This window comes from Pipra filicauda, unplaced genomic scaffold (assembly GCF_003945595.2).
Source record: "Pipra filicauda isolate LSUMZ 115617 unplaced genomic scaffold, ASM394559v2 scaffold24_size8852520_pilon, whole genome shotgun sequence".
NCBI lineage: Eukaryota > Metazoa > Chordata > Aves > Passeriformes > Pipridae > Pipra > Pipra filicauda.
In genome coordinates this window covers 3,370,872-3,614,992 of record NW_024104365.1, presented here as the reverse complement: position 1 = coordinate 3,614,992, position 244,121 = coordinate 3,370,872, and the positions used below count along the sequence as shown (strand labels likewise).

At 39.2% G+C, this 244,121-nt stretch overlaps 1 protein-coding gene across 5 annotated transcripts; it reads left to right on the top strand.

Annotated features, from left to right (window-relative positions):
* Positions 1 to 26,575: 26,575 nt before the first annotated feature.
* On the top strand, positions 26,576 to 174,107 carry ABCC4 (ATP binding cassette subfamily C member 4). Of its 5 annotated transcripts, XM_027712842.2 has the most exons (31): positions 26,576 to 26,755; positions 39,907 to 40,017; positions 42,199 to 42,319; positions 42,975 to 43,199; positions 47,251 to 47,340; positions 48,503 to 48,666; positions 52,831 to 52,956; positions 55,806 to 56,055; positions 57,628 to 57,732; positions 61,930 to 62,019; positions 62,372 to 62,563; positions 64,074 to 64,168; positions 64,267 to 64,353; positions 73,948 to 74,044; positions 75,175 to 75,390; positions 77,146 to 77,286; positions 78,662 to 78,699; positions 79,025 to 79,125; positions 82,109 to 82,255; positions 108,835 to 108,914; positions 127,183 to 127,333; positions 127,949 to 128,068; positions 131,812 to 131,922; positions 133,388 to 133,488; positions 135,395 to 135,586; positions 139,673 to 139,828; positions 143,884 to 143,973; positions 144,428 to 144,600; positions 150,730 to 150,835; positions 164,826 to 164,960; positions 169,702 to 174,107. In XM_027712842.2, the coding sequence occupies exons 1-31, from the start codon at positions 26,682 to 26,684 to the stop codon at positions 169,807 to 169,809; spliced, it is 3,993 nt and encodes a 1,330-aa protein (XP_027568643.1). In that variant the 5' UTR covers positions 26,576 to 26,681; the 3' UTR covers positions 169,810 to 174,107. The 5 variants fall into 5 exon arrangements, with proteins under 5 accessions (XP_027568643.1, XP_039237931.1, XP_039237934.1 ...); XM_039381997.1 differs by lacking the exons at positions 150,730 to 150,835; positions 169,702 to 174,107 and having other exon boundaries at positions 164,826 to 164,909; XM_039382000.1 differs by lacking the exons at positions 133,388 to 133,488; positions 135,395 to 135,586; positions 139,673 to 139,828; ... (3 more) ...; positions 164,826 to 164,960; positions 169,702 to 174,107 and adding an exon at positions 128,660 to 128,705 and having other exon boundaries at positions 131,812 to 131,891.
* The last annotated feature ends 70,014 nt before the right edge of the window (positions 174,108 to 244,121 follow it).

Sequence of the window (244,121 nt, the reverse complement as noted above, 5' to 3'; positions counted from 1 at the left end):
ATTTTTCCTATGCTAAGGGTCAAACTTCATGTAATTTTTCATATATCTCTTCATGAAATTGAAAAGGGTATAGAGGAGAATACAGAAATGGGTCCTGCTTTGAAGCAGATTTTTGAGAGCTAAGATTATTCTTTTTTCTACATCTCTGATACAAAATGGTGTGGGTTTTGGGTGGGTTTTTTTGTTTGTTTGTCAAAGACTGTGTTTGCTCACAGAAAGACTGAGAAGACATGTCATTAGGTACGTTTTTACTTTTTTGAACCAGCTCAGTGACAATGATGTTGGCTGAGTGCTCAGAGTAGCTCAAAGACATGTTTTACATATGATGCTAAATTCAGGCCTTGTTCTGGACTTTCCCTGAGTGTTCTCACTGATATAAAAACCAAAACCAAAACAAAACAATCCCATGAAAACCAAACCAAACCACCAAAAATATTCCTAAAACTGAGAAGCTGCTCATTTGGACTGGAAAAGCAAGGAAGACTGGATGCCAACATTATCCATTCCTCCATACTCTTCTTTTTTGCTATACACAGCAGTGTGCCTTATCAACATAGCCTGTGAGGAGCTACCCGGGCTCAGCAGGATTGGGCTATTTGTCTGCTCCCTAGTGACTTTGCCCTAAGGCAGAGATGCTGTCCTCAGTAAGACCTTGCTCTTTTAAACTGATATCATGCTAGGAAGGGTTTTCACATTTCTGTTTCTAGATAAACTGCAATACAAATTCCTAAGTCATTTTGCCTTATCATTCTCAGATGATTGTCTACCAAGGTCCCATCCAGTACATACTCAGTCTTGAATGTCATGCTGGTGGGACACTGAAAGCCATTAACTTTACTGGAAAGTGCCTGTGGTCACCACTTGAACCATAGACTACACTTCCATAGTTTAAGTAGGACTTAGTGGTTTCTTGGCCTTTATCCTGATTCTTTTCTAGTGCATGAATTCTGTGGAATTCATGGTCAAAAGCACTTCACCCTGTGTTGTTTCTAGGCAGTTAGTGTGTGAGTGATGAATAAATTAAACAGATACTTAAGTGATAAGAAAGAAGTAAGCAGTCCTGTTTACAACCCTCATTTCTTCTATAAACTGTCAGGAAATAAGTTAATCAGTCATTTAAGAAGTTCAAGGAAAAGTTTAAAGTTAACCTGTTAAAGGCATTTTCCATTATTTCAAAACTTCTTTTCTCTGTTACTGAGCAGACAAAAGTTGGAAAACAGCCATGAGTTTAAGAACTGTTTAAATACAGGTCTGGAAAAGGGAAAACATTTTGCTACAGGCCTTTGTTGAGCCATTTTCCCCAAATGTCACAAATGGACTAGCTGATCACGTGATATACTGTTCTCTGTGTTTAATTGAATGCTGCGTCAATAACATGTAATATTTCTTTTGCTACTAATATTGTTCTTTTAAGTCGGTCCAATGCCAGTTTTTAAACACAGCTGACACTTTTGCAGCAGGGCAAGAATGTTTACAAAGGTAAGCTGTATTTTCAGTTTGTGAATTTGACTTAAGCCTATGTTGTTCTTGTAACCTACTAGCTGAATGAGTTCCCGAGCCTGATACATATCTGACAGTGGACAATATGTTTCCCTCGTGAAGACAAACACACTTAGCTAAACTGAATTAGTTGTGGGGAAAGTTAGGGTAAAATTAAAAAAAAAAAAACCAAAACCTAAGTGCAAATCAGTCCTGATGTTATCTGGCTAAGAGAAAGGAGAGCTCTGCAAAGGAGGTACCTAAGGGAGCATGGAGGCAGCAAAGTGTGAGACAAATAATTAGTTATACCAAAGAAATCCCTCTGCAGAGTAGGTGGACCATACAAATTGATTCTGAGCACTGCCAGGAAGTTATGGGAGGCCTAAACAACAATGGAGAAGTTGGACAAGCAATAAAACCAGATGTTACAGAGACAGAGTAAGTAACTCAAAACTTCTGGAGAAGTTAAAGAAGTAAAAACATTGTGTAAAGTGGTGAAGAAATCAAATGCCTGGAGGCATCACTACTCAATCAGACAACCAAGGGCTATGCTGTATGGCAATATGATGGTCCAATTACACAAACACAAAAAGAGTTACTGAGAGCTGGCAGTAAAGTCTGACATGGTGTTGAAAGAAGGAAGGGTGCATTCCAGATGAGTGCCAAGTGCTGCTGTCTCTGCCAGACGCATGCAATTTAGAAACTGAGTAAACAGGGTAGCATGCATAGGCTGAAGCACCACCTAGAGAGGAATTTCAAGGAGCAATGAAATCATTGGAATTGGTAAAGTTGAGGGAAAAGACAATTTCACAGTTTGCTATAGCAAAAGGGCATCAGATTATAGTGGTATAAAGCAGTTGAGGTTTAAGGTGTTTGCTGTTCACCTTGTTAGTCATGAAGTGCTGGGTGACATAAAGAGAGAAGGAAACATGAGTCTTATGCTCATTCCAAATTTATTGCTTTTTATTGAGCATTGCAGTCACAATACAATAATACAATTATATTAGTATTAGACACTATGATATAATCCTATTATTAATAGTACATTTTTTATATTCCCATCCCTGTAAATATTTAAGGTCAAGTTGAATGGGGCTCTGAGCAACCTGCTCTAGTTGAATATGTCCCAGCTCATTGCAAGGGGTTTAGACTAGATAACCTTTAAAAGGACCCTTCAAACTCAAAGTATTATATGATTCTCTGATATTGCTGTAGAAGAGAAAGAGAAGCTTCGTATACTCATCACTAGCAGAACTGCTTTGGTAATATATGGATGCCGATGGTAACCCAGTTCAGGATTACACTCACTTTATACAAGCTATCTATATATATATGAACCATACTTTATTACATTTTAAAGAATTTTATGTTAGTTGTTTAAAGGGTAAACTGCTCACTTGTGCATTATTTACATGAGCACTTCTTGAATATTTGCCTAAGAATGGATAGGATTTTGAACAACTGATTCAAATCAGTGTTTGGTGTGAGAATAAAAATACACAGGATTAACTTTGTTTTTCTCATCATGTTCCTCCTGGACATTAAAGATAAGATGTGGATTTGAAAATGCTACTTTAGGATGAGATAGCATTATGCTCCTTAGGTTACTCTGTTGACATTAGGCACTAGCAAACTTATTCGGATTAAAGACATTTGCTGTCTCCAAGTGTATTGTTATCAGCTGCATACTCAAGCTAGACTTGCAGTAAGTGGCAAAAAGCCGAAATGGCTTCATCTACATAAAAACGTGAAATGCAAAACACAAAAACCTAGTGAAGTTGAAATGGAAGGACAAATCATATGTTTGATCAGTGCTGAAAGCAAGGGTGAAATTCAAGGTCATTGTGCTTTGCTGAGAACTTGTGGACAGATACAGATGAAGTGATGGGCTCAATGAAGAGATCATGTGTTTTATAGAACATATTCATCAAACCCAGCCACCATTAGAATTAGCCTATGCTGCAGTATACTGATAGCATTACTAAAGCTGTAGTGTTAGACATGAACAAGCACCAGGATGCTGTGGATAAAACAGTTTAATGCTTTGAAAGATGAGAGAGGCAAAGCGAAAAGATTGCAACACAGATTAAGAAGCAAGAAGGCTGGGAAAGAGGGAAGTAACAGAAATATTGTGATGTAAGTGCTACAGGTAAACACTGAAGAAATACATCACAATGCTGAAAAAAGCATTATTCTGCCATCCAAGTGAACTCAACCTGAAGAAAACCTGTGTAAGTGTCCTGAGTGCATCCACATCCACTTTTCCCAGAGGTTTGGCTGCTGGGACTTAGGGCCCTCTTACAAACGATGCAGCTGAGGGTGGCCCCTTCCTGTTGGAGATCTGGGAAGAGACTCCCAGCCAGCATGGTGCCACGGCAGGGACCTCTCTGCTCTGTGGGATCTGCTTTTAAGCTGGTGAAGGTCTGGGTATCATCAGAGTCCACAGCCAGGTGCAGGCTGGGCTGCACTGCAGCAATGCCTGCGGCTCTTCTAAGGATCCAGCACCAAAGTTTCAGCTTCAAGCAGCTTCCATGGGATGGGGTGAGCCCTGGTCATGAACCCCTCAATAAGGGTGTCATATAATCATAGAATCAGTAAGGTTGGAAATGACTTCCAAGATCATGGAGTCCAACCTTTGACTGATCATCCCATTTGTCAAGTAGACCATGGCACTAAGTGTCGCGTCTAGTTATTCCTTGAACACCACCAGGGACAGTGACTCCTCTGCTTCTATATGCAGCCTGCTCCAATGCCTGATCACCCTTTCAGTGAAGAAATTCTTTCTGATGTCCAACCTGAACCTCCCCTGATGCAGCTTGAGGCTAAGTCCTCTTGCCTGGGAGAAGAGGCTGCCTCCCACCTGACTACAACCTCCCTTAAGGACTGTGGCAGACACATCTCTCTTGGCCTCTACCAGCCTGCCATCTAGGATGCTATCACTTCACCATGGGATTTAGGCAAGAAGGAAAAAGTGTTGCTTCTCTCCTGCACTGATTCACCTCCCCACCTCCTTCACGAGGATGCCTTCACCCAGCCCACTTCTCATTCTGGCGTGGTGGGGAAGAGACCCCTCCGCTTAATTATTACATTTGTTGGGCATCTACCCGTGTGCAGCTCTCATGACTTTTGCTATGCTGCTGATCATTCTCTCCACAAAGGCAGTAGAAATGCATCTGCTCATAAGCAGACATATGTAGTCCTTCTGCCTTAAACAACTGGGATGCTGAATATGATATGAAAGTTCCTTTGTGCAGTGACAACCTCTCCTCCTCACACAAGCTCTTTAGTACCAGCCTGTCTACCAACAAAGGCTAGGTGATCTCCCCCAAAAATGATGCACAAAAGACAGAACTATGCCTATGCATCCTCAACTCCTGTGAGCTGTTCATATGATCCTGAAAGCAGAATTTAGTAGACTCCAGCATTTTTATGTTACAGAGAAATCATCTTCAATACAGTCATTAACACATTTGCTTGTCACCTCTGACATCTCAAATCCATGGCATGCCAGACGTACCTCTTCATCACTTTAACCAAGGTCTAACACCAGGATTTGGATAGGTTCTTCCTGCAAATTCTTTGTATTGCTTCTGGGAGCAGTGTAAGGTTCTCCATTCTTGCTCTAACTGTGTTTGCCTCAGATCATTTCCTCTAGAGCAGCAAAGGACTCTATATTCTACTTTTACTTTTTGAGTCTTAACAGTGCTGCTTACCCTTCCAGAAAGCCCAAACCTAGTGTTTCATACAACACATATGGATTAGCTTTCAGGTCTGTCAAAGGGAAACTTACTGAAATGTTCAAGAAATCCTTCACCTCTTCAGTTTTCGGGTACCAATCAATTAGACCAAGGTGTGATTGAGGGCAACTGACAGCGTGTCAACTCATCGTCATGCAAAAGTGAAAGAGAGCCCAAGTCTGTAAAACTGGAGAAAGCCAGTAATGTCCCGATAGCCTTGTGAATGCTTTAGCCAGCTAAGTCAACACCATGATGCTTGCCAGGAGTAGCGAGGTGACTATATGGATCTGTCTCACACCTCCAAATGGACCAGGTGGAAAGCATATGTGAAGAGTTAAGGTGTGGCACAGCTCTTTGTTTTCTAGTGTGTTCCTAGCTTACCACCCAGCTGGACTTAGGCCCAGCAGCTACAGCCCTTTTCTTAAATCCACTGTTGCTGCTAATTAAAAACACACCCAGGCAGTCCATCAGCCATGACTCACACACCTGAGAACTACCAACCACAGTAATGTCTTCCAAAATTATCAGAAGTTGGTAAAGTATGATCACAGCCCTCTGTAGGGTGAGCCCAGCTTCATCTGTCTTGTAAAAACTAGCAGAAGAATGCAGCTTGAGAGTAGCCAGGTAGCTGTTCAGTAGGATTTAAGTAAGCCCTTCTCATCTCTCCATAGGGGGGTAAGCGTTGAAGAGGAGGGGAATTGTAACACTGCATCTTGTTCATCACTTACTATCTGCCTCTCATATGGATTACTAGGTCTTGATATTGCAGCACCTTAAGGAAAGAAGGAACCCTTAAAATGTTTCCATCTTTCTGTATATCACAACATGGATTAGATTTCAACATTTTCCCCTTTTCAGTGAGGCTAGACTTTAGTCTGACTAAAGTCTATCGTTGGAGAAGGCATTCTCTTCTGATTTAATGAGTGAAGGTGTAGACAGGAATATGTTACTGAGCATTTTGCTACAAGGGCAGTTTGCTCAATATCTTTAATGTGTCTTCATCATTCAGTGTCTCTTCTTTTGTTTTATTAAACAGTTATTTAATATGGACCAGGCTGGATGAGATGATCTTTTGAGGTCACTTCCAGCCTGGGGTGTTCTATGAAATAATGTTATACTGGAGTCAGTGTATAATTGACCCTAAATTATGGTTTTCATAATTTAAACACATTAATCTCTTTCAGTCTCTTGTACTAAATATTTTCTTGAACTTTCAAATGTTTTCTGGGGCTTTTTTTCTGCATGTTTCAACATTCTTGTCAAGTTATGGGCACCAAAAAGGAAAGTTATAGTCTGGTATTGCCTGTTTCGGTGCCAATCCTATTTATTTTATTCAAAATAATCTGATTAACTTTATTTTCCACAGTATTGCATTGGAAAATCATATTCAGTTATGACTTTTGAGCACTTTCTAAAAGCATTATTTTCCAGAACTGGGAATTGAGTAATCTCCATATGCTATTTTACAGATTACTTTGTTAAAAGAAAATAACAATTGATGCCACCTGTGTCAAAGAAAGGCTTGCCCATTTACTGTCCTACATAAAAAATAGTAATAAAATATTTAAAAATAATAAAAAAGTCTTGATACAAGTAATAGTCTTTGGAAATTAAGAAATGAAGTCATCTTAGACAAGTAGCTCTTGCACGTGAACAACTGCTTTGGCAGATTAAAATCAGTTTAGCTGGAAAACAAGTAATTCAATGACCTCTCAACATTAAAACATATTCTTCCTAAAGATTTTAAAATATGGAATCACACCAGAGGTACCATTTTAGATTTACTGAACATATCTTTCCATTCTGTACTCTGCTTAATTCCACATATGTAGCCAAATGTGCTACATGGTGCCTGGAAGGCAAACCATCGTTATGGTGTTAGAGATTATGATGGGAAATACATGACTGACCCACTTCAGTTTTGTGGTGCTATCTACTTAGCAACCAAAGCAAACTAAGTGCATTCTTGTAAACAGTGGGTTTTATGCCTCTCTATCTGTATTTAATTGTGTCCCAGCAATGCTTGCATTTTGCCTGAGAAGTTCTCAGACTGAAAAGCCAAACTCTGGAATACTTGAGGACAACGCTTAAGGCAATTACTCCTGCAATTTCATTACAAAAGCAATGATGTCTGAGAAAAACTTTGCCGTTTCTTATACCAGAATGGGGTCTGCAGGTTCATGACTAAAGGAATTTCATTAGCAGGGTGACAGTATTTATACGTGATTACACACTGTGCTAATGTTTGTAATTTTTTGTTATTATTTCATTTGGCTTGGGAAGGGGAGGATGGGGATAGGTGATTGATTACTACCACTGCTTCTCAAACATACCTTGACAGATAATGTTTTGAAAGTCATGCTTACAAAATGTGTCTTTTATCTTCTTTAAATGAAGGCATGGAATTTGCATCTTTGCCATTGAGTACTTTCCTCTGATGAAACTAAGATACGGGTGTGACTTCACATACAAGCAATGAAACAGAAAGTAATAGTGAAATACTCATTTGAGGGTATATATGCTGCTTTAGAAAAAGAAATTATTAAGGCAGTTCATATCACTAATGTGATAGATGTATCGTTAATGTGATTCACATATCACTAATGTGATAAAATTGAAAAAAATAAGGAAGGAGATGTGGCTACACAAGAAACCATTTAGGTTCAAGTGCCTTAAAAGATGTCCTGCTTGGACATTTTTATGCTGGTAAAACCCACCTAACTCAATTTTGCAGAGGAACACAAACTTTGGCAATTGTATTTAAAAGATAAATAACACAAATAACACTGACAATTTGGAATCACTGTGGCAGAATCCAAAAAGGACATGGTGCTTTGGCAACAAATTCCTTTGTGGTTTCTATCTGTACTTGATTAGCTTCTTTTGCTCTCTGTCTGTTCTTTGTTGATCCTGTTGTGCCAGCTGTTCCTGTTTCTTGACCAGTCCTTTACCATATGTCCGTTCTGTAAATGTAAAACTTTGACAGACATAAGTGGTTGTAATCACAAAATGTTAGCTATCTGAGAGGCTTTACTATTCCTTGTGCTTACAAACTTTCCAGATATATATTGGAAATGTACTACTTCTCTGTAGTTCAAAATGCAGTGAAACAACAGTAGGAATGCCAAAAATCAAAATGACTCAAAACTCACAGTGAAGTTCAAAGTAAACAACAAAAGGTCTTGAGATGTGCAAAGTCAGAGAGGACAAAGAAAGAAAATGTGGAATGTGGAACTTGCATGGAAAGGAGGTACATATAAATGCTATGCTGGTATGAACCCAAAATGAAGGGTTGGATCCAATAAGGGATGTGGATTGTGCGATAGTCATCACCCAGTCAGGAGTGCCCTTGCAGTTGTTTGCTACGCTTTGACTGAGGAGATGTAAGCACTACGATTGGGATTTGTAGCACCAGAAGGCTGTAGACTTAAGGCATCTGTGGGACTTAACAGAGAGTACCAAAGGGTGGTCTAAAATGCTGTCTGTGTCCTGGATTTAAGCACTCTATTAGGAGCTACAGGAAGTGCCCCAGTGAGGCCTGGATCAGTTCTGTGCTTAGTACATACACCATATATTGGGATACATGGCTTCCTTACTATTGGGAAGCTCATGGCTTCCTTAGTAAAGAGGAATGTATGGAAAAAGGCAACGATCAGTTCTGAAGAATAATATATTAACTAAAGCAGTTGGCAAAGAAGTGGAACACCCATTCCTTGACTTGCGTAAATCCAAACCTCCAGTTCCTAGGTAAATCCTGCAGACTATGTGACCAGTGGATTATGGAGCAAGTGGGATGGAGAAACTCTTCAGTCTCTGCCCTAGGCAGCCACACAGCTGTTAATGCAAAATTTATGACTTGAGAAAAGACATCAGACCTGACCCTGGGGCCTAGCAAGTAAAGGACTTGGATAGGGATACACCTAACATCATCTCATCTTTCAGTTCTTGTATATTTTATATTATCCAGTGTAACATGATAAAAAGCTGAAATAATTTTGGTGTAAGGAACCATCTAAATACAGGCTGACATAGAGAATCTATGCTTGTATTATCTTTATCGGTGAAAATCAGTAAAGCAGAAAAGCTTCTGTCTGGTTTCTTCTCCTCTCATTATTGATATGAGCACTTGGTGGGACACTCCTTCTGCAGTGTGCAAAACTTTTTGAGATTCTTCAGGGTGATGTTAAAGCAAAAATGACACAACATCCTTATAATTTCTACATGAGTGAGGAAATCAATACCTCCTGTTATACCCTGCAGAAGCAATCTGTGCAGGTTTCACTTTCTGGATGCAGACTTGGGCTCTTTCTCTTGTTGCAATGCTTCACTGCCTCTGTATCCTCCAGCTTCCAAAAGGTGCCTGCACTGTGACCATAATGCTGGTACTGCTTCTTTTTACCAAGGTCTTGAGGGAATCTTTGTCACTAGGCCAGTTTTACAAATTAAAAATTCCTGCATCTCTAATGACTGATGATCATCTGCAAAATCTTTTAATCTAAATTCCAACTGTTTCAAAGTAACAGAAGTCCCATTCTTTGCAGCAAAAAGGGAACAGCAGGCCTACCGGTCCCCTTTTTTCTTGAATCGTTTGAATGAGAGCAGAGCTTTTACCTTCCTCTGGAGACAGACTTAAATCTTTTGATTACCTCAGGGTTCAGATGGAGCAAACCCAACACATTTTCTGAGATGTTTGACCTGACCTGTATTTGGAAACTCAGGCTTGGGATTCAAAAGTAGATGATGTCTACTTTAAAATCTCTATCTCATGCTTTCCATGCAGCTTCAAAAGGATGGAATGCTTTAAATTGATAGGCAGTAGTACCACTCTCTATTTAAAATGCAAAGAAAACAATGCCTTTAAAAAGCCCAGTTATTCTTTTAAACTTTCTTACGGAGATTTTGTTGAAAAATCTCTAATGGACTCAATTCAGGCATGCTACAAATGTGCCACAGATTGGGCCTGTGGAGGGCAACATAATGCACTTAAGATGTTTACTGCATCTCACAAAGTGTCCTGTAGTCACTCACAAGGATAGGTATTAAAATGCTAATACTAAAATCCAAATTGATTTTTTTGACATTGTTTTGCTGTTATACCAAATAGCTTGCCTTAATGTGCAAGTATCATTGATCATCACTGCCCATGTTTGCAGACTTGCCCACAGACTTAGTAATGAAGATATTTATATTACATCACCTAAATTAATGTAGAGCCCAGGCACCTACATATCCCTGTCAGTCTCAAAACCAGGGACCACTGTTCTATTACAGCACTTCTGGGAATGTCTTCAAGGCCAAGGTCCTGTACAAACTAATGCAGCAGGAAGAGTTAAGCTTATTATAAACATATTAATGTCAAAAACAATAGGAGATAAAATACAAAACAAAATTATCGCATTCATGAAGCAGAGCTGAGCTTCATCATGCTGCTCATCAGCTAGTTGGTACTCATTAGCTGATGCTGTTGGGCTGATGTCACTTTTAATGCAACAACTAAACTACATTCCCAGGCATGTGTTTGCCTAGACATGGTCCCCCTTCCCATATTTCTTCAGCCAGTAGCAAGTGGTTCAACATAGGTACCACAGTAGGCACCAGAATTCTCCAAAGCTGTTACACAGAAACACATGAGTGAGAAAAGTCAAATATTACTCATACTTCATGGATCTTTTCTGTCTCCTCCCATCCACCCCTAACCAGCCTGCATCTCAGAGGCCTCAAAGCATGGTTGTGCACTCATCTTCTCCAAATAATCGAGATAACATGCTTCAGAGAGACAAGATGGCACAAAATGACCCACTCGCTATCTGTCTTCCTCCTACCTAGTTTCTGGCTAGACTGGACGCACAAAAAAGAAACATCATTCAGTGTACTCTGTGTCACCTAAATAGGCTAAAATTGTGCCCCTGACAGTGTTTAGTTTACTAGTACAGAAGTGGTGTTGCCCTGTCAAAGGCATCCCGAAGAGAACAGCCTTAGCAAACAAGGCTTTCAGTGTTGGCTGGACATACTCCTTCTCCTCTGCAGAGATGCAGCCACCCCCACAGTCTAGCCTGCTTGCTCTGGAGGAGGGAAAAATACTTTCCAGGACATTTAGAAATGCACACAGCCAAGTCAGTCCAGGCAGCTCAGCCAGCTAGTACAATTAGAACAACACACAGCTATCTAATGAGAAAGCCCTAAGGATAAAACAAGCTATCTAGGCTCTCTGTAGAGCTTCAAGGCCCATTCCTGTTTTTCACCCTCCTTGCAGAAGAATCTCACAGTCTGCTGCAAGTGCAGTCCCCTGCCAAAACCAGGCTCTGGTATTCTTCCAGGAGAAACCCATGAAGATTTTTTTCTCAGACATGGGACAGCAGTTTGTTTTCTGTCAGAGATGGTGCTGTTCCACATCGCCAGCTCTGGCTGGAGCTAAAAGCTATAGGCAAAATGCACATTTAATTTAGGAGTCTTCTGAGAAAGGTATAGCCAGGAAAGTTTCATCTGATGTTGTAGAGCCTTTCAGACTCCTGGCAGTCAAGGCCAACTATCCAATGCCAAATTTCTGAATTTTGTATGGAGGTCTGAGAGCTACAGTCCACATGTTACGCTGCTTTAGGAAGTCCATAGGGACCATGGGATTGCCATTCTTTGAGTGCTGGTTGTAAGGCTCTACATTTGCCCATGGTCTTTGTGAGCAGAAGGAAAATTACTTATCCCGGATATGAGCAATGGTAACTGGCTGTTGCTGGGTTGTAAACATGTCTTGTTTCAGATGGTCATACTGCCCCAAGTACTCCCTTCTCCTGGTTTTGCCTATATTACCCAACAAAGATGTGCCCTGAGCTCTCATGTAGTATGAGCTCTTCTGAATCTGGAGCAACCAAAAGGATGGGGGCTTCCAGGCATTCTGACAAAAGTCAGGGATGGATGGAGGCACATGGTTCACTGTGAGATAGAGTAGGGAAGCAGAAAGGTCTTACCCCACAGCAGCATTTGGGCAGGCTGGGCCTGCAGGAATGTGTTCAAGTCAGAGAACCAAACAGGGCTGCCAGGTATACCCCAAGAAAACACTTGGGGGACAATGCGGAAAGCTGTTAGCCTGGAGGGTTGGTTCTTGCTTTTTACCTCCCATTTTGCTATTAGCCCCTAATGGATAAAGCCACGAGGCAGCAATGTGACATGGTCAGCAGGTGCATAAGGAGCACAGGGGGAGCAATGTTATTGGTGCTGCTCATCTTTCCTACTATGGTTGAAGCACTTGTGCATGAAGTGCAAGAAATATTTTTGGGGTTTGCCTTTTTTTTTTTTTTGTTGTTTCCTCCTGTGATATTTCACATGTCAGATCTGTTTTGGGGCAGGAGAGGAGACCAACTGGATGGAGACAGTTGTGTGTAGCTATTTAGGGAACTGGCTTTGTCTGTGTAAGAATATGTGCAGTGCATGCTTTCGATCTTGATTGCATCCTCTGGCTAATATAGAAATGCATCTGTGTAATCATAAAATTTTTTTTATAATAAAAATGAAAAAGTTAATTATTCTAGTGCCTGTGCAGATGTTATTGATAATGTCTTTTATGTGAAAGAACATGAACAGCAGACCTCTGACTTTCAAAGAGACAAAAGAAAGGAAAAAGCCCATTAATGTGCCAAATTTTAAAAAGAGAAACCCTTAAGGGAAAGAAAAATTAAAAGTTTGAGAATACAGAGTAAAAAAAGGAAGTATTAAAAACTATGAAAACAATCTTGCCACTACCACAGTCATTATAAAAATTCTATTCTGAGTACCCTTTGTAAAATACCAAAGCTTCACATCCCAGCAACAAATAAGACGCATAAATGACATTAGGAGGGCTGAGTTACATTATATATTGCTTCAGTTGTCTTCAGCTACTTGCATCCTCAGCCTATGAATGCACAGATTCTAGAAGATAAAAATGCTCTTTCATAGGATCAAAAGCATAGAAACTTTTAAATCAGACACGCCTTAACCCAGTAAAAAATATTACATCCTGTTCAACATTTTACTTTCTGTTTCCTCATGTTTGCTTTAGTTTGCTTGTGGTCCTAGTTAGGGCAGCATCTTGCAGAACATTTTGCGTGAGAAGAGGTGTGAAACCAGCAAGAGCTTGTGGCACCCAGAGCTGAGGGGCGGGACTGCTGTGTCACAGGCCCAGCAGGGCAGGGCAGGAATATCTGCCACGCACCATTCAATTTTAATTCAAAATCCTCATGTGCACCATGTTCCACAAATTTTAGAAACACTAGTCTGGAGTCAGTTTAAGAACACAGTAACATGTAGCTGAGACCGATACCTGGTAGTCATGGAAAGGGAATGTTGATAAAAAGCCAACTCATGATAATTTAAATGTGGATCCAGAGACAATAAATTTAAATATGGGCCCAGAAAAGTAAAATGCAGTGAGAGGTTTTTTTCAGGCCAAATAAAATCTAAATTAAAAATTTTGTGTCTAACAAGTTCTAAACTTAATTTTTAGAGGGGATAGCTAGACTAGCACTATTTCTGTTGCCAAGTCAGCATGAAAAGAAAGACAAGAAAGGGGCTATGCAGAAATGACAAATAGAAAAAGTAAAAAAACCAAAAAAAATTCTGAAGGTTCTTCAGATCAGCATTTCTTGATTTATGATGCAAAATGTTCAGTAGTCTTTTATGGAAAAAAAAAGTAATTCTGGCAAGACAATTTGTTCTAGATTCACAGAATCATGTCCAACAAAATCCAAATTGAGAATAACAGCAAAAACCAAGAAAAATATTCATGTTAAATAAAATGTTTTGTTTCTTCTATTTGAAACCACTTGTTCAGTCTAGATTTCTTTTAAGATAAAAAATGTAAAGTGCTCAACCTCTCAGCCTGAATAAAAAGCTTTCTTCGCCCTGAAATTATCCTCAAATAATAATTAAAAAAGTATCATTCACATAGGTTCATCTATCTGTCTAACTGCCAAAAGAGCAACCTTGTTTCCACTTCCCTTACTGCTTTGATTCTCTATGTCCTGACATTTATAATTATTTAATTATACTGCCATTCATCCAGGCCAGGGCTGAACTGTGCTAGATGCTGCATGGTTAGGTAGCAAAACCTTACCATTAACAGTTTCACCAAAGAAACCTTTTAGATTAGAGACATAAATAAAAAGGGTTTAATCGAACCAATGCAGTCAACCAGAAAAAAATGGTTGCCATTGCAGCTAAAATTTCACTGTACAAGTGTTAGGAGCTGTGATAGCTCACTGGTCAAGCCACAGAGTTAGGAACCCTGCTACTACAGACTTCTCCAGCTGTAGAAATGTAGTATAGGTCTCTCTATGATTTCTTCTCTTATTGTTCAGCTGACATGAAATTTAGGTGTGGGGCTTTTTAAGCTGCAATCTGCTAAAGAACATGTACTTTCCTTCCCTCTGTATTGATCCCTTGTTGTCATTCTTACAAAGTATGCCCACCCTAAACATACTTTTCAAATGATGCTTTTAGCATCATGTCCCATTAGGGAGCTAAGGATGTGCCTAGCCTAAGCATTTTACTTTATGACTGTAATAGTTGTCAGCTAGAAATAAAACTCTAAACTACCGGCTACTGTAAGGAAGCACCAGCAGAAACATGCAGATTTGTATCAGCTTGGCTTTTACGGCATTAGGCTGTATTATATCACCACTGTATTGATGTGTAATTTTTTTCCCCAGCAAAGATGAGAACTATGTTTCCATGTTTCTTTTGTTATGTTGCCACAACTTCAGAGAAAAGTACATTATCTGAAATGTCACCTAATTCAAATAGAATGTCACCTATTTCACACAGAAGGGACAACATCTACCACTTTATATCTCTGGACTTCCAGCAGCTTAAATCTTTTTGAATAAGGAAAGGCTGCAGGGACGCTTAGGGACGTATCTCATATTTGGACTTTCCTGAGGCTTTGGAGTCCACATGGAGTTCAGTAGGATGCATGTTTTGTTCTGATTTCCGAAAGTCCTATTTCTCCTATTTACCTATTTGGGCACTGTCAGTCTAATTTACGTGCAGACATGTCCAAGAAAACAGCTGGGTGTACTGAGTCACTCCTGCTGAATAAAAACTCTGCAGGAGAGAGTGGAGAGCTCTTACCCAGTTCACCTATTCACAAATGTTCCAATGCAGAAATTACTAATGCCATGGCTGTCTTACCCTGGGTGGGCCTTCTTCCTTCAAAGAATGACCTTCCTATAAGGAAATATCATTCTTCCAAAATTACTAAAGGAAAACACTTAAAAAAATTTGGCAGGTTAAATGACTCATTCAAAGGGTCATTGTTTAATGTGTAGAACAAAAGCTGGCAAGACTGCTCTTATTCTTTTTTGTGATAATGTAGCTCCTGGGAATTCTGCTCCTGAAGTAGAAGCTCTGTGTCAGTGTTGGACAATTAAAGAATGAAAAGGATAGTCAATCTCCAAAGGAGCTCAGCTTTAAAGTATGAAGACAGTGATTTATCCAATCCTCTTAAACTCTGTGTTGTAAAGGTTACCAGGTAGGAAAATGAACAGAGTTCACTAAAGTTTTTTACTCTCTGTTTTCCTCTGTTGAGAATGGCAGGGAGAAAAGCCACCAGCACAGGTGACATTGTTAGCAGCGCAGCAGGATTGTGGAAAACTGATTCCTGTCGGGAAAGGATAATCATGGTGCTGCCTGCACTTGGGAGGTGAAAATCTTCTGTATTTCCTTTTAGTTATTCCAGACAGAGGGGTGGTACTTTTGTGCAACTCTCTGATGGCTGGTCATCTCCTTTGAAGATGACCTGGACAAGAAAGGAACACACATGGCGGCCCCGACTTTCTCTGGCAGGAGGGATGATGGTATAGGTTTGTTGCTGTGAAGTGTATTTTGAAGGGTATGGAAACAGAACTACAGCTATGACTTCTGATACAGCCTAAAGCCATCCCATGCACAGAGATATGAGTCTATATACACACAAATTTATTCCACCTATTCCTGCCTGCCCCGGGTCACAACTGATGGTATTTGTAAAGCAGTTTCCTCTCTGTCAGCTTGGTCTTGAATCTCAGTTGTTGCCAGGACCTGATGCATACACTGGGCTTGTTGGACAAGGCAGCTATTCCACACTTCACCATCTGCTGGTCATCTTAGAACCTGACACAACCATCCTCCTTTCCTGTCTCCCTTTCATGGTTAATCTCACCTCTCTCTCTTTTTTTTTTTTTTTTTTTTTTTTTTTTTTTTTTTTTTTAAATTATGCTCAGTCTTCTATCAACTACTTCATTTTCCTTCCTTCTCTCTCTGGCACCAGCTTGGATCCACATTCTCCCTGAGCCTTAGATAAATACTTGCCTCCAGCCCTTTGTCTGTTCTTATTCTCTGTGGTTCACCTAGTAGTCCTTACTGCCACAGCTGTTGTTCTTACTCTGACATTTCTAACTTCATGGTTATTTCTCCTCCTGTGCTGTGCCTGGAACCACCACTCCTCTTTTGAAAACATCTGCAGCCTTTTTATGTCTTTCTGACACACGGTATGAAGGTTGAAAAGCTATAAGAATGAATATGCAGGCAGAGGATTTGATGATGGAAGTAAGATTTGTTTGGCAAGGAGGTTCACACTAACAAAGAAAATGACTAAAATGTAACAAATGCAAACATGGCCACAGGATTCCCAGGAATGCTCCACAGCTTAACAGTAAGAGTAGAAGGTGTAAGTTTACATTGTGCCAGTTCAAGTCACAGCATGGGAGTACTCCTGAATTTTTTATCAATGATAACCTTTTGTGCATTTGTGCAAACATAAGTAGTTCTTTTTCTTATCTCCCACAGAATAGGAGACTGTGACTTATTTTGGTGTTATGCATCTGAAGCCATGCAATTCTTTTCTTTTTACATTTACATACCTGCCTGTTCCCTCTGGACTATATCCACTCTTTGCACTTAGACATGAAGCCTTCAGCTCATAGGAAATACCATGAAGTGCAGAATACAAAGTGCACATTCCCAAGGTAACATGGAATACTATAAACATGTTTGTGGTTTGTTCTCTCCTTTGTCTTCCACAAACTATTTTTAAATGCAAGATCTCAGTTCTTGCCCTCCAAGTGCACTGTTGCTTGTTCTTGAAGATCTAAATAAATGCCTAAACAACAAGGTAAACATCTTCCCATAACAGAGGAAGTAGAACACCCTTTTGGAAGAGCAAGCTTCCCTGTGTAGGAGACAAAATTTTCCACCTCGTTTTGTCTGAGGCTGAGAAACAAATAGTCATGGTATGGAAACACTAAGGAAGACCTCACTGCCTTCTGCTCTAACAGCAATATATGTTACGCGAACCTTTTTTCTCTAACCTAAACACAGCTGTGAGCATATTAGCCTGAAGCTGCACTAAATCAAAACAGACTTTGAGCAAGAATAAACGTGGTACTAAACTTGTGTCTAGATGCAACAGCGATTAAGGTGTTGTAAGAATCTACATACAAGAAAATATATACTTGGAGCCTCTGAGTCAATATTTATAAGCATTTCAATCATTTGAGTTGGCAAGGACCTTTAAGATCACTGAGTCCAATCACTGACCTAACACTGCCAAGGCAGCACTAAACCATGTCCCTAAGTGCCACGTCTACACATCTTTTAAATACCTCTGGGGATGGTGACTAAACCACTACCCTGGGCAGCCTGTTCCAGTGCTTGATAACTCTTTCGGTGACAAATGTTTTCCTAATATCCAATATGAACCTCTCCTGGTGCAACGTGAGGTAATTTCCTCTTGTCATATTGCTTGTTACTTGGGAGAAGAGATCAACTCCCATCTCACTACGACCTCCAGTCAGGTACTTGTAGAGAGCTATAAGGTCTCCCCTGAGCCTCCTTTTCTCCAGACAAAATACTTTGTAGTATTTGGGCTTAAATTTACCATTTTAAAGTAAACAAAGACAGATTTTAGCACAAATACAAGCACAATAATTACATTACAAATTTTATAAAATTCTGACTCACAAGATGCACAAGATGATTCAGAAAGGCTTCCTATATTCTTGGTATGTAGTCTACCCATGCTTGCAAAACTGCAGACAGGCATCAGGCTGCCAAGAAAGAACAGAAAGAGTTAAGGAAGAAGAGCCTTGCCCAGTAGTGTGTGGATATGTGAGGAGGCTAAGAACATGTGGATAAAAAAATTGCCTTTTGGGAACTCTGTGTTGGCAGGTAACTCATGGTCTGCTGACAGCTGTGCCCAGAAGTGTCAGAGAAACTTCTGTTTCTCCTCAAACTGTGGGTGCCCCATGAAAAGGTGGAAATTCTGTGTGACCCAGACAAAAAGTCAGGCTATATGTGCTAGACCCTGGTGAAGCAGCCAAGAGCTAAGGAAGGCCAAGTGATAACAGTGTTGACAGACTGTGTTGGCCACAGCTGAGAGTAACTATGTGTGCAGTCATTTTATGTGGTTTGTGTTCTGAGTTGACTATCTATACTTGCTGGTAAGTGCCTTATACCCAGATCAGTTGTGATATAATTTGAAGATGGCTCTGCTGGCCTTACCTTATTTCCATTTAAACAGAATTGCCTTTTCCCCTTTCCATGAGTCACTAGTTTTCCAGGAAATTATTGAAAACTGAGTAAACTATCCTCTCCTTTGTCACCAGAAAAATGAAGAACAATTGTAAATTTTTGAAATTATGCCTGGTCCCTTTCTGTGCCTTCTGTTTTCCAAAGCTAAGTTAGAAATCAAGTTTGCAGTGTGCAGTGCAAGTGTGTCTCATTTCCTATTAAAACATGTGATTTTATGATCTCTAAATATTATTAATCTAACAGTATTCTAACTCTTTTCCATCTTCATCCATGATGCTGGATGACATTAGTCTTTTCGTTAGTCCATTGATGGTAGCAAATACTACCAAGGCATTTCAGAAAGAGTGAAAAACAGCGACCATATTTTTTATGTTCATTCTTATTTGAAGAAAGTATATAGACTGAAGATCTCTACTGTCAACATGTGCAGTTTCTATTTTGAGGTCAGAAGTACTGTCTTATAAAAAGAGAAGTTATTTTAATTTTGTTCAACATCCCATTATAGTTGGTAACCCTCAGTAAGGCAAAAGCTACACTGTGCCACTCAATTTAAGTAAGGTTTTCTGTGGTTTTGTTACAGAAGGAAAAAAGATCTATGGACTAACTTACGAATTTGTCTGCGTTGCCTTCTGTCCCCTTGCTACTGCCAAAAATAACTTTCTTAAGCTTCAGTCTGGCAATGCCAAATGAAATACAATTAGGATCCAGATGACCGCGAAGGCGATATTTCTTTCAGAAAGTGACTTATGTGCTTTTTCTTCTGGAGCTTGTTGATTACTTGTGTTATTACTAAAGGGAAAAGAATTCTTTTGGAAAGAAAGGAAGTTTTGTTTGACCATCTGTACAACATCTATTTTCCTGATTTTAGCACGGAAGCACAGCGGCTTCAAGAATAACCAGAAATGTCTGGGCTATAATGGTGGACCTGCTGACTGATTTGCTCTGTGGCTTGTAAATCTGTGAGTGCTCACCATTTGCCTTTTCCATTCTTCTTTATTGCTTAGGTAAGGGAGAGCTTCCATGCATCCACTTCTGATTTCTCTCCCCTCCCTTTTGCCCATTTAGGTTGACATCAAATGAAAGAGATCATGCAATGGAAACTGTATTCACATAAATAAATGTGGAAAATGCAAAAGAATACTCTAATTAATAAAAGCTTTGAAAGAAGTACAGGTTTTACTAACTAGAGTGGAAGAGTGTTATTTGCTGTTAGTTTCTTACATGTCTTCATAGTAACTTTTGAAAACAGAGCTTTCTTACCAAAGCCATTTGAATTCTATGTTCTTCAGTGCTGTATGTCCTAAATTTTGCTTCAGAAAATCAAGAAAAAACTCTTAGGCATAACATCACATATAACATAACATAACATATAGCAAGAGCACAGTAACACTGGAATCAGATCTACACAAACTGAAGTGAACTAGTCACCCCCAGGCTTTGAGATGACGTTTTAAAAAGGAATTTCTCCCTCTGTTTTCTAGAAGTCATGGCAACAACCTGGCAATCTTGCCTAGTCAAATCAGTCCATGGACACTGGCATTGATAGAAATTGCAGAAGTCAGGAGGTCAGCTAATCCACTTCCTACCCTTGGACTAGGTTGCCTATGTTGAGCAAACATCATGACAGAGATTATAGAATCAATGAATCATAGAATATCTCAAGTTGGAAGGTACCCATAAGGATCATCGATTCCAACTCCCTGCTCCTCACAGAAGCAATCTGTTTTACAAATGTCAGGGATGGGAAGTCTTCATTTTCCTAGGCCATCAGTCACAGTCTGCACAACACTTGCAGTAGTTTGTTTTCTGTTTGCTGACTCACCTTTGCCCTGAAACTAGTTCAATTTAATTTTTCTGTTACTGTAATTCACCATTGCTTGGAGATTATCCTGGGCAGTGCACTAGTATTAAGCTAGAAAAGCAAGAGATGAGAATAGGAAGAAGGCAAGTAAAGTGTAAGATTTATTGCAACATACCGATTGATAGAGAATTTAACAAAAGGCTTTGCTCCTCTGAAACTGTATTATCAATACTAGAAATGTGGTTTAAAAAATGGAAGACTTGAAACTGTAATGAATAGAAGCAAGAAGTTTAATGTCTATTACCTTGTGAGAGCAGAACAATTAAATGAGCTCTTAGCTGCTTAGGAGTGGAGAAGAGAGGACTATGTAGCTCAAGATAGCAATATTGTAAATACACAAGTCAATGTTTTAACTAATAGCACAGGGAGCTGATGCTGAAGGCCTGCTGCAAGCTTATCCAAATCATCCTACAGAAATATCAATCTCTAAGGATCTGTGCATGAAGTACAAGAGATGAAATTGTTAGGGGCAACTAAACAGGTGGTAGGGTGTGTCAGTTTTAACTTTAGTACAACCTTTTCCGATATTTTTCTAATTAATCAAATACTTATGAATAATTGTCTATTATAAATAGAAAGGAACTGGTTTGAATTTATTTTAGCAGATGATCAATAGAAACTATTTTCTATGGATAAGTGATTTTAACATAGTTTTTGTGTAAAGCAAATGAGGTCAAACATCAAAAGAACTAAACTATGAAAGTTAGCAAAAATATTGTGTGTGCATGTATGTGTGTGTGTGTGTGTGTGTGTGTGACATTTAGACAGAAAAATTTGAATGGAAAATAAAAATTATTTAGGAAGAATCACATTGGCCAAATAAACTTAATGTGATAGTCAAAGATGGAGAGCACTCTGGCTTAAAACCCAGACTGATTAGGTAGAGAAGATGGTAAGGGTGAGATTCAGTTGTTTAAATATAGGCAACTACAGTCATCTATCAGGCATCAGAGGCATCACCATGGGATAGGCAGGAACAGCACAGTTAAAGGAAGACCTGAAACCTTCTGGAGTGGTAAATTGTGGCCGCGTGAAATACCCTACTGCATTTAAAATGTAAGAAGCTGTCTATACTTAGGAACCTGAATTGCATCATCCTCTAAGGAGAGTGAATATATACATTAATTAGTACAATGAAAAACTACATTATGTAGAAAAAGATATGGGTAAAATAGGGATGGCTCGTGGGTAACAAGGATAAATAGAAAAAGCATCTGAGAAAGACTGTTGCCATTATGTACCGATGAGCAGACTGAAATAGCAAAATTACAGATCGCTTCTGCAGCACTGACATTTCTGTTCTGCAGCTAAACAAAAACAGGCCAATATGTCTGTATTGCAGAAGGATGAGAAACTATTCCCCAGTGGATACATCAGCCAGATGATGAGTCAGGCCACAGGACAGTGACAAGCTGGGCTCTCAGCCAACGGGACAGTCTGCTTTCTTGCCAGCAGTGTGGTGGGATACAACACTGTCTGTTTGGTTTGTCAGGCAGGCATAGGGTCTGCCTTTCTGCCTGGCTTCAATCAAAAACATTACACTCAAACAGTATACAGTTGCAAAGCCTTGACATTCTGCTATCATAGTTTGTCTTTGGAAGACAAATTCCTCCAATGTCTTTCGAACAGCTTTGTATTTGATTGTCCCTCTAATACTGCCTCAGAGACACCATGTAGTGCTCAGCAAATCTTTTATAGAGAATTTTCAGACACACTCATCTATGTCTTCTTGATTTTGTAGGTTTCTGTCTCAAGGGCCTGGGGTATGATATGGAGAAACTGTTCAGCCCTGAAATCAATGGCTGCTGGCCTGAAAGGATAAAGGTATAGTGCTACATTCTCTGAAAGACTAAGCTTTAGGGTCCTATTGCATAATCAGGATCAGTGCCTATATTTCGTCTTAAGATCCACATGCTTTTATTCACCATCTGGAAATCAGTTGAAACTCCTCAATTATCTTCTAAGGATTTTGAGAAAAGCAGATGTTTGTGAACTCTTCATACTCTAGTGATAAGTGCTACAGAAAATGCATGTGAAGAAATGCTTCAGTTTGACTGCATTCAGAATGAGAAGAGAGTAGAGCAAAGAAGGTATAAGGCCACACATCATAAAGATGCTTATTTAGTGACTGTTGTCTTTCTTGTGCACTGACTAAATTTGAAATCTTTTGTGTTTGCAGGTTTCTGACATTCTCTGTGATCTGAATTTATTTCCCTAGAACAATGTATATGCATAACAGATTTAATTCAGATGCCACTGCCTTAAGTTGGCTATTACCTTATTTGAGTAGTTGGCTTTGCTAGACCATTATCCATATTACTATGACAATTTAGATTTATGAAGTCACAATGATTAGTTTGTCACATATCTTTCTCTTTCCATGTGAGTATACTGTTGCCACAGCAAAATATTCAATGGATAAATTAGCAGTTATTTTTCTTGATTCCTAAAATAGAAAGATCATTAATTTAATTACTGTGCTATTTTCCCTTCCTCTCCATGGGCAGTTTCACGCTTTCTTGAGCAACTCTTTTGCCAATAGCTTCACACCTTTTTACTGCATCAGCTCCTAACTGTTGCTTGCACACTTGGCAGATAGAGTTACAGGTTAATTTGGCTTTCAGGGTATTCTTTTTTTGGTGGAATTTTATTTTCCCCTTCCCGTGTAGTTTTTCCTTCTCCAAAACTTTGTAGAGTGTTTTTCTTTTGGAGTTAGAAGTGAACATTATTATTTATTTTAAAATTAAGTACTGTCAACATTCATCACTGATAATGCTGGCAAAGGAAAAACGTACTTCTTAAGATTTTCCCTTTTCCCATCATTACAATAATATTGAAAAAAGTTATTGCAGTATTTTTCTTTAACACTTTTAGCTGTACTCTGAAAATATATTACTTGTTCATGACTAGTCTACTACTTCCTTGCCCAAACTAAGAAATGTTTCTATAATCTTTCATTGCACTACTTCAACAAAGGTGAAGTCAGTTTTAAGATTTACATCTTCCTTTCTCCTACTACTTGACCCAAACTTAATATTTTGGGACTTGCACTGGGCTGTCATATCTTTTAATTCTCTTATAAGTACCTAGCCAGACAGATTTGCTTCACAGAAATCTAAACCTGTCAGATTTTGCTGATGGGCAGAGTTTTTCCTCGAATATTTTGGGAGATTATTTAAATTGATTATTCGGGTTCTGGAATACATAAGCACTACTTTGTTAAAGCCTGCCCTTTCAAACCACTGCATCATTTCCATACCTTTTTTTCCTTGTTTTAATCTGGTAGGATCTGCAGGCAGCTGTTGACAGGTGTTATTGCTCACAAAATTCTGTGGCACACCATCTATGCACAAGCAGAGCATGCTGTTTCTAGCCCCATTGGTGTTCACTGAGAGCAAGATTAAGCTTGATTGTCTGACTTATGGTTATGATGACATTCTTGCAAGCACGAACTGATGCTGTTTCTTCAACAATATATAGCCCCTACCCTCCTTTATCTCAATAACGTGTCAACTCCGATGCCTGTCATGAAAGTCAGATGCCAGCCCTGTCAATTGTTTCACTGGCAATGTATTTTAGCAGGAAGGCTGGTTGCTACTGGGAGCATGAAATGAATACATGGAACATAAGGAATGGTCTGTCTTACAGCTGGTTCAGTTGGACTGGTAAGGAGATCAGGGGCATGATTAGTTGTTCGAAGTCTAATTGGAAGTCAGTAACTAGGGCTATACATCACGTGTCAACATTAGCCTCAAAACTGTCTGACATCTTCATAAATGATCTGGATAATGAGGCAGAGGGCACCCTCAGCAAGTTTACTGATGATCACAGAGTCATGGAATCACAGAATCAACTAGGTTGGAAAAGACCTCTAAAATCTTCAAGTCCAACCTATGACCTAACGCCACCATGTTAACTAGACCATGGCACTAAGTGCCACATCCAGTCTGTCCTTAAATACCTCCACGGACATCGACACAGAACTGGAAGGAGTGGCTTATAAAACTCCAGAGTTCTGCTGCCATCCAGAAGGACCTTAACAGGCTGGAGAAATGGGCTGACAAGAACCTCATAAAGTTCAAAAAAGGGAATCACAAAGTCCTGCACCTGAGGAGAAAAAACCCCAGGCACCAGTACAGGCTAGGGGCCATCCAGCTGGAAAGCAGCTACCTGGGGGCTCTGGTGGACACCAAGTTGAACACAAGCCAGCAATATGTCCTTGTGGCAAAGAAGACTAAATGTATGCTGGGATGCATGAGGATGTATCACCAGCAGGTCAAAGGAGGGGATCCTTCTCCTCTATTCAGAAGTGAGGCCACCCCTGGAGTCCTGTGTTGAGTTCTGGGGTCCCCAGTGCAAGAGAGAAATGGATGTACTGGAGATACTGCAGTGAAAGGCCATAAGCATGATGAAGGGACTTTAGTTATCTTTCTTATGAGGAAAGACTGATAGAGCTGGGACTGTTCAGCCTGGAGAACAGAAGGCTCAGGTGAGATCGCATTATTGTGTATAGTGGACGAAAAGAGGACAAAGCCAGGCTCTGCTCTGTGATGTCCAGTGACAGGACCAGAAACAATTGGCACAAACTGAAAAACAGGAGGTTCCTGTGTGAGATGAGAAACAAGAAAAAGAAGCATACCGGAGATGGATCGCACCATTAAAAGAATCGTCAGAGGAAGAAGACTTTGTTTAAGGACTACGGACTTGACTTATAAAAAAGGGATTTTATGAATTGAACTAGAGTTTAATGTTAAAGTTGCCATGTTGTATGGTAAAATCCTACCCCCTTTTCACCCCTTTTACAATGGTTGGTTCCCTGACAAGAGTGTTGTTCCTCCTTTTTTATTCATATTCAATAGTAATCCCTCCCCTTTTGTTTTGTATCCAATTGCAGTCCTTCCTATGGCAAACTCCTTCTTCTGTTAGTAATACTCCAGAAAGTTCTCCGGGCTCCTCCATATAAGGGGGAGCCATCTTAATAAAATGTTCACTCCTGTTCCACCTATGATCTGTTTTGGATCTCCTGGGTGGACTTCCCTGTCTCCCTTAGCCGAGCTGTGTTAGGTTCCCTCTGAACATCAGTAAACACTTCTTCATTGTAGAGGTGACTGAGCACTGGCAGAGGTTGCCCAGAGAGATTGTGGAGTCTCCATCCTTGGAGATCTTCAAAAGCTGTCTGAACATGACACGTGAGCAGTGGGAGTTGGACCAGCGGACCTTCAGAGGTCTCTTCCAACCTCAGCCATCCTGTGCTTCTGAGGGCACAGAGAAATAATGGCATGGCAGGGAACCATTCTGCCATGGAGATTCGCAGGTCTTTGGTTACTTTATGTACATGTCCCGCATTCCTATTTTCTTAGGTCCCTTGCAGTTCCCTCTACTCCTTTCGATCAGAGTCTCTGTGGCAGGCTACAGGTGACATGACTGGAGAGAAGTGGGGTGATCATTTGCTGAACTTCTGAGAATTGTGGATTTCAGTGATGAACCATCTCCTGGAATTAATTAGCCACTTTACGTTGTACCGCCAAGAGCTCCTAAACATTGTTAAACGACGAGTTGCATATTGGTTTTTGTTTTTCAATAGAAGAATGTACAACATATGGTAAGACGAGGTGACAGCAAGCGTTTCTGCTGGTGTTTGGTCCTGGTAAGCCGGACTCGCCTCTGATTCGTGACGTGATTTTTCGTCCAAAGAAAGGCGGGTGGGCGTCTCGATTGGCGCTGCCTGCACTGAAGACGTGCTTTTCATCAGCAAGGGACGCGCACAGGCGCGAAACCAGCGGGAGCAGAGCCGCGTACCGCAACCGGAGGCTAGACTCGCCCTGGGCGGCTCCCGGCGCTGCCCGGCGCCTCCTCAGCCTCCGCGGGGGAGCCGCGCCGGCAGGAGGCGTCCTGCGGCGGCGGGAGGAGGAGGAGGAGGGAGGAGGGCCGGGGCGGGGGTGCCGGCTCTCCCGGAAACAGCGCCGGCCGGCGGCAGAGCGGTGGCGGCTGCCGCGGTGGGAAGTCGCTCGTGGTCCTGCGCCCTCGCCGCACGCCGGGTGTGTCGGGGCGGCGTGGCGGGCGGCATGGAAGCTGTGCCCCGCGAGGAGAAGCCCAACCCGCTGCAGGATGCCAACTTCTGCTCCCGGCTGTTCTTCTGGTGAGCGCCCGCGGAGGGCAGGGGGAAGGGCAGCGCCGGAGGTACGGCGCCGTGGTGTCCGCCGGCTGGGAAGGCGCCGCGTCGGGGCTGAGTCCCGCTGGCCTCACCTGGCCCGGCCGCTCGGGAATGCTGAGCCCTGCCTGAGGGCCGCCCGGCTTTCTCTTGAGCACGGTTCCCGGCAGGGTCCGGGCGCGGTAGCGGCGGGAAGGCGGGAGCGGGGAAGGGAAGCGGCGGCGGGCGCTCCCCGCGCTCCGCCGGGCGCTACCGGCGGTGACTGTGCAGCCGCGGCTCGGGCGCGACCTGCCGCCCGCCCCCGCGGGCCCGCAGGGTCAGCCCCGCCGGCCGGGGCAGCCCCGCGCTCGCAGATGGGGCGAGGTCTCCTGAGGTGAACCCGGTAGCCCGCGACAACCGGGCGATAATCCCTGGCTGCGCCGGCCCCAGACCGCAGGCGGGGTCCTGCCCACCTCGGGTAGGGCAGCGTTCAGCCGGCCGGGCGGCGCCGAGCGCGGCCCCATCGCCCCCTTCCAGCACGTGTTTGGTTCCTTCGGGGGATGTGCGGAGGACGGGAGCTTCCTCTGCCTCTTGGCCCGGGCGTCCCTGCCCGGGACTGGGCGCAGGGCTGCTCCCAGCCATTGTTCTGCTTCCCCGCTTGCATAACGGGTCGCGGGCAGGGATTGCTCATCCCGGCAAGGCGTGCTGGGCTCGCTCGCGGCGAGGGGCTTTCCCCTCCGTGTGTGAGGTGGTTACTGAGCCGCGGAGCTGCGTGAGAGCTTCCCGGTGTAAAGGATCGCTGGGCAGCAGCCTGGCTGCTCCCACCCACGCTTCGGCTGTCTTCTCTCTGCAGGCACCTGAGGTGTCACAGAGCGAAGGTTGGGGCTGTAGCGGTGTTGTCACAAACTTTGCGGGACCAAGTGACTACTAGTTCAAAGTTAATGCTTCTTCTTTTATTAGCGGGGACCTTAGCATGGGTATGTATTTGTACTCAAAGTGGTGAGGAATTGCAGCTCAACAGTTTAGTTGCTTTGAAATATAATAGGAGCAGATGTCCACAGTGAAACGGGAGAGCATCAAACTTCTTTGTTTTACCAGATCCCATTTGGAAGAGGGCACTTACAGAGGTAGCGCTTATCCTACTTCACCTTCTGTAGCCTGAACCAGGGCGCACATGCTGTGTTGTGTGGTATGATGGAGGAGGGGGAAGGAAGAGAGAGCATGGCAGGTGAGGCTCTTTTTTTGGAGGCCTCTGAAAGACAAGTAAAAAACTCTTTGATCCAATAAGCAGCTCTGAGCAGGTGCAGAAGTCCCTTTTGGAAGGTAGGGGGATTTTAAAAGCCCTGATAAATTTTAGCTAAACATATTTTTTAATCAAGGATACGTCTTCAGAGCTACCATGTGCAAAATAAAAGAGTAAAATAAATAAGTAAGTAAAACCCCCAAAACCCAGCTTGTATGCTTGTGCAAAGCTCCCTGTGTTCAGCATTTTGACTTTTAATTTCTTCTTCGACAGCCCATGTTGGAAACAGCTTTGCTGGGAAATTCAGGCAGAATGGTATGAATCTCAGTTGACCGTGTAGCATTCCAGAGCTGCTTCTTGTCTTTTCCCTTTCCCTTGCTGGGGTCTTGTGGTGTTAATGGTAGTTCTGCCAAAACCAATCCAACTAGATGTGAAAAAGGAAGTGTGCAGTGCTTGTAGCTGTTTTTCTGACTGCTCCTGTTGTTCTTTTTTAGGATTTTTGCATTGCTCTGCGTGTATTGCAGAGAAGTGTTCAGCAGCAACAATGAAGTACCTTAAATTTCCCAAGTTTTAGGCCAGCACCTGAAAGATTGCTTTTACCCTAGACATGTTTGGAGGTTCTTATTGTGAAAAGGGAAAAGTAGGTAAAAGTCTGTGCTTGTGGGATGATAGGCCTGGTAAAAGTCCATTAATTGGCATGTCATGCTTTGCAGTCAGATGCTAGTGTACAGCTGTACACTAAACCCGTTGAAAAAAGGTTTTAGTGGGATATGCAAAACTTCAGAAGTTGCCTAATGTACTGTTTTTTATGTTTTATAGCAGTATAATTCACAGCAGTGAAAATACCGTTTTAAAGTATCTTACCTGTGCTGCATGTGATCATGATTACCACCAGTATATTCTTATTTACTAGTCAACGAGCATTGGTATTTTCGTGGTGAAAATTTTGAGCTGAAATTATATCTGCAGTGGGTTAAATTGAGTAAGCAGGGGCTGTCTGCAATTTCATAGTGTTTTACATAAAATTAAGGAAGTGTTAAAATGCCCCTTCATTTAGCTATAAAGCTAACTTTACGGGTAGCTTTAAGAAATGTTCTTCCTTTCTACAGAGTGTAGCCATCTGATAGCTTTGTGAGTACTGCTTCATTTCAGCTACTGTTTCATACAGGACGTTATGAGATCTTTTCATCTGGAGAACTGGAAAAACAGTGCTTGAGGAGGGCCGTCCTGTGAGTAGCAGCAGCCACCATGTGGTTGCTCAAGTGTGCCTGCTTTGCTCTCCAAATCCCAGGTGTTGGCTGCTGGTTGTCAATAGGGATAAAAAGTAGGGTATTGCAGATAGAAAGGCAAGAGTCCTTCGTATTTTAATTTTGCTTATCTTTTGCTCCAAGTGCAGTTTTGCCATTCTAAGGAGTCATTGATTTTTTGCCAGTGGTACAGAATAAAAGCTTAAATTATTGCCTGGTGCAAACAGGATCAAGCTCACAGGAGAAAGGAAGTCGTGTTTTCATTGAGTTATAAAACTCAGATAATGAGTGTGTAGGCTGAAGATGCATTCTTCTCCCATTGGTCAAAGCTTGTCTTCTTGCTTTTGGATTGTGACTTTGGCAAGTATGAGCATGATGAACATTAAACACTCTAGTAGTACATCCATGGGAAAGAGGAGCATCTGGATTGTGTGTTAATACTGTTATTTTTATAATACATGCCTTGTGTAATATTAGTCTGGATGTTAGTGGAATTAAAACTATTTATGACAGAAGTTTGAAGGTCAGGGCAGTTGCAAAATATTCTCATTTTCTATGTCTCTCACTGAATTATCCATATTAAGATAAGGTTATCGAAGCCCATATCGATGTTCTGGATGTTTCTGATGTTACTGTAACCCCAACTTTCACTCACAAGTTTCTATGCTCACCAAACTTTTTAAAGCTCTGACTGGTATTTCACTTATAGTTTGGGTGTATTTCTGATTTACTTCATCTCTGTTCTTGGGTTGGTTTTCTTTTTGTTGCTGGCTCAACTTGCTGGTGAGAATGAGAGTTCTAAAGGATGAGTAGGAGGATTTGCTTTCTTTTTTTAGGTTTGTCCAAGGAAGAGAGAATTCAGTCCAGTGTTTTTCGTGTTTAAACAGTTACTCGTTATAGAAAGTGTTTAAAAAGCCTTATAGTCCGTGCTTTCTGCAGTTGAGAATGACACTTTTCACATTTTGTTTCTGCTGTGGATAGTGGGGATTATTAAATTAATAACTGTACATAGTAAGAATTGCATGTTCATTAATTAGAAAGTGTATCTTTACTTGCTTATAGCATTTGTTCCCTTGAGTTATTAAAGATGCTCTTCCTATACAGAAGTTGGATATTTATGCATTCTGTTGTTCAGGCATCAAACCCACTTTAGTGGAAAGTTACAAAACACAGGCTGTGATTAAATTTTTAAAAAACTGGGTAACTTTTATCATGTTAATAACAAACTGGAACACCTTGGAAAGGGTATCCTGCATTTTTGTTCAGAGAAGTAAAATAAGTTAAAGTCCTTCTAAATTTCATATAAATTTATAATTTATTTTTAATAATAATAATAATAATAATAATAAAAATAATAATAACTTAATTGTCACAGACTCACCATGACTATGACAAGTTCTTGGCTTCTTTGGAGCACCGGACACTTTCAGCATCCTCAGGCTGGATGCCTTTTTACATCATCATTTGACGTGTGGCAATTGCCATTACAGTAACAGCATTAAAACGTGAATTGAAAACTTGCTCCAAGGCATCCACACAGTTATGATTCCAAGGAATAAACCAATGATTGTTTACCATTATCTCTTGGTGTTTGACAGCATTGTTCTTGGCTTACTAAGTGTGTGCTTGTGGGAAAATGACGAAACCACTAAGTCTTTTTCATGGCTCTGACTTTGAGTGCAGTGGGAGAAGAGTAAACCAAAAATCTTTATCTTTGGTTTTAAGTGTGAATTGAATGGGGTAAGCATAGACGTGTAAATCCCAAGATTTTCGGTGATGACTGCACAGTATGTAGCAGCTTGTCTGATCAAATGCAGTCATGTCACACACCTCTCTTGTAGCAGTGTAAATAGCTTCTTCCTCTTCTACCCCATGACTTACAATTGGAAGGGCCACTGACTGATTTTGTTGGATTTCTGAGTAAGCCTAAGTACTGCATTTTAGTCCTCTAATTTGGCTGTCTCAAAAGCATTTCTTGCCCTTCATTGAAAGAACTTATGGAAAGAATTGATCATTCTTCTTGGCTATTCCAGCTGACTCCAGCAGTGCCACCAGTAAAATTGATCTCTCTTCTTTATTATATCAGTGAATAGATTTGACTGTGATGAAGATTTTACATTTACTTCACATGAAAATATCAGGCAGCATCAAGCTTTGTGACTTGCCTGGGATTTTGCCTGGTATATAGTTAATTCCCACTGTCAGTGCCTGAAATTGGTGATGGTGATGTATCTTTATAAAGATCTCTGAGGTAGCTAACATTAAGTTAATTTACTGACTTACTGGTGGAGGACAATTTGGTACTGTAAGAAACTCAGAAGAAATGCATGTCTTCAGTATAGATAAACAGAAAACACATTTTCAGTATTCAAAGACTGAAATCACGCTTCTTTTTTTCTCCTCATTGAAAGAAGACTGAGGATCACACTTGCAACTTTTTCTAAACATAATGCCATGTTTGTTCGTTTGTTAGATATTTAGTGTCCTGTAGTCAAATTTGAATCATTTGGTCTCTTGAACTACAGCATTCATTTTTAACTTTTGTTTGTTTATTTTCAAGAAAGCTGTATTATGCAAAAGAAAATTTTATTTGAAAATCATTGTTTATGAGCTAGTAAAGTTGAAATATGTTGTTAAGGAGTACTAGATAGACTATATCCACTATGACGAGTGCGTATAAACTTTCAGAATGTTAGCATTTGCTATCTACTGTAAATATCTGTGCTTAGATACACAATTAGATGAACTGTGAAACACAGACAGTTTGCCTTTGGAATGCTTATGTAAAGCCCGCTCTATCATTTGTGAGAGAAAATGTCTCTCTTCTAATTTCTACAGAACTTCAAAATTAGGAGTATGTCACACTGTTGTTTTTTTCTTTTTTCCAAAAATAATTTCTCCACCCCGCTTCTTGAAAACTCACAAGACCTTATGTAAAGAGGAGGAGGGAGATAACCCCATTAGGTTAGAAAGACCAATCATCTATTTTATTTTGTTTGTTTTGTATCCCTGGCACCCAACTGGTTGTAATATCAGTGTGAACGCACAGGGGATTTTAATTCTTCCTATTTCCATTGCTTGCCAGAAAGCACCTTAATACAGAAATTGCCACCGTTAGGTCCTACTTCAATAAATATCTTATACTAAAATTTATTATTCTTAAGAACAATCTTCAGACCTTTGCATCAAATCTTTGGTATTTTGGATATTTTTCTTGGCATTTGGATGCTGGGTTTGGAACCAATATTTTAGTGATAGTCAGATACAGGTGATGCTATTCCTCCATTCCCTGCTTCTAGGCCTTGCAGAAAATGTTAGTAGCAGTATGTTTCCCCCTCTCCTTTCTTGCCCAATTTTTTCTTCTTTTTGCCACCTGGAATATCAGGTAGTATGTTAGATTAACAAGGTAATTTCATACCTGGCTGATGCGGGGTAGATGAACAGCATGAAAAGAGCCTGCAATAAATGCAGTCAAATACCAAATGAGTTACTGTCAGCACCAGAAGTGGGTGTTCAGCAGCTTAGCTGCTTACACTGTGCTGTGGATAAGCAACAGCTTGGAAGATGAGATGGAGCTGAGTATCAAAGGTTAATACGTTTTGGTATTGAAACTGAAAGCCTGAAGGGTGTTTTTGAGTTAATATGGCTTTGAAGTAATTTCATTGTATTCGTATTTTTTTCCTTCTGTAAGCAATGAGAAAATCTGCTGTTTAAGTCACAGTAAGCCAGGGAGGGAAGTTGCAACCGAAACATTAGTTGAAAAGCATCTGAAGAAATGCCAGAACTTATTCTGTTTACTTTATTGCTTGTGGACAACTGCCTTCGTAAGGGGAAGTGGGAAAAGGCAGCTTACTGATGAGAATGGATGAGCATGTGTAATAGAAGTTTAAAAAAAAATAATCACATGATGACCATAAACCATTGCCTAGAGTATTTATGAATTCTTGCAAAATAACACTGGAGGCTGTCAGTGTGTGTCCTTCGTTTTGTACGTCCCATCCCAGCAGTGATCTTCTGGACTGAGGGCAAGCACATAGCAGTGTTGGAATTGCGTTGCCGGGGTAGAACTTCCAAGTCATGAAGGTGAGTAGTGAACAGTACAGCGAAGCAAGTAGACACCTGAGGTAAGCCAGGGGGATAAGCAAAGTGGATTTATAATCCAAAGGGCCTGTGAGGAAACACCTTTTACTTTACCAGAAAACCCCATGTCCAAAGTAGGTGATTAAAGAGAAAGAAATATGTGTTACTTTGCAGCTTAGTAGTTGAAGTAGTGCTTCCAAGCTGCTCAACAAGACGAAATCCTAGTGTTACAGAAAAATTTGAGTAAACAAAGGCTCTTCTGTGCAACTCTTGAAAAATAACTGGACACTGAGTGTAAACAGATGATGCTTGTAATGTAATGCACAAATAAGCTTAAGAGGAATGGGGAAAATGCAGTTCGTAAACCACCTCCTTAAGGCATTAGATCATGAGAGTATACTGGATGTGGCTTTGATTGGGTGCTGTAAAATTTCCCAGAAGTTAAACTTCTGCCTATAATTACAAATAAAGACCAAAAGAAAAGATTTTGCTAATTAGAAAAGTAGTCTGTGTAGTCTCATTTTTCTGATTTGTCCAGTAATAAGGCAGGGGCTACTGTAATACTGGTGAGAGCCAAATTTTTCACTTGTACAGAGGAAGGTACCGTAATATGTGAGTGCCTGACTGTGGGGTGACTGTTGTGGGGCTCATCAAGGCAACCAAGGCTTGTGGGTGCGCCCAGGGCCCTGACAGATACATCTGTTGATCTTAGGACATTTTTCATTTGTGTTAGCTTTTTAACGTAATTGCAGATGCTTCTTGGCTGGTGTTATTTTACAGACTTTCTCAGTTCATGAAGAACTTGCTCGAGTTTCTAGAAAGCTCTGGAAGTCTGCTCTGCAGTGCAAGAATGGTACTGTTTGAGCATTTACAAGCTGGACGCAATAGAAATCCAGAGGCACAGCAGGTCCCATCCCTGGGTTAATGAACCAGCTGAGCTGGACACTGCTGTTAGTTTAATGTACCTGTCTGTAATGCATTTCTTCCTCGGCTGATCGGAATTTATTCTGGGACAATGGCAAACCTAATTTAAAAGCTTTCTTGTTTAGGAAATTTTATTTCATGTATGAAACAGAATAGCATGACTGGTCTGATGCCTAATGACCCTACCTTTTGGATAGCTGGGCCTGTTTCTCTTACATGCTGTCTCTGTGAAGAAGGGGATGACTTGAGATGTCCCCTTGAGGTCTCACTTCTCTTAGGAGGGTTAGAAAACATTCTCTTAGCTTTTTCTGCAGATCTTAGAGGCTTTCCAGAATCTTGGTGGAGTTGCTCTAATTACAGATGGTAAAAACTGGACTTTCCCAAGCAAACAAGTAAATTGTGGCTGGTTGACTGTGTTGTAATCTGAAAGGGTGTGTAATGTCAGGGCCCAGGAGTAGGGAAATGCAGGAAGTGAATGTTTATATTATGATCTTTGTGTATTTGCTGTTTCAGAAATGAATCACTTTCTTTTTTTGTCAATACCCAAGATACTGCTGCAGAGGTGAAAAGCTTTTTAGGGCCAGTGCAGTGAGTTACCATTTTGCAGTTGTCTATCTCTTTGGTTTGCACCAGGTTACAGAGTGATTTTTTTAATGTATTTTTTTAATCTTTATTCCTAGTGACATCAGTATTCTGGCAGTAACAGGGACAAATTCTGGGCATCTTTCCAGGCTGATTGTCTTTGATCAGCTAATCGCCTTGATAGAACAGAGACATTCCCAGCAGAACAGAAGGTACTCAGGAGTCTTACAGATACTCACATTTTTATGTGTAGTTCATGCTAGGAAAAATTTGGCTAAGCTCTTTGAAAGGCATCATGTGAACCCTGTGTTTTGAAAGAGTAATAAGATACAGCGATGTTTAAGAAACAAATATTCAAAATACTTAGCAAACAGTAAATTTGGGAAAAGTGAAGACAGTGACTAAGGGGTCCTGGTTTTATTTAAGTTGAACTGCTTCTTAGGAAAGAAATACAGAAATGTAGGACTGAGGTACGAGTCTTTCTTCCCCACTGCATCGCTCCTGCCTTTCTTCAGGTAAAATAGATTGGTAGTCCATTTTATGTCCATCCTTGGGGAAACAGGAGTAGTTTGCATCACTGTCTGTATATTCCCTCCATTTCTCTAGGTCATCTTTTATTTTGTTTATTATTTAACCCTTTTTTATGAAAGAATAATGCAGTTTGCACAGGTTTTGGTTTCATAAATCCTATTTTTCTGTTGCCTTTTTTTTATACCCTTGGAAGAAGTTGGTGTTAGCTGATGTCTGTTTGGACAAAAGCCATACCACTCCAAAAGAGTAGTCTTCCTTTATGGCTAGGTTGAGGTTTCAGGGATATTCCTTATGTAGGCCATTGCTTTATTTGCCAGCTTCCTCTAACAGTCCTCTTAACAGCACTCTCTAATTTAACTAAGCCTTCAGGCAAGAGAAGGGCTTGGTTGATTTGCTTGTTACCAGCCTGTGACTTGAGTAACAGCAGGCTGTGTGAAGTAGGTTGGTCTCAGTTCTGCTCTAAGTGCCGGGGATTCCACAGGGCGTCATCTGCATGTGGCATCGTGGTGGAAACTTCACTGAGTATGAACATGTGCTAGGCGTTCTGTCTGAAAGTAGGCCTTCCAGCATAAAGTTCAGGATGCATCAGTGATGCGGTGAAGCTTGAACTCTTTTCTCTTCTGAGAGTTTGCAGAAGACCTCATTCTTGGCATAAAAGCTGTTGAAGGACTAAATGTAATTTGAAATGAAAAAATTTCAACTTTCTTCTAAAGATCTTCAATTATACTCTACAGTGACACAAAATACTGCTAAGCAGCTTTTGTACTCCTAAGGACCTCCATAGCAATAGCTCTTGAAGATGAGTATTTTGGGGAAGACTAGTCAGAAAGCTCAACAATGGGTGATTTTTAAAATTTTTGGGGCTTTTTAATGCGTTTTTTTCCTAACTGTATAGAAGTGTGGGCTTGTGCTGAGTCTTTCTCATGTTGTCCTTTATAGTAAATGAGTCACAGAATTAATTACCACAGTTTTCTGTGTACTCTGGATTGGTTTTCCTTGCTTTCTTTAATGTTAATGTAGAGGTTGTAGTGTAATATATTACTGTTTTCAAAATTACGGTTTTAATTGGCAGAAAAATGTGAAAGGTTTTGGAGTTGCACTAGGTCTCACTGGAACTAATAATCTGAAAACCATGAGGCTTTTTTGGCAGTTTTTACCCTGCACTGTCATCTCGTATCTGCTACTTAATTTTCAAATTCAGTCACACAGTATGTACAGTGATTGGTGTGGAGAAGGGGGGATGGAAGGGATTTACTGCAAACCATAAGAACTCAGTGGAGGTGGGTGTTATCATCAGTAAGTTGTTTTGAGAGTTTAAGGACAAAGAGTAAACTAGATGTCTCTAACAACCCTGTATACTTGATATCATTGTCCTTCAGCTGCTTGCTTTGCACGGGGACTGCACTATGTCTGTGGCGAGCACTATCTGCTGCAGGTGGCTGCAGTGCAGAATCAAACTGCCATCAGGGTAGAGCAGTTGCATTCAACAGAAGCATTGTTCTATTCTTCCTCTTACCTGCCTGTGGCTTTTCACAGTGTTTTGAAAAGTATAAGTAGAAGAGCAGTGTTCTACGGAGCAACGTTAAGAGCACAGTTTTGTTTTCTAAAAGTGTATGTTTAAGTATATTTCTAAAGTGTCTTTTATTTTCCTCTATGCATTGTGTTACATGCCAATAATGGCATGTAGCAGTATGCACTGTTCAGCACTGATAAGCCCACAGCTGGAGTCCTGAGTCTGGTTTTGGGGTCCCCAGTAAAAGAGAGATACGGACATACTGGAAAGAGTGCAGCAAAGGGTCACAAGAATGATGATGGGTTTGGAGCATCTCTCCTGTGAGGAAAGGCTGATAGAGCTGGAGCTGTTCAGCCCGGAGAGGAAAAGAGCAGGGGCAGATCATCAATATATATATAAATACCTGAGGGGAGGGTGTAAGGTGGACAGAGGCAGACTCTTCTCAGTGGTGCCCAGTGTCAGGTCAAGAGGCAAGGAGCACAAATTGAAACACAGCAGATTCCCTCTGAACATCAGGAAACACTTTTTCACTATGAGGGTGATTGAGCACTGGAACAGGATGCCTAGAGAGGTTATGAAGTCTCCCAATTTGGAGATCTTCAAAAACTGTCTGGACATTGTCCTGTATAACAAGCTCTAGGTGGCCCTGCTTGAGCAGCAGGGGTTGGATCAGCTGACCTCCAGATGTCCCTTCTTAAACAACCCCAGCCATTCTGTGATTCTGTAATAATTATCCTATTTATGTTCCTTGTTAAATGTCAGAATGATTTTTGTTTTCGCTACCTCTGGCAGCAGTAGCCAGTCGAATCTCATAACCATTTCCATAGATGGGAGAAGGATTTATCCCTGTGTTTTCCTGAAAAGGCTCATCCTGATTCCCATGCTAGAGTAGTTGGGAAAGATAACTTTCACTCTAGCCTCTGTGTCTGAAAGGAGACCTGTGGCTTGTTTATGGAGTACACCGTTGGCTAATACTGATGTTGCAAGAGCCGGAACACTTGGTATCGGTCTCATGAGTCAACTGAAGTCTGCAGATCTTTCCCATAACCCTCTCTTCTGGAGCAAAGAGTCTCTCTTGTCCAGCAGGCAACAATTATTTGAATGACCTTGAGGTTATTTGCATCAATTCTGCTTTTTACCTGTGGTCAGCTGCAAGAATGGAGGCCAAAGAAGAAATGTTTCAACGGAGCAGATTCCTTGTGTCAAACCAGGCGGAAGTTCTTCTTCTTTGAGACCTTTTGTCAGGGGCCGCGGGGCCGTAGGGAAGTGTGACAGTGATTTGGGTGCTGATGCTATTTGACCATACAATCCAAGTAACAGACTTGTCTGACAAGTACTTTCTAATTGTACTTTTGACATACATTGAGGAGTTAACAGCTCACATAAATAGTATTCACTCGAAGAAGAGTTTAAAAAGGGCTGTTAGGCATCAAAGTGCTACTCTGAAGATAGAGACTTAATTTTTGAATGAGTCACAAAAACACTGTGCTAACATGCTAAGTAGTGAAGGAAAAACACCATTAATCTCGTTTGTTACATGGAGTTTTGCCATGGAGCCTGGGAAAAAGGTTTTTGCAACAGTCCTATCTTTGAAGAAACTCTCTGAGCCCCCTCTTTAGGGTTCAGCCTGGTCCTCCACCCACTCTAATCAACAAACTCCTTATAAGCCAGTGTATACAAAATGTAGTTGGAACATGCCTGAGCAAGAAATGTAAAGCTAGTTGGTAAGTGTTCATAACCACCATTGTGGTCATGAATAAATAAATGCCCTTGTTGTAAACCGTCCCAGTTTTGAATTCTCATATGTAGGCCTTCCAGAAAATAATACACTTCACCTAGTGCACCAGATGCTTGTGTAAGAGCTGTGTTGGTGAAGCTGGGGAATAATTATCAGAAACTAAGCAACAATTAAGAACTTTCACAGGCAATTGAGATCAAACAGCTTGCCTTGAGTACAAGAGTATTTTTTCCAAAACAGATCCATCTCTGACTTCATGGTTTTGATGGTGTTGACCAATTGAGAAAGTACTTGTAGGAAATAAGCCTGAGTGCCAAAATCCACATTTCTTCTGGAAACCAATACCATGGATTCAATAGAGAGACAGACAAAGTGGAAAACTGCAAGTTCCCTAACTCCCCTGTTCCCACTAAGCCATGCCTGTTTCAGATGTGTCATTTTATTTTGCTCCATCTCATGAGCAACTTGGTCACTTTGGTGCTTTCTGCCATGCATCTCTGGGCTCTGTGAAGCACAGCTGAAAGTGTTTGGACTTCCTTGACCTGTGTTTCGGTTTCGAAGAAGGATCTGGATGCATAAAAGCCAATCTTGCTATTCTCTGATAGTTTTATTTGACCTAACAACACAGTGTTTTTCAACAAACCTACGGTATCACCATTATAATTTATCTTCACAGTGCTCTCATAAAATACAGAGCTTTTAAAAATCTGTCCACTAAGGAAATTAAGCTGTTAGACAGTACTTTCCTTTTTTGAATCTGCACATTGTGTCAGTGTGCTTCTGTTTATATTTCCAGACATAGCTGAGATCTAGTAATAATACATTATTTACCCATTTTTACATTTGAGTGGTTGTCTTTAAATTACTGACCTTTAATACTTGTCAAGATGACAGTTGAACAACAGCTAGTTTTCTTGTCAAGTAAATGTTTCAAAAAATGTCTTTTATTATGTATTACAATTTTATTTTTGTCAATATTTTAATAGTTAGATTAAGTTCGGGGTTTTTTTGAGTATAAGGAAACACTGTAAGAAAACAGTTGCCTTAAGGCCAAGAAGAGTTGTGCTGGCTGTCTGGATGCCTGGGAGTAAGGTGCTCTGGGGCATAAACAGCTTTAGGAAATAGGAAATGCTTTCCCATTTGTAAAATAGGGATTGACTTAATTCTTAAATAAAAGTGCAGTAAAATAAATGGATGTTGAGTGATTCAGAAGGAGGAAGGAAAGGGGTAAATGAATTAATTTGTAAAGTAATTATTCTTTTGGTCTGCTGATCAGTTTATTAATAATTTGTATTTAACTAGGTGGCTGAATCCCTTATTTATTACTGGCCATAAACGGAAGCTTGAAGAAGATGATATGTATAAAGTGCTGCCAGAAGATTCCTCAAAGAAACTTGGAGAGGAATTGCAGTGGTAAGGAGAAAAATCATAGAATAGTTTGGGTTGGAAGGGGACAATTGTTCTCTTTCACTGTATTTTTTTCTGGTGAAGGTGAGAGTCTTACTTCTAAAATTAAAAGAGGTTGTTGAAAAATTTAACAAGGTTAAAAATTCTGAAGAATTAAGAGTAATAAGAAGTAAGAGAACTTGTTTACCATAGAAACTTTTCAGTTTTTTTCAAGTTACACATAATGGAAGTGTATTAGAGTATTTTCATTATGTCATTTATAATTAATTTGATACTTTGCAGAATGCTTGGAAAAGAAGACTTTTCATCAACTGTTACTGCAGTAATTCTTAATAAATTAGTGTGAGTCTTCTTGCCTGTGCTAAAATACCTGTGGAAACTTTTGATATTGCTCTGTATAAAAGCGGGTAAAAAGAGTTTTAGGTTTTTTTTTTTTTCTTTGTTGTTTTTGGGTTTGAGCGCAAACTGAATTAAGTGACAACTGTGTACCCTGTATATACGTGCACATATAAATATATTTATATTGAAAATACGCCACTCACTGGTAAAGTGGATAAAATGCCTTGAACAGCTAAAAGCTTGCATCTCAGAGATGTCTTTATTTTGTTATAAATACTTTTTCATGGACTGCGTACTATAATTCATGTTGTTACAGACCCAGGAGGTTCTACCTTTTTATTTTAAGTGAAATATCTTCAAGGGGTAGCTGTTTATGCAAGTTGAACTGTGCAACAGAGAAGGTTTTTGTCTTCAGATAATGTTTAGTTAAATATCAGAGGAAGAGGTGTCTCCTAATAAAAGGTGGCCTGTGTATTAGGAAAGTGTGACCTTGTTGTTTCTTGCCTTTATACTGAAAACAAAGTAAATCGGCTTTCCTGATAATTTGATGGGGTTGGGACATTCTTCAAAAAGTAAAAAGAATCCAGAAATGAAAGGTTTTGACCGGGTCTTACCTCATCCTGTTCTGGATGAGTTAACTGAAGAAAGAGGGTAGGTGATAAGCTTGTAGGAGTTGTTGTTTTTAAAGTCTTTGTAGCTGGAGAGCTTTGCCAAATTCCTTATTTGTGTCTTCAGAGAGTTTGCTGTAAGGGAAGATGAACTCTTTGCAATGATTCTTGCAGTAAAAGCACACACTTCCCATGAGTCAGCAAATGGTAGAAAATACAGCACGTAGGAAAAAAAAAAAGGGTGTACTTGGCCAAGAGGCAGAGAATTCATAAATTTCTCTTGAGCCAGTAAACCCCATAGAATCTACAGAGTTTCATTTCTGATTCTGAATCCTATAGACAATAACTCTGTAATCCTTGTAACAAAAAATAAGAGGGTAAAACTAAAAATATGTTTTCTTATCTGTATGCTTTGAACTTGTGTGCTTTGTTGCAAATAATTGGCTTCATGCCTTAGACTCATTTCAGCCCTCAAACTAGCAAGGTCAGAGGGTTGGCTGAAAATATTTAGCTTCCAGAGGAAAGGGGGAGCATCATGTCTGAGAGCAGTGTGTTTTAAGAAATCTGCCTAAATTTTGATACTTTCTTGTTAATATCATGCTTGTTGTTACTGTCTTCAACTTTTGATTTTTGTGCGAACAGATCGTGTCCTACTTGTGAGCAGATGTGGTAATTCAGAGGTCTTTGCCACTCTGCTGATGTAATCCTTGCCTTCAGAGGGATGTGTGGAGTGTTAGGTGACAGAATTCCATATTTGCACATTCTTATTGAATCACGTGGTAGAAAAAAGAAAGGGACAGATATGAGAAAGGGTTGGGCATCACAACCTTTCTGGGAAAGGGCAGAGCTTATAGGAAGATTAAGACACTCTATACTACCTTGCTTTAGTCCATAATCAGAAGATCATATAACATAGGCTCTTAAGTAATGTGAGTGACTTCTGAACTGAGAGGAGAAGAAGTAAAGAAAGGTCTCCTCATCAGCAAATGTGTCCAGGGTGATAATAGTCAACAGTGGTGAATAGCTTGTGATTAACCAAGAGCAGATAGACCTATAATACTAAGAACTAACTAAGGGTTTATGTGAATGAGAAGACATGACTGTCTGTTAACTCTTTTTTTATTTGATTGTATAAAGCTGACCATGGCAATCTGGCTTTAAGTCAGAAAATATTTTATTCTAGGTAATTGCCTTGTGATTTCCATTCTGTCCTCCAATATGTTTGTGCTTTGTTTGCCAGGTACTGGGATAAAGAGGTGCAAAAAGCAAAGAAGAGAGGAAAAACGCCACATTTAACAAAAGCCATTATTCTTTGTTTCTGGAAGTCCTATTTAGTTCTTGGAGTTTTCACAATGATTGAGGTAAGTGGTGTAAAATGCCATGGAACGTACTTCATGGCTAACAGCAATTTAAAACTTGGTGTCATAGATTGGGTGGTATGAACTGGTGACTTAATGCTGTACTATTCAGAAAACCTGGTAATGTTTATGTACTCTCTCAGAGAGGTAAAAGAGAGCTATATCCCTGTAGAGACTGAAATAATGAGTCATAACTGCAGGGTTGTGGATATGAAACAGCTGATTTCAGTGCATTATTTTCGAGACATTGCAAGCCACTGACTTCCTTTGTAAGACTTAACTGTATTTTATGTATCTGAGGAAGGTGCCCAATAGAAAGAGGGTTTTTTGCTCTATGTAAATGGCTGTAAAGGGCACACTGTCATCTTTAAAAATGGAAGTGTAATACACAGTCGTGCAATTTTTATAACATCAAAGGTTTTTTTGGTAATTGAAATAGTTCTCTTTAAGGTTGCAGCTAAATTTTAATGTGGAACATATTTGTTTTGGATTATGTGTTGATAAAATTTGGCGTGACACTTTAGAGCACAATGAAGACAAAATAATAAGGGATATGACTTGCGGCAGTATTTGGCACTTGTTTGCCTGCTTACAAAAACTTGGGTGGCATGGTGTGATATGAAATTATTAATACGTTTCCCCCTTCTTTTTCTTTCAGGAAACCATCAAAATAGTTCAACCAGTTATTTTGGGAAAAATTATTAATTTTTTTGAAACCTATGATTCCTCAGATGAGGTAGCTTTGAATTTTGCATATTGTTATGCAGCTGCTCTGTCTGTCTGCACACTTATTCTAGCTATAATGCACCACTTGTACTTCTATCACGTACAGCGGGCTGGCATGAAGCTGAGGGTAGCCATGTGTCATATGATTTATCGGAAGGTAAGCAAACCTGTTTAGACATATATTTGGTATTCGACAGCTATTCCATCAGGGGAGCTAAAAAATGCAGTTATTTGTTGTGTTGATGGTTGCAATTCTATTGAAGTTGCTCATTTATAGAAGTGTAATGCATGCTAACATGTGTCAGGCCTTACACTCTCTTTGGTAACATGGTGTCTGAACAACATCTTCAGTCTTGCTAGTGAAGGTGATGAATTAAATAGCACTAAAGTCTTGGAGGAGGTGCTTTTTTTATGCCTGCTGGTGCTGTTGAAGAGGAGCCCCCCAGTTGCTTGTGGAAGGGTTGTACGCTGGAGCTCTAAGAGGCATCAGCATATGGCAGGAGAAGGGGCAGAGCTCCCAGGGAGTGCTGGCAATTACACAGCCTTGCAGTTCGATCCCGAGGGGGATGTTATGCTTGGATGTCATCATCTGCTACAGCACTCTCAGTTGCCTGAGAATTGCTTCACTCTCCAATTTTCCCCCCACCCCTGTTTTGGGTAATAGTGGGATTTATTTGTATTGTATTCCATCAGCGCAGTAGAATTAGTAAGTTGCCTCCTTCGCAGATCAGAGGCTGCCCCTCTCCCTTGGGGCATCCATCAGGTTCCCTCGGGGAGCGGCAGCAGTTCTGTGGGAATGCCACTTCACCCTCCAGGCTGGCAGGAATGCTCGGCATCTTCACCTTTAGTATCCCTCCTGTTTGGGGGAAAAGGGAGAGAGAAGCAGGTAGAGGAGACATGATTAAGATTTAAGCTGAATCCTAAAGGCAGGGTAGAGCCATTTTTTAGTATAATTTACTGATTTTACTGTGGGAGTACTGCAGGCCTCCATTAAAACCAATGAAGTGTGAGAAGGGATGTATGTTCAGTGAGTAGTGATTTCTTTGCTGTCTGTGTGTCCTGATCAAGAAATAGTTTTTTTCAACTACAGAGGGAGTCAGGGCTGCTGTCAGAGGGAAAGTGGAACAAGAGAAGTTATGAGTATTACCTTCAGGAAGGAGTTGAGCGACATGCAGTATGAAATGCTCTCCTTGAGAGAGCAAAAATCTCAGCTGACAATGCTGAAAGAGAAAATGCCCTATGTTTCCAGCTTTAGTGCTGCTAAAACAGTGGCCTGCAAGTTCTTACTTCAGCAAAAAGCTTAATCGAAGGGATCAGGACTGTACAGTTTCTTTGGAATGTAAAGAAATCCGCATCATTTTAACCATTAAGCATAGGTACCATCCGCTTAAGACAAACACTTGTACTATTTGTACAGGTCATGTGAAGTTTCTGGGCAAAGCAATAGAGTGAGGAGAGAGAAAATGTCTGCATTGTAAGTGGTGATTGCTTTTCATGCACACATTTATATGGGTTTCCCTTTCCCCATCCACGACGTGGGGGAGCCCAGCTCTAGTTCCTTCTCCGTCTGAAGAACCATTTCTGACGTCTTGTGGGACGGGGAAGGGGGACTCCAGAAACAGGGTTTTTCAGGCCCCGAGCCTGGAGGGGAGAGGTGCCCTCCCCTCCCCCCACCACCCACGTGGCTCCATGGCCGGCACAGAGACAGCACACCGGGCGTGGAGAGGAGGCAAGAGAGAGTTTATTGTTGGGAAGGGGTTTATAAGGCTTTTAGGAGGGTCAAAGGGGAACCAATCACGAGTTCAGGGTCACACAAAAGAAACCATCAGGTAAAGGGTCAACAGCCAATAGGAAGGGGTTAAACAAAGGACCAATGGGACACCTCGGGACATCTTCCCAGGACATTCCTGCATGGGAGATAACAGCTGCTGTGGGGGGGTGTTGGGAAGAAGAAACACGTGTTTGCAAAGGGACTACAAAGAGCCATTTTAAGACATGTTTAAACAAGTTTCTCATCAGGTATAGTGCTACACATTTATTCTCCTCCCCCTTCTGATACCTTGGAAATGATCTTCTGGGAACTTGGCTCTAACATGACACACTGATTTCTTGTAAATAAACATCTCTCTAAGGTATTAATTTACTAAACTGATTATCAAAATGCAGTTTGAAATTCATGAAAGTATATATATAGTGATGTTAATTGTTGTGTAGATACTAGCTTAGAAGCTTGGAAAAGAAATGTTTGTAATATACACCCCTATTTCTAGAGATGGTATTCAATGGAAAATTTATCTCCCCTCATCTCATTAATGTTTGCTCCTGAGGGTGAAGGCCGAGGTCACAGCAGAACATTGATAAATCTTTCTAATAATTTGTCTTTGTTATCCACAGCTTATAGATAGGTAATACTTTCACTTTATCCTCCTACAGGCTTTTGAAGTAACTTGGATGCCAATTTACCAGCACTTTTGCTGAGTTGGTTAATTGCTGTAGTAAATAAAATCTTGGATTTGCAAGAATGAATAGGCTGGATAAGAGAGCATCCTTAATGGAGAATTCCAAATGCTCATAATTCTTAAGTTTTAGACCCATTTTTTTGTTTCCTGGAAAGTTAAAATCTAATTTGCAAAAGCCCTGTATTCAAACTCTTAAGATGTTTTGTGACTGGTAAGAAGTATTAGTGATGCACGTAGGGAGCTTGTAACAAAAATTAAAATGAAATCTGTCCCATGACTCACAATCTTAATTTTTGAAACCAAAGCCGACTTATGGGAAGCTGGTTTTTGTTGTGCCTTTTTTTTTTGAGACTTAACTTTTAGAAGTTCTTTGAGGTCAGTGTACTGACTTTGGCTGGTATAGAGTTAATTTTCCTCAGCTCATGTGGGGCTGTATTTTGGATGTTGTAGAAAGGAGAAGGTACCAAAACAGGACTGTTTGGTAGAAATTGGTTATGTAAGTAAAACTGCTGCTTTGTGTTCAGTGTTTCCATTTCTTTCTGTATACTTTACAGTGTAGACAGGTTCATTCAGCCAGGAAAATGTAAGGCTTATTTCACTTGAAAAAAAAGAAAAAAGAATCAAAAACAAGAATGAAGGCAAGGAGAGACTCAAATTGCATTGCCACTGACAATGGGAATGGCTATCTTTTCCCTGAGAAGACAAATGGGTCACAGATGAGCACCCTCCTTTTGGCTCAGATGCTTGCATGGTTCCTCCTGAGACCGTCTTTGTCAAAAGGAACTGGACTCAGAGTCGTACTGAAACTGTTTTTGCTGCCTGTGTCTGAAATAGGAAGAAGTCAGAAAGGTGATTTGGGTGGCAGGTCCAACACAGACCCAGGCCATGAGCCTCTAGCAAGACACCAGCAGTCTTTCCTGATGGCTTAGGTGAACCTCAGGACTTCATTTGAAATGATGCTTTGTATAGTACTTTGATGGCTGATGTTCTTCCACCTGTTTCAAAATTCTGAAACAGTATTTTTGAAACAATTAGTGCTTTTCAGGTTTGATTATTGATCAAAAAAGAATCCTAATAATAACTGTTTGGAGAGGGAGAAGTAGATGTGCACTGCCTAAAAATGCAAAGTCTTTTTGAGGAGGAAACTATACCTGTAGAGAAAAACATGTTTTGTATATTTTTTAACTTGTGCTACAAACCTGTGTTTTCCTTCTAGCAGAAAGCACTGTTTGCAGTGTTAGCAAGAACTGATAGTGTAAAATAAATGACTTTGGTGTTTGTTTTTTGCCTTCTCTCATATCTTGTTCAAAACAGAATTCTTGCAATTGACCAAACATTGTTCTGATTTTAATTTGACCTTCAGGTGGAGTTTTCTGTTCCTGTTTTGTACAGATACTCATACTGAGGGGGAAAACAATGCACACAAAGAGTTAGACACTCTTTTGCATAGTTTTAGTTACTTACTGTGTTGGTATTTCCCCATTTTCAATCACTTCAGACATGAAGGTAGTTATAGCACTTCTCACAGTCATTTTCTTAATACTCTTTTCTTCAGGACTTTGTTCAGAATATGTAGACCTAACCCATGTGTTATCTAAGGTTCCTACTATGCCTCAATACTTTCAGGCAAAAGCTGAGATGTGCCTTCAGCTTTTGCCCCGGAATTGTATTTGTGTATTGAGTTTTCTGTGCATAGGTGTATAGTGCTCTATAAGCTGTGACAATTCGAAACTATTCTGACTTTTTTAGGCACTTCGTCTTAGTAATGTAGCTATGGCAAAAACTACCACGGGTCAAATAGTAAATCTTCTGTCAAATGATGTGAACAAATTTGATCAGGTAAGAAGTATTACAGATCTTTCCAATGGGCTGAAGAAATTGTGGGGTTGGAGTTAAGGAATTTTTGTTTACAACTGATGCTTAAATGTTTCTAATGAACATTTCTTCTAGTTGTGTCTTGAACATAGAATGTTTTGGGTTGGAAGGGACCTTAAAGATCATCTAGTTCCAGCCTCGCTGCCATGGGCAGGGACATCTTCCACTAGACAGGTTGCTCAAAGGCCCATCCAACCTGGCCTTCAACACTGCCAGGATTGGGATATCCACAGTTTCACAGGGCAAACTGTCCCAGTGCCTCACCACCCCCTCAGTGAAGAACTTTGCTAATCTAAACCTACCCTCCTTGAGTTTAAAGCCATTCCCCTTTGTCCTATCACTACGTGCGCTTTAAAAGTCCCTCTCCAGCTCTCCTGTAGGCCTCCTTTAGGTATTGGAAGGCTGATATAAGGTCTCCCTGGAACCTTCTGTTTTCCAGGCTGAACAACCCTAACTCTCTCAGCCTGTCTTCACAGGAGAGGTGTTCCCACCCTCTGTTTATCTTTGTGTCCCTCCTCTGGACTTGCTCCAGCAGGTTCATGTCCATCAGTGCTGGATGTAGTACTCCAGGTAGGGAGAATCATCTCCCTTGACCTGTTGGCAGCGCTTCTTCTGATGCAGCCCAGGACGTGCTTGGGTTTCTGGGCTGCAGGCACACACTGCCAACCCGTGTTGATCTTCTCATCCACCAGCAGCTCAGGTCCTTCTCCCCAGGGCTGCTCTCAATATGTTTTCCTCCCAGTCTGTATTTATGTTTGGGATTACCCCAATCCAGGTGTAGGACCTTGCACTTGCCTTGTTGAATTTCAGGGTTTGCATGGGCCCACCTCTCAAGACTCTTCTGGATGGCATCATAAGAAGAAATATATTCCCTTAAAATATGGGAGCAAAACATATCTGTTTTTCCCCTTAAATATTTTCCTGCTGTTTTTCTAAACTCAGAGAAGTTTTGGTGATGAACATAAACCAAAATCAACATTTGTTTACTTTCTGTACAGCTAAATGTACATTTAGCTCTCTGGGGCAGAATTCTCACTGAATGCAAAAATACTTCCTCAGTGTTATTAGGGTTAAATTTCTTAGCTAAGACCAAAAGCTAACAGTTGATTCTTAACTATTTGTCTAGGTAACAATTTTCTTGCACTTCTTGTGGGCTGGACCAATTCAAGCTGTAGCAGTAACAGTACTTCTCTGGATGGAAATAGGGCCATCGTGTCTTGCAGGAATGGCAGTTCTGATTATTCTTCTTCCTGTCCAGACCTGCATTGGGAGGCTTTTTTCTTCCCTCAGGTAAGGCTACACATCTTGGGTTGTATGTATTTTCTGTTACAGGTTTAAAAATATTCATGCTGGATGGAGGTAGAGTACTGCTCTGAAATCGGTTTGTGTCTGGTGATGATTTTTGCATTGTCTTTTATCTTTGCCAGTGTTTTTTTATAGTTGCTAATGCGAGATGTCTGAATTGCTGTTTATGGACTTGAAGTAGTCTGTCTGCCAAACATGCAGAGAATATCTGCTACTCATTAGATGTCCAGTACATTAAAAGAATTCAGCTATTTCTGTAGCTACCTTGCTGTAGGTCTTGGCATAGAATTGTGTAACTCCTTCCTGCAGTGGTGCTTAGGGAGTGATTACTTGTAAAAGTGATACTATCAGCCCTGCTCTAAGTTTGACTTACTGGGATGATATAGGAGTTGCAGCAGAAAGCTCTGAAAGTTTTATGTTCAAAGGTCTTGCTGTCTCTCCTTCATGACAAAGGTGCTGAGAGAAAAATGGGGAAGGAACTGAGAGAGAAAGGAAGAAAAAAATTATGATGGTGGTTTTGATGCCAGTATGAGGCTTCCGAGTGTAAGGTTCTAGGCTGTGAAGAGTTTGCAGTAATTTTCTGTTATCAGACAAATTTAATTTGTTTTTCTGTGACTTTTCCTAAAAAAAAAAAAAAAAAAAAAAAGACTTGCCTGAGATGGGACTGTTGAGGCAAATTCTTGCTTCCAAGTTTTCTGTTTCTTTTATGTTTCTTATGTAATTAATCATACTATACTTACATAATGAATTTATAAATGACCTTTGCATCTTAATGGAAACATTTTTGTGTTCCTTTACTTGGAAGCATATATGTACACATGCTGACAAGCGTTATGCATCTTTGTTTGCATCTTTTGTTGAATGGGTTCCTTCTAGCTCTTCTGATAAGTAAAGCTTATTTTAGTGAGTTACTGTTGTTTTCTAGTTGTATTTCATGACAAGTTTCCCACACCCGTTGAGTATGGCATTGCCATTGCATGGCTGGGTATGAAGAGACAGCTGAGAATTACAAAATGAAGCCAACTTGTAGAATTCCTTCTATTTGCAACCAGTGTGATAGTCTTCAGTCATTATGTTCATGTGCTATTTCTAAAATAATGTTCACGTGCTGTTTCTCAAATAATGATTCATTCAGTGTTCTCTGTCAAATTCTTAGGGTTTTTTAAATGATAAAACCTGTTTGTAGAGCACTTGCAATATATTCTTAGATGTGCATTTTCACTGCATGTGCAATATGCATGCATAAGTATCAAGCTACTTCACTGTTGGTGTTTTTTTTAGTTTAAGTTTCTGAGGTTTTGAGGCTTGAGTCAGTAGTTAAAATGCTTAGTGCTTAGCTAGTGTCTTATCCATGGTGGTAAGCATTAATAGCCCCAGTCTACGGATGGGAAACTGAGGCACAGAGAGAGTAAGGGACTTGTTCAGGGTCAGGCAACAAGGTGACAAAAATCTCTTTCTTGAAGGTATGTATTTTAAAAATGAATCAGTGGCAATATAATGTTGTTTTGGGTTTTTTTACCCATGGCCACTTGTTTGGATGCAGTGCAAGGAAAAGAATTTATTAACCAGAAAAACTTTTGCTGGTCTCCATGTGCACAGATCTTTGTGAGTGTGCAGTGAACAGAAGGAGTTAATGGTAAAACTGGAATAGATTTCAGCTCTGTCTAATGATGAGTGTTTTCACATGGCAGTTGCTGGGAATCTGCATGGATTTAAGGAAATCAGCCTATGAAGAAGTAATTTAAGGATTAAAGCTTTTGCTAAAATCCAAGCACGCTCGGTGTGGCAGCTAATTTGCGCTATTATTCAGCATTGTACTTGTGACTCAGTCTTGTAAGCACATATGCATACCAGTTCGTGATGCAGTCATTGGCTGCAGTGCTGTAGGAGTTTGCAGAGATGGACTAAGTATCCTGTGGAATGGTGTACACTGTAATCTGCAGGATTGCTTTTACTTGCACAAGTACTGGAAGTTTTGCAAAATACACATGACCTAATAATATATTATTTGAGAAGTAGTTCAGTTATTGGACTGAAGCCAACTTAGATATATTTATTCCCAAGAGTTCAACCCTTTTACTGCTTAGCCATGCAACTGTAAAAGTCTCATTTAAAGCCCTTATAATTTTTAAGAGAAACACTATATGTAACTGTTGTGTCAGACATGATTAAAACCCACCAAATATGCCTCATGAAAACAAAAAGGAATTTTGCAGCTTGCTTAATGTAGAATGGTTATGAGTATTATAGAGGGGACTTCTCAGACAGTTGAAGAATTTTTAGTTCCTTTCCTATTGCACTCTTATAATGCTGTGTGAGCATGGGTTTTGGAGTCAGACTGATCTGCATGTACTCTGAACTTAATATTTTTAAAACTGGGGACATGTCTTTCTCTGCTGTAAGTTAATTGTCAATGCACTGAATGTCTGTGTACTTGAAGCCATTATATAATATTACTGATTCTGTGGCTTCTGGTATGTATGTACAAAATATGCTTATTGAAGTGTAGAGGAGTGTGACTTAAAAAAAAAAAAAGAAAAACAACACCCCTGCCCCAACCTCTTGAACATTTTAAAGGAATCTGAAAGAGGATTGTTAAACTATGATAACATTTCAGCAGGAAAACTGAGAAATTGGTTTATGAGAACTATACCCTTTTTGATTAAAAAACTTCCGTTAACTTTATTATTTTGAATCATCTTCAACCTTCTGTTATCTGAACACCGACCCTGGAAGTTAAGTGACTTCCAATAGCCTGTAGGTGAGAATTTTTGTTTGCTGCTGCAGAGATATGAACAATATGGGCTAAGTTTTGCCTTTTACAGTGGTGGTGTGTGCATGGGGAAGAAATATTGAGCTCTTACATTCTTTGAGGAATTGTTTTTTTCTACTGTTTATTTTTGAAAGAGCAAAAGATGAAGTAGCAAAGATAATCTTGTTCCATCTCAGTAGGGTTGGTTTAGGCTAAGTAATCTTCCTCAGTGTTAATAAGAGTCCCTGATTGTATTAGAGCTAAGTTTTTACATTCCTTTTGTCAGCTTTCTTGAATAAATATTTTTTTAATACCCTGCTTCAGCCATCCTAACATTTATGGAACGCTGGTGCTGAGAAATTTTTTTAATATGACGAGTAGGTGCTTGAAATTCCATCTAGTTATGTTCTTTAAATATGGCTATTTCTTCCAGAGATTTCTATCTCAGAAATCTTACAGGGGGCAGGTTAAGCTGACAAAGTCCAGTCACTCCTTGTAAAGAGACTTTTTTTTAAATGCTCTTTGAATCTTAATTTTCATTGGTATATGCAAAAATGAGTAATTTAGCAGGTAAAAGTATGTGTTATCAAAATAAGGTCTGCCATAGCTCGCTATGTGCAAAGTATGTTTGTCTACATGAATGAATTCAGAATTGTAATAGGCATCATTAGCATAATTTATGCATTCATTACGTGGCTTCCAACTTTCAGTGCTTTTTTTCCTAATTAAAACTGTGACTTTATTATTTAATTATATATATTTTCCAGTTTGCTCATCAGCGCAAACATAATGTGGCACTTAAATAGGCATATTTACATTAGTGTTAATTACAGTTAATGGTTAAATAATATTTATTTGTTAAACAAAACCATATTTAGATTATCTCTAATAAATTATAGCTCATGTACTAAGTAATCTCTGCTTCAACTAGAGTTAATCCTAAAAAGACACAAATGAGGCCAGTTTATTTAACAACATCAAAAGAGCCTTATGAGAAGGGTGGTTGTTTCGGCATTTTGAAATCTTCTGTTTTAAAGTAATTTTCTGATTTTTTGTTTAGTTCTCATAGTTGCGAATGTTTTAATTTGAGGGTTTTTTGGTACACAGAGATGTTCTTTAAGGAATACCATGTGTTTGCGGAAGTTGACATGTAATTCTGAACATAGAATCACTTCAGTGTCCTGAGAACAAGTAATACCAGGAATACAAACATTCCAAGTCTGTCTGCTCTGTGTCAGCTTTAAGATACTGTTTTAGGAAGACTCTTTAATGCAATTACAATTATGCAAATCGTCTTTACATGTAAAAGCAAAAGCTTCATGTATATGAGTATGTTACATGATCATAAATTGTCTTCTTTAGAGAATCTGAAATTTTTTCCTTTGTGCTGTTTACAGAAGCAAGACAGCTGCCTTAACAGATGTCAGGATTAGGACCATGAATGAAGTGATAAGTGGTATGAAGATAATAAAGATGTATGCTTGGGAAAAGTCATTTGCGGAACTTGTGAATGGTTTAAGAAGGTAATCCTGGAAAGATACAGCTTGGTATATGACCAGTATCAGTTGCCTTTTTTTTTACATTTGAATAAGTGTGTTATTTTGTGCTTTAAAATGCAGTTTAGGTTAAATGTCTTGGGATTTATTTATTTTTTAATATACAGCAAGAGTGGAGGAATGAAAATACATTCTAAGGCGATAAAAAATGAATAAAACCCTCCAAACTTTGATATTTATAAATTCTGGCTTTTTTATACTTCATTTTATGGTTGTGTTTAAAAACAGCAACTAATAAAATGTAGTTGTTGTATTGCAACAATTTCATCCTCACAGTTCTGTAAACTGATAGCAACGAACCTAGACAGAGACATCTCCCTTCTCAGAAATATATGGAATCCGACTTTCTGTCCTGGATGATAACATCCTAATGTACTACTCTGCTTCCTTTTCTGTGTTTTAAGTGCTGCTCAAGCTATCTGGGAAAGGTGGAGGGAAGTAGGGCAGCAGATCAGAAATTCCTGTGGTGTTCAGCTGAGAAAGCCAGCTGAGTTTGGTATCCTATGACATTTCATTTCAGAGATCCACTGGCATCAGATTAAAACATATTAATAAATTGGATTTGCAATCAATATTTGCCTTTTTACTTGACACTGTAAGAGCATTCAGTGCTAAAGGATAACTGTAGGAGTTTGGGTCCATATTTCTCATAATTTAATTTTCATGTTGTGTCCCTCTCCAGCATGTAAATAGAAGGTTGTTAATTTACTGTAGATTATCTGATTTTTTAAAAAAAAAATTTGTTTTATTTGGAATTCATTTACTTTAAAGGATTTTTTTTCCTTTCCGTCCATTTGCAGGCTTGCAAACTTGCAAATGTTCCCTGAGATGTTTCTTCTCATGCACATAATCTTTTCCCCTATTAGATCATAGGATACTGTGCTGATTGAATGTTCATGATCGATGAAAAGCTTTACTGTCTTGCATGGAGCCAGAGGGGCTATTTCTTTATTGAAAGCTTCCTCAATGGGCGTTTTCCCATCACTAAACTTCAGGTTTCCAAGTTTAACACCTCGTTAGGATTAGAGGCTTCCTTTTTAGTGATGGAGAGAAATAAGCTCTTGCAGAACACATCTTGAGCCATCTTTCTTTTCTTCAACTGTGCTGTGGAAAACTGTAGTTAAAAGTCTTGAATTTAGCCAGGTGATTTATTGCTCAGTATTTCCACAGTGCCTCTTGACAGTGGCTAGGATGACCCCTGAACTCCTCCTTTGCTCTTTTTTCCTATGTCTGTTCATACTAATTTCATTTTATATAACTTTACGCCTTAAGACAGTGTAATTGTCTTAAGACATATTACATGCAGCCTGTGAGTAGGTTATAATTTATCTGATATTTATTGAGAGTAGCACAAAAAACTTGCCAATTGTCCATAGATAATGAGAGGATTATTAAGGATTACTAAAGGGTGGGAAAAGAGTTTCATCCAGGGTTGTAGAAGTAATTGAATTAGACCCAATTCAAATAGTTTACATACAAATGTTCTTTCTCTGTACTCTGGAGATCAGAGATTGTGAACCCTTAAGATGAAAAAGTAAGTGTTTGAAACTCTTTGAAAGTCTGTCAGTTCAGCCAATTTGGCAAGTGTAGTGGGAAAATTGCTTTAACTAGTTTTCCAGTAACCCATCCTGCATCCTTTTCTTCATCAAGTGAGCACTTAATTTCCTTCAAATTGTATAATCCCAATTTGAGTTTCTAATCTCAATCTATACTTCCAAGTGGAAGGTGATCAAAATTATGAAGATTTTCCCTGAGAATAGTCAGATTATTTGGAAAGAGAAATTAAGGAATTGTTTTGGAACTTGGATATTTTTTCAGGCAGACAAAAATAGAATATATGGGGAAGGAATAAGTTGTTATGGCTCTCTTGATAAAGAAAAATGATTATTTTAATAAGGACTTAAGCCTGATAGCATCACGTTGTCGTGGATGATAGTGCAGTAACATCTTGAGGATTGGACTTGATGAGTCATTTAGAAATAGAAACTGCAATTTAACTGAAGTGGAAGTTGAGAACATATGCATCAACAGCTTTTCAGTTGCTGAAGGGAGATTTATGTGTCTGAGCAGTACTTCAGTCGCTGTTTAGCTTGGGCAATGACTGGCAGAACAATTGCCTCACAGATCAGTATTTTCTTAATTTATGAACCACAGTTCCTAGAGCAAAAGAAGCTAGGAGCAGGGTCCAAACTGGGAAGGATTTAGACTGAGATGAAAGGAAATACTCTCAATTCTGTGATCAAGTTCGAGGATCAGCAGCTGAGTAATGGCAAATACTTGGATTATGGGCAAAACTGTTGATCTTTTGGAAGGTGCCCTTTTTTTTTCAACTGAAGAGTATGTGTCAGTCTTGTCATGAGTTTTGTGACTGAACTCTATTGGATTTTGATATTGGAAGGATAAGAAGTTTGTGGGTGCTTGGCCTTTATACAGGGTTTTTTTTCCTCTTTGCTATTGCACGCAACCCAGAAATATTTGAAGCAGATTAGAATCTGAACTAAAATACTAGTTTGACTAAAGCAGAAAAAAGTAGTACACCGGCTTTCTGTCTCTGAAAAATAATTATTTTCTATAGCTGCTAAAATATTAAGTATAATAAATTTCGTCACTAAATTTCTAAGCCTCTTAAATTCCTTTTTTGTTGTTGTTGTTTACCATATAACGTGGTTTCTTCACAGTTGTTTACGTATGAGTTGGGGTGATGCAAGGGGAGGAGAAAGGATATGAAAGTAAAATCCTGAGAGGGCGTTTCCCTCATATGGTTGTTGAGGGCAACAGTAACGAGAGAGATTGATGTGGTTTTTTTATATTTTTAGGAAGGAGATCTCCATGGTTATGAAAAGCTCCTACCTTCGCGGACTGAACCTGGCCTCTTTTTTTGTGGCAAGCAAAATAACAGTGTTCATGACTTTCATGGCATATGTACTGCTTGGAAATATTATCTCTGCAAGTCGGGTATTTGTTGCAGTGTCCCTGTACGGTGCAGTGAGACTGACAGTAACTCTGTTCTTCCCTTCGGCTGTTGAAAGAGTATCTGAGGCAGTGATTAGCATCCGACGAATCAAGGTACGGTTATTGATCTGAAGGGTATTTCTTTTCTTACTCTAACTTTGTTTTAGCACCACTGACAAATGCAGCCTTATTTTAGTTTTGCAGTTTGGGATTTTTAATGAAATAACCTCTTTTGGAAGCTGTGTTGCTGTGTATGCACGTGCAAAAACATGATGTGCACTGTAGAGCAGGCCATAACGTAGAAGAGTGTACATGGCAAAGAGGTATTGTAGACATTTCTGAAGTAAGAGGAACGTCTGGACAGATACACATATATGTGGGGGTTTGAAGAACAAAGCAGGCAGGTGGAAGCTGTAGGATTCATATTCCTTGTACACTGCACTACCCTGTCATCTGTGGAGGACAGATGTGAGCCCTAGCTCATCTCCTGTTTCAGTACTGGAGTGGAGACTCAGCTTCAATAAGGATGAACATCAGTAGTGCTGATATCTAGTATTAACAGAATAAGAGTGTGTTGTACACGTAGGAGTGCTGCATTAAAATGCTTGACTTCTCATTGCTCCCTGTAACAATACCGCTGGAGTTTGAGCAGTACCTCTGTGCCTGTGAACACCTAGCAGTATTCCTCCTGCCCTTCCGTGGCTCCTGCCATCCTCCTTCTGGTTCCTCTTAGTTACTGACTGCTGTAAGTCTTCAGCAGCTATCTCACGCCTGCAAGCTGTTAGCTAAGTACTTGTTAACTGGTCTTGGCTTCTAAGATCAAGACCTTCCTTATCTTCTTAAAATATTGTGTGCTGATGCCTATTTAAGATCTTTATATTCTGTGATTCAGAGCATGTTAGAATTTTTGAGATTTTGTCTTAAAATTGTGGTAACTGTTATTCTTGAAAGTTTTCTCTGGAATTTGCCTCTTTCCTTTCTATATTTGTTTGACCTATTTATAATCTAGCATCAGGCAAGGTGTGCTAGAAATGTGGCTGTGGTACAAAGTGCATACTTGAAGGAAAGGTTCTCTGATTGGGATATAATGCAGAATTTCAATAGTGAAACTATAATAAACCAGTAATGCAGATATAAGCAATTTTTGTTACTAATGCCCAGGAATTTGAAAGGAGGAGAGGTTCAGACAGTGTTCTGTCTTCTTTTTGTCACATGAAGAATGCTTAATAGGGACAGTGGACAGCTGCTTACGGTGTCCTTATCATTCTTCCAATGAAATAACAAATATTTGCCATGAGAGCAGTGGAATGATAAGGTGTTGCAGCGGGGATTTTACCTCTTCTGATTGGAAAGAGGGAGTTAAACAATCTTAAGACTTGTCAGTGTTTCAAGGAAAAGACAGGACAGGTTCTTAAAGTCCATTTCCTTCTGGAATTCTTTACTGAGCAGGTGGTTGTTCTAATAAATATGCACTTTTGGAGGTTTTTTTTTGGGGGGGAGCTAGATAGATAGAGGTGCACTGTTACAGTTGTGCATTGCTTTGGAAATGTAATTCCTTGATCAGTTTGTGGTTGTTTTTTCCAACGCTATAATTAATGTTCTGTATGCTGCTATCAAAAAACGTGATTGGGTTCCTTTCCCATTCTTGGTCTCACATTATGCAATTATTCTGTGCTTTTATTGCAGAACTTTCTGATGCTTGATGAGGTCTCACACTTCAAGCCACAACTGCATGGTGATAATGAGAATATCATTCTTCATGTTCAGGATTTGACTTGCTATTGGGACAAGGTAAATCTACTTCTAGTAAATGTAAAGTATACTCATGCTGCAGGTGTTTGAAATCTAAAGTGCAGTGTCTGCGTAGCGTGCTGATGTTTTGTATTCTCTCCTTTGAGTACAAGAATCTTTTCAGTACATTAAGCTAACTGTAGATTAGTACTGAAAACACTATCAAGTGCATCTTTAAAGTAGCTATTCCTGATATTATACTAAATGAAAACCTGTGTGTTTTTATGTGAAAATATCTCGTTATTAAACAGCACTGTATTTTGGCAAGATACTAAAATTGGAATCAAGGACAGACAGCAAAGTAAGGTGGCCCTTATCATGTGGGTTTTTTTTCTGTGAACTGAATGCTTAATCAGTCCATTAGTCTACAACCAGTACAATATACTTCTCATAACAAATTTGAAAGCTTTATAGACTGGTCAGCATGTATTTGTTACTCTGTATTTTAATTGAGACTGTTCAGCTACAGATTTTTCTCTGCTTAAAATGCGCCAAGCTTAAAATTACTAGAAAAAGAGATGATACAGGGGTGATAAATTTATTATGTATCTTCTTTGTGTAAGAAAGGCGAAGGTTGTCTGTTTCAAAACTGCAATTCCTATGGTAAGCAGCAATTTGTGATAATTGTTGGAGCTATTACAACCTGCCAGCATCCTTGCAAATGGGAGGGTTCAGTCTCCATTACAAATGCTGGAAGCTCTAAAACTGAGTTTTGCATATAAAAGTAATGCAAATAAGACATGTCACATATTTCCCTTTTTATACCCTCTTCCCCAACCTCTGCTGTGTCCCAAGGACAACCAGGTGTGAACACATATCTGAGAATCTACCTACTGCTACTCAGCTGCAAATGGAAATTGCTACATTATTTAATTTCTCAGAGTTCTCTGTGACATCAATATTTATGAGACATTGACCAAATTCTTAAAAATTACTTAATATGAAAGACTTGATTGTGAATACATTCTAATGCAAAATGGAATGCATTTCTTAATCTTTATTCTCTTCCCAAACTGACTTTGGTACCACTGTTAACAATTTCTAGGAAATGGTTGCATAATGTGCCCATAAAACACTTTTTTTTTTTTTTATGAGTTGTTTATGTTGCATAAAGCAGGGCAGCATGACTGGAATTACTGGTTTCCTTTCAGTTTAAAAAAAACCCCAAGCCATCAAGCCATCCACAAAACTGTTAATGTAATTTTCGTTATGATACTTAATTGCAGTGTGCATGGGAGAAAAATAGTTCTCCCAGAACTGTTCAGATCTCAGGAAGTTTATCTTCTGTACTCTTACGATGATACAAAATAATTTTATAGAACTGCTCACTGAAAAGACTATAGATTCCAATCTAGATGAGTTATGAAAGGAATAATATGAATGGACTATCCTATATCAAGTAACTGGCTTAGCTTGCTACCCTGACAGGGTTTCTCTAGACACTTGAGAAACAAGTACAGACACTGTACAGATGGATGATAATTTATTTTTAAAGATTGTGTGCCAAAAGAGCACTACTAAAAACCCCCAAACCAACAACCAATCCACAAATCCAAAATCACTTGAAGTAAAAAAAAGGGTTATTGGCAAGACTTTTAGGAAAACAACCTATAGTGTATTACAATTTCTCGAGAGATAAACAAAACCAGTTAATTCCTGTTCACACTCTTGTTTTACTAAGGCAAGTATTATCTTGAGTACCACGGGCTAGGATATGCCTTGAGTTTACAGAACAATCTGTCTACTCAACTGAGCAACTTCAGATTTAAATTTCCAGCATTTGAACAGAGGCCAAATTTATCCAATGTAATTTTAGTCCTTATGTGAGGAGCCTAAATAGTGTAGTACTTCTGTGCAGTATATGATCTCTGTATCCCTGAGACGGGCAGAAGTATTTCATTCCCTTGGCTGTCGGACATGTAAGGTCTGCCCAAACTCACCTGAGGAGCTGCAGCCCCTGAAGGGATCATTCTTGTGATCTTTTGTCCTCCGCTGTGCTGGTTGTTACGTATGACCTTGTGGTGAACCAGGTCGGAGGGATAAAGCAATAGAAAATGAATCACTTTTAATGAGATCTGTTTTCTGATAGCTGAGTCCCATGAACAATCTATATTCAAGGTTAGGCAAAAACAAATGGCAGAAGAAGTAAAGTTAAAGACACAGCAAGCTGACAGGGCACAGGGGAGCTGGGGCATTTGTGGTAAGGACCAGTCAGGTGAACTTAGCTGTAATATTAGTCTGTGCTCTAATTTAAGTGCCTCAATTTAGTGCCTAAAAATAGGTGTGATTAATTCAAGACAAATTGTCTTTAATTATAAAGAATGCTATTTTGCAAAAATACCATTCCCCTTCGGTGTGTTTGGCTGTGCTGTTTGCTTGCATTACTACTTTCGTGTAGACTCTGAAATCTTACAGTACTGCTTTAATATATGTTGGTAATAGTTTAAAAACTTCGTTAAAATTTTCTGTAATGGTTTTAGGCTCTTATGATACATTTTTTAAAAATCTGAAATTGGAAGGAAGTCTCTTTGCACTTTTGTGAATTCGGAAGCACAGCCTCAAGGGATCTGAAGAAAGGCCTGTGTGTCTCAAAGCTTATTTACTTTTTCCATATAGACGCTCATTTAATAAGAGATACTTCCTACAAGCTCTGTATTTAAAAAAAAAGAAATCCTTGACTGCCATAAGTTGGTAGAGTTCCCCTGATCTTAGCACTAGCTGAGCACCTTGGCTATGTCCTCTGGACCGGGGAATCAAATTCGTGGTCAAATGCTGATTGAGGGAGTGGGGTTGTGTGGAGAAAAGGAAAAAAGTCCCGCTGATGCCACCTCGTGGAAGCTTATAATGGCAACGAAAGGAGTTTTGCAGAGTTGCACAACACACATGAGTTCAGGTTCTCACAGTGTGACTGATTTTATGTGAACCCTGTTGTGTTTCTGTGAGGTGGGAATTGTGAGCTCTGGGTGCGGTGCTGCCTGGCTGAGTATTTCTCCTGGCATGAGTGAGAGCATGTGTGCTAGCCCAGTTCTCCCAGCTGTCATAGATGTGGATGGATACTGTACTTCTGTCTCTCCCAAATAGTTTGAAACGAATTGCAGGCTTCTTCTTTTTGCACTCCTAGTACTTGGTCTTCTCGCATCTTTTGTGCAGGGTTAGGTGGTGACCTCTTCTTTCACTTGAACTTCAAAGGTGGCTGGAGATTTTAAGGTATTCTTCACCTTGCTCTTCCATTTTTGCCGCTTAAGACTGAGTTTTCATTTGATCCTTTGATAGAAGTACTGGTTTGGGGTTTTTTAAATGCATATATTTTACTGTTTGCATTTCAGTGTCAGTCATGCTTAGTGAAGACTAAGATGTGTGTAAAGACAGATTCTGTTATGAGGTTGTTTTGCTTTATTGAGAGGGAGCTGCACCAGGTCCTTAAAAATTGCAGTTTAGCATAGCTATTAAAGACATGAGCATCCTTTCTCTTCACAAGTAGACGTTTTTACAACCTTGATAGAAGAGGTGCAAAATATGTTAGGAAATAAGCTCTTATCAGTAGTGTAACATAATGGATAGGCATACTAAAAAGGAACAGTAAACAAACAATCCTAGGGTAGGATATTTTCATACAAATAGCCCATTACATTGTCCATGAAAAGTCTGTGAGAATACACAGTATACAAGATGAGGTTCTGTAAAATCAAATGGCATTTTTCTGTTTTCACTTTGGATAGAGCCTTGACTAGAGGAAACACAAACTTGGCTTTCCTGAGGCTCTGAGAGAGCTCCAGCCCTCCCTTTTTCCACCATTTGTCTTTCTACTTGGAGTTGCTGAGTGTGTCGTGCTGTGGCCATGAATGCCATTGTGGTGACCAGCAGAGAGAGCTCCTATTTCCGAGGCTGCCACCCCAGCCTTGTGCTGAACTGCAGCCAGGATACCTGGGCTCTGAGGAAGCACTGCTTCTGCTGCCTTTGGATTCCTTGTTCCTTGAATGCTGTTTTATCTCCATTTCTTGTTTGTGGTGAAGGATGAGGGACTTTAAAAAGTGTTAATGAATTACTGAAGAGACCAACTGTATGCTTGAAAATATGGTGGTCATATGAGTTGCTAGTTTATAGTGATTTATGTACATGATTTTCTATTTCTAAATATTTATTTTGATGGTGTAAATTTCATTACTAAGGAAGACGAACTTTTTCTCAAATCCACAGAGTTTAGAAACACCAGCCCTTCAACAAATTTCGTTTACTGTCCGACGAGGGGAACTGTTGGCTGTGATTGGACCTGTAGGAGCTGGAAAAGTAAGTCTTAGTGTTTATCCCATTCCACAATGCTTTTATGAATCTTTTAAATGTGAAAACTAGAAACTTAAAACTGTACACTTCCTTTCCGTGTATAAAAACACACTTCACATCAAGATACTGGCACTCAAGAAAGGCTGATGTCCTTCTGGGTGTGGTTTGGAGTTAGGCAGTACTTTGTATGTTGGTTCTAGACTGAATCTAGAGGTTACTAGTGGTTTCCTATTGTTAGCAGTAGTTTGAGTGACAGGGTGAAATATGCCGTCATGCCAGTAAACACTGCTCAGTCTCTGTAATGTCTTTAATGCAACCAAACTTTTTAATTTTTTTTTTTTTTTTCAATATTTTCTAGTCTTCTCTCTTAAGTGCTGTGCTTGGTGAGCTGCCTAAAGACAAAGGTTTGATAAATGTTACAGGAAGAATCGCCTATGTTTCTCAGCAGCCTTGGGTGTTTTCTGGCACAGTAAGAAGTAATATACTGTTTGACAAGGAATATGAGAAAGAAAAATATGAAAAAGTTTTAAAAGTCTGTGCTCTTAAAAAGGTAAGGCTTTCTCTTTGTGTGTTTTATTTCCGTGTTCGTTATTTTTATCGTAGTGTTCTTTTAGGCTTGTGGTACGTGCTGCAATATGTAATATATGGAATTGATTATTATTAGTAGCATATGAAATAAGTCCTGTTGCTTAACAGAAATATGTGTAATTATTTTTGCCATCCCTCTGTAAGCACCTTCTTGTAATTCTTAAAACTTCCACTAGGGGGAGGCGTAGCTTTTGTGAAGCACAGACACGGTTTTGAAAAAGCTATTCCCTATTATTTAATTTCATAATTGCATTTTAGCCCTTTTCACGGATATTATGGTAGGGGTGTGTGCAAATGCAATAAGAGGCAGAAAACAAATGATCAAGCTAGCATTATTTGTGACTTCCATTTTGTAAATATTCTGTATGGTTTTCTTTAAAGTAAATGTCATGTGTATCATGTGTTATGTGTTGCTAACAGCTATCAAAAGAACCCTAGGCTATATATTGGAGAACTTGCTGAACCCAAGTAGTTTTATGAAAAAATATTTTTGAAAGGTCTGTGCGCAAAGGAGTTTGTGACATGAGATATAGAAGAGGATTAAGCCAGATTTGTCAAGAAACAGACGTTTTGCTTGGCAGCTAAAAAGGTTTTATGCAGCATGTTACGATATTCCTGTCAGCAGCGACACAGGTGAAAAGCAGATGGTTGCTGTAATGAACATTTTTTGCAAGGTTTTTACACATGGCAGATAGTTTTAATATCGCCTGCTGAGATCAGTCATATGCCGTTATATAAACTTAAAGTTTTAATGATTTTAAAAGACAGCAAACTGCATTAAAAAAATCCACACTTCATATTTGATGGTAGATTTACTTTCATATTTTTCTTGCAAATTTATGTATCTTATAAAAGCTGTGAATAAACTTTAAGAATATGTGTTATAGCTTAATATAAAACTGTATTTCCTGAATAGGAAATACAATGATTTGATATGGAACACCATACAATTTTTTTGTCTTATTCATAGTCCCTACCCCAAAATTAACCAAATCTGTGATGAATGTTGGTGTTTCTGTTGAATACATTGCAGTAAGAATAAAAGTAATGCAGTTTTTATTGACACTGACAAGCTAATTTACTGATAATAGTTCAATTTTTTTTCTTGTGACAGCTCATTTTTTTCAAATAAAAAATAATTAATTTACTGCTAGACATTTTAGTATTTTGTTTGATTTTTCTGAATCCCCAAATATTCCTTGTAAGACTAAGAATAGTAGTGCACTTTCCTCTGAAGAAAATGTGAACTTCAGGATCTCATCTATTTTTTCTGCTTTCTTAGTTACCTTTTCCTGAAAGTACAGAGTCATAAAGTAACTGCAGGTATTTCATTTAGTATGAAACCTTGTATTTTAAAGTGAGATGTTAATACCTTTTAAATAAGAAAATGTTACGTTGATGCAGCTTTGTCGGTCTTTGAAGTTAAAATGATTTAAAAAAAAATATTGCTCTCTGTTCTTTCATGTTTACAGGACCTGGAATTATTAGCAAATGGTGACCTAACAGTAATAGGAGATCGTGGAGCTACTCTGAGCGGGGGACAGAAGGCCCGTGTAAACCTGGCCAGGCTAGTGGTTTTTTATTGTTTCTAAAAATTTCCAGACTTCAGTGACTAAAGTAAACTAATGTAAGACTGTGATACTGGCATTTCTTTATACCTTTTAGAGCTGTGTATCAAGATGCAGACATCTATCTTTTGGATGATCCACTGAGTGCAGTAGATGCCGAAGTCGGAAGACATTTGTTTGAAAAGTATGTTACTGCTTTATTGTCATTTACAATGCAAATATTATATTGTAATTCCTTATAGAAAAACTTGAGAAAGCATTTCTGGGGAGATGGATTTCTTCACAAAACTTAATACATTCGCTTTCTGCATTTGTTTTTCCTCTATTTTATGTACTTGAAAGATTTTCCCCAACTGTGTCTTTGGTTTTGTTCTTTATTTTTGAAAGCCCTCTAAAAATCTGTTTTGTAGATATTATATCTAGAATTATTCTTAAGGGAATATATGCCATTTTCTTAAGGAGAGGGATATTGGACCTTCCTCCATTCCCCAAAAAATAGGAGAGTGTTCATTAATGTCAGGTTCCCTTCTCAATGAATTTCCTCTTCTCCATCTCTCTGTTTGAAACTCCCTAATCTATGGCTCATAATGAGTATGAGAGTAATTCAGTTACTTCCAGCCAGTGTTTTGTCCTTGCTTCTTCATGGGCTATAACTCTCTGTATTAAAAGGCATAATCTAGAATTTATTAGAAATAGAAGAAAACAATTCCGTTGATGGAGTTCACTGGGCTTTGGTTGAGGCCTTCAATGAGAATGTTTCCTTAATCATACTTGCATCCTTGGAATTCCGTGCTCCAAATACATGAATTAATTTGGTTTTACTATTGTTCCCTCCTGTCCACCCCTAGACAATCATAAAAACTTATCTTGCAGAAATGGGCATAGAAATTGCCTTGAGTAGCATCGGCATATATGTTCTTTTTGTCCCCATAAGGGGAAGCTTTTAGTATCTAAATTTGAAAATTGTGCATCCTAGTGATGTTCTCAGTTTCTAATCTGGACTCTCTGAAACCCCATCAACATTTTGTTTTATTTTATTGATTTCTTCAAATGTTTGTTTCCATCAGCTAGTATGGAGTAAGAGATTTATGATGCATAGGCTTTATGTTAATTTTTTACCTGCCATGACTGATAGATGGAGTTCATTACTTCTGTAGTTCACATATGCTATTCAGTTCCTTTAATGCCTGTTGAAGCTCTCTAGGCTTTAGCTGCTGGTTTTCTGTTTCTGCACAAGATCTCTCTGCAACTCCAGCGTCTGACTGTATCAGTGGTTGAGTTCTGAAAGTGCACCCACCTGAGCTGTTAACCTGAAGTCTTAAGGTCTTTTCATGAAGAGGATAACAGGAAAGTACAGTGGTGCCTCGCGAAGGAGTTCAGGCTTCCTCTTGACTTATTCTGTATTTTATGTGGGCTTGTGACATTGGCAGCACTACATCCTACTGCAAAACTGGAAGCTAGAAGCCATTGCTCTGTGAGCACAGTGTGTGTTTTGCTGATAAATGTGTGGAGGTGAGGAGGAATAAGGAGGTTATCTCAAAGAATTGGAAACTCAGAGAACCAGCTGAGGTTGTTCTGTACTTTCTTTTATTCTCGTCAACTGCAGATTGGTTGGAGCAAAACACATAAAATAGCATGAAAGCATTTTTTAGAAAATGGACTGGGTGGAGTAGTAGTGGGAAGGAAAACTGAGCAATGCCTCGCTGTGCAAGATTTTAAAGCAGGGTGTTTTACAAACAGAAGTTGTCTTCTGAGGCCTTCATGGAAGCTGTAAAAGGTGCTGGGGGTAGTGGGAGAGTGTTATGTTCAGTAGCTTGCTTTGTAAAACAATGCAGAGCATGTTCTTTAATGCTTCCTGAATAGTGCTAGAAATGTGGAGAAGACAGAGCACTTGGGCAAGAAAGATTTCTTAGAACATGGTGCTAAGGAATGTCTCAGACATCACTTTATGCAGGCTACCCCCCAGGAGTCCAAACCACGAGGCTTAAAACAATGGACAAGATGGAAGAAGCAGGATTTTTTAAATGAGAATCTGAAGTGGATATTGTTCAGTTCACTCGCTCTTTTTTTTTTTTTTCTTGTAATTTTATATTAATGTTTAATTCTTTTACAAGCATCTAGTCTGTGTTTACGTCAAAGATAGGTATGTTCCTAGTAATTCCCTAGAGCTATGGTCTGCGGACAGCTGGTTTATTACATTTGCTGCTTTCCCTCATTCTGTTTGGCTTCTGTAGTAAACAGTTTAAAATATATAAATACTTTTCAAATGAGAAAGAATGCAAGTAGCACATCGCCAGTGGGAAAACAGTCCATGATATTATTAATAAGGGATTGTGGCTCTTAAGAATTTCTTCATGATACAGTCAGGTTGTTCTGTGGATGATGGAGCAGATAAAGCCAGTTTTTCAATGCATTCAGGGAACCTGATCAGGTTCCTTGGGGACTAGGAAGGTATAAGCTTGAAGATTTTCTATTTTCATGTTTTTCTATTTTTGTGTTATTTGTAGCCTTTTTCTGTGAGTTGTTTTGATATTTAACAGTAGGCCTTTTTCCAGTAGGGGGGTATGCCTTTATATATATATATTTAAATAAAAATAGCTTTTAGTAACTTTTAAGAAATGCAGTATTTTGAGACCTCTAGTTTTGAAATGAAGGAGAGCCATTATCAATGCAGTAGCACGTTTCCTTGTATGATGAAGTTTGGAATAGCATGTGATTTCTGAGAAAATCATTCAGTTGTACTTAGATCTCAAGAAATTTTTTACTCTGCCTGTTTATAAACATACTTCTGTAGATTATATGGTTTCAGATCATGTTTAGATAGAAATTAAATTGTGTCCCATCAGTGATATTGACTCAGAGATCATGTTCTTAAGAGTGAGATTTATATTTCATTGTCTATTGAAACATGCTCTTTTCTAGGTATTGTTCCTTCCCTTGTATCTTTTCCAGTGACAGGAGCCAGTCTCAGTTGATGATCAGCCTGATTTCTTTCTGTTCCTCCTCTGTGCTTATGAGAGTGGACAGAGTTACAGGACAGTTTGGGAATCTTTTAAAATCAGATCTAAAGTTCTGATTCTCTGGAACTAGATAAAAGCTGCAGAGGACATGACTGCATTTATCACAGTATGGTAATGAACTTAAGCATCTATTCAGATGGAATACTTTGGAACTAGGTAGTGGCCTTCAGTAGGAACTCAGTGGACATGCAGCTGGGTAGTGGGGCATGGAATAAACATATGTTGAGGCTGACCGGAGAGTCACCTGGCAAGTTGACCAGGCATCCTGAAAGATAAAGTCTCTCCATTGCTGTCTGAGGTAACTGTGTGTTCCTCTTCAGGGGAGGAAGGGAGCAGGCATGATTTTGTAGCAAAAGTGTCCTTCATAATTGCAGGAAAAGGTGAGGAAGAATTGAACTGACAGCAAAGGAGAGCAGAAAATTCCATCATGCAAAGTGCATGGATTAAGAGATCCTAACTTACTCATTGCATTCTTACCTAAACCCCAGAAGTGCTTGAGGGGAGGAGCAAAATGAAGTAGGGAAAATGAGTAAAAGGATTTATTTTTTTTTAACTAGATATACAGATGGAGTATTTACTTACTCTATTTAATTTCATTTTTGGAACCCTTAGGAGTCCATGAATGCTTCCAGTGTCATATCTCTCTCTCTAAGTGGGCTGTGCTTGTAAATCTCATGTAACATTTGAACTTCGAGGAAAAAGTGCTGTTATGTTGGTGTAGGTAATTAGAAGCAAGTGAAGCTCATCAGTCCTGTAAAACTAGCAGATAAAAGCTAACATGTCTCACTTCTGTAGAGAGATTACAGGTACAATCAGTGTGTCAGGGGAACCAAGCAACGATAGCCCTGGCATGTACTTGCCAGTGCTGTGTTTAAGGGCATATACATATTACACGCTTTGTCCACTGACGACAGATGTATTGGGGAGGTAGTATCTAATTTCAGGGATTTCACTCTACTTTCTTTCAAGTGGGATCCCTGTAAACCAAGAATCTCTTCAAGACTTCTCAGTTTGTATTTCACACCTGGTCTATGCTCATTATTGTTTCTGATACCATTGCAGTTGTTACAGCCCCAATGAGAATTTCTGGGCAAATTTGAATGCCCTGTACTTCTATTTTTGTATTATAGGTGTTGCTCTTAAAAACGTATTAGTTAATACCTTTCAGTTTAGATGATACAGTTGAAATTCCTTGAGCTTTGTAGTGTTTATGGTAGGGAATATGTTTAAAATGTATGAACATATTGTAATAATGTTGGTTAGGGTTTTGGGGTTTTGTTTTTGTTTTTTTGTTTTTTTTCACAGAAAGTGAAAAGCATAAGTGTGATCTCTGTACATTGTATGTTTTCAAAAAACTTTAAAATTTTAAGTTTATAATATCACAAAAATGTGCTTTTTGTTTTGTTTTTTTTTTTTAAATCACACAATATGAAAAAAAAACCCCAAAACACAACACTTGCAGAACCCCAGTGTAGTTGAGTGCTTTAGTGGTCTGTGAGGGCAGCTGCAAAACAATATTATGAATACTAAATCAGAAATGGGTTCGGGGGGGAGGTAGGCAAATTTGCATAGGAACAGTTCATGAAGAGCTACTTAAATACCAAGAATCTCTGGCTCAAAAAGTTCCTAATACTTTGTAAGCTGGAAATCTGTGCCAGAGGAAGCATCAGACTGTGTTTTCTTATATGCTTTCTCCAGCCATCCAGTGCTACCTCGTGCCCAGAATGGATTTTGTGGACCAGTTATACTTGTGCATTAGTTCAGTGGAGGCTGGGACTTGTCATGAGGTGGAGATAAATGATTGTCAAGGTAAACATAGAAATAGAAGCAGTATAGTAGAAATAGAGACAGCATAGTAGAAGTAGGAGGTTGGGGTTTTTGTCTCTGGCAAATATTTCACTTTTTTTTTTTTTTTTTTTTTACTTTTCTAAATTTTGAAATGTACGAAAACAACTGGGGGATTGTTCTCCCTAAACCACTGAAATGGAAAGGAAAGGGAGAGGAAAGCAAATGTAGGAAGTGTAAATGAGTATAACAAAGGCTTTATGCCTGTGAGCACTTTCTGCATGTGCTTTAATTTCATTTCAGTGGTTATTTTCATTGAAATGAATATAAGTATTACTAGAGTAAAGTTAAACTGGCATGTGAACTTGCAAAAAGGAGTGGGAAAAAGAATGGTAAGGAAGAAAGTAGAATCATTAAAGAGACACTTTGCAGAGGTGAAAGAAAGCTGGTTCTTGGAGATAAAAACTTAAAAAAGATTAAAGAACAACTTGTCTCAAAGAAAAGCAAACCTGATAGCGAAGGGAGAATAAATCAGGATTCGAAAGCAGGAAGACTGCCTTTGCACTGAGGAGCGCTGTGTTGCTGTAGGCCTCCTTCTCAGTGTCTCCTGCTTCATGCTCTGCATTATTAAAGCTCAAGCTAATTTTTTTAATTGTATACCAGTTTGCTGTCAAAGTGCAGTTGGCTTTTTAAATGGGCAATAGTATACTGTTACTTAGGTTTATTAACTTAGAATATTGTTTGTTTGCTTCTTTGTTTGTTTTTGTTGAATTGGAAGAATGTAATTTCTGGAAGGGTCTGTCCTGATTCTGGTATTCCTGATGATGTATGAAGGTCATTGGTGCTATATTTTTGGGGGTAGAAAACTAGGCAATGCTAAGGCAGTTCTGGAGGGATTTGGGAGGTCTTGGTTGCAGGATGTGAATTAATAGATGCATGCAGCAGGGATAAGTGTGAAGTGTTGAGTCCACGAACACACAGTGAGCAGGGATCAGTAGTGTGGTAGTTTTATGGAAAAGGAGGTGTAGAGTGTGATAGATCACAAATCATCAACATCATGCTCTTGTTAAAGAAACTGTACCCTGGGATTTATGACCAGTAGTGTATCTGGCAGTACAAGTAAAGTAATCCTCCGGTTATGTTTTGTAGGTGTAAGGTCTCAGCTGAAATAAAGTTTCAATTTTGTGCACCTCCAAAAAATGCAGACCAGCTTCACACATCAGTGCAGGTGGTCAGGAACATTCAGGTGTCCAGGGCGGGGAGGAATATAAGAACAAAACATCAGAAAACTACTTGTCATTTTAAAAAAAAATGTATTTGGAGGGGGTTTTTTTGTTAATTTTTTTTTATTTGCTTTTCTTTTGTTTCTGGAGAGGAAAGACTTACTCATCTACTGACCTTCAGGAAATAGTGGATTGAAATGGCACCAAAGGATGCAAACTTGGACTTCAGAGTAGGATTTTGTAATGGCAAAGGTAGCATGCGTCTGGAATACATTTTCAAGGATGTTGAAATTTTTGTTGAGCTTAAACATGCAGAGCAACCCATTTAACATCTGCCAGGAATACTTTTAAGTTTAAATTACTTCTTACGTGGGGAGGAGGATGCAACTGCCTCTTGAGAGTAATAGAGAAGGACAAGGAAGGTGAATTTTGTAGGGTTTTAAACAGCAAGTAAAAAGGTGGTAGCAGTTCTTGGTGTGCTCCAGCAAATGTCTGAAGCCTTGGACCAGTTATGTCACCTGCTATGGCAGACTTTCCCTGGATTCTCATATCAACAGTAAGAAAGGGAAACACTGTCAGATGGTGATTCAACTAGAATTGCGTTTCTCACCTAGAACTGATGGTTGTTTTTCTTTAGCTATAAGAGCAATATCTTTAGCAGCAGATGGATGATGAAACTAAGCCTTAGTGAATCAGTTAGAAAAATAAACACTTATGGACTATTTTGGAGTGGGTTTTTTTCAGTTCTAAGGCAAACCAAGTTTTCACTAATAAGGAGTTCAGTGAGCTCTCTGATTTTTGTGCCAGCCCTTTTATGACATTTGGTTTTGAGCCTCTCTTTTAACTCCAGGGTTGAACTTTGGCTTCACTCTTCTGTGGTAGCCAAGGCACTGTATAAAGTTAATGCTCAGGCTAAGCTGCAGAGTGAATGTTGTCGAATAGGAGAGAGAATATTGGGAAAAAAAATAAAAAACGGTTTTGAACATAGAACTCAAGTAGTTTGTTTTGAAACAGATGTTAAGTATTTACTTAGCGTTTACTAGTTTTTCAACTTCTGTGCTTCATCATGGCACAGTATATTAATTGGCAGAATTTTCTATTGTGTTATCTGAGCAGTGAGTTGTTTAATAGATCTAAGCATATACTCTTTGTTGTGATTTTTCATGCCTGTGCTCATGCCGGTGAATTGTGGCAAGAGTGAACTGATATATCAGTGGAAATACGAATTTCCACAAAGGTTATTTTTTGCTTACTCTCTTGAGATCAAGATGACCCAGGGTACTGTGCTTACAGCTCTCACAGTTCTAATTGGTTTGCTCCGATGCCGTGATAACCCGCTTTTTTTCCTCTTCTTCCCCACCCCCCTTCAAATGCAGACATAAAGTACAGTGGGCTCACTGTGGCTCAGGATCAAGATTTCAAGGTTTTGAGCCATTGGATTTTCTAATGACTGGGTTGTCCCAGTGAGCTGTTAGATGTACACTTGGCACAAAGAAAATTCAGTGATTGGAGTGGGTATATGGGCTGTGGGACTTACGTAAGGGAAAGATAGATAACTTCTCAGTGAATACTTGATATATTCTCTTTTGGCAACTTTCCTGCTAGGCCTTTCTTGTAACCTCTCTGATGTTTGTCCAGTTCTTTCTACAGGTTTTGTGGAACGTTATGTTTTGTTGGATGTCTTCAGCTGGTGCTCTTCTTACCTTGTGGTTTGTTTCAGTGACTGCTCAGAGGGTGGACAGTAACTATGTCAGAGTAATGCTCCCATGAAGAACTTGATGTATAAATAATTGCAACTACTCAAGTAGTCATGCTGCTGCAAAAGCCTTGATTAATTGTTATCTTGGCCATCTAAGAATATTGTGGTTTTATAGTTGCATCTTGAATGCTGCATATCAAACATATAACTTTCTCAGGAAGAGTGTTGCTTTTAACTTAATTTTACTGCCCAGTTTATTTGGAAAACTATAATATACTTTCTGCATGTAATTATGTTAATTAGTGGTATTAACCATGTACTTCCTATAGTCTTTGTAGGAGCGACAAAATAGATGTTAAAAGCTGCATGGGGAGTTAACTGAATGTATGAAACACAGTAAGCAATGTGATATCGCTGCTGTTAAGGTCATGTTCTTTTTCTGCCTTACTCCCTTTTCTCCTTATTTGCATTTCTGCATTGAATTTTTACTACTGAATTGCTGTAGTTTTGGTTGGGGTTTGTTTAGAAGAGGGAGAGAGAATCTGTGTGTGTGTGCACTTTCGTTTGTTTTTCTTTTGTGGTAAGTGCCACACTCCTGTGTCAAGTTAGCAAATGGGAGTTAGTATGTTAGCAAAAATGAGCCAACAGGAGTGGATCTGTGGAGAAAAAGATCTGGTGCCAAAGTCCCTTTGCAGTTCAGAAAGTTCTGCTCTGAGCAGGCTGCAGCCTGGCCCTTCAGGCTTCATGCCTCATCAGCTGAATACTGAAGAGGGGTGCTGCCCAAGTGTGTCTTCCTGCTTGATTTTGTCTAGAAATGCAGTTCATGGGTATCAGTACCGCTCAACAGCATGAGCAACAACTCAATGGAGTCTCTCTCACTGGAGATACTCAAGAACTGTCTGTATGCAGTCCTGTGCCATGTGCTCTAGGACAGCCCTGAGTGGGCAGGAATGTTGGACCAGAGGGCCCACTGTGGTCCCTTCCAACCTAACCTATTCCGTGATTCTGTAGACTGGGAGATGATCTTCAGAAAGGCATTCATAATACAAACAAAGATGCTGGTGTGTCGCTGAACGCTTCAGTCCTAGACAGTATCAGTTTTCCTTGTTTTTTTAAGTGAGTAGTTGAGAAAGGGCTGTCTGCTCAGAGGGCTTGTCTCTCTGTTACTGCGAGGATGAAGGCAGTGAGCATTGGTAATGTTGGGTCTCAGCTGTATCTGTGCTCTCCCTGTTGTACATGAAGAATGTGCTTACAGGTCTCTCCACTTGTAAACCATTTCTAAATGGTTCATAAAACTACTGTGGTTTTGTGTTGTGTTTTGTTTTTATTTTGTGGAATTGGTGTCCTTTCAAGGCTCTACTGAAAAGACACCAAGTATATATTCTACTAAAACTACATGGGTTTCACCTACACTTGCTGACGGTTCTAGTGTGCCCAGTCCCTTCTTCAGCTCTGCCTCCAAATCCAAAACTTCTGGTAAGGTAGTGGATAGGAAGGTAAGCTCTGAATCCATGAGAAAAGGTCATAGATGGTTCAAGAATCTCGCCTATTTACCTCAATGCGTACCTGGATGTAGCTTAAATCAGTAGTACTGTTTACTTCTCCAGAACTCTCTGTGGCTCAGTGTTACTGCTGCTATGAAACTCCTTTCAAAGAAGTTATTTTTATTGTCTGTATTTGTCCATAATTTTACACAGTATCTTGCCCTGCTTTCTCTTGCCTTTAGGCTTTTTTTTTAAAATGCTCTCTTTGCAATTCACGTTATGACATGTATATTGATTATGAGAATGTTTAAGACAATTTTAATGAAACATCTTATTTCCTCCTCTGTTATTCCAGATCAGAAATATGTAATTTCTTCTCCCTACCTTGAAAACTTAAAAAGTTATATAAGAAACATGTTCGTTAAGTATAGCTTTTATAAATCTAGTAACAATGCATGGCCATCTTCTTATTTTAAAAACTTCATAATTCAATAGATGTTTTCCAGAAATAATAAAAATCTTTTAGGACATTTATTTTTTTAAATTAATTTTTACATCTCTTTGTAGATGTATTTGTCAGGCCTTACATCAGAAGATCTCTGTTTTGGTCACTCACCAGTTGCAATACCTCCGTGCTGCAAATCAGATTCTAATTTTAAAAGATGTAAGTGATTTCAGTGTCTGTACTTATACTTTGAAATTATCCTTTTTAATCTAAGAATTTTTAGTCAGATTTTTATTTTTAGTTTGTAAATATGTTTTCTGTCTAATGACTCTATATGTTTTTAAAGTTTTATAGTTATTAATGAAATAGGTTGATTTTTCTTGGAATATCTTCCCTGAAAAATCTGTTTTGGAATTTTATCATGCATAACAATAATCTGACGTCCTGATTTTTATGTGAATTTAGAACTATTATTTCTTCAAACATTTTGTCTGGTTTTGAAATAGAGTTTTAAATTTCCTTTGCTTCAAGTTTAATATATTGTGAGGGAATTTTGAGACTCTGTTAATGTTTGCTTTTATTCTTGTTTCTTACATGTGAATTAAGAAGTACATTAATTTTGCAACAAATTCATTTTTAAATTAAGGCTGAGAAATGGTCCCAGATGCCTTTAAGAATGAGCAGGTCTTCATTGTGATAGTTCTTTCCAGACTTTGTTGTACTAGATATTCAGAGGTAGAGGGGGCTGCAGTTTGGATTTTTTTTCACTTTCTTTTTAAAGGTTGGTAGTGAAATATGTGAAATTACTTTTGATACATTACGAAAGTGCAGTAAAGGACACTACCATCTTTTTCCTCCCACTGAGATCTCTTTAAAAGTTACAGTAGCTCTTTAGAAATGAGTTTGTCATAGAGCTGTAAGCAGTGTGGAAATGATCTGTGTTGCACCTTGTAGGACTCTGCGAGGACCAGGAAATTAAGGTGTTTACCCCTAGACTGGAGTAATATAAAAAGACTGATGCTTATGTATGTAGTGCAGTAGATTGACCTAAGGCTGCATGGCTTGGCTGTCACCCACAGCTTCTCCAAGGAGGTGATTCTCCCCTGGTTGCAACTGGAGATTTTGTCATACTGTTTGTGTACTGCTTGGCCCAGATAGCTGCCAGGAGGGGACTGGTTAGAGCATAAAGAGCTTCTAAGTGAGAAATCAAGAGAGCTTTCAGCTCAGTTACTGCAGTAGAACGTATGCTCAGCAACTGCAGAACCCCAGAAACAGCAAGGACAGATAGGAAAAATTGTCCTTTACAGAAAGTGTATAATGAAGATAATCAAAGTTTATATTAATTGTAGGGTAAAATGGTGGGGAAAGGTACCTATGCAGAGTTCCTGAGATCTGGCATCGACTTTGCTTCCCTTTTGAAAAAAGATGAGGAGATAGAACCTCCATCAGTTCCAGGAACCCCCAACCTGAAGTCTTCCCGGAACCGAACCTTCTCGGAGTCCTCTGTCTGGTCCCAGGATTCATCAGTGCACTCACAGAAAGATGGAGCAGTGGAACAACCACCTGTGAGTACTCAAAGGATAGACGTGTCTCAACTCTTGTCTGGCTGTTTTTTAACTTAAATTTTGATATGGGCTTTCCCTGCAGCATTGGAATATCAGGGATTATTGAATTCCATTATCAGGTGAGAGCTCGCTCACAGTGGACCTGCCCAGCTGTGCTTGGCTGGCAGCCCACAGCTCTGTGTTGTTCTGTTCAAACCCAGCAGAGTCAGTTTGTGCAGTTCATCAGCTCTGCTGGATGCCAGAAGCATTCACTGTTGGTGTCCAGAGACACTACACTGGGCTTCCTTCAGCCTGTCCTCTGACAGTGCTGCTTTAAAGGGCTAGTCTCGCTTTATTTGGTGGGTTCTGTGTGTTGGTGCAGTGTTGAACTGAAATTAACACTTTCTTTGAAATCCTGAGTTCTGGGAAGTGTATGCAGAAGCCTTACCTTTATGCAAAGTCTATATTTGCATGGCTGGCATTAATGTATGCATAAACATACCCACATGATCTTGAGCTGGCCCTGAGGGGGTAACCCTGAGACACCACTGCCTTGCTCTCCCCAGCCCTTTTGTTGCTGAAAACAGAAGGTGTCAGTATGACTTCAAGGCGACTTGTTATCTTTTGGGTCTGCACAGTGCAAAACCAGCCCAAAAATTTGTGTACCAGAGGTGACCTTCTGCTCGTGTGTTTGCATTCACATAGAACAGTGCAGGATCCCTATAACCCTGCTAGGCTTGGGTTAGCGCTGCATCTATGGAACGAGTAATCCCTGTATATCTGTGATGATTGTCACCTTTATGCTATGGGTATATATTATTTCTTCTCTATAATGAAAAGCAATGAGATTTAAAAAAAAAAAAAAAAAAAACAACAAAAAAAGCTACAGACTTTTTCATATTTTTTGGAGGAATGGTTTTATGCTCAAAAGCATTAAGCTTACCTGATATTAATGTCCCAGTGGCAACTCCTCTCTTAAATTCTCTTAAATTTGCAAAGGTGTTCCAGACTTTTTAGCAGCATTAGAACTGTTGGGTGTGGGTGGAGGAAAGTGGGAAGGGGGGGGTGCGTGGAGATACAAAAAAAGACCAAGATAGGCTTCTCACCTTATATGGGCAGGTAGGTGGGATTTCTCTTTTCACATCTAAGTCAGATCTTCTGATTCCACTGCTCATTGTTCCCCATCCATTGTTTGCTTAGTATGATTTCTCATTTGCCATTTTACTTGTTTTCCCTATTAACAGATGCTTTTTTGGTACATACAAGGAGATGATTAGACCTATATGGTTAATTTTTAAGTCCTGTCATATGTCGATTGATCTTGGTGCATACTTGTAGAAGAGTATTTGCTTTAAATACTTTTCTGGAAAGGAAGGGTTGCACGTACTTGCGTTCTGAAAACAGAATTTTCCCCAAGTAAAGGCCTTAGTTTCTGGAGCTGTTGCGAGTGAAGGTAGTGTATAAGAAAAAACTGGTTTAGCGATCTGTATATGTATTTCTGGCTAGATCTGAAGCTTTGTTATATTTGGTGATGAAATGCCAAATAAAATCCTCACAGTGTCACGTTGCAGAATAGATTTTTCAGTATTACTGCACTGAGACTAATTTTTTTTTTTGTCAAAGCTGTAGTTCGATATTTAAAGGTTTTAGTGTATAATCACTTTATTTCCTTGTTTAATTGTTTGATAATTCTGAACCATGAGTTTCAAGTGGCTTAGTCTGAATCTGTAACTGCAATGTTGATGGGTTTTATTCTGTGGTTTGGTTTTTTTTCAGGGTGAAAATACAGTGGCTGCAGTGCCAGAGGAGAGTCGCCATGAGGGGAAAATTGGCTTTAAAATTTACAGAAAATATTTCACTGCAGGAGCAAACTACTTTGTGATTTTTATACTCATAGCATTCAATATTCTGGCACAGGTAAGTTGTTGGGAGCCACAAATAATATTAAATGTATTTTGGGTTTGCCTTTTTTCCCCACTTTTTTTCCTTTAATTTTCTTTTTGACATAATGTATACTTTTTACTGTGATGTGTCATTTAAAATGTTTGGGAGTGTTGTGTTCTTTAATAATTTTGTAGTGTACTCAGTCAAATTTTATGTGTCAGCATAGAATATTGGTACAGCATTGAGAAGTCTTGCACTGATCCTTACTTCAGCAATTTTAATATTTCAATAAAATAATGATTTTGATGACAACATGGCCAGTCTGATTTTTTGAAACAGAGAAGAAAATAGTAAGGTGTATAAAGTAGTGTTCAACAAACCTGAACAGTCATCATCTTTCCAGTTCAGGAGGGTAAAGAGGTTTATTGGGTATGGGAGTACAGAGTCCGACAGAAGTGTTCAAAGAACAGCTTGTCTGCTGGTAACTGCAGATCATGAGAAGAGCTAGAAGGAGGGTCACTGTTTAGCAAAATAAGAAAGTGAGGAAGGGGATAGGCAAATATTATGTGTAACGCAGACTGGAAAAGGTATGTAAAAGAATTTTTAAACAGGGAAAACTATTTTGATACTTACCGAAAGAAATGGTGAGTTGAGGAAGCTGCATGAAGATACCTTATTGCCTTTTTCTTCGTTTCCTGCTGAGAAAAGCTCAAATTCATTTCATGGAAATGATTTGGCTGGGTTGTAAAAAAAGTCTATATATTTTAACATGTTACTTAATTTTTACTTGTCCTTGATTCGAGTCTGTTGGAAAGATAGCAAAACAAGATCAGATCTCTGTAGTAGAACACCCACAACTTCAAATTCACGTGAACAGGGGTGTATGTTGAGATAAATAACCCTTTTACAAGTTTGAAGTCACTTCTTGTCAGAGAAGGAAGGTGGCAGTAGGAGTTTTTCCCTCCCTCTTCTTTCTCATCCTCCTTCAACCCTGTTTCTGGTCATTATCTCCCGTAAACACAAATTTCTGGACTGGTGACATCAGAAAGTTTGTTAATCAAAAAGCATTTTCAAATATCTCTAGTAGCAAATTTAGGAACTGGAAAAAATGAGTTCTTTAATGTGCAATTAACATACATGAGGAAAAGCTACTATATTTTGTTTGCTAAAGTATATTGCTTTCCTTTAGTTTGCTATCATGTAAGGTAATTTAAGGTAACTTCTTTCTTTGTAGAGCACCTTCTAATGTGCTTGGCAAATTGCTGCTGGTCTTGAAAGACTGGATGGCATACTTTCCTGAATATGTGATGTTTTCCCAGAGAGCTTGAAAGAATAGCAAGGAAATTTAATTTTCTAATTTTTTTTTCATTTTATAAGATGATTCTTGTGTTTGTCTCTTTTGCTCAAGGTGGCCTATGTGCTCCAGGACTGGTGGCTTTCTTACTGGTAAGTTGATGATAATAACTGGCCAGTCATTTCTGCCAGTCAAGTGCTGTTTGTTTAATAGAAATCAGTGTTGTATAGGTTTTTGTGGTAAGAGAATCTGTTCTAGGAAACTTCAAATTATACTTGATCTTCCTCTGCCTTCCGCTTATTCTGGGGGGGAGGGGGGAATTAAACCTTATGCTAAGTGCAGACTGTGATTGCATCTACTTGTGATGCATGACAGCATCGATACATGAGATCTTTTGAAGATTTTGACAGAGTTGAATCTAGAAACAACTAAACATACTTATTTGATGATGGTTATCTTCTGTATGCATTTCCACAGGGCAAATCGTCAAGAAAAGCTGAATCTCACAACAAATGGAAATAATGGAACAAATGGGACAGAACATCTGGACCTTAACTTTTATTTGGGAATTTATGCAGGTATTTACACATGCGTCTGTGTGTGTGTCTAAGAACTATTTATTGTCTGATTTATTGTAATAAAGAGTTTTGAGAGGTGTGAGGCAATGGCAATGTGGGAAAACGTGATTTCTAGCAGCAACTGAGCAATATCTTAACAGATTAGAAGCCTGAGTGTTGCTTCCTGATAAAAATAATTGCAGTAAAAGTTTAAAAATCTAAAAATCTAACAGAAGAAATAGGTTACGTGCAGACTCTTAATCTGCTTTGCCTGGATTTTAGAAAATAAACTAAGAATTGAGAATTCAGAAAGTCAGTCACCATAAGGTTGTGGCTATTGTCTGTACTAACTGAGGTAAATCTTCAGTCATTATATGGATGGGCAAGAGGCATTAGAAATGGATCTTCATTCTGTACTGTTCTAAAACTTTACATGGCTACATTCCTTCTGAAGTGCCATAGCAAAAGAACCAGTTTTTAAAAAGCATTCTAGGTGGGTATGCAAACGAGATTCTTAAAAAGCATTTCAGTGTATTTCAATAGGTAGCCATATATGCTTCTGAATATTCAGAAAAGGGTGTTGATCCTTGTATTCAGGCATCCAAACATCTTGAAATACTGCTCTGAAATATAGTAAAAATTGCTACAGAAAAATCACGTGCATGCTCTCAGACTCTGCTATTTAGCACTCCTAGTGATGTATGGTTTTGTACGGGATAGTACTTTCTGGATGGAGTTGTAAATGAGTTGTTTGTGTGAGCAAACAGGTGCAATGCCAGAAGGATATGCTTTGAATGTACTCAGAAACATCTCCATGGGCGAGAGAATATGTGGAGGATTTTTTGTTTGGTTTGTTTTATGGAATCCACATGATCTAAGTGCTTGACAGAAAACACTATGCTTGGCCTGGGAAGCAACAATTTAGGAGCCAGATAAACTGGGCTCTTATTTTCTCTGTGTAATGTCTTATTTCGTGAACTGTTCCAGTGGACTGCACAGTGTGATTGAATGTGGCAAATGTGACTTTCTCTGACCATATAATCTAAACCACATTACAGAAAATTTTATCCTTTAAGGCATATTTTGTTCTAGATAGCAGAACAACAGAAAGTACCTTTATATTGAAATGTTCGAGTGACTTAGTTGCAACAGTTGAACAGACAGCATTGACTGACTTACACAAAATTGTAGGTGAAGTTGACAAAGTTATAAAAAGATAGTACATCTCATGACGTACATAATAATCCAACTTACCTTCTTCTATAACTTCTGAAACAGTATAAAAAATTTAACATTTTTATTTCTGATTCCCAGTGTTTGGAAAAAGAAAAAACTTGCCACGGTAGTCCCTTCCAAGTCCTTGTTTTTATTATGAGACAAAGATTTGGAAGAGTAAAATTTCTGTTAATGGGAAACCCTGTTGGCCAGAACTGAGGTACCAGTTCCATGCCTTTTTTATAAAGCGAATGTTCGAAGGGCCCTTGTCTCTCTCCTACAGAGGTTCTAAGCTCCTAAATAGTGAAAGCAAAAACCTTTGGCTTAAGACAGATCAGGTGAAGGACTTGAAAGTATGTTTCATTTGTCGAAAGTACGTCTCCCCAACCATTAACTCTCTTAAGGTGTTTTGTTTTGTGTGGATCATGCCAACAGGTTCCAGTGGCTTCCAAGCCTGAGTAATGTTGTACAGAAATTTGGGGTTCCCAGGATGTGGTCCCTCTCCTCCTATTCCTCCCACAGACTGCTCTTAGGAATGGGCTGTGCCACAGCCTCCTGCTTAGTACCTTTCCTTCTCCCTTTTTGCATGACCCAGCTTTCCTGTTTCGGTACATTACTTTTGGAAAAGTTGTCTTTTACCTTCTTTTACTAGAATAGCAGTTGGGACAAGGCAAAGCAGCTCCCATCACAGCCATGTGCTTTTTTCTTAAAGACAGCACCTTACAGGATGTAAACAATAAACTGCAAGCAGACAAATGAAATAGTGATACCTTTTCTTGCTCCTTGGGAGCATACAGAAGGAAGCAGGATGGAATAACTTAACCACATCATGTAGCTTAAACCTCCCTCTTTCCCACTGTTACTATAGCTGTTCTTGAATTTTGTCCAGTTTTAATCTGCCCTTAGAATAGGACATGTTTTCTGTTGATAGAGTCTAACTTCAGGGTGTCCTCAAGGCCTGAGCATATGGGCTTGTGGTAGCTATGCTTATTTTCTGAAGCAGATCACCTGGAGCCTGGAAGCACTGCCAAATGTAAGGTTGACACCTTCCCTGTTCACCTTTATTGACAGGGAATTTGGGCAGCCACACTGGAGATTATGCACAACAAACAAAGCAGCAGCAATCTCATTCTTTGTTTCCATTTTTTGCCCTGTAGCACCACTGTCTTGTAAGTGGAGTTGTGCCCAGAAGAGAGACAAACAGTCTGCAGACCAGTTCCCCGGAAGGGCTCTCTTTCACGCGGCATAAACAGTGCATCTTATAAAATGTTAAAAGAAATACACATAATTTAAATGAATTGGTGTGGTTTACAAGAGGAAGAATGGCATGAGTGGTTTGGGCTGACTGGGAGTAACTCAAGGTTGTCTCTAAATAGCCATGTGTATATTACTTGGTTAGTACCTGCTGGCAAATGTTGAATCTTCACAGTGACCTCTGCAAGCCACAGTTATACACGGCACTGTGAAATGAATTTCTTAGTAAGGCTGTTATGCAGAGGGTTTAATACAGATTTATTTCATGGGTTGCTATATTTCTATAAAGTACCAATTCTTTTAAACCAAAAAAGAGAAATTGATTAAACTGATTCTGTGATAGTAACTGAAGCTAGTGACAAGTATATCTATGTTCTGCATTCAGTCTGAGTCCCCCTAGGCTTAAGTTTGGATTCTTGCTATATGCAGAAGGCAAGAGAATTTGGTTTTAGTTCAGTTTTATGTTTAAGGTTTTTTTTCTTCTGAAATATTCCTATTTTTATGTATGCTCTGTTTATGTTTTTTTTTATTTCAGGTTTAACAGTGGCTACAATACTATTTGGCATAATCAGAAGTCTTCTGGTATTTCAAGTTCTTGTCAATTCTGGTCAGAATTTGCACAACAAAATGTTTCAATCCATTTTGAAAGCTCCTGTCTTGTTTTTTGACAGAAATCCTATAGGTAAGTTTAATCGTAAAAAACACTAAAAAACACCTCAATATTTAATGTATCCCTGTGATTACGGTTTCTGGGCAATGACAATTTGATAGTGTTTTTGCACATTTATGGGGTTCTTTTTCTTCTCTTTAAATTTAAATTTTTACTTAAACACTCTAAATTTAACAGTATAGTCTTTTTAAATTTACAAGTCAGACTGATGGTTCACCTCACTGTCTCCAAATGCAGCCTACAGAACAATGAATTATCTGTAACTTTGGTGATGTACATTGACCTGTGTTTGCATTGCTGTTCTGATTCCGTTACACAAGGTGTCTTCAATACATTAAATGTGTATCTTTGTTTTTTGGGCATGCCTTGCGTGGGCTTTTCTTTGAAAGCTTAACCCCATGAATTATTTGCCCTTTTAAAAAATAATTTTAAACATGTGTGGTAATGCATAGTTTTGAGAAACTGCCTAGCTTATTGTCCTTCCGGAATGCACAAAAGGGTAAATAAAGTATGCAATTTAAAACTATAATCCAGATCCTTATGTTCTTCAAAAGAAATGAGAGAGAAGCTGGAGCAGAGTGAAGAGAGTTGGAAGTGGTACTGATTGATCTAGCCACTGGTTTCTCTCTTACATGAGAAACAGAAACCTGATGGTCTTGAGTCCCTTGGAAAAAAAAGGACATAGGCTTGTTCCCGTAGCTCCAGGAGGCATTTAATGATTGTAAGGATATATAGGAATGGCTTTATTATTTCAGAGAAATTAGTAATATTTTCAGGAAAAAAATACTTGTGAGAAAAAGGTTCATGACAATGATATGATGAATGAAATAAGTACAGTTTAATCTTAAAAAAACCCTACAACTGCGGAAGTTTAAGGCTGTGTTACATGGCCTACTAGCACTGGGAGTCTGTGGCAATGTAAATTCAAGGCCACTGCAAAGGATTAGAAGGGAAGCCATAAGCTCAAGTGACAGGTTAGTGGAGAGCTACTGAGAGCCCATACATCAGAAGAAATCATAGTGCTGATGTGGGCTGTTGTCAGATAGGCAAGGATTTTCCTCTTCTCTCTCTCTTGTGTATGTGTACAGCATATGCAGTAACTGTATTTTTGAGGGAATAGTCGTCATGTAAGAATGCCCATAAACCTGGCTCATCATAACAAAGTAAAAACTACAGAGTAAACATCAGCAACAACGTAGAGTAATACCAGTTTGCTTTATAACATACTGTGAAGCTCAAATTAGCAGTGCACTGTAAAACTGACATTCATAAAACCTGCCTATTGCTGGTATTTCACACACTGTTGTGACTTACAGATGTGTGTTTCTATAAATCAGCAGATATTTTATAATAGAAGATTAACTTCAGGATACATATATTTCTTTCCCTTCATCTTTCTTTTGGTCATGATTGCATGTGAAGGTTCTGATGTAAACATCTTTTGAAAAAGAAAAAAATAAAAGGGAAAAGATGACGTGAGACAGTGCTCTTGTTCAGAACTGCAGCACGTAGCAATTCTGAAATCCTGTTTGTAACATCTGTATTTCATTGTCTGATTTATATGGGTTTTTTACTGCATAGTTATAGAACTTCACATGCTATTTTTTGCATTGAGATGAGATGTATTTTTTGTGGGTTTTCCCATCTTTTTTAATATACCTGACTATGAAAGACATACTAAAAAGAAATTGAAATAATTAAATGCTCCTTTTTCTAGGTTTGTGTTTGTAATAGTCAAGCCAAACTATTAGTTATCATATCCCATATTAGCAAAGCTAATATTGCAATGTCAGATCTATCATTTAAGCATCCAGCATGTTCTCAGCATTTATGTGAGGTCCCAAAGACCTTAGCAAAAGCAATTGCTGAACTGATTTTGCTGTTTTATTTATCAAAAAATAATCAATTAAAAAAATGCCATGGCTACTATTTTGAACACACGGTGATCTGTGTTCCAAAGTCAAGGAAGGAAACTTAAATAAATAGATATCTCAAGCTCTTGGTAGTTCTTATTGGGGAAACATAGTAATGAGCAGCATCAGGGAGTCGACATTAGGAAATGGAAATATGTGGTGAATCATGACATGTCTGTCAGCTCCCAACAGTGTAGATCCAATCAGTCTTGGTGAATAAATAAGGTGATTTATTTCTAAAAAAATTGTGTTTTCTGAAGCAGTTTAGGCAGGAGCCCAAGATCTCTCTTTACAGATTGCATTAGCAATATATAGGGAGGGGAAGGTTCTAAAGGGAATAGTTACCCAGATGATAGAAAAATTTCAGTGTATTTTTGGAACCTGGATTACATAGCAGAGAGAGAAGAGGAATGTTAGGACCCCTCTCCTTTCTCCCTTCCCACCCCAAAATATTTGTGTTTACACAGATTTCACGTTTCTGTAATTTGGCATAGGTCTAAAAATAGGTAAACATTACTGCATGTTTTGCATCAGAAGAACCTTATTAATAAACGACTGTCAATTTCTTTCCTTCTTAAACATTTAACCTAACCCTATTGAGCTGATAATCCTAAGTGACTGAAGTGAATTGTCTTACCTAGCATTCAGAAAAAATTACCGGGTATTTCTGACTGAAATTCAAATTTATCAGCAGATATCTATACAGCATCAGCTATAGTGAAAAACAACTAAAGCTATAGTACAAGCTTGATGGGTAGTTTGAGATAATTGTTAGTGTTTTGGGCTTTTATCACATCTGACTCATCTGCATTTGCTGACAGAACTTATTTTTTATTGAGTGTAGAATCTGGCTCTCTTGCAACTTGTTTGCTCTTCTGTCCATATGCCAATAAGGGAGTGGCATGCATGTCAAAGTATCTGTAAGGTAGGAAGACGTGGACGTTTTCTGTTTCATAGTGAATGCTTTATATATTCCTCTTCACATGTCACTTGCAGGAATAAAAGGGTTGATTTCTGTGCATGTCTAGCACAAGAGGGCAGCATGATCTGTTTTATCCCAGTCGAGCATTACAATGGCTTGTTAGAAGGATAACAAAATTCATCTGTTACGTTCTTAGAGATGATATTTGAGGAGTGAATTTTCAACCTCTCTGCTGAGCAATAGTAATGTAGTTCAATTCAGTTGTCTTTATTATTTGCAAGTATAGTATTTTCTTCTGATGTTTTACACCATAAACTTTTCAGCTTCGTGTAGTGCTGAGTTCAGGAACTTCCTTGGTTTTTGGAATTAGTGGCCAAAAGTCAGATAGCCCTGTAGAGTCGGATGAGTCCCATTGGGGAGACCTTCTTCAGCCATTATTCCTTTTAATTTCTTTTTCAAGATGTTTGGAAAATTTCAAAACTAATTTGTTACAAAGCTAGGTAAAAGGGACCAGGACTTCAGCAGCAATGACTCAATTTGGGACTTCCCTCTTTTGAAATTAGTTTCTTATTGATAGTTTAGGAGATCCTAGTTCTGACAAGCTTCAGAATTTGATTCAAGATTACTTACTTAGCTTGTAAATGAATTGTTCTTTTCTGGGATTTAGGGACAGCGATTAGAGAAGGGATGCTAATGCAAAACTGCATCACTTTCAGTAATGGTAATTTTAGTGGAGGTTGTGTGTAATTTTGAATTGCATTGAGTTTAGGAAGCTGAAACCTACTGTTACTTTGCTGATGGGTGCTGTAAGAAATAATGAATGATATGCATTAATTTGTTCAGATAAAATAGGAATCCCTTCCCCTTCTAGAGATCTGTCTAAAATTTGAATTGAACCAGAATCACTACACAAATACATATGAAAATACAGTTTTTTTTCTTTTCTTTTTTTTTCTTTTTTTTAAGTTGTATCACTCCAAACTCTTGGTTCTGACAGGAAAAAGAAATATTTTGGCAGACTTTACAGCATTTCTGGCCTTCTTAGAAACGAGAAACATTGAATTGTGTGATGGTGTCCTCCACCTGTTACATTAACAGATTTTCCCCCTCCCCTCCAACCCCCCCAAATGCTTTGTGGAAGCTTTAAATAAACACTGATCCCTTTGGGTGCGTACCTAGACTTTGAGATTTGACCAGGTTATAAAGAGAAATGTTCTTTTTTGGTTTTGGCAGTCAGAAATTACATTCTGAACTGATAGCTAATAGCAGCACATAAAAGCAAACTCCAAATATAAAAAGATAAAAACGTGAAAGAAAGCTGTTGTTATAACGAAGAGTTTGTTTTTCTTTAAGGCACAAGGATTTTAATTATGGTGTTCATAAATCAAGTGTTGAAATGTCTATAATTTGACAGAGAAAGTTTCTTTATAGGATTAAAAGCATGTTCATCAATGCGCAAGTGCATTTTATCTGACAGAAGTGTCAAATGGGCAATGTTGTTTAAAGTGTTTCAACCATATAATATTTGAAATGAATATGATATTTCAGCAATCTGAAAATTACAATGCTGATAATGAGGTTGTTAAATTATACTTTATCAGTTGGATAGTGAAACTGCGCTAGTTAGCCTACATTAATGTATGCTTGTTCACACAAGTGATTCTGCTGAACAAGTAGCATGTTTAAACAAGAAATACTGGTCTTAAACTGTGTGATTTACAGTAGGTGGTGTTTTGGCATATCATGCAGTTAACAAGGCAAAGCTTCATGTTAAGATATTTCGTTTGTAGTCTCATTCGTCACTGATATAAATATTCAGTAGCAATGCCAGGAAATGTATTGTATTCCTATTTGACTCAATGACTCAATTGCTTTCTTTTTTTTTTTTTTTTTTTTTTTTTTTTTTGGAAACGAGATCTGTGCTATCTTTCTGATGCAGTTTTCAGATATATCCTTGTGGTCAAGATGAATTCTACAGGATTGTGAAAAACTACACCAGCTCTTTTGACAGCTTTCATGTTCTCTTAAGCTAATACAAAAAAATACATTGTCCTTAAAGCAGCAGAGGCTTCGTTTTTGACTCTCTGTGCCAAGCGCTAAGGCACGTTCACATATGCGCAGGTTTGTTAGTTTATGTTGAAAAGAAGTCCCTGTAGGACAGCCTTTTGTTGTAAAATAAAAACACAGATTCTCTCTTCTGTGTTGGTAATCACTTGCATTTGTTGTTATTAAGATGGCAACACAATGGGTTCCATCAATCATCAAGATCCTTAACAATCACACAATGTTGTAAATATTATGTTTGGGTGTTTGAGTGGAACAGCTCGTCACTGAAGTAGGTGTGGTAATTAAAACCTGTTAGGTTGCTACATGTGTTAAAGAAAAACCCTTTAATGTTTTTTTCATATAACAATGGTGATATGTACTTTGAATCTTATCAGGGTGTGATTATTAAATGATATTTTGTGGGAGTTGCTCATTTACTGTTAATATTATCATGGCTTTGTTAGGAGTTTAAATAGCCTTATGCTTCCATGTGTTTTATCACCATTATGATTCTGTCAAGAGTCTTATAAAGTTGATTGCTATAGGAGTAGTCTTTAAAGTTAGTAAATAGCACTCTGGAGTTATGTTTACATTTATTATCTATTAGCATAATTCAACTCTATCTTATTCTTTTCTGCAACAATAATTGAATGAAACTTGGCCGTAAACTGATGAGACAAGCCCATTACATTTTCAGTTCACCGAGTCAGTGCTCACCCTATTTATGCTTAATACGGGAGATAAAATTAAAAGGTTTACGGAAAAGCTGTTTGTAGGAGGGGATGGGACATTATTTGATAGGGAAATAACGTGAAGCTTGTACTGACAGCCACTTCCAAGTGCAGTCTCCTGCTTTCCTGGCATAAGATTTCACGTCCCTGCACAGAGATTTTCTGTCTTCTTCACATTAAGATTCCCTGGTGGGGAAAATGGCCTGCTGCGAAACTCATTTCTGACCATATGCTGACCTGCCCAGATACTGTGAAGTCTAGTGTTTTCATTCGCTAAAGCAACTACAGAGAGAGCTGCTCTCACCCTCCTCAGCTGAGCAAAAAGGAGGCACGGAATGCTGACCAAGGCGGTGAAGCCTAATTAAAAATACTGGCTTTAGAAGACCATACAGAAGCTGTTCAGAGACATCCCTTTCCTGCAAGTGTAGTGGGAAACAAAATGGAAATTTTGTTTTAGTCTTTCATAGATGGCAGGCTGTTTTGATCAGATTGTGGCAAGGAGGAAGGAAATGTTGGTTGGAGGCACTTGAAAACAGAGGGAGAGACTGCTATAATATTGATGGAAAACTGCAAGGGGCTTAAAAAGAGGGCCTAGCTAAGGTGGTAAAGCTACCAATAAGCTTTTAGAGGTAATCCAAAATGGAGTATTTTTTTGTTTTGATAATAACTATTTTAAATATATACTTTTTATTTGCTATTTATAATCCACTTTAAAATTGCGGGTTGCTGCTATGACTGCTGTTGGTAGTGGGGATTGGATGTGCCACATGGATAGAGAGAATCTCCTTCCTTGCTCTTCATGGATGCCTATTCTGGATGGGAATTGAATATTTTTGAGAAATTAGAAAAAACTTAGCCAAAACTCACTTTCATTCCACCTTGGAACAAGGCATGAGCATTTAAAAAAAAAAATTATTTTGGAGAAGAGCAGAACAGGGGTAATGAATAGCCAGGTAGTGAGACCATGTATGTGGAACGTGAGGAAGGCAGACCAGATCTTCTCCCTCTCTGATATAATACAGGCCTCGAACATGTTGCTCCCCCATCCCAGGGGAAAGCCATGCACATCAGGCTCTTGGCTCTCCTGGGCTTTTTGCTGTGCCATAACCTTTCGTGGCTGTCTCTTACGGACACACAGACACAATTAGACGGCTGTGGTGTTTGCAGAGAAACCAGCTTGTTTTGGTGGGATATTTGTGGTTTGGTTTTTTTTTTTGTTTTGTCTGAGTAGCCAGAAATTAAGATAAAACAAATACTATCACAGTGCAAACTCATTTCATCAGCACTGTTCTGCTTTATACTGCACAGAATTCTTTCTCCCAGATGATCCTAGGTAATCTGCACTGCAGCATCTGGGTGAATTAATTACTTGGGGTTTGGTTATTTTTTTTCAGATTGCCAGCATCTTGCAGATTATGCAACAAGTGAAGATTAGTTTGTGCCCGTGGTGATCTTGTAGAGTGTTTGGAACAAAAGGCACTTCTCCATCCAAAATTAAAATTTTAGTGTGGAAAAGAATGGATGTTGTATGTGAGTCTACCGGCTTTGGCAATCCAGAATAAAACCCAAAGAATAGAAATAACAGTGGATACAGAGGTATTGAATCGAACTAGACGTCATTGTGCTGTTCAGTTTAAAAAATACAAACTCGATAGAGTTCATTACTTAAGTTATTTACAAAAGTACAATACAGCATTAGTTGCTTGCTTCCACCCTGCCTTCCCCAGATATTATTTTTTTTTCTCTGTCAAAATCATTAGTACTTTATCAGAGGCTTTTTGTTATGTATTCAGGTTAATACATATGCAGGACCTCCTTCAAATGTTGGTTTTTGATGTAATTTTGTGGAAGATAATGTTATATTTGGAGGAGGCAACATTATGACAAGCTGTACTTGTTGACAGCTACCAGTCTTATGAGAGCTTTTCAAAGTGTTTTAAAATAGCATCTAGCATATGAAGAACTTTTTTTTGTTTGTTTTATTAGTTTCTGGATGGTAGTCCTGTAAGTAGAGTGCCAGTATGTAATGGACATTAAATGACTGCTTGTGACAATACCAACCTTGAGGTAGGTACCTTGAAACTGGAAACTGCAGGTTAATGGAGGTTTGTTTTAATGTTCATTTAAATTTGGACTCTTGTTGAACATTTTTCTAGGTGATTCTTATTTGCATGTTTTGTTGCCCATAGCTTTTGATTTTGGCTTGAGTAGAATAGTTAATTGTTACGATCCCAAAAGGAGGCTGTGGAGTGAGGAGATTTATGAAAAGTCTGGAGAAGCTGGGGCTGCTTTAGCTGTTACTCACCTAATGTTGAGTAGGAAATTGTATTCATAGAGCCAGCATGCAAAGCAAACTGTCTGTCTACTGTGTGGCAGAAAGGTGTCAAAGTCTTTATTCTCAGCTGTTTGGTTCAGAGTAGAAGGCCTTTTTTAGCTCAGGAGGTGATTTTACTTTTGTGTTGGCTTTTCAGTGTTAGAGAAGACTAACAAATGACTACTGACCTGTTTGCCTTCTAGTTGTAGGATGCCCTCATCCTTCCTCATTTACCAGTTAAAAAAAAAAAAAGATTATAGAGGTCACTAATATTTCTCGAACTTGAGCTTTTATCATATGCTACTTGCGCAACATTTACGATATTAGTAAACTCAGAGGAAGTTTAAACTCCTCATAAGTTCATGAGGTTTTTCTGTCCACTGGCACAGTCCTTGCCAGTTTTCATCTGCTGTGTACCTGAATTCATCCTCTGCTTTTTGTGTCTGGGAATGCATTCGCTGCATACCGGAATTCATCCTCTGCTTTCTGTGTCTGGGAATGCATCGACTGTGTACCTGAATTCATCCTCTGCTTTCTGTCTCTGCTTTTCCATCTCTTCCACCCCCTTTACACTGTCTTCTGTGAATGTCCTGCCCTCTTTCAAGCATAGATCTTCACTAACCTGAGTTAGTGTTGGGGCATAGAGTGCAAAATAGTCTGAGAGTGCTTGGAAATTGGAGAAGGTGAAGATTTGGAACATGGACATTCTTGCTGGTAATTATAAGGTATGATAGGTAGAGGATAGATGGCCTAACTTTTCTTTTCCTCAGTATTCTTTTTGTCAGATTTGATGAGATTTCTGTGTGTGTGTGGTAAACCTCTTTTTTTCTTAATGAAGTTATTGTCTGTTTAATATGCAAATGATGCAATGCAGAATATTCTAATTCGTGTGTAGGCAAGAAAAACCTCTCTGCTTTGTGGTAAGCTTCCCTTCATTGGGAATACATATTCCTTTGTCCTTGTGTGTATTCATTTCTCTGCATAATTTCATGTTCATGAGTTTGAATGTTCACAACCCAAAATAAATACACTTGAGTCTAAATTTTAGGCAAAAAATCCTACATGTGTTCCTAAGATGTCATAATAAATTTCTCATATAGGAATATAGGAGGGGGACAGTAGGTGATTAGATGCCAGGAGCATTTTCTCAATAGTTTTTTTCTTCACCCCTCTCTCTCCTTTTCAATATGAACAGCTAAATCTGTAAACTTTACAGTATCTCATTCATCTCTTCTTCCAGAGCACTTATTTTTTTGTTTAGAATCTGTTATGCTGATCTTTAGAGAAAAGGTGGTGTCTGTCTTCAGTTAGAGAGATTTGGTTTAGAATGTTAAATGTTTTATGTACAGCAATCTTCTCATTACATAGGATAATGAACAGTTTCAGAAGTACTGTTGCTGTCTATCACTGGTGTTTGCTTTCTCTTCCCTCTCAGGGAAATAGGGGAATATATCCTTAATACTGGGCAACTTAAAGGTAACTACTACCAACTCTTCCTTAAACCATTTTACCATTTTTCAGTCAGGAAATACCAGAAATATTCTGGAAAGCTAACAGTAATTGTTTACTTTTGGCTAGGCATTTAGACAGGAGAGAGGAGATTTGTTCTTTTAAGAGGAGACTGGGAACCAAGGGAGAAAAGGAAGAAGCATTATACTAACCTCCAGCAAAGCATATGGACGTGTGTATATATATATGTATTTTTAATATATATGTGTGTGTACGTAGATAAATATTAAAAATATGGTTCATTCTCATTTTCTCTTACCACTGGAGAAAAAACCAATTATTTGATGCTCATTTAAGACAAAAGTTACCTGCAGAAACCTTTGCAAATTGAAAGCCCCAGAACTGTGAACTATAGATGGCTTTAGCTTTAGAAGTGTCATCTTTTTTTCTATTAAACTAACAATATATAGAGAACATTTTTTCTTCAGTATTTTCAACAGAAAACTAGTTATGCTAGACTTATTCCGATATTCAGAAATCTTATCTAAGTAGTGCTTTCAAAATAAAGCCAAATTTGAGAGAAAAAAGTGCCTTAAGGTTTTTATAAAGCTGACAAGTTTTAATATTCCAAATATGTAGTGACAATGATCTTTTTTCATAATTAAGCTACAAGTATGGTTTAATATTGAATTCAAAGCCATTCTCTAAACGCTGCTTACATTTAAACCCTCAAGAATCCCCAAGAGAAAAAATGGAAAAAACAATCCCGACACTTTTTTTTTTTAATTCAGATAAGAAAAAATAAACTCTGCTGCACCTCAATTTAATAACCAGTGTGGCTCAGCTACTACCGAAGGCTTAAGGACAGTGTCTAGAAGTGATTGTTCAGAAATAAGTGTTTCTCAAAGATTATGAGGGCTTATACAGATGATTTTGTGCACCTGCTGAGTGTTCGAGAGTGCAAATGTCCAATCTGACGCTTTGCAGAAGTGTTTATTTGCTTGAAAATAGAAACATTCCTGTGGAAAAACAGGATTTAATTAATTGTTGTCCCAACTTAGCCACGCAATAAAGCAATATTGTAGCATACTATTAATAGAGACACGAACGTTTAGTGACATGCAAAATGCCAAGTTTGTGAAATGATCTGTTACCAGCTTAAAATGTAGTACTGTGAACACTGCTTAATTTGTTAATACCTTCATACTCTGCTTCTGTTGTTTGTACTTTTCATGAGATGCAAGGTGGTCAAATGCTTATCGAGTGCTTGTTATTAGTTTTTAAATAGTCACAAAGGTATTTTGAATAGAAATCTTCAATTAAATAGGCAGAAGAAGAACAAGTTAGTACAAGTGAAAGACAGTAGGTTTAGATTAGATATTAGGAAAAAACCCCTTTGCTTTGAGGGTAGTGAGGCACTGGAACAGGTTGCCCAGAGAGGCTGTGGTTACCTCACCCCTGGAAATGTTTAAGGCCAGGTTGGACGGGGCACTGAGCAACCTGGTCTAGTGGAAGATGTCCCTGCTCATGGCAGGGGGTTTGGAACTTGATGGTCTTTAAGGTCCTTTCAACCCAAACCATTCTATGTTTCTGTGATTCTGCGGGTCTTGGAAAACAGAAGAATACATTCATTCTTTTACTCTATGAGGAGGAGATACAAAAATACAATTCCAACTAGCGACCTGCAGCACATTGTAAATGTTGGGTTGCATCTGAATTACTTGACTTTCAGCATAGCAGATAAAGGCTTTAGACCTTTCATGCCTCTCAAGATTTGTTGTAAAGCAGGCATTTGTGCTTGTCTTTCATCTCATTTTTAAGGGGATAGTGGCTCTTCATAATGGAGCTTGACCAGCAGGAATAGACAGAGTATGCTGCTGGTGTAAGAGGAAGTGTGGTGGGTGTAACATTTGGTCCTTAGACCAAATTTTCCTCTTGCTGTATGCCTTTCTGCTATAATACCAAAGCAACTCAGAGAGGAAACAGAGCAAGGAAGGCAGTTATTTTAATTAGTGAATTTTATCCTTAAAGACTCTTCGATCTAATTCGGTCTTCTGATTTTCTGTTGATTCTTCCAAATGCTTCAGACTTACTCAGACAAAAGCCTTTTTCTTCACAATTGTCAAATTTCATTGAATCTCAAGTCTTGGTGATAGAGCTTAATTGTCAGCAAAATAAGTCTTGGTTTCTGTAAATTGTTTGATCCTCAATTGGTTTAGAAGTGACAATATACTTTCATTTGCAGGGTTTAGATACTGTTTCTGTCTGGCATATGGAGCAAAGTTGGACCAACTGAAGACATTATTTCAATTGTTTTCTGTCAGGAAGGCTTAGACAACGAGCTTAATCTCAGATCCTTTAAAGTTCAAGCATCTGCCACTAGGGGCAAAAATTATTTTCCTGTAGGCATTTATCTTTTATTGTAGATTTACTGTGCTGCTTCACTTGGTTGATAATCTAATTTAAACCTTGAAGATGAGTCATACCTCCTCAAGGGGATTCACAGCTAGTTTAAATTCTCTGATGTCAGAACCTTTCAGTTCTTCTAGGATCTGAACATAAGGGTCCTTTGGGTGTCAGAATGCACCGAGAAGAAAAGAATATGACCCATGCAAGTTCTAACACTTGAGAGAGTTTTACAACATACCTGAGATTGTTTTTCAGTACTTTCAGTACTAGTTCAGGTAATTCATGATGTCTTGACTTAATTTAGGTTGTAATTGTGCTCAGTGGTCCATTGTGGACAGACATCTGTAGGTATGAGTGTGGTACCCTGTTGAAGTAAGGTACCTTTTGGAAGGTAGAATAGACCATATGCTATACTAGAGACTTTTGTTTCATAAGAGCAGCATTTTGTATACCAACTGTGATGTGATAGTTTTCCAGAAAAACACTGGATTATGAAAGGTTACAAAACCTTGTTGTCAAGAGGCATTTCAGTCACCTTCCTTCAGAAAACCAAAAGAAACAAACACACACAATCTCAATTGTGCAGAAGGCCCTAAAAGGTTTTATTGTGATCCAAACACTTAAACTTTTTCATGACCTCTTCCTGAAAGCATGACCACTGTATAGTTGACTGCTAAGAAATTTAGGAATCGAATGTTCATATTTGGAATGTGAATTGCTATATAAGAACTTCTTCAGAGTTAGGGAAGGACAACATAGACATTCAGAAAGTTAAGAGGCATTGTAAATACCATTCAGCTGTGATGAAAAGTTTATTGGATGCTTTTCATATGCGTTCAAAAGTTACGCTACATTTTTAAAACTGTCAGAACCAACATTTGTTCTCCAGATATTGTAATTAAATAACTACAATGCTAAGTTGTTACTAATTAATACTCTATAATATTTATAGCGGTTGGTTTCTTGACACAGTTTTGCCTCTCTTTTTTTTTTTTTGCTTGGAGGTATACTTTTGTTTCATATATTTTAGTGATGTATCTGCAAATTGATCCAGAATCAAGTTCTGAGCTCATGCTGTTTTGTGAAGAGGGAAGCAAAAACACAAGATCTTTTGCTGTCATTTGCTTTCATTATTATATGTGTATTTTTCCATTTTAATCCTCCTTATCACAAATTTGGGTAGTGTCTTCTTCCGTGCAGAATAATGGCAAAGCAGTTGTTTTAAAACAACCTTTCCTAAAATATCTCGGGTCAGACTGTGTTCAGTGATTATTGCAAAACTTGTATATTACAAAATGTAACTTGTGCTTTAGGTCCCTGAGAAGATTTTAATATAGTGGTTTATATGTTGAATATAGATACTTGAATGATAGGTATTTTTGTCATAGTCTTTACATGGCTCCTCAGGTGTCCAGGTCATTGCAGTCCTGGAACATCTTTCATCCTAATGTGTCTGATGTAGTTTCAGCAGAGAAGCTGTTGGTTTAAAAAAATGAACAAAACCAAATTGTGGTGAAAATGAGTGTCAGGAAAACAAATGAATGCATAAATAAGTGAACTGTTAGGACTCAATGACAAACATGTTTATTTTGAAGGAAGAAAGAAAACTTTTACAGATAATTCCTTTGCCTGAAATCTTAATTGGTCTTGTGAAATCTTAAGACCCCATGTAAGTGAAATTAAACAAACTAATCAGAGTTATACTCTAAAGACTAATGAGACACAACCTAGTTGTTGCCCCTGCAGTTCTGTAGCTAGCAGAGTGAAATATGCTCCTATAAGAGCAGTTTAAAGCAAGAAGTAACTAAAATCCTCTGAATACTTTTCTAAAGGCATCTCTTTAAATAGGTAGTAAGTCTTTCCTCGTCTGTCAGAGTATAACCTTGTGAATAGTCTGTATGTGTCCAGTGCTTATGTTTATATGCAGTATGTCCTGCCATCTTCCTTCAGGTGACAGTGGCTTTTTGGCTTCCACAGTTTTAGTTTGGGAACTGTTTCAGAACCTGATTGCTGTAAATATTTCTCATGTTTTTCTGTTGCCTTTACAGCTCATTTGGTGCTGTTGTAGTTACCCTATCTGGCTCTTTTTGTCACACTGCATTTCCAAAACATCAGTTCAGACACTCTCCTGGTTTAAGTGTTGCAATCCCCTTCTGTTCACCTTCTATTCTCATTTTCTTTGTCCCCAACTCTTTCACACTTCCTAGCCTCTGCTTTGCTGTGTTGGGCTTCATGTCTTAGTTATGCGTGGGATGTTGTTCTCCCCTCTTTTTCAAGTGTACTTATTTGCACCTAGAGCTTGTACCATTCCATGGTGAAGGGGAATGGAAGAAGCAATGTTGAAGGAAGAGGGAGGAGAGGAAACAGAGAATATGCAGAGAATAAAGCTGAGGCTGAAGGAGAGGATATGTGCAAGCAGCCAGTCTGCACAGGGCAAAAATTTAAGTCAGTATGTACACAAAGCTCTCTCAGTATCCAAACATCCCAAGTTGAGGAACTTCTGTGACTGTTACTACCAACTAGTCACTTGACAGTTCTGACTTGCAGCTACACCCCAGGGCCAGATGGAGAGAAGACTTTTTCTTGATTTTATGACCCCAATGTACTGTGAGAGAGTCTAATAGGAGCTGTAGAGAGAAGTGTGACTTGGTTTGAGCATTAACCCCCTTCCCATGCAAAACTTTTACTATTTCTGGTAACCAGAACTTTTGGCACATTCCAGTGTTTTTAACTCCTTCCCTCATCATTTTGCTTCCTTATCTTTCATGCTTACATCTTTGTAACTTCCTGCTTTCTGTGAGGTAAAGTTCATCCACAAGCTGGCTCTTCTTCATCTTAAAATCATCCCTCAAGTTACATCAGTATCATTGTAACCGCAGTATATACACCGACAGTAGTTAAGCATATGGGTGGAGAAACTCATTAATTCCATGACCCCTTTGTGTTTTTGTACTTAAACAAAAGGCAAAAAGGCACACATCTTGTCCTGCAACTTTCTGTTCCAGCTTAATGTTGCATCTTCTCTTTGCTTGTTGTTCCTTTTATAGTCAATTGTGTTGGTTTCTCTTAACTGACACAACAGACTCTTCGGGGCAGGGCTACGTGATGGTCCAGTATGCATCCTAGTGAGGCTCTGCCTCCCACTTCATATGTATTAATCCTCTTTTGGATGTTTCTGTCGTGCAAATAACAAATGGCAATGTTCTCAGGAGTCCCTGGCTGCAAATGGCACTCTTCTATTTAGGTCTGTTTATTTATTGAGGAGTTCCTAGTGTAAATCAGAGCTTCACAGTGAAGTCTGTCTTTGAACTTAAAAAAGACAAAAGAGTTTGTGAATTTTATTCACTTCTGCTTGAATGACTGTTCAATGAAGTAGTTTTTTTCCTCCTTGATGTGTGAATTTTTTTCTCTGTTTAAAGACAAGTGAAGAAATGTTGCTGTTAACTTATTTATCATTCTAAGTTTCTTTCTTATTATTTAAAAACCATGTAAAATTAGAAAATTATACGGTGACTTTTTTCTTAAATTTTAAGTGACATATGTAAGTATATGTTTTTAAAATAATTTAACCTCTAGTATTCAGCTGTCAGAAGATCTAGAGGGATGAATTTAAGGTATATTTATAAATGAACATTAAAGGTTCTTTGGTTTTGATTTATGCACTACTAAGGTTTTAGTATGGTCAGCAGCTACTTACTCATCATTTGCAGCTGCTTATTCCTAGTGTATTTTTAATTTTTTGTTTCTGAGATGAAACCTTCTAATAGTTGCCCAGTAGAGGAGTACAGTAGAGTCATAGGCAGTGCAATATAACTTTTCAAAATACTTAGCATTTAATAATTTAATTATTAAAACGTGATTCTTTTAATGTAATGAATAGAATATACAGTAGAGAAGGGGTCATATTTGGGGATTTTTTTCAATGTTGTTAATTATAGTTTAGGTTTATAGTGATATTTTTTCCCCCCAGAAGCTGATGGCACAAAGAAATGCATTGTCAGACTATCTCTATATTCTTTTGGACAACACTTTTTGCCAGAATAAAACACTTGGGATGTGGTTGCCTTCAGCTTTTCTGAGACAAAGGATTTTTGATTGTTTCTCAGATGAGATTTGCAACTGGAATTCTGTGCCAATCTCAAAACAGAAGAGGAGGTGAAGTCATTCCTCCTTACACTCTACATCTTACTCTACTGGAAAGGATCCACTGCGTGCCCTAAATTAGCCCCCCCTCAAAAAAGAAGGATTTGATTCCAGCTGTAGTCCCTCCCATGCTGATTGCTTTAGCCTTCAGGCACGCAGTCATTTGCCTTACACATGTGCCATACACATTTACTGCTACATCCAAAGCATGAGCAACTTCAAGAGCAGGCACTGAAGGAGACCTACAGCAGAAGTGCCTCTAGTAGGACAACTGACACGCTCACTGGATAGGTGAGCGACCCGCCTTCAGTGCGTTCTCCATGACTGGTAAAAACACATTCTCTTGCATCTCTGCCCAGCCTTTGGCTCTCATATAAGTGCCCAGACCCCTGGGCTTCGCTGTACCTTTATAAGCAAGATGCCAGGTTTCCCAGTATCCTATTCTTTTATGGTTTTGTGAATGGTACCTAAGTTGTGAATGTAGTTGGTTCCAAATATTATGTGACTTTCCTCTAACATGTGGTTTAAAATGTCCTACACTGAAACAAAATTTTTATTTTCATGGGGAATGGGGGTGTGGGGTGTCTTTAACACGCAGCAAATTTTCCAAGCAAATGCTTTGATTATATGCACAGCAGACTAAATGGGACACAGTTCTAGTTCTCTGATAGCAATACCAGAATTTCTTTTGAGTTCTGTAGTAATGATATTTCATGTGAGACAGGAAAAAATCTATTGAAAATTATCCAGTGTCATGCAGTGTGAATTCTGGATAGCCAAACCCATGTTGCAGTAGCTTTTTTATAGTAGGAGTGGTTAAAAAGGAAAAGGTATTTCACAAATCATTACATGGGTAAATAATGAATGAAGTTTAGAGAGAGACTCTCCTTTTCAAACAATTCACATTTTCCAGAAGAGGAGAGAAAGAAGAAGAAAGCGAAGCTAAGAAAAAAAGAATGATCAAACCAAATGAACATGCCAAGCAGAAGACAAGGGTTTACAAAGTCAGATGAAGATGTGAAATGCCTTTGCTGTTTGGTGTGTCCAGAGGCTTTATCCTCAGAATGGATGGGCTAGGTAGAGGCCAGAAGTCCTGGCTTGGCTTTCACAGCAACAATCCCTAAAGAATTCCCTTTCACGGTTCCAAAAAAGGAAGAAGATGGGTGGGCTACATCAGAATCATTATCTTCTGTATGCAGAAGGGGATCTGTATATGTATGTATGATTGTTAAAATACGGGATAATATTTGTTTTTGGAATGATAACCGTATCGCCAGATAGCAGTTTCAACTCAGGTTTCAGGAGTCAAATGCTTAATATGCAGTTATGTCCTATTTGGTCATTATCATTTTAGACTGGAGTGATGATTGAGCCCTTCTAACTGCAGCACCAGTTAAAAAGTGGGGGAGAGAAAAACACTGAAAAGAAGCAAATTAAGATTCTTATTATTAGAATTATCTTTAGGAGATGGTAAGAAAAATGACTGATATGAGCAGATTTGCAGGAGCTATGTGAGATCCCCCTGATATTTTCTGAAATGCAGTATTTGAAGCCTATTATGAATCTAGTCTCGATGGTATAAATAGCAAAGGAAAACTCCTTTTTGTTGTTGGAAAAAGCTTACCAGAAAGGTGACATATTTTTCAATGTTTATTTTAATTCCTGCATTGATGTATATTTATATATAGCCCCCAAATATGAAAATAGCTCTAAAAGCTGGGTTTTCTCCTCTCGTGTAAAAAGTTCCAGTAACAAAATACTCTTCAAATATTTCAGTTCATCCTGGTTTGTAGTATTCAGTTTAATTCCTTGTAAGCTCCTCCCTCAGCAACACAGCACTTGGGACATATTTTCAACCCAAATTGAATTTGTAGCAGAAAGGAAAACTAGACTGCACAAATGCTCTTTCAGAAGTGGCTGCATTTGTGGCTAAATATTTTAGCGAAGAATTAAATTCATAATCTTGCTAGTAAAAAGTCAATACAGGGCTACATTGTTTACATAATGTTTCAGGTTTCTATTATAATGATGCTTTGTATTGTGTTGAGAAGCTGAAGTAGGTAACTTTACTTACATCTGGAATAGAAAAAAAGGTGGTGTAAATTAACAGAAAATTCTGTCAATAGTATATGACTTGACATCTTTTTAAAGGTCAGTTGATAAGAACTTGCAAGTGGCTATGATTTTTAATTTTTTTTTTCCTTTAGGAAGGGGAAGGAGGCCAGTTGTAACTCTTCCTCTATTCCACTCCTCTGTAGAAATACTTTTTTTTTTTTTTGTTCAGTTGGACTGTGTCCCTTAAAAATGTCATGTTGCTTATATTGTAGTATACAGCAGAAATTAAGTTCTGCTGTATTTTGGCAGTACATTAGATTTGGTGGCTTTGTTTTAGATTCTTTGGGTTTTTCTGTTTCATTATATTTAAATATAAAATTTATTCCTTAAACTCAGGATAACTTAAAATAGCTTCAGTGAATGAGTTTAAAAAGAAACAGGAGAGGATATCCAGAGTTTAACTTTTAGAATTGTTAGAACCTTTCTAAGGCTACCATCATCACAGAATTATATATAAAAAGTATAATATTATGAAGCAGATATGTAGCTTTGTACTCAGGTTATAGGATAAAACTTTTATATATTGCCAGAAGTTTGTACTTTTGAATGATTTCAGAACTTCCTTTCTCAGTAAGTTGCAACAGAAAAAATTAGTGAATATTAGTTATTGGGATAGGGGTATCATTGCAGGGATCAATAATTTGGAAGTTGGCAATGAATATATTATCTCAGCTCTAGCATGCTTTTCTTAAAAGAGATCATTTTGTTAGCAAGTAATGAGTAATAATAACAGCACCAAAGTTAAATTCTGTTTGGAAAATTCTGTTACAACTGGAATTGTAACCAACTTGGTTAATTGGTAATGAAATACAGTATGAAAGGCAGTTACAATGCAGAAGATATTTTGAGATTTGTCATGAAAGCAACTTCAGAAAGAAGGAAAGTTATACTCTCCCTATCCCCCTGCATAATCAGGAGGTTTTTCCTTTGTGTGCTTCTGTTTTTAATGGAGACTTTATACATAATTTCTGCATTGTATCTTAAGTGAGGAGACTTTGGCTGGTGATTACTGATGTTAATACACGTGCTCTTCTGAGCACACTCAGGAAAATAAACAAACCAACTGTACCACATAAATTAGCAAAGGGATAAGTCAAATTGTATGGAGCATTGACCTATTTTGATTTTCCTCAGCAGGGTAATTCTGATCAGTAGACCGTTAAAATAGTATATGTGTGGACTAGAAGGCTCAAGAAACAACTGTACAGTTAGGATCAAGTATTCATACTAGGTAATGTAGATGTCTCCACCAGCAGTAAAAATAGAAATTCATTTGTGAAGAAGCCTGTTTTCCATTCTTATCTTTATTGTAGTTATCCTCATTTCTTTAAATCCTGCACTTAAAAATAAGATTAAACACAGTGTTCACGTTTTCTTCTCATTTCCTAAATGTTTTCTTGTTTGACAGCATTTGTGTAAAAAGTCCTTTTCAAGTAGTAAATTTTTTTTGATAGAAAGCATCCCACCTGAATTCATTACATGCTGGCAGTTTAGATAAATGGATATTATGATTTCAGCATATTTTGGCCCAGCACCACTGTGCCTCTTTGCAAATGTCTAAGAAAGTGATAATATTCCTATCAGTTTCAGGCTGCTAAAGAAAAAAAATGGGGTAGAATTTCTTATTTATATTTATAGGATGCCTGTGGGGAAGACAGCAATGCTGTATATGGCAATTTGTGTGGACATGTGGTGCTAAACATATATTAAAAAAAGATAACAGACCTTTTGACGTTTCTTTGTAGAAATGTGGAAGAAAAGCCAGAGTAAATCAGTAATTGACAACTATGCAGGAGATGCATTTCCAGATTTCTTTCTAAAGAAATATTTCACAAACTTACAATTTCTTTCAAAGTTGGTAATCCATCTTTAATTATTTTGTTGATTTCATAGTTGTATTTTACAAGGTTGATGTAATGTCTGCTTGCTGCCAACATTTGATATGGACAATCCACTTTGTCATTGCTTTGATGAAACAGCAAGCTGCTTGTAGTTGCAGTACGTTTTTTTTTTTCTTTTTTTGGCATATGTGTGTGAACTGAGCATGGGTAAAGGCTTATCAGTCGCTGAATGCCGTAGCTTACCAGCAAGATATGTGGGGAGCTGCCAGTTTGTACCACTGAAAGAATGGGAAGTATGTTCAATGTAGTTAAATTGATGGGTGTTTAAAGGTGCCCAGTTCTGTGCAGCTATTTCTTTTCCTACCTTTTGAGTAGGCTTTTATTACCACACACGCAGTGGAGGGCATTATTTTACTACCATGCGTTCATTTAAAATGATTTTGGTTTTGCAAGCTGCCGTTTGGCCTGTGGAGTGCCTGGTTTCTCTCTTCAGGGTGAGCTAGGATAAGCTGCTCCGTAGTCTTGCAGGGTCCGAGCGCAGTGATGGCACCCCGCTGTGGTGACCAGCCACCCTCACAGCAGAGCTGTACCCCCCTTGCTCAGGCGGTGCCACCACGCGTGGTGTGCAGAAGGTGGGATGCATGAGGGACTTCTCCTCACTGAGTGAAGTCGGTGGCTGTGAAGTCTGTGCTTTGGGCTGTCTAACATGGATTCATCTATATTAAAGCTGTCCTAGCCTGGACAGGCATCTCTGTGGCATGACTGCCTTCAAGCATCTGTGTAATCCCAGTCGAGATTGCTTACGTTTAGTTACGCAGAGAATCACAGAGTATTCTAAGTTGGAAGGGACCCACGAGGATCATTGAGTCTAACTCTTAAGTGAATGGCCCATGCAGGGATCGAACCCATGATCTTGGCGTTCTTAGCGTGATGCTCTAAGCAACTGAGGTAATCTCAGGGTATCATACATGACTACCTTCTTGAATCCATTCCTAGCACTAAAGGTTGCCTTCAGACAGGTTTCTGCCAGTTTGCAGTGAGGAGAGGGAGATAATGTTTAATTTGTTACCTTTTCTTTATGGAGGTGGGGCAGTGGGGAAGTGTTCCAACTTCACTGTTGCAGAGCAGATAAAGAGATTTTGTTTTTCTTTTTTTCCCACTGGTAAATGCAGTACGTGGAAATTGTTATTTAGGCCAGTTGCTGTGGAGGAGTTTAGGTTACTATGCAAAGCAGTATTTATTAATGCCATTTGCATATTGAACTAAAAAGTGTGATGCAATTAAAATTCCCAACATTGAGGACTAACCTAGTCTCTGAGGGGAAAAAAACCCCAGGAGTGTGCACCCGTGCACCCACATGCAGACACAAGTGGCAAAATCTTTCTATCTGTAGAAGGTCCTTCTCTTAAACCCTTTTTCTTTTCCAGAGGCAAATCAGTGAACTAGAGAAGTAGCGACAAAGTATTTCTGCGATGTGTGATGAAGCAAGTGGGTATAAAGGTTTTGTAAACACTTTGCAAGGTATAGAAGGTCAATCTGCCTACTCTATTGTGTTACACAGAAGTATTTCAATGAATGGCCTGGCCAACAAAGTATACTAGAAATGCCAAAAACATTTAGAAATAATGTACTGCTGCTCTTAGGGTCCTTGGAATTTAGGTTGCACAACACTGAATGATATGGGTGGCATTTGACTGTTCCAATGGAGGATCCTACTTTCTTGTTTAAAAAAAAAGAAATCCTTTTCTGGTGTTTACATCTTTAGTGTTGATTCAGTTTGGATTATATTTCTTTCATGATAAAGTATGTATAAACATCTTAAGTAGGTGTGGCACACTGTCAAGTGTTTTCATTATTTGGATGATAGGTTTGAACATCTATTCCAAAGTATCAGTAGGCACCTGCAGAAGCAAAGTGGGTATGTAGCACCTGAACACATTCCGATTTGTGCAATTAAAGCAGTTTACAGAGTGAGAAAGAAAAGAATATCACATACTGAGGTTTGATGTCTTTTTCATGGTGAACAAAAGAGGTTTGATTCTTTCACTTCAAGTTTAGCCTAACTATTGTGTAGGGGAGGAGGTTTAATGAATCATTGTTTAACTTTGATACTGCCAAGTATTTGACCATTAAATAGTCTGAAATGTGTACATAGCACTTTGGTGACAGACCCTTATTTAGCTGTGATTAATTGGCATTAAATAGTTATTTAATTACTTCGGAAGAAATCTAACTACAGTGTGTGTTCTGATTAAGTTATTTGATGTAAAAACAAATATAGGACTGCTGAAGAGAGCACGTCCCCTTTTTCAGCTTGCTACTGACACTGCACACCAAGTGGAAGTCTGTGATTAAAATAGCAGATACTATTCACCAATTTGGATGCTGTTGTAACATTCACATACTTTGTTCTTGATTTTGTAGAAGACTTTTTTTTGTTAGTGGTTTCATGAAATAGATTTAGTGTTTTCTTTTTAGTTTTTGTAGCTGGGATAAGTAAAGGATGTAGCTCTTAAGTGAGCTTAAAAATTTTTGCAAATTTGAAAGACTGGACTAGATCTAAGAATTACTGTTTCCTGGCAGGTATCTGTTTCAGAGATGCTTACCTGAGGAATTTGAGGTTTTTGGAAATGTGAAGTATTGGGAAAGATGATGCTGATAGTCTGTAAGTTTAGGAGAGAAGGGTATGTAATGTTTTGGAGAGAAAAATAATTTTGGGGGTGAGGGGGCAGGTAAACTGTGCAGCTTCTGCCCTTCTGGGATAGCACATGCAACAGTTTCTGTAGTATGAAGAACCATCCTCGAAAGTTAGGTTTGCAAATGCTGGTAGAAACTGTAGTCATAACTCTAAGCATTTTGAGTCCTGACTTTTGTGTCTGGAATGTTTTCTCTTGCATGCTTAATAATGCATGAGCAAGCCACTAATTTACTGTGCTTCCAGTAAGTGGAAACAGTTGTTTCTCCATACCTTGCGAAACAGACCTCATGTACCTGTAGACATCCTTAAAAGTGTAACAACTGCTCTGGATGCAATACTGTAATGGCTATGGGGCATTTTGTGGATATTTCCAAAGCATAGCACATTTTCTTGGAGGTGCATTTCTGTCTCTGCTTTATGGTGAAGGAACTTGCTTGCTTTAGTGGGTTACCGTGGCTTCCTTCTGTGTACGACATGCTAAGTAAAATGCCCTTTCAGTTATATCCACGTGAACAGGATCTGAAATATAACTCCAGACTTCTGTTTTCTCTTGTACAGTCACTGAGGTAATAGAATTGAAAAACAGCAATGACAAAAATAAGCTAAGGGTTGTGGCTTTGTTGCTTGATTTTAGCTGTAGAAAAGCATTGATGATCACTGGATAAACATTACAGGAGGGAGATGTGGACCTGTTATCAAGAAGCAAAGTATTTTCCTAGCCTTAATGACTTCAGGTGCCATGTTCCAGAATTTCTGTGTGCAAACACTAAATAGATAAGTTTTTCAGTAAGTAGAAAATTTTAAAAAAATTATGTTCTACTACCAGAGATTCACTTGTATGTTTTTTTGGGAAGGAGATGATTATTGTTACCACCATTTAAATTGCTTTAATTGTATCAGGTGGACAGTTTTCAAGGTTTGCCTTTTTCATATACCATTTCTATTGTTCACTCAAATTTTAGTCAATGTCATTTTGTAGAATTACTGTATTCACCTTTCGAAGAGGATTAGGCAGATTAAAAGACATTTTCATGTTTTATTGATAACATCAGATTAATTTCCACTTTCCTAATGGCAGCTCACAGCTCTGACAAAACAGTGGTACTAGAAACGCTGTTATACTTAACAATTCCATAGGGCAATTGCAAAAAAATATAATTTTGGCAATTAATTGGCAGTGTGATTACCAATGGGAACTGGAGCAGTTGGTGGTTAGTGGATACATGGAAGAAGTAGTAAACCCAGGGATTACCAAGGACCACTCAGGTGGGCTAAGTTTTCTTTCATGGCCACGTTCCTAAAGAACTTCACTGGAAGAGATACTGCTGTGGAGGAGAACATTGCCACAGTCACTCATAGTGTGCAGTCTGAAGGCAAGTACTCTGCAACTCTTATTTATAATCTATGCCAGTTTTTGGGGTTAGATAGCATCAGGACATATATGTATCATGCTTGCAGCCTAGAGCTCTCCCTATTGCAACGGAGGATTGGACATGCCCTTAATAACATGCCATCACTTTTGGTCAGCCCTGAAGTGGTCAGGCAGTTGGACTAGACGATCGGTGTAGGTCTCTTCTTACATTCTATTCTATCAACTGCTGAAAAAATCCAGAACCAAACCCCATACTCAAAATCTGCAAATTTCTCTATGAGCAACCTAAACAGGTGAATCTTCACTGGAATTCTCAGGGGAGGGAAATGACTGCTGAACTCAAAGATACTGCTGAAACTGAAATGACCAACAAGTTAAATCTCTTTCAACACCAAGCCTATAAGGCCTTGTCCATATTGTACAAAATGAAAGTAAGCACAGTGCTTTTACAGGAACAAGTTTGGATGCGCTCTTCCACTTGGAGGAGGAGGGAGATGATGAAGGCATTGCTTGATTCCTCGAGGTGCCAGCATTGACCTGACCTATGCTATGGCCATGGAAAGTAGCCAGCCTGGGTGACCTTGCTGCCTCCTGGCAGTGTCACATGGGATGGCCTTTCTGCAATAGCTTCTTATAGAAGTCTGAAACCACTACAAATAAAACTTACTTGGGGTTAAGAGGCAAAGGGTGATTCCCATGCTGAATTAAGGTGGGGTTTGCTTGCTATGGCAATAATCCTTTACCCTTGCATACGACTTGTCATTGGTGGGACTCACAGCTTTTCATGGAGGGGCTTAGCACTGTCACCTCTCCTTGCTGTGCTCCTTGCTCTGTAAAATAAAATGAAGTCACTCAGAAGACAAGTGACAAAGCTGTGAATAGATTTCTAATACCCTGAGCCCAATCCGTTATGCCGTCTAGTGTCCCTTTTCTGCCCCTCCTGGACAACCTGCTAAGGAAAACCCTGTCAGAAGGAAGCATTTAACCTCTTTGAATGACTTTCTTTTTGTCAGTGAAGTATTGGTTCATTTGAAAATAACCTGGAATGTGATATTTAGGGATATTAAGAAGTCTTAGTTACAGCATGTATGCAGCATGTGCTAGATCAGTCTTCTATGGCCAGTCTCCATGTAGGGGAATCATGGGAAAAAGAAACTAAAAAAAAAAAAAATTGCCATGGACTTCCTTCTGATATATCTACCCCAATATGAAATAAGTGAAAGGGAACATGCCCACATGCCATTCCCTATAGAAACAGATGAAAGAGATTTGTCTGAGTCTTGTGCTGCTGTATACCCTTCCTCTCTATGTACAAAGCCTAAACTAGGATGAATTCTGCTGCTGTCTGCCTTAAGTAACTGCCTTTCGTAGTAGTAAAGTACTGCAGAACAAGCTGTTTGCCACCAGTATCTCTCTTTGGAGTCATGTCCCGGACCCGAGGAGAGGATTTTTTGTGTATTGTTTGGTGTAGAACAGAAATTCTCTTAAAAAAGAAATTAATACTATGCATCAAAATTTGTAATTCCAAGAGAGCTGTGAGCAGAAAACTAGCATAATGGTTGCTACAGAATTGATTTCAGTATCTCTTATCTCTAAATTATGTCTCCCCTGCACTCCATGGAAACTTTAAACTTAGCTGCTTTCAGTTTAATGAGCTCCTTTGAAAAGGAGAAAAAAAAAAGTCTTTTGTTACCAGTGCAGTGAATGTGTTTGTACCAGTTAGAAGTAATAATTGAATCAAGATATATGCAGATAAAAAAAGCAATGTGAATACATGTATGGGCATTACACACCTTAGAAAAGGCCAGATTCCCATCCTTGCCTTAGTTTCTTTCTTGGTGAGTAGAGATATTGATTAATAGAGAAAGATACTAATCCACTTATGGCTGGCAGCGTTGTGACTTTAATTATTAAAGAAGTCGTGATATAACTGATTTTTTTCACTCAAGTAGAACTTGGGAAAATAGAGAAATGTAAATGCTTCACTGACAGCAGATTAAAAATCGTTTTATTAGCTTTAATAAAGATCAGTATTGTCAAGGTTTTGAATAAGTATAAATTTAAGACTACATGAATGCAAATCGATCTCAAATTTTACTTTAGAAAAAGCTGCAATTGGAATCCACATATAATGGTTGAGGGGTGAGAAAGAAATGCCGGAAAAGATCAGTTAGATCAACTATGATCTGTCTGAGACATGCATGCATTAGCGAGTTTCAGTCAAGGATAGGAGCAGATTCTGGCTGCTGTTACTTGATGAAACTTACATTGTTGTCTGAACTGTAACCTTCACCTGCACATGTTGAGCATAAAAAAAGTATGTGTTTCACCTGTTAAATTGTGGTGACATGTTATCTTCAAAGCCCATTTTAATTTTTTTCTAGCTATTTAAGTAAAGGTTTTACATTTGGGTAAAAGGCATTTGTAAAAAGGTATTCTTCTTCAAAATATATTATAGTGGTTTTAAGAGATTCCCTTCATGGTGATTTCAAAAATTGTCTTTTTATCTTTAGATTCCAGCTGTTTTCTTTTAACTGTTTCTGAAATGGTAAAACACGGTATGTTTAAGATGTTTTGATCTTTTCAAGAATTATATTTACCTCCCTTTTTTTTTTCTTCTCCAACCCTGTTTCTGTAGGAAGAATCTTAAATCGTTTCTCCAAAGATATTGGTCACCTGGATGACTTGCTTCCCTTGACGTTTTTGGACTTCGTGCAGGTAATTCAGTTGCTAATGTCAAAGACTTTTGCACTGCATTCTGAATTTAGATTCCTGTATGCTTTGCTGAATATCAGCTATTTGTCACAGATGTAGTTGAGCTGAATGAAAGTACTTGTTTGTGAAAGAAAGGTGTGGTTGAAATTTAACATGTCAGTAAAAAGCTAACATGAGTAATAACTGGCAGGTAGGGGTGGCTCTACGCAGGTTGCTATTATGTCAGGATTTCAGTTCATAGTAGCTACATGCTTGGTAAATTGCTCCTGATTTGCCTCCAAGCATTCTGGCAGGCTTATGGCTGTTATAAGAAATATGTCCATAGTAAAGAAACAATCAACTCACTTAAAAAGATAGCACAGATTAACCTAATTACATGTCTACTTCCACAAAGAATCAAATGCTTACCACACCATTTTGGATTAAAATAGGTGTGGCTATTTACAAAGAAAAGATTAGTAGTAATAGGGTGACTATAATAGCCTTAATAGGAACAAGTGAAGTAAGTTGCTGTAGAAAAGAATGATGGACAAAGCGTTGAGATTTTGATGATGATGAAATTATAAAGGATTATATATGATATCAAGGTAATGTTTCTGTTGCAGTTGCTATTAATCCTCCTTGTAAAAAATCGCAGAAGGATAAATCTGCAGAAAATGATCGTACTGTTTGAAAATAACATATGTCACAGAATACACAGAATCGTGGAGACTAGATTAAAAAAAAAGACAGTGGGTTATCTGGATCCACTTAGTTGATCACATCTGTCATGCTCTCAAGTCAAAAATGTTTCCTAAGGTGCTATTGCTAACAGTGCTTCATCTCTTAGAGGTAGCTTATTCAGGATCTAAACCTTGTTTTGACTTCTTTAAAAAATAAACAAAGACATTTCAGGTTGAGCAGTTTAATCATGTTGTCCTTGCTGACCTCTTGAAAATAGGGGGAAAAAATTATTCCAGTATATTATTCCCGTAAAAACACTTCTTAAGATAAAGTCTCTTTTCATAGTTTAATAAAGTTGTTGAAATTCTCAAAGCATTGCACTACCACATGTCACTTTGGGGAAGAAGGGAACGTGTTGTATTTTACCTATCAATTAAAGCAATTGTGGTTTTTTGTGAGTTAGGGAGTTGCTTGTAGTGAATATTAGAATTTTTAATTCATAGGCATTTAAGGCCTTGCCAAATTCTTCCTGAAAGTGTGGTATAAACATCTTTCTATAGAAACTACTAATTTTTTACTGCTTGTACAGATTGCAGATTTTCTTCAGTCTGTTTTATTAGGCAGAATATCTTACTTTATTTCAACTCTCTTGAGACTATACATATGCGCCTTTCTTTTCGACTGGAAGCTCAAGTTATCCTGTGGTCCTTATCCTCATTTCTTAGGATAGGGTTTACATCCACAACTTAGAATAGGGTGTACATCCACAAAGTCACACCCATTTCTTCTGCATAGTGTCCTTGCCCATTGGACTAGAGGGGTTTGTATGTGCATAGGTTCGTCCCCGTTGCGGCAGACTGCACTGTGTACGTTTGTACTATGTTCTGCTCATGACCAGAGCGTCCCCTGGGTCCTGTGATCTGGAAATAAAATGATTAACTGTTTTCCTTAGTTCCGTGCACTTACAACAATGTGAGAATTGTGTTGCAAGACCACTTGCATGGTGTTTTTATAGCAAGAAACTGAGTGGGTGTTTTGCATGCCCTGGCATGTGGTTTGAAGGCATGCGGGGTTGTCTGAGGATGCAAAATTTCCTGGGAAAATGTTACAGAAGTCTGCGAAAGCAGAGGGAGCCAAAATTGGTGTGATCTTGTCCGTACTTCCTTTTGGGAGCAGACCCTGAAGCAAACTGTCTTGAGAACTGCACTGTCTTATTTTTGACAGAACAAACTGATTTGCTTCAAAAGAAAACTCAGAAAGTATCTAACCTGTATGCATGTCACATACAAAGGACCGAATCTCCTACTAGCAAATTGGAAAACCTAGTTATTTTACCAGTGTGTAGATACTTAAGGCAGTGTGTGCTTTCCAGAACGTAACTGGTTTGGAATGAAAGAGTGAACACTGTTTCTGTAGATGTGATTGTTTTCTTCTTTCAAGCTCCTACTGTAAACTGCATTTTGTAAACATATTCCTTCATGTTAATTAATATATGCATTTCTTTTAAATTGGCTATTGAATTATTTGTCAAATTCTGAAGTTTGTTTTTAAGTGAAAAGTTTTTCTTTTCCAAAAGGTAAAGTAGATTTTACGAGTCCAGTACGCTATTAAAAAGATACTATGTTTTAGAGCTTGCTTGTTCTATTTGGCATCAGAAAAGAAAACTTGCAGTCTTCCTGTTGATTAATAATGCATTGCTATACATAAGAAAAAAGCACTTCCTTCTTCGCGGGTTTTCTAAAACTTTCTATTCTTGACCAGCAGGCTTGTTGGTTAGTGAATGCCTTTTGAAATTCAATAGCAAAGGTGTATTTATTTCTGACGAAGCACAGATTTTTACAAAGGGTAACTGTTATCAATTATGATAGAGATCTTTTGTCACTTGTTTTGTTTGCAGGTGTCTTTTATAAGGCTTCTTATAATCCCTTCAGGAAGAAATATTTTCTCCTTTCTAAAAACAGTATTAGCTGAATATGAAAGCTCTGATCCCAGCCACTATTGTTGATTCTTTGAGAGACATTTCCCAACATTCATTGTTTAAATGGTTGTCAGGAGGAATCAAGTGAAACTTAATAAACAATGCAGTAACTGGTTCATCTTACTTTTTGTGTAGAGGCTTTTCTTGAGCGGATTTGCACTGAAGAAGTGGTTGTTTTTCAGAGTTATTGCTAGGATCATTGTGAAGCATTCCACCCTTTTACTGTATTGGCAAGTGAGTGTATAATTTCAGCACAAATAAACACAATGTGATTGGACACCCAAAAACTACAGTTATAACACCATTTAAATACTGATAAATAAATAGTACAATCTTCTAGTTTCAAGAACTTCATAATTACACTGAGTACAGATTTTTAAGCAGTGCTAAAAATCGACAATATTCTTTTTAGAGTGCCTAATAAGATTTATACACTGCACTACAGCCATAATGAGCATCATTAGTCTAGACAGCTATACTGGATGAAAATTAATTCCTAGAACTGAAAGACTTGAATATTTTACATCTTCCATTGAGTCAAAGGAGTCAGTTTTCTTCAAGATGGTGGATAGTCACTGTACATGTATTTGTTAAAGCAAAAATAAAAGGTATGTGGCAAGCACAGAAGCACATCATAGACTTTGTGTATTCTTTTGAAAACCTGGTTAGATTTTACAGAACTGTTGCTTTTCAATACCTCCCGAAGCAGCAACTCTCACCGTGTTTAAAGTTTCCTGCCATCTTTTCTTTCTTTGGTTTGAAGTGGACCAAAATATAGCACAACTGTCTTGAGACTGGAGGCTGGAGGGGCAGTCTTCACTTGAAGGAGACAGCAATTTTTTTTCTTCTTACGAATTTTAACAGCATGTCAGACATTTCATATTAGTGCAGTTGACTTGTCTCTTTGTGGAAATTACTGCTGTATCCACAAGGTTTATAAATTAAAAATAAGTCTCTTATATGAGGACATATTTACGGCTAAGTTTGACTACACGGCTGTTGAACAGAACTCTGTGGGTAGATGTAAAAAGAAACCAAATGTTCGACTATCGAGATATCTTTAATTTTATATTTACAGACCAGTTCAAAACTCATTAAAGTAGAAAATAAACTTTACAGTCTGCAGTCTAAGCCTGGGCCTTATCTTCTGTAATGGATTCTGACTGACCATGAGGTTCCGTACCTGCTCTCCTAATAAATAAAATAGAAAGCAATGCTGTGTTCACTATGTCACTTGTCATTTCTACCAAATATGGCACTAAATATGTTTGTAAAATCAAGTAGTAATTAATGTTTGTTGGTTGATTGAGGTAGTAAAAAACTGAATGAACTTGTTTGGTGAAGATGGTGTGGGGGGGTTTTGTAATCTTGAATGTTTTTAGTTAGTTAGCCTCCTTAGCCTCAGTTCTGCATCGTGCTTTCTTAACCCAAGTTATGGATTCTGGCAGGTGTTTTCCACCTAAGTTACAATCTCCTCAGGTAAAGGATGACTTGTGTGAAGGCCATTACAGTGCTTTAAAACTTTCAAAGAAGGTTTAAACATCTACTTCCTTTAGATATATATGCTTTATTTATTTATCTGTTAGTTGAATCAGTGACAGTCCTGACAGGAACCTCAAAGAACTAACCAAATACAAATGATTGCAGAAATGCTTTTTTTAGTTGGTACTACCAACTTGGTCATCCTATAACCAAGTCAGAAGGCACTTAAGGAAGTCAGGTGCTATTTAGGATGACAGGGATTTTAGTACTTAATTTTCTTAGGCTCCTCTGAAAATACCAGCTGATTTTCTCAGTGTTATAATCAACTGTTGTTCCTCCTCCTGCCTTAAACTCTGTGGGAGAACAAGGTGCTGTTGAGGTGGACTTCACTGGTAGGTGTGGGATTTGTAGTTTAGAATCATAGAATGGTTTGGGTTGGAAGGGACCATCTAGTTTCAACCCCCCTGCCATGGGCAGGGTCACCTTCAACTAGACCAGATTGCGTAAAGCCTCGTCCAGCCGAGCCTTACTTACAAGGATGGGACATCCACAACTTCCCTGGGCAAAAAATATCATGAGTAAAATGCACAGCAGTGTTTAGCTCAATGCAACACAAATAAAACACAATGCACTAATTGGGGAAAAGGTCAGCCAAGGAATAGAATAAAACAATTTAATGATGGGAGTTAAAATTCCAATATATTTAATAGTGTTTTATGCACATTAGCCCAGGTATTCCTAAGTGGCTAGTATTTTGGATGCTATGTTTTTGAGAGCTCATCAGAGGCTTCTTTTTTAGTATCTGAATCTCAGTTTGACTTGAGATAGACCTGCAGTCTTAACATCTTTAAACTGTGGTCTCAGATGATGCAGGATGGGTACCCAAGCTGATAAACTATGGCTTGAAAACTGTATCTATAAACTGATTGAATACATAGGATGGTGAAATATATTTCAACTTTCTTTTGATTTTGTAAATTATTTTGATGAATTTTAAAGAGGTGGTTTTCTCTGTAGTTCCTTGCCCTTTTAATTCTTCGGTGATCTTATTACTTGTTAACAGAGTTGATTTTCTGCTTTAGTTTCTAGTGAATTTGAGTAATTAATGTGATGGCCCTTTCGTTTTGATTTCTTGCCCTATGTTAGATTGAGGGGGGGGGGGTAAAAAAATCATGATCTCTTTTATTTTTAGAGAACGCTGTGAACATGTGAACTATCTGCATCTGCCCTTGAAAAAGGGCAGTGATTTATTGAGGAAAACTGAATTGCAAACCCTTTTCCTCCCCAAAATCAACAGCTTGACTGAGTTTAAATAACTGACTTTTCATATCCTTTCATCACACACAAAGACCTAATCCTGAGACTACTTGAGCCACCAATGTAGGCTGTGGCTGAGACCACCACTGAATGTGCCATTCCCTTCTCACTACACACAAAACACATTGACTGCAGCTTTATGAAGTGAAAATACTGAAGAATAGGAAAATGTGAAGGAGGTGTCCACAGTCATTTCTTTAAAAAAAAAAAGAAAGGAAAGGAAAAAAAAAAGCTGCTGCATCTGGATATTGGGAACAAAAAGTGCCTCAGACTGGAATAATAGCTTGGGTCACTTGCTTTCGTATGTGCACAAGAGTGGAACTGCCATTCCTTGTTTCAGTACCACTGACCCCTGCATTTTATTGTGTGAAGATGTCAGGGAAAGTGTGTAGAAGGAATTCCAGGATCTTTTAGTTTAACAATGACATTGTTATTTTGTGGTTTCCGTGAGAGGTGGGATTCCTGAGGGGTTTGTTGTGTTGTTTTTCCCAGTTTAACGAAGTTTTGGATGTATGCATGTGTGAGTTTCAAAAGATATTTTTATTTGTTAAAGAATGGTTCTTTCTGCATGTTTGCATGTGTATTTAAAATATGATCCTAAATACACTGTGAGAAAATAACCAGTGATGGGATCTATGTTAAATGTCAACCTATTCTCTTTAGCCTGGTACATAGAGCAGACCTGTGTCTTGGAGACACCTTTTGGCTTATCTTCTGCTGAATCATGGTAGTTTTGCTGTGCTGAGGTTTAAATGAAAAATAAATAAATTAAAGAAAATCACAACAGTTGCCTGTTGACATTTGAGTACTGAAACCTTACAGAACCTTTCCTCTGTTGAACTGATATTCTGACTGTACCTTCCCAAGTACTGCATACTACAGTGCATCTGGCTAGTGCATAATGAAAGACAAGTTAAAACCTAAAGAAAAATAATAGGGATATATTTTTTTCATTAGTTACTTTTGGGCTCTAATTTCAGGAAAGGTTAAAATGATCATTACAGTAAAACCCTAAATTTTGCTATGGTCATGCAATATATGTATGTGCTTTCTGTTTTGCTGTTTTCTTTGAAATAAACCCCACTGTGTTGTTAAAAACAAACGAGCAAACGAAAAAAAAGGGTGGGAGGTAGTGGAGGAAGAGGAAGCTTGGGTTGCATTTGTTTCTCCAAGACCAACATGCAGGAGCTGTGAGTTTAGCACAGACACTTGTCTAAATAATGCAGTTTTTTATTGACCTTTCATTCCCGTCCTTGAATGCCTTGATTGTTAAATCTCAGTAGCCAATTAGTCTCGTTGATGGTGACCAGCAGTGGGAGATAATCTGTGCCAAAGCTATTGCTGTTCTTTACTTTATACCTGTCATCCCATTGCTTTGAAAGTGAGTGTCTTGCATCATACAGACTGCATATTTACTCAGATTGGTGATATGTGTATAGGATAAAATGTGTAAAGTCTGGAGTCACCGCTAATGGGTGAATTCCCATTTATATATGGAGCTCGATTTTCTAGGGAAGGCTAAAGGGTTGTTCTTACTGTAGTGGTTATATGTTCCCAGCCCAGTCCTTTCCATCACTCCATTTTTTCTTTTCTATTTACATTTGTTTGTAGAATTTTTATAAGAACTGGTATACATGCCATTCTCCACACATTAGTGTCAAGGCAACTGATATCACTACAGTAACAAAACTAATTTGTATAGAAACATAATGTAACTGTTTTAATACTTTGGGGGATGTATTTACTTAGTGTTAATAAAATTTGAATATATAACCCCTTATCTGACATAGGAAAGAAGATAAAATAATACTGAAAATGTGATTTCATTGCCTTTTTGTCATCTTGCCTCCTTTACCACTTTGCTTGTTTTTCTTAACTCCTTTTTTTTCCTTTTAGTTTTTGCACTTCTCCATTTATATGGTAAATGTAGATAATACTTTTGTACTGGGCTGTTCTTTCATTTTCTCATTTAAATGTGGCATATGGGTGTTTTGAATTTAGAGCTCTGAAAAATAAAGCTATTTTTCACTTAGTGGAATTCTGTCTTTTCTTTTTCTAGAGCACATGAGCATTGTGAGATGCAGCCTTTCTCTTACTTTATCTAACATTTTGAGTAGATTGAGGCTTAGTGGTAGTTGTTCTTGCAGTATTTTGGTATGTTGGACTAGAACCTGTAAATGAAAAATTACAGTCAGGTTTAAATCATCTCTTCTCCAAATTGGCTTCTCTGTTCTCTTTATCTTTTCTTTATTACTTTCAATACACTTTCAACTACTAGAAAACAGGGTAGTTTCATGGAAGTCCAGTGATATGCCCCTTGTTCAGTGTGGTTTGACAATTTCCCCCCTTTTGGTTAAGGTAAAAGTTCCAGAAAGAGATTCCGTTTATCTGGGGCTCTTCATATCTTTTGGAAGGTATTTTCTTGTTTGCTTTTCTTACTGTGAAAGAGGGCAAAGAAATATTCTGATGTAAGTGAACTTATGTTCTGCAGTTTTCTCCTTTTCCTTTTGGTCTATCTTTCTATATATACTACTGCTGTTTTTAGTGCCAAAGTGGGATTTGTTATTGTTTATAGCTATTTCCCTGACTTTTTAAGCATTATTGCAAGGTATCACATCTGTAGCTCAAACTGATGATTAGTTTTAGGACCTGAAAATCATTAACATTTCTAACACTTCACAGTAGCTAGAAATATTTTAATTCTCCTGTCAGTCATAGTGTAACAATCCTGTTCCAAATGGTGATAAGTACAAATCTTCTAGATTGCCTTAAACTACTGATATACTACAGATACGACAGTGTCTGCTTACAAACAAATTATGATTTTACTGTTCGGCAAAAGGACTGGAGATTTCACTTTTGATTCAAGAAGGACAAATTTGGAGTAATTTGAATTACTAAACCATATAGCTGACGTGTGTGTATGTGTTAAATCATTATGCATACTTATGCCCAAACAAACATGTGGGACAAGGAATTATCTTTAGCAAAATAAGACTCCATTTCACAGAAATGTGCTGCCAGGGTTATGTGTGCGTCTGCACAACATGAGAAGTTTTTTCTTGCTGAAGCCGATACTGTGGCTACTTGGTGAACTCTTCAGCTGATTTTAAAAATTCCAGGCAATTTTGTTCATTAAAAGGTAGATACTGCCATATGGGCAGTTTTATACAACAAAAGATGAGAGTTCAGCTCTGGTAACTGAAATTCATATGTCTTTGGGAAGCTTATACCTCTCTGTGTTACTTCTATGTTACAGGACATTTATCATTTTTAAAAACTGATTCATTTGGATTGCACTTGTGGAATACAAAAATCTGTGTATTTAGAAAGGCTCTTTCAAGGGCTTAATGGTATCTATTCCTGCACTGTAGAAGAATAGGATGCTGAGTGATTGCATTTTTTCCACAATCACATCCCTAAATCTTTTTCTTTCTGTTTTTCTTAATGGGTTTTGAAATCAGTCTAATGTTTAAATAAGCAGAGCTCTCTTACTATGAAAGTCACTTGTATGCTAAAATAATGGGTTGAGATTCTTCCCTTCTAAAACTGCTGGCTTTGGTACGTAATTCAGTTGTCCACCCTTCTGTCAAGCACAACATAATACCTAGAAAAATAATTTTTCATTTTTCTCACTGATAGAAAGTCTGGATTTTGGTATCAGACGTGGTATCAATTACTTACATTAGTAAGTGTTCCTTCGTTGATGGTTTGTGATAAATAAACTTCTAAAAAGTCTTCGTGATTGTTTGCTGCATATTTGTAACAAATTAGGAATGAGCACACGTTTACCATAGTAAATAATGTTTAATCTCTGCCAAGGAAGTTTCTTTTTACTCACTGGATTCTGTACATGCAGAGAATGGCTGAAATGGGTGAAACCTGGTGGTGGTAGTGAGAGGCTGGTGCTGATTCATTAAAATATGGTTGCTGAAAGCATCAGACAACTGTTAAGTTTCCTGGAGCTGAGTGATTACTCGACATAATGTAATACTGAAAAATTAGGAGTCAAGAGTTTACTTTGAATGGGAAAGTAGTATTTTATAGTCCTATCAGAGTGGCAAAGCTCTGGGGAACTTAGGAAAAATAAAACGAGGATAGGTTAAAAAGCATTTTTTGCATGTCTGCTATGAAACAGTGTGACCAGAAAGAAAGAGAGGGTAGTTTTATTTCTTAGGATATCTGATGCTGTAGTCCTTGATATTTTTCATAGTTTACATTTAGCTGGGGCAGAGGGGCTGCTGTGGTGTTTACAGAAATATGAGTAGTACTTCATTCCACCTAAAAATAAATACATGAATAGTGTATTCTTAAATAGCATCAACAAAAAGTAAGATGCTTAAAAGCTTGTACTTGCTGTAAGGCTGAACAGCTGTGGTATGGAAGAATTGATACTCTCTTTAACAGAAAAGTCCACAGTTCAAATGTAGCACAAAGCTTTTAAAATTGTTGAAAGACCCAGAATTGACTTCTGGTGAAACAATTAGACTTGGCTGAGCAGAAAAGGTCATGGAATTGAAAATGAGTTATTCTTGGGGAGGGTGCTGTGGCATTATGCCCATGAGGGAAAGAGACCTGAGGCAGGAAAGTAGTACGTAGAGCTCAAAGACAGAGTTTGCAAAATAGTGATATATGTGGCAGCAGCACCTGTGGTAAGCAAAATTTTCCTAGAAGTTTATAAGAATTGCAAAAAATTGTGCACAGCATGGGTGAAAAGGTGGTGTCATCATTGGCTCAGATGAATTCCTCGTGGGAACAGTGGACAGTATTTTAGCAAATAAATTAATGGGCCAGACCTTAAGAACATGAAATAGTGCCATGCAGGGTCACAGCACTGGTCTGTCTAGGCCAGTGGTCTTTCTCCAGCAGTGGCAGTAGGAGATGCCATTCGGGGACAGTATGAGAACCTGACTACAGGTGATACAATGAGATATTTGGTGATGTTTTTAATATTGTCCTATGTATATATTGTCCATAATTATCACTGAAATAAAATCTGCTTTTAGAAAGGTTGTAAGTGAGGTAAGACCGACGACAAATATCAGTGAATCAGCCTCTGCTGGTAAAGTGCTAAACACGGGAGCAAATAACAAAGTAGGAAATAGACCATTTTTAGCAGTGCTAAGGAAAAAAATGCCCATTGTTGAATCAAATGTTTTGATTTCATAAGGCTCTGTGCTCGGTGGGACTGTCTTGGGCTTATATAGCTGGGGAAGCATTATGGAAATGACTTCTAAGAGATAGAAGGGAAGAATTGTCAAGCCATTCTTTTTTTTCTTTAAAAAGACAGCAAGGCCTGATACAGGAGATAAAAGAATGCATTGCTGTGGGAATCTTGAAGCAAGTGGAACAACCAGCAAAGCGATCACACTTGGCAGTGGTGGTGGATATTGGAGTCACAACCCCCCTAAAGTAATATGATGGAAAAGGGGTGCTTTCTGTTACCTGAGGAGTAACTCTGGGAGTGTTGGGCGATGCCAGACATTTTTCTGCATTGTTTCAGGCAGGTTCTGGCAAGAGCTGTCAAGAAAGCAAAGCATGTGTGTGTGCGTGTTCTGCACTTGCTGATTAATGCTGTTTCCTCAAGCTGCCATGTAAAATTGTGCTTGGCATCTGAGGTGTTCCACAGGAACATATTTGTCATGGTAGTAGTTTATGTGAATAGTTTTTGTGTGTGTACCTTTTTTTCCTTGAGAAAAGAACGGTGTAAGAGTATAACCAGGGACTATTTACAGGAGAAGTGCACTGCTGAACAGTAAAACATATTAACTGTTTATGTTATTTGTACATGGAGATCACAGTAAAGTTATAAGTAACTCCCTGTAACTTGAGGAAGAAGACCTCTCACTTATCTGTAGATCCTCTTTGCAAAGTTGTGCCTTGCTGCCCAAGTCACTGAGAACACTTGGGTGTAGAAGGGCTGAGGGGGCACAGGGTGCAATAAAAAAGAGCACTTGAGAAAATCAGAGGTCCTACTCAAGTTTTTACTGCTTATAAATAGAAAAATACATTGTCCACAGCCATTTACAAGAATGGGTGTTGGCACTGTCGTTCTGTGTGTGACTGTATTGGTTTCCATGTACAGTGGATATGAACAGGAGCTGCGTGGAGAGATGCACAAGTAGAGGCTTTGGCTCTGATAAAAGCTTGTTTTTCATGGAAAAACCTGTATTAGGTGGAAGTAACTTATTACTGTGGCTGAGGGCCCCTGGCAACTGACTTCTTACATGAGTGAAGATAATTTATTATTTAAAGGAAAATAACCTCTCTATGTTGTAGGAATGTAAGATGGAGTCTTAAAGGATGAGTATTTTGAATGTCTGTCAGAATCACCAAGTCCAGAGCTTGATTACATGTTTGTTTCTAAAGCATCAATATCTGGAAGTCCCAGGCAACACATGAACTGTGATTTTTGAAAACTGCTATTGGGATGAAGTTCTGCATAAGACAGTTAAGCCTCTTGGCCCAGTGTTCCCAGAGAGCCTATTTCTATCCCTTGTTGTAGGGTAAGAGATTAATGATAATAGGATGCTGTTTAAATACAACAGAATGGTGGCAGTGCCAATGTATTAAAGAAAACACCCTTTTTATTATAAGGTCACTTGTTAAAGAACAATTGCACACAGTTCGCCATGACCTCAAACAAATATTAAGGCTTCTCACTTAATGACAAAATGCATGCCAAGTCAAACGAGTGAGCATGTTGGTGGCACAGAAAACATCTGCCCTGAGGAGCTAAGTACATGCTTGTTTGCTTGGAAAAACCATGATCCAGAAGGACTATCTTATAGAGATGAGAACAAATGGAAGGTGCTAGCATTAAGGATGTGATTGGAAATTTTGAATACATTTCTGTGGTGCACCTGACAGATGTGTTCAGCCCATTTGCAGTGACATAGTGGTTTAGTTAGGTAACCTCTTATCAACTAATTGCAAATAACAGGATTCATTGGAGAAGAGAACATCTTGCAGAAGTCGAGGTTGCTGTTTTTGAGGCTTTTAGAGCTGGCAGTATTTAGTTCTTTTTCCTTTCACTCAGTTTATCTGAAATTACAATTTTCATTTCTTCTCCAACTATACCTTTTCTTTACCTTTTCAGTGAATTGGTTTTCTTGTCTTTAAATTCCGAACTTTAAAGTGGATGCACATTTTCCTGAAGCTGAATTAACACTGATTGAGTGCTGTCATTCCTGTCAAAGATTGCTGTCTCTGGTTGCTTCAGAAAAGGACAATGTCTGTCTTTTAAATATTGTACGTACCTCACTTTCTCTTCTGTACTCATAAGTCTTCATTGCATTTTCACTGAAGACAAATGTGTTCCTGACGGTTTGATGCAAACAATAGTATAAACAACCATATGTATTTTTTTAACTAGTTTCAAAAGAAAACCATAATTTTTTTTTAGAAAGTAATTTGAAGGCACGACTACTCACCTTAACTTGGCTGCCTTAAGTGAGTAAAATTAAGTGGAGTTGTTTATGTACTAGGATTACAAGTACAAAGATAAAGGGTTTCTCTTTGGATGTTTCCTCTGGTTTTTTGTAATGAAGGAGAAAAACTGCAGAAAATCTACAATGTGGCTCAGTATGCTCCTCTGGGTGGAGTTGGCCTGAGTGAAATGGTTATCGCTCTGATCTTCTCATTGCAATGTCATCTCTCCAGGGAAGCTCGTCTGCTGATGTACCAGTGTAACCAGCTGCCTGTGTAGTTGTGCTTTAACAGAGCTGCAGGACAGTCAGTCCGAACAATCTGGTTTGAAAAAGTGTGTTAAAGGAAAAAGCATTCAAGGATAAAGAAAGTGTCAGAACTGGATTAGGGATTGATTGTGCATGCAATTATTTAGCAGGCTCAATGAGAAAAGAATTTTAATCAGGAGTAAGGGAGGTGGAGTAAGGGTGATGCCAAGGAAGTATGAACAGAGTGGGGTTCTGTAGTTTCTTGACCTGGCTTTACTTCAGACAACATAGCCTGACTGAGAGTGGCTTAAGTTAATGCAGTGAAGGTTCAAACTTGACATCCAGGACATGCACCATTGCTATTATTAAATTAATATGGCTTTGTGGCAGTTCTATGGGCTAATATAATCCTTGAGAGTGCATATTAGGATCCATGAAGTAGCATGTGGGAATGGGGTTTGGGTAGCTGTATTTGACTTCTGCTTAAATGTTTGTAAAACCGGTCATGGAACACTGCATTTTTTGGGTGGGATTTGACTGCAGATTCAGCCATCAAAATTTAGATATCTGCATGATGGGCTTTAGATGTTTACTTTGCTGTAGTCAGAGGGCATCTAGTAAATACAGTTAGGGGACTGTAGAGAAATATTCTACCATATGGTCACTAGGTACACACTTACAGGTTAGATGAAGTCACCATCCCTGGAGGTATTTAAAAGATGTGCAGATGTGGTGCTTAAGGACATGATTTAGTGGTGGTCTTGGCAGTGCTCTGTTAATGGTTGGACTCAATAACATTAAGAGGTCTTTTCCAATCTAAACAATTTGATTACTCTGTTCATCACTTTTTAAACTTGTAAGCTAGGACAGGAGTTTCGCTATGTAGGTCACATGTAAACTCCCACATTCAGGTTTCCAAGTCTCACATCCCATCCCCTGGGCTCCATTCATTCATTCGAGATCCTACCAGGTCAGCAGCTGCAAGTCCAGAATAGTGTGGTTCCTATGGTAGTAGGTCCTATACCATTGCTGTCAAACCCATGTGGATGACTTGGCGTTGAAAGCCAGAGAGACCCACGCGACTGCTTGGTACCCCTTGTTTTTCTATTATGGAAGAAAATGGAAGACCTCAAATATCTGACACTTTTGAGCTTATTAAAAGGCAGAAAGGTATTTTATAGGTACTTTCAAGAGAAGATAAAGGACTCTTAAGTTCTCACTAGAGCAATGTGCCAGCAGATCTTAGGGGTTCAAAGTGGGGTTCTACATGAAGGTGTGGTGCCTTTTTATAGAAATACTTAAGCCAAACATGAAATATTGATCTCAGAGTATAACTGATACCAAAGAGCAGTGATCTGTGGGGTGGAAGGATAGACATTTTTATGAGACATCTTGAACTTTAAATTTTGCTTTGCATTTTTGTTTTGTCAACTTTACTAAATTACTTTGAATAGCTTACAATTTGTCATAAGATTTCTAACCTTATATAAATGGTATAATTTCTCTAACAAAGGGTAAGACTTACAACCTGTGATAGATGTATGGCATTTGGCTTGTAATGACCATGTTTTTTTCAGATTTTTAGGGGATTTTTTTCTTATGGTTTCTTTATCTGGCATTAAATGCTTTTCTGTTCTGTGATTGTGGTACAGAAATACCTGTTATTCCTAGATCAAGACCTGTTAGAGATAAAAAATTCAGGATATCACTCTCAGCGCCTATAAGAATTATGAATATGTAGGTTGTCAGACGATAAAAGGAAAGAATGTTTCGCAAGTGAATGTCCTATCAGAGCATTAATTTCCCCAGAGGGTTGTAGGAGGCCATGCTTGTTCCAGTAAAAGAGGAGATTTTTAAGTAAAATTAAGCCACAGTAAATGGAGTGACTGACCAAAGCATGAGGAAAATCTCTCAGGACTCTTGCAAGAGCATGACTCAACAGAAGCAGCACGTGCTGTTCTGCATTCTAGGGATAGACTATGTGCAGACTGTGTGTGGGAGATTCATCTTTCTCCAGGGAAATGGAAATAAGTTTGAAGGTGGACATTGGACAATGTGTCTCCATTTGGAAGCCATGGTCTTTTCCTGGAACCATCCAGATCTTTTTAGTCTCAGTAGCTTGTGCACCTGTTGTCTTTTGTGTAAGGTGGCCTTGTTTCAAATACTGTGCAGATAGCTGTAAAATGTAATTCATCAGCTCCTGTTTTTTGGTTTTGGTTGGTTTTTTTGGGTTTTTTGTTGTGTTGGGTTTTTTTTAATTTAATTTGACTGTTATTTTCTGCACAGTCATTACATTTTGAATACTAAAATTAAGAAAACAATAAGAAGCCCTAAAAGTAAAAGATACTGGTTGTGTAAGCCATATTTCTTCAAAGTAGGAAAATCTTGCCTGCTTAGCCCTCTGATGCAATTTTCAATTGTAAGCTGATTTTGCTAGGCGAAGTCTAGGTACTCAGTCCTGAGCATTTCTTGCTGCACAAACTGAACACCTACGTCACTGCTTGTGTCCAGAAGGAGAGATGTCAGACTACTCATTAATATTTGTCAACCTGGTGATGATCTTGGGTCCTCCAGGTTGCATGCAGTGAATCTACTAGAAGTTGGGGCAGGCTCCAGCCGCAGAGGTTGGTTGTCTCTTGTGAAACTCAGGAGCTAGAACCTTCGCCTTACCTCACGCAGTAACTACATGATTACAGTCTACAAATAGTTGTGTCTGGCTTTTGGACTACTTCATTAGGAGTTAATTTATATGCAATTTTGGTTTTCAAAAAAAACCAACACACATGACTGATCCACCCTATCATAAATTTTTATAATGATAAGGTGGTGCAGGCTCATCTAAAATTCCTTCCAAAGGCGGTGTCAGATTTTTACTTTAGTCATCCTAACCATCTTTTCCTTCCCTGTATTTTTGCCATAGCAAGGCTTTGTTTACATAAGCTGGATGTTAATAGTTTTACTCCCACTCCTACCCCCACCGGCACTTTGCAACATATTGTAGGTTATCATCACTAAAACTTCAGTTTAGCTTTTTTATTTTTTATTAAGAAGCATGTATTTTCCTCAGAATTCTTTTTCTTGAAGCAGCTTTCCTCAACATTTCATTTCAGATTTGTGGCTGATGGTATGAGGAGACTATGTACTTCAGAAACAGCTTTTTTGTGACTGTGTAGGAAGTGACGGAGTGAGAAGGGGAAGGCAGCAGTTGTATAATGCAGATTTGGGAGTGAGTTTGTCAGAAGGAAGGAATGGACTTCAGCCTCTGCTGATAAGGATGGAGGTGAGGGAGCCTTTAGAAATTAGCCAGCATGTGGATGGCTGACAGGCTTGACAGAGATAATGAGTAGTATAGAGGAACATGGGGATCTAGACAGAAGCAAATTTGTAGGAGGTCTGGAATCTTTATTTCCTTTCTCCTCACCCCACAGTAAAAAGGAAATATGTTTACAGGGTTCTAAAGAATACCAGAGAAGTGGAAGGTAGAGAAGGGCTGATGGCAGTGCTAGTGAGGAGTCAGGGTGCTTTATTTCGCTTTGTGCTGACATAGCTATGTGCATAATTGATCTAGGTGAAACACCATGCACTCTCATTGCCACCTTACCTCCTCCTGATGAAATCTAGGTAAAATGTTTGTGATCTACTGTATGTATCTAGAAGGTCAAGCAACATAATGCTGTCCACACCTTAACCCACAGATGAGCAGTGTAGTGGTAATGCAGCTTCCTTCAGAGCTCCTACCCTATAGGTATTTTCCTTAATTGAGTTATGAGACCCTAAAATGTGCTTTCAAAATCTATGAGATTGCAAGGCTGTTACACTCCTAAATCTTCTATCATAAGCTAAGACCTTGTCTAGAGCTGAACTTAAATTGTGCTGACTCATGCAGTCATAATATATAAGGTGTGTGGGTTTGCTGTTTAGTCAAGTGAAATTAGGATAAAGTCAGAGAAGCCTGAAGAGAAAAAAAAAAAACAGGGGTAAAGGTTATGCTCGGTTTTGACTTCAGAGCATGTGGGGGGGGGGGGCTACCAGAAGTGCAACAGGAAATGCAATATTTTGTAGTCATTTCCATTGAAAGTGTTTGAAGACCCAGGTGGCTCTCTGGTATCTGATCTCAGCTGATGTGTTTCTGTGTTGCTTAACTTTTCCAACTCAATGCACGGATAAAGGGATGGAAGCATTTTTGCTGCAAAACATGCATTTTCAGCACCCAGTAGTCACCAATGGGATCTAAAAATCAGGCAGCCACAAAATTCAGCTGGAATCCACATATGCATTGTATGTGATGATGAAGAGGTGGCTCCTCTACAGTCCATGAAATGGAAAATTTCTTAGAAAAAATTTCTAATTAATTTGTTAATGAGAATAATACAGGAATTTAGTCCTGAGCTAGGATTTCAGTTGTCTTGTTTTTGTACAGGGTGGGTTTATTCTTGTATGGATTTTTTGCCCCCTTTTTAAGGAGCAAATGAGCACACCTTAATTACAGTATACAAGGATCCTGCCAAACATACATGCACAGCTAGTGTTCTGAAATAAATTTGTGTCAGATGATGGTTTTGGTTGTGTGTTCAAACTGAAAGTTTGATGAAGGATATGAAAGGGTCTGCAGGAAATGCGGGATTGAATTCAGAAAATTGGGCCAGGATCCACTGTCCTAAGCAACAGAACTTCTTTCCACATTATATCTAGTTTTCTAAGAGTTAAGTCAGGTCTACCCCAGCTATTCACATCATACTCTTTAGTAAACCTGGTAAAACTAGCTTTTAATGACATTTTTTGCAGTGTGTAACAATTTGGGTTTGATTAAGATTAGTTGTCTGTTACATTAATCATCTATTACTCTGTTACAGCAGTCACAAAATAGTTTACAAAGAAAGGCAGTAATGTTCAGTCAACCAGTTTTGAAAAGACATCTCTTAAAGAAAAAATAATGCAGAAAAAAACCATAAACTGCACAATTAGTCAATTTAGGTATTACTGTAAATTTTCCAAGTTGCTTAAAAGTAGATGTTGCTCATATGTTATACGGTTGCATCCACTAATTATGTTTAAATATTTAAGTGTTTGAATAGCATGTTAAATGGTTTTATACTTGTTCTAAATTAAATTCTTCTGGCAAAGAGTTTTTTATTTTGTTTCTGTTGTGCTCCAGACTCTCCTACAGATTTTTGGTGTGGTGGCTGTGGCTGTGGCAGTGATTCCTTGGATACTCATCCCCTTAATTCCACTATTTATTCTTTTCATTTTTCTTCGACGATATTTCTTAGACACTTCAAGAGATATTAAACGTCTAGAATCCACAAGTATGTAGTTTGGCGGGACTTGATGTTAGTTTGAACCCTGCTTATTATTATGTGAAATGCTACTATTTTATAGACAGCCCATCAAAGTTTTTTTTCTTTTGCTATGCAAATAACTTCCTTATTGCCTTGGTTCTCAACTAGTGAATCACATGCTTAACTCCTGTTTTGCATAATGATAAACCTTGTGTATGTTAGTTTACCTATCTGTAAATAAAGAACATGCTAAGCTGCTGGTCTTTGGGACCTTGCATGAACATACTAATGGTGTTTCTGACCTTATCTGACTCTTGTGCCTGACTTTAGCTTGACTACGATATGAAATACTAAAACATGGGGACCTGATGTCATTAATAAAGCTTAAGGAATTTCTTCAGTGACAGCAATCGTTAAAAATGTAAGGCATTTTTGTATAAATTAATCTGCCTGGCTGTCTGACTGATTCTAATTGAGTAAGAGGACATTAGTTAAAGATACTGCATATTTATTCTAAAAGGATGCAGTAGAGCAACTTGTATGGTTAAATATAAAGTAGTAGGATTAAAGATTAGTGTGGTACAAAAAGAATTAAATGTTGTCCTTCAGCTATTGTTAAGGTACTCTTATTTCCCTTTGTAGCTCGAAGTCCAGTGTTCTCCCACTTGTCGTCATCCCTCCAGGGTCTATGGACTATTCGGGCTTTGAAAGCAGAGGAAAGATTTCAAAAATTATTTGATGCACACCAAGACCTCCACTCAGGTTTGTGATGAATTGACGTGAAAAATCAAATACTTTGCACTGTAGGAGGGAAATATCTTATGCCCTCAGCGACATGTGTATAATGTGCATTAAAATCAGTAGGAGCTGTGCATTTGTCTCTTTAGGGTAAAATTTCTCTATTAGAACAAAAACGTTATTATCTGTCTAGATTTAGGGAGTTTACTTTGGGCTGTAATGTAATTTGAGATACGCACGCGTATGTCTTAACAATGTATAAGATAAACATTTGAAAGTATGCCTGCTAAGAATACTTAAAGAATAATTTTTCACGTTTTCCTGGATTCCATCTTTAAAAAGAGGGGGGAGGGATGAAACAAGCTATGTTATGAAGCATTTAATATTTAGTAGTGCTAGGAGTGGGCAGAGATTATTATTATAAATCACCTTGGAAGAGTTTTATGGATCTCGCTTATTTTTTTACTTTGAGCAGCTTTCAGGGCTTAAATCTAATATATGGTATTAACATGACCAGAAGGTGTAAAATATTAGTATTCTGCAAGCATAAGTAATGTAATTCAGGCTTGCACTGTGATTCTTTACCTTCTGTCAACTAAATGTTCTCTATTACAGTGTTTTTTAAGATGCAGCAGAGTGCAAGAGTGCAATTTTGTGTTTGGTAGGTAAGATTGTGAATTTTCTCTGTCGTAACATATATAAAAATATGTTCTCTGGCTTTTTTGTAAATTATAGATGTAAAAGGTAAGACCGGTTGATCTTTTCTGTGATAAAGTAGTTTATCACAGATTGTAGAATTGTGCACACTGACCTCCTTGTTGAGCCCAGTTACCTGTGATGGGTGTATCTTCCAGGGAGGCACCTCTGGCTTTGAATTTCCCATTTCTTAATATGTTTGAGTTGCCAGTTATCTGACCAGATCAATGTAACAGGAGCTGTTAGTGAGGGAAGACAAAGTTGTTTTTGAGCTTTGTATTAGAAGACATCTTTAGTCAAATAAACTACACATACAAGCTTCACTATACAAAAAAGAGGACCATGACCTTTAGAGGAAATACTTTTCGTGTATTTTAAGGTGAGATCTAAGGAACACAAACACACAATTTTCCAGTCCAATTCCCTATCAAAACTGTCCGTAACACCCCTCCCGGCCAGATCAGGAACCTGCTTTTGAGATCAAGCTTCAATGCTTATTATCAACACTCTTTTGCATACCTACACGCTTTGTCTTGGTGTCTTTCCCACCAGAGTATTTGGGGTACACCGACTTGCTTAGTGTGTGTGAAGTTTTTGGTCCTCACAGGGAATATGAACCAGCAATGTGCCTGGACAGCAAAGAAAGCCAGCAACATCTGGGCTGTATTTAACAGGAGCATAGCCAGGGAATGACGAAAATCATCCCTCTCAGCACTTGTTAGCCCTCAGTGGAGGTGCCAATAGGATAATGTACTAACGGAAGAGATCTCTCTGTGGAGAGAGGCTGAGGAAACTGGGCTTGTTCAACTTGCCAAAGAGGCAGCTTACAGATGATTTAATAGCTACCTTCCAGTACCTGCAAGGATGTTGACAAAAAGATAGGCTCTTCACCATGGTACATAGTGGTAAGAGCAACAAATGGGTATAAGTTGTAACAAGAGAGATTTAACCTGAACACAAGAAAAACTTGTTCACCATGAGCAGTCAGGCATAGCAACAGGTTTCCCAGAGATGTTGTGCAGGCTTCATCCATGTCAATTTTCAAGACTTTAGCTGCATAAAGCATGTAGCAGCATGGTCTGGCTTCAGAGCTGACCGTGCTTGAGCAGAGGTTGAACTAGAGATCTCCTGAAGTTGCTTTCACACCCTGAATGCTTCTTCGATACTAAATGTGAGCAAGCAGTAGCTGATGTAAGAGGATACCTTTCATGCTAGCTCATCAAGTTGGAGTTTCCTAAAGAGTTTTAAATTCTTTGCTGAATTACAGAAGGCTCTCCCAACCAGCAAGGGTTTTGTTTAGCACTTGTGGCTGGAGTAGTGTCCTCCTTTATTTAGGCCTGAGCCTAGGACACAGGACACTTGCTTTGAACCACTTTCATGCATGCCTATGAATTCAGTATTAAATAAATTTTAGGTAACGAACATCTAAAGGGCATGCTGAGATTTGATCAAACCCGGGTTTCCTTCCTGCCAGTGTCCATCTCTATAAGCAGGCTCATGAATCTTCAGAAGTTATACCATGATGAGTCTTTGTTAGTCCCCATGATTGTCATATTCCTTCCTTTATGCACGGTGACCCCACTTACATAGGAATGTTGCAAAATGACCCATCTCAAGTTTAGGGAACCTTCCCAGACAACAGGGTCAATGGAGCAAAACCTCGGAGATGAAAAATCTACAACCCAAGCGTCATCCCATTTCCTGGCCTTAAAACTACACTGTTGTGCCAAAAATGACCTTTAATGTCACCAGGAAGCTGCTGTGGATTGTTTCCAGGGCCACTTGGCTTCTGGGTTTCAGAGAGGTAACTAAATTATGGTGAATTCAATTTGTGATTTGGTGCAGCACTCCCTCCTGCCTGTGTCATTCTGTGTGCCCAGGTGTATGACCGTGTCAAATGTCTTGTTTAATGCAACCAGCTGCTAAATGTGTGGTCAGCCATATTGCAGTTAGGGTTGATGAAAATGGGACTAAGAAGTTACCAACTCTGTACCTTAGCTGGATGCCTCTTGTCATCCTCACTCTTACCCTCTGCTGCTCTCCAGAAGTTACATGGAGGTTTCTGTTGGCTGAATTGATTTGATCACTCCATAGTCTGGCTATCCAAGATGATCAGACTTAAAAGCCGGACTTACCTACTCTTTATTTTATGAAAGGGAGATTTTTTTAATTTGCATCTTTCCCAGCACTAGGGAACACTGAAACAGTTGAAACTGAGTTGATCTTTAACATGGAATAATGACAAGCAATACAGAAAGGGTTGGAATGGTAACCTCCTGCTTTGACTTGGTAGCAGCTGGAACAATTCATCTGACTGTAGCCTAAGCAGTAAATAATGTCATACTTTGTTATGGCTACTTGACTTCTGGTTTTGGCCCTGAATGCAAACACTGTCATCTGGATTGCAATGTCTTTTCCTCTGTCTCCTGTATCTTGTACTGTAGCATATCTATCTGGGGTGGAATTTGGCACCAAATTGTGAACACCTGGATGTGAGTGCCCAGTGGAGATGTCCACTGTGAGCTTCCCCAAAAGTAAATATGTACACCTAGACATTTGAATAACTCTGTAGCTAAACTGGCTGTACTGAGTAGCTCTTACAGGAGCTTAATCAGCTGGAGCTGCCCTCTAAAGACTTGGCTCTGACAGTTGTGTTGTGATACGTTCTAACTAAAAGCCTGTAGACTCTAGTACACCTATGGTAAATGTAGTTGTACTTAGGTACTCTAAGACTCCCGAGTCCACTATAGTTCAGAAGAAGCTTCAGTTTTAAAATAAATGGACCATGCTTGACCATGACTTGACACCTTGACTGTTTTTGTTCCTATTACTGTATGTTATACTAGCTGTGGTTGCCATTGTGGTTGCTTTTCGTGTGAAAACAAAGTTAGACCATTTCAGGAAAATTGATCGATATCCTGATCATCATCAGTCCATACAGACACGCACTTGAAGATGGCATTTTTTTTTTTAATCAACTTGTAATATTACCATGAATTAATTTAGTAATAATTATACAGCTTACTGTTCTAACAATCCACTGTCTTATGTCTTTGTAAAATACACTTTAGAGGCCTGGTTTCTGTTTTTGACGACCTCAAGGTGGTTTGCTGTGCGTCTGGATGCCATCTGTGCCATTTTTGTTATAGTGGTTGCTTTTGGTTCCCTGCTTCTCGCCAACAGTAAGTATGGATGTTAGAAAAAGTTCACCCAGTAATTACCATGTATAGTATTGTCTAATTCTTTTTCACAGATTTCTGTTTCTAATTGTTTAAAGGCTGTAATTAAGTTAAATGTTTCTTTCTAGATCACGATCTCTTCCTCAGTCTAGGGCATTGGGGCTGTATCTACTTTCCTGCAAATACGTCTTCCAGACTGAGGCATGCATCTGTCATCATCCCCAAATGTGCAAACAAACCTGAAGATCTCTAGTCTTCACTTCTGAGATTCTGGCTTTCAGAGTGATAACAACAAATAAATCCTTTTCATTTTCCCCACCTTTGTCTATCTTTTTTGGGCCTACAGGGCTTTGCTTTTCATACTGAAACACCCATGGAGCTGCCTCTTAACAACTTCTTTCCTTTCTACACATGGTACAGTAGGTCAAAAGGCAAGCTCAAGTTTCTAGGGATGCTCTTCCCCTATCTTGGATCAGTGGAATAGGCCAGTTTCAGAAAGAAAATTGCCTCGTAATAATACATTTTATGTTCACTGTCACTCATGAACTGTCATTAGAGCATGCATCATCCAGGATGTAATTGGGTTACATGTACTAGAATGAGATAGTAATCTAAAACATGAAGGAAGAAACAATTATCTTGGACATGAAAATTAATGCTAATTTGCTGGTTTTGTTTCTTTTCTTTTTTCTTTGGATAAGTTCTGTATATGCACGTGTGTTTTAAAATCTGAATGCCGTACTGCACAATACTGCAAATTTTGAGCTAGGTTTAATGTTAGTAGAATGCAAAAAGACAAGTCAAAACAATGGTCCGGAATCTTTCCTTGCCTCTGGATAAGGAGTAGCTCTCTTGAAGTCAGTAGGACTATGTTAGGATAAAGTTCAAGTAAGTCAGAGGACAATCATGCTTAGTATCAGGGCAGACAGAATCCATATATTTTGTGAGAGTAGACCCACTGAACACAGTAAATGCTTTTATAAAAAGGGGAAGAAATATTCTGCACTGTTATTTTTATCTGATCGCTTACAAGAGTACAAAGTTGATGTGAGTGTTCGTAACTAATTTTGAAATCATTTTATGCTAATTTTTTGCTTAGGTTTAGGGGCTTATCTAATTCCCTTAGAAAAAAAGTGAAAGAGTTAACTAGTGCTCAGCCAGATAGGGATGACCCTAGCAGGCTGTGTAAGTCTGGTCTTGAGACTGAACCTCAGATAAAATGCTAGGCCAAGGAGAATTGGGATTATCTTCTCAAATAGACAGTTTCCAAAATGTACAAAAGAAATGCAGCAAGTTGCCATTCTGCCTGGAGCTGCTCATTGTACAGATAGCAAGTACTACATAACCAAATAAAATTCTGTCTGTGATGCTTCCATCATGTAAGGAACCTCATGAAAGTGAACTTTAATGGGATTTTGTGTAGTTAACCAGTGTACCTATTTGAGTCTCTTTTTCCTCTCTTCTGCAGCTCTGAATGCGGGGCAGGTTGGTTTGGCGCTATCCTATGCAATCACCCTCATGGGAACATTCCAGTGGGGTGTTAGACAAAGTGCTGAAGTTGAAAACCTGGTAATGTTTGTTTATTCCTTTTCTCCTGGTTACTTTTCGTCCTTGTGACACAAAGCTTAAGGATGAGATTCTTCTTATTTAACTTAGGGTAATAATATCTTAGCAGGCCGTTGAGGCGCTACTCTACAGCCCATAAAGAAAAATAGCTTATCTTAGGGCATAATTTGTCTGACTGATTTTGAATATTTTTCAAGAGGAATTGTGTCCGGGGACTGTCCTTCTCCATTCACAGTAAGGGAGGCTTTATAATCTCTCTTTACAGCAGAAAGAAGACTGTCTAGTTATAGTGTAGACAATTGCATTGCAACTTGCTAAAATTACAATAAATGAATTCCTCTCTATAAGGAAGATTTAATTTTTTTTTCATATTTGATATTTGTAATTTATTATTATTTATGATTGCAATTTAGAATTTATATTCCTCATGACATTTTTAGAGTCCTGTGATTTTGTTGTAAAGGCTCGTATCTTCTTAATTTGTTCTAGGTTAACACATATTTGAAAGTATTTGTTTATATTCACCTGAGAAGGTTGTGTGTTTTCCATATATATAACATAAAACACCTTCTACCAATTCACAATATTTACTAGCATTTTCTAATTTGCCTGTTTACTTTCTAAAGTTAATATATAAGAAAAATAGACCGTGAAAAGAACATGCTTAGCATAAACCTGGGATTTTTTGTGTTGTGTTGACAACTGAAGGTTACTTTGAATTACAATTTGCTGTCCATAGTCTAGGAAATATGTGTAGTCCTTCTGTAGAAGTTACAAAGCCATGTTTAATAACAAATAAAATTAATAATAATAACATAAGGGTTTTTTTCTTTTGGCTAGCACGTTGCTTCTTCAGCACATTTTTCACACATGAATAAACTAGTAGTGACAGACTTTGATGAGAAATGGGAAGAAAGCTTTCAGTTTGTTTCATACCAGTTTGGAAGTTTTGGAAGTGTCTGTGGAACTGTCTTATATACCGAGTTGCTCTCTTGGAGGCTGTGATTCAGGAATACTTTGGAGGAGAAGGGCTTGCCATTCACTAAGCTGGCTTTGATGTGGAATGATGATCATTTTATAGAGCTATGATTAGCATCAGCTTCTTTGACAAGTGGACATCTATCAAAAATCTCTTGTTATTAAAGGAGTCAAGAACGTTTTCTCTCTATTCTGTCGTGAGCTGGTCAAGGGAAGTGATTGTCCCACTCTACTCTGTGCTAGTGCACCCTCGCCTTGAGTTCTGTGTGCAGTTTTGAGAGCCACAATATAAGAAAGATATAAAGCTGTTAGAGAGCATCCAAAGGAAACCTACAAATATGGTGAAGGGCCTTGAGGGGAAGCTGAGGTCACTTGGTCAGTTCAGCCAGAAGAGGAGGCTGAGGGGAGACCTCATTGCAGTCTACAACTTTCCTTGAGGGAAGGAGAAGGGGCAGGCACTGATCTCTGTGACAGGACCTGAGAGAATGGCATTAAGCTGTGCCAGGGGAGGTTTAGGTTGGATATTAGAAAAAAGTTCTTCAACGTGAGGGTGGTTGGGCACTGGAACAGGCTCTCCAGGGAAGTGATCATGGCACCAAGCCTGCCAGCTCAAAAAGTGTTTGGCCAATGCTCTCAGGAATTTAGATTTGTAATTAATCCCACTGATTAGAAATAAATGTTTATGTGTGGTTTTATGTATCATGGTAGATCTGGATCTGTAGTAGGACATGAGATACATTCTTTCCACTTCTTCAGTTTAATAGAGAGGGCATAGAATGGCACCAAATACTCTTATCTGTGATTAAAAGAAACATGGCGGAATAATTTGCATTGAATCTGTGTAGTCAAAATACATTTATATGTGTGCAATATCTGCTATATATGCAATAGGATGAAGTTCATGTATATATGTGTTCTTTCCTCTCGGTAGATGATATCAGTAGAACGAGTAATGGAATACACAGAACTTGAGAAAGAAGCTCCGTGGGAGACCAACAAACATCCTCCACCAGAATGGCCTAACCAAGGAATGATAGCATTTGAAAATGTTAACTTCACTTACAGTCTAGATGGACCTTTGGTCTTAAGACATTTGTCTGTTGTAATTAAACCAAGAGAAAAGGTATGTATATGGCCGTCTTCAGATATTCACAGAAATTAAGCAAAAATGGTAAATTGACAGGAAGCTGTGTGCTAGAAATACATTATAAAATACATGGATGTTTGGAAAATAGTAAGTGTTCTTTTAAAAAATAAGTTTTAGTCATATTTAATGACAGAAGTTAGAGCCTATTTATTTTCTGTAAGTGTGGCATAAATGAATCCAGGAGCATGGTATTTCCGTCTGTTAAAACAAAGGATTAAACGTATCTGATAATGTTCTAAAAAAATCTGGGATTCTTCAGAAAGTGACAGACTTTGAAAATATCGGCTGAGCCCAAAATATTTGTTCAAATCCAAAGCAAATGGAGCTGCATTAGGAAATTTGGAATTTGGTAAATACCTTTGGAACAAACAGACAAGGTGAGCAAAACCAGTTGAAAATAAGGAATGTACCTACCCTTACACTGAGCCCCAAATGGAAGAGAGAAGAAATACAAATCAGTTGCATAACTTTAAAATTTGGAATTTTATTTCAGTTCCTTTCGGCTACCAATCTAATTAACTATTGCCATTAATTAGATTGGTAGTCAAAAGAAACATAGAAATAAAACTCTTCCTCCTCTGCAAATTTGACTCTTCCTCCCCAATTTTGATGCTATTCCAGTTGAAAGAGTGCTGCAGGGAAGGTCTCCCCCACAGACAACATTAAATTAGAGCCCTGCAGTGTTAATTTGTGCTTTGCTACATTTCAAATGCACGTGTACTTTTTGATTAGGATGTCTTCCCTAGGAGAGTGGTTCAACTCTGGCCTCATTTCCCTGGCCTCATTTGTAACATGCATTTCCATTCACAACCAACCCTGTTTCTTTCCTCAAGTGGACCTGTTAATAGCATGCATGTTACAAAAATTTAGCACAGCCTTGCTGCATGGAGTTGATCTCCTGAAATAATGCAGGAGTTAAAAATGGTATCTGAGAAGAGCCATATGGGTCGTCTCCTTAGCTGTTATATGTTATTCCAATGTAATAGCAGACAAAAAGTTCTGCGTTTCTTAGAGAGAGACAGAAATAAAATAAAAAATGGAAGCAAGGGATATTAGCAATGTATGACTCAGTCCTTGGTGGAGGCAGGAGAGGGAGGGATGACAGGGGGTATTTATTTTTGCTGAGCAGTTATGCTGTGGTTTTGTCATCCTGAGGTGAATTTGCCCAGCTTGAAACTATAGCCAAGACCTTTGTGTTGTTTTCTGTGATGTTTTGCACAATACTGCAGTAGACTACCACTGTATAAATCTCGCAGGCATCTATCCTTATATTGGTTTTAATTATGGAGAAGCATCTTCTTCACAACCAGGTTTACAGATCTGCTAGAAATTCTGCCCATGCTGCTGTCAGTGAGAGCTCTTATGCCTATTCAGGCCCCTAGCTTATAGAGAATTCTGGTAGGTGCAATGCTACTGGCAGGATGAATGAATTTTAGCTTCTGCTGTGCTTGTAGTTTTTCTTGTTGGCATCCCAGTGCCCAGCTTGGGAAGCTGTAGGTACAGCAGGAATGAAGGAGGTGATTGCTAGCAGATCACTCATGGGTTAAGGTCTCTTTTGATCTGCTTGTGTCAGCATTCAGCATTTCCCTACAGTGAAAGCAGGCTAGGAAGGACTCTCTGTCTTAGCCATCTTTGCTAATGTAGTGTAGTCTGACAGAGAAAGACCAGTGAGAAGCAGAGCTGTGCCATCAGCTGGCAGTGATTAACCTCTTTTGCTACTATAGCTGCAGCTGGAGAAGGTCAGCATGTGTAACATTATGTTTTAAACACTACTGTCTTTGTTTAAGGGTGCTTATTGGCTAATATACTGTTAAATGTACCTTTTCCTGATAGATCCTAATTCTGTGGGCTACATGAAAAAGTTAGGAGGGTGAGGGTCTAAATTTACAGCATGGCAGCTGTTCACGTAAATACTCTCACAGCATAGCATGAAAGGGAGGTTGCCTGAGGGGCAATGACGACATGGGCATTTTCAATGGAGTAGCTGATGTGCTGTAAATCTCACTTTTTTTTTTTGCAGCTCTAGTTTGAAGTATGGGTGACACTTGAGTAATGATGAGCCCAGCATAGCAGGTGTACTCCTGTGCATGCACATGGCTTGTATCAGGCAACAAAATCCTGGCCATGTGATTCCTGCTAAGTGGGTGGGACTTCCACTTGCAGACTGTCGCTGCGTTTGCACTGGCTGTGAACATGGGCCTCTGAAGAATAAAATATTTTAAAAACAAATAAATGTGTATACCAAGAGCTGTTTCAAATTCATGTCGATTTTCAGTCAGTTGGACCAAAGATACAAATACATTCTTCTAAACGCTGAAGAGCATAGCCCTTTCATTTGATGCCAAACTGAAAGTGGGATTTTGACAATATGTAGAGCAGCTGCATTTTTATTTTAAGTATCAATGTATTTTTTATGTTTTTTTTCTTTATATCCTTAATACAATACTTTATATCACTGGCATTTGCAAAGAAACAATTGAACTTTTGTTTTCACAACTCTGTGTTCTTCATTCAGCATTTTCTTTCTGAGCTGCAGTTTATCTGTTCAGAACTATTTTTCTGTTGTTTCACTGATATAATTTAGAATACTAGACATTTTATCATTTATTGTAACAGATTTGCTTAAATCAGTTTGTTTCTTTAATAATAAGCACTGTAGAAATGTTAATTAGTTTATATACAATAGTAAAATAACGAATAGCTGGCTGAAATTGTTGACTCGGAAGATAGAAGTAGAAAATGCATTTTAGCTTATGTGGCATAAATTGCTCCTAGAAGTATACTTTTTTAGTATCTTGTGTATTTTTTATCAAATGTAGGCACTGCTGTTTTGTCTGAACTTAAGTGTCTCTGACTGTTCAAAAGTTTCTCCTTGCTCTTTGATGCAGTTTCCTGTGCTTAATTTCATTTCAGCAGTCATTGCTGCATACATCTGAGTCTCAGGCAATGGGTAATTGCCCTCTGATGTCTGTATGTATACTCATGAAGGTTTTCATGTTTCTTCCTCCTTTTTGCACCCCAATCACTTTGCCAGGCCATATTATACATGTTTAATCATCATAAATCCTTCTTCATCAAATCAGTATCTCCAACCCATATTAACTTTAAGTTACTTTGCTCTGAACTCTTTCCAGTGTGTTGATTTCTTTCTGGAAATATAGCAATTATAACAGAATGCAGGAAATACCAAAGTCTACCAGATCAGATCTGTGTAGAGGGTTAAACCCATGATCTTCCCTGATACGATTGATTACTGTACATTGTTTGCTCTAAGAATCCTTTACCGAAGACAGTGTTAAAAAAAAAGAAGAAATATTTGCAGGTCTTAGCCCCTTGTCATTAAAGTTATCAATCCCATATTTTGCATTGTTTCTTTTTTCTGAAAGCTTTGATTTTTTTCAGATTACATATGTCTTCCAGTTTTTCTTTGGGAACAAATAGAAGCCTGTATCTCTGTGATGTTATTATTCACTATTTCTCTTGTTTGGAAAGGAATTTCAGCTTGCTCACATGGCCTTGTAGTTTCAACACATGTTGAAGATTTAAGAAGTATGAATATGGTTTATAATCCTGCTACTTTAAAGTACTTCACTTTAACCACACTAACCAAGATCAGTCTCAATTATTTAAATTGGGAATACATTTTTCCCAGAGTGCTTTATGGGAGTCCTTTTTTGGGTTGAGAAGTAGATGCATGCCTGAAATGATTTGCCTAACATCACCTAGCAAATCAGGTTTAGTATAAAAATCAGCAGCCTTGAACACATTACTATGCATTGAGCCACTTTATCTTGTTTACACAACAAGACACCACACATTAAGGGAAAATCTTTCACCTTTGAATATGATCCAAGAGATTGTTGTGTATCCACATGTCACCTGAATCCAAACTGATTTAGGGGAGAGAGGGTTTTTCCTCTTGAAGGAATGTTAATTTTGAAAAAGTTTTATTTGGTGCTTGTTTTACTCTGAATCCTGTGATGTTGTTAAAATGTTGCTTGACATATTAATTTATCCTGAAAAGCTCACAGTTTAATTGTACAGGCTTGGCTTGCTCTGTAGGTTGGAATAGTGGGAAGAACTGGAGCTGGGAAAAGCTCTCTGATAGCAGCCCTCTTTCGCTTGGCGGAACCTGAAGGAAGGATTTGGATTGATAAGTACTTGACATCAGAGCTAGGACTCCATGACTTGCGGAAGAAAATTTCAATTATACCTCAGGTAAGAGAGTGACTTGGTCTGCTGTAAACATTTTCAGTATAATACCGTAGTATTTAAAGTGCTTTGCTGGGATATGTTCCCCCTGCATCCCTGTATGCAGTAGACATAAAAACTATGGCGAGGCATTATTCTTACTTGAGTCAGGTCTTGATTATTTTAAGATAAATAGAATCAATTTTGGGGACTGGAGCATTTTCTTTCTAGTTTTGTACCCTGTCTGTTCATCTGAAATACCTGTGTGTAGGGTGTTTGCAGTATGCTGTCCTCCTATAGTCTGGGAAAGGCAGAGAAATCTGACAAGTCTGTACCAATCTTCAGCAGTCCTCTGAAGTCACTTGAACCTTTCACAGCAATTCCTGCCTGATGCGTTGCCTGAAGCTTCCTTAGTAAGGAACTCTGAAGGACCACTTTCATCTCTGTAGTCAAGCCAGTACAAACTGACTGATGCTATATCTAGAAAGAGCAAATGTGCCACCTAGAAGTGAGCTGTCAGCTTTTGTGTTACTGGGAGAAAGTTGGACAGGAGAAGACTGGGGGAACAGACAAAAGAGTGGGTCATTATGACCCATAAACAGAAACTTGCTGAATTTTAGAAGCTGAATGCAGGAAAGGCTGCAGTACAGGAGTAAAAACCAACTAAGACCATGTTGGGAATAGCCTCGTCTCTCATGCTGGTGTAGAAGAAAGGATCTTCAAAGAAGTCCAGAAGGTCACAGGTCTTCTCTTTATGGTCTTACTTTCAAATAAGTCATTGAATGAGAGATGGGTTATGTATAACCTTAAAACATCAGAAGGCAAAGTCTGTGCAGGTTACTGTTTTGTGAGGGCTCTGGTCTCTTCTGTGATCATTTGCTGTCCACTGGAGAGGGAGGAAGATGGAAAAACTCACATGCTGCAAATGTGAAGTCACATTTTTGGAAAATAATTCATTTGGTCTCTTCTGTCAGGTAGACTGAACAGTAGGCTGGAAACCAGAGGAATTTTTTTGCCATGTTCAGCATTATTTCTCAGATCTTTGTGTCTTATTATGGAAGCTGTATTTAAGAGTCCTTACACCAACTTTATGTCTGAAGCTGTGCTAGCTCGTTTTCAGGATGGCATTTAGAGTGTTATTTTCTTTAAATTGAGAATCTAATACAAATTATAATGAACAGTGGTTCTGCGCCTCTCTTGATTACCTTCCTTTCACTGCCCCACTCCCCAAGAATAAGGGTCAAAGCAAAGAAACACATATGCTATTTTAAAATTAAATAAATTAAAAAATAGGTGCATGCACAGTAATCACGTTGTTGCCTAATGTTGCAGGATGTCTTTCGTTTCTGCATGCTGAAGGCTGATTTATTGCACAGTGGAAGTGCTCACTGGAACTAGTCATCTTTTGTATGTAAGGAGCAGTTTACATAGATTTAAGTTCTTTTGTTTGTTTTTTTTGTGTGAAGTGTTCCTTTCTTCTGAAAGCAGATGATCACCAGTTCATTCAAGGTCTACAGCTTTTTGAAAACCTTGCCCTTAGCTATTGTGGGTGATTTTTATGTTTTGAAGAATTCAACTAAATTTGAACAAAATAGGGTACTGAGAGAGGAAAACTGCAGGTCAGATACAGCTTCTACATGTCGAGTGATATAGATGCTCAAAGTTCACTGCATTTGATTATACATGAGGGGTTTTTTCATGCACAGGTCTGTTGGCATAGTTTTAAAACTGTTTTAATCCAGTGGAATTCTGTAATTTTTATCAAGGTTTATATCATAGTCCCAAAAGGTTTTAGGTGTCCTAAGGCTAGCAAGTGGCATTTGTTTTCAACGTAAGGGCAGACTTGTTTCTACTAAAAATGTGCAAAACTATGAAGTGGTGGCAGTAAGAGAGGAGAAGGGTTTGGAATAAGGTTTCTACTATAGTAAACTGAGCGATAGGCATTGTCTTGTACTGTGTTAATAGTCAATAGTGCCAATAATAAAAATAGCAGTGTAACATCAGGTAGTTGTTTTCCTGCAGATATTTTCATAATTATGTGGGAAGCTAAGAAACCAGAGGGAGAGATGCTTATTAGAATTGCAACATAAAACATGCTAAACAGAACCATTCCTAGAGAGTGATGAGGCAAGACTGAAGTTTTCTTATGCGTAAGTTTAAATGCCTACCTGGAGAAATAAAAATGTGCTTAGGCTTCTAATTGCTTGCTTGGATGGAGCTGTGTAAAGGTTGTGTTTGTAAATCTTTTCTATGCAAATGTTGTCTGCCTCTCTGACTGCAAGCATTTTTACAACAGTTATTTACAGGTTTGTCTTATTACTTTCTTCTCATAAACCAGGCTGTTTTAAATAATAATCTGTGTCAGAAGTGATAATTAAAAAATATCCTTATCTTCTGTTGCAGTGCATGTCTGTTGTTAGGACTTTTATAGTAGTTATGAACACTTTATAGATTCAGCTCTCATTTTGCCAACCTATAAAAATGGTTTGAAAAGGAAAATAAATGTAACAATACCTTCAAAACACACCAAATGGTGTATTAAAATGTGTATTATTAAACAAATTATTTTCTAGATGTTTTTGAAGAAAACTTTTTTTAACCTGGAAATATTTTGTTTTAATTGCTTTTGTTCATTCAACAGGTTTTTAGTGATATGTTGCTATTGCAGCACATACTTTCAAATAATTGGCATGTTACATCAAGAAGTGTATATATTCTTTGACATTGCTTGTGGCATGTTCTGTCTTTGTTAATTCTTTTATAGCACTCAAAATGATTTAGAAATGAAGAGACAATAAAAGGGTTAAGGTCTGAATTCTGCTCTGATTTGCTGCAGGCCTTTGGAGTGGGCATCCCTAGGGTTAGATTGGGCGTAAATCACGACAGAGGTTAATCTCAGAGTAAGCTGAAATTATCCAGTGTAAGTTAGACTTTATTTCTTAGTGGAGGAAAAAAAAAAGAAAATGTTTTGCCTAAAATGTCTCCAGTTTAAAGAAGGCTGACAACGTGATGAATGGTCTCCATTTTTGATTAGCACTGTTACGGTTTTTGACTTGTTGTCTTTATGTGTGGTGTTAAGATGAGTTTAGCCCTAAAGTCATGTCACTGCATGACTCAGGTCTGGCAACTCATATTGCTTAAGGAGTTCTGAACCAAAAGTTATCTTCTCACTTCTTAAATACTACATTTTTCAGTGTAAATTAATTTGTGACAGTTTGATTAATTATCTGTTATTGATTTGACTGGGAACTGAAGTAGAACAAAACTTGCTTCGACCACAGGTAAGCCCATATTGGTACCTGAGTGGGAGAAGGTACTGATTTGACTCCCTGGTGTATTTTGAGTGAGAGCTTTGCCCAGCAGTGCTCCAGTTCTAAGTAAGTTTGTTTTGATGCTGTGGCAATATAGATTAACTTCAGTGGGTATAGATTTTAAATGGTGAAAGCTGTTCCTCATAGCCCTAATGGTAAAATGGAAGGGCTTTCATGGCATGAAATAAAAAAAAAAAACACAAAAAACCACCCCCAAAAAAAAACCAAGCAAAAAGCAACCAAACAAAACAACTCCACAAAAAAAACAAAACACAGCCAAATAGAGAAGGAAAACCAGAAAGTCATTGCGAGCTCTTTGATTCATCTTTGGTTTACGTACTTCAAAAACAGGTTTTCAAAACTGCCCAAATGTAATTTAGGAGTGTGAGCTCATTGACAGTGCTAGCTGTTGGTTTTCGTTAACAATACCAGAGGAATAGCAGTGATTTCATGTAAGTATATATATAGCTTGTGGCATCAGGTGGCATATAAATGCCCATTTAAGTACTGACATAACTGTGTACAGCCATTTGCAAACAGACCTGTCCTGTTTGGTAAATTATCTTCATACAGAGTGGTTGAGCATTTAACTTCCCCCATACCCCCCTTAAGCACGCTATTGTAAAATACATTTTGCATTTCAAAAATGATAGCTGCTTGTTGTGTATTCTGTGCTATTGTTGATATAGGTTAGTTCTGATTATCATTAAATTACCTATTGCGTTATAAACCCTGTATTTATAATGGAATGCTCATTTTCCTGGGTTTTAGGAGCCTGTTTTATTCACTGGAACTATGAGGAAAAACTTAGATCCTTTCAATGAATACACTGATGAAGAGCTGTGGAATGCCTTGGAAGAGGTAACTTAATAAATCTAATTAGGTACATCTGATATTTACAATCCAAATAACAACAACATTACAGTGCTTGCATGTGTTAGGTTTTAGATGTTTTCATCAAGTTTGATAAGGGTGTTGTATGTGCATTTGTATATGTGTGTGTTTGTGCGTGTGTGCGTAGACAAGTATATTGTTATATAAGTCTTTTATGAAAAAATTATCCTTTGGGATGATGCTTTGGTTATATTTTGATTCATATCTTAGTTTTAATGAACATTAATAGATTCTTAACAATGTGCTTTAATGTTTTTAGAATTCTAATAACTGACACACTGTGTAATCCAACTTGGCGCTTGCTCATTTTGTGTCAGAATATAAAAGGCAAACCTTGCATACTTACTGTTGTGTCATCAGATTCACAATAGGTGATTTAAAAGGGAGTTACTCATCCTACAATATGTTGACATGTCAACAGGTGCAACTGAAGGAGGTTGTGGAAGATCTACCTAATAAAATGGAGACGCAGCTGGCAGAATCTGGGTCTAATTTTAGTGTTGGTCAGAGACAGCTGGTGTGTCTTGCCAGAGCAGTTCTAAAAAAAAATCGTATTCTTATCATCGATGAAGCAACAGCAAATGTGGACCCAAGGTAAAACCAAAATCTGTCATGTTAAAGTGAACTGGATTTTCTTCTAATATGTTCACCTGTACTTGTATTACATGTAGTTTGTATTGCTGTTTTTAGGTTTTTAATGATACCATCATATTTGTCTATTCAAAGTGTGGCCACTGAGCTTTGGCTATGGAGCAGATGCTATAAACTAAGTGCTGAAAATATCCCTAATTTCAGTGCCTTCTCTAGAATAGGGAAATTAATATTCAAAGTTCATTTGTCCTGCAGCCATAGATTAGAAGACAAGAATGTTCTTGGAAATGCATCTCTGTAACTTCAGAATAGCCATGAAACAAGTTTCTGGAAGAAATGTCTGTTGGAAGTAAATAACTAAAAAGTAATTAATTTATCTCAAACTCCCCAAACTCCCTAAAACTAGAAGGGTGAAAAATGGCTAAGCAAAACTGCATGGATACTTCTGGTTATGAGATGCTGTCCTTTCAGATGGCCCAGATGTTGGTGTATTAAGTTGGAGATAAAATAGGGGCAGGGGTAGAAGATAAGCTGTCTTAAACACCACAGGAATTGCAGAACAGATTTGGAGATGTTTAAATCTACAGGAGGGACTAATTTGTCATTCATTATTTTGTCTTGTATAACTCAGGCCAGCAGAATTTTCCTGAATTCATTCCTGTTTGAACTAGAGTGTACTTCTAGAAGAACATCCAACCTCAATAGAAAAAAATTCAATGACAGCCCTTGTTAAATTGTTCCAATAGCTAAGTACCCCCACTGTTAATTTTTGAAACATTTGAAACGCTGATGGAAATATTTTGGAAACAATACTGTAAACGTACTGCATCAATTAGTCTGAACTGAATATATAGTTCCAACAAACTATGGCTTGAGGGAGAACTCAAAGTCCAAGGAGGACAATAACACAGCAAGTCCCTCAAACAGATGCATTAAGGATTTTGTATGTCATCTGGGCGTGACTCATTTTTATAACATCTTCTTGGGGGAGAAGTGGTGCCACTAGGGTAGCTTTGCAGTTCAGCTGACAGTGTATTTCTAAAACCTTCCCAGAGGTTCTCTTTTTTTTCTTTTCCTTTTCTTTTTTACTTTTTTTACTATTAGTTTATTTTTGGCTGAGCTCTGATAGATTAACTCTCTGATTAATCATAGTTGCGGAAATTTAATGCCGTCTTACTCATCCTCCCTATTTAGGCATCTCACATGTGCGTTCTCAACTTGCACTATACATTTAATTGATCTTGATTAATGTGTACTGCAATATATATTATAATAAGGTAAATGTTTGTTTGTATCAACTCTAAGCATAACAATACAAATAATAACTTGGAACTTCTTCTTTGAATTCAGTTTGCATTACAGTCATTATTACCTTTTCCTTAATGTGTTGGTATAATTAGAGCCAAGTATTTTTTAGCTGTGCAATCTGATAGGACCATCATCAGGAAATGCTGATGTGGGTTGCTTAACTGAGCAGTTAAGGGAGGCATTTTTGGCACGTAAGGAAAACCTCCTCCTCTTCTGATGCACAACCCCCATACCTGGCGCCCTTGTCTCTAGCCTGGCTGCAAGCAGACGTCATGTCAGGCACCTGAGATAGGAAACCATGGGGAGCTGCTGCTGGCTCTGGAGATATTGTTTCTCTTTTTGTTTGTTTTTCTTGCTCTTGATCTTTTTGCCTCAGCTACTGCTGCCACCATGTCCCTTCTGCAGCTCCACCTGGAAGCAAGTGTGAGAAGGCAGGGTTTAGGAGTGGGAAGAGGAGAAGGAAGGTGATGTGAGGCAGTGGATGGGACAGCAGGGTGAGAGAGAGGTGGGCACTTTACCCCCCAGGGCTGAGAGTACTCCCCACTGTGTTTCTCCAGCTCAGCTAGGCCGTTCTTGTCTGCTGCTGGGAGTGAAGGGAAGGAATTTGAGTTCATCCTTCTCCCTCCTTCTTACATGTTCCAGATCCCATATATACCCATATTATCCGCTCCTCATAGCTACCACTTGCTCTGCATGCTGCAGGGGTGTCAGCACTTTTGTGAGGAAGAGGAGGAGCTTACCATAGAGAAGGTTACCCTAAGTCAGACTACTTGAATGTTTTATGTGATGACTGACAGACATAAAATTTGATTTTGTCTTCTTGGTCCATTCTCACTCTGAAGAATAGGGTCATTTTAAAGCAGTTGTTCTGGAAAATTGCATGAGATCTGGAGTGAAAATGCTGAAAATCTTTCTGTAGTCGCTTTGGTGATACACTAAAACAAGATCTTTAGTAACTGAGACTACTTTAAAATACTGACTTTGTTTAACTTACTGAGCTTTCTGCTCACTGACTGCAGTATTATGCATTAACTTGTATTTTTGCTGCTTACAGAGGACAAAACTCTTTGGGACCAGACCACTGCCACGTTTTTACATTGTTTGTTCATTGAGTTTGGTAAAAACAGACATTGCACATAGTTCAGTTCATTAGCCAACTTAACCTTGTAAGGTTTAAGCTTTTATTACATCTAACTGCTATCTGTAACTCTTTCTCTTTTGGAGAAATTATCTGAAGTCACTCAGGAGTTGTGTAGTGTGAGATACGTTTCCAGGACAATCCACAGGAGAATATTAGGCAGAAGATAATGACTTATCCAGTGTTCTTTCAGCAGCTTGGTTGCTTCTCATTTAGATCATATTTATTCTTGCTCTTTAGATAGTTTTCTTTTTACACAGTCAACTAATTCAGGTTACACCAGATCTTGGGTTGCTGTGAAACTTGGTGTTAGATCCTCAACCTGTGGTGCCTGTGGGAAGCTATACCACCATTTTGTGCTTTCTTATGGTACTGTTCCTTGCAATAGGGAGTATCGTGGTTCCCATTTTTATATAATCAGATTAGGGTTGAGCTTTTGTCATCCAGCAGCCCTGGTTTTGGTATTTGGGTTGCATCTTTGGTTTTTAATGTGCCTGAAAGATGATGGGGTTTGATCTACTTAGATGGGTGATGAAATCACTTGACATTTGCCTGGCCACTTGCTCAGTGTGGGCAGGCACCACAAAGAGTCCATTTATGCCCTGAAAAAGGAACAGAAATTATGCTTCCTTTGGTACTTATCTAGCTCTTGTTGGTATATGATATAGTCTCTACTCTGTCAGCACATAATTCTGTATACAGATGCTTTTCTTGCTCTTGTAGATTTTCATGCCTTTCCCATCTTCTTGCCGAGATTCTCTTGGAGCTTACTAATGGTGCTTCTGCCTGCTGTCCCAAAAACTATGCTCCGAGATCTACCATGAGCCTTAGAGAGGATCTAGCCAAGTGCTAGTCAGCAGACACATCTGCATGAGATTTCATACGGTGATATTTGAAGATGGAGCTATTAAGTCTGTTTCTGTTTACTTTGTAGTCTCAGAACATTTGTCACACTCACAATATGGCCAGCAGTTTCTTAGTAGTGATAAGCTTATATTCAAGAAATATCTGTTTAAGATAATAGTTTGATAGTATCTATCTAAGAATGAGAAATGGTTTTTTGTTGTAAATTTAGGAAGAGGTAGTGCTTTAAAGACTACATGTAATACAAGGAGATAGAATAAATTAATGCAGAGGACAGGGATGTTCAAGGCATTCTCAGAAAATAGTGGGAATAACCTGAGTTACAAATAATTTTGAACCCTTTAAAAAGTTGTTTTCAAAGTTCTGAGCAAGCTGTGATTCTGTGTGCTGTGTAGCAGCTCTGCAGGAAACTTCACCTTGAGCTTGACTATAAGGAAAGAAAAAGGCCTCTTTTGCACAATTCTAGCGAGTATTAAACCTTTTGTTTCTATTTTGCTATGTTAACTGTTGCAGAGAACACATCCTGCTGTCTTTATAAGGTTCTTCCATAGTGAGTGTTTCCATGTATGCCCCTGGTTTTTTTTCTTCTTTTGAAGGTAAGAGTAGTCAGGTAATTGAAGCGTTGCTGAGAAGACAGCAAAAAAATATACATGCGTTAACATGGGGGTGAAAGTACTGCTATTGCTGTGATGTGGAACATGATGAACGACTTCCTTTTTAAGGAGATAACACACAGAACTAAATAGCCTGGGTCTATCCTGACTTCTCCAAGACCACATACTGGCCTTGGTTCAAAAGGAGTTGAGGAACACTTGCTTAGCGCCTTTTTCTTTAGCTTCTTTTAGGAAGTAGGAGCAGAAGGACCAAGCCTTCTCAGATTGTGGCCCAGAACAAGCTCATGGCAGAACTTAAATGTTTCTGTCCCCAGATGAAGATAGCAGTCAGCATACATGGGAATTCTTACTAAACTGTTTATATCTTCCTCCTCTCTGATGATTCGTCCTGTCATCAGCAAGGATCTATCTATTCCTTTGTCATGCCGATCTCTTCTACTAAGTTTGTAACAGAAGTTACATTTAGTCCTTCAGAGCATGAGCTCCTATTCCTCTCAGTCATCCTGTTCTTCCAAAGTTGTCTGTCCACTTTTTATTGCAGGTGCCTCTTGACATGGTGACATCAAAACAATTATTTTTGTGTAGTTCATGAAGTGATACCAAATATTTATTATTCAGATTCAATGTGGAGCGCTACTTCTGTCTAAAAAATAATACTTAGAGGAAGACATGCTGCATGAATATTTTATGTATTTTATTTTATTTTCCTATTTTTAACAATATGAAGAATTAAGGCTTTACAAGCAACTGGTTGCAGCCAGCAGGTCTGCCTAAGTATACTAGTTTATCCAGATACCTCCTTTGTCCTGTTTTAACTGTATCTGCAGCATTTTATTATTCTTCAGTCATATGTAAAAGAACAAATTCATGTTTTAATAGAAATCCTGGAAATGAGTCCCATGCCTTCAAGTGCCTGACTTGTAGGCTGGAGATTCCTTAGTCCAACTAACTCCAGTATATTTTGAGTTCTTTGTGGCATCCTTCCATCTTGGATTGGAATTTTGGTTTCTGTATCTTTTTCTCCATTGCTACTACTCATTAGGGTTTTTTGAAGGCTGATGGGAAATATGTGAGTATTCGTATGGCCTGGCTTTGTGCTCAGGTTGGAAGCCAAGGCTACCTATGCAGTGTGGGCTGTCAGGTGCCTCTAGAGGGCATTCATCACCTGATGGCTGCCTAATTCAGGTTCTCTGACTCACCTTCCAGCCATGCCTCTCCCCTTTCACTGATAAAGAGAAGACTGTCATGTCTACAGGACTAGAGACATTAACACCTGACTGGTGTGCTCTAAGTTAGGTGGTGTCAATGCTTCTCTAATACAGTTAGTTAATTGAATAAGCTCCAGTTCTTTTACCTTAATGCTTATTTATACAGCTTAAGAATTATCTTAGTGTATTAAGTATCTTTCTGAATAATTTTATTTCCTTTTCACTTTCTCAGCTTTATTTATGACAGGTGTCACTTCGGCCCTGTACTTGTGTCTGTGTTTTAGCTTCGTTCGTATTCTTTACGAGTCTTATGTATCCTTCTGGTATCCTTTTCTTAGGTGGTTAATTCATATAGTAGGCTTGAGACTCTTAACTTGAAATCTTTTATCCCTTTCCTTGGGTTGTGTGTTCCAGTTAACTCTTTTGATTTACAGAGTATGCCAAGTTTTCTTTTTTCTGTATTCAAGTTCTTGAACTATTCCAGTCCTAGTTTAGTTTACCAGCCCTCTCCTTTAATTAATCCTCTTTTGCAGTTGAAATCAAGAACCTTAGTTCTAGGCTGTCTTGTGTTTGTTCTTCAGTTGATTTGCAATGAAGGTTATTTACTTTCACCAACTTTTCTTCACTGCTTGCACAAACTAAAGGTCCAAAGAGAATAACAAATTTTTTGGTGTAGAAATCTTTAGGACTATCTGAATCTACAGAATTTTCCTCTTTCTGTATTCAAAGCCTGGGAAATTAGTCTTCTGAAATGAAGCCTATTGCTCTACTTGCAAGAAGAAACTCCTTCCTCATAAAGCATTAGATGATAGATTTTTGGAGTATGTTTATGATAACCTCCAAGTTATCTAATATAACAAGAGGAAGAGGCACTGTAATAACTTTATTAGCATATTTCCTGCTATACAGTCATGTTTGATAAAGTCATAAAACCTGCCTGCCATTCAGTTATCCATGCAAATATCTTATTCTTGTCTGCATTGCTCTTGGTGTGTTTCAGAACAGATGAGTTCATTCAAAAGACGATCCGTGAAACCTTTGCTCACTGCACAGTGCTGACCATTGCACACCGCTTGAACACCATTATTGACAGTGATAGGATTATGGTAAGACAGTTAACCGCTTAATTTTTTTTTCTTTCCTGAAGAAGAATAATGTTATTGACTCTTTTCTTCTTAATTTTGATACAAAAGTAGGTAGGGGTTTAAGTCATCCTTTGGGCTTATCCTAGTTAACCTAGTTATCCTCGTTGCTGTGATTAGCAAGTCACAAAACTCTAGACATAATGACCTGAAAAGACTTCTTACATTCTCTGGCTTTCCAATCCACAAGACATGAACCCATTGCAGGTGAGGTGCAGCAGCAGACCAAATAAACTCTGCCTGTACTAGGAGCCTGTGAAGACACACCCAAGAGGTTCTGGACAGAGTCAGCTGGATTCGGCCAGGCTTATTAATTCAGTCTCGGTGGGCTGAGGATGGCAGTGACAATAGTTGCTGTGGGATGTGTGAGGAGGAAGTGGTGGAGGTTCTGGGGCAGGAGACATGGAGGTAAGGAGACAGCAGCTGCCCTGGGGCAAAGGTAGTGATGGGAGAAGTGGAACTAGACTGGTGAGGTAATGAACATGGCCAGCTTTCTAAAGCAAGGTTCAAACAGAAAAGGTGAAGCACTACCAATTCAGCAGCCTCTGCCATCTTTGTTCCAAACAGACCAGTGATATACTCATATCTGCCATCTTGTCTGCCCCACAGTGTGTTGCACACACATAGAAATTAGGAAATACTTGCTGATTATTTTCATAAAGGCAATGGTGTTTCCTAGGCTCTCAGGAAATCAGGCTGGTTTATGTCATTGAAACGATGTGCAGCCTGCAGTTTTACCATTTTCTGTAATAAGAACATGAGCCCTTTGCAAGTATTTTCTTCACAACTAGTCAGTGAAGTAACTGACATAGTGGGCAAACTGTGTTCATAAGTGGAACTCAGATTTAGCTGGCCTTCAAGGAGAAATTACCTTTCACGTCCTGGTGATAACCTTAAAAAAATACCCTCTTCAGCTTTTGTTTTATGAAAGTGAAGCATGTTAAATCTTTCCATGCTTTTTTTTTTTTATTGGCTGCTCAAAAGATTTTAAAATCTTTGATAAGAGTTACAATGGTTGTCTGAAGTGCACAAAATGAAACAATTGCATCTGCTGAGCTGAGTGGTATTCTGAGTAGAATAGATTGTGAGCTGAGTGATTATAGTTTACTTACAAAGAGAGAAACCAGCAGAACTACCATAAGTAATCATATAATTGCAAGTATTTAACATATAATAAATAAATATTTTCTTCACTGGTGAATGCCTCCCTACAGGTTTAATGGATATGTTGGTGTTTTCTACAACTAACGTGAACAAAAGATTTGTGAGGAAACAACTGTGACCTAATTAATAGCTGTATGTGTTTGTTAGCTGTCCAAAGGGGTTTCTGTGGGTTTTGGTTCATTAGCCACCATTAACATGTTATACACAGAATGCTCTTTCCATGAAGATATTTTCCTAGTTTTACCTTTATTATCATGAAGTTGCAATGAAAACTAGATGTTTTATTTACAATTTTTTGCCAAAAATCATTGGAGCAAAGCATAGAAATTCCCCTTTTCTCCAAACTTCTCAGGATATTTGCTAGCTACATAGCTACTCTACTGCATTTTTAGAGTCTGTACATTATTCTTACCCTTATGTTGTTTCAGTTTAGCCACTATTAAGATTTTTAGTTTCCTATTTGTCTAATAGTCTTTTTTTAAAGCCTTTGGTCTCTTTAGAGTATTAAGAAACAGATTGGCAAGAAGATATGTCTTTGAGTCTGCAAACAGTAAACATTTTTCATCTCTTTACTTTGCTGCATATTGATCTTCTTACAGATTTCTGTAATTTCTTGAGAGAGGAGGTTGAGAAGCATAGGATAGAAAAAAGGGGAAAACTGACGTGACTTCATAACAAACCTGTTTTCTTGACATCCTTAGTTAGTGATTCTGTTTATGGACAAATCAGAAATATGATCACATATTTAGAATGATCAGAGTTATGGCAGGTGTGCTTTTGTTACACTTTAATTACTTGGTTTACTCAGGCATGTAACTTCTAATGAGGATATAGCAGAATTTTGGAAGAATAACATGTTAAAAATGCCAGGAAAAAGAATATTCCTCTAGAAGAGTAACTATTAATGAGAGTTATTCACAATAAAAACAGCATTCATGGAAAATTAATCATTTACTTCAATATCACAAAAATCGAGAAGACTCAACTAGAGAAAGCTTTCAGTATGTTATATAATTTGGTTAGTCAATAATGTGTTTTAGTAATTCACAAATTTAACTTGATATGGATTCTTTTTTAAGAGTCAGAAATGCACAAAGAAAGTGCATTGTTATTCCATTACCTGGTATTATTAAAAATCCTGGTTTTGTTTCTCCTTTAACTGAGACCTCTAGGTACTATGATGCCTTCATTTATAAGGCATCCCAAATCTCTGTGATAAGTTTTGGAGAATGGAGGAGAAAGAACAAAGATAGACCCTAGCAGTCGGAATATTAACCACTGTCTTTTGACAAATTATGAGTAAAGTTATTTTGAAACAAATTTTGAGCAGACTTGTTCAACACTTAATTCGATCACAAAAGTCCCAGCCCATTCCTGAACAAGTATACATAACCTAGGGCTTCGCTCCCTTCCTACTGAATCAGACTGAGAAGAACCTCCTGCTCAAAGCAGGGTCAGCACTAATTTCAGATCAGGTTGCTCAGGGCTTTTCCCATTTGGGTCTTGAAAACCTTGAAAAATGGAAATTCCACAGTCTCTCTGAGCAACCTGCCCCATCTGCCATGAAATCTTTTTTTTGTTATATCCAGTGAAAGCTTCCCTTTAATTTATGGCAGTTGTTTCTTGTTTTCCCACTCATTAAAGAGCCTGCTTCTGTCTTCTCAGTAACTTCTTTGTAGCAATGTGAAGGTTGCTGCTAAATCCCCCAAAACCATCAGTTCCCCAGGGTGAACATGCCCTGCTCCATCAGCTTCTCCTCACAGGTCAAGTGCTCCAGTACACTGGACACCCTGGTAACCCTATTTCAAACTTGCTCCAATTTGCCTTCCTCTTTCTTGTACTGAGGGTCACCATGTTCCAGATTTGTGCTGATGAGCACTGAATAAAGCAGTTCCCCTGGTCTGCACTCTTGTTGACACCCATGGCACACTGCTTGACTCCTGTTCAGCTTACTGAACACCAGGACACCACCTCCTTTTCAGCACAGCTGATGCCCAGGCAGTTACTCGCCAGCTGGTACTGATGCAAGAAGTTGATCCATTCCAGATTCAGGACTTTACATTTGTCATTCTTGAGTGTCATGAAGTTCATGCTCACTTATTCCTTTCGCCTGTCTGGACCTTAATAGCTCTGAATATCAGCCTTGTCTTGAGTGTGTTGACTGCAGTCTCCAGCCTGGTGTTTTCCACAAGGTTTTGATTTAATTCAGTTTAATTGCTGGTTAAAGTGGAACTTTCCAAAAAAACCTGTATGCCCTTAGGGTTAATCCAAACATTAAAAAAAAAATAAAATAAAAAAAATTGAGAACAGAAAATAATTTTGTTAAAGTCATGAGAAAATGTCAAGTTGGATGAGTATGGAAATAGGAACTGAACGTGAACTGTTGCATGTCTGCTCACACCCACCATAATAACCGGTTCTATTTTAGAAGAGAAGAAAAGCCTACTGGAAGAGGGTAAAAAGGAAGAACAGAATCTATTTTATACAACTGTAGACAAATCTGGCCTCAGGAGTTGTTTTAATTCTCGTTTGTTCCATTCCCAAAACCATACCTTAGCTTTCATAATCCAGGTCACGCCTTAAGAGTATTTCCATTATATCTGTCTTAGTGATAAACACATTTTATCAGAACTTCAAATGCTTAAAATCACTGAGGGAAGAGCTGTATTGTGTAATGTGATACTCTCTAACCCAATCACCTCGATGAGTAATACTACATTGCACTTGCATAGGACCTTTCATCTGGAAATTGTAACACTCTTTATAAACATTAATTAATTAAACTTCAAACACCTGGGTGAGATAGGGAACTATCCATACAATCTTTGGAACCAAAGTTGGAAAGACTTGTTAAGTCAGACCATCAAATAATACTACCATAAAATTATAATCCAGTGGTTTTCAAGCTCCTTTTTTTTTTTCCCTCTGTGCTGCTCCAGCATATAATAGGACACTTTCTCATTCCTTTTTCTTCATTACTTTGAGAAACCAAGTTGCAACTCCTTCCATCAGGTGCTAGCAGTACCTTTGGCACAGCAGGCACTCTGCTCCCTGGCAGAAGGGGAGGATAGGATAAATGCTGCAGTTACTTCTTCCATGATGGCAACTCCTGGCAGAAGCTCAGCTCAGGCTCGATTCATTGGCCCCTCACTGCAGGTAGCTTCCCCACCACCACAACAGCTGCTTGCCTGTCCTGTACTCACTCACCCTCTGTAGAGGGCAAGGACATTTTATGTAAATTGCATCTGCACCCTGGGGCACCTAAGAGACACCACTCCCAAGAATTCCAGTGGGATCACATAAAATCCCTGTCACCAGTTCCTCCCTCTCCTCTCTGCTTCCTTCTCCAGGTTGAGAAATACTTTTCAGAAACTGTTTTTACAGAGGAGAAAACAGAAGCATACGGAAAGTGAGTCTCACCCAGGGACGTAGTGGTTCAATAGCAAATAAAGTATATGCATCTGCCAAGAACCTGATGCAGTTGTTTACTGTATATGCTATGCTGTGGCATCTCTAGAGGAAAGCCACAGAGTAGTCAAAACTTGTGCATTTTCCAGTGACAAATATATTTCTCCATAGAGAGTTTTCATATCAGTGCAATACTTCTTTGAAATGGAAACTCTATATGCAAGCAGAACTTGATCTAGTAATTAAAAACTGTCATTCAAATAGGAAGTTTCTGATGAGAGAATCATGGGAAGAGATTTGATTTATTTATGGGAAAACCTGTTGTGGTTACATCCTGAAATGACTAATATTCAGGCTAACAATACTGTGTACTTCACTGCCAGACCTGAGTTGGTTTTTTGGTCAATAGGAAATGACTTCCCACATCTTTATGGTAAACCTCCCTTGTTCAGTTATTCTCATTTTTCTGATGTTGCGTTTACCATGGTGGAACATCTGGGTCTCATAAATCAGGCACCGTGTTTTGCGCATCTGTCCTGCTGATACCTTCATGTGAGCTTTCACTGCAGTGGGCCAACTTCAGATGAAGATGTGGAGAATGTAGGACGGTAGTGGTGGTACATTTAAATTAATAATACTGAGTTGAAGTCACAAATGCTGTGGTCTATTGACTCTTCCTTTGGTGTGTTTTTTTTCCCCACTTATTTAAATATCACTGTGGGATAATGAATCTGTTTTACAGTAAATCTTGATATTCAGTTTAGGGGGGATTACAGAAGTCACAAGATACAGAAACATACAATCCTAGTTGTAGAACAGTTCTTTGTGAAAACCGTGTGTGCTGCCATTAGTGTTGACTCTCTCATTTTAAGTATGTACGTATGGGACTGCTTCATTGGTGTAGGGCTGCCCACTGTCAGATAGAGACCCTCATGTGCTCAAGATGTCTAAGAGAGTTGAATTGGTGAGACTGTAAATATTCCTGGAGCCTGGGACCATAGAACATGAAACTTTATGAAAACAAGAAATAATTAGGACTACATTTAGAACTTCTCTTCAGTCTTTCAAAATTCTAAAGCAGGACAACTGCAAGGGTATAAAATGGGTTTGGTTTGGTTTGTTTTTTTTTTTGTTCTGTAACACAAAGCCAAGAGGGGTTTTGACCTTTTATTAGCCCAGTATCTGGAGTGGTGAAATATTATTGGATATTATACTTGTGCTGTTGAAGTCTGTTCTGTTAAAAGAATTTAAAGGGAGCTTAATGCATTATAGTAGCTAGAATGAATGCCAGATTTTTGCAACTAGGCATCTGATTCTTCATAAAAACCTTAAAGTACCTTGTGGATCTGAATCCAGTAATTCACAGTAAAATTTCTACATTCATATTAGTGCACCTTCTGTTATTATTCAAAAGGAACAAACACTAATAAAACTCCTTTTCCGACTTAGCCTCTGTCTTGAAAATATGAACTAGGGAATATTGGAACTAAATTTACTATTTTTTAATTCAGCCTAAGAAAAATCCCAGTTGTCTTGTGGGACCAAAGTGGGTAAAGAAATGTGACGATAAGCATATGAAGGGTACTCATAGAAGGGGACCTGCATGGAGAGCAGAGGGCCTGGGAACCATTAGGTTTTTCCTATCTTTTGCTAAGTCTTTCAGAGTTTCTGGAAGAGCTGAGCATTTAACAAATGATTTTTCAGAAATGGTCAGTTTTGTTTTGATTCTGAACAAAGGCAGTTTTCACAGTTGCCAGATCTTTTGAAACTAGGTTGATATTTACCAAACCACAAAGGAAAACTAGATCCTTCCATGTTCTTCCTTGGAATTTAATGATTTAGTTCCTCAAATATCAACAGTGAAAATATCTCTTTCAAAGCTGAGTAATTATATGCATCTTTACCATTAAGAAAAGATATGGTAATGATGTATAGGCCGTGTTTTGCATAAAATACTGAGCTGTGCCATGGTTGTGTATCAGAGCAAGTCTTGTCAGCTGAAAAGTGTCTATGACAGTAGTAAATATCACACCTGGCTCAGCTGTTTCTAAAATGAGTAAAAATCCCAATGAGCTCGAAAATATACTAGAATTGTTGATTCTCTTTGCAAGTTTTAAGCCACACCTCTCCAAAACCTTGGCATCTTTTGACTTCTTAAAAACCGTTCCCATTTCAAGAGGGCTGCCCAACAAGGTTCTTCTTTTGCCTAAATAAAACAACTAATTACTGATGCAGTACTTCAGCTGGGAGCATTCAAACGAAGAGCTGGATTTGAATTCTGCAGGAAGTGAAACCAGTGTTTCATGAACCTTAATTTCTCATTCTGTCAGGCATTTGTGTGTGAATGTGTTACCATCAGTATAAGAAGAGGATGGTTGGATGATGTTTCTTTGAAGACAATGATATGGAATCTAGACCACAGTAGAAATACTAACACATCTTTAGAGAATTATTTTTGCTCTCTCAAAAATAGTGTATTACTGTTTAAAAGCAAATTAGTACAGGTCATGCTGGTGGCTGATGCTCTGAGCAGAGTGTCTGATAAGGTGAAACTGTGTGCATGGCAGCTGAGCCACAAGTTCATTGTCATCAGAAACTGATAAAACTAGGAGACATGCTCAGTCATCTGCAACAGTATTCCTTAACCTCTTGAAAAGTATAATATCCGTGTAGCTTATCTAACTTTCTAAGGCCCTCAAAAGCCTTATTAAAGAGTGGGATTTCTTAAACTGAAGTATATCTTCTATCACTTCAGGGACACATTTGAGCCATTTTTCAATCCCAGTTGAGAAATGTGGCTTTACAGTGATGGAAACAGTCATTACTGATTGACCAAGGGAGAGTTTTGTCAGAGCATGTATAGCTGTTGGTAAGCACTGGCATGAGATCCCTTCATAATCTCTGAGGCAAGGGTTGAACTTACACTGATGTAGATGTTTTGAGGTGGGGAAACTGTACAAGAGACATTTGCAGTGCATGGTTTTTACAGGCTGCTTTTCTCCAACAAGATACAGAAGGAGTTAATATCAAATGATTAGCAGTAGAATAAGTCTCATGACTACACACATAATTGATATTTTTCCCCACAATGTTCCAACCAGCTTACAGTGGTGTGCCATCCATTGGAGAAAAAGATAAATTTTTTAAATCTCTGCAAGAAACTTAAAGAAAACTTAGGTACAACAATTTTCCAGTGCTGCATGCTCAATTTCCCCTAAGTTACAGCCCAAGAGAAATTTCAGTGTAAAGAAATCCACTGTTTGTGATTACAGAACAAAATGTCTGAAGTTGCCTTGTGGGTACATGTTGAATCCCAGTGGCCAGTGGCAGGTTTGGCATTGTTACAGCATAGCTAAGCTCTGCTGAGGTGAAATATTTTGCAAGTTTGAAAATAATAATAATTCAGATTATAAGAAGGTAAGCGCCCAAATGTGCTCTGCTTTGTTTGTACGCATGATACATGAAATATACGTTATTTGATGCCAAATTTGTCTTCAGTTACTGGTAGAGTAATTTGTATAGGAACCCTGAAGTAGCTTGGGGACTACTTTGATTAAACCTGAAGACTTAAAAAAATTTAAGAACAAAAAACCCAAAAGAGAGCCAAAAAAACCTCCACCACCAAAAATAAATAAAAAAAGGGGGGACACTTTAAAAAGGATAGAAAAAAAGAAGCTCTAAATGGCTCTGAGTTATATCTGTGGCCTTCTCAATGTTCTTCGATGTTTGCAGCATGTTTAGATAGGTTGATGTTTATAAATGATTCTTCAGAGAAGTATGTGCTTGTTTCTGGTCTGTTTTGACAAACCGTGATGAGACAGAAGAGACAGAACATGCTTGCATCTGAACTTAATGCCAACTGGAGCACAGGCTGTTGACTCTTTCCCACAAAGTTATGTATTGTCTTGGGTAAATATATTTCTTATAATATGATGTAACCAGAAGCATCTCCTGAATATTCTCCTCTTCCCAGGACTTTATTGAAGATCATCTTGATGTATGCTCTCTGAGGAAAACATTGTTCAAAGTTGTACTCCTAGCAGAGTTTTGAACTTTAATAATAATTTTGTTGTTTGGTGATGTCTTCTCCAAGTCTAAATTAAATCAGATGTATTCCCAAGGAGATAATTTGCTTGAATTATTTTCCTTTTGAATAGGAAATAAAAACATTTATGATCAACTCTTAAATGTCCCATTTCCCCTCTGGCTTTATGGTGAATAGGAACGTGAATAAGAATACTAACCATTCCTCAATAATAATTGAAATAAATTCCCATGCCCCCCTCCTCTGTTGCTGAACACTTCCAACCTTGCGCTGTTTTTTTCTCAGAATGTTTTATAACTATTGTTCTCTTGGTTTGTCTGCTTTTGTTGCTGAAAGTTAGAAAACGCAGGATTTAGAACTTTCTTTTTTATGTCTATGGGTAGCTGCAAGTACATGGTGTTTGTTACAGCATTTGTAAAGGCCCTTTTTCTTTCTCTTTCTGTAGATAATGACACTTCTTTTACATATATTAATCCACAAAGAAAATTTTAGAATTCACTTACAAAATGAGTGCTTGCTTTTCCAAAATCCTGTGCAACAGAACAATATAGGTTAGTTGTAGGAATCACGAGGGAGAAGAGTGTTCTGGCTCTGCTGGAAACTGGACTATCTTGACGTAATATCCTCATGATTCATTGCTTTATTTCTCTCTTTGCTTTGTAAAATGAATCTCTGATTTCTTTTTCACCATTTTATGTTTTCCTTTTTGTCTTCCTTCCCCTGCTTTTTTGTCTTGGTTAATACATTAAACCATGAGGCTATGGAATGGAAATACTGCAAAGTTTGGGGATCTGGGGAGGGACCTAGGCAAGATGGGGGGAGATACCCTTTTAGGTTACAGCTGAGGCAAAATGTAGTTGTCAAACCTTACCCAAATTTAGTTCAGCAACATTTTTGTGGCATAGGCAAATGCTGCTTCTGTGCTAACTAGAGTTAACATAAACAACACATTTAAATGGCTAATACTCTTTTCATGTTTGCCATTTCAGGTCAGTCAAGATCAAATACTTATTGTCTGTTTCTCTGTCCTTCCCTGCCATATTTTTTATCTCACTCTTTCTGTGTTACTCTGTGCCTCAAGTATTAAACAAATTACTGTACAAAACTATTGTTTTCTACCCATCAAGTTGCTTATCCTTCTGAAAAGATCACAGCTGAGATGAGATGTCACTGCCCCAGACTGTTCACCAAGAATGAAACATTAGATGGAGTAGAATTAGGTGGCACGGGAGGATTTTACTAAAGAAAAATATATCATTTGAGCTCTCTTTGAACTTAAGATGTCTCTATATAATGCTGCTTGAGTAAGGCTAATTTGAATAGCTATAGGTAAAGAGTGGTTTCACCTTACTCAGGAAGGTGAGCAAATTCTATTGAATAAAAATTTTCCTGTATGCTTTCTTTTGCGTGATCGCCAGCAGCCAATTTGGTAAATTTTGTGCTCTTGGAATTCACTAAAGAAAATCCTGTTGAAGTCATAAAGGTGGTACTTCACAGGCAAGAACAGTGCAGGCAAGTTAAAAAAAGCCGCCAGTCCAAGAGGCTGAAGAATCTGGCCCTGGTTTATGTATGACCACTTTGGGTTTATACAGCTTTTTTGTGTTTGTTTTTATTTTACTATGGGCTGTCTAAATATTTCAGAGGCATTTAGCTCCCACAGAATGATTATGAGTCTTTATTTAGTGCATTTTATAAAGAGTCAGACCAAGGAGCTGAAAACTTGAATGTTTTGTGCAAAATCCTTCTCTCTGAATATCTGCGTTAAAGTCTATGATGAAATCCCAGCCTGATTCATAGTCAAGCGCTCCTGTGTGTGTCCTCTCTAATCTCCCTGCTGATCTGATTTCGCCAGCTACAAGCTTCTCTGGCTTTTCTGTATCAAGTTCCACTGGTACAACTGCCTTGGAACACATCTGGGTTCGATTCTGTTGGATTGTGCAGTGATAAGCGTTGCAAGTTGATCAGAAAATATGTGGCTGGTAAACACCAGATTCCACCTTTCCTGAATGATTAGTTGGCTTTTTGAAGTTCTAATGATTTTAATTTGGCTTGGAGTCAGTGAGTAAGAGTATGCAAAGCCTTAGCCAAAGTACCTATTTATTTATTTAAATTTTATCGGCGCATATTTCTTCAAAGAAGAGTACCTATCTCTTTGTCTAAGCGCTTTTTAATAAATGTATAAGTATATAAATGTATCCAAGTAAATCAGCTTAAATTTTCTCCATTGTCTCGTAGATGACAGCAGTTAGTAGAAAGTGGTTTTTCTTGGTAAACAGCGTTTATAGAGTGTTCCTGACTTGTAGGAATTATATTGTCTGTTCAGTTTCATTCTTTATTTTTCTTTTATTTTTCATTTCAGATTTTTTTAAAAAGTAGCACAGCTTGTTTTCCTATAGTTGTTCTGTCTATTTTCATAGCATAAGATTGTTTTTATTCCCCAAGAAAGGCTATGAATAGGTTAATGATTTGTTTAAAATGTGAATGGGATTTTTCTAGATAGAAATTGCTCGCTCTATCCATTCATCTTCTGGACTTGGCTGTTTAAAACTTTTCAAGGAAGAATAACTTCTTCCTTTTTCTCAGGTTCTCTGGAGGGGAAAGATGGTGTTTGTGGTTGTTTCAGATATTTGCAAAATGAATGTTAAAGTTCCAATACTGCAAATATAATTTTTTTTAAACCCTCTACTTTTCTGTTGCAGTTCTTTACTTGTAAGAGACATGTTTAATGAAGGTGCTTTTTGTTTCCTTTCTTAAGGAATGATTGTATAATGTAGTGCTATGCTGAAAAAATCTTTACTTGTTGAAGGCACCAGAGATGTTCTATGCTGTGGCATAGATTTAAATGTTGAATTGTATATGATAATTTATTGCATTTTTAAGGAAGCTGTCCCTGACTGTGACATACTGTGGTATAGAAAAGATTGTGATTAAAATTATGTTTGTAATTAATCATTAAATATTCAGATTAAATGGGATAGGACTAATTACACTGAAAAATAAACATCTGTGCAAGTATACCTTTGCAGGTGAAATATTGCAGCTATTGTATATTAAATGACTGTATATTGTGCTGTGCAATATTACTAATATTTCAACATTTTTCCATGAGCACTTTCTTCAGCTATAATACCAAACAGTACTGGAAACACTTGCAAAGAAAAATCATAGTACAGGCTGGATGCTCTAAGTTATGAGCTTTTGAAAATAGCAAATATCTTCTTGTAGGTTTCTGCGCATACAATTTATAAAATTAGATGTAATTATGCTGCTGTTGTTGGCTGAGTTATTTTCCATTCAAATGCCATGTACTTAACTGAACCGGAAGGGAAGGGGTGGGTGCCTCTCCCCAGGTGTTGGGTCCCTGGTGTCAAACAAGTCAACAGTGATCTCTGCAGCACCTTATTTTCACTGTGGTGCAGACAAAGGGAGCAGCTCAGCTGTGCCCCTTCACTGTGGGTTTTGTCATTAACCAGGGTCTAGGCCACTTGGAGATCTGCTGTGCCCTTGGCCATCAAGGTGCTTTGTTTCAAGGAGTCACACAGGCAAAGGGCATGTTGGAAAGTTTCCTCACAGGACATAGGATTTACCGCCAAACTTATTAGAGATTCTTCTTTCAAACAGAAGTTTACAAACTATTTTTGTTATTTTGGAAGTTGTCCTCATAATACCTTTTATTAATTTCTTTCATGAAATGAACAGCTCCATTTTTTTAATTACATTGTTTTTTCCTCACAAATATGTACACCACAATTATGACTTGAGCTATGAGTCCTTGGAGTTCTTTTTTGGGGCAATATCTTTGTCAATAGCATGCCATGTGTATTCAGTTTTTTATTTATATAAGAATAAAAATATTTTCTGAATTACTTTGTTTTCTCACATAAATTCTTTTTCTCTTTTTTTTATTAAACTTCATTACTCCTACTCATGACCTAAAGTACTGAACTTGTAGACTAATACCCAAATCTCTTTCTTGAGTCAATACCATTAATTTATAAGCTAGTTAGGTATTTGAGTGCATTGCATTTGTCAATATTGACATTTCTCTGCTATTGTGTTTCTCATTCTTTTAGGTTAGTTAGGTGTATCTGAATATGTGGCCTAGACTTACCTGCATATTTTTGTGTCATTCGCAGGTTTGTCACTTCTCTGATACCTCCTTTTCTGATCACTTAACACAATCATAGCTACCATATATGCCAGAATCACGTGGTTCCTACCTGTTCAGCTTTCTACAAAGAAAAATGTACTGTGTATTTCTAATCTCAGTTTCTGTCCACGTTCTTGAAAACATTTGCCCCTTGTAGCACAGCTGTTTAGTTATACCAGATATCTTTTGGAAATCCATATAAACCATATCTCCTTTAGTTTTCTTATGGTGCATTAAGAATTGTATCAGATTTGTGATTGCTAATGCTGTAGAGAACAAATTCTACCTGTGGTCTTTGTGTCTTTTTCTCACTGTTTTAATGACTGTCTTAACTAAATTGCTGTCCTATCTCAAAATATATATGCTAGTCTAAAAGTTCCCTGAATTAATCCCATAAGGCTTTTCAAAATGTAAGCACAATATTTGCTATCGTACAGTCTTAAATTGAGTCACTAGTGTGAGAATATTTTCTTAGAGGTTCAATCAGATTATTCCTGGGGTTTTTTTCTGATATTTTTGACTGTGTATATGCTCTGTAGCTTGCTGACTTAATGCCTTTTTAATTTCTCTGTTGTTCTTTCTCCCTTCCCCTCTTTATGGGTACCTGTGCCTGTGGTGGTGGCATCTCATCTTTTTTTATGTAGAAAGAATAGGTTCATGGTTAAGTATCTTTCTAACACGTAGTTGGCAAAACTGATGCAAGAAATTGTTTATCTTTTCAGCAACACCCTCATTTTCTTTAATTACATCTTCACCTCCTCTAATTCAAAAGACCTACTTATTCTCCCTTAACCATCTTGGTGGTTATTGCGTGGTTTTTACCCACAGCTGTTTACTTCAGAGCCCATTTTGGACCTCTTTGTTTCCTTCTTACACAATGAATCTTATAAGCTGTTTTGTTGGCTGCACCAACATTGTATTTCCATATTCTGCATAACTTTACATTGGATTCCTATAGGTGGAATGGCTGTAGGGCACTCTAAAATTGTACAACAGGTCTGTAAACTGAGAAAGTGCAATACTAGTTTGAAGAGGACGTACTTCATTTTCAGGATACAAAATTCATTTTAGTACTCAATTGCATGCATTTCCCTCTTGCTTGTAGTCGCCTACATTTGGTTTTTAGTCTCTAACATGTAGTTTTTAATTTTCTTATGTTAATACATTGGTTTCTGCTGATTTAACAGGTCTTAGATGCAGGAAGACTGAAAGAATATGGTGAACCTTACATTTTGCTTCAAGAACAAGACAGCTTGTTTTATAAAATGGTGCAACAAGTGGGCAAGACTGAAGCAGCTTCTCTGTTTGAAACAGCAAAACGGGTAATTTTTAGTAATTAAGTTTGTCTGTGTAGTTTGTTTATCTCAAGTTAGCATATTCAGCGTTATAGTAAGCCTTCCACTAAAGGATATGTCAATTTTGCAAGGCAAAGCCATCATTTTCAGTGGGATATACACAGACTTGCAAATTGGAAGTGTATTTATATACCCCGAGTCGAAAGATAGTCTGGATTTCTTGCCTCCTTTAGTATGTACACAAAACAGTAAGTGTAAATAATATATGACATACCTGTGCTGGGCATTGATCCTAAAAGAACTTCCTGTAAAAAAACACGTTAGGGCTTTTTTTAAGGACCCATTGTATTATAGTTGGGTTTCAGTACCTATGCATTATATTATGGTCTCTGGGGGTGTAATCACATTTTTACTGTTGTGTATTCTCTTACTTTCTTCTTGTACTCTTGCTCTGTTCTGCACATAGGATGAGCAGGGCTCAGTTAACAAACAGCTGTTGAATGTTTTGTTGCCTCCTTGTTCCCTACAAAGCTCTGTGCCTGATTTACTGCTTACTATTCCAGTCCTACTCTGAGTACAGAATTATTAATGTAATTGTGAGCATTCCTCTGGCAATCAAAGTGTTTAAGAGACATCAATGGATTAATTTTCATAATATGCCTCTGAGGTGAGGCTATACCATCTCCACTTTTCAGATGGAAAGCTGAAGCAGAGATAAGAAGATTAAAGAAATGACCTGTAATTGAAGAGCTCTTTGACTAGCATTGGCTTGCTTTCTTTTTTCTTGATAATTTACCACACAGGATGTCCAGAGCAAGATTTTAATTCGGTGCCAACGAAGTTTCAGCATTGCTTCAGTTGAGACTGGCAGTGCTCAGTTTGGCAGCAGCTTGCTTCATGCTCATGCAGCTGTACTTTCAGCATTCAAGTAAGGCACTGATATTAAGCATGTAGTGACTTAAGAAAGCCTTTTAGAGACAAAAGAGTCTCTAGGTTTTTAGGTTTTATGCTTTCCTTTCTTCAAGACACTGGATGTGTGGAGCAGAGCTAGGGGATCACAAAGTCCAGACTGTTACCTGAGGAAACAAAACACCAGTAGACAGGGAACAACACATAAAGACAGGAAACAAAATGGCAGGTGCCTGACTGTTTTCCAGCAAGTTGTAAAAAAATGGAAGACTGTGCTGTCATGGAGGCTTCGTGCTCATGTCTGGATGCTATTTTACAGGACCTTTTGAAGATTATAGAAGAGATTTTTGTGTCTATTCATACTCAGAATTTTTTTTTAAGGAGTTTTTCAAGTGAAGTATTGTAGCTAAGAGCATACACTATAAATTCTTGTGTGGCACAAATTGCAGAACTGGGGAAACAGCTTTGTCCTGAACAAAGCTATGTTATGAGTCCTGCTGTCCCTCTCCGTTGCCGCAGTTTAGCTTCATATATTTTATTATTAGAAAGGAATGGGTTAGCTGTGTTTTTTGTGGTATGTGTATGACAATCTGGAGGTTATATAAGTGATGTTTAAAAGGATGGCTTCAAATTCATGTGACCATTGTTTGTCTGTAAAATGAAGGCCAGCTTCCTAAGGCTTGATCCTTGGAAAGGCAAGAGGTAAGGCTGTCCAGCTGTCATCTGTAGAAATTTAGCCATGTCATGCTGTCTTGTTCCTTCCCTGCAGCCCTCCCCAGTTGCACAATTGCATTCAAAGATAATTCAAAATGTATAAAAATAATTGCCTGATGTTACTTGCCCATACAGTCATCTGCAGTTACCACATCAATGTTATGTGATTTTGTACAGGAAGGGAAGAGATCCAGGAACCAGTCTCTGCTGAAATGTGGTTTGATGAAAAAGTTTGCTAACTCCCAGGCTAGAAGGCAGATACAAGCTTTAGCATCTGCCAAGAATGCAAAGCATGGTGCTTATCCGCACTCGGCCCAAAAATATGGGAATCGAGAGACTGTATCTCCAGTCAGCAGCTACCCAGAAGCAGAGTTACAGTTCTTTCTGTTTGAAGGACTTGGATAATTCAGGGTTTTTGTTATTGCTGTCCCTTGTGCTTCGTGCGTACTTTCAGAGAAATTGCTTAGTCAGAAGAGCTGATTCCAATTGTTTTTCTTTTTAAACTAGTAAGTCTGTTGCATGCATTGCTGTTGGTCTCCTACATTCCTACTGTGGTTACTAAGAACTGTTTCTATGAAAAGTTTTTTTTCTGATTTTGGAAAACAGTATGCTGCACATAAAAAGAAATGGTAATATGACATACATACATACTTTTCAAAAGTAGTTACAGTGGGTTGCTAAGTAAAATGGTTTGGAATGTGGCTGTGCTTTGGCAATGATTATTTGATTTATTGCAATTTGGACCTGTACAAAACAAACTTGTACCAAGAACTTTCATTAAGGTGAGACTTTCGGTGCATTTTCTGGAACAATATGGATTCCGCATATATCCTTCAAATGCAAATAAAGAGAGACTACACATCTGAAATTGGAAGACTAACTTAGACATATTTGAAGAAACATAATTTAAACAAAACGTCTTATGGGCATCTTAGCTAAGCATTGCAAGATTGAGCTGTTGCTGCAGCCTGAGGCTTCTGAATTGATCCAACATCACTGTACATTGCTATTTGTGCATCTCTCCTGGTCACTCAATATCCCCATTTTTTGTGCAAATGTCAAAGAAAACAACACAGGCACAGCTCAAATTGGAGACCAGTGAGTATATATTAACTAGCCTGTAAGCCTGATAGCAGCTGGGTTGTGCTTGACACCGTGAGACTGTGTTTTTTATCTTTGCTGAGTTTGCAAGAAGCTACTAGGAGAAAGTCCTATAGGAGAGCGAGAAATAGTCTAACAGTTAAAAGAGAAAAAAAATAAAAGTGCTCAATTATTCAGATAAACAGAAGTTGTTGTGTTCTCCTCACTCTAGGCAGCATTGCAAGAGGCTTTTCTGCAGGCTTTAGTGGCATCAGGATAGGGCTGGGTTTCTGTCAGTCACGTTTTGAGCACTTTGAGGGAAAAATAAGGGTTGTTTTATTTTATTTTAAAGCTGTGACAGATGTGTAAATATTAAAATACTAGGTGTTATCTCACCTCAGTGATTACTTTTAAAAAGGTTGCAGCTCTGTTGGCAGTGGAAGAAACTTGTATAAAGACTTGGGCATTTAATATCTTGAGGAATTGGGCTCAGGGGAAGAATTGCAATGAGACAGTTGAAAAGCAGCTGCCATTTCATTACATCTCTAGTAATGTGCCAAGGTTTTCTATTAGCTTTCCATTAAAAAAAAATCACATTCAAAAACTGCACTAAAAGTATGCCAAAGTTTTATGTTTTAAACCAGGAACGGGATGGGAATCCACAACTGGGGCTACCGTCTGCAGTGTGTGTGCAGGCAGCAGCCTCATTAACTTTCCTCTGTTGCATCCGATTGTGACTGGTTACTGAGGAATGCCTCTTAACAGGACTTCCAATTCTTCTGTTGATTCAAATCAGACTTTAATATTCTTTGAAACTTGTAAAGATGCATATATCCTGTGTTAGCATGTGTGCACAAAAGATGACAGCGGTACTTACAGGAATGATTTTATAGAATGGCTATTTCTTTTTTATCCTGGGTGTCTTATACTTGTGTTCATGTATATGAAAAGGATATTATCAAACAAACTGAACTTTGTTGACAACACTCTCAAATATAAATTGCAGAAATGTTTCATAAACTGTAGTCAAAGCAGTCTGACTATGAAACCTAACTCATGACACGTGTCAGCTTCGGAAAGATAGTGTATTTTCTGTTTTTAAAGACTCGAACGAAACTTTTCACATTCTTTTTGGAAGAAAAAATTGCATTTGAAGTCCTTTTTCACCCAAACACATTTTTAGATAAGAGCACACAAGTCTTGACATTATTTCATTTTGTTATGCGCATCTGTCAAGGAACAGAGATATGATACAGCTGCTAAAAACAGATGATTGTGGAACAGTGAAACTTGACAGCATTTCATTTCCTTTATGTTCTGATTATACATTTATCAGGAAACCTGTATCTCTTCTAGTTGAGCTAGAAATTGGTAGAATTCAGGAACTCAAAGGCTTGGCAAAGAACTGTCCTATTATTTGGTATCATCTTACGTTTTAGAGAAGTTGCTTGGTTGAGTCATTGTTAAAGCTTTTGCTTCTTCTTTCATTATTGTGGTTCGCTATCCAGAGATCACATTTCTATAGGCCCTATAACTGCTCTGCAGCACAAATTAAACGCTGGGGTATTTCATACATATACTTCGAAGTTTCAATGGTTGTCAATCATAGTTTGTAAAATGTAGGGATTACAACCTGATTTTAACATCCAAATCCATTGTGCTCATTTTATGTGTGAAAATGAGAAACCCTTGTGCAGACGCAAGATTTCACAGCTTCTTTGTCGCCCTGTTTTTAATTTATCTCATGTTTTGAGCTAGTAAAATGATTTTACTTATCAGTTTAATGTAAAGCAATAAAACATATCTATTTATCTGAATTAACAAAATTTGAGGGGATCTACAGGTTGTGTGGGATTTTCCTCATGTTTTGTTGTAATGGAAGATCATATAGTAATTTTACTACTTTTTCAGTGACATACAGTTACTGAAAGCCACTAACCTGAAGTTCCTTTGGGATTCCTTAGGGATATGTATTTATCTCTACTCTGTTTATCTTCCCAAGTTTTGTTTGAAGCTGTAAGGTGTTTGAGGCATAATTGCTCACGGAATCTGATATCTTTTCTAGGTGTACTTCAGTAAGAATTACCCAGAAGTTGTTCAGAATGGTCAGCTTGCCACAGACTCGTCCTTGGATCCTTCCTCAGGATTTTGTGTAACCGAAACTGCACTGTGATTCCTAATAGCCTTAACTGTTTTCCATAGAATGTAAACCTGAGATCATCTAAACTCAGCGGCGATGTTTGCAAGTGTCAACAGGAGAGGAAAGGGAGTGGGTGATTCTTTGCACTGGACATCCTTCTTATTTAATACTGAGAAGAAAATTTTTACTGTCCGTTTCTTTAATTTCAGTGCAATATGTTTTCCTTTCCAACTAATAATGTTTGTATTGCTAAAGAAATTAGGCAGATTCAGTTTTTATTTGAAAGTTATGTGGTAGAGATCTCTTTTATTTAAACAGGTGCAGGACACCTAAGTCTAGAGTGCATATTTGGAGCCTATTAAAATAATTGGAATGTGTCCTTTTTTTCTTTTAGAGATATTTTGAGAGCAAGCAAAACCAAAATTTTTTCAGTGTCACTTTTGTCATGACATCTGTGTCTAAACAACAGATTTGGTAGTGTGCGACTTAGTTATCTAGAGCAACTGTTTTTCTCCCTGCTATAAGTAGCTATGCAGGTTGATAGAAAAAAGACTTGAAGAAGCCAAAAATACTTTTTGTTTTTGATAGCAAAAAAAGTACTCTATACTTATTTTTTGATAAATAGTTCAAATAATGCTGTTCAAGATGAGTGTAAATACAAGTTTTATTTTGCTAAAATCCAAATACTGAAAAATCAATCTCAGTCTTCTGTACTATAGAAGAAAATTACCGCATTTGCACTGAAGAAATATTTAAATAATTTAACATACGTTCCTCTTTTTATCCAGGTTATCAGAGAAAAAAAGGTATTAAAATAACTCGAGGAAATGTTTGAATGACATGTCATTATACCTAAATACCATGTAGTACAAAGTTATCTTCAACACAACACATTGAAATGTATACATTATTTGCATTTATTGTGCCTTAATATTTGTGCCTTCAAGCCAAAGCTGTAACTGCAGGGTACACAACAAATTCATTAAACATATGTTAAAAATATGTAACCTTGGTATGTTTAAAGTTTTGCATTAGGGGTTCTGTTGAACTTAAGCTGTTTGAAGTTACCATCCTGCCAGAATAGGTAGGAAAGTACAACCTGTAGTTTTGAATGGCTGTTGCTGATGGTGAGAGGAATGCAGTGAGAGAGAGGGGTTCAATATTCACAAGTTATGTCCTGATTCAGCAAAGCACTTTAACACAAAGGCACTTTTCCCATGTTTGAAATATAAATCAAGCAAGTGCTGTGCTGCTTCAGATTTTTTCAAGTTTAGTGAGCTACTCTTTGAGGTCCAGTAGAAAATGCATCTATTCATCTTGCTGTTTAAAGGGCACAGGAGAGACTAAAAGGCAAGAGATCTCTTCAGGACATGGTAAATACTGTGCTTTTTAAAAAATACTGAAGATGCTTGCTATTACCTTTGTAATGCCAAACAATTGTTATTTACCCAGTGTTTGCCCAGTGGTCTATAAGTAAGGCAAGCACAAATATTTCTCATTTCAAGCAATTCTACCAGAAAGTAATTGAATCAAATACAGAGTTACCCTCTCAAGTAAATTGAGGCCAAAGCCTGTGCCTGAGCACAATCTCTCATCTACAAGGACTTTTTCCTGCTCAGGAACCAGTCCCATGGTGAGAGGCAGAATCCTTGTTCCCCTGTTGCAGCATCTTCCCTGCACTGTGGTTTGCTGTCCTACTGTGAGATCCCAGGAGAGGGGGGATCCTACCTGCAGTGCCACCAGCCAGGTAGAAGAGGGACAGGGGTGCTTTGGGCGTGGTGGAACAAACATCAGATATCTAATTTTGCTAGTAACATCCTCTCACATCATTAGACATTGTTAGGAGGAAGTTACAAAATGAGATGCTCTTGTCCCTAGCCTTTTTTTTGTCGAGTCCTAACACTTCTTTTGTTGTGTGTAGCAGCTTACACTGTAACAAATTCCACCAAGATCAGTGGAACTGAACTTAACACAGCGATGTGCAGCACGAGGCTTGTGCTACATCTGGTGATAAATATCAGACAGTCAAGGGCAGCTACCAATCCCCAAAGCCATATGACACAGATGGGCTCATGTAAGGAGTGCTTATGGCTAATCCTTCTTAGAACACACCAGCCACGTCCACTCTTCTGTACTGCTGGTCTTTGGTCTTCTCTGGGCTCATGCAGTCCACTTATGATCCTAACACACAATTATCTCGTGTTTCGTTGTGATTTTCTTTTCAATTAAAGTTGTCTGAATTAAAGATAGGACTGTTCTGCAGCTCAGCAGAGTGGTGTTTGCATTGCACAGGTATGTGAAGATGTAAAGTGCCTCAGTATGTGAAATCACGTGGCATAATGCTGGGGGACTGTGTAGCATGAAGGAAGTTCAACCTCATATGGTCTTGTCTGTAATTGCCTTTTTGGCAAGGATCCATGGATCCATGTCCAGACTCTTCTCAAGCTTTGTCTTGGAGAGACATGGTTGGAGTGGTGTGAAACAGAGCTAGGGTGAGCTGACTGGTAAGGCAGTGCATGGAGTTGGGAGCTCGACCTCATTTGTTTATCTTTCTTTTTTGAGCAGTGTGGGTGTATTCAGAGTCTAACTGTGTTTTACAAAAGTGTATTCTTTTTATTTCTAAGTAGTTAGTTCTTACAAGAGAGTAAGTATGATGGATAATATAGAGACTTTTAAATAAGAGAACAGTACATTCTCCTGGCCATACGTACCTGGAGTTTATATTTTTTTTATCAGAACCGAGGAGATATGCATGTGTAAACCAAGGGTATAATTACAGTTTTAGTTCATTTCAGCTCTGAAATGAATCTGTGGTAAGCTGTATTTCAGAGCAGAGCTCCAAAACGCTGGCTGCTGCAGACTCACTGGTATGAGACCCTGATAGATCTAGCTATCAGTCTATAAGCTAGAATTACTTTGATACCGTTGCTTTTTGAATGCGCACAAAAATGTTAGGTATCTCTGAAAATGCTGATTCTGCTTCTTCACCTGTTTTGACAGGGCACTACTAGCTGAAGGTATCAAATATCAATATAAGATGAAACAAACTTTTTACAAAATCACACTCAAAACCCATAAATTGCTGAGTAGAATAACTGATAATCATTCATGTCTGTCACTGGCATTATATAATTTTTCTGGTTTAAAATAACAAAACTATTTTACTCAGGAAATTGTTGTTTAGTTTCTTTTGTTGGTATTGTTGTTGATACAACTATCAACAGATGGTTTGTTCAGATGTTGATTAAGATTGACTGACCCATTTAATTTAATTTGAGTAAAAAGGTGCAATGTACCTGAATGGCAAAACTCAGATCAGGGATGAAAAAGGCCTTTCTGTAGTGAAAGTCTTGGTCTGTTAAATGAATAATTACCTTTCCAGCAAGGTGTTTTATGTTTCTTTATAAAGAAAAATCTAAATAGTTCTAAACTTCCACTTTGAAAAATATTGTGCTTTATTTGGAAATAGCAAAGCAGGTTACTGTAAGTCACATTTCTTCCTGGGGATCTCAGAAAAAGAACTCAGTTCTTAAGAGTTATTCAAGCCTTTAAAATGTTTTTTCGCCATGAGGTGCCTTACACTATTCCAGAGTCTTGTTTCTAATAAATATAATTTTATACAGTGACACTGAAAATCATCAGTTACAGAACTGTTGTTTCTTTGGTGTAAAAGTCTAGGAACAGCCTCTACTTCTGTCTCAAGAATTGGTTTTTTGGCTTTTGTTTTGGTATCTCTTTCCTTCACCCTTCTCAAAGGACCACTGGGAGCCAGCAAAACATGGTGGCATTTTCAAAGCCAACACAGTTAGCTGGGATAGGTTATTTCATGTTTTGCTTATTTTAAGGACAAAATTCTCTTTGGTGAACTGAACCATTTGCCAGATGGGCATAATCTTCTGTGATACCATTCATACTGCCCTTTGGAAGAGAGAGGACCTTCTGATCAACCTCAGTAATGCTGGTTTCAGGCTCTTAGCCTTGCCAAAACGTTTGAAGTAACATTGCAAAAAGAGTCAGAAGAGAACAAAAGCAACTATCTTCGAAATATCTCAGTTTAAAGTTTGGAGGGGGAAAGAAAGAGTTGAAATCACTTCTTTCCTGTGATAGTGATGAGCATCTGACCCTTCAGCAGAAGAATATGGCCTTCTGTGTATGTTTTACATTCTGTAACAGTGCACTGCATTTTCCTCATTTTAACTCTGGTTGTGGTTTGATTTGGTTCAATTCTTGCATTTGTGTAATAATTTGATTTTGTTATTGCTGTGGAATTATTTCTTTTGTGGACATTCACATGACAACTGCTGTCATACAATAAAAGGCATTTCTCAGAAGCGTGCAGAAGTCTGTTGTCATTGCAAATGTGTGCTTGAAGGCAGAAATGCTGGGCAGAACTAAGTTGGGTCATGTCTGAAATCTCCAAACATCTCTCAGTGGCATCACTAACCCAAAGAGCTAAAAATCCTCCTCTTGGAGGTATAACACAGAATAATAGATCTAGCTTGGTTTTACCAGTCATCTCCAGTGTGAAATCTCTCAGATCACATTATCAAGCTTTTTGCTTCAATTGCTAAAAAGTTTTGCAAATAGTTTTTCAAAAATTATGATGGAAGAACCACTGCAAACACAGTGTGGTCTCTGCCTCAAGCAAGCTCAATGAACTGGGCAGGTGGAAGGTTAAAGGACACAAAAGTGAGGTGGATTAGCAGCACAACTCCAAAATCTGATGTCATCTCTCAATCCTGTATTTCTGTCTGATGAGTTTGTTGCTTAATTAATCAAGACAGTCTAAAACTAACTGTTTCTGAAGATGCTGCAGAATTTCTCCCTGAGTCTACCAACTGTCTCAAGTACTTCAGTCTGCTGTTTTGGTGCAGGTTTTTGGTGTGGGATGGATAAGTTGTGCTTTTGTCAGTAATCCTCCCGTGCAGCAAGTTATCTGTCCTTTTATAACAGGGAATATGTGTTAAGAATTTCTCAGGTTTCTACCAGAAGCCTACCTCACAACCACCATGCAGCTATCTTAGTTGCCTCTGAGTGGATTTGGCTTAGGTTGTCACAGCACAAGTCACTTGTGATATGTACAGTATCCTCCCAGAGCAAGCACTTGCCAAATTCACGTGCTCCCATTTAATAGAGCAAATCTCTCTTAAAAGTGGATGAGGAAAATTTGTTTTTCTTGCCTGAAAGAGAGCTGCTGATAATAAGCAAAACAAAAGATGTGTTTTAGGCATTTGCCCACAAAACAAACATGAATTTCATAATCTTGGCATTCAGAGCTGGTTCATGGATTTGGAGCAATATTAATGTACACAAAATCAGGACCATACTCTGATGTATGAAATCACGTTTCCACTGCCTGCACCTTGGCACCACTTAATTCCCAAATTTGCCTGAAATCAATAGCCTCAACTGTTTTGAGATACAAAATGCCTTGTGGATGTTAGCCACAGATCCAGCACGTGCTGAAATAATCTTGAGAAGAAACTGGAGGTAGTCCCACTGCCATTCAGGAGCCAGAACTTACTTTTAGGTTGCTGGAGGGGCTCAAGGCAGGGTACTGGGATTATACCTGTTTTCTTCAAACACATCTGAGTTAAAAGCTGCACCATAACTCTTCTCTCTCGTGCATGGGATACACTGGTTTTTTAGAGCATGCTTTTGAGAAGTTGGAGATGGGTGTTGCAGGCTTTCCTTAGCCTGAGACACTTGGGTCTTTCCATCTACTGCATCACCGAAACATAATATTGAAAATCTTTTTGATGGGAATATTTGCCATGAGTGAATGATGTGGGGGGTTGTCTGCACTGGGACAAAGGAAAATCCCAGATCTGAGTCCCAGTTCCAAGGAGTATTTATGCATTTTATTCAACAATTGTCAGTAGAAATACCAGGAGGAGCTGGGTCTTCTCCTCCAGGGTTCTTGCATCAGCATAGCTGGGGTCTCCTTGGGCAGCAGGATCCATGTGCTTGTAATTGCTCCTGCTCTCTTGCCCCAGTGGGGTGGTGGTGGCCTAGGCTGCAGTTCCCATGACATCGGTCTGCTGTTTGCAGCCAGTGCTTTAGATGTTGGGCAGCTCCACTGAAGCAAACCCACTTCTCCTGCCTCCCCAAGGATGTTGTTGCCCTGAGCACCATCACTACCATGTGGACCTCTGCTCTGGACAGGATTCTCTCTGTGCCCAGCTGTTCCTACTGCAGTTGCTCCTAACACAAGGGCTCTGAAATACTAGCTGAAGTTTCTACATTCACTATACCCAGAGAATAACGCTGAATTTGATACCTGAAGTATGGCTGGTGGGTTGTGTCAGGCACATGAGACTTACAAAGGAGCTGTGGTGCATTTTTTTTTTAATCTTTTTGCCCTTTTGCAGTTTTGGAGACTTGCAATGGGAAATTAAAGTAGGTGGAACAGTGAAAAATAGTTCCTTTTGTTTAATTCCAGTAAGCTTTGTACCTCACAGTTCAAGCACAGATAGCAAATGAAGGAAGGAGTTATTTTATCCTGAGTATAATTACCTTATGACATTAAATTGAGTTGGGTGGGAAATGCAGCCTCAGATTTATTAATTAAAATTTCATTGTCAACGAGAGCTGCTTCTTGAATATTAGAGGCCTGGATTTTCTTTTTAACATAAATGCCAAGCACGAATAGGGCAAGTGAGCGCTGTTGAACTGTCTTTTGAAAACATTGCCAGGATACCAAAAAAGAGGATTTCTCCCTGCTCCCTGCTCAGCTGAGGGGATTTTCCCTCGTTCTGTACCAGGGGGAATGCAGCATTGTATCAAGAATATGGACCACTCTGTGTTTTGGTTGATTTAACATGTATGCACTTTTGCAGAGTAGTGATTTCCTTGAGTGGAGTTATGCAAGTAATTCACTGTGAGTCATTCATGCAGTGAATTAAGTGCCTCTTCCCACAACCAAGTCGTCTCCTGACAATCTTTTTTTTTTCCTTTTTTGAATTACTTAACAAATCCTTTTGCAATTACTTTTAAGCATTCTGTGTAGGTCACGCGTTTATGTATGTGGTCAATGTTTGTTGATTTTTTGAGTCATATTCATAATAGAGAAACTACATAGTGTTTTCTCTGTATCTGTTGGTATAAATGTCCATACCTTCAGATTTAAAATTTTGTTTTCATCTGGTTTTGGGCATGCATGCATATGTTCATTTCTGTGAGTATCCCTGTCAATAAAACTGGATTTACTTGAATGGCATGTCACATCATGCATAGACATCAACACAAAAGGGAAAGGAATCTGCATTTTTCAAATAGTTTTATGGAAAAGCCTCTGCTGCCATTTCTAGCAGCACGTGATAGAGACTGTCATGGCCTTGGGAGAACAGGAGGGTGCCTCTGCACATGCTGAAAGAATGTAGAGAGCAGCAAGTTGCCTTCAGTCTCCTGGGATGGAGCAGGGCTGAGAGGAGTTTCCCTGCACTGGTGTTACCTGCATAGGTTCTTTGAGTATTTCTGTGCTTGTAAGAAGTTACAACAGACACTGAGCAGAACCAGTTCACATTGCTGAAAGCAGAAAGTGAAAGGCCAAGTGCTGCTGGTAAGCAAGAGCAGATGTTTATCCTGTGCCAGGAAGGCTGAAACCTGTTCCCCACAGGAGTTGTCCTTATGAGTGTGCTGGCTGATTGCACCTCTGCCCCGTTTAGTAATTTGGCTTATTTTGGAGGAGGAGGAGCCTTCCAAAAAGGAGAAGTTCCTAGGGAGAGCTTCATAGAGCATGAAGGAAGCAATAGCAAGGTTTCCCTCAGAGGTCTCCATCTCACAGAAAAAAAATGGCAGTCTTCTGCTCTTTTCAAGACGTGCTGGATCCTGCAAGGCTCATGGGTGCTCTGCAAGGAAGATGTAACAGCTACAGTGCTTAGGAGGACCTCCTGATGGGCTAGTTAATTGGCTAATGGGGATGCCTTTCCTGCAGTCAAATGAATGTGAGTGCAATGATTACTTAATAGAGAGGTGTAGATCTTTGGGAGATGACTTCACCGGGCTGCCAAAAGGAATGGGCAACAAACCAGTTGGAGCTGCTGATGCTGTTGTCACAGATTTACCAGAAAGTCTGCTTTTCCTTCCAACTTTTTTTTTCTTCGCCTTTTTTTTTTTTCTAAAGAAGCGATTATCAGCTTAACCTTTCCCAGGAACTGATACTAAGGCAAACTTCTGTCAGATATTGCTAAGTGTAATGTGCCTTTTCATGACTTCTCCTTGGAGCGTGACAGCTGCCAAGCTCACAAAGTATTTCAGCCCTGTTTCTGCAACTGTGGCTACTGCTGTTGGTAGCTGTTCAGGACTTTCATTTGCCCATCCTAAGGGGACTGTAATAAAGACTGGCCCCTGCTGTTAAATTGTTTGCATAATTCCTTTTTTCTTTTCTTTTTCTTTTTTTTTTTTCCTTTTTTTGACTGAAAAAAATTGATCTTAGACTGGGAGAAGTATCATCTGTGCTAGAGTTTTAACACCGGATCATATCTGAGTGATTCGAGATGAGTGTGTCCCTCTTCTCTAATCCATTGCCTTGAAGTTGAAGAAAGCGCCTGATTTCCCACTTTGATTTCTCTGGACGACCCGTAATCCCAAATTTTAGTGAGGAGCTGATTTATTGACTAACATCAGGGAGGGGACATTAATTCCTTGTCTGCCACCCAGCATGCCCGCTTGGAAAGAAAGAAACCTCCTCTGCTGTAGGTAAGATCACAACCACAGCGTATAAACCAAGCTGAAATTCATATGTTCAAGCAGCTTGTCTGGAAAACTCAACTCTACTGCCACTTAACCCTGTAATTGCCTGGAAACCTTTGAAACACCTAACTCTTTACCCTTGGAGCTCACCCAGGTGCCCAGAGCCACACTCCTTGGGGTCCCCAGAGCTGCCAGAACTGGCAGTCTAGTGCCTCTTGCCTGCCAAAACCTCCCTGGTGTGACGTAAACAAGAATTTTACTTGTTCAGGGGATTGGTGGGCCCTGGTAGCTGCACCTGGAACCTCCCCATGCAGCACCATGGCAGCTCCAGCTCCAAAAGACTGCAAACATGGGAGCACCCACAGAGCAAGGGAGGGAGGGGCAAAGGAGGCCCCTGCCTGCTGCCTCCCAGGAAAGTGCCCTCAGGGGTAAGGATGCCTGGGGGAGAGACCCTCTCCCCCCATTGCAGTGCCACCTTGCTGAAAGCCTTTCCTAGAGTCATGATGCCAACGAGAGAGGAGGAATTTGGATGCCAAAACCCACAGTCAGCGTGTAAATCTCCTGGAATAAGGACTGTCAGGGGACTGAGGAGGCAGCTCAGGGCTCCCCACTCCCTGGTGACAGGCCTCAGAGTGAGGTTTCAGCATTAGGCAGTGCTTTTTGCTTGCTATCCACCCTCCTGAGTCTGAAATTCCTGACTGGAGTGTGGCAGTTTCAAAGCAGGGGTGGAGGAGGCTCCTCCGCCCAAGGTAGCCTCCAGCCTGGCTGTTGGGGCGCTCTCATGGGATGTGGGAGCTGTGGGTTTGGGCCCCTCGGGCTGAGGCGGGAGAGGAACCTGGGCCTCCCACTTCCTCAGCATATGCTTTGAATACCAAGGCATTATATAATAAAAGCTATCACCACCTTTTCTTCTTCCTGCTTTGTTTTTAAAAGACTGATCTGTGTGGAGTCTTTTGAAAGAAAGGGCGTAGGTACCAATCTCCAGGAGAAGATTCCAGACAATGGATCCCAGGCAGACAGGATTGCCTCACTCCAGCCTCAAGGGGCTTTTAGTGCAAGAGAGAATTGCAGATACACCCTTGTCCTCCACTTTTCCAGTTGCTTGAATGTAAGCAGCTGCATGCTCTCTTCAAGAAGATCCCACTGTATCCTGCCAGCTCTGTTGCATTCGAGTCTTGAAGCACCGAACTACCGCCATCGATCGCGCAGGGGGTCTGAGTGCGGTTCATGAGCTGGTGGAGGCCGGATCACTTAAAAGTCAGGAATTTTGGTGCCCAAACCTCTCCCAAATCTAACCTTAAATTCCGTAGTTAAATCAGCTTTTCAAATCCAGATAAAATGACTTGCCTCTTTGAAAAAATACTGGGGATAGAGGCTAGATCAAGCAGGATGTGCTTATATAATTGCATAAACAGGTAAGACAATTTTTTGTTGCTTTGAAAACTTTAGAAGACTTTAGACTAGAAATAAGTGTCCACAAGTAGCCTTAATCATTGCACTCTGTGAATACTTATTTGAGATTGTCTGGGCAATCAATTCTGATGTAGCTCTTTGCCTGGAAAAGCCCAGACAGTCCCAGATGTCTCTTTGATGCAGAATCACACAAAGACTCAAATTTCCATTGCTCTGATGAAGCAAAATGTCCCCTGCCCTAACTGAGGGGGAAGAAGTCCCTGTGTCCCAAAATATAAATGTGTTGCACATGGTGCCTATTAATCAATGGAGTCAAGTCTGGAGCAGCATCAACTCTTATAACTTGTACTCAGTGGTGCAATTACACAAATCCATATATCTCTCCATATGGCCGTATATCTCTCCATGATATATGAAAAATCATGGCAGTCCAGTGAAGTGCCCGGTGACTGGAAATAGGGAAATATTGCAACGATTTTTAAAAAGGGTAGAAAGGAGCACCCTGGGACTGACCTGTCATCCTCACCTTTGTGCCTGGGGAGATCATGGAACAGATCCTCCTAGAAGCTATGCTAAGGCTCATGGAGGACAGGGAGGTGATTCAAGACAGCCAGCATGGTGTCACCAAGGGCAAGTCCTGCCTAAACAATCTAGTGGCCTTCTTCAATGGAGTGATCACATCAGTGGACAAGGGAAGGGCTACAGATGTCATCTCTAAAGCCTTTGACACGGTCCCCCACAACATCCTTCTCTCTGAATTGGATTTGATGGGTGGACTGTTTGGTGGATGAAGACTTGGTTAGCATACAGTCACATTCAGAGGGTACAGGTCAATGGCTCAATGTCCTGATGAAGGTCAGTGACAAGTGGTGTCCCTCAGGGGTCCATATTGGGTTACTGTTGGGTACCGTTAAATATCTTTGTCAATGAGATGAAGGGATCAACTGCACCCTGAGCAACTTTGCAGACAACACCAAGCTGTGTGGTGCAGTTGACACACCTGAAGGAGGGATGCCATCCAGAGTGACCTAGAGAAACTTGAGATGTGGGCCCTAGGGAACATGATGAGGTTCAACAAGGCCAAGTGCAAGGTCCTGCATGTGGGACAGGGCAACCCCCAGTGTCAATACAGTCTGGGGGATAAAGGGATTGAGAGCAGCCATGCCAAGAAGTAGTTGGGTATGCTGATGGATAAAAGGCTGGACATGACCCGGTAGTGTGTACTCGCAGCCCTGAAAGCCAACTGTATCCTGGGCTGCATTAAAAGAAGAGTGGCCAGCAGGTTGAGGAAGGTGATCTTCCCCCTCTACTCCATTCTGATGAGACCTCAGCTGGAGCACTGTGTCCAGCCCTGGGGCCTCCAACATAAGAAGGACATGGACCTCCTGAAGTGGGTCCAGAGAAAGGCCGCAAAGATGAAAACAGAGCTGGAGCACCTCTCCTATGAAGACAGACTGAGAGAGTTGGCTTTATCCTGCCTGGAGAAGAGAAAGCCCCAGGGAAACCTTATTGTGATCTTTTGATACTTCAACAGGGTTTTAAGAAAGGTGGGGACAAACATTTTAGTAGGGTCTGTTGTGATAGGACAAGGGCTAATGGCTTTAAACTAGAAAAGGGTAGATTCAGACTAGATGGAAGGAAGATATTTTTTACAATGAGGGTGGTGAAACACTGAAACAGGTTGCCCTGGAAATCTATTATTCTCCTCTCTTTTTCTAGGCAGAAAACTCCAGAGGACAGGAGGCCAGCTCATCAATAGAGTCTCCATGCAAGATGAAAGTCTGTGACTTATTGCAGTAGATACTGCAAATCAAAAGGCAATGAAAATGAAGAAAAGATGTCACTGTCCTTGCCACACTTTTGTCAAGAGAATTTGCCAAAGGATGGCAAAGGTCCCCTGCAGCCCCTTCATTCACATCTTCATTATCGTAATTTGCCAGTGGAACAATCATTGTGAGTGACACCAGCTCTGGTAAAGGAGACTGAGGCTTTCTCCACTCTTTGAGAAGTCAAGAAAGCTAAAAAGCATGAAATAGAAACCTTCCCCAGGATGTCCTGAGAGGCTAAGTGTACATTCAAGGACGTCCAACCACAGGAGAACTGGCTGGTTACCCTGAGGCTGAACTGACTGCCCAGATATGATACTTCATGGACCCTTAGGTAGGTTTTGCCAGGTGGTGTGATGAGATGATGCTCTGATACCATCAGGAGATGCTCATTGCAGAGAAATAAAAGAAAGAAGGTATTATAGAGGATCATTTCAATACCTGACACTCTTACACTTGGCTAATTGTATTTGTTCATTAAGATAAGGATCAGCGTTCAGCTGCTTCCTCATTTAGGTCAGCCTTCCAGTACATTTGCACTTGCAAGGGAAAGCTGCTTTAATGAGGCATAATGAAACTTGCTACACATTGCATCATAACTTCTGTGTTAATATCATTTACACATGATAAAATGCAAATAGTATTGACCGTCAATGCACAATCACGCTTAATCCTCTAAGCCCACACACACGCATGTGCTAAAACTAATATCCCTAACAGTAAACAAAATATACATCTGTGCCTCTCTCCATCCTCCTGAGAACATTCATTTTCCCTAAACTGTAAGGTGCATCAGCTTTACCCACACAGCCAAGCAAATAGATTACCACTGGCTCAGAAGGGCTCTGGCTCCTGTAGGTACCCTCATTTTCTGCAGTTCACAAAAACATGACAATGCCATGACCTTACTGTAAACAGCCAATGTTAAACAGATCCACGCTCTGCATTATAGGCATTCAGAGGGCATTTATAATGCTTAACTCCAGTTGACTCTCCCAGTGCATTTTGGGTGTCCAAGGTCTGCTTGACTATCTTCTGTAGGCACCCTGATTTTGAAATAGGCATCTCAGCTAAATGATAACCAGGAAAGATGCTCAAACTCTTCTTCATTTGGGTTTTTCACTGGTAGAAGGGTATTGGCGTACTCTTTTACATCTGTGTTTTGGAGTTGGAATGTAGTACCAAAGGTATTAAGCTGAAGTGGGATCGGTTAGTGACTACCCACCTTCAGTGAATAAATATTCCCTGGAGGTTAAATGGGTCCACATGTACTTCAAGAAATGCAGATTAAGCACACAGGGAAAGTTAAATTTAATTGTAATTCTGTTGTGGGAAGTTCAGCTCACGATGTCAGAATCACTAAACCACTTTCAGGTATCTTAATAGCACATGGGTGTTCATATTTCTGAGAGAAAATCCTCTTCAGGTTGCATGCTATTTGAGAGTACTACCTCTGAACTTTATAATTTTAGTGACTTCCTGCATCTCTGATTTCCTGAGAATTGCAAAACTTTTTTAATCAACTTTTCTTACTCTTTGAATGTAAAATACTCACATTAGTTCAGGACTGGTGAAAAATTCTCTTTGGAAATTTCTCCCCCACCTTATGAAACACAGCGTTGCAGCAACTGTTTGCTATTTCTCAGTGCTATCGGCAAAGCGCTGCTGTGGGTTTTAATGATCCAGAAATATGCAACAGACAGCAGTTGTCTGGAGAAACCATAGAGTTGTATAGGACATGATCCTTGGGGAGGTGTCCCATTGGTGAGGAAACCCTGAGGAGCAGCTGAACAAGCTCAGTGCCTTTCAAAGATACCCTTCTCCTTTGATTGCACAGGCTCTTATTTCAAGAGGGGTGCTTCATGAAGCTAGTAAAATTTAGCTTCACAGTGCCTACCAGCTGTCTCACCATGGACAATCAAAACTGAGCAAAGAAGATTTGCTCTCCAGAAAAGGGAAGTGTCCCAACCTTTGTCACTAGCTAAGCCTGATGTTCACAGAGCTGATCAGAGAGTGCTCAGTCTTGAATATAGATGTGCTCTTTAGACACTTTTGGCCCATTCAAAGCTTGGCATTATATTTTTGTGCCTGCCTGTAATCACATTGTATTCCCTCAGCAACCATAAAGTGGAAACTTTTTTTTATTTAATATTGGTGAAAGCAGATATTATTCAGCATTTATTGTGCTTTCAGTGCCTTAGCAGCTGGAAAGAGCAGTGTATGCCAGCAGTGTGTGTCAAAAAGCAGAGACCGTACATCCAAGGTACAAAAGAGTGCAAATGCAGGGGACACATCTCCTCCAAGCAGAGCAGGCAGCCCACTGTCTCTGTGTCAGTCCAGGACCTCAAGAGACACGGGCTTCTCACAGTAGCTGAATGTGGACTCCTCAGCTGAACAGTGCACTCAGTTTGAGGACTATGCATGTTAGATTCTTGCTTTGATACCTTCACTCAGGCAAAGCTTTGGCTCTGTCAGTTCCAGCAAAGTAAAACTTGGGTGAATCAGCCTCCCTCAGACTATGTAGCTTGATTCACATGCTAGGAATCCAGCCTCTCCTAACCAACAGAAGCTCCGGTAGTGGAGCTGCATTTAGTATCAGCTCTGTGAGCATTTTTGCATGCAAACCTCAGGGGAGAACTCCAGCTGTCAGGAGTGTGCCCTGGATTGCTCTGATGGGATTTGTGGAAGTGAAGCTGTGGGCGCCAGGGGTGGGCTTGCGCTCGTAAGGAAAGAAAGTGAAGGTTTTGACTCTACCAGTAAGTTAGATGGTGTGAGCTCTGTGCTGCAATCAGTTACACATTTTGGTGAGTGTGTCCCCGGCATGGCTTTGGCCACTGAGAGCTAACATCCTCCTACGCAGCACATGTGCGGCATGGATTGGACTCTGCTCTTCAGGGGCTGCATGGATGAGGCCAAGTGTTTTGGAGGGGAAAGAGTGTTTACTCATGCATGGGCAAATCATGCATGACATAAAAAGGATTTGCCATCTGGGTGCTAGAAACTTCTTTCACAACTAGTAGTGTGTGTGCAAACATGTGCTAGACTGTGCAGTATGGATATGTGAGACATACATGCATGTATATACATATACTCATATGTTTATATACATGCACACACATGCATACACTGCACTTTTATGCAATAACCAATTTTAGTGCTATAATTACCTATACTGTAGACTAAGAACCACATCCTCTTGTTCTGTTTTTTTTTTGGAGAAGGTAGGTCAACCCACACTAATTTTAACAGGTTTCCCATTCTGAGCATCAGTGGGCTTCAATGACCTTAGCACAACACTATGGTGAGCTGGTTTTTCTCCCTGAAGGACGATGGGACCGGGTTGAATAATCATAGTGGTACAGCCCCTCTGCATTTTTTGTCCAGAGTGAGGTTGCTAAAGTCTAGCTCCGGCTTCCCTCCCATCATCATACCATTATGTCTGAGACACCTGATTTTGTTACCTGCCTTTTGTGTAATTCCTGTAAAGACTCACAGGCAAAGAATGCTAACCATGCTATTTGCCGAAATTCTCATGGATGAGAAAATTAACACCCCCCTCCTTTTTGTTGTTGCCATGGTCACAGGAAAGGAATTAAAGCATCAAAGCCTTCCATTTCCTGATGATGGATTAAGGAAATTATTAATTTGTCTTATAAAAAGGCAGGTTGTGTCTCTGCAATTAATGTTGGAGAGCTCTTCATGAGGGGAATTGCAGCCTCCTGGGTGGAGAAGGCTAAAGCATCTGCTTATTCACTAGCTTAGATAGATGGGGCTGCTATGGAGGTCTGTGCCGTAACTCCTGCCTTCATTTGTTACTCCAGATAGGATTTGGCTGCCAAGGCAGTGGTTTCTTTGGGGCACAGGATTAAAAATTAAAAAGTGCCCCCCAAAATTAAGCACTTTCCTTTATCCATTTTTTATGCTCCATCCATGATCTCTCAGAATTTCTTCCTTTTCAGGTTGAGGAAGAGAAAACACAGGGAAAAAGACCCTGCTTACATGTAGTCGTCTGTGATATGTTTCTATTCATCTCTTACCCTGCTTTTCTGGCTCCCTGGTGCCCAATGTCTACCTACTGGTGAGGCAGCTATTTATATGGGAACTCTTCACAAAGATTGGTTTCACAGTGTGATGTGTTCTCCTGGGAAGCTGCAGGCTTGGCCATGGCCACCACATCTGACCCAGCATCAGGCATAAAGACTCAGTCCCATAAAGACTTTCTGATGAATCTGGGCCTCTTTTCCAGCTTCATCTCACAATGTTTCTTGGTGACCTTCCTGACTGGGGTACCTGCAGGGAACAACTGAGATGACCATCACCTTTGGGGCTGCCTATGCTTGCGGGACAAAATGGGGAGGAAAATATATTACCTGGTCTGGTTCTGGTATAAAAAATTCTTTCTTTTGATTCACCTTTTCTTCTCCATTTCCATGTTTTATTCTAAACAATTGGAGAAAATATGGTTCTGAATAGCAGCGTTTGTCTTCAAACTTCGGAGAAGAAATAAAATAGCACCGAGATATGGAGATTTTGATCTTGATATTCATCAAAACTCACTTGGCTCCACAGAGAGTCCCATTGTCCCAGGCTTCTTTTCATCATTCTCTCTGAGCCTAAAGGTGCTGCTTTGACCTTCTACCACCGGCAGTGGTGTTGTCTGATGACAGAAACCAGCACGCCATGCAGACTCTTTTAAATTCATCCTTTCATATTACTTCTTGGTGCGTTCAGGTAATTTGGCCCTTTTATTTACTTAAGCCCTTTTACTTCTTCCTGAAAGGAAACATCTTAATGCTTCCCATTTAAACCCATGGAAGCAAATTGTTGCAAGATAATACCTGGTGAGCAAGTGCTGCTGGGGTGAAGGGAGGCTGAGCAGTGCTTGTGACATGGAGCGGTGCCTCATGCTAACCTCGTGGCTCGTCCCTTTGATATGGTGTCTGTCAGGCACTGTGCTTTGCCTACCTTGCCGTGGGAAATGAGGGAACTTGTTCGTCACTTTTCCCTACTCTGAAAGGGCACAAAGGAGGAAAGGATCTTTTCTCTGAGTGGTAAGCTCCCTTTTCCCTTTGATCTGCCTTATGGGAGTAACTTTCCCCTCTGAATAGAAAGAATGCCAGGAATACTTCTTGGAAAAGCTGAATGCAATTTGGAAACTCAACAGGAGTTTGCATACCCGCCATATTCCTATGAATATACAGTGCTGCTCTCCCAGCGACCACATCCAGACCACACTCAGCTCAGATATCTTTCTTGAGGACACTGCTGCAGTCAGAAAGGCTCCTTCAGTTGATTGAAAGATATGAAACCCTTGTTCCCGGGCCTGATGCGTGTAATTAAGACCTTTAAAACCAATGTTGTAACTCCATGAGGGATGTTTCTTTGGTGTTAAACATGTCAAATGTCCTACTGCTCTCAGATGCTGGGCTATAGTCCTTAAGGTCTCAGTTATTGGGACCCATAACTGAGAAAACCCATATTTACCTCTGTATATATGTGATGATCGTGAGTCCTGGTGATATTGGTGTCACAATTGCACTTTAACGTGCAAATAGACTGATTTGCAAACACAAACCTACAAAGTCTAAAAAAAGGAAAATGTTATGCCATATGTACCCTGGATGTATTTATACATTAGTTAAGCTCGCCTGGGAGTGTTCCACAGTGTACTGATGCCATTTATTTTTCCTCTGGTCAACAATGTGCACACAATGTGCAGGATTTCAAATTGGTGCCAAAAGAGTTTACCTTCTCCTCAGATAACGTTTGATGACTCAAAAACACTGATACCCTTTTCTCTGTCATGCCTTTTCTCTCCAGCTGTGCTGAGTAATTGAGTTGGTAGCCCAGGTGGCACCTCAACACCTCCACAGCCCTCGATACTGAGCTCCTTTTGGCCAGCCTGCACCAAGTATGTATTGTGCTATCCTGTTGATCTTCATTTTCTCCCTATTCAATACTAGAAGGTCATAATGCTCACCATAATCTCTCCTTATGCTAATGCGAGCATCCAAATGCTGGTGGCCAAATGCAGATATATCTTGGTGTTTGACGTCAGGACTGTGGGGAGAGAAAGAAAGGGAAGAAGGGGAAGCAGACATCATGCAAAAACCCTTTACCCAGGCCACAGTTTACATTCTGCCGAGAGAAGGAACTAAACTTGTGTGTAAATTCCTTTATATGGAAATGCCCACTGTTTAATTCAGAAAAACTCTGAAATAAATTTATAAATCTCCTCTGTCTTCCTATTTCCTTCCTTCCAGACTCTTCAGAGACCCACCACAGGTCCATATGGGAAGTTTGCAAATGTCTTTTGCATTTTTTGCATTTGCATTTTATGTCTCGGTTGCATCAGGCAAAGCATCACCAGTCAGTCAAGAGAGGGGATTGTCCTGCTCTGCTCTGCACTGGTGCGGCCTCACCTTGAATATTGTGTGCAGTTTTGGGCCCCACAATATAAGAAAGGGATTAAGCTCTTAGAGAGTGTCCAAAGGAGGGCAATGAAGATGGTTAAGGGCCTTGAAGGGAAGCCGTATGAGGAGTGGCTGAGGGCACTTGGTCTGTTCAGCCTGGAGAAGAGGAGACTGAGGGGAGACCTCATTGCAGTTACAACTTCCCTGTAAGGGGAAGAGGAGGGGCAGGCACTGGTCTCTTCTCTGGGGTGACCAGTGACAGGACCTGAGGGAATGGCCTGAAGTTCTGTCATGAGAGGTTTAGGTTGGATATTAGAAAAAGGTTCTTCACTCAGAGGGTGGTTGGGCACTGGAACAGTCTCCCCAGGGAAGCGGTCACAGCACCAAGCCTGACAGAGTTCAAGAAGAGTTTGGACAATACTCTCGTGTAACATGGTGTGACTCTTGGGGATGGTCCTGTACAGGGCCAAGAGCTGGACTCTATGATCCTTGTGGGTCCCTTCCAACTCATCATATTCTGTGATTCTGCTCCATGGCATTCCTGCTGTGAGCAACATATGCTTTCTAGGGAATATGGAGGATGCTTTGCACCACAAAAACTTTTCTTTCTGCCTCTTTTGATTTCTCTCATGGACTCCAATGTGAAGATTTCCAGGTCATGCTGTACCAGCCTGCTCCCTAAGATAGAGGAAGCTGAGATCAGAGACTTCAGTCAATGAGTGACTCCAGCTTGTCTTTGACTCCGTAGGTGCTGTTGATGGAGGCACACAGACATGCAACTGTGCCCATATAGACCTGGTAATCCATTTCCACAGATACATCATCTTTCGTAAACCTATGAAAAACCAGAAGAGGAGTTAATGTCACTAAACTTATGCTGTGGAAAACTCATTAGGAAATGGGTTTCTTCCTCAAACACTATGGAAGGAAGTACTCAAGACAGAAATCATGATAAGACAGCCTTATTTCTGGATAGCCAAAGGTGGGAGGGAGGGAGGGAGGCGGGAAGGCAGGAAGGAAGGAAGACAGGCAGGCAGAAAGGCAGGCAGGAAGGCAGGAAGGAAGGCAGGCAGGCAGGAAGGCAGGAAGGCAGGAAGGAAGGCAGGCAGGCAGGAAGGCAGGAAGGAAGGAAGGTTTAGCTTCATGACTTTTCAGTATAAATATTAGAAATTGTTTAGTTGCATCAAGAGTAAGACAGGTTGCATGGGAAGAACTATCTGGTATATTGAGAAAGAATGATTTTTTAAAATTTTGTAGAGAAAAGAGATAGAATTTATTTTTTTTTTAAACCCCACAGAAAATGAGAAAAAAAGAGTTGTAGCCTGATGGGTTAAATATATTAGAGGGGAAAAAATGCAATTTCCTGCTCAATTTGCTACCAAGAAACCAGCTGGCAAAATAATGGCAAAAACTATAAAACTCTGCAGGAAGACTTCTTGTAGCACATGGGATGCCACTACTGAGGCGTGCTAGGCTTTCAGCAACAGGTGGGTGAAACTAGTTCCTCTCCTGCACCATAGCAACATGAAGGACATTATCAGAAAACTGCCATTTTTTGTGCTGGCTTGAGCAGGACAGGGAGTCACTCCTGGAGTTAACATGCGAGGACCAGGATGGAGGCAGAAGTCGTGGTTTGTCATGCACCTGATGCTGCTGTTCCTGTGGAAAGGCAATGGGGCTGGTGGGAGGGTTTTGGCCCTATGCTAAAACAGAAAGTGTGTGGCATAAAATAATTGCAGCACTGAGAGGTGCACAGAGGAGTTGTAAGCAGGCAGAAGCATGTCCCCATCTGAGGGGAGCTCCCCCTCATCTGCCTGCACATAGATTTAAAGGTGAGGGTTTGAGAAGGCGTAGTAAGGAAGGACAGCTCTGGAGAGGCTGCTGCTTAAGGAAGGGTAAAGAAAAGTCATTCCTGAAGGATGGGAGACGAAATAAAAATATGCATGCTGCGGACACAGATAAGTGCTGCAGACTGTAAGACTGGGATAGCCAGTTTAGAAATATTCATGTTGCGCAAGATGGATAGAAATATAATCTGGTTAACACCCTGGGTAGTGGGGAGAGACTGAAGATGAAGCTGGATATAGGATCATAACACAGTGGCTGTCATCCTGCTTTGGCAGTATTAAAAATTCCTTCCGTGGCATTGCACTAATGCAGACACCAGAGTTGCTGAAGATTTAAAACTCCAGACAGATCAGAAAAGCCAGGACGGGGCTGGGTATCTGTATGGTACCAGGAGGAGGATATCAAGTACTGTAACAGCAAAAAAAGCCAGTGAAATTTAGCTAGACTGAAGATGGACTAGTGCTGCCCTGCCTCTGCCCAGCACCTGAGTATATGGCCCAGTTCAGGTCAGGTGCATCCCTATGCTGGGATAGCTCTTGGAGGAGTTTTTCCACTCCAGGTGCCTTTGGTGGGGAGAGAGCCAGGCGCCTCAAGTTAGGCGGGTTGACTAGGGATGCAGCTATGTGAAATATTCAAGGAGAGGATTGCTGAATCCCGAGGAACGTGAGTCACTGTTTCATATTTGGCACTCTGGGTCGCACCACAAGAGCGTGCTTCAGCACATAGCAGAGAAACTTTCATGTCTTGGGATGCGGCAGAGGGTTGCAAAAGACTGTCATGGATATTATCTCAATAGCAATTTCTGGCCACACCAAAGTGGTTGGTTTTTTAAAAATGGTTATGATAATAGTTTACCAGGTTACTAATTAGTCTATTAATTTTGAAATGGTTCAGAACAAGGTTGAAAAATGATGATTCATATGTATTGTTTATCAAGAATGATTTCAGACAGGACAAGTACTTATTACAAGTATACCACATTATGAAATCAACAGAAGAAGAAAAAATAAAAAACCCACAGAAAATAATAAAAAACCTAGGAACACTATTCGTCTGCCAGGATAAGACAAAACAGATCACATTATATGTTCAAAAATTAATATGAATGGTATAAAAATTAAATATAGACATAGCATTCAATAAGTGTTTTAGTAATACATAAACTTACGCCTCTCATCTTCTGCTCTTACCATCAATTACGTTTGTTTTTTTCCTGGTGCACAGCTATACACAATAGCCTTTAAAAAAGGGTCACCTCCCTTGTTCTTTAGTCTCTAATCCTAGTCCTATGTCCAGATGTAATGCCGTTTCTCAGTTGGATTTCTCAGTGATTAGAATCCCTCTTCAGAGACGAGTTCACTGACAAACTCAGGAATTAGGGCTATTGGAAGATTTCTACTTTGATTCCAACAAAGTGTAGCAGTGTTGATGGTGGAAAGCTGAATGAGGAGCTCTTTTTACACCTCCTGATGTACTTTCATCACAATAAGGGCTCTTGTTCGTGATCACAGAACAAAGCTACTATTATTTATATAAATATAGATATTTATTACAGTATAATGCTAAAAGTACAATATATAAAAGTATGTAGTAATAAATATTATTTAGCCCACCTAATGCAGAGGAAAGTCATGAAAATACAGCTTATGACCCCTAGTAAATGCAGCTTTTTTGCAGCTTTTTTACATCTTCAGAAAATTTTCACAAGAGGACAGTTCGTTCCTGATTTCTAAAGGGGTTTCCATCTGGGCACAAGATGGCCTTTCAGATGGAGTAAAGGGAAGAGTTCCTGCCTGAAGTTTTGTGGGTTGGCAGTCACTGGCCATCATTACAACCCCTCCAGAAGGACCTGAGCAGCACTTTTCCAGCCTGCAACAGCCATGTGTGTAGCCTGACCCTTCTCCTTCCCCAGTAAACGTGCTCAGCAGCCACTAACCCCATGACTCTTAACCAGATCCTTCCTCCAGTTACCTACGAGGCTGCCTTTAGCCACCACCAGGCTCTGGCTTCACCATGCTAAATGATACTGACTGCACCTCCCACAGAATCACAGAAACACAGAATCAACAGAATCACCGAATGGATAAGGTTGGAAGGGACCACAGTGGCGTTATCTGGACCAACCTCCCTGCTCAAGCAAGGTATTCCTAGAACACACTGCACAGGATTGCATCAAGACACAATCCCATTCCTATTGCCCCCATTGCTGGAAAATGCTGCTTTGCCTGCTGTGCAGAGCTGCAAAGGGCGGATGCCCTCCCTGGCTGGAGAACCTGACTCCCAGCCCAGGTTTCCCTGCCTGGTAAGTACACTCTAATTTACATTCCTCCCGAGTTAGTAAGCTCGAGCTTAGCCTTGAATCCTTCTTGAAAATCCTGGACTGATTCATTTTCCCCCTGAAGAAACTCCTCATAAACTCTGGCTCACCCCACATACATACATTTCATTTTAATTAAAAAATACCTTGCTGGCATGACAAGCTATACAAGTTTTGCTAAAATATTAAATAATAATAAAAAAAACCCTCTGAACCCTCAGGTCTCTGTCACAGAGAGATACAATACATCAAACATCTGTCCAGAACTGAACTGAGGATAGTCATAGCATTTGGAGGTTTAACTTCTTTCCATTTATCATTGTGACGTGTTTCGAATTTGGAGATAAAGTTTCTTTGCAGCACGATCGTAGGTCCCCTTTTTCTTTTCCCCCATAGCTGTACAAAGGTTTTCCTCAACATTTTTTAATGGAAAATCTTTTGCTACTTTTAAATATTTTTTTAAAGAAAATCTCCTCCTCACATTTCCACCTGTTTTGGGCACAGAAATAGGATGCTTTTCTCCATTTCAATTCCTCTCCTATCACATTAGCTGTGCAGTGATTTCTTTTTAGTTCTGCACTGTGCTTTGCCTCTTCCAATTTCAACTCCTCGTTTACAGTCATTGATTCTTTATATGCTGAGGGCCTACTCAGGGCTGGCACATTTCACCCTGTGAAGCTATCCATTAGTCTCAAAGCACTATTTAAAACTCTTCAGCAACTCCATCTTTGGGGCTTTAATATACCTGTGACAGTGACCTGTATATGGTTTTGCTGTAGGGTTAGATCTGGGGATGGAGACATGCATTTGCTCCGTGTAGTCCAAGGTGCCAGACTCCCTGTCTCAGTGCTGGGGGAGAAGGTATAATTCATAGAAAGTTGTGTGATGTATTGAGAGCTTTGTAAGCAAGCCCATAGAAATACAGAGCAATGAGGTGGAGCGTGGGTACCACTTCTCCTATGTGGTCAGGCAAGTCCAGCTGCTGAGGTTCTTAGCCAGCATCTTTTTGGAATGTTGGGAGAGCAACTGACAGCAAGCAGTCAGGGAAAGGCATTCTGTAATGTAAACCAGCACAGGGACACTACTGAATGAGTGCTAAGAGATGTGTTGAGATGTTGCTCCACCTGGACAATTAACTCTGATGTTATAAGCCCTCTCTGAAGATGTTACCAAGGCATCTTGGCATTGTGTTGTGCAAGCACATCAACCTGAGGGTTCAGAAATGCAGCAGAGGCATAAGGGACCTGGTAATTCCTAGTCAGTTATTTCTCCTGCCTAGTGAGTACCTTAATTAGAAAGTGCTGGGTGCACCTTGGAGTGGAGTGTCTTCCTACCTTCTCAGTTAAGGCAAGTTACTGTGAAGAGAAACCAACAAATTATGCAGGACCAGGGAGGTAGTGGGCAAATGCCAAAGGTAGTATATGCAGTGCCACTGGGCAAATCATTGGTTTTGTCAGGTGTTGGAGACCTACTTCTGTTATGTGTTGGATCCACAGTTGTGGTGGCTCTCCTCTGCTTGGTCCCAGGGCTCGGCTTGGCTGGCCACCTGTTGTAGCTGCTGGTGTGCTGGAGATTCAGGGCTGAAACCAGGGGCAGCACAGTTAGGTCAGTACAATGCTGTGTTTGAATGACTCAGTTGCCCCTCTAAGCCGAGCCTTACTGACAGCTATACCACTCTCAACTGCGTCGCTACTTTATTCGCTGCTCATGTAGGAATCTCCTCCCTGTACTTCAGTTCAAAGCTTAGGCATTTCTGGAGGTGTCCCCGGGGAATTTATTTTTGTACCAGGGTGCATGCTGATATAAATTCTTATCCAAACTAATGTTTTAATCAGTTTTCAAAGGTCTCTTACAGTGACAGTCCTCTGAAGTGCATTTCTTGGCCATATAAATTCCTTTGCTGTTCATCCATGCACTTAATTTCAAGAGCAAACCACCTGCATGGCAGAGGCATTCCACCTCCGAGCCATTTTGCTGAGGTATCCACAAGTGTGGTCTGGTAGATTTCATATTTATTGTTATTTGTATGGCACTTAATACTTATTTATTGCCTATATATAGCAACAAACATGTTTGAGGCTTGCAGTAGTTCAGGAAAACAAAGTCCAGTTAGACAGAATAGACTACGTACAAGAAGAGGAGGAGGAAAGGCATCAAAGATGTCACCAAAGTGTGACATTTCTCATATGTTTTTGTATTGAAAAAAAAAACCAAACCAGAAACAGTGACTGCAGGTAGTCTTACCCACAGTCTGAAATCCTGACCAGAACTGTATATGGTGGAGAAGTAGGTAAGAAATTGCATTGTGGAGAATTACATTGTTAATTGTTAGGGGAAGTTTGCCTCTGAACTCTCATTACTGAGTTAGAAAAATAGTATGGGCTGTAAGTGACTGCCAGTGTGGCTATGACCTTCTTGGCTTCTGTCTTCTGCTGCAAGACCTCAGTTCAGCATCCTGTGGTCCCTTAGCCCCCTTCAACGCCCTCAGCCATAAGTGCTCATCTAGAGCCTTTTGGGTGCCTAGAGAGGAGGTGGGAAGGCAGGTTCCAGCAAAGTCGATGCCTTGCAGCAGAGCAGGTAGCTGCCAGTGAGCCGTCCAGAGGCATGAACCCATGTGGGCGTGCTCAGCCTGTGCCACTGCAGAGAGTCTCTGTACCAGCCGGCCTAGCTGTCTGTGGTGGTGCTGTTTGAGGCAGTAGCCCTGGCTCTTCCTCAGACACTGCAGCCACAAGATATGGACATAGTTTAAAATAATTTTTTTAGGTAGTTTTCTTGTATGACTAGCTTCCTTCTGTTGGAACACACCCTGGTTTTTATTCCAGCTAATGTATCATAATTCTCAACATCCACATAAATACCAGCCTATTTTTAAATCCTCTTTTTCTAACCTCAGTAGTATCTGTGGCTTAAGGTCCCACACATTAATTATATATTGTGTAATGAAGTATTTCCTTAGCAGCTCCTTAATTCATACAGCAGAAAATGTCTACTAGGTAGCATTTCATCTACCTCACCTGTGTTTCCTATTATTAATTTCCTCTCAAAACAGGCATCCCAATTTTCCAGTCAAGCATTTGTTCTCTCCCTTCTTGTCCCTTTTGAAGTCAAGAATCGTCCCTGAGCACAACTTCCATTTCAGTGTGTGCTTCTAAGTCATAATTTCAACATTATTTCCAAAATTGAACTAAGTTTTGAAACAAGTTAACCATGACTTGGTCTGATGTTCCCTAGTCTCCCAGTTTTCCTCTTGCCTGTTCCTCTCCCCTCTGCCATGGATCTTTCCCTCCCCATCACTCAGGGGTATCCCATGCCCAGTACCATGCAGAAAGTGCTGTGTTTTTTGTCTTCTGAGGCTGCTCCAATTACCTCACAAGTGACAATGCTCCTGAGACCCAAGGTCTTCCCATTTTTGGAGAAGATGTCAGTAAAATCCGAGATCTCTCAGGAAGAGGGATGAAGCAAGTGCACCCTTCTCAAAGATTTGAAGGGATTTATTGAGGAGTGGTTTCAACCCTCGTTCCAACCTGTGGGGTTTAGGTAGTGATGGAGAGTTTCACAACTTCTGTTTCATTGTGTGATTAGATGAAGCTTTTCAAAAAGACAGTGGGAAACACATGCTTGTTGCTTTTTTTCTAAGGGAGATGCAAGAATTTGCCCCATTTGCCACTTTACACTCCTGTTCAGAGACAAAAAACTTGACATTCTTATCAATTATGTGGTAAGCAATGAGAGGTACTGATGAATTTTTTAGGCCCAGAAGAGTTTCTGTGCTGTACTCATGGTAACATTCTCCTCCATGCTGCATGGGCTTGGCTGACAGAAAGACAATGTGGCAGATCAGGGATTTTAGCTACCTATATAAACCCTTGCCAAAATACAGTCTGGTGGTGTTTTCTTCTGTGGTATCATTTTCATTCTTTTGCCTCTGTAGGTGTTTCCAATTAAATCAATTTTGCAGAGAGTTAGGATAGCCGTAAAAATATGCTAACTCTGCAGATATTTAAGCTGTGATGTTCCCATCCAAATGGAGTTTTTTAACATGAATTTTTGTGCAACTGTCAGTGCAGGAACTTTTTTCCTGCGTTTTCTTAGTACTGAGAAGTTTGAATATGTGACTCTGTGTGTGTGTGTGTGTGTACACGTGCATCTCTGGTCTCTGCTATTTCAAAAACTGTAGCATTGAGGAAGCCTAGACACCTTAGTTCACAAAGATTTTTTTTGTCTTTGTCTCTTTTTATCAATTTTATTTATATGTATAGTTTTAATAGCTTCACCCCCACCTGTAAATAAATAAGTACATAAACGAGTAAATGCTGGGGTTTAGTATGCTGGGAGGTGTGTACTGAAACTGGATTTGTGTGGCTGAGAATCTATGCACTGAGCTCAACATAATTGCCTCTAGTTCCTGTGCACAACATCTAATTTGTGGATTTAAAAGTCCATAAGTGCTCATTGCCATGATGGATCATAACAGCTTTTGAGGCAGTTTTCAGCACCAACATGGTAAAAGATATTAATTTAAAATTACTCTGCATACATACATTTTTTCTCCATCTGTGACAGACCATCAGTACTGACCACTGTAATGAAGAGAATCTATTACAGACTCTCTTGTGTTCCCAGAGGAGAGATCACATAAGACAAATAAAGAGAACTGTGTGCACACACAAATTTTTCCTATTGTACTGATAGTTTTGAGCTGAAATAAGACAGGAATCGGATAACCTGGTACCTCTTCCGGGCTAAGAGGTTACAGTGTGGGAGCTTAAACCCAAACTGGTGCTGTCTATCCTCTCCATCTCTCCTGTTTCAGGCTGTGTGAGACAGAGGTGCTGAGGGGTTTTGTAAGCCTGCTCTGACTCATTACATCTGCGCTTAGGTATTGCAGATAGTAGAAACTTCCATCAGGGGTCTCTGGCTAGCAGATGATCTTTACACATTATGCCAGCAATACATAGGAATTCGGAGAAGTCTGAGGAAGGAGCTGTAGCTTTTTCACTCTGTTGCTATAAGGCATGAATCTACCACATGGGGACACTGGCCTTTGGCCACAGCAGAGATGTGTCAGTACAGTGAGCCCTTGCACGGACATCCCAAACACACCACACCACAGTGCTAAGCTCCCTGGAATAATCCCACCTGTGAATGCAGAGCATAAAAGCACCAGTTAGAAACAAAAAAACCATCACTATCTGCTGACTGGGTCCACACTTGTAGCCAAGCTGCTGAAAGTCACCGATGCTGGATACCGTGAAAATTATAGGACCAGGTCTGGAAGAGGCTCATGAGAGGTGGCAGGCAGCCGCCTTCCCGGTGTCTTTTCTTATGGTAATTGTGTCTGTAGGATTAGGGGGGGGTGACTGCATGTGTGTTGGAGGGCGAGGGGTTTGGATGCCAAAAAGCACATGCAAAGCTGCAAACTGCTGCTGCTGGTAAGTGCTCCCCGTTTAAAAAGGGCTTTGCTCAGAGGATCTTGGCTGCCTCTTGACTAGACAAGCTTTGCTAAGTCAGGTGAGGAACAATACACCTGAAAACCACAAATCTAATAGCTTGGGGGTTTAGGTTTTTTTTCAGACTCTGAAGTGTGGCAACAGGAGAGGTGAGGAAAGGGGTCCTTAGAAGGCACAAAATCCAAGTGACAAAAAAGCGAAGCCCTGCTCTGAAGAGGATCTGTCTTCTGCTGTGCACAGGCACAAAAAATCATGAAGATAGGTGGTAGCTTGAGGAGACAATTTAGCAACGTGCTTCCTTCTACCAAAATTCACATCCTCTCCTCAGCCGGTGAAAGCTGTTTACAGCCCCCCTCCTTATCTGCATGGGGATCCTTTCTGTGTAATGTGAAGTGAGGGGGAAGGAGAGCTCGATTTTCCTTCAACAGCTGTTATTTTAGCTTTTAATAAATACCCAGGGTATGTGTACAAAGTATGTTAAATGTATGTAACACATGTTTAATGCATAATCATAAGTTAGTGTGACACCCATGACAGAAAATAGATACATATAGTGTATTTGTAGTTTATGTTGCACAGGTCAATGTTATAGATACATATGGTATATTATCTGTACACTTATCATGTGTATGCACTTATATATTTATATTTTGCTGTCAAAAAAACCCCAGTATTTAAAATTCTGTATCATGGGTATATTATATAATACGTACAGGTCAGATAATTGTTTTGATAATTTTACAGTTTTGGGGATTAAATTAGAAAAGTGTAAATTGCCTAGAGCCTGAGGAGTCCAAGTCTCACACTCGGAAGTAATTTAGGAGCAAAGTCCCCACCATGTGAATGAATTCTGTACTGGCTTTTCTGAACTGAACTTTATTTTATATATATAAGTATTAAGTATTGCAAAATGCTAATTTATGATCTCTCTCTGTCTGAATGTAATGATTTGAATTTTTGAGACACACAGATAACAGTTCTAGTTGGACTCTAGGCATCAGTCCCACTGCTAGAAAAATGAAACAAAAAGACACACTTGGCAACCATGATACAAAACTGCTCAAAATTCAGCTTAAATCTTAAGGGTTGTCTGCCTATGATTTTGTGAAAGTGTTTGTGATGGGAGAATAAAGCTGTTTAAGGTCTCTCTGTTGTCAGACAGACCTGCAGTGCAGGCAGGCTTCCAGTATGGCTGTGTTTCCATGGAATACTTACTTTCATTTTTTTCAATGATGCTTTGGGTCCTAAGACATGGGTTAGTGCATCCTTTTCCGAACAAGTGCCAGCAAAACCTTTATACTCTGCCCCAACATGGACTATTCTGTAAATGCTACCTTGTATTAAAGAAATATTTTGGAACAATCACAGAGAGTTTTTAATAATGTTATTGGCACTCCAGCCTTCTGCCTCTAAAGCCAGATGACTTAGGGCTGTGTAAACACTGGCAAAACTGTCTTCATGTCAGTGGCCTTATTGACTTCAACTCTGTAGAGAACCTGTAGCAAAACTGAGAGTGCACCTCAACCACACGAATAAGGATTTTTTTCCCCTTTAAAACTTTTCACCGTACATCATGCTGTCAAAATTTTATGTTATAAGAAAGCTCCGGAATTTCCAGGATGAAAAGCAAGCATCCTGTAGGAAAGCAAAAATTCTTCCCTCACTGTATGGAAACCTCTCCACTCCCAGTTTACCTCACAGAAAATCTTCAAGCTGGTCCCAAGCAAGCCTTGTGTTGAGCCTTGGCTATTGCAGTCCTAGAGAAGTCAGCAGGCCTAAAGCGAGGATTTAGTTCAACAGCCTTGGGTAAATTTCAGTGAAGTTTCAGTAGCTTTCTGTCTAGGATTCCCAATCTAATGCCTGCTGTAGCCAGGAGCTGGATTTTGGCTTGTGGCAGGAAACATGGTGGTGGTGGTGGTAGTGGTTGTCTCTTGGGCTAGGTGAGGACATAAAGTACTGCAGACCTTTAACCACCTGCAGAATCAGGGATTTTGTGGGAAAGGAGGGAATTTTTACCTGGTAGGTCAAATTAAAAAAGAAAAATAAATAAACGGGAGCCATTTTTAGTTGTCTCGTGCTTGAGAATAGAGAGAGCAAAGCTAACAGAAGGGTATGAGATGGGATGGAAAATGCAGGTGACTATGTCTGGAAGGCATAAAAAGATAATTTAGTGTGCAGCTTTGCAATTTATCACATACCGATCACCCTGAATGTGTTGTGGATGAGTGTGTGCAAACGGGCGGGAGGATGCTGAGGGCATGTGGATACATGCGGGCCCATGTGCACACAGCGGAGCCGTGGGGAGCCTGCTGTGATACCCTGAGTACCACCACCATCACCACCCCCACCATCATCTCGTGGGGGCTGGAGGCAGCCAGAGGCTCCCGGGAGATTTTACACCAGCACAGCAACAGGAGCAGCGTACTTTCCAATGTGCCTGTCAGCTGGCTTAGCTCTCCTGAGCCAGGGAGTGCAGCGGGCACTGGCTTTTCCCATTCACTGGGGTGCAGGCGCTGTGGTAGCAAGCCACTCCCAGCTCCTGCCTTGCTGCTTCCAGGCTCCCTCTGTGCAGCACTGAAGAGGCAGAGCCTGTCCTTCCCCTTACTCAACATTCTGCTGCTGTAAAGAAAATAGATGCTGCCAATTCTTCCAACCTGGCAGGGCTCCCTTGGCATCTGTGCAGCTCCATCTGAAAGCAGTGGGGCTATGCAGATTTGGGGGTGTCTGTGGAGAGATGGCAGGGTAACTGGCACCTTCTGGCGGGTGGCATGCAAAAAGCTCCTAGTCTCCACATGTTTTTGACTAATCTATTTTGCAGAGCAAACACCAAGACCAGGACTGGGAATGGGAGTTGCCTTCAGTCTTGTTGTTGGGCCTGTGAACAAAGCTGTGATAGCGGGAGACACATTCTGGGGTGTGCTGCTTTGGCCCTCCTCTTGCTGCACTGTGAGGGAGAGAACATCCTGCATCCCATGTCCTGCAGCCCAAACCCCATATCCCACATCCCTCCTTCTACACTGCATGTCTTGCATCCCACATCTGCACCCTGCGTCCCATATCCCATGTGGAACCCAATGGAAGGCAGATCAGGACCCTCACCCATTAGCACTGGGTGCACTCCCTTAGTGCTGGGAAAACTAGAGGGGTCCCAAGCTGCTTTAATAGCAGGCTGGCCTGCGTGATCAACAAAAGGCATGGTCACCAGTGTCAAAGGAAGAATGCCGTGGCAGTGCTGGCCATAACCAAGCACCCAGTTTCATGTCAGCTCTGAGGAAAACAACCTTGAGTGTGCAGACAGGGCAGCATCCCCAGGGGTGCATCCTGCCTGGCCCAGCCAGCCCAGGACTGAGATGTGCCTCCTTTGCAAGCCGGGCTGTAAACAAGCACCTGAGATTGTGTCTGGCCTGAGTCAGCCCCTGGCTTCCCTCACTGTCGCCAAGGTTGGAGGAAATTTGTGAGGCAAAGTCCCTCCCAGGACTGCCAGTCCCTTTGTTGGGAGTTGGGAAGAAAACATATCAAAGGTGAGAAGGAGGAAAGGTGTGCCGAAAACTGAATTGAGTAGAAAGGCAATTTTGACTCAGCCAAAGTGTCCTGAATCTCTCAGCTATGAAAATAAAAAAGCACAGTGTGAATCTGCAGCCTAAGAGCCTTCCTAAAAGTGTCAATAATTTCCATATACAAAGAATTTATTTTAGCCTGGGATTTCAATGTAAAGTGATTCGACTACGGTAAGTAGGACCACTTTATTGCTGTTCACAAATTCACATGCATTTATTCTGCTGAAAATTTGATATAGGGCATTTTTTGTATTCCCATTTATCGCTTGCCAAAAAATAATTAAGAATAGGAGCTAGAAGATTAATTTTAAATAAAAAATCTTCTCAAATGAAAATGTCAGGTCATAAAAATTCCTTTTAAATCATAACAGCATATAAATCTTTGAAATTAACCATGTAATTACAATGTCTATCAACTTTTACCTTGAGCTTTGAGCCTCTCTTTTTAATCTCCCATTCTTTTTTAATGAATAGCTATTTTGAAATTAAAAAGTACTGTTCATTACACATGCCCCACTATAATAGGGTTTTTATCATATTTGCTCTATTTAAAAATACTTGCTACTTTGTAATTATTCACACGCCGATCCCTTCCTATATTGAGTAGAAAATAAAAAATGAAATAGAAGTCAAAGGTGCTTTAGAGCTGAATGATTTACACAATTCATTAAGGACGGTGATTTTTCAGTTAGCATCAGATTAAATGGTTACTTACTCTCAAATAGCCCTTGGGGAGTTGAATTGCTGGGTAGCAAACAGATTAAAGTTTGCATTGAAAGAAAAATTGAATTCAGAGGTAATCAATAGCATAATAGGGGCAGTGAGTGGTGCCTGCTGCCTGAAATGAAATTACCATATTTTTAATCTTAATTTTCCACTCTGTTTATCTGACAGTGTGGATGTGCAATCCAAACAGATAATGAGAGAGTGGGATATTGACACTGCTGTCCTCTGGAGTGCTTGTTTTCAGTGATTAAATGCTGTGATCTGTGATTACTTTGTGCAAGGATGTCAGAGCTGCTGGCCAGGACTATGGGAGGGACACTAGCTCAGCAGCTGTAGCTCTCTGGTCTCTCAGGTCCTAATGTCTGAAATTCATTTTCTGCCGGCTATATGGGGAGGGGGGGAAATTGCCTCTTTATGGATATACTTCTGCTGCACAAATTACAATAATTAATCCCATTACTATTGTTGTCCTGATTCAGAAACGTTTAATTAGATCAATATGTAGTGCACTCTCTCTGTAAGTGCTATATTAACGAGCCACCAAACTTGTGAGGGATAGTAAGACGTGAGTTATTATACAAAGCATGGCTAGCAAAGTTTGGAGGTAAAAGATTTGCTACAAATCTTCGCAGCAGAAGAAGACGGATAATGGAAACTGTGATTGTACCAGAGATCCAGCAAAGCCAGTTGGTGCAGATATATGAAAATCTGAAATGTAAATAATTCCTATTGTAAGTATAACATGCGCAGTCTTTTAAAATGCAAATTTAATGATAGAGATGTTTTTGTAGAAAACACAGAAGGAATTTGGAACAAAATATGATTTAAAAACTGTAATACATTAACATAGCTAACACAACTGGAACGCCGAAAAATATAATGCAGCAAACTGTTCTTAACAAACAACCTCGAAGAATTCTTAATTCTACGAGGTATGAAATCTCAAAATATTCCTGGTATTTGTTGCTTAACCCAAATGCAAGGTGATCCACTTGCATTTTGTTTAGAACCAGCGAGACAGTATGTTCAGTATCAGGGCCTGATCCTGTCTGATAATGGGATTACTGGCATATAGGGCGGTTGTTTGTGTCCCTCGGACTTTCAGGAATCAGGCCCTGAAAACAGAATTTAGGAAGTTTTTAAGTGTGTGCGTATGTGCCCATGTGATGGATGGGTGGATTACTTGAACTGGAGTATGTCAGGTCTTGGCAGTGTATTTATCAGTGACAGCTATCACATTCTCTGGAGAATTAGCATCTCTCTAGAACAGAGTTTCCACATTTGATCACAGTCTTGTATTGGACTTCTTGCTTTTCTAACATCGCCACTGGGAGAGTCTCCTTGTACATCTTCCCAAACCTTTGTAACAAGGGTTATTTTGGTCTAAGAGAGGTTATAATTTTAGACCGGTTATTAGCTATTTAGCTATTTTCAGGTATTTTTAGGTTTTGGGGTTTTTTTTGGATTTGTTTGTTTGTTTGCCTGTATTTTTTTTTTTTGCTACAATACAACATAGAAGCCAAGGCTTTATTTTCGCAAGTACTAGATTCTCACAGCTACTGTTGCAGTCATTAATGTCTGCAAGATTTTACTCCTCCTGAGAATGAGGTGTAGTAAAAAGAGCTGAAGGACTCCTGAGCACAGCTCTGAGCTATGAGCACAAGACCCTCACTCTCTGTGAGTGTCTGCATCTTCATGGGGGTCATGTTTCTTGAGCCCTACTTTTACAGAGGGCAGGGAGAGTACACCTCACAGCAGATAGTTCAGAAATGCCCAAAATTCAGATCCTTCTTTCCTTGCATGTATAGGTGTAAACATGCATACACTAGATGAAAACCAGCTTGATTTCCATGGATAAAAGCTATGGTCCACAAGCATCCTCAAACTTTGCCCCTTTGTAGTAATTTCTACAGACTGGAGCATGATATGGTGCATGAGCTAATGTACACCTGTTGCCTGATCAGGTGTTCCTCATCAAACAGGGTTGTCTTTGGCCTTCCCCCTACAACTAATTCAAAGAGATGCCATAATGAGCTGATTCATTCTTAATTTTACCTTCCCCTCTCTTTGAACACACTTTGGATGCTCAGGTGGAAACAAGGCAAAAGAGCTTCTTTACTTAGAGACACCAAATTTGGGAGCTCTGTGAGATCAAATCCCTGAAGGCTCAGAGAACTCCCTGTGTTACTTATAGGGAACAAAAATATTAAAACAACTGCTACTCCAAGAATTAATACAGAAAGTGGAAATTGCCACAGAAATAGCATCCCACTATGCAAACAAAAGGAATACTTGTAGATATAAAATACATTTAAGATATCAAACTGAAATTGATGACTTGAAATTTCCTCTATTGCCTTCCTTGAAGAAGTATTTTACTGTTTGGTAAACTAGTTCCTACTCCAGAGAAACTGATAGTAAAAGGGACTGCAGATGGAAATGGAAAAGGAAGATAAGTTAGAAAAAGACTTCAACAAACTAGCACCCAAAAGTCTGTGTCCCACTTTTGGGTGCTAAATTACACTCTGTGAAATTCCCAAAGGTGCAGATCTGGAATATTTCAGTTTAGTTGCTACACATGATAAGAATTTGGAGTTTGATACAAAGAAATATAATACAGCAGCATGTAGCTCAATGCATGTGAACAGAGATATCTGCAGGTATTGGTTAATCCCTGTTAATGTTTTTCTGCGAAGTAACTCATGGTTGGCCATGTATCTTGCATGGTGCTATTCCTCTGCCCTCACTTAACGCTTACGCGGATGAAGGTTCTGATGTAGCACTACTGAAATCAATGGAAGTTTTATCACTGGCTTCTGTGGGGCAAGACGAGAATCAAAATCCTCATGGAGATTTCCACAGTCTTAATTCCCTATTTGTGATTAACCCAATGAGAAGATGGATGAGACTGGGGCAGAACCATGAAATCAGTTGCTTTTTCAAGGGCACTGCTAATTTTTGTTGTTTTATGTTTGTTTTGTTTTTGTTTTTTTTTCTGATTTCAAATCTTGCTCAAATGAAGTAATTATACAAGTATTTCTAGCACAAATAGTCATGAATGTTAAATTATAATGCCTTTTAAAATGAATACTTAAATATATGACCTTGAAATTAGCTTTTTTTTTTTTTCTTTGCAAATATTTATGTCAGTAAAATTAAAATACACTCCAGTGCTTGGAAAGTGAGTGTAAAAGAGGTATGAGGCAGAAGCAAATACAGTTAAATGTCTGATCAAACATTCATGACAGTATTCACCCACTTTAGTAAGAAGACAGTATCCAAAATATTCACATAATTACAACCCATGCCTTCAGCAGACATTCAAGTTGACATTATTCTCATATTAATCTTTGAACGGTGCATTGAGGTGATACTTTGTCACTTCCATATGGTCAATGACATGAGTTCCCCTCAGAATTGCCAATATCTCACTGAGTCACTTGCTTTACCATATTTCTTTGAAACTGTTTTCTCCCGAAATTACTATATCTACTGTATTTGTCACATCCATTAATATAAAATAAAATGAATTTATATTAGCAATATTTTTTTAAATTGCTAAAAAATTTTGTCATGAGAAACTCCTTTGATTCAAGATGTGGGAGTCAGATTTGCTCTCCTTATTCCACAAACTACTTTAGATAAAGATGACAGGAAGATAGGTGTTTTCCACAGTTACTTAGAGTTTACAAACCTGCTGAAGTTGAGGAGTTCGCTTGTGGCTAGTGAAGTAAGAAACTGTTAAGAAGAGATGTCAGTGGTGGGAGCAATATGGTTGCAGTTGTTTCTCATGTATTAACACGCAGCTACCATTTATGGAAAATTACAAACTCAAATGTGAGCAAGACAGTCCTCTAACTTTCCTTAAATCAGGGACATCTATAGTCATTATTGCTCTTTGCATTGTGTTATCTGTGCATGCATCAAACTCCTTATCAGCACTTTAAAATGCTGATCTCTGAGTCTGAGCGATATTTCTAATAAACACCCATTGAAATGGAAAGTGGCTAAAAAACTGTTTGAACTTCTTTCCTGTCTTCTGACTATAGAGGTATAGTCCAAGTGAACGCTGGGATTTATGAGAGTACAAAAGCTTTCTTCTACCCATGTACCTGCAGTCACCACTTTAAGTATATTGAGCTTCGGAGCACACAAAGGAGAGGCAGAAAATCCAAACCAATCTCTTCTCTATCACTCCGTAAATCCTGACATGCTCCATCACCTCTTCAAAATAGTGAGCTGCCCTTCCCCAAAACGGAGAAAAGAAACAAAATCAAACGGAAAACAATGAAGGAGGGATAATCTGATCTTTAAATAAGGAGACATGTTGCTTGGGGCTTAAGCAGGGTAAAGTTTCACAATGATGTCACCTTCTTCTGAGAACGTGACCCCTGTGAGAGGTGAAGGGTGAAATATAAATACCGCTAATCCATTGTGTTTGTATATCTCTTAAATATGTGCCAAGTTTGGCATGACTGACTCCACCAACTGTCTGGCAAACTAGGAAGCCTTCACTACAGGCTTTGAATGAGCAGTATTCATGGAAAGAAAACGACTGCTCTTTTTTTTTTTCTGAGTGACGTACAGCTCATTGATGTATTTTCTTTAAAAATAGACCTATTTTTTGGTCTCTTTTCTGACAAAACTCTGATTTTTCACAGACAAAAGCAGAGGAACCATTGCTTTTCATGCAGACAGCAATATCCTCCACATATAGTGGTTTCCACAATCCCAAGTTAAAATTCATGTGTGTGAAGTTCATTGTTTGTTTGTTTTGAAAATCTACTTCAATCCAAACAGGAATGCATTCAGGAAAGTCATGTTGTCCATGTGATACAGGCTTTTGGAGTGGATGACTGACACCATGCTCTCTCCTTGCCTGTCTGTCTATGTGTTGATAAAGGTGGAAGAGGGCTACAACAGTAGATATTTCTATTTTTAGGAGACATAAATAAAATATATTGAGAATAGAAAAGTTCTAAGAATTTTAAGGATGTCAGTGATTAACATTTTTTTGTTATTGGAATATCCTTAGAGAAATCCATGTGTCAGTGTAGTAGGAGCAGAAATGGAAACTGATTGAGAAACCACTGTCCAAACTCTTTTTATTGTTCATATGATATCTGTCTACTTTTAAGACCAGCAACATATGAAGCACAAATATAGACTGCATTTTAATAATATTGTTATTTAAAAGCACAAATGCTTTTGGGCATAACAGCTGATAAGAGAACCAGAAGCTGCTGCCTCAACTCATAGAATAGAAGCAAAATCAGTTCTTTGCCACTTGGGCCAGGGAATTTGTTTAATCTAACATTTCTCTGCAGAGAATTTTACTGAGAGGGACACAGAGAGAAGAGGGATGAAGGAGAAGAGAGAAATACTTATCTGTTTTTAAGAAGAAAGACAAACTTTGGCAAAAATGTTGTGCCCTAGGAGGCACAGCTTTTCCATGTGAGGGAAGATCCTGCAAAATCCTTTTCTGTGAACTTGAGAAATGCATTTCTGCCCTGCTCCCACCTAGCCAGGCTGGCAGGCATTTCTGTTGTCTCTCATTCTTTCTTTCTTATTGCAAAAAAAAGTTTCCTCTTTTCACTGCTTAGGGCTTACACAATCTGTTGTCATCCAACCTTGTATCTTTATTTTAAGTAGGTCCCCATTGGTTTTGACTGGGCAAAATGTTTGTCTTTTCCATGCTAAATTTGTACACAGGTACTCTTGAAATTTTTGCAGTGCCTCAAAGAGTTGCATGTGATGATCTCAAGATTATCAGTCAAAACTGATTCTATTTATTTCTCCAAGTTCTGATTTTTCCTTGAAACAAAGACATTGCTAGTTTCTGTAGTCTGCACAGTATTCATCATAATCAAATCCTAACCCAAAGATGAGGCTCCTGGTTGGTCCCATAGTATCAGTTCAGTAATACCTAAAGCATGAAAGGCTAAATTTGTACATCACTTTGATTCTGTTCCAATGTTCATGCATGTACCAGTCTTCTACTGGTATTTCACTGTATTTCACTGTCCCCATGTGCAGGAAAATGGGTAGAAGTCACATAGTGACTCGCTCATGTGCCTGAACATTTGTCTAGAGTGATTTTACATGTCTTAAAGCACTGAAGACATTCATGTGGGCTAGGAGGTATGATACAGGACCTACAGAACCCACTGTGGAGAGGCCACAGAGCCCAGGTAAGACAGCCCAAAGCATCTAATGTGACCCTGTACACCTCTTGATGCTTGGGAATGTTACCAGAGCAACTATTTGTGACCTGTGCTAGACAGCCATGTCAGGCTGGAGCATGGATACTCTACACAGGCCAGAAAGCCTGCCAAAAACCAACAAAAGTACTCGAGGAACATTAAAGTTTCTGCCTAACTTTTATTTAGCTGTTAATTAAGCCACTGGCTGTGTCTAGACTACAGGACCTGGGAGTGCTGCCAAACGTCTGTGCATGGTGTGTACCCACCCTGCTGCATCCTGGCTCCAGCCTGGGGCGGGATGCCCGTGTTTGCTCCCCACAGTGCCTGGCCCCGCCAGGAGCCCCGGCACACTCCCATCAGCACTGCATTTGGGTGTCCATGATCATCACTCTGGGAGCCTCACAACACACAGTCAAAGGTTAGTGAGGACATGGCCTCTGTCATCAAAGTAGCAGATGACTTTATTTTCCAAATAGGTCCCCCTCAAATGCTGGTAATTAAATAATGTAGCCAAGTCCTACTAGCTTTGAGAAATTATGCAGGCAGCTGAACTCAACCTATGGTAAAGTTAAACAACATTTAGTGATTTGAACAGACACCAATTATCTGCATTAACAGAAGGAAAAGCCAAAAGTTGTAGCTCTGTTTGCTGAACCAAAGATATGGATCAAGAAATCAAATACAAGGGCATCTCATAAGGCATAAAGAAGAGGTTGATTCACTACTTAAAATTCAATAGTTTTCACTTGTTGACTCAAGCTGCAGATCTGGCTTGGTACAAAAATGGTATTTTCTCTCTTGTTTTGGGTCACTATACATTTAAGTATATCTCTTGGGATGGCCTCAATATCTGAGATACAATCTAAATAGCTTCATGGCATGGTTCACTCTGTACATGGACTAATACAAGAAAACTGTGGAGAAAGAAAACCTTGCCTGGGAAGCAACAGGAAATACAAGAACTGATAGCAGGATTCAATGGCAGTCCAAGGAGAAGGACAGGGCAAGTGACAAGAAGCAAGAAACTTTTGTTGCTTGAGTAAATTAACTCCCAGCACTTTTGCAAGGTTGGTGTATAGTTCTCAATTTAAAAGTGGATGACAAAACTAGTGCAAGTTCGTAAGGTCAGAGTCACTCTTCTCTCTGAAATGTATGTGCCAGCTAGAGGTGGCATTTACCAAGACACAGTGAGAGACAGGAGCTGTTTAAGAGATTTATCTGATCACAAAACATACATCTAAATGAACATTTATCTAAGAAGTGTACATTTTTCTCCTTTCACTGAGATGAAACTTCAGAGCAATTGTCTCATGTGCAGCCTTCTACAGGTCAGGAAAGAGAAAGCTGGTGCAGATATTTGCTGCCAAGAAGAAGCTGCCCATAACCTCTGCAGCTTCTCCTTGTAGTCAGATCTATACATTGTGCAAAAGCCATGTACTACACCAAGATCTCTCCTTTCTAAGGACACCTAAACAAGGACACTGCAGCTAACACCTTCATCTTAGCAGCAGGTCCAGACTTTGTGTTTGTTTTGAGGAACAGAGACTGCCATGTGGTCAGGAAATCACTGAGATAACACAGACAAAAGGATGTCCAGTCATCACTTCGTGGTTAGTGGTGTGATAACATCGGCCTGGAGCTTTGCAGGGCAGTCTCCAGAGGAGACCAAATCAGTCACATCATCTCAAGACACTCCAAGTACAACCCATCTGCCCCTGGTTTTGGATAGGCAAGAAAATCTGTCTCTAAGAATTGCCACCTAATTTCCAGCACTGAAGAGTTGCTATACTTCAGAGATGGACCCATTTTAGAGATGAAAGAAGAAAGCAAATTTCCTCACTGTTCATACATCTGTTCTACCTAAGCCCTGTATATACCCATACCTGGTATAATACAGAATTGCTGGCAAGACAGACTTTTTTTTCCTAGAGTAAAAGCTTGCTATCAATATAAGAAAAACAATCTGGAACTGAGACACCTGCCATAATATTATTTTCATTTGATACTGTATTTCATTTGAGCTTGACTTTAAAGGGACATGTGTGCCTGTGTGCGTCAGAAAAATGGTAGATTTAACTGTAGAAAGTGGAGTCAGCAGTCATGAAAACTTTTACCATGTGACAAGTAGTCACCCTGTAACACCAGATCATAATATATAATATATAGCTGAGAACTGAGCAGAAACGAGAAAATCAGTCATTTACAAGTAGTCTCTTGTGTCTTACCTTTATTACAGAAGGGCTTTGCATAAAGTCTGTCTTGGCAGCTTTTAGTGTGCCACTCTGCAAATAAAAGAGAGAGGAGGATTGCCCAGGCAGCAGGCTTTCTGGACACAGGTTATAATTTCTCTCCCTTTTAATAGTAAGTCCCGTGTAGAAGAAAATAATTCACCCAGTGTGGGGCATGTAACCTACTGTGTGTGCACATTAGCAGTGATACAGAGAGCCCTGATGACACCGGTAAATGAAGAGTTAGAGCAACTAACCCAGATGGCTTCAGGTCTTACAGGTATCACTCATATTTGGATCAATATGTAACAGCAATTCACATGCATTTGACGGAGCAGGATCTTTAAAATTTTACTGACTGTTATTGTACAGCTATAGGGGACGATTCTTCCCAGGCACTAGCAGTGGTAGTAAATATTTATATTTATATTATGGTGGTGTCCAAAAGAATCAGGAGGGGAGCATTATGTATAGAACTGTATAAAAAAGAAAAGACATAATCCCTTCCCTGTGGAGTTAACCATCTAGAGGACACGAATAAAAGGTAGAAGAATGGGAATAAAATGTACATGCAAATGAGTATAGCAATGAATTGGGGCAGCTTTGTGAGTTGTAAGATTTTTTTTTTTATTATTATTCATATAAGGAAGAGATAAAGATGCACAATGGTTGCTATCAAGTCACTGGGACATTCTAGGGGTCTGGAGTTCATTGCTGTTTCAGAAAAGTGGGGTTATTAAAATTTTCTACATTTTTTAATAGAAGAAGGGGGAAAATGTAAATCATAGTAATTTCTGCTTCTTTGGATGTGTAAAAATTGGATCAGGATTTTGTCATCTGTAATATGCTAAGGAATGAGCCATAATTTTCCAATCATGTGCAAATAGATGACACATAAGAGATCCAACTGCTGATACTGTCATACCTGGTTTTAGCGTGGGTCTCACATGAATAGTGCATCAGCTGCATCCCCTGGGAGGGACATCCACCCCTCTCCTCTTGGGGCTGTATGGAAAGCAAACCTACCACAAGTGTACATACACACCTGACGAGCAATTCCTGTTCCCTTACAGAAAAAGAAATTAAAAAATCAAGGTTAAGTTATACCTGCCTGCTTTCCAAACCCTGGTGGAAGAGAGGGAGTAGGAGGGTCACCCTTGGGAGGCTGTAGGGCCAATTGCCGTTGTTCCTGGACCACCACCTCTGTGGTGTTATTGTGTGGCTGAGAGGGGTGAGCGGGGAGGGGAACTGCCTCTCTCCCAAACCCATCCCTGCTGCCCAAGGGAGCAGCTCTGGTGGTAGGTAAGCCTCAGTAGGAAAGAAGAGCATTAAGATTTGGTATCTAGCTCCTGAGTTTCTCTCCCTGAATTGCTGAATGTTTACCAGTTAAAGTGGAGTTCTTGGGGTGGATATTAGCAAAGAAGGAACTAATTAGGCAACTTCTGCAATCCTGTCAACACTGCTTTGGCTTGCTGGTACAGGCTGAGGCATTTTCACATTTTATTCTTCTTTATTCTGAGCATTTTCCAGGTAACAGGGAAGGGGAAGAAAATGACAACCTTTTAAAACTGCCTCCCTCTAACTAACCTTGACAAAGAGATGAAACTGCTTTTTCTCATGTTTTCCTGTCATAATACTTACCCTCTTTTCCCCCTTCATTTCATGGCAACCTGTAATCCTGGAACCAATCTAAAGAGGCCTTGTTTTGCACATGTCTGTGTCTTATGAAATGTATTCTTCATCACTCTTCAGGAAAAAAAAGTTGTCCTAAGACACTGAGAGCAAAGCAGGGCTTCAAGCGACGCAGTAACAGTTTCATTGTTTAACTTAAATAATGAAGGCTTTAGGGTTCTGGTTTTTATTTTTAAATGTTGGAAGTGAAATATGGTAGTGATGTTTGAGTTATGAACAATGTCATTTATTCTTTTTCTGCTTAAGAGTCAATATTACAGCAATGTTCTGGGCTACAGTGCTCTTAGCTGTAGGCAATATTGGTTAGCTAGATTTGGGGCATAAATACGTAAAAAAGAAGGATGGCAAGGAAATCTAACACTGGTTTGTGTGCTGCTTTCTGGAAAATTTAATTCTTGTTTCTTGTAGTTTGTCCTTTTCCAACATGAGAGGAGTAAGAGTTGATTAAAGAAACAAAGAACATGCACAAGCATAATATAAAGCTGGCAACTTAAATTTACATAACTGAAGTTCTTAGTTTAAGAGACATAAATAAGGAAAAAAATTCCCTCCAGGAATTCAACCAAAACTTATTTGGATTTTGTATTTTCAACATTATAAACAAAATCCTCATTGCTCAAAAGCAGAAAAAAACTTAAAGGATATAGTTGCAGGAAAGGAAAGAAGGAGGTTTAAGCTTCTGAGATGTATTAGAAATGCATTCTAAGATCAGAAGGACATACATTATTATCTGTTCTGACCCTAAATGCCTTTGTCTGATCATTTGTTTCTTTTGTGATGCTGCAGAGAGCTGCTCTCTTGGAGGAGGCTGTTTAGCAACTACCAGTGGCTAAATTACTGATGAGGACAGTCTCCTGGTTGAGTAAGGTTAGAAATGGGTCTCCTCCTCATCATTCCCACTCTGGATGTTCATTTGTTTCTCTGCTTTTACTGCTGTTTCAGCTTATAGCATGAATTCCGTCTCCCTCCCCTGCAATATATTTTCATTACATCTGGGTTTAGTACTGTATTTTTAAAGTTCCCTTTTTTTGTCACAGTTTCTTGTTTAGTCTGTGCACACAAACAATAACACCTCACAGCTGAAAATGTTACACTGGACCAAAGAACTTTCTGTTTTCTAGCTCAGAAATAAAATTCTACAGGTGTGTCTGCAAGTGTCAAGTGAAAAAAACCCCACAAAAACAACACAACAAAATCACATGGAAATGGCAAAAACAATGGCAGCATTAGAAAGGTTTGATTATTCATATGATAATGGGCAGCTTTAATGTGAACTTTTTACATAGTTGAGCCAGTGAGATCAATTTAATCCGGGTGGGTTATTCTTCTCTTAGTGTAAAAGACCATTGATTCCTTCTACTGGCTCAGTGAGGGACCTCTTCGGCACAGTGGCGCTCTGAGGAAGCTGGTTGAAAGCCACTGAAATCAGCAGGAGCTTTTTAATTGACTCTGAACCAGGTCCCAACACTGTACATAGCTGCCGTCCTTCTGCAAAACTTTCTGTTTGTTGAATACAATTGGATTACCTAAATAAAACTCAGTTTTCCCAGTTAAATATTCTGCGTGAATCAATTCTTTATGGAGAAAATATTTTGCCTGCACTACATCTGCTGCGTGTTTAAAGTCTGTAAGTGTTGCCATTTATAATTGCTTCATCATCCTTTGTTCAGGTGACTAATTATAATAAAATATATTTTATGCATAAAACAGTATGAGACTCGTTTTTATACATTTCATTTAATTACTTTTTACTGTGACAAATCACATTGTTAGAAATGTACTAACAGATGGGGTGGATTTTAAAGTCAGTATAAATTATGACTCCTTAATTTTTGCAAGTGTTGAAGAATTTAATTGTCTCCATTCAGATTTTTGGCTTAAATCCTGTGGTTTGACTTGTTAGGATTCCAGACATGCAACACAAGGAGCAGAGAATTTCTGGACTGTGTGGTGTCTTTTGGGGAAAAAAGTAAAAAAAAAGAAAAAAAGAAAAAAAAGGAAAAAAGAAAAAAAAAGTTCTAAGAAGGAAAGGAAGTTAGGACAAAAGGAAGGTCTGAACAAAAGTGCTCAAAATGGCCCATCCCAGAGCCAGGGTTAGGATGTCGAAGGGCTCTCATTGAATAGCCCTGCTTGTTAGGGGCAGCAGAAGCAGGACTCTCTTGTGTTGCCCTCAGAGCAGCTGCAATGAAATAAATTCTCTGAGTGTAACCCCAGTCCAGGAGCGGGGGAAACTCTTATTTAAGTATACAATCAGAGCACAAGTAGCTGCAGCTAGCTGTAAAACATAGCAGAGAAACACTGTTTCAGTATGCCATTTTTGCTTTCCTTCTTTTCTCTTTCTTTTTTCTTTTCTTCTTTTCTTTTCTTTTCTTTTCTTTTCTTTTCTTTTCTTTTCTTTTCTTTTCTTTTCTTTTCTTTTCTTTTCTTTTCTTTTCTTTTCTTTTCTTTTCTTTTCTTTTCTTTTCTTTTCTTTTTCTTTTCTTTTCTTTTCTTTTCTTTTCTTTTCTTTTCTTTTCTTTTCTTTTCTCTTTTCTTTTCTTTTCTTTTCTTTTCTTTTCTTTTCTTTTCTTTTCTTTTCTTCTTTCTTTTCTTTTTCTTTCTCTTTTTCTTTTTTCTTTTTTCTTTTCTTTCTTTTTTTTTTTCTTTTCTTTTCTTTTCTTTTTTTTTCTTTTCTTTTCCTTTTCCCCTTTTTCCTTTCCCCTTCCCCTTCCCCTTTCCCCCTTCCTTCCTTCTTTGCCTTCCCTCCCCTCCCGCAAACCTGGGCAGGTGGGCTACCATGGGCAAAGCCATATTTTTCATCCACTTTTCCGTCACCATTCTTCTTAAATCCTCCCAGACACATCCTATCAGTCACCTGCAGCTCTTTGTGGTGCTCATGATGGTCTTCAGATTGCCCTTAAATTGTCTGAATAGCTCACTTCATCAGGCAACATCAGGATTCTTTGAGAAATTGCTCCTTGATCAGGTGATGATTATAAAAATGTGTGAATAGGAAACAGAAATGGCTAGGTTTCCCAGAGGACCAAACTGAGTGTGACTGACCCAACTGCCTCCCATCAGCCCCTCAAGTGATGCCCTGAAATGTTTCCCTTCCTGGTAGATCTGTACTTGGCACACTCATTCCCCTTTTGGATCCAAAATTCCCTTGTAGTAATCCCCAGATGTCTCCTCATGTCCTCACCTGAAGAAAGGCTTGCGCCCACATTCTCCAGTGGGTGGAGGATTTATGCCTGTGCTCAAAATGAAGTAGAGATGTTATTTACATTGGCACTTGCTGTTTTCAGCACCACTGATTTCTGCCCACGAGGCTTCATTCATACATAGAGTACATGCGATGCAGAGCAGGCATACAGGTGTGTGGAATAAATTCCACGACGTGTGCCATTCTACTTCTGAAGATAAAAACCACATTAAGTTAATGAGGAATGTCATCAAGTGCTAGCAAATGATTAAGCTCATAGATCAGTGGCTATAAGGCTGTGGTGTTGACTAGCAGGCTATGGTTTTTCCTGTGCCTGCCAGTTTTGAATTGCTATTACAGATTTTGGAAACCCTGGATTTAGAGTTTGATTTTGAAAGTTTAGCTGATTCAGAGATTAGGAAGCACCAGTACAGCATCTGTACCCATTATCTCATGATTTAAATGTTCTCTGTTTTACATTAGCTAATGATTTAAGTGCCATTAGATATCTTTGTATGACATCCAATATGAAATAATCAACTAGCTTAGTGTAACATTGGTCCCATCAATCAAAATCCCTGTCCCTCACACAGCATTTTTAATGAAATGTTGGTAAGAAAACCAACAGACTCAAGTATGGCATTAAAATTAAGTGGGTGAAAGGTGACATTTCATTATTCAATATTTTTTTTTGTCTTGGAGTCCCATTTCATTTCAACAAAGAGCCTAGAAGGGACATTTGCTCAGAAAATGTTTTCTAACTCCCAAACTATCTGTCCTATTATTGGTGTTTAAGCTGATTTACTGATAATATAGCAACATTCCATGGAGAAAAAAGTCATCATATCTTTTAAAAATATACCTGATGCTGGAGCTTGACATAGTTTTTCTGAGAGAGGATCCTGGTAGGTCTTTGTATTCTTATGTTCCCTATGATGAGATGAGTGTCAGCTCAAGAAGTCATAGTTTTAGTGGTGATAAATACGGTTCCTTATGGTTTTGCCTGTCTGATTTGTAGGTGAGGGTGAAAATGTGTGGATATGAAGATAAAACATTGTCACATGCAGGACCACAGAGCTGTTCTCAGCCCTTTCAGTGGAGTCCTCATTAAAATATAACATACCAGTAAATTAAAAGCAAACCCAGCATCTTTGCATACTGTCATAACAGAAGTCTGAACACGAGGGAAGTGAGCAGCATGGCAGGGACTTGGACCATTTAGTCACCTTCTTCTCCAGTGGCTGAAGCCTCCAGATGGACACAGAAATCTGCTGCTGATGTAGGAAGTGACAGGGCAATAAGGAGAGGCCTTTGGAGGGGGAAAGAAAGTGGAGAAGAGATGAAGGAAGGCCCACAGTGACCCAGGGAGCAGTTGGTCAAGAAGGGGCCAGTGTTTGTTTTGTGGAGTTATGTTTTGTGAAGTTAATAATAAAGGTAAACCCCAGAAAAGGTGTGAAGTTGGAAAGCAAGCCTGTCTGCACCTCTTCTGTTCAAAGCAGAGCAGGGACTCCAGCTGCTTGGAGAGCCACCTTTCTTTGAAGCCATTTTGAGGTGAAAATTTCAGCCCTTTATACAGACAATTAAAGCTTTTCTAATTCCCCTTTAATTTGGGAGTGCTCAGAAAGCTCTCAGCACTTTTGCAGGTAGCTGGCAAGCTCTTTGCCATTCTTTAACACTGTCTTTTCTTTTGCTGAGAGATCAGGATTGAATTATTGTAATATATATGAAAGAGGGACATTAATTAATTCCAAGGAAAAGATGATTTTTAACCTATTTTCATAATTATAATCTTAAGTACATAAACCTGCAGCTGGGACTGAGTTCTTTTAGGACTGTTTTAGATCATCATGAAGTCTTTTTCAATCAGGCACAAGCCCCATTCAATGCTGTGAAAAAAGCCAAAGTCTCTGCTCTACTGCCTTGTCCCAATACTGTACTATGGCACAGCCAGCTGTAGTGGAAAGGCTTGAGATTGCTGGTTTTCTCCTCTCTGAAGATTTATGTGGTATTAAATAGGCAAAGAATGCATCCTTCTGCTTGTGAATACGAAGGACATTATAATAGGTTCAGACTTTTTTTGTGGAGGAGTCAAAATGTGGCACTGAATTCTGAAAAGTGTTTAATTAACAGCTTGGTTTTGCCAGACTTTTCTAGTGAAGAACTAACTTAGCTTATGGACTATAACTCCAAAAAAGAACTATTGATATGTTAATTGTATACGATTATGAATGGTTATTTATGGCATTGGATCTCTCTGCTAAACCAATTATGCTCTATTTGTGAGATTTGCATTATACTGCATCTATGGCATTTAATTAAACTTCTATTTCTCTTCTTTCTTTTTGTTTTCTTTTCCAGTCTTAAATGTATGATAAACCACACTAAGTCACTCAGTGGTTAAAGCTGAAATCATCTATTCATTCGATTGCCCTCATGCAGATCCTACTCTGTTCTGCCCAGAAAATCTTATTTGTGTCCCCTTAAACACTAACTAGCCAGCTCACCAGCAAAAGCTCAGTGAATTTTTATAATTGTATTTTATGTACTTCTAGAACTAGATGGAGCAGTCATCCAAACTCTACTGGTGAAAACCATCTTCTCTATTTTAATATATGTTTAAATATATTTATACAAACATAAAGGAGATATTTAAAAACAATGTAATGGCACAGTGTGCTATACTCTGACTGTTTCTTTTGGTCTCCTTCTGCCAGCTAATAAACAGCAAGTAAACCAATGCTCTAATTCAGAACATATCAAAAGGTTTGCGTGGGCGAGGTAAATTGGGCTGATAGTGAGTCAGGAGCTGGCTGGATCCCTCATTTGTTCATTCAGAGAATTTTTAATGTAGAACTAATTTTCAAGTAGTTGAATTTCTGCAAAGAAAATGAAATCCTTAAGGGGGCAATTTAGCTGGAATCCTCTGAAACACAGTTCAACGTGTATTGCCTTTTCACAGCTGTTTTGTGTGGAAAAGGATCTTAGGTTTTCATTCCCTCGACACCTGCTTTCTCTTTCTTTTCTGTAAGTTATTACAGTGCACCTATTGAACGAGCTGATAGAGGTTAGTGGAGAAGGGGGTTAAATCGTGATATGGGATATACTTTTTTACTCCTACTCAAAGTGTCAGTGCCAAAAATGTTGGTTTGGGGCTTTTGGCAGTTGAAGTGTTCAAAAATGGGAGTAAAGGGAACTATACTCATCCTCCCTGCCTCCTCTCATGTGTACTGCCAGATGTAGTATTTCTGGGGCAGAGTGTTGGGAAACCAAGAGTTCAGAAGTCGATCTTCCAGTCCACACATGTATATACACAGATGTGTACACAAATATATATATAATTCCACTGTCCCTGTCAGGCAGTGTCAAACAGCATAGAGCCAGAGCCAGTTCTTCAGTTTCAGAACACAGTATCTTCTTCCTGACCACAACGCTTTTTGCCAAATAACAGGCCTAAGTGGCCTGGAGGTCTTTCTGTGGACACTATTTCAGATTCAGTCTCCCAAAGAATATTTTGAAACATGATAGTCCTGAAATATTTTCAGTCTTACTCAGAAAAACTCTCACTAAGAAAATTCAACCCTCGGACCTTTGTTCTCTAAGAGCCCGAGTTGCTTCTGTCTCAGTTGAAGTCTCAACAGAAAGAGTTTTAACATCTTGCTTGCTTTTTAAGTGTACCATTTAAAAGGTTAAAAACACAAAACAGGGACAATTAGAAGCTTTTTTCTGTGTGTAATCATAAGGATCAGAGAACATAGTTGGAATAATTGTATCAGAAGGGAATCGTTTTAATTAACTTCTTTCTACTCTTACACGTAGCAAATAAAGCAGGACCACTGCAAAAGCAATGATTTAGCCTGGCTGTTGGGGCAAGTACAGAAGTGTTTATCATCATGACATTACTAAAGCAGCCATTGCTAGAAACTAGCTTGAAATAGCTGAAGAAAAAAAAATGTAGCTCTTATTCAAATTGGGACAATTTGCAAATAGCCAAATCTTCTATTGTTTGAAGGGGTTATTTTATGACACAGAACCTATAGCTACTGCACCCCAAAAGTTCTTTTTTATTATTAGCTGAAGCACAGACAAATCATGAAAAGACAATTGTACACTTTCTTGTGTTGCTTTATGGGCTTTAAGTGCCTACAAAAAAGGATTCCTTATGCTTTAATTTCTCTTTATTTTTTTGACTGTAAAGACCCATGGGGTAAATGCCAGTCCCACAATCCTGCAGTTATATGGTTACTGTCAGCCTGCTCAAATGATGCTTCCTGTTCATTAGGCGTCCTTTCATCTGACAACAATGTACTGGCTTTGCTGCAATTCTTAGTCAACGCCCATCTCTTCAATAGCCTGTGAATAGTATTAAATAGTGTTTATGCTAGCTATTGTTGCCTTTTGTGTGGTTTGTCTAATTCACAGAGAAAAGTCTGCTTTTGTGGTCTAAGGCTGGCTACGTCATGGCACGCCATGTGCCTTCTGATGGGATCCATTCCTGCTGAGTGATAACATTACAGGCCTGAACTCCTTTGCAATACAATCCAGCATTCTTAACACAGTCAATACACTCACAGGCAATCTAGTTTACTCTTTATATTAAGAGGTTTAGAGAGACAAAGCTCATCTAAATACCTGCTCGGAAACAAATAAGATGAATTCAACCAATTCAAGAATTACTTCCCAACTCCCACACAACTACAAAACGAGCGCCAGAAATCAAAAATAAAAAAAAATACTGAAGCTGTTTTGGGAATGCCCAAATATTCCAGGAAGAGTCATTCTGCAAACACACAGAGCATATTTTGGCAAATAAGGTGTCATTACTGTTCCTACTTATTGTTCAAGATGAGGCTTAATACTAGAGTCAAAGCAGATGCTTTTCTTTGCTTAAACTACTCACAAAAGGGAAAGGATATTGTACAGATGATTACATTATCCTGTAGCTCAGGAGCCTTTGCAGGGCAGGTATGTTGCTGTGCCTTGAAAGGGCTTTTGATGTAAGCAGATCATAGAAGCTCAATGTGTAAATGATCCTTAGCTGTCTGTGCCTTTTGGAGTATATGGGTTACTCTTGTCTAACCGTATTCTCCTTCTAGGTATCTAAAATTGTGTTGTTCCTCTCCCTCCATCCACCCTCGTCACTGCACAGCTAAAGTCGATTTCCAGCTTTGCCTTGGGAAGCGTACAAATACATACAAATGCAACTGGAAAGTGAGGCTTACACTGCTAAATAGTGCCATTGGTTTGTCCCAGGAGTTGTTATCCTCTGTGCGTCATGCTTTGAACAAGATCAAGAGTAGCTTCTAAAAAATATGGCAATGAGAAGAATGCACACAAATAGTAATTACCCTGTTGCTGCTCAAGCTATAATACTGTCCATGGCCAGAAGCAAGCAGGGATGCAAGGGACGGGGTGGGGCTGGGAGTAGGTGGAGGCTGAGCTTTGTTCTCTGTGCATCATAGGAGAGCATTGCAGATTGTGCTCCTGATCAGCATAACAAGGGAGGTCCACCATACCTGCACTTCTGTGAGGTATTGTGGGCCAGATCCACAAAGGCATTTAGGACTGTAAAGCTCCTGGCACACAAGGGGCGCTGGAGTGAACACTCATAAATAGCCTGAAGGTAGATTTCTCTACCTGAAGTGTCCACTCTTCCAAGTCAAATGGAAGATACTAATTACTTCATCCTTGTATTGTCCTCTGACATTTGTCTGTTGAGGTATACCCTACAAGCACTTTTTTCTTGCTACTACTAGTAGAGAGTGGGATATTCAGCACAAAAATGAACACTGTAGGCATGTATCTAAAGTTTGGAAAGGTGTAAGCTACCCACATTTACTTCAGTGTTTTTGCAGATCTGGAGCTCCAAGTTCTGCTATCCTCAGACTAAAAGGTGCTTTTTCCAGACAGATAGCATGGAAAAGGCATGAAGTCCTTATTAATTCTTTCTTTTTTTTTCTTTTTCTTTTTCTTTTTCTTTTTCTTTTTCTTTTTCTTTTTCTTTTTCTTTTTCTTTTTCTTTTTCTTTTTCTTTTTCTTTTCCTTCTTTCTTTTCTTTTTTTTTTTTTTTTCTTTTTCTTTTTCTTTTTCTTTTTCTTTTTTCTTTTCTTTTTCTTTTTCTTTTTTTCTTTTTTCTTTTTCTTTTTCTTTTCTTTTTCTTTTTCTTTTTCTTTTTCTTTTTCTTTTTCTTTTTCTTTTTCTTTTTCTTTTTCTTTTTCTTTTTTTTTTCTTTTTCTTTTTTCTTTTTTCTTTTTCTTTTTCTTTTTCTTTTTCCTTTTTCTTTTTTTGTTAAAGCTTCTGAGTGCCTCCAAGCTACACAGAAGGTAGTCATTCTTTCCATTTTAGAGTGAAAAATGAATACAAAAATCTGTCTGTCATAACAACATGAAAGCATTTCCTGAATTACAGCCCTGACTTCTGAATGAGTGTGTTCACCTGAAATGAGTCAGTGCAAGTGGAAAGCGCATTGCCAAGAAACAAGGAGAAACCTGGCAGTCCAGAGCAGTTGCTAGATAAGAGCTTTTCCCCTGTATTCAAATCACCTTCCTATGGAAACAAGTTGAACAAATGCTCATCCAGAGCCAGTAAATGAAAGAGTCTATGCCCTGCACAAACCTGTTACCTTATTTTGCTCCTGAAAATGAATGAGGTGGGCTTTGACTAATGCTTTGAGCAGCGGGCATTGGAAATGAACTAGGGTTGTCAGGAAAGCTCATTGATTTTGCAGGACCCATGCAAGTTGTACATTATAGTTTGGAGGAAGAGCACTCCCTTTTCAAAAGATAATTTTTCAATGTACTGCCCATGTTTGTGCTTTTGTGCAAGCAATAATGGTTTCATAAATGTTTTATGTGATCAGCATTTAGCAATACCTGGGAAGTTGGCAATTCTGACTAGATTTTACAGATACCAACCTTTTTTTGCCATTAATACTTTTTTTCCCTTTCTGTTTATGTTCCCAGATTGATTTCCAATAGTTAAAATTTAAACAATAACAGCAACTTCAGTTTTCAAATCTGCAAATAGGACAGACAATGTATGCAACCTCCTCATTGATTGACTCTTCTGTTTTTATAGATTCGCCCTCTTGAAAGAATCATTAAACACCAGAGAAAATGATTTGTTGCCATTGATTACATGACATACAGCTCTGACATACACAGTTTTTATATCTAAGTTATTAATTATGTTGTTAATGTAATTTGCAGACCACAAGATAAATCATTCAGCTTCTGACTGGATATTACTGGATATGTTGCATATATAAAAACATCTTTGGGTGTGAAGGGAACTGTTACCAAGAATAATAGATTAGAAGGCTTCTAGTTTGCCTTATAAATCATTATGAGCTAAGGAAAACTTCTTCTGCCTGTTTATTTGATTATCTTGGAAATGCTGAGTTTCTCAACCTCTCTGCTGTTTATGTGCAACAGCAACACGCATAATCACTTAATTTCAATACAGAGAAAATACTTGCATTTGTTCTGTTCATGCTGTATCCTCATTCTCTCAAGAATTTCACAGTTTAAGGCTAACAAGCTACAGGACGTAAAAAGTCAAGCTTAATTTGTGTCTTCCCAAAGGCTTCACTAAACAATTTTTTTCCTTCTTCTGGTGGTTGATATTTTGTGCTAGCTCCATTCTCTGTAACTTTCTTTTCCCAGCAACAATTGCCAAGAAATTAATTATGACAACCAGTGTCATGAATGCGCGCCATGGTAGTCTGCAGCCACTAGTGACAGACTCACATGCTTCAAGGTGAAGGTGTCTGCATTTGTACCAACAAATCGGTTTTAGAAGTTCCTCCTGCTTTGTATTTCATTTGAACAGGTCTAGCTCTTTCCTTAATTTCAGAAGGATTTAGCAGTAACTATTCAGCAGTTACCCTGGGAGCACACTGCAGATTATGCATGCTTGCCTGACATTTGACAGATGCCCTTAAAAGACTCAGTTTACTTTTCACAGGGGCCAGGGGGTTGAGGAGGGTGGAGGGCTAGAAACATTTTTGAAGTGAGTGATGTATGTTTAAATGTCAAGGTGGTCTTACTGAATCTCTAAGCACAACCCTTGTACATTGAAACAGAGACTAACTTTGAAATGTCCTTTTTAGTTAGAGCTAAGAATTCACATTTTTTAATATTCTTGATCCCAGAGATGACATAGTGTTTCATTTGGAGGGGAAGCTGAATGCTGAAGACTAAATTTTGTTGCCAGTATATGCTAAGACTCCTTTGAAAGTCTCACCACATGCTAATAGTGAATAAAACATGTTTTTTAACAGGTACTGCTGCAAATGTGAAACTCAAGGAGGTAAATTTTCTCTCCTCCCTGCTCAGCTCCATCCATGTGGAGTTTGACATTGAGTGATGAGCAAAGCCACAACTGGAGCTGGGATATGGGATGAGCAAAAGGAGGAGAAATATTAATCTTTAACAGCTTTCTTGGTTTAAGAAATGTTCATTGTCTTGATAACACTTCATGATACAAAGGTCTTCAATACTGTAGTTGAAATTTTTAAGAGCATTAGTTCCATGGTCATTTCCAAATTGAAACAGCAAGGCAGTCTCAAAGACAGGAGGTGCTCCTGAGTTTGGATCTGGGCGTACATCCTGGTGGAGTCCTGTCCACAGAAGAAGCCATATACACCCTATCTTCTTCCTTTTCCATGTGGTCCATGAAAAAGAAAGTCATATATTCGAACTACATGCAACTCTAAGTTCAAATGTGTCTTCAAATCCCCAGTGCAGATGACTGGTAAACCAAGTCAGGAGCATGCTCCCAATGTTTCAGCAGGAAAAATATGAAGATCCTAAAAGTTAGTAAATTGTATTTGTAAATGGGTCACTTAAATATAACAATTATTGAGTCTAGAAATCCCTTTTAAAACCAACAGAAGTATTCCTGTTGTCAATGAGGACGCAGGTCTAAACTCCTCTAGCAGACATTATGTCTGTTTTTAATGAATTATTTTGAGGTATTGTATAAGCATTTCATGCTCATATGAAACAAGCAACAGTTCAGTTGCTACAGCAGTCAGAGTAAGGAATGGTGCAGGCAGCCCTGGTTCAAGGTTCAGTGCTCAACAGTCCTTATCAATATCAGACTTGATTTGTTCAGAGTAGATATTGCCAATTATGTCATGGTATCTGAGGTAGATAGATATCTCCTTGGGAGAAAAAAAAATGGCCAACATAATTTTGACTTATCATCTAAATTGAATTTGAACTCAACTCTCTAGAGAAACACAACCACTGCATTAAACAACTGAGGGAATTAACGCTCTCATTGATCCTACTCATCATTACAGTTGTGTGTGTTCCCATCTGCATCTGACTTCTCCGTCCTAGGGAGCCAAACCATGTCTCTGAATGGGCAGAGTGTGCTGATCTTTCCAGCTGTGCAAAACGTTGCCAGCCCTGCTGGGTTCCTCTGGGTTCCTAGTGAGGTGAATAAGTGGAAGCAGAGGTTGGGTGATGAATGAGATGCAGAGGCAATTTCCCTTTATTTGCTTCAATGTCTCCTTTTAAATGCAAGTAAAAAGCGGAAAATGAAAACAACAGTGTCAGTTAACATTGATGAACAAGTTTAAAATGTAAGTTTATGTTATAAAAGACATATCAGCACATTTGTATTTCACTATACATTTGTATCACACAAAGTTTCTAAGAAGAGTGTCTATAGTATGTAAATAGTTCCTGTCTATCAGATGATAACTGAATGTTTAAAAGGGGCCACAGCTATAGTATAGTAATACAATCAAGTATTCACTGGTTGCACCTCGACTTCCCCGCTTGGACACTATGGAATAAAGGCCCTTAATTGTTATATGTTGCATCTACTCACAAAAGAATTTTACTTTTTTTTCTATAGAGTTTTGTTCAGGACCATTTGGACTCAGAGGATGAAACATGGAACTCTTCAGGGACATCACATTTTTATTCTCAATGCTTTGGAATTTTAGAAGGTTTTATAAAAGGTCTTTATTCTGACCAATCATATATACAGATATGTAAAAGATTTAGCTGCTAAAGACTACTTTTTTCTGTTTTGTTTAGTTCTCCTTATACAGAACAGCAGATTTTTTTAAGGGGATTAATCAAAGTAGATGTTGATTAAAATGTATGAAAAAAAAGTTTCAGAAAACTAAAAGCAACCTTTTACTATATCAGTTTATTCACACAAATTGACTTTGTGACTGATAAGGAGGGCAGGAGGTAGATAAGCGGGGAGGAAGGAACAGCAGCACAGGAGTGATGACAAAAGGTGCTGGAAGGGTCTTACATTATCAGCACAACGTAGAAAGGTAGTGGAGGACAGCAGGCAGATATTCTTTCCTGTGTGCAGGTTGTGTGAGGGCTGATGGATGTGAGGAATGCAGCTAAGAAAACATCATACTGACAAGCTGTGCAAAGGGGAGGTGGGTCATCAAAAAAGCCCAGGAGACTGAGGAAGAGAGACCGTATCATGGAATCATAGAATGGTTTGTGTTGGAAGGGACCTTTAAAGGTCATCTAGTACAGCTTCTTTGTCATGGGCAGGAACACCTTCCATTAGACCAGGCTGATCAAAGTTCCATCCAGTCCTCTGGATGGCCCTCCTCTGGACTCACTCCAATGGATCTATGTCCTCCTTATGTTGGGACAATTTCTCTTTATTCCTCACAGGCTACTTGTCTTTGCTTCCATCCTCTGTAGGCGTCTTTTTTGTGTTTGAGTTTGTCCAGGAGCTCCTTGTTCATCCATGCAGGTCTTCTGAAGTTTTTGACCAGCTTCCTTTTTGTTGGGATACATTGCTCCTGAGCTTCGAGGAGATGATCCTTGAATATTAGCCATCTTCCTTGGGCCGCTCTTCCCTCCAGGGCTTTATCCCATGATCACAGAATATCACAGAATCACAGAATATGCCAAGTTGGAAGGCACTCACAAGGACCATGGAGTCCAACTCCTGGCCCTGCACAGGGCCATTCCCAAGTCACACCATGTGCCTGAGAGTATTGATACTCTATGCAGAACCTGGAAGAGGACAAAGTCTACTCTCCTGAAAGTCCAGGGTAGTGAGCTTGTTGTGTGACCTCCATGCTGCCCTAAGCAGTGACTATTTTATGGTCCCTGCAGCCCAGGCTTCCCCTCACATTCCCCACCAGCCCCTCCTTTTTAGTGAGAACAAGCTCTAGCATAGCACCTCTCTTCATTGGCTTCTCTGTCACTGGAAGACAGAAATTAATATAAATGCATTTCAGTAACCTCCTGGATTGCTTGTGCCGTGCTGAGTTGTCCCTCCAAAAGATGTGAGGGTAATTAAGTCCCCCATGAGGACCAGGGATTGTGAAGATGATGCCTCTTCTATTTGTCTGTAGAGGGTCTCATTGGTTCAGTCTTCCTGGTCAGGCAGCCTGTAGCAGGCCCCCCACTATAATGTCTCCTGTCTCTGTCCTTCGTTTAATCCTGACCCATAAACTCTCCACTGGTTCCTCACCTATCCCGAGGCAGATCTCCGTGCACTCCAGCTGGTCACTGACATAGAGAGCAACACCACCTCCTCAACTCCCCTGGCTGTCCTTCCTGAAGAGCCTGCATCCATCCACTCCAATGCTCCAGTCATAGTAGCCATCCCACCATGTCTCTGCCAACAAGATCCTAGCCCTGCATGTATCTGCACATCTCTAACTCTTCTTGTTTATTCTCCATGTTATGTGCATTTGCATAGAGGCATTTAAGCTGGGTCCTGACGTAGCTGACCTACTGTTGGAGTGGCTGAAATTCCTTTGTACTGCTCTTCAGGTGCTCTCCCACTGACCTGCGATCACTCTCTGGACTTTGGGCATCTACTACTGGCTATTACATCAAACTGGTAAGAGTGGGATGTACCAAGGTTCCCCTCCCCCAGCAACTTTAGTTTAAAGCCCTCTTCACCAGTTTGGCAAGCCTATGATTGAAGTGGATTTTCCCCTTCTCTGACAGGTGGACCCCAGGAGCTCCCCATATCATTTAAGACTAGTGTTGTTTAAGTCCATCTTAAAACTAGTTAAATTCTTAATTACTGTTCTTTCTCAATATTACATGATTACAAATCTTCATTCTGAAGCTGTGAAACTTTCTTTAAACATTCAGGGAAAATCTATTCACAAGCTATTTTCTAATCCACCTTGAATTATAGCTAAGAAATTAAATCAGCCTCCAAACCTCCGACAGACTTCTCTTCCCTCACTGTGCACTTCTCACTGAGGAACTCGCAAGGCAAACACAGTGTTGTCTGTTAGTAAAATGCACATAGATAAAAGACATAAAATATCACAAGATTATAAAAGCACAAATTCTATTCAGTCTTCTGTTCCAGTTGCCTTCCTGTCAGTTACTAATTTGACCTTTGCAAATATTCTTTGCAGTATGTCACATGGTTATAAAGCAAAAAAGCTTCAGAACGGCACTCAAATCTCCAAAAATACTAAAATGGCCTTATAGTGTAAAGTCAAACATATAACTTCTGGTAATGCAATTTAAAGTCTGTTGGTCTCTGTAGGCTTAGAGAGTAGAATTTTGCCAAGCATGGAGTGCAGCTAGAGCAAGACACAGCTTACATAACCTGTAGGTTCCCCAGCTCTAGGGACACCTTCTATCTTCTTGCTACTCATTGTCACATTTTCCTTCATTCCTGATTTATAACCTCAAGCTTATCTGGGGTAACATTTTTAAATTTTAGGCAAGTCAAAAAAAAGGGATAGGTGATATATTTCTCAGCATGGGAAAAGTAAGGAGGTCCCTCTGCTGCAGAGGGACCAGAGGAGGGTCACAAAGATGATTAGAGAGCTGGACCACCTCTGCTATGAAAACAGGCTGAGGGAGATGGTGTTGTTCAGCCTGGAGAAGAGAAGGTTCCAGGGAGACCTTACAGCGGCCTTCCAGTATCTAAAGGGGGCCTACATGAAAGATAGGAATAAACTTTTTAACTAGGTCTGTTGTGATAGGACAAGGGGTAATGGTTTTAAACTAAACCAGGGTCAATTCAGATTAGATATAAAGAAGATTTTTACAATAAGGGTGGTGAAACGCTGGAAAGGGTTGCCCAAAGCGGTGGTAGATGCACTATACCTGGCAACATTCAAGGTCAGGTAGGGTGGGGCTCTGAGTAATCTGATCTGGTTGAAGACATCCTTTCTCATTGCAGGAGCGTTGGACCAGATGACCTTTAAAAGTCCCTTCCAGCCCAAACCGCTCCATGATTTTTAAGAACTCTGTAGCTTATGGTTTCTAGACTTTCCTATCCACAAAATAGACCATTAATATTTTAGCTAGAGAGTAACTCGCAGAAGTAAGATTGCTCTTCTTTATCACCCATACATGCAGAAAGAGTAAAAAAACTCCAGCTGCTAGTAGCTTATGCCATCCATCTGCTAGGCCATGGAGGAGCCCTGCAAACACCATCTGTGGGTGCTATTTGTGACTCTGCGGGTGGGTTCAGTTCAGAGGACAAGAGGCAAACCTGATATTCATTTGGCATGCCTGTGCTGAAAAGCAGTGATACGGAGAGGATGGTTCTTGGATGCGTCAAAACAGAGACAAAAACGTAGTTTCCACTCCTTGTAATCTGATGTCAACTAGTACATGAACACCACCACCATCTTAATGCAGTTTAACCATTTGCGGCTTCAAGCAAACCACCATAAATGACATGGGACATAGCCTGCAATATGGACAAGGTAGGGTGTTCCTGGGAAAACATACACAAAAGGAAACTGCTTAACAAGCAGATTGTTAAACCTGGTGAATCAATTCCATTCCAACACCTGCCCTCGGACAGCAAAAGAAAAGGCTCCACCAATCTAGGAGGCGTGTTTTAGGGATGCTGAACATAGCATCCTGGGAGATGTAGTCCCAAGTGTGCTCCCATGCACATGGGCAGTGAGATACCCCATGGTGGTTGGTCAAGGGAGTCACGTGTTACTTTGAGGTGCATATAAAAGGTGATGGTTGCTTCCAATAAATGGATTTGATTGGTGAACCCCCAACCGGCTACGTCCATATGGGTTTATTTATTTTTATATTAATAAAGCCATACACCAAGTCTCCAGGATCCACACAGTGAGTGCAAAAGGTAGCTTCGCTTATTACCTTGCAAATTGGTCCTGGAGTCCTCTTTTTACATTTTTTCCTAAATCCAAGAACCTGGGGCATAAAGCTGTAGACAGGCCTCTGCAGGCACTGATGGGCCTCTCCTGATCTGCCTGGAGGTGTTCTGAGCAGATGCTGTTACCAGCATCCCTCTTTGCCAGCCCATTTGCCCATTCGTCTTCCTTTAAAAAGTGTTGTAGAGCAGCTAACAGCTCCGTGAGGAGCTGTTGTCGTTGCTAATGTTTACAGATTAGAAAATGTTAGTTCCGTGCAAATTATACTTAATTGCTGTCATAGGATAATAATTATTTTTCATTAATAGAATGCCTTAAATACTATATATCTCATTATGTTACACAGTACAAAGCCAATGAAACCCTTTCATTAATTCATTAATGATTAGTTGGAAAAGCAATGTGACAGATTATTATACATGCTACAAAGTACTATTAGTACACTCACATACACAGCTTAATTTAGAACTTTAATATTAGAGTTTTAGTTCTTCAACCATGGAAATTTAGTAGAAAATTACTATGAAGATAAATTTTCATTTGATATTTTTTCTTCAGCCACACTTTCTACCACATACTCCTCTTTTTTACAATTCACACAATAAGAAAAAAAATTAAATATGTCTTTAACATGGAGGATTACTTTTTTTTTCTCTAAAGCTAGGTCTCATTTAGTTAATGGATGTCCAGTTAGACAAAATGTTAAAATCAGCAGTACCCTACTTTTGAAAGCAGTGAATCCTTTCTCAATCCAGTTGAGAGACCACGCAGAAGTGCTTAAGCAACTAAGCCAGATCTTTACTTTCGGACTTCTGCACTCTCCCAAGGCACAAATGACAGGAAAATGAAATTAAAAGTTTCATGGAAGGAAGTTAATGAACGTTGTCTTACTGGAGAGAGAAAGAGAGAATGAAAGTGAGCAATGAGTCTTGTTCTCTTCACAGTTTTGCCTCAAGTGGAGAAAAGAAAGAACACCTAATATATAGTGTGTGCTAATACAGCAGTCTGGGATGGGTAAATAGCACCCTAAAAGCATCTTTATCACCTTGTGACTATTCTCTGCAGGTTTACACCTCGGGTACAGACCACTGTTTGGGTAGGAAAGCTGGGACCATGTGCTGGGTAGTGAGTGCTCCCAAAGACAGGATCTGACTCTGCTACCCCCATGCACATGACCAGATTGTTCAGGTCATTGGGTCTAATTTAACTGGCGTTATCACTACACATAAATAGTAGATATCTGAAAAAAAAGATGCACATATTTCTGCCTAAATGCACTACTGCAGCAAACCAAGCCAAGATTTAATGCACATGCATTCTTGCTCTATTTTTGTGAACTGCATATGAAACATGGAGAAAATGTCTTTAAATGAAAGCTCTGGAAATGTCTGTTGGCAAAGAAGATGTTTAGTAGGAAATTATGCAGTAACTTCTACTTGGTGGACAGGATTCTTTTTCTACTCTTAAAATGGAAGGAGAAATGCACAGAAACAACTCTTGGAGGATACCTGTCAGCCACCAGGTATTTCCTTCCTTTCCTATCCCTGCAAGTTGTTGGGTAGTCTTTCGTGGTTGCAGGGCTCTACTCAGTTGCACCTACACTAAATGGAGAGCTCCAACTTTCCCCAAAAACTTTGTCAAAATATAGGCCTTCCCTTCCACAAGAAAGTCCAGCCTTTTGAAATGTGCTTTGATCACATTGCAATATCGTCAGGGAGCTGCTGTTACACCTGTGCCAAATAAAAACCCAAAGAAAACCAACAGCTTTTTAAAAATATTACAACTATTTATTCAATATATTTTCTAATGTTCCATTCAAATTTTTAATGTTAAATTTTAATACAGGAAGTCACTGAAAAAAAGAAATCAGGACTTGGTGGCTTAAACAAGAAGTTGAAGTTTCAACACTTTCCCATAGGAAACTGTCAATGTTATGTGCCTGCAAAAAAATTGGGCTCCTCTTAAGTCTACTGTCCAGTAAAAAGGTCTTCCATCAGAAATATTTTGTATTCATGAAGTTATTCTGAATAAGCTGTTTCACACGCTCTAATGAGCTGTATGTGAAGACAGTAGACATATGTTTAACCAACAATGTTTTTCTCCACCCCACACTCAACAGAATGCAAAATAAATTCCATTATTTGCTTCATTTGCGTCTTTTGAGGACAGTAATACATTGTAAACATTATTAGCACTTTACATTGACATCTGTCTGTGGAAGAACTCAGAAGTTAGTCTTACCACAGGGTGTAAATTATCGCTGACCCTCTGAAAAGAGAGTCCAGACTGTGGCTGGGAACACCAGGAGTGGGGATGTCCCTGCAGGCCAGCCAGTCTTTGAGAATCTTTTTAAATGTTCATTGTAAATCCTGAAGACGTACAGAAAACTTCAGTTTCTGTGATGCTTTCTAAACCACAGGAATATATTTAACACATTAATAAAAGGCAAAAAAGCCAAATAAACCATAGGAACAATCCAGTTCCTGTCATCTCTCTTGATTTTTCACTTAGTAGACTTCTTCATGGATTAAAAAACTTTTTTTCTTCTTCTTCTTGTAAAGAGTGTTCATTGAAGCTTGGCCAATAGATGGTATCACCCTTTCCAAAGTCTATGCTATGGGAGGCCTATGGAAGCATATCTGCTCAAGGCATTCATGCAAATTATTACTTACTGCCCTATATGCTCATAAATTAATAGCTTCTCTGTGGATGAAAAACAGAAATTAGACAACCATTAAGGTTCAACAATGTATAAAGAATATTAAATATTAATATATGAAATGAAAAAATATTGCAAGAGATATGAATAGATATGCCAGAAGCATAACAAGCCAAACCTAGGAATGTAAATAATAAAAACATGTTTTCAGCTAGATATTCTGGATGGTTTAGTATTCAAATTAAAGTTTGTTTTCCCATTCAATAAAAACAAAAAAAAAGTATTTACCGTTGTTGCCTTATTTACATGAGAGTTCATTTTCTCCTGTGAACAGAAATACATCTTTAAGAGGAGGCGAATCAGGATAGAAAGGCCACTTTCTCATCAGTGTGTTTTTCAAGGAGCATTTCAGTGACGTGTGGATGGCAGCATTGCAAGTTCAAAAGCAAGAATACCCCTTACAATTTAAAGTGCTATTTGAATGGATAATTGCAAAGCTAGCTTGTGCATTTTAATGACTTGTGTCGGCAGAAACGATAAAATTGAAATGGAAATTGGATGAAGTGTTTACTTAATAGTAGGATAAGGCTGCCTGTTGCTGAAGTATTGCAGCTGACTGCATGTGTCACTTGTCTCTGGCAGTGATGCTTTTTCTTAGAGCCCTATCAGAGCTATGGGACCTATCATTTCACACAGTGCATCAGTTGTGAGAAAATAATGTTCAAAAGATCTGATTTCTTTGTGGATCCAAGTTAATTTTTAAAATCTATTGCACTTTGGCCAGCTTCAGCTTATTTCCACTAATTCTGAATTAAATACTACTGTCCTCTGTCCCTAGGAGAATTATTGCGAAGGGGCTCTGTATGGATTTTGACCTTAACCATAGATTGCTTCAGCCAGACCTTGATTCAGCTTCCTGTTAGGTCCCTGTGAGTGCTCCCATTATAAATATCCATTTAGCAAAACATCAGACTGAGCATGTTCTTGTTCCCATACTCAGTTTTATACAATTCCATTTAGCCTTTATGATGCTCATTTCCCAGAGTTTGGGCTGGACTGTATCACAGGGTGCTTTCTGAGAACTGTAGATCCACTCCTGCCTAAAACCTTGGTGTGATTCCTACCAAGATCCAACACTCTTAAATTGTGTATGTAGAGTTGTATGGACTTCACTTTGGTTAGGGTATTTAATCTGGGCTGTTCCCATGCTGTGGGCTGTTTTGTGGGATTCACAGGAATGAGAAAACAGTAAGAGGGAATCTGGTATATTTGGAGCAGGCAGAAAATGTTTTTCAGGATAGTCTCCAAACAGTCTAATGAACATAGATATCTAAGGATTTCAGATACAGATGCTTGGTTTAATCAACACACGTACACACACACACACACACACACACACACACACACACACACACACACTCACACACTCAGCGCACACCCTGGCTCATGAAAATGATTAATTACTAAAGCTTTTGATTAATATCTATCATGGAAAAATCCCAACATTTGTCTTAGGAAGGAATGCTCTTATTTCTGCCTGTAGTTTGAAAAAAATCTGAATCCTGGCTACATCTCAATTCTGATTGGAAAAATATTTCAAAATAACTGCTGTATTTTTATAAAACACAAATTTAACCACACAAGGCAAGATACCAATCCTTTTAAAAGCATATGAGTGTAAAGTCTAGCTGTCACAGTGCTTGGGGCTGTGTCCAACGATGAGAAAACCCAGAATAACATTGCACAACTGTACTATCAGGCATAAGGTCAATCAGGTTCAGCTCCAAAGGAGGTGGCATCTGTTACCTACCTCATGTTTTAGTAAATAGTCTGTTTTTTATGTGACAAGTGCAAACACAGATACAAATTAATGGGAAAAGAAAAGCCCCAATTGTCCATTTGTGTCACATTGCAAACTGCTGGGTGAAAAACAGCCTAGCATCATTTAATCATCCTGTTTTCCCTCTCCTTTTTCACTCATTACATTCATTACTGGTCACAAAAGACTGCTCACAAAACAGCTAGTGATTTTAATTTAATGCATCCTTTCTAAAACCTGCAGGGAAATTAAAGGAGGGAGCAACCTGCGGAGGGCTGGGGAGCAGAAGGGGGAAATGGCACATCTGAAGCTTTAAACGCTAATAGTCAAATATTTCCCAAATAGATCTGAGCTGACCCTAAACACATTGGGAGGGCTTAACTCATTAGTTTGCAAATTGAGTCAAATTGACACAAGGAGTTTCCTTGCAGTGCCTTTAAATCTCTGATGGAGGCTGGTGAGTGACCTCACAATCTGACAGGCCAACAGTTGCCAAACCATCTCAATATCAAAAAATCCAATAAAACAAGCTACTCAGGCAGATCACCAAGGGCTGGCGGAAGTTTTTTTCCCTATATTACGCAAAAGGTTGTTGTTGCCACCTCCAGCTAAATATACAGGCGTCATTGTTTTACAAGGGATAACTAAATAAAAGAGCAGTAATCAACAAATCTAATCAGGACATGGTTTAATATTTGGGAAGCATGATAATATTTGGTTGGAGCTGTAGAGAACCCATGGAGCATAGCTCACCTGGGGGGCACTGCTCTAGCAAATGGCACCCTTCCAAATTGTTCCCCGCTAGCCAGTGTGGAGACTTTGATGGTAGATTTGCTCTTCCAAGTCCTATCTCCTCCTCCAGTGAAATCGATAGAAAGACTCCCATTGGCAGTAGAAGGGTGACAAGGGACAAATATGCACTGTGAGAGAGGCTGGAAGAGGCTGCGAGGACAATCTGGGACAAGGTACAGATCACCACAGCTGGAGGAATGAGACTTATCTCCCCAGCAGGTGTTTAAACTGGGGCGTCTGCCCTAGAGCTGGGTGCCTGCACTGGCAGAGCCTAGGGAGCTACTGCTCTGCCCAGACAGAGGTGCCTGCCTCTCCCTGAGCTCCCTTGATCCCTCTGAACAGATCTCCAGCAGCTGCCATGGGAGCCTCAGCACTCAGCTCATCCCAGGCTTCCGCAGCCTCATTAGACTGAGCCCTGACATTCTGAATGGGAGCATCCAGTGTTCTGCTTTGCAAGCCCCTTGTGTGAGCTATTTGCCTCCTCTTGTAGAAGATGCTGCAATCACTAGACGCCTGACTAGAAATGATGTGGGAAGAAAAGCCCTGCTCCCACAGACAAGCTCCAGAAGACCTTCATGTTATCTAACACTGGGAAAAGCTCTTGCTGGCTGGTTTTGTCAGCAGATTGTCAAGGATGCATCACAACAAAAGTGGAGACTTCTACTCCATTTTCAGAAATAATATTACAGTAATCTGGGGGAAAAAAAGATTCCAAAAGTCTAGAAGGGCTGTTGAAAAACGAGTTCAATAGGGAAAATCTATCGAAAGCATACGGAGTAAATGTCCTCCAACACACACTACTGTAAACATCATCTTCCTTAGGATGCAGTCCAAAGTCTATTGGTCTTGACTTGACTTCCAAGTCACTTGACTTGGTAATTGGTCTCAGTTCTTATTTTTCTCTTTTTCATATTTAAAATTTGGTTCTGGTATTTTACTCAAGGCTCTCCAAAAGATGTAATTTGTATTCTCACACCTTCTACTTCCTTCTGCCAGAAACACATTTTCTGTGATGCCCTTAGTCAAGTAATTCATGAGTTACCAGTTAAATGCTCACTTGTAACCATAATCACTGAATGAAGACAAACGGCCTTGGGAGACCAATTAAGCCATGTGGTTCTTTTGACAGACCATGTCCTAAAGTACAGCCTGTTGAACACAAATGGGAAAAACATGTCCTTCAGAAATATTTCTGTGTGTCCTAGCGCTCAGGATATGGCTATGAGAACTAATTACTGCTGGTTTTAATTGCTTCTCTCCCCACAATAAATTCTCTCTCTCTAGGCTGGCTGTTTACCCCTCCTTTACTTGCTGAGGAGGAAATTCTCCTGCACGTTATCCCATGGTAAGAACTGGCTGTTATTGCAGGGCAGCTGACTTACACTAAGTTCATACTTAGTTTGTATGACTATCCCACAAACCTAGAAAATTAATTTTGCGGCAAAAATAGCCATGGTGATCTAGGTGTAATAAAGGACTTCAGCGCTTCCATGCCTAACTGTCTACCCAGTGTTGAGATCACAGTCCGGAGATCTAGGAGTCCAAAATCTTACCTCAGTGTCACCATCACATGCAATAGCAGGTACCACAGTTTGACCTTTTGGTAACTTGGCACTGCCTGTGGGTACCTGCAAATCATTCTTTCTGTGTTGTAGCATGAACTGTGCCCCTTTTAGCTTGACTAATTTATCCAAAAGCATTATTCTGCAATGTGACCTGGGTTTGTTATCCTGGGTGGAGTTCCTGTTTCTTCATAAAAATTGATTTTGATAACTAACTAGACACAATTTACCTTTATCTTTTTGGAGAGCTAAAGGAGGGAAGGCTGTAGGAAATGAGATTTTGGACTCTTGAGTCTGATCTTCCTCATTGTTTATTTGCTCTCTTTTGCCTTTTACTAAATGAGTGTTATACCTCCATTTGTTCTTTCATTTCTGTTGTGTTAAAGAACTTCTTTCGGTTGCCTATAATGTCCCTTCCTATTAGAAATGCATCTTGTGTCTTAGCTTTTTTGATTTTATCTCTGTCATATAACCCTCAGTTTGGCGGGAGAATTTTAACAAGAGTGTTTCCAAGAGGCTTTGCAGCTTCTCCTGCCAATGCAGCAAGCCATTGCGTTGTTAACACATCCAGGGCTGCCTGATGATGGTGGGTTATTGTGCTCCTCATACTAATTACCCTCTGTAGGGAGATAGTGTGCTGAAACATTGTGGAAACCTTGTCTTCTCTTCCTCCAGCTCTTTGTTCCATTCTCACATCCTTGGCATCCAGCTTTTTGCCACTCATCTCAGGCATTGAATGTTCCTTTTTCTCTGCCTCTTCTTTTACAATAAATGAAGAGTCTGTTTTCTTAATCTCCCTCTCCTGATGAAGTACCTGAGGCCCCCTCTCCTACCTGTTACTCTTTTCTACTGCTCCAATGCTCATCTTGTAAAACAGCACCTGGTATAAACACACCATTTCAGATGTGGTCTTACACTTTTCCATCTGCTGCCAGGAAAGAACTTGATTTCCAAATTCAAAACTGCTCAGTTCTCATCTTGGATCATGTTCAACAATGCAGCAGCTCCATTGGGATCCTCATCCTGGTCACCCAAGAAAAATCCTTTTGTCTGTGCAAACACGGTGAGTCACCATTTGCTGCAAACAGGAACCCTTGCACACAATTATTTCTATTTCCCTATATAAAATCTTGGCATGTTAGAATAAGAACTATTGGCCTGGTCTTTCTGCAATAAGATCCATCACATTATGTCTGATGTCATAAGATATAATAATAACTGCTAATCTGCTGAGCGCCTGAACTAGAAGAGCTGACTTACTTGCATGGCTGAGAGAAGCTCTCTCAGTGTTTGAAAATCCACTTCTTCACATGGATAAAATGAAACCTGTAGGAAGAAGCTTATGTATGAAGTTTTAAAATTTTAGACCTCTTAGACAAATCAGGGGCCCAGCCTTGAATTTTCTTTTTGAGATAATGCCCCCTTCCCCCCAAAATTTGGGACAAGAATAACCCATATCAAGGACACTAAATGAAATCCCATGTAGTTTTTAATGACTTCTTCAGTCTCCAGAAGAATTGTTCAGTCCACAGGTACAACAATGTGTCTAGGTCTTGGCCTTATCTCATCCCAAGTGAGACCTGGTCATTTCTCCCCATCTACCTTCCTCTTTTCCCCCTCTGGATCCAGGGAAGGGCCTCCATGGCACTCACTGCAAAAAAGAGCCAACACAGCTGGGGTGAGTCAGTGCCTGGAGCCTTTTTTTAAAGGAGGTTGAACATGAACGCCTCTCCTGTGGAGGATGTTTTTGGCTTGCTAGCCTGGATTGTGGGGTCTGGGGGCATGGAGGCTTCTTTTCTGCCTCGCTGAACAGCAGGCAGCTTCATCAAGAATTTGAATGATGGAGTTTGGGGGTAAAATACCCTGCTGAATGGTGACAGGGATACCTGATTTTTGATTGTTTTTACATGTAGGAAATTGTGAATATAACATGCAGGAACACCTTCTGTATTTCATTATTTGTGGCATGTATTTAAAAATTAACAAAACTTTCAGAAAAATCTGTACACATTCAACATCTGTTATCTTGTTTCTAATCCTTTAAATCCCTTGATTTACTCCAAAGTTGCTTAAACTGTTATCAACCTCTTTTGAGGGCTCTACATCTTAATCACAACTGTATGACAAATATTTGATGATATAGTATGCATTTGGCAGATACTTAGAACTCAAATGATAATACCAAAATAGAGGTTTCACATGATTACAGAGACTAAGGGATTAGAAACTAGATTTAAATGGGTCCAAGGGGCAAATTCAAAGACTTCAAACATGTTTTTAAAAACAAGATGCCATGGTTTGTAAAAAAAAAAAAAATCTAAAATGAATTTGCCAATGATCTCTCCTCCAGAAAAATTCTATCACTTCATCAGACTTATTCATTTAAACTGCCTTTGAAGCTCTTTTATTTCAAGGGGAAAAAACCCCTGAGTTCAACTGCATACATTACACAAGGGGGAAAATAACACCCGTGTAAAACCTCAGTGGGAACTTTCTCTTCTTCTGTTTTGTGAGGAGCAGACATTTCCCCAGAGCTGCTTTTGAGTTTTGCACTAAATTGAGCCTCTAGGTAAATCTTTACAAGACAGAATGCAGTGCCAAGAAATGGCACATGATGACAAGCTGGGGGGGGTGTTCTCCATGTTGATACAGTGAGCTTGTGGACCATCCACGTGGTAACTGGGTCTCAGTGGCAGCTAATCCCAGTGGAGGTCCACTGCTCAGTGTGGTTGCCCACATGCGGATGAGTGGTGCCATTCAAAGTGTCCAGCACACCCACCGTGTCCCCACTGGCAGGTGTGTGGCACTTCAGGGAGCCCTGAATGGCCAGCCGGGGCCAGCTTACAATTACAGATGTGATATCCCCTCATCAGGGCTCACCAGGCTGAGACATTGTGCTGATGTGACCATATCACTGTCATTTCCAGAGCTGCTCTTCCTGGAGCTGGCTTGAGTACCCCTGCACCATGCTGAAGGATGTACGATGGACTCACTGAATTAGGGAATCACTGGTCCAGGCTAGCGTATCTCCTCCTCATCTCCCTTTCTTCCAGAATGCGATAAGGTTGGGTCTGAATTTGTGGGATGCTCATTTTCTGCAAGAGCTGTTCAGCACATTTAGGATCAGGTTCTGCAACAGTTTTAAGCTTCCATTCATTATTTTTTTTAATCCTCAGTTAGCTTTTGGCTAGTTTCATGCCTGGAGCTAGCTTGCTACAGGTTTACATGAGCATTGGTTCAAGAAGAAGGGAGAGAAAAGGAATGCACAGCCAAGGGTGGGGACAGAGGGTGGGTTAAGCCATCCTGCACTCTCCAAGGATGAGAGGTGCAAAACATCCTCCAGAACATCTTTAAAGTTTACGATACTCAAGACTAAAGGCATGAATTTTTCTTCTTACTGTTCATTTTATTTTGTTTATTATACTGATCCTCTAAACAAACATAGGAAGCTGTGATACAAGCTCCGTTGTTCCTCTCCTACAAAGGATCCCAAGCAAGGAAAAAATTACAGGAAAACTTACTGAGGCATAGGGGCAGAGAGCACCACCTCTTTATTCCTTTGGGAGGAGAGTTATTGGCTCAACAGGAGCAAAACCCATGTACTCAGGATGCAATGGGAGATGGAAGGACTAATGCTGGAGATGCTAAGTACGCAGGTGATGTGCTGGGCCTCAGCACTGATGCCTACTCTTCCTCCTTGCTGCATGTCTCAGTGGGTTGCCATTAGCTCCAAAACTGTATCAGTTAGCAATGCTCAAGGATCCCAGGCACATCAGAAATCCTGAAGAAGGGTTGGGGTGTCCAAGGAGAGGGATTTGCACGCCATGTGATAAAGTACATTTCCAGGTGGATTTCTACTTGGACTGGCACTAAAGGGATGTATAGCATGTGCCCTTGACCCAGCTTTTCTTACTATGCATTTTTCCAGACAAAAAGCCTGGTAACATAATCCTCACTTGAAGGGATTTACATACTGGGTAGCTACTACTTGCTAGGACTTGTAGTGTTGGGGTTTTTTCTATTATTTTCTGCTTTTATCTCCCTATATGAAACCTTGAAATGAAGAGTCATCACATATATCAGGAACACAAGAAATACTGTTGCCTGTAGTGGTACACTTAGTACAACAGGGATCTGAAAGAGTATATTTACATTTTATCAGCTTTGGAACTTCTATCTTACAAAGGGGGAAAAAGAGTCCTTACCAACTGTGTGCTCCAAATGGAAAAGTCAGGAGTTTATGGCTTCAAGAGGCTTTTTTGCTAATGGTATGACCAATGCTTAGAATACTATTTAAAAAAAGAAAAATCTTTCAAGCAGAAGACAGGCTTTGGCTTTCATTCCTGCCCATGCGTCTTCCAACGTCTCCAGACAAACTCAGCTCAGGTATCTTGGGCTACTGTAAACTTCAGAGGCAAAGTTTAAGAAACAAGATGAATTCAAAAGAGTTTGTGTTGTCAGCTACAAGAGTAAGAAAATGTTATCAGCTGTTTAAGCTGCTGCTGACTAATGTATATTCAAAAGCAAATCAACACAGTCGCACCCACTCTTCAAGCATCAAGGAAACCAGATGAGACCAGTGTCTCAGAGATATGGTGTCAAAGGATTTGGTGTGTTTTTTTCATTTTTTAGACAGTAGATGGAAGGGAGAAATTGCATTAAAATGTAATGTTTGTCAATGGCAGTGATAAAAAAAGAAAACTGCCCTGGCCATTGCTGGCTGCTGTATGTAGCAATCTGAATACATTGGTAATGTGAGGGACTGATTAGTCCTGTAAGGCTGCCTACAGGTTAGCAGGCCTCATTTCAAATCTCTGACAGCAATATGTGTCGTTTCATGCTTCATCCTCATTCCCCATGTTCAACACAAACCGGGGTCACTCTATATATGGAAATCACTGTCTTCAGGGCAAAAAAATTAAAAAAGGTGAGATTGCCGCTTTAACCTCACTGGCCTCAGAAAATATGTTTTAGTCTGATACATTATACTAGTAGGAATTATTTATCAAGAAGATACAAGCTCGATATTTCAGAAATAATGAGATGTTCTGGTTTTGCAGCTGAAATTTTATGGTCCAGAGAGCATCAGCTATGAATTCAGAGAATGAAGTAAACTTGCAATGGATGATACACACCATGCAGCTGAAGTAAAATGGCTGTGCAAAGGGTAATATGAAAGTTATAACACAGTGCAAAGCTCACTATGTCTTAAGTGCCTTTGTTGCCAAACAGAGATGGATGTTTCAAAGACAGTACAGGTACGAGATGTTTGCAGCATTTATTGAGGGAAGTTTTGCTTGGGAGAGGAATTGCATGATGAGAAAGTTTAGTCGTTAACCCTCAAATCCCACAGCTTAGAAGGCCTACTGAAGAATTCATGGTGAGATAATTTGAGAGCAGAAATGTTCAAGTACTTGGTGTGGAGAGATTAGGTAGGCTGCAGCAAAGGCTAGCGATTCTCTCCCAGTAAGGGGTGAATTTCACTCATATCTTGATTTTACTAGAACAAAAGCAGGTATATAAATCCATAAGTGTTGTGTTATACCACTGTTCCTAGCAAATGTCTGTGATTTTAATGAGCTCAGTATATTGTCTGACTTTGTTTAGTTTGCTTTCTTGTCTGATCAAACAAGCTGAGTGAAGAACTTTTATCAGTCTTGGGTTAGGGTTCAGCAGAAGTATTTAAATGCCAGACACAGAATCAGTTACCACATGTATAGTGCTGTCCAAAGTAATTAATTTGTTTGACATGGCTTGTGGGGATTATAAACACCATGTGACTTAATGTGAACAGAAGCACAGCCATGAGGAGTGATAGTCAGCCGTTGTAGCTACTCACATCCCTACAAGACCGACATGCAGGTGCTTGGTAATTACTAGAGGTAACAGGGCTCAGACCAGAGACTCATCCCATGGCAGTGCCACAGAATCCTGTCCTTGAACCACCCAGCCCTCTCCCACAGCTCCATCCCCTTTCTGCTGGCAGAGGCTGGATGGCAGTTGTTTTCCTTTCTAGTGTTTTGCCATCTGTAAAATCAAAAAACCAAAAACCAGACAGCAAGTTTCATAGGCTGAGACCTACAGCTGTTCAAGTTGCTTTTTACTTGACAGTGCTGGGAAGCTAATCTGAAAAATGAGAATCTGAAAAAATCCAAAAACTAGGATTTTGCAATCTACACCCCCGTGACCTTGGAAAGGAACACAATGAGTGGCTCCTCTCTTTCTTTTCCCATTTCAGGGTGTTCAAGATCATTTCCAAGCAACTCTTGGGTGCAGGAAAACACCATTCCTTCCTCTGCATTTGGGGCAATAAATCAATCTCTGAGCACCAGAGACCATCTCAGCCCTCAGCAGATTTGGGTTACTGAGTCCACATGGCACATACTGGTGAGTGCTCAGGAGCAGTGCTACCTGCACAGCACATCTCCCTCCCAACAGCAGGCTTTACCTCATGGAACTCTAGTTCTATGCTACCTCATCCAGCCCATGCAGAACACTGGGATATCCAGTATGTCTCACTGGCACCAAGTTCTTCAATGAAGAAAATGTTTGTACTGTGGCTAACCCTCTTATGTTTTCAGGCCTTTTTATTCAGCACAAGTATTAAGGAGCTCTTAAATCTGTGCAAAGATCATAAGAGTGTACGAAACAGAACCAGGCCAATGTAAACGAGACGTGGCATTTTAGGCTGTTACAGCCCACATCCTGCACAAATCTGTGCTAGTGCTACAGTTGCCTATATCTAGACTTTTCCCAGGTACGTTCCCAGCTTCTGACATTCATTTCTGTACTCCTGTCTTTGGACACACTTAGCATCTACAATACCTCCAAGCCAGATTCCTCTTCACAGAACCCCAGAAATCAGAGCAGCCAAGTCTGGATGAGCAGGGGCAGCTTTTCTAAGAGGGCATAGGGTGCTTGGGCTGAGACCTTTCAAAAATGGAGACTTTTTTTAAGTTTAGTTGCAGTACACATGTCACCAGAGGAACACAGGTCCTTGGAGATGTTCTGAAAGATCTTGTTAATATAGATCTCAGACTGAGAGATAATAATGAGAAAGAACAGAGCTTAGTCTAATGTTAAATTATTGTAAAATATAATTCAAAGTTGCTCTGTGTGACTTAATCCAGGGTAAAAGAGACCAAGAGCTGCACCTCCACTTTGTTTCCACTGTCAATACACACATAGCAAGCATCAATGTAAATCTTGGATGAGTGTTGAAATATAAGTCTCTAAGGTTGGTTCAGGACATCCTTTTGAACAGCAATTAAGAAAAATCTGCATCCCTTCTGACTCACTGATTATGATGAGTTCTGTTTTATCCTGTATATATTAATAGGTTGAATAGCAGGCCAATATAATTTAATATGATAAGACACTGTAGGCCTCTGAATCATGACAATGCACAGAGTCATCCATCAGCTGCTCCAGCTTTGGAAAGAAGTTTTGTTACTGCTCTGGCTTTCACACCAATGACGACTTCTCAGCAAAGAGCTTCAGGTCTCAAATCTGGACAGTTAAGCCTGAAAGACCTGGTAAAAAGCAATCTAGCACACTGATAAAGCACCTATTTTCCTGGACTTACTTCTGGATCACTTATTTCTAAATGTGTATCCTCAGTGCAGAGGTGGAACAACTCCTGAGTACACTGATGTAAATTGGCCACTTGGTCTCTGCATCACCTCTGATTGTACATACAGCTGAGATGCTGGGAATGCAAGGAAGGACTGAGATTAAGCATTTAAAATGGATATATCTGTTTCAGATTCGTCTGGCCTCGTTTCAGGCACCCAACAGTTCACCCAGTTCAGGAATCCAAACGTGGTGACTTTTAAACATAGTCAAA

Coding starts and splice junctions, on each gene's coding strand:
- ABCC4 (XM_027712842.2), top strand. CDS start 26,682: ATGGAAGCTGTGCCCCGCGAGGAGAAGCCCAACCCGCTGCAGGATGCC. Junction 57,733..61,929: donor TGACTTGCTATTGGGACAAG/GTAAATCTACTT, acceptor TCAAATCCACAG/AGTTTAGAAACACCAGCCCT. Junction 164,961..169,701: donor TGTTTGAAACAGCAAAACGG/GTAATTTTTAGT, acceptor TATCTTTTCTAG/GTGTACTTCAGTAAGAATTA.